This window comes from Rousettus aegyptiacus, unplaced genomic scaffold (genome assembly GCF_014176215.1).
Source record: "Rousettus aegyptiacus isolate mRouAeg1 unplaced genomic scaffold, mRouAeg1.p scaffold_m13_p_3, whole genome shotgun sequence".
In the NCBI taxonomy this organism is placed as follows: domain Eukaryota; kingdom Metazoa; phylum Chordata; class Mammalia; order Chiroptera; family Pteropodidae; genus Rousettus; species Rousettus aegyptiacus.
In genome coordinates this window covers 1807168-2077527 of record NW_023416306.1, presented here as the reverse complement: position 1 = coordinate 2077527, position 270360 = coordinate 1807168, and the positions used below count along the sequence as shown (strand labels likewise).

General features: G+C 66.0%; 6 protein-coding genes, 2 long non-coding RNA genes and 2 other non-coding genes across 22 annotated transcripts; 6 read left to right on the top strand and 4 right to left on the bottom strand.

The window, feature by feature from the left end:
- Positions 1–45: 45 nt before the first annotated feature.
- Positions 46–171, top strand: LOC118601165. Its single transcript, XR_004950249.1, has one exon. It is a non-coding gene; the product is annotated as a U6atac minor spliceosomal RNA (small nuclear RNA).
- A 2038-nt stretch (positions 172–2209) lies between these two features.
- On the bottom strand, positions 2210–19436 carry WDR5 (WD repeat domain 5). The gene is made up of 14 exons (XM_016128794.2): positions 19321–19436; positions 16496–16683; positions 15689–15797; positions 15303–15376; positions 14847–14936; positions 14540–14629; positions 14242–14325; positions 12120–12175; positions 9039–9085; positions 6871–6946; positions 6150–6183; positions 5790–5864; positions 5054–5141; positions 2210–4086 (listed from the first exon to the last, which is right to left on the bottom strand). The coding sequence occupies exons 2-14, from the start codon at positions 16574–16576 to the stop codon at positions 3986–3988; spliced, it is 1005 nt and encodes a 334-aa protein (XP_015984280.1). The 5' UTR covers positions 16577–16683; positions 19321–19436; the 3' UTR covers positions 2210–3985.
- A 13985-nt stretch (positions 19437–33421) lies between these two features.
- BRD3 (bromodomain containing 3) lies at positions 33422–63540 on the top strand. Of its 4 annotated transcripts, none has more exons than XM_016128793.2 (12): positions 33422–33568; positions 44922–45246; positions 46037–46174; positions 46933–47026; positions 47881–48095; positions 49940–50311; positions 51892–52020; positions 53889–54080; positions 54630–54865; positions 57717–58009; positions 58896–59024; positions 60708–63540. In XM_016128793.2, the coding sequence occupies exons 2-12, from the start codon at positions 45034–45036 to the stop codon at positions 60818–60820; spliced, it is 2124 nt and encodes a 707-aa protein (XP_015984279.2). In that variant the 5' UTR covers positions 33422–33568; positions 44922–45033; the 3' UTR covers positions 60821–63540. The 4 variants fall into 4 exon arrangements, with proteins under 4 accessions (XP_015984279.2, XP_015984277.2, XP_015984275.2 ...); XM_016128791.2 differs by having other exon boundaries at positions 46879–47026; positions 58899–59024; XM_016128789.2 differs by having other exon boundaries at positions 33423–33568; positions 46879–47026.
- A 1377-nt stretch (positions 63541–64917) lies between these two features.
- BRD3OS (BRD3 opposite strand) lies at positions 64918–67231 on the bottom strand. Of its 4 annotated transcripts, none has more exons than XM_036218217.1 (3): positions 67111–67214; positions 66668–66711; positions 64918–66421 (listed from the first exon to the last, which is right to left on the bottom strand). In XM_036218217.1, exon 3 carries the CDS (start codon positions 65856–65858, stop codon positions 65604–65606), a length of 255 nt encoding a protein of 84 aa, XP_036074110.1. In that variant the 5' UTR covers positions 65859–66421; positions 66668–66711; positions 67111–67214; the 3' UTR covers positions 64918–65603. The 4 variants fall into 4 exon arrangements, with proteins under 4 accessions (XP_036074110.1, XP_036074111.1, XP_036074109.1 ...); XM_036218218.1 differs by having other exon boundaries at positions 67162–67203; XM_036218216.1 differs by having other exon boundaries at positions 65854–66421; positions 67144–67231.
- Positions 67232–69214: 1983 nt separating this feature from the next.
- LOC118601178 lies at positions 69215–69318 on the top strand. Its single transcript, XR_004950259.1, has one exon. It is a non-coding gene; the product is annotated as a small nucleolar RNA U13 (small nucleolar RNA).
- A 9578-nt stretch (positions 69319–78896) lies between these two features.
- On the top strand, positions 78897–187523 carry VAV2 (vav guanine nucleotide exchange factor 2). The gene is made up of 27 exons (XM_036218204.1): positions 78897–79100; positions 108047–108163; positions 136720–136778; positions 144646–144714; positions 154560–154662; positions 157151–157249; positions 158880–158948; positions 159926–160026; positions 161060–161159; positions 161800–161895; positions 162464–162532; positions 163772–163858; positions 165766–165851; positions 166522–166654; positions 168505–168614; positions 169632–169733; positions 169994–170082; positions 172594–172610; positions 173332–173353; positions 174254–174381; positions 174958–175032; positions 176075–176127; positions 177166–177282; positions 178260–178347; positions 179443–179566; positions 181306–181460; positions 185445–187523. The coding sequence occupies exons 1-27, from the start codon at positions 78897–78899 to the stop codon at positions 185490–185492; spliced, it is 2520 nt and encodes an 839-aa protein (XP_036074097.1). The 3' UTR covers positions 185493–187523.
- Positions 107335–112085, bottom strand: LOC118600430. Its single transcript, XR_004950090.1, has 2 exons — positions 111129–112085; positions 107335–110992 (listed from the first exon to the last, which is right to left on the bottom strand). It is a non-coding gene; the product is annotated as an uncharacterized LOC118600430 (long non-coding RNA).
- Positions 146539–147542, top strand: LOC118600429. The gene is made up of 2 exons (XR_004950089.1): positions 146539–146733; positions 146768–147542. It is a non-coding gene; the product is annotated as an uncharacterized LOC118600429 (long non-coding RNA).
- A 9937-nt stretch (positions 187524–197460) lies between the features above and the next one.
- On the top strand, positions 197461–246573 carry SARDH (sarcosine dehydrogenase). 7 transcript variants are annotated; one of them, XM_036218199.1, is made up of 21 exons: positions 197461–197569; positions 200548–200908; positions 201921–202099; positions 203304–203483; positions 203972–204095; positions 204229–204329; positions 210700–210804; positions 211838–211967; positions 215578–215664; positions 215830–215920; positions 218256–218397; positions 219178–219261; positions 221432–221545; positions 226446–226584; positions 226790–226903; positions 229125–229272; positions 232713–232806; positions 242463–242625; positions 242926–243094; positions 244167–244302; positions 245556–246573. In XM_036218199.1, the coding sequence occupies exons 2-21, from the start codon at positions 200578–200580 to the stop codon at positions 245679–245681; spliced, it is 2757 nt and encodes a 918-aa protein (XP_036074092.1). In that variant the 5' UTR covers positions 197461–197569; positions 200548–200577; the 3' UTR covers positions 245682–246573. The 7 variants fall into 7 exon arrangements, with proteins under 7 accessions (XP_036074092.1, XP_036074091.1, XP_036074096.1 ...); XM_036218198.1 differs by lacking the exon at positions 197461–197569 and adding an exon at positions 198620–198740; XM_036218197.1 differs by lacking the exon at positions 197461–197569 and adding an exon at positions 199215–199399.
- Positions 246574–251987: 5414 nt separating this feature from the next.
- Positions 251988–267952, bottom strand: DBH (dopamine beta-hydroxylase). The gene is made up of 12 exons (XM_036218207.1): positions 267174–267952; positions 264846–264992; positions 263415–263672; positions 262441–262617; positions 261698–261800; positions 258379–258545; positions 255538–255681; positions 255093–255131; positions 254495–254554; positions 253972–254099; positions 253376–253535; positions 251988–252493 (listed from the first exon to the last, which is right to left on the bottom strand). The coding sequence occupies exons 1-12, from the start codon at positions 267522–267524 to the stop codon at positions 252362–252364; spliced, it is 1866 nt and encodes a 621-aa protein (XP_036074100.1). The 5' UTR covers positions 267525–267952; the 3' UTR covers positions 251988–252361.
- Positions 267953–270360: the final 2408 nt, after the last annotated feature.

The following is a 270360-nucleotide window of genomic DNA, read 5'->3' as shown; positions in this document are numbered from 1 at the left end:
AGGCGCGCACGCGCCCTTAAATGGCGGAGGCGCGCGGACGCTGCCGTGTTGTATGAAAGGAGAGAAGGTTAGCACTCCCCTTGACAAGGATGGAAGAGGCCCTCGGGCCTGACAACACGCATACGGTTAAGGCATTGCCACCTACTTCGTGGCATCTAACCATCGTTTTTTGTTGTCTTTTCCCTTTTTTTTCTTACCCTCCTGGCATCCCCAGTCCCCTGTGAGGGGCTGGGTGACATGGGTGGCGTTACGTGACCGGCTGCGACGCGTGTGCGGTGCGCACGCGTGCAGACTGTGCCGAGCGGCCTGGCACTCCTCGTGAGACCGGTACCTCCACTGTCCGGGGGTCATCAGCTCACCTGCGGCAGGTACGCCTCGCCTTGCCCCACACTCCAGTATTCCCGCCCCGAAGGCCTTATTCCGGACGCCCCCGCCCTCCCGCACGCCAGCCTCCATGTAGTCCACCGTCGGGAAAACTGTGGTTTGAAACGCGCCAGCGAACAAGACGGTGGGTGGCCTGGGGCCCTCCGTGCAGGCCCCGCCGCCTCTGGGGTCCCCGCCACCCGACAGCCCCGCAGGCTCTAGTCCACAGAAAGCGCCCGGAGGGGTGTGAGCTTCCCCGTGGGCTTTTACCATTTTTGCGTTTTGAGTCCATTTGCAAATCCGCGTCGGCATTTGAGCTCTCCTCTGAAGCGGAGGGACGGACACCGCACAGGTTTCCTCACGGAGCCCAGGCTCTCCTCCCCGACCCCGAGCCCCAGGCCCCAGCGGCCACGGAGTTGCACTGCTCTTCCGGCCACTAGCCGGGCGCCCGAGCTGGCATCATTGCCCGGCCTGCAGCGTCCACTGTCCTGCCCCCCGTGTGACCAGAGCTGCCTTTCCTCCGTGCCCAGCCCAGCAGGGAGCACTTCCCGCACCCTCAGAACCCTGCCGCCTGCCGCCCCAAAGGCCACCTGCACAGGGCAGCAAGTGCCTCCCTCCGAGGCTACCGGGCAGGGAGTGACACACTGCCACAGACGTGCACCCCCAGGAAGGCACCCCAAGGGTCGGGGAGGGCGCTTCTCCCCTCTGCGTCGAGCACAACCTGCCATAGGGCTCAAACTTCGGCACATGTAAGGACCCAGAAAGATGTTTATCAAATGAAACCTGACCAGTGACTCTGCTGTTTGAAAATGCCGTACGGCAGCGGTCCCCAACCTTTTCGGCACCAGGGGTTGGTGCTCCCATGAGAATCTAATGCCTGACGGTCCGAAGTGGAGCCAAAGCGGTGATGCGGGCGCTGGGGAGCAGCTGCAGGTACAGATGGAGCTTCCTCCTCTCACCTGCGGCTCACCTCTTGCTGTGTGGCCCGGTTCCTACCAGGCCACAGGCCAGCACTGGTCCATGGCCCAGGGGTTGGGGACCCCTGCGGTACACCACCATCCAGCAATCTTCCAGCCTCCACCTTGGGGCCAGCTTAGAGAAGCGAGCAGCGTAAATCAAGGCACAGACCGGGGCCTACACGGTCAACCGCGCCCTCCAGATGTCGGGTGAAATGGGAGGGAGCTGGGGGGCTCAGCCAGCCAAAGGCCAGTGGGGCTCGGTCAAACGGGCACACGTGGGCGTGCGTGTGCGCACGTGCATCCGCCCCCATGTGTGCGTGTGCGTATATACCCCATTTCAAAGATATTAAGACAACTGGGAAAACCTGGACATCGTATGCTTGATTAAAGAATTAATATCAGGTGTGAATAGAGGCTCGTGGTAATGTTTTTTTCAGAATTTGAGACACGATGTAGTCACCGCTTAAATAAAATATCTGGGATTTATACTAAAATAACGGAGGGGTACAATGCAAGAGGTGGTAAATTCCTGAAGTTGGATGGCTGAGACATGACACGTTTCTCCCTTTTTATTTATGTTTGAAATTTTCTGTAATCAAGTTTTGTTTTTAATGAATATGCTCGAAGGTGTTCCCCAAGATGTAACTGGTCATAGGAATCTGGGTGAGTTACCGTCTGCCTACTTGTCTTACGTTGTCGATAATTAGGACAAACACGTAACTTTCACAGTAGGAAAGGCAGGCTGTTTAGAAGACACCACGATCTTCCCTCCTGAGCATGCGGCTGGCAGGACACTGTGCAGAGCAGTGACGGTGTCCTGGCAGCTGCCCCCTCCCTGGCCCCGGATGACAGCTCGCATTAAGGTAAGAGAGCCTCACAGCAGAAAATTACAAGACAGGAAAATCTTTATTTCCAAAAAGAATGTATTTTTACATAAATCTACAACAGAGAATTCCAATGTAGAAAAAATACACTATGTTCAAGGACACAGCAGTCTGCAGACTCCTCCTCCCGGGACAGAGTGCCACGGGGACAGCGAGCTGGAGGAGGCAACGCGCAGGCCCACCGGGAGGCCCGCACACCGCCATGGTGGCGCCTTCTATCCAATGCTGCCAAGGCGGGTCCCAGCAAGAGCTGAGCCACCGCGCTGCAGCGGTGCATGCTGGGAGCAGGGAGCCCACATGCACCCCGACTGCCGGCGAGAGGACAGGAACCGCGGGGAGCTGAGTTCCAGATGCCTTAGAACAGTCAGGCTCACCCCGTGACGACGGCCACCAGAGGGTTCCCAGGAGGCCTGTCCGAGGGCAGCCCTGCCTTCCTCCACTGGCCTCCAGACGAAGGCCCCACAGGCTTCACCAATCATCGGCACCATCCGGAACGCCCCGGACCTTCGCAGAGGGGGAGCAGGCGGGAGCCAGAGCACACGTCGGCCACCTGCACACCCAGCCCAGGCGGGAGCCGCCCCACGCCTCCTCGGCCTCCTCGGTGCTGACAGAGCGGGCACGAGCCCCTGGGTGGGGTCTGCATGCAGGGGTCCCCGGGGACTGGGAGCGGCTACAAAACTCCGCCCTGCAGTCCTGGCACCGGGCAGGTGGACGACACCCAATGCCCAGCGAGGAACCAGGTCCCAGGCCTGCCCAGGGTGATGCCAGGGAGCCTGCCGGTCCTTAGGCCGCGATGGGCGCTGGACGCCAGCCTGTGCCCCTCGCACCGGAGCCTGAGCCTGGACCGGAGGCCCCGGGCTTCACATGACCCCGGCTTCCCCGCGACGGCAGCGTCCAGCAGGCCGCACAGGGCTCCTCTTCCGCTAAGAGTCCCTGAGGCCGCCCCACCCACACGTTCACCAGCTGTCACCAGCTGTCACCTGCGAGCAGTCGAGCCCTCTGCGGCTTGGGCTTTGCGAGGACAAGGGAAGCACAGGAGCGTCGCGGGGGAGCCGTCCCTGACCACGGCCCTTCCAACCTCCTGCCAACTGAGACTCTCACACACGAGCCGCGTGAGAGCCCGGCTGCCACAACCGTGCACGACATCCTGCCTTTCCCACGGCCCAGGGCGCCGCTTGTGTCAAAGTGGTGACACAGATGGACGCCCGAGGGCGCCCGCCACACCCAGCACGCGTCAGCACAGGGACCGCGAACCCCGAAACACAAAGGTTTTACACGGAAGCAACCTCGCAGTGGTCTGCTTTCCAGAAAGACTTTAAAGTACGCCGGGTGCTGCCACAGGCGGGATCGGTGACAGTGACGACCGTGGCGCCAGAGCATCCACCAGTCGAACGAGAGGGGGGCCCAGCGGAGGCCGACGGGGGGCGCAGCGGGGACGGGCCCCAGCGCTTGCACTGGGTAATGAAACATCAAAAACAGTATAGAACATTTACTGGAAAAAAACACAATGCACGTACATTGAACGCCACCCTCTTGTAATAAAAAATTAAAACTTCTGTTGACTGTTTTGACATAATACAGACTACGAACTCTTCCCCAGACGGTGTGGGAGGAATGGGCGAGAAACGTCACCTTCAGAACTCGGTGGTGGGAGCGCGCCCGCCTCGAGGCGGCTCGTCCAGGCCCCTCCCGGACCCCCACGCCAAGGGGAAGCCCCCAGACACCTCGCTGCTGGCCAGGCGGGCCACCTCCCTGGGAGCCTGCCGTGGCACCGAGGGCCTAGCAGTCACTCCTCCAGAGCTTAATCGTCTTGTCGTTTTCCAGCGCGGCCGAGGCGATGATGTTCTCCGTCGGGTGGCACGCCGTCGAGATCACAACATCTGGGAACAGACGCGGCAGCGGCGGCCTCCTTGGTACAGGGACCTCCCCCCCCAGCACCCCGCAGGCCTCACCGCCCCTCCCCGCGACGGCGACAAGCGCCGTGCTGCTGCCCGTCTGCCCGGCAGAGCCCCGTGGGCAGCAAGCAGGGCATGCCCACAGGCCGGCGAGCCCTGGCCTGGCTAGAAGCCTTCCTGACGCAGTGGCCTGGGCGTCTGTCCATCTGCGAAGGGCCAGCAGCGGCCTTCACAGCCAGGAGACCCAGGCTGCAACCGCACAGCCGTGCGCACCCGGGGCTGTCACGGGTGGTCTCGCTGCGTCACCCGGAGCCGGCACTCCCACGCCCCCCACCACAGCTGGGCCCACGACGCTCCACGGAGGCTGCTGCCACCACGAGCCAAGTCCACTCCCCCGGTGGGGACAGCACATCTCGTGAGCTGGCATCTGGGACCGGCCAACTTAACGCGTTTATCGCTTTTACATGTACTGAACCCCCAAACTTTACCTGTTCCCCAAGTGGCTTCAAACAAGCACTCAGCGTCTGCCCAGGTGGTGGGGGAATTACCAAAAGGGGACGCCAGGCGCTGAGGAACCGGCGGGGGCAGAGCAGCGGGGGGAAGGTCACCCGGGCACCGAGGACCCGGTGCGGCCAGGCCCTCGGCCGCCTGGGGGCCAGAGCCCTGACGCTTCGCAGCTGCCCCCCCTCCCTGCGCCGGTCTGCATGCGGGACCCGTGCACGGCCACTCGGACAGCGAGGCGGGGCAGCCTGCGGGTGGCCAGGAAGACTGAGGCCAGGACTGGCCTTGGCCAGCTGGGGGCCCAGACAAACCCACTCCCCAGCTGCTCCCCGCAGGCACCGGGGGGCTGAGGGACGAGAGGCGGAACCTGGCGCGAGACACCGAAGCGCCGGCCCCCCGTCTCTGCCCAGCGGCCGCCGCGACCGAGCGGCCCGCGCCCGCCGAGGCTCACCGGTGTGTCCCTGCAGCTTCTGCACCACCTCCTTCGTCTGGAGGTTCCAGATGTACACCAGGCTGTCCTCCGACCCAGACACGATCCACTGGCGACGGAAAGGGGGGACAACGCGAGAAAGCCTGGGTCAGAGCCCGCCCTTGCGGTGGCCACCGCGTCAGGCCCAGGACACCAGCCTGCGTCGCCGCCCCGAGCCACGCCGGCTCCGCCCTCTGCCGGCCTCCACTCAGAAACGCACCACGCCCCGGCTTCTGGGCCTGAAGTGTTTTCCGAAAGGACCTCCGCGTTTCTGTTCGCCTACGTTTCTGCCGAATGTCACGATCTACTTTCAAGTCACACTCTACCTGGACCAAGCATCTAAGACACTCAAGGGAAGAGCCAGGTGGGCAGGGCCTGGGACTCGAGCTCCAGGCGGAAGGCCTGTTTGGGCCAGGCACCCTGGGGACAAAGCCGCGCTGCACGTCCTGCCTTAAAGGGTGCACAGCCGCGCGGCTGCCACACGCCCCGCCACGGACTCTCGTGCCCCCGCTAGTGGAACGGGGCCGGTGCACGCGCAGGCGTGAGCGCACACCCACGCCTGCACAAGCATCGCCAACACTTTGCGTCCTGCGACTCCACGCTGGCTGCCCGAAGAGCCCGTCTCCTTGTCTCGTGGGCGCAGAAGCGGCTCTAGTTCGGGCAGAGCTGGGGTGACGCCTCAGGCGCGCGTCGGGGAGGGACGCCGGGGCCCACTCACCTTCCCGCCGGTGACGGAGAAGTTCGCGAATATGCAGTACTTCTCGTTCTTGTGGCCGGTGTACGTCTTCAGGCACTGAGGAGGCAAGGGGGGCGGCGCGCTCACAGCCCTGGCCTCCCCGCGCCCGGTGCCGACGCTCACGGCCCCGCGACCTCAGTGCTGAACAGCGCTCTGAACTCCCACCGCGCGAGAGCGGCCGCCGTGGAGCGCGCACCGTGGGACCCCATGCCCGGCCCCCACCCACCCACCCCCCCGGCGGGGTCGGCTTGGAGCCCCCGCTGCTCCGGCTCAGCTCCGCCAGCAAAGCCGCAGCCGGGGACGCCACGACCCGGACCCGCGCGGGCCGGCCCGGCCGCTCACCTTCCCCTTACTGTAGTCCCAGAGCTTCAGCGTGCTGGAAGGCAGAGAGGGGGCGTCAGCCACACGTGGCGGGGTCTCTCCAGGGGACCCGTCTCCTGTCACCGTGCACCCCACTCTGCTGCTCTCACGTCTGGAGCACCGCGGGGGCCAGGACCCCTCGCCCTGTCCGAGTGTGGGTGCCCAGCGGGTGCAGGTCCAGTGGCTGAGGACATCTCAAGGCATGGCATGAAAACCCCAAATACTTGTGGTTTGAAGACAGACTTTTCAAAGGCAGCGCTGGGACCTCCCTAACTAAGTGGCCATCTCGCTCCCGCTGGAAAGGGCTGTGGGAGGCCCGGTTCCAGAACCCTCCAGAAGGTTCCAGGACAGAGCACGGCCGCAGCACCCACTCCTCGGCAGGAACAAGGGTGGCCCAAGGGGCCCCTGCAGGGAGCGGCCAGCAGGCTGAACGTGACATCTGCTCCCACGTGGGGCGGAACCAGGGTGCTCGGAGCAGAGCCAAGAAGCACCTTGGAGGCCGGTCGCCCCCTCCAGACAGGGCCGGGGGCTTCCCTGGCCACAAGCCCCCGGAGGTTTGCCCAGAGCAGAGACGGGCCCTCGGCATGGCGTCTGCATGCCGGATGCCGGGTCCTGGCGGGAGCCCGGCTCCGCGCTGGGCTCAGGACGTGTGGCGCGGGTCAGAAGGGGCCACCTGGCAGGTCGGGGAGGCACGAGCGCTTACTTGTCCAAGGTCGCGGCCAGGATGTACTTGCCATTCGGAGAGAACTTCACAAAGGACACAGGGGGGTTGTCGTCATCTGCGTGGAAACAGGGGGGCTGACGCGCGGGCGCAGTGCCGGGGCCTCTGCCGGGGCAGGACGGAGGGCAGCCCCCCTCACGAAGGAGCGTCCCGGCGAGGCCGCCGCTGACCTGGACAGGCCCCACGGGGCCCGCTGCTCGTGCCAGTCGTGAGAGCCGGCGTCGAGGCCTCGCAGGCCCTCACGGGGGTCTGGGCACGCCTCAGCCACGAGGGCCTTCGGAGCCCGGGACCCACGGCGGCTCACACCCCGGCTGCCGGGCCTTTGGCTGGCACGGGACTGCAGGGTGACTCAGGGTTGGGCTCCCTGCGTGAAGGAGCGTGCAGACACCCGCGGGCGACGCCGGCGGCACCGAGCAAGAGACCCGGGTGAGTCCGCTCGGACGCCCTCCTGTCCTGTTAGAGCAGAGCGAGCGGCCGCTAGAAACGGCCTTCGCTGTCCCAGCACGTCCTGGCTGGACCCCGGGCAGCGTGGGAACCTGGTAAGAGCCAGCATGGGCTGCGCGGGAGCCCCTCGCCGCTGACAAGGGGTCGGCACCAATGGAAAGGCCACGTTCCCAGCCCGTGACAGCCTGTGGTCCTCACGGCGGGGCACGTGCCCCAGTGCGGAGCAGGGGCGGCTGGTGTCCGAGCACCAGGGAAAGCAGCTTTCCCAGCTCGGAGGACCCGGGCCCGGCTCTGCTCACCGGGAGCCTCCACTGCCAACTGGTCCCCGACACTGGAAGGGCACACGAGGCGCCGTGAGGCTGCTCACGACCTCGGGTCCCAGGGGCGGCACAGCACGGCCACGGATCTCGGACGGGCGGGGGGGTGGGGGGTGGACGCAGCAGCCCAACCCCGGCTGTTTGCAAAGCGTCACGGGGCTCGTCTGCTCCAGCCCAGAAAGCTCCAACTCCCTGGACGAGAAACCAGACGCAGGGGTGGGGGGCGGTCTGCTGCCCGTGCCGCACTTCCTGCTGCCCCCGGGACGTAAGCAAGCTCTATGGGGCCTGTCCCCAGCTGCGGGGTGGCTGTGAGGACTAAACGTGTTGACGTTATAGCACTTATCGGAGCGAGCACTTCGTCAGGCAGAGGTGGCTACGCCAGGCCTCTGGGGAAAGATGCCGTGACAGTGCGATGTCACTGTGGGGAGTGGGGGTGCACATCTAAAAGATGGCCATCAAGCAAGACAGCCACAAAGGCCACTGTTAGGGCCGATCTATGTCCCTCCCAAAACACCCTGAGGTCCTGACCCCAGCACCTCCGACTACGGAGACAGAGCCCCCACGAGGGTGACCGAGGTACAACGGGGCCCCGCAGGGGGCCCTGCTCCAGTGGGGCTGCCACCTGCACAAGATGAGGTGATCTGGACGGCGGGGCGCACCCAGGAGCAGCCGTGTGAGGGCCCGAGGACGCCGACCAGCAGCCCGCACCTGGGCGCAGGCGCCCAGGCTCCAGGAGCATGAGAACGAGGCCAGATGTTTGAGCTCCCAGCCTGTGGCGTTGTTAGTGGCCTCGGTGACCGACAGCCACACGTGCTCCCGCGATGGCCACGGAAGGAAGCCTGGGGCCGACACCGCCTCGGTGGGCCAGCTCCCTCCCCGCACATGGCACCGAGCCGAGCAGGAGGCTGCGGCCTGGCTCTGCTGTCACCGGGAACTGGCAGCCCCCCCGACAGCAACACCCAGGCCCTGCAGGGCCCGCCGCACCCCACTCCCGGAGGGCCGGCTCCCGGCTCCACTGCGCCCTTGCCCAGAACCGCCCTCCCCACCTTGTCCCCAAGGCGCCACCCACCCCAGTGCCGCAGGCAGACGCCGCACTGCCCGTCCTCCAGGCTCCTCCGCGCCCACTCTGTGCACCCCTGGGTGGGGGCTGCGCACCCGGCTGAAGGAGTGCACTGAGAGGAGCCCTGGGCTCTGCCGGCCATGGGCGGAGTCGGAGGGGCCCACGTCCTTCAGAGGAAGGTGGACCCGGGCACCAGGAAGGGGCTGCTGGGAGAGGCGCCCTCGCAGAGGGAGCAGAGGCGGTGGAGCGGAGCGAGGGTGGGAGGCGTGCGAGGCAGCCCCTTCGGGGACACAGCCCGGTCCCCTGGAGGGGACACCAGCAGCACTCACCGATGAGCGTCTTCAGGCACTGGCCCGAGGCCGTGTCCCAGATCCGACTGCAAAGCGACACAGAACACATACTGTCAGAACCCGTTGCTCCCAACAACACACCCCCCGCTGGCCTTCCCGCCGCCCCGTCCGCCCCCGCTGTAGGCTCCGGGGACGGAATGGGGACCGGAATGGCACGGTCCGCATGGACTTCCGCAAGGGGAGGCGCCAGGAGCCTGGCCGGTTTCCTCCAGGTCCCCAAGTCTGAAACACACCGAGCTCTAGTCACTCGGGAGTTTGTTTTTCGAAACAAGAGATGGTCACAAGCAATTTCCTGGACGTCCCTCGAATTTGGCATTGAGAGCTCAAAGGCCCACTGCCCCTGGCACGGACGGGCACCACGTCCACCCCGCTTGCTGCTTCGGGGACCTCTGTTGAGACGGCACGTTTTTGGAAGCACGCCCCAGTGTGGAGGCACGGGGTCAAAGGGCATGAAGTCAGATGCTGACAGGTGGTCTCCCATGCCCCACCCCCCAGCCCAGGACGGAGAGACCCCCGACTCCAGGCCGACGCGGCAGTCTCAACTCCCTGCCCCTCCCCCGTCAGGGCTTGTCACACCGCCGGCTGCTGGGCTCCCTGCCCCGGGGTCTGTGCCCCCGCACACCCCGCCCCGTCCGCCCAGGACGGCTCCGCACTGTGCTGCAGTGGCGTCGGCCGGGCTCTCCTGCCCAGACATGGCGACCCCGTCACTACCCCAGCCCGAGCCCCCGCACACAGCCCAAAACGCGCGTGTGAATGAGAAGTGCTCCGTCACTAGCGGCAGGATCACCCGGCCGGGCTGGGGGCAGCGCCGACGGCCCCGTGGCCGCCGGGGGGCGGGACGTGCGCCCTGCCCCGGCCCCTCGGCCCCTCGGCCCCTCGCTGTGCGTCTGTACTTCCGCCTTGGTCTTTTCTCCACACGGGCCCTGCTTCCTCGTCAGACACGTCCCTAAGAGCCCCGACGTGCCTGCCACCGTCACACACGGAACTTTCTCTCAGCCACTAGCTGGTAACCAACCCCTGAGCTTCTCACCGCATCCACCAGAGACTCCAAACCGCACCGAATGACAGCGGGGAGAGCGAGGCGGATTCGCTCCTGATTTCAGGGGAAACGAGTTTGGGTCACCGCTCAGTTAAGTTTCTGGCAAATCAACTGAAACGGCGGCCTATTCTGTGAGAGTTTTGCTAGGAAGCTGCTGCGTCTCGGCGGCCGCCCGTCTGACCTCTACTGGGAATAAAACGTGTGGGTGTCGGCCTCGGTGTGCGGGCATCAAGGTCACGGCCGCCTGATGCTGGCATTTCACAACCCTTTCCTCATCCAGCCAACGCTCCAGGTTACAGACACACTTCTGACTCAAGCACTGCTCAGCGCTTGCTGAGTCTCCTGGAGCCCGGGCACCACCATTCACGAGTGCCGTGGCCCCGTGGGGTTCGTTCTGCACAGAGTGGGGCGGGGGGCGTGCCAGACCCGTAGTGAACGCGGCGCCGCGCGCGGGCTGTGGTCAGAACGGCTTCGGCAGACACGAAGCAAATCGCGTGTGACACTGTGGGGCCTGATGTCATTTTGGCCCCTCAGTCACCTTTTCCGGCCCCTTCGCTGGTGACAGGCCCCTCGAGTCCCCTTTCAGTCGACACGGAGCAGGGTCCACCCCGAGGTCCTCGGGCAGCTCAGCGGTGGACGAAGCGCCCTCTTCGCCCCCAAACCTGCGAGTGTCCCGCCCACGCCCCAGCTTAATCGCGCTCGTCTTTGCCGTCTCCCTTACTTGGGCTTACGAAGGCCACGGTCACCGCTTACTGGCCTCACTGAGGAACACAGCTTTACATCTCCTTGTCCCCCCCGCCCCCCGCCTTCTGCCTTCTACACTCCCTCCTCCCCCCTGGGTGCGCCTTTCACTTCTGCTCCTGCACAAGAGCCAGTCCATGCGCACCCGAGGGTCCCCGGCTGAGAAGGCCCCGCCTCCTGCCGGCGGTGGCAGTTCACGCCCCACGAGCGCGCACAGCTGGGGTGCCGCTCAGACCCGTGAGTCCCAAGCCCCTCTGTCGGTCTGTGACGCGCCAGGCTTAGCCCTACCCCGCCCGGCTCACCGCCCCCGCCCGGCTCACCGCCGACGCTGCCGCCCGCGGCCACTGTCCCCAAATCCCACTCGCGGTCCCGGCGCCTGTGCCTTCCGCCTGCCCGCCCTCAGTGTCACGTCTGCGGCAGCCACGGGCCTTAGCTGAGTCTCGAGACAAAGGGCTTCTGCCCAAACCCGCAGCGGGGCCTCGGCCAACTCCGCGACTGTAATACCGCCACGCCGCGCCTCGGGCCTCGGGCCTTCCCCGGCCTTCTTACGGAAATCGCCGTGTTACTCTATTTTCTTTATTTTTACTTTTGCTAAACGTGGACAAATCTCTAGTCACAGTCTTTCTCCCTATAAACGGGAAGCTCTACCCAAGTCACCAATGAGCCAGTGGCTGCCACCGTGCCACGCGCTTCCAGTAACCGAACGTCACGGCTCTGCCGCCCCGACCCGAACACGAGGCAAGCATCGCCCCGCACTCACCCCTCCGAGGGGCTCGCTGAGTTACATTTAAAACACGTTCGTGTCCTTCCCGTCCCTTGACTCCCGAGCACTCGCATTATGAACTCTGAGCGCCACGGGCATGGCCCGCAGAGGCCGGTCTGGGCCTCTGGCCCCGAGACCCTGTTGAGGCCAACGCGGCCGCCCTGGGACGCCGGGCTGGCCACGGTGATGCCTCGGGCCTGCACCAATGCCAGGGGCATGCGACACACACACCTCGCACCCACACGGACAGAGCCAAGTCCTGCACCGACGGCCTGGCTGGGCCCCTGCGGTGGACACGGCACTGGCCCAGGAGCCCGCGCTCCAGGCTGCGCCACCCCCACCGTCTGCCTCAGCAGTGGCTTCACCACCCGAGGTGTGTGCGTCCCCCCTGCCCAGCCCGCCACAGCGGTCACAGGAGCCCTGTCCTCGCCCCCCGCCGTACACCCGCAGGCCCGGCCGGTGCGGGGGGAGGCCTGTCCCGAATACTCGCCGACCCCGTGAAGGACGCGCCACTTACCAGAGCCCGTCGTAGCTACTGGACACTATCAGGGAGCCGTCGCGATTGAAGTGGACCTGAGGGTGAGGAGTGGGAGGAAAAAGAAACTCACTTCCAAACTGGCGGCACAGCTCGCTCCCTGCCCGGACGGCTCCCCCCACCCCCACCCCCGCGACCCCGCACGACACACACATGCCCGTCTCGCTGCTCACAGCAGCTCCGCCCCAGCCGCCACGTGCGATTCCACTGGTCCCCCGAACCCTCAGACACGCACAAAACCGTCATTTCTACCTGGTGCCTCAAGCAACTGCTTGTTTTACAACCGGTGACTGAATTGTAAAAAGAAAACCCAACCTGAAACGCGTCTTGAGTAATTCATCACGTACCACAAAACGTCATTAAAAACAAACACCGCTTCTCGCTGGACGCAAGCGCCTGACTGGCGCGTGTGGCTGGCGCACGCTGGGCGGCGTGGCTCTGCGGGACCCCAGCGGACACGCCAGGTGTTCCTGGCTGTCCCCCCGTCCCCGCCCGCTGCGCTGGCTCGACGCTCTCTGCGGCGCAGGCCACTTAACTGTCGCCCTGGGCACCAGCTCCCAAAGGCGTTCTCTTTATCCCTGACGTCAGTCAACCTAACCACGTTCACCCTCTTCGATTGCACGGAGTATTTTGACCGAGGCCACTACACTAGGTGACAACGCGTCGACAGAGGTCCCCGACACCGCAACGCCAACACCGTGCTTTGCCCGGTTCCCGACCACGGCCGGGCGCCGCCGCTGGCGAGCACAGCACAGCTTTCCCCTTCAACCAACGCTCCAGCGTCCGAGGCCACTCGGCCCGTGCGCTGCGTGAGGACGGCCCAGCACTGTGAGCTGCGAGGAAGGAGGAACGGCGACGAAACGGGACTTCGTCTGCTGCTCGGCTCGGATGAAGTCACTCGGAACGCCCTCAGCGGGGACCCTGGGGACAGAGGAGCTCACGCAAAGGCACTGAGGCGGGAAAATCCGCGTGCAGGTCAGGAGAGAAAAAACACCGGCCACGAGGCTGCGAGAGGGCAGGACAAGGGACAGAAGGGGACTTCCGGTAAGCCGGCACCGCGTCCAGGCCAGCGAGGGCGGCAGCTGGCCTGCAGCGGGGGAAGGAGGGGCGGGGCGGGCAGACCGCCAGCATGCCGGGGCTGCCGGCTCCCCGCGCAGCTGCGAAGCGGGGCGCGCACTCAGCCACCGCGCCCTCCTGAGGTTCGCCCCGCAGACTGTCACCCGAGTACGCGAGGCCGTGCCCACTGCACTTTCAGTAAAAGAGACAGTTACAAACCAGAGCCCGTCAGGGTGACTGGCAGCGTCCACTGCCCCCGGGGGCGTGCACTGTACTGCTGAGGCACCTTCCAGAAGGGGAGCCTGCAGCTCGCTGCCACACGGCGACCCGCCCTCCTCTGAGCCCAGGCACCAGAGGCAACTCTGCCAGTGAGAGCCGTGTCCCAGGGCCAGGCCTCCGTGGCTGGCTTCGGCGAGCACACGCCATGTCCCCTGTAATGGGCCAGGGCCCTACTATAGTCTCCGCTGGGTAAAAAAGCCTTTCGAAGCCAAAGATGCTGACAATCACCCGGCCACACACCTTTAGACAGCGAGAAGGGCCACGCGCCCAGGAACCAGGCACCACTTACAAAGAGCCCTCTGCTTCTCGGGGCGCACGTGGCCGAGAAACCACCTTGGGCTCTTTGCTAACAGAGAAAGCCTTTGACCGCTTTTTGAAAGGAGCAATTTACGACAATGGCAATTTAACCTTTGCACACCCATCGTGGGCACTGGTGGCATCTGCAGAAGACCGCCTGTCCTGAGTGCACGGGGCCTCACCGACCGCGCAGTCTCAGCCACGACCGGTCACTCCCACCAGCCTCTACCCACCGCCCACCGAAGTAAGCGCCACTCCGAACGTACGCGTCGTCCCCGGCCACACCTACCGACGCGCAGCCCCTCGTCCTGTAAGGCTGGGCTCCGGGACGCCCCCACGCCACGCCCACCCGGCCGGCCCCGGGGCGCAGGGCTGTGAGAGCTCCCCGGAGCACCGGCGGCCCTCCCCTGACCATCGCCCACACTGCCGGGTGGACGTCGAGAGCTGGACGTTCACCGGTCACAGGACTCACGGCGGACACTGGGTCCGAATGCGCAGGCAGAGTCTTGAGGCACTTCCCCGTCTTCACGTCCCATATCCTCACGCTCTCGTCGAACTGCAGGCGGAGGAGGAGATGGAAGCGATTCCGCAGGGAGCAGAGGCGCTGACACCCTCCGGACCCCGCGATCTGCCAGCAGCGCCCCCCGCTGCCCCCCACAAGCAGCATGGAACGACTCAGCTCATCTACCGGGACCCGGCTGCTACCAAGCAAGCCGCGATGGCCACGCACGGCCCACCCGCCTCCCCCCGGGAGGGGCCGGCACACTCACAGAGCCTGAGACGATGAGGTTGGACTGCGGGTTGAAGTTACAGCAAAAGACGTAGTTACTGTGCCCCTTCAGGGTTTTTAGACACTTTCCCTAAAACGAAAAACCATCAGACAGTTAATGCCAGTGACAAATGTTGGCGTCAGGCCGACCCATCTAAACGTAACCAATGGCATTTATGAAACACACCTGTTGACGGCAAGGCCATCCAGGTACTGGCTGGTTCCCAAACTCAAGCCAGCCTCCCCCACCACATCCCTTCTCCACCTGGACGTGCGGCACTGGGAGGGGGGACAAGGGTCTGGCTTACCGAGCTCACGTCCCATATCTTTAGAGTTTTATCATCTGAGGCAGAAACAAGGAGGTTAGAATCTGACGACCAGGCCACGTCTGATATCCCCTGGGGAGGAAAAACCACAGGGTCACCATCTTGATGGGACGAAATACCACTAACCTGCAAAGGTCAAACCCCTGACACCCAGCTAAAGACGAGCAAGTGGTCACCCCCGCGGCGCCCCTCCGGCCGGTGGGAAGCGCACGAATGCCACGCGGGTCCCCAGGGACGAGCGCATTCTCCGTGCCTCTGCCAGGCCTTGGGGGGCGGTGGGCAGGGACTCGTCTCAGGAAGGCAGAAGCAGAAGCATCTGCTTAAAAAACAAGAGGCGCCGCCCACCCAAACAAGCCAGGGGGACAACATTGCAAGCCGGCTAGCCCCAGAGAAGGGTCCCACCCCGCGGCCGCTGGAGCTGCACTCCCCAGAACCTACCAGCTTGTGACCAGATATGGTTTTCTCGAACTTTCCATCATAAGCACCCCAAATTTTAATGAGCTTGTCTGCAGCTGAAAGGAAAAAGAGAAATGAGGTTGTCTCGGAGCCCTACGCCTGGAGACCGGGACTCTCCTCTGGACCCCCTGGAACAGTGGGGGCTGCTCAGGCCCCCCGAACACGGGCCGCCCACAGGGAGCAGCCAGTCCCCGCACCCTCGGAGTGGCGACGGGCACAACTTCAATGGGGAATGACCTCGCTGAAGTCGGACGCCGGCTCGCTGCACCAACCCAGCAGGGTGCAGGAAGGCGGGCCTCCCCAAGGCCTGGGTTTCTGGGCTGCAGCTCGGACAGCCTTGCCCAGCAGCCGAGGACCCCGATACGTACACGAACTCGCCAGCCACTCCCCATTCGGGCTAAACTTCACGGAGGACACGGCTTTCGTGTGGCCGGCCAGGGTAAACTTGAGAGCATAGTTCGGTTTGACCGGGGCGGGCTGTTGACGAGATGGTGCTGGTGAGCGAGGTCAGCCGGGCGACCCCTGCCACCCAACCCGAGCGCCTGCCGATCTGGCTTGCCTCCCAAAGCCTAATCCCGAGCTCAGACCTGCCGTCCGAGCGCCCATCAGTACCCCGAGCGCCCACCAGAGCTCTCTGGATGTCATCTTTCAAAGTAAGCACATCTAAATGTGAGCCCGTTATTTCCCCTCAAAATGCCTGCTTGTCCTAAAGCCCCTGCCCCAGTGGCTTGGCCCCTCCATCCTAATCCCCACCCCACTGCAACAGGCAGCGCCATGACAGCGAGGTCACACCTGTGACGGCTCTGGGCCCGCACCCCCGCCCCGCGCGAGCCTGAAGGCTTGCTCCCGTGGTGAGCGGGCTGGTTTGCTGCCCGCTGTCTAAGGAGAGTCTGCCAAGCCGCCCAGGCACCAGAACTGGGGGCCAGAGTGGGCGTGCTTCCTAACAGTGTTGTCTGCGTCCTGCAGGGGCTCTCACAATCGGGACGAAGGAGCCCCCTCCCCGGGGCACAGGTCCGAAACCCCGGCAGGCACAAAGTAAGCACTGGATTAGAATGGGGCAGTGAAAACTAGCACTGTCTGAGAAGGGGAGAGGGGCCGACGGGCTTCAGATGGCATTTCTGGGCATATCCCAGCCCACGTGCCCCTTGCGGTCCCCAGGAGCCCTCGGGACGTGCCTTGCTCTGCGTGGCCGATGACGACGGGGTGGGCTGTGCTCTGGCAGCCTCTGTCTCCGGCTTCTTCTCCTCCGTTGCCATGGCTGAGGCCCACCGGGCAGGGAGACGCAGGCAGAGCGCGTCACAGCTCCCGACAGGAGACCCACAGTGGGGAGAGCGCTCTGCTAATCGAAACCTACGGTGGGGACCTAGGCCAAAAAGCAAACCACATTTTAAAAATTAATTTCCAGGAAAAGGATAAAAAAGCTTTGACCACCTTGCTGAATCCTGGAGCAGATCCACTGTGGGAAACTGAGGAACCCAACTATCAACCTGACTCCACGCCAGGGCTTTTCAGATGCTAACACACCCCATTGGGCCTTTCATGACTCTAATCGAAGACCCCACCGTCAAGGACCCCACCTTCAAGGACCTTTCTATTCAGTTGTCTGTGTGTCTGCAGGAATGCAGCACAGCCCAAGTGAACTTCTTCAGAGCCCTTACACATTAAAACAAACAAACAAACAAACAAAGGCTTCTTGTCAGGAAACTAAGATGCCAAATTACCAGAGGCTGAGCTTCAGGCACCGGGGCGGGGCGCACAAACATGGGAACTTATCTAATCCTCAGTTGCATCCCCAAGGGATGCGGCAGTGCCCGCCCCGGGGGCTTCCAGAATGCCAGGGGCAAGTGCGAGACACTATCACCGGCAGCGTCACCAGCAGCGTCACTGGTGGGAGCCCGACCTGAGCCAGGCCCTGCGGTAGAAGCCGCAGGTGCGTGCGGATCCACTGCGGGTGGGGGGGGGGGGTGTCACCCTGCCGGCCCGAATCCACACGGGAGCAGGTCCCATCAACCTGGACACACCTCAGAGAAGCACACCGGGTGACTCTGCAACTAGGGAAAGCGTTATTCAAAAGGAGAGCCACCAAGACGCCCCTGCGAATGCCTCTGGCTATCAGACTCCTGGGAGCCGCACCATCGTTAAGAGTTTATGCACTGCAAATTCTCGCTCGGAGTTCAAAACTGAAAGCTCGCACAAGCTGCTTGTCACACCAAGACGAAACGGGAGCCGTCGGAACAGAGCAGCCTGAGGTCCTCATCGGGAGGGAGAGGTGAGCATGTGAGAGCTGCGCAGCGCTCAGTGCGGCAGGAGCCGGCTACCTGCAGCGAGGATGGATCCGCTGCACCCAAAGCCCCGGACCGCGGCGGGGGAGGGGAGGGCAGGTGGGGGCGGGGCGGTTCAGGTAAACCTGCCCGGGGACAAAGTGCTGGCTCACAGCTGAGCTCACTAAATGCTGGCCACTCGGTGATTATCTTTAGCCCAAGGCTCCTTCGCCAATGCAGTGTTTTCCCAGAACCCCACTCCGAGGGGTCAGGGCAGTGGGGCCCAGGGCTGGCCAAGTGAAGCGCCGGAAGGAAGAGGCTGGATTTTAGAGAGAATGGGCAGCTCAGGGGGCCCTGAGTAGCTCTTTTAGCATAAAAATTGAGACCCACCAGGAGGTGGGGCGTGACTCCAGCAAACTGGCTGCCCTCGGGGGAGGGTGGTGCTAAGGAAAAGGGACCCCAGCCCTTCCCAGCTCCAGCCCCATTCGCCCACCCCTTGGGCTAGAAAATCATTAACACCAAAAAATCTGCTGGACTTCTAAAAATAAGATTTCTTGACTCAATGCCCCACGTTTCTACCTAAGGTTGGAGGGAAAGCTTGGCATTTTTCTCGAACCCAGGTGGTTCGGTGGAATAATCATTTTAAGACAGGTGGGAAGCTGGTTAAGGACTAGCTCTTTCGGCAGGACCGTCTGAGGTGAACTTGAACTGGAGTCTGCCTCCAGAGCACAAGCTATCTGCCCCCTCTTAGCACCCAGAGGCTTTTAACCCAGGTGAGCCTAAGCACCTAAGGCGGATGCTCGGTAAATGCTCCCAATGCTGGGAATGCCCTCCCGACTCCCTGTGAAATGCTGATTCCCAGACTCCACCCCAGAGACGAGGCCCCCGGGGTGGTGACACAGGAGGTAACTCGGTGGCCAGCTCCACCTGGGTTCCCCGACACAGACTTCCACTCTGGCTCACCCCTCCTTCTGTGGGGCCGGGCCAAGCTGGGAGGCAGCGTCTGACACAGCACCTGCCCGACTGTTAGTAAACGGACGCGACTGGGAGGAAACTCCATGACTAGGAGGGTCTTTTCACATCACCCAAAATGGCTCTCGCAGACCACACTGGAAGTGGTCTGAGGTTCCAGGGCAAGGCCGCTGTGGCCCTTCCCTGCCTGACAGTGGACCCGCACCCTGGGGACCCCATGCCGGGACCCTGGGCTCTTAGGGGAGAGATAGGGCCTAGGCGCCGGGGCTGAGGGTGAGCAGCAGGTCGGGGTGGGGGCGCTTCTGTGAAGCGGGCAGACAGGGGTCTGCGCGCCCGACCCGGGCACTGGGTGGCTCGGTGGGCCTGGGGTCTTTCTTTGGAGCGGCTGTGGCGACAAGGGCAGACGCAGGCCGGCTGCACGAGAAAAGTCGCAGTCCCCTGGCTGAGGGCTTGTCACTGGACGGTTGGGAAGCGGCCGCACGGGTGAGCGCCCGAGGTCCCCGGGAGCCGGCGGGGGTCGGTCTGAGGAAGGGGGAGCGGACCTCCGCGGGCGGGGCTCCGGGGAGGGGAGGGGGCAAGCGGGGCGCAGGGCGGGTACCCGGAAGGCGAGGCGGTGTGGGCACGCGGGGCGTCTGCACCGAGGGGCCCCGGCGGGCCAGGGCACGGGCCGAGGCCGAGCCCGCCGAAACACGTGCGGCGGCGGCGGTTTGGGGCTGCGGCGGCGCCAGCCCCCGCGCATGGCCGAGGGCTGGGCCGCCCTCGCTTACCTGCCGGGACGCGGCGGCCGAGGGGGGCGCTCCGAGCGTCGCGTCGGCCGCCGCCTGGGCGGGAGCCGGGCAGAGCGCGACGAGGCGGCTCGGGGCCAGCAGTGCGCGTGCGCGAGGGGTCGGCGGCGTCGGGGCGGGGCGAAGGCACAAAGCCCGCCTCTCCGAGGGGCGCTACGGCGAGCGGCGAGGGGCACAATGCCTCGGGCGGGCCCAACGCCTTAAAAGGACAGTGTGCTGCGCGCGGTTCTTGCTGAAAAGCGTTAACCCCAAAAGCGAGCAATGCAGGCCGTTCTTCACTTGCACTTTCTAAAATCTGAAGTATAAATATACGCTACAGGAAAGTGCTTAGGGCACCCCTCGAATGCTCGCATCTGAGCTGCCCTGCAGCGACGCCCCCAGGGAGGAGCAGGGAGCCCATCTGGGGATCTAGGGCCGACGAGGCCCTAACGTTTCTTCTACGAACGCACCTCGCCTGTCGATGGGAGCGGCAGCAGACGCGTTCGGGGCATCCGGCCCCGCCTGGGCCGTGCTCTCCGCCAGGTGGCTGCAGTAATGCCCTGGACACCTCAGTAAACAGGGATCCTTACCTTCCCACTCTGAAGCGAGGACCCTGAGCTCCAAAAGGAGCTCCGCCCACCAGCTCTCCCGCAGGACCGGCTGCCTGGTTGGTGGTCTTCCCGCCCCTCCAGCAGAGAGCCCGCACTTGCTTCCCCTCCTGAGCCCACCCCCCCCCAACAGGGAGAGCCAATGCGAACAGTCTGTGCATGCAGGCTGCTCTGCTGTCTGCAAAGTGATGTCACAGACAGGTATCATCACCTCGTTACAAATGTGGAAGGGGAGGACCGAAGAGAAAGGCGTAAGGCGCCGCTGGAACCGCCGTCTGGCCCTACGTTCGGGTCCTGGGTAGATTAACATGCAGTCTCCTAATTCCAATTAAAAACGGGAGCTGTGACACAGGAAACAGTGCAAAGGACAGGATAGAGCCCTGGAAATGCCCGGGGAAGTAAGGTGTGTGGTCACAGACACAGGAGCCAAAGACTGGCAGCTGGTCCGAAGCCACCGTCCGGAGGAGGATGCAGGGGCAGCAAAGTCCCAGTCTGACCCCAGCATGGTGCGGTGTGGATCTCTGTGCCCCAGGAGGCCTACTCACCTTGGGCCTGGTGCTCCCTAGCCTGAAGCAGTGACTCTGAAGGTCATCGAACCCGGAGGAAAACGGGCATCTGCACTCACCTGCCACCCCAGTTCTGCCTCTCAATGGGCCTGTCAAACCTCTCTGAGGCACAGTCCGAACTTCTGAAACCCAGCCCTCGTTTAAGACTTGTTGCCCGCGGTCCAAATCCAAACTTTGCCAGCTGGGTTCATGGGACCAGCTTTCCCCTCTAGCCTAGCGCTGCCCCCAAACTGCCCCCCAGATCCCAGCTGCAAATGAAAAGTACTTCCAGCACGCCAACCCTCCAGCTGGAGCAGGAGCTTCTGACCCAGAAGTCAGAACTCGACCAGGTAAATTGGTTGACGAGGGACACAGGGGATAGAAACTTTCAGAGAAAATGAGAAAACGCTCTAACGTTGTTGATTGCCTATGCACTCCACCCCTGCAGTCATAGCTAAAACCCTGAAACCAGTCACACAGCAAGTAAAGCAATTTAACAAAAAATGTTAAAAACTTGCTTAAGTTTTAAATCCTTCTTTATCGCTCCCAAAATGTTATCAGGCTCAGAAAAATCCCAGATGGAAGAGAGAATAAAAACTACAGAGAAGAGAAAAACATGTTGGAGATTTGTTTTTTAAAATCATCCTCTGCGTTTTGGCCAATGGGAGCTCATTGGTAAACGAAACTGTTTCCATGAATGATTTTTATAAGCACATTTCCCAAGGCTGTTCCATCAACCAGACGACGTGAGCCCCCCTGGGCGCCCTCCCTGCTCTACCAGATTCCTCCTCCAGGCTCTCCTCTGGAGGGCACCCCTCCCCCAGCCCAGCCGACAGTCTTCCTTCCTCTGATCCCCAAACTCTGTCTTCCAGGCTACATTTTCCTGGCCTCCACCTTCTCCCAGCCGGGTTGGGCTCCTCATCACAGCACTCTTGGTGCCGTAGCCGCCAGCCTCCGAAAGACACACGGACCACCAGAACTCAGGGAGTTATAGGGAAACACACTCTTTATTCAGCCAGCTGGGTCTGCCGGGGGTACGCAGACCCCACATTAAGCAGCCCCGAAATGTAGAGGTACAGGGTTTTTAAGCCCCAAATCCCATTCTTCATTCTGTCTAAACACAAAGGTCTATCTTCTATTCACTACCTGTCAACTCACAGGTCAGGTGCGTAAGCGGGGGCACAGAAGCAGAAAGCTTGTTTAGAATGTTATGTTCCTATAATCAAAGGCCTACGTTCCCATAGCGATAGTCAAACAGTAATTTCCAGTAAGAGTCATTTTTTCGGCCACCACATTGGCAGGCGGCAGGGGAGGAGCGGAGGGGTCAGGAAGAGGGGCACCTATGTGTTCACTTCTCCAGTAAGTTTGTTATTCACGCCCAGCCTGCGAAGCGGCGCTTTTATTCCCTTCCGTAACGAAGAAACAGAAGCCGGGAGAGGTTGAGAAGCCACAGGCAGTAGGCACAACTGTGGAAGTCAGGACCGGCTCAAGGCAGAGGCCCGCACCCCCAACCACCAGACTATGCGATACGCACTCAGTGGCGTTTATCGCATGAATGGATGGATGGACAGATGGATGGACGGAGATGGACGGATGGGTGGATGGAGATGGACGGATGGATGGATGCATGCATGCATACATGTGTGGATGGTGGGTGGGGCATGGATGATGGGCGGATAGATGATGGAGGGATGAGTTAATAAGAGGAAATTGCTGAGGGCCGTGAAAAGTGAGGGCAGCTTGTGTCCACAGGAACAGTTCGGGTCTATGGTGGTAGCAGAGCTTAAATTAAGAACGTTACTTTCTTATAGAACTTGAAGCTTTTGGAAAGCCGCATTTACTCACCTAATGATAAGTATTTCGCCAGAGACAGTGGGCTGCCAAACTCAAGAGGGCTCGCCAGGAGGCGGCAGAAGAACGGCCCACGTGGCCGGACCGCGGCGGCGGGGCACCGTGGGCAGCAGCTGGGTGGAGAGCACTGGCCCTTTAATGGCCGAGCCCACAGCTTTGGATTCCGATGGCAGTTGATGAGGGAGGGTCTTGGAAGACGAGGGAGGGACACGGGATGCCCAGGACCCAGGGCTGCCAGGAGCTGCTCCCCAGACTGCCAGACTGGACAGCCCCCCTCTACTGGACCACCATTCCGGGGGCTGCTGACTCTGCCCGAAGACCCTGAGGCTCCCACCAGCCCAGGTCAGTGCAGTGTGTGTTAAGTTCCTTTTCTTCTGGTACCTACGCCAGGGCAGCTGATTCGGGAGACTTACGCCCCCATTTTCACTCTTCAGGCTCTGCTCCCCCTTCCCCACGCCTCCTCACACGGGCCCTCAGCTCACCCGAGTCTCACGGCCGGTGGGCCCTCAGCTCACCCGAGTCTCACAGCCGGTGGGCCCTCAGCTCACCCGAGTCTCACGGCCGGTGGGCCCTCAGCTCACCTGAGCCCGTTGGCCTCTCTCACCCCTGGTATCCAGAGAGCTATTTCTGGCCCTACCTTTGCCACCATCCCTGTCTGTCTCCCCCGGCCTCAGCTTCTCAGATGCAGAAAAGCAGGTTAGACAGGAAGAATGTGCATCAGTTCTTGACAGCGGCTGCGCTGCGGGATTCTCGGAATTTGAGTCCTCTCCTTCCATGGCCCCTGCCCAGCGTGGACCCCTCCCCCACAGACCTGACCCCGGCCCTTCGGTTCCTTCCCCCTCCCCTGCTAGTAAGCACCCCCGGCCCTGTTTCCCTCCATCACCTCCCCTCCTGGGGCCACTTTCTCTAAGGTGACCCCTCCAGGATGCCCCACCCTAGGGTGGCCAACAGTCCAGTTTACCTGGCACTGTTCCATTTTAGAACTGAAAGCCCTTGTCCCCAGCAGCCCCACAGCCCCGGGAGAGTCAGTCCCTTCCTCGAGGTCCCCAGGCTCGGCCCTAGACACATTTCTCCTGCCCCACGTGCTCCTGTCCCTTCCCTTTCCATCCCTGCCGGCACCCTGGCCCTCACCAGGGGCCGTTTGTCCACCCCCCTCACTACTGTGGGCCCACGGGAGCAAGGGACAGCCTGTCCAGGCCACAGCGCCTGCTAGAGGGGCACTCGGTGGGTGCTTAATAAAGACCCTCTCCATGAATGAATCCTGGAATGTTCACTTTCATTTCCTGTTGGATTTTAAACGATCTAACTTGCTTCTTCAGTCCCCACAACTAAATCCGCCTGCCCTCAGCCTCCACCCGACTCCAGGCCTGGGAGTCTCAGGGACGGGCCCCTCCCGGCGACAGTCAGGCCTGGGGCCGGTCGGGGCCGGTCTCCCAGCAGGAATCCCGGGAATGCAGCTCCCACCTCCCCAGCCAGGCCCCACCTGTTCCGGTCTGCAAATCCCTTCCCCGCCCTGCCTGCCAGCCTGGACTTATCCCCCTGGTTAAGGAGGATCCCAACAAGTGCGAAAGAAGCAGCTCCTGTGACTGGCAGGTGGAAATCGGAGGTTTTGTTGGGTTTTTGTCCAAAGGCTTTAGCGTTCCGAGGGACGGGAGGCGGCGGGGGCTGTGTGACAGCGGTTCGCGGGGCTTTTTGAAGGAATGTCGATCTGGCCGCGAGCTCCACCTGTGCCTCCCCGTCCGTCAAACCACTTCCATTCGCCTTTGTTATTCAGAGCCGCTGCCGCTGTTCTTCCTGAGCACCTACTGTGTGCCTTCCACCTGCTCCAGGGATTTGAATGCAGGCGCCTGAAATCCCCTGAAATCCCCAACGCGGCCATAAGCTCCCCCGAGTTCTGCAGGCGAGGCTCACACAGCCGCAGTGAGCTGCCCAAGGCCGCGCAGCAAGTGGGACAGAGCAGGGCCGGCCCCCGCCCCTTCCGCGGCCCGCGGCCCCCGGCTGTCCCCCCACATGCAGGAACCAATCGCAGCGGCTCTGCAGCCAGCCTCCCCGCTGACGGCTTCTCCAGGGGGTCCCCAGGTCCCCCCACGCGGCACACCCCATCCCCCTCCCACAGCTGTCTGTGGGCCCTCGCTGCACATTGGGGTCACTCCCAGGCTTTCGAGACCGAATCGTTTCTGTGAGATAGGATCGGAGAGCACCCCAACTGGCTCGGTGGGGGGGAACGTTGATTTTGGGGACACGAGGGAGCGCCTCGGCCTGGGGGGCATCCCTCACCTGGCACCGGAGGGGAGCCTACGGGGCTGCGGAAGGGCCCAGGGAGCCAGGCAGACCAGCCCTTCCTGTCTGAGTTCCCACGGCTCGCTGAGAACTCCCTAACTGAGGAGCAACCGGCCTGAAATAGAAAAGCTGACCCGAGGGAACCAGGGGCCAGCGGCCCCGGGCCCGGCTCGGCCAGCTGCTAGGTGCTCCCTCCATCCCCGGCTCCCTGCCTCTGCCTTGCCCCGCCCTCCATCCTCCATCTGTAAATTCTCCCCCGCACCCTCCTCAGAGCAGCTAAAGGCCAACATTTGCAGATAAGGTGGAACCGGCTTCTCCCAGGCTCTCCAGTGGCCTGATCTTGGCCAGCTGCCTTCCCGGGGGAGCCTGACCTTGGGGGCCAGAATGGGAAGCTGGAGGGCTGGCCTAGCCCCTGGGCCTGAGCCTGGAGCCCACAGGCAGAGGGCGCAGGTAGAGGGGGCCGGCCCGCCCCGCTGCGGGCCTGTTGGGGGAGGTGGAGGCAGCCTGGAAAGTGGGGCCCGTTCGGCTGTGTCTGGGGCAGAGAGGTGGGACGCAGGTGGTTCTGGGTAGTTCTCATCCCCAGACATGGATCCCCCCTCAATCTCAGTCTCATGGGAAAGCTCTCAGGAACCGAAGGGCCAGGGACTAGGAAGACAAGGAGGCCAAGTCAGAAACAGAAGCAGTGGTTCCCGAAACCGCGCGGACGACGGCTCGGGCCTCAGCGCCCGGTCGGAAGCCAGACCCCGCAGGAGTCCCGTCGACGGCTGCGGACGCTGGAGCTGCCCGGGGTCCACGGCCGCGTCACGTATACCGACGGGATCGCCAAAGACGGCCCGAACATTCGTCCTCGGGGGGAGAGGTGACTCAGCGGCGCTGGAGCTGCCCGAGGCCCACAGGGACAGCCCGCAGCCCCCACGGGAGTGAGGGAGCCGCGGACGGCGTGCTGTCCGAGCTCGTTCGCGGCCGGCGGGGGAAGAAAGAGCCGGCGATAGAAGAACGCGATGCCGTTTCTGTGAAGCCCAGCGCTGTGCGGGGAGAGACAAACGCGAGAATCGGAAGCAGCGAAGACTCCAGAGGGGACAGAGCTGTCACCGGGCACCGGGGGGCGGGAACAGGACGGAGGGGCGTCTTTCTTTGTGGCCTCTTTGTGCGCTTGGGTGCGAGGGTGGTATCGATTGCATGAGTCAGGAAGCACCCTCCGTCTGGGGCAGTGATTGGGAAGGAATGCTATTAATTCTCCTTTTTAAAGATTCGATAGAATCCACCAGCGAAGCCGTTTGGTAACTGGGCTGAACTTCGATGGGCGTGTTTGATTCCTGCTTCCACCTGCTTGCTCACCACGGGTTCGTTCAGGTTTTATGTTTCTTCCCAAGTCAAGGTAGGGCGGTCTGTGTGTTCCCGGGAGCGGGCCCGCTTCCCCCCGGGCGATCCCACTTGTGGGCCCGCATTCCCCCCCCCCCGCCCGTGTTCTCTCACGGGCCTTTCCGTAAGGTCAGTCGCCACACCCCACGTTCGTCCTGATTCTAGTAACGCGAGCCTTCTCTCTCTCTCTCTCGCTCTCTCGGTTGAAGAAAAGAACTTTCGGTGTAGTTGGGTCTATTGTTTTCGTATTTTTTTTGTTTCATTTATCGCCATCCCGATCCTTACTGTCTCCTCTCTGCTGCTTGCGTTCGGGTTAGTTCACCCCTTCCCTACTTCCTTCAGGTGGAAGTTTAGGTCGTTGACTTGAGGTCTTTCCTCTTTCTTCATAGTTGTTTGCAACTGCGACTTTCTCTCTGAGCACCGCCTCGCCGCACCCAAGTTTTAGTATGTTTGGATTTTCTTTGAATTCATCTTGTATCTTTCCCGTGTCCCTCACGATGTCGTCTTTGACCCATCGGTTGTTTAAAAGCATGTCGTCTAATTTCCACACGTCTGTGAATTTTCAAATTCTCTTTCTGTTACTGACTTCTCCCTTCATTCCATTGCGGTCAGAGGAGACACCTTGTATGATTTCAATCTCTTGACGTTATCGAGGCTTGTTTTGTGGCCTCCCATGTAGTCTGTGCACTTGAGAGGAATTCGAATCCTGCCACTGTTGGGCGATCTGCACACATCGGTTCGGCCCGGGTGCCTTAACGGGCTCCTCGGGTCCTCTCCTGCCTTGCTGACCTTCGGTCTGGTTACTGCGAGTGAGGCATAGAAGCCTCCAACTGTCGCTGCTCGAATGTTATTTCTCCCTCTGGATCTGTTAGGTGTCGCTTCATCGTTTTGGGGCTCTGTTGTTTTGTGCACACATGTTTATTATTGTTACACGTTCTCGATGTATCGAGCCTTTTATCATTATATACCGTGTTGGTCTTTTACAACAATTTTTGTCCTAAAGTCTATTTTGTCTGATATCAGTACAGACATGGTTACTGTTTAATATCTTTTTGTGTTCTTTTGTTTATTTTGTTCTGAAGCAAGTGTCTCGTAGACTGCGTGTATTTAGATCCTGATTTTTATTTGTTTGCTTATTTGTTTATACATTCTGTCGACTACTGCCTTATAATTGGATAATTTAACCCATTTTGCATGTAACGTAATTACTTATACGGAAGTGCTCGCACCGTCTCGCCATTTGTTTTCTCGGTCTTACTGTGCCTTACTTCTGCTACTGTCTTTTCGGTATTAGATAGATGTTTGTTACTGTGCCATTTCTTCTTTTACTGTAAGTATCTAATTTTCTTATCGGTGGCCCTAGAGCTTAGAATGAACACCTTAATTTATAGCAAATTACTTTAGATTTGTTTTAATAGTATACGAAAATCTTTGCTCTTACATGGGGCCATCCTTTCCTCACAGTTATTTTTGTTACAAATTAAATCTTTATGCATTTATACACCCATTGACATAGACTTATAATTATCATTTTATGCACTTTTCTTTTAAGTCATGTGTGTGGGGGGCAGCGAAGAGATGTTACCAACCAAACATATATTAATGCCGACTTTGATATTTACCTACGGAGTTCTTTTTACTGTCCTTTATTTTGCCATGTGGATTTAAGTTGCTGTCTGATGTCCACTCATTTCAGCTCTGGTTAGCATTTCTTAAAGGGCAGGCCTGCCAGCAACGCAGTGTTTCTTGATCTGGGGCTGTCCTAATTCCTCCCTCTTTACTGAGGGTAGTTTTGCTTTGTATAGAATTCTTGGTTGACAGGGCTTCTTTTGGCGTTGGGACTGTGTCGTCCTGCTGCCTTCTGGCCTCCGTGGTCTCCGAGGACGAGCCGTGAGTCGCACTGAGGAGCCCTGCACGCCATGGGTCACTTCTCCCTGCTTTCAGGATCCTCCCTGGTCTTCATCTTTCGATGTTTTGATGACGATGTGACGCTCTCTTTGAGTTTATCTGACTTTGGGTACATTTCCGGGCTTCTTGGATACGTAGATGACTGTCTTTAATTGAATTTGGGAAATGCCGGACCTTTATTTCTTAAAATGGTCTTTCTCCCCCATTCCCTCTCCTCCTCCTCCTCTTCCGTGACTCCCACCGCACACATACCGGTATGTATAATAGTGAGTGTCCTGAAGGTCTCCTGCACTGCGCTCGATTTTTTTCATTCCGTTTTCTCAGCATTCCTCCAATTGGACAATCCCAACTGACTTATTTTTAAGTTCTCTGATGGTTTCTTAGGCTTGCTCAAATGTGCTGTGGAACCCCGCTAGTGAATTTTTTATTTTAGTTATTGTTCTTTTCAACTCCATCATTTCTATTTGGTTTCTTTTCTTTCTTTCTTTTTTTTTTTTTTTTGTCATTTTTGTCTCCGTTTGGTGAGATAATCACGCTCTTGGTTCCGTTAGTGCTTTGTACATGGTTTTCTTTAGCTCTTGAGAGCATATTTTAAAAAGTTGACTTGAAGTCTTTGTTTAGTAAGTCCAAAGTTTGGGCTTCCTAAGAGAGAGAATCTACTAAGTTCTTTTTCTTTCTTTTTTTCCTGCGTATGGGCCATACTTCCTTGTTTCTTTGCATGCCTCTTTCGAATGAAAACTGGGCATTGTGAACATCATAACGCAGCACCTCCGGAAATCAGGTTACCCCCACCTCCCCAGGCGTTGTCGATGCCGCGTCTACGTGTGGTCGCTGCTGTGTGTTTGGAGGCTTTTCTGAGCTGATTTTATGAAGCCAGTATTCTCTGTCGTGTGTGGCCAGTGCAGTGTCGTTCGATTAGCTTAGCGGTCCACCAGTTTTCCTGGTCTCCGTAAACCTTTGACTAGTTTCTAGAGTTCGGATGAAATGTATTGACAGGTTTTGCCAGTCTGCTTGCTGTTTCTGTGCAGTTATGGGCCCTTGGAGTTCTTTCCTTGGCTTTTTTTTTTTTTTTTTTTTTTTTTTTGCTGACTTCACCTCAGCCAATTGCTTTGCAGATCTTTTTGTCTTTGTTTTTTTTTTTTCCTCCCATTTTTTCCTGAGACATTTAGGTTTGGATTGTCTTGTGTTTACACTGTGACTTGTGTTTCCTGGGTCCAAGGATTTGTTTCTTCCATCTACTTTGTTAAAGTTTCACCTATTATCTGTTACAACATTTCTTCTCCCCTTCTACTTAATTCTATTAGTTCCTATTAGAAGGATGGTGTAATACCTCTCTCCTGTTTCGTAACTGAATTTTCCAATTTAGATATTTTCCATCTCTTGCTCTGAGCTTCATCTGCTTGATTTTCTCGGATCTATCGTATCGGGAACTAATTCTCTCCTCGGCTTTGTCTAGGCCACTATTTATTTCTTCTTCTGAATTTTAAATGTCTGTGTAGCCTATATTTTTTATTTCTAGAAGTTCTAGGATTTTTTTTAAACCTCCAGATTTTTTGTTGGTCTTTTTTAAAATTTTTATTTTACGTCTTCAGTCATATTAAACATTTATTTCATAGTCTTAGGGTTTCATCCCAGAAGCAGAGAGCATGGGGAGGGGACGCAGACAGGGCCATGCTATCACAGGCCACCAGTGGAGAAAGCTTTCCTGGGGGTAGCAAAGCCAGGAGGGGCTGGCATCATTTTTTAAACCATCAGCATCTCAGGAGTGACAGGAGCACCTAAAATTTGAGCAGGGATCCCAGGAGATTCTTCAAACAAAACTCAAGTTTTTTATCACATAGTAATAGTAATGCCATGGGGGGGGAAGATTAACAATAAAAATAAACTAAAATCGCCCACAATCCTAGTTCTTATATCTAGCTGGCGTGACCACAAAGCCTAGCTCCTTAGCGTCTCCCCTGGCTTGATTTTCTTCCATGGCACCGAGCATCATCGGGCATGCTGCATAGTTTATTTATGACGGTCTGTGTGTCCCCAGTAGCATGGCAGCCCCATGACAGCTGGTACTTTGTCTCGCTCCCTGTTGTATCTGCGGTGCCAGGGGCTGGCGGTGCGGGCCACCGCCCCTTCCATCCGCGCCTCTGAGGTGAGCGAAGGTACGTGTGCACACACTATCTAGTGAATGAGAACCTTCGCCTCATTTATCCTCACGACGACCCGCCAAGGCAGGTGTTTGTTACCCCCATTCTACAGACGAGCAGGCTGGGGCTCTGGCAGGCCACCACCTGCCTTCTCACAACTGCGGCATGGCCCACCCTCTCTCTTCACACTTGAGCCCTGTCCACTCTGTGCATTTAAGGACTTTGCCGTTACTTTTGTGTGCGTAATCTTCTGCTCTGGGGGCAGGAAAACGAGGAAGTGAGAAGGCTCATCGCCAAGTTCCATCCCCTCTCTGGGGCTCCCCACGCACCTAAGAGAACCAGTTAATGAACTCGGATGTGGGCAGTTGCCTCTTCAAATATGCCCCTGATCTCCCCTACCAAAATGCAGGTGTACTTTGCAGGTGAAATGTCCTAACCATGGTTCGTGATAGCAATTTTACCTTACTGTGCCTCCATTTTCATCTGTAAAGAAGGTTTGATGATCCCTACCTCATAGAATTATTTGGGGATTCAGTGAAATTCTGTATGTAAAGCTCTTGACACAGTGCCCAGCACACAGTAAGTGGTCAGTAAATGATTGTCTCATTAGAAACCTCTGCTTCCTACCCTCTAGAGCGCTCTGTAGCCGGTCTGTGTGGTGGAGGCAGAAACTCTTTTTTTTTTTTCCTTTAGTTGTTCTGAGAGCTGATCAGTCTCCTGGGGAAGGATTCAGGATAAGTAAACTTTTAAGAGGCTGATATATAAACTATAATGCAATAACATCACTGCTCTGTGGCTTCAGGGGCATGGTGGATGAAGACTTTACCAAGGAGGGGGAGGCAGCTGAGGCCCCAGGCCCGTAAACCCGAGCACGGGTTTAAGGCCAAGTGCAAGCTTTAAGGCCTCCTGCAAGGAGTCTTCTGGGCACGAACGGAGCAGCTGCTTTAGCCGGCAGAGGTCTGGCTGCACAGAGGTTTGCAGCTGGAGGCTGGTACGTGGGACGGGTGCTCCACAGAGAAAACTGATGCATTCCGCAAATATTTCTTGAGCACCTACAGGGTGCCAAATCTGTTGTAGGCCCTAGAAACATAAAGCCTGGCTCCCATGGGGCTGCCGCTCCGGAAGCCAGAAGCCAGTAAACGAGCCCAGTGAGAGAGAGATCAAGGCAGAGCCATAAGCCATGGCCAAGGGGGGGGCCACGTGCCTGGCTTCTCACACATGCCCTTTGCCTCCCTCAGTCGGGGCGGCAGGTCCTATTTTTGTCCCCCTTGACAGATGAGGAGACCCTGGTTGGGGAGATTAAGTGACTGCGCTCTGGGCACTCAGCAGCTGCTGGGGGCCCACCCTCAGTGGTATTGAAACTCCAAGAGCCCAGGAAGGGAAGAAATGGTGGCCAGTGGTTCTGGGCACAGAGTCACCTGAGTCCCTTCCTAAGGCACCCCTGCTTCCCGAGAGGTCCGAGGTAGGGGGCCCTGCACTGAGCCTGAGGAGTGGTGGGCCAGAGGCCAAGATGCCCAGGTTCAAGTGGCTGTCACATTCCTCCTCAGACTTCTCCAGCTGCGGGGAGGTTTGCTCCACGGCACGAGTGGGCAAGCAGGACCTGTGGGCATGGGAAACGGAGGCGAGACCTGGGCCCTTCCTTCAGAGCCAGGTCCCCAGGTTCCGGCCATGCTGCCAGGGGGAACTCCTCTGGTCAGTAGGAGGCCCAAGGAGTGTCATCAGGGTCCTGGGCATTTGGTCCAGCAGCCTCGACAGCCTGGGTGGTCAGGGCCAGCTTCTGTAAGGTCGAGAGCAGGTGGAGAGGCTCTCGGCCTTGGGGGATGTGAGGTGGATCATCCTGATGGGCAGAGGGCTCAGGATGTCCAAGAGGGTGAGACCCAGACAGCAGGATGGGGGAGCAAACCCTTGGAGGTGAAACAGAAGCCTGAAAGTGGGGTTCCCACACGGGCTTGGGGACAGATGCAGCCAGGACGATGGCTCGAAGGGACCAGTCTGTAGGCCCTCACCTTCTCTCCCTTGTAATCTGAAGAGGCGAAGGTCTTCCCCAGCCTGAGCCCGGCTCTAGAGAGCCTCGGAAGTGGCCGTAAGACATCTTAGATGCCCAGCAGGGGACCGTGGGGAGGCTGAGGAAGGTTCTCCAGCAAAGCGTTTCCCAGGACCCCAGGCTTTGGCATCTCCTCTCCTATATATTGGTTCTGTGACTCAGAGCAAGTCACTTCACCTCCCAGAGCCTCTGTGTCATCACCTGTAAGCCTGGGGCGTGGGACCACCTGGCCCGGCCGGGCGGTCTGGCACTGGCCCTGCTCAGTGGAGCAGGCACTCCCTTTCTTAGCTCCCATTGCAAAGACGTGTGCATTTCGGAAATGGAGCTCTTGTCCAATCTCAAATAAACCCAGGGACCCAGGGGCTGGGATGGGTCCGGCCCACAGGAGGAAACTCCGCCTTGCAGTTGGCAGGTACAGCGAGGAACTTGTTTGTTTCCGACATTTTTTAGGGGTGGGGGGTCTAATGTACACAACGCGAATCCACCTTAAGTTACAGATGGACGAAACTTTACTTCTGTATACACCCAAGGAATTGCCACCCAAAGAAGAGGTTAAACGTGTCCACAAGCTGAGCCTTTCGAACTACGGAAAAAGGGCTGGAGTCCTTGTTTTTACCTTTGTGGCGTACTCCTGGGGTGTCAGGCCAGGGACCTTTGAGCTCATTCTTTCCCTATTGGGCAGATGGGGAAACTAAGGCTGGGACGAGGTCTCCGGGCGGAAACGGGGACACCCCCTGCTCCTCACCAGTTCCGAGACTCGGGCCCAGCCCGGGCTACTTGTGGTACGGAAGGCGGGCATAGTGGGGGGTAGAGGGAGGCGGGCAGATGAGGGCGCGGCCAAGCACGGCTCCTCCCTGGGCGGAGCGGCCCCTGCGCGCGCCCCGACGCCCCGCCCCCGCCCTCCCGCGCGCGCCCCCGTTAGCCTAATTAGGCGCGCGGTTTGTTTACAAACACGGGCGCCGGGCAGGTGCGCGCCGCCCTGACCGTGCGCGGCCGGGGCTCCGGGGCGGGCTCCCGCCTCCGGCTCCGGGGTCTCCCGGGGCGGGTGGCGGCGCGCGGGCGGTCGCTGGCGGCGCCCTCACCTTTTCCACGCCTCCCAGAGGCAAAAGGGGATTCGCCCGAGGCGCGCGCCCCCCGCGCGGGCGGGAGGGCCGCCCGCGGCCCCGGCCTCGTCGGCGCGTCGGGGAGGTGGGCGGGCGCCCCGCCCCCGCGCGCCCCCCGGGCTGGGCCCGCTCGCGGCCGGGTCGACGGGGCGGGAGGGCGGCGGGCGGGGGCGCGCGGGGCGGGGCGCGGCGCCGGCGGGCCGGGACATGTAGTTCGCGCGCCGCGGCCTCCCCTGGGCCGCCCCGGCGCGGTCCCGGCCGCGGACTACGACTCCCGCCAGGCGCCGCGGCGCGGCGCATGAGCCCTGCTCGGCTCCGGCGCGTCTATTATGCTGCCGGGGCCGGCGAGCCAAAGAGGAGCCGGCCGCGCGGGCCGGGAGGGGACGGCCGCCGGAGCCGCCGAGGCCAAGTACGCCTTTCTCTTGCTTCCTTGCGCGTGCGGGGCGGCGAGCTGCGCGGGCGGCGGCGGCCCGGGCGGGCCGGGAAGCGCGGCCCCCCGCGCCCCGCGCAGGCCGCCGGCGCGTCCGGGGAGCCCGGCGCCCGGGCCGCCGCCGCCGCCTTTGTGCGCGGCCACGATGCAACAAAGCGCGGCGGCCGCCCGGGCGCCCTCCCCTCCGCCCGCTCCCCCTCAGCCGCCCGCGTCCCGGGCTCGGGGGCGCCGCGGCGGCCGGGGCGCGCAGCCCGCAGTTGGCACGGCCCGCGAGCCCCGCGTCAGCCGGCCTCCCGCGCGCTCTGCCTCTCGGAAGGGATTTTTTTCCCCCCTTTCCTCTGCCCGCCATCTTTTGGAGGGGGAAATCGGGGAGGACGCGGCGGCGAAGCAGCGCGGCGCGTCCCGGGCCGCGCCGTGCGCTCCGGCGCCACTTTTCTCGCGCGCGTCCCGCCTGCCCGCGCTCCCGGCCGCCGCGGGGCTCGCGCTGGGGCTGTCGCCGCTCGCCGCGGCCGGGGCGGGGGGCGAGGCCGGGCGCGGGCCTGAGCGGCCGCCCCGAGCCCACGGCGTGACGCGGGGGCCGCTCCTTCCTGGAGTTAGGGGCCTGGCGCCGACTTTGAGCCGCTTCGCGGGGTCGTTGCAGCCAGGCCGGGAGGAGACGCGGGTCCTGTTTTGAAATCGGCCAGAAAAAAGCGCTTAATCCGGGCGAGGTCGAGTTGGAGCGGGAGGAGCACTTGGGGTGGGCACCGGCGTGACAGCATGTTACAAGCCCATCGGGGAGAGGTGCTCGCCCCGAACCTCGAGTGTCCATATGTTCCCGGTGGGCTCCCCGTGGGTAAAGCTGCGGGCTCAGGAGAGGCGGGTCGTCTCCGCCCACCGGTTGCTCTTGTGAGGACAGGGCCGGGTGGAGGTCTGTTCTCGGCCTCCTTTCCCTCGGCGCCATGGATAGTTTTGGAAAGAAGAAAGTGGGAGCATTGAACGGGGCCCGCTACGAGGCCCACCTGGGCGCATCTCGTGGTTTGTCTTGTGAGTCCCCCCCCCCCCCCCGCGTCGGGCCCCACCCCCAGTGTCCTGCAACCCTTGGTTTTCCGCAGGGGCGCGTGTAACCAGGCCTCTCCCGTGTTAACCGGGGGTTGCGTATCAGTGGGCACATTACCTGGCTGGAGGGCCCCCTCCCTTTCCGGCTCTAGCCCCACCCTTCCCCCAGGAGCAGCGGGAAACTTTACTGCCGTTTTGCAGGTCCTTTGTAATGGGGCTGCTGGACTTGGGTCCGCAGAGTGGCCCCGGGGAGCCCGAAACCTCCAAGTTGCCTGGCATGGCATTTTTCTGGGGTGATTACTTTTGGCTTTCAAGAGAGGGTGGGTCAGGAAAAGGTCCGAACCCCCTGCAAGGGTCAGCCTGGCAGGAGTCTGGACTCCTTCCCCGCCCCTCCCCCGCAGCCCCGATCCCGGGCCTCTCATTTGCAAATAAAGGTCTGTGTTTGCCTTGTTCTGTCTTGAGGCCTTGATGTGTGTTAGTGGTTACAGATCAGGAAAGATTGGGCACGCGTTGTGCCGAGTCAGGAGGCCGTGCCAGGAGGGGGTGAGGGCTTTCTGACCTTTCTGATGACCCGAGTGTCTGGAAACCCACCACTGAGCAGCTCCTCCTGGCTTAGATCCAGTCCCAGCCCCCCACCGGGCGTCCGGGGTGGGGGTGGGGGCTTTAAAACGTTTCTGGGGTGGACACTCAGTACCGTTGTGATGTTTGTTTTGTTTTATTAAAAGTAAAGTGATTGCTTTTCTTCGGCAAGAGCTCACGTGTGCTTCGGAAGTGAGCTTCGAATAAGGGAAGGGGTTTGTAAACATTCTGCTCCCGCCTTTGACTCACTGAGCCGGGACAGGAAGAAAGTGAAAGTGGGGGGGGGTGTGCCAAAGTAAACCGCCCAGCTCGCCTCCTTCCTGCGCCGCCGCCTCCAGACTGGCCAGCTGCCAGCCGCTGGAGCCCGGCGTGAGGCTGCGGGGAGGTGCGCGGCCGAGCGTGCCCCCGGGGAGCACCGGCCCGCAGCGGAGCGCTTGGCCCAAGCGTGTCTGTCTGGCTTTCTGTGCACTGCTGCGGCCTGCTCTCTCGGGAGAGCAGCGTGCTGCTGTGGGCCCGTGGGCTGGGGTCGGCGAGGAGAGGCTGTCCCCAGACCCTAGGCGCCCCTGCCCCCCAACCCCCAGCCTGACTGCAGCTGGGCACTTGCCTGAGGCCGCTCTGCAGGTGTCTGGCTGTGGGGCAGTCAAGTCCTGGGCTCAGGAGTGTGGGTCGGTTCGTGGCCCGGTCCTGTGTTGTGTGCCCGACGGGTTGTCAGGACGAGACTCTGCCGTCGCGCATCGGGAGGCGGGCGTCTGGTCGAAGCGTCTTCCTTGGAAAGGAAACTAGTGGATTGAGGCAGCCCCCTCCTTGCCTTCTAGAAACTTGGGTGTCGGGGGCCCGCCCAAGGCTCTGCCCCCTCGTTCCAGTAGAAGAGATCAACAGGTGTCTGAGTCAGGGGTGCTGGCTGCGGCCCAGGTGGGGGCTGGCGCCTCGAACCCTCTCAGCGTCCCCATGGTCACGAAGCCCTCGGGTGCCGGCAGCCCTGCTCCTGCCCGCGAGCAGCGTGGGGCTCTGAGGGCAGAGTCACGGTTCAGGATCGTTCCCGGCTGGTGGCTGGCATCCAGAGCCTGGCTGCCCCCCGCGGGTGGCGACCCAGCCGCCGGGGACCGGGGGCGGCGCGGCCAGAGGCTCTGGGCTCTGCCGCCCCAGTGCCCGGGGCCGAGTGCCGTTCTCTTGCCAGCGTCTACCCACCCTGTACTCTGGCCCCCCTCCGTGCTCGCCACGGGCCCCGAAAGTGTTGGGACGGTCCCCGGGAGTCAGGGAGGGGTTTGGGAAAGGCCTCGTCCACGCCTCGGAAGCGAAGCGCCGCTCGGGCCCTTCGACCTTTCGCACGTGGCGGGGAGCTGGGCATGGTAACTGGCCCGGCACCTTTTCCAGAAGTGACGCCGAAGAGGGGCCCGGCGGGCTGGAGGTGGCGCCCGTGGCACAGGCTCTAGCCCGGCTTGAGCCGGGGCTCTGGAGGGCCTGTTTCGGGAAGGCTGACCCTTCACCCTTGGCGCCAGCCCAGTGCCAGGAGCCGGGTGTCGAGACCTGGGTCTCTGGCCGTGGACTCGCGATGAGGCGCGCACCCCCTCTGACGTGTGAGCTACCTCCAGGGGGGCCTAGCCGGGCTGTTGGAGGGTCTGGGGTGGCAGGCGACAATGACCATGTGACTGCCATGTTGGGATGATGGGCACCCCCCGCCATGCCGGCTGACCGAGGGGCAGAAGGAGACAGAGTAAAGACCACAGAAGCCGCTTGGTTCACACAAGCACCGCGGGCCGTAGTGGACACCTGGGCGCTGGTGGGCAGTGCCCTCCGTGACGGGCAGGCGGGTGCCCAGCCCCGGGACCCCAAGACGTTGTCAGTGGTGGGTGGCAGGGCAGGGCTCCCTGGGGCTCCCCTGTGCCTGGGGCTTGTGTGTTCTCTCTTTAGGGCTGCAGGCTCCAGACAGCCTGCCTTGTCAGCAGGAGTGGATGGGCACCTGTTCTGGAAAGGTGTGGACACCCGGGGGCCTTGACTGTGGGGCGGAGGGCACGACCCTGATTTGCTGAGGCCAGGGCCGTCCTGGGTCCTGCTCTGGGCTCACCAGCTGGCCCCCCATCATGCTGTTGGTCCTGACAGGCAGCTGGAGTGAGGGGTGGGCAGGGCCACTGCCCTTGACATCAGGTGGGGGCAGTGGCCCTGGGCTCCTGGCCTCCCGCCCGCCATGCTGCGTCTCCCAGGCCCCGTCTCAGCTCGTCAGTGGGGCGCTGGGTGGGGGGGCCTCCTGAGGGCTGCTGCCCCCGGTCCGAGGGTGACGCCCGGCAGGAGGACGGAGGCTTGATGGGGACGGCCATCTCCTCAGGCAGGTCTGGAACACGGTGTTTCTGTCCTGCTTGGGGCTGCCGCCTGTGCCGGGGATGAGGGGGAACACGCCTGGAGGGCAGCGTGGGGCGAGGGCGGGGCCGGGCTGCGAGTCTGCGCCCACCCCAGCAGGCGAGAGCTGGCGGCAGGTGCTCTGGGTGCCTGGTCTCCATGATGAGGGAGCCAGAAGCTCCGGAGGTCCCAGCCCCCTAACCCTCTGCCATCCGGGGAGGGGACGGGTTTGGGGCAGAAAGGCAAGTGCTGGGGGACATCCAGGCTTGGCGCGGGTTGGTTTGGGTTCAGGGCCCAGTCGTGGGTGGCAGTGGCCTTTCTGGGCCCTTCTCTGTGCAGCGGGGTGTGTGGAGTAGCACACGGTGAAGACTTGAGTTTGCTTGTGTCAGGCCCTCCAGGGGGAGGGGCTCTGCCGCGGGCCGGCCCCCTCCTGTGATCGATTGGACCAGCCCTGTGGGCAGCTTCCGGCACCAGCCTGAGCTGCTAGAAGGTGCCCGGGCTGGGCGGGGCCTTGGTGCTCATGGGGCCGGACCCGCGTGAGTGGGACCACCTGACCCAAAGGGGGTGCCCTTTTTTCCTTCTCTAGGACAAGGTTCGGGGGCTGGTCCCACTGTCCTCACTCACCTGAGGACGCTCTCCTTCGAGCTGGGGGTCTCTGTCCCCTTCCGGCCCCGAGGAGGGGCTGTTCAGTGCAGCTGGTGGCCTGGCCGCAGGGAGGTGCCCTGTGGGGGGGGGCTGCTGGGGCTCCTCAGAGGAGTGACACCAGGTTCCAGCCTGCCAGGCGGCTGGGCCAGAGCTGTTCCCGAGAGCTGGGAGTGGGGGGTGGGTCCGGGGAGGGGAGGCTGTCCCACAGGAGGCACCTCTGGGACTGTGATTCTTTGTGTTTCTGTTGGTTTTTCTTGGGAAGGTGACAGACGGGGGGCGGGGCAGAGCCTTACAGAAATGAGAAGGTGGCTGGCCTGGCCCCCTGTGGGTGAGCAGTGAGCTCCCCTCGGCAGGGCCAGAGGTGCCCCTCTAGTGGGCGTCTTGGGTCCCGTGTGAGGTTAACGCTCTGGCAGGAAAGGGAGTCTCTTGAAGGGGGTGTGAGGCACCCAGGTCACAGAGCTACAGTGGGTGCAGCGCCGAGAGAGTCGGGGGGGGGGGTGATGGGAAGGGGACTGCAGCCACAGGCACCTTCGGGCGACGCTCCAGCCTGGACTTCTGCTTGGACCGAGCTCACTGGGCTGGCCCCTTGCTGTGTAGAGAGCGGGTTCCATCTAGACCCAGGGCTCAGGGGCCCTGGTTGGGGCCGCCTCGCTGTGGGCAGAGGCCCCTTGGGCGGCAGCTGTGGCGGCACTGGTGTGCGTGGGCGGGAAGTGGCGGCCAGCGGGGCCCAGCAGGGGGTGCCCCCCCTCCCCCACCTGCCCGCCCTGCCCTGGGGCCCCTGGCTGGCGCCCTGAGGCCCCCTCCCCAGCCCCACAGCAGGAGGCAGTTGGCTATGTCTGTCACTGAAGCCGTGGGGCCCATGTGGATCCTGTTTCCTGACGCCTGGAGGGCTGGCCGCAGGGTGGCCGCCGGTCAGCCTGCCTGTGCAGGCTGCCCTCGGCCCCCTGTCTCTGCAGGACCGTCTGGATGGTTCAGGGGTCGGGAGTCTGGTGTGGGGTGCACCTCTTGTTCGGGACCTGGGCTGTCTTCTGGCTGGGTGGCCTCGCGCCCCTTCACCTCTGACTTCCCCCTGGAAGACGGAGCTCATGTGACCCCCAGCACTGTGCCGGATGGTGCAGGGGGATTTGGGGCTGGAGTGAAACAGGGCACCCCCAGGGGCTTGGAGGCCCGGTCCTAGGGGAACAAGAAAGTGAGCCCGCCCCGCCCCCTCGGGAGGCTGATTCCAAGGCCACTTTGTTGCTGGTGGGGATGGCGCCTCCCAGCTGAGGCCAAGGCGGAAGAGGCCTCGCCCCTCCCCCTCCCCGTCTCCCTGCGGAGATTTGGGGGGCTCACCGGCTGGCCTCCTTCCTGCCTCTGCCCAGCGGCCCTCAGAAGCCCCCCCCCCATCTGCATCCCCCCCAGTGGTCCAGGCTCCGGCAGAGTTGGGGCAGCCTTGCCCCTTGTCACTCCCCCAGCCGCAGGCCCAAGTAAGGGCTCCGCGCGCAGGGCTGGGCTGGCCTGGAAGTGCCCCCTTGGCCCTGCCCTGGCCACTTTCCAGCCTCATGCTTCGCCCTGTGGCTGGCAGCACCGGCGAGTGAGCGTATCTGCTCCTCCATCCCACGCCTGAAGGACGGCGTGCCCTGGCCACCGCTCACGGTCCATCTGTCCAAGAAAACCGAGCTCTGCCTGGGGCCGTGCCCGAGGCTTCGCCTTGTGGCAGGAGGCTGTTGTGGCTGCTGCTGAATTTTCTGGGTGTTTTTATAGCAGCGAATAGCCAGAGGTCCCCACCAGCTCCCCTGTGTGTCCAGGGCCCTGGTGCACCGCTCTGAGCTGAGCGAGCCTACGGGGACTGGATTTCTGTGTCGCCAGGATTCCCGTTCCCTTGGCGCGGGGTGAGCAGGGATGTGGCCCTCGGGCCAGCCCCATCTCCAAGATGGGAGACTCCACCAGGCCACCTGCCCATTCGCGTGGGGAGGATGGGCCAGGTGTCCTGGGCACTTCCCCGCGGGCTGGGTGCCCCCGCCCTCGCAGTCCCCACAGGGCCCCTGGAGGGCGGAGTGGCCGCCCGCACGCCCCCCCCCCCACCGCCTCCCTGGCGGCTGCCCACTTCGGACATCTCCGCCTGGCGCCCTGGGCCCTTGGATGCCGCCGGATCCCTGGTCTGGGGCTCCGCCTGGCGTCCGCGGGCCCTGCGGCGCGTCTGCGTCTCCGCGTTGCACGGTTTCGGATCCTCTCGGGTCAGGGCCAGGTCGTCTTTGACTTTCACCCAGATTGGCATGGGCCACCTCCCCGTCCTTGGCGCAGCCCCGGGAAGTGCGGGGCCGTTCTCTGGCCTCGCCCTGCCCTGCGGTGCCCAGGGCAGAGTGAGTGCTCTGTCCATGGGGGAGTCCCACTTCCGAGCCGGACGGGAGTCCCGACACTGGCCGTGGCCGTGACCATGACCAGGAGGGTTGGCTGCACAAGGAGAGCGTTGTCTGTGCGATAAGTAGCTTTCCGGAGTGCGGTGGCCGCCGGGCCTGCGGTGAGCCTTGGCCGTGACTGCCGCAGGAGCTGCTCCCGCCGGGCGGCGCTTCGGCCTGACCCTTTGGGCCGCGTTCCAGAAGGCGCTACCAGCCCGCCCGCCTCTCAGTGGGCCAGAGGGGCTGGCGCTGGGGAGTGCGAGCTGCGTGTTTGCCCCAGAAGACACCCCCATTCCCCCAGCGGCAGGCTGGGGAGCAGGGCAGATGCGCAGCTGGAGAGACCTCACGTCTGCTGTCTTGTCTGAGGGTGCAGGACCCACAGTCCCCCACCACGCCTGGGGTATTCCACCTGAGCGCCACCCCACACGCCGGGGTCCTCCCGACCAGGCGAGGGCCGGGAGGGGAGTAGGGAGCAAGGTCGCTTCCCCGGGATCTCACAGTTCCTGTGTGGGTGGGGACGCAGGGCCCTGAACCCTCCTCCTTTCGGGGGGTAGCAGCTTTCAAATGCAGGTGGAGGCAGAGGGACGGTCCCCGCGGCATCAGTGAGAAGCTGACTCCAGACGCGTCCGGTTGACGTGACTTTCCGTATCCCTCTCCCACAGGTGAGGGCTTTTAAAAGTTAAAACCGCAACATGGCCATCGGCCCCAAACCATTAGCGCAGAGTCCAGCAGGTTCTTGGACGGCCGGCGTCGAGGGCGGTGCCAGCCCCCCATGGGCTTTCCACAGGCGTCTCACAGACCGGCCCAGGGCTCAGCACTGGCGTCCGGACCCTGCTGCCCGCAGTCCTGCGGGGGGGGAAGCCACGGCACCTCTGTGACCATGGGGCAGGGCGCGAGCCCTCGATGGGTGGCAGCCAGGCCGGGAGCGGGCGTGCAGACCCCAGGGCTCTCCTTGGGGTCCTTCTGTGTGGCCTCCCCGCAGGGCACTGCCTGGTGTCCTTGTCAGCACTTGGCAGCCTGGCCACGTTTTTTAGCTGCCTGTGTTCTTTTGCCCCGTGGTCACCTCCAGTGCTAGGACCAGGTCGGGGAGGCGCAGGGCCCTGGGCTTGAGTCCCTGCATGCCCACGTGGGTGGACCCGGGAAGCAGCCCCAGGACAGCGGGGCCTCAGCTTCGTCGTCTGTGCAGCGGGCACAGTCGCGCCCCTCGTGGGGTCACCCGGGTGTCTCGCCCTCCGCAGAGAGGAAGCGCCGTGGCCATGGCCGCCACCCACTCCTGCCCGGCCTCGCCCAGGAGGGCGTGGGGCTGTGTCACGCGGGGCAGGGCGTGCAGGTGGGACCTGGCTGATGGTGTTAGCACGACCCCGTCACAGGTCACCGGGAGAGGCCACTCCTGAGAGTGCGGGGGGACGGGCAGCTGCCCCACGGGACAGGCGGGAATCGGCGGGGTGATTCCATGTCCCTGTTCAGGCTTGAACTCCACGGGGAAGGTCGGCTAGTGGCCTAAATGTTAGTTTTTTACTGGAAGCAGCATTGCCTTCTTGGTGTTCCGGGGTGTCCTTCTTGGTCTCGGGGCGTGGCCACGGCCCCCCTCCCAGGCAGGGCCGGCTGAGGGCACAGCACAGCTGCTCCGCTGGCCAGCCGGGCGGTGGGGGGCCGCGGGGGGGCGCCTATGTTCACTGTCGCTCCTCTGTGCTGTGCCCTGACAGGTGGGCTCCGATGGGATTTCTCAGACAGTTGGGTGACGCGGGGGTGGCCACCTGGACCCCAGGGGCTGGCAGCTCTGCCGAGGCTGAGCCCAGACTTGGGGGTGTTGGCAGCCCTGACATTTCTTAGGCAACATGCCCTTAAATTCTCCTCTCGGGAACAGTCTGGGCCGCTTGCTGGGCCTGTCCCCAGGCCCCAGGGCAGTGTCCCCACACCTTGGAGGAGGAGGCCCTTGACCGTTGACCCAGGGCAGCTGTGGCAGCCCCTGGCTGTCTGCCCGACGGTGCTTGCTTGGCTGGTGTTTGAGCAAAACAAATTTCTTTACACTATTGCTCTTTGCAAAAGAAACATCTTCTAAAAAACAAAACAGAAGGCCAGCGCGTTCAGGACTGACGCAGCCAGGGAAGCGGACCGGGCGCCGGGCGGGGTCGCAGGCCCGCCGTGTCGCGCCCCTGGCCGCAGCGTGGCCGTCTGGTCTGGGGCAGCGTCCGGGGGCCAGGCCAGGCTTTCTCTGTGTCCGTTGCCCTGGACTTGCGCTCACCGTCACTTCGAGGACAGCCGACTGTGAGGTGGCCGGCTCTCGGGTCTGGGCCTGTCCTGCAGTGACCAGTGCAGTAAGCAGGTGCGCGGGCCGGGCGCTGCTCAGCCCCAGGGTGTGGGTTGGGAGTCGCCCTGGCACCCCCGCCTCCGCCCGGCCCAGGCGCAGGGCTCCTGCGGGGTCCTGGGCTGCAGCGCTGCCCCTGGGTGCCCACCCCAGGGCTGTGTGTGTCCCGTGAGCGTGGCTGGAGCTGCTCCCCGCTCAGCCGCAGGTGGGGAGCTGTGGCTGGAGAGGGGGGCGCAGCCGAGCGCCGGGCCGAGCCACGCCTGAGCCTGCAGTGGGCCGTGCCCGTCCGTCGTCATGCCCGGAGGCGGCCAGCCTGTCCCTGGCCAGTAGCTCTGGGCCCTCCCGTAGGCTCCATGTGCCTCCAGGTCAGTTTCAGCCCCCGGCTGTACCCTGCCCGCTTCCCGGCTCCCTGGGCCGAGCAGCAGCACTAGGTACTGGCCAGCCACCCGCTCACGGGCTGACTGCCCTGGGAGGGGGCCGCAGCTCAGCACGTCCTTCCCCGCGGTGGGCGCGGGGCCGTGCGGTGCCGAGTGCTCTCTGCGTCTGACTCCTCTAACTCAGAGAGCCCGTGGGGACGCGGGGGGCTGGATGCCATGGCTGGCACAGGGCAGAGCTGGGACTGGGAGTGGCAGGCTGGCCCCCGGGTCTGCTCTGTGGCCCTCAGGCGCCGGGGGTCCGGGGCGGGGGTGGGGGCGGTATTCCAGGAGGTTCCAGAAGGCCCTGGCAGGGGGTGGCCTTGGAGCAGAAAGGCCTGGAGGTGGCGAGGTTGGGAGCCTGTTCCTGCAGTGAGGGAGGGCGGCGGCCATTGTGGCCGCAGCAGCCTGGACAGGGAGACGAGTCACCCGTCGTGTTGGGCCCCGTCGGCCTGAGGGGGGACAGTGCTTTTATGCTGAGCAATGGAGCCACTGCAGGGTCTGGAGTGGGCGGGGGACTTGCTTTGGCCTGGGTGGGTTTGAGCAGGGCCCTGGTGCTGGGGAGGGCTCCGCCTGTGGGGAGGGCAGACCCCGGGGGCCGTCACGATGGGGGGCGGCCATGCCGGGCTGAGCTGAGTGTTGCTGACCTCCCAGTGGGCGTGGGGCTGCGAGGCGGTGAGGACGACCGGCTTCGAGCCAGGGTTTCTGTCTGGCGGTGAAGATGCCGTCCACACTGGCCTGAGGCCATAGCTACCTGCCGACCTGGTCACTGGTTACCGGCCTGGTTTGGCAAGATTGAGGAGTGAGAGACGCTGCTCACCTTGAGCGGTGGAGAGGGGCTGGGCTCCCCAGATGACAGGCGGGGCGCCTAGTGGCTGTTCCGGGGTGTCCTCGAATGAGCCGGCAGCAGGGCAGGCTTGCTCGGGCGAGGTGGCTTATTGGCGCCCCGTTCGCCCTGGGCTGCAGCGGGGAGGGGAGTGAGGGTGCTCGTCAGCGATTGCCAGCCAGCTCTCCAGGAAGGCCCCCCCCCCCCCGCCCCACGAGGCCCGTGCCGCCGGTGACCGGGGGAGGGCGGGTCGTACTGTGGCTGGTTCCAGCGGCCGACAGCAGCCCCCGGAGGCCGCCTGGCCCCTCCCGTGGTGAGCGCTGCCGCCGGCCCGGTCCCCGAGGGTCGTGACACAGTCACACAGAAGGCGCGGGGCACGGGAGGGCCGGCGTGAGGCAGGGACGCCGTCGCCACCGCCGGTCAGGGTCTGTGGGCCCAGGTCGGCCGCCGTCACGGAGCCGCTCTCGTGGCGGCAGGGGTGGGGGGTGCCTGGCTCGCGCGGGGCCGGCAGCGGGGTGCGGGGTGCAGCGCCCTGCGCGCTGCTCGTTCCCTGAAACGCCATGGCGACGCGGGGGAGTCGGGCGGCAGCCGAGCCGGGGCCTCGGCCCCTCCCGGGACATCTGGCGCTCCCCACTGCCCAGGCGGCCGAGCTCGTTGCTCCCGTCACCCCTGTCTGCCCCCCAGGTTGAGGGGGGTCCTGCGGCGGGCGAGGGCTGACTCGAGCAAGGTGAGCGGCTTCCGGCAGCCGCGGGTGTGCCGGGCGGGGCGGCAGGGCCCGGGGTGACCGGCGTCTCCACCGCCATCCTGCCCGCAGGTGCTGCCTGGCCGGGCCTGGACATGGGATGCCACGCCTCCGCGGGGAGCACAGAGGAAGCGAGGGCGCCCCCGAGCCGCTGCTGTGACGGCCAGTGAGCGCGCGCCGGAGGATGTCCACCACGGCGGCCGCCGCCCCCGCGGGCATCCCGGCGGCCCCCGGGCCCGTGAACCCACCCCCGCCGGAGGTCTCTAACCCCGCCAAGCCCGGCCGCAAGACCAACCAGCTGCAGTACATGCAGAACGTGGTGGTGAAGACGCTGTGGAAACACCAGTTCGCCTGGCCCTTCTACCAGCCCGTGGACGCCATCAAGCTGAACCTGCCCGTGAGTGCCCGCCCCGCCGCCCCGGCCCCGGACCCCGGGAGGGGCTGCCTGAGAGGTGGCCGGTGCGGGCGAGCCCCGCGCACAGCCCGTGCCTCCGGGGGCGGGGGCAGCCCAGGCCCCCAGTGACCAGGGAGCCTCAGGGGCTGCTTGCGGGTGTTGGAGAACGGGGGGCAGCTGACCCAGGGCCAGGCGCGGGAGGGACTCCTGCGTCTCCGTGGAGGCTGAGGGGAGGACGGGCTGGCGGTGGTGGCACTCAGACTCCCGTGTCTGCCTTCTGTCCCTCGCACTCTCCTTGAGGTCCAGTGCTCTGAGAGGGTTGACACCCAGTTTCCAGGGGGATCCCTCCCCACCCCCCGACACACACACTCAGGGCTGACCTGACATCCGATGGCCTTCTTTGGGCTCATATAGAGAACTCTGCATGTTGCAAGCAGACGCCTTGGCCCAGACCTGGTGGTCCGGGTTCTGGGCCCAGCTCCACGCTGGGCACCTGAGGCCCTCGAGCAAGGCTTCAGGTGTGGGTGGGGCTTGGCCCCGTCTCCAGAGTGCAGACTGGCCCCACGCAGGACCCTTGCCAGGCGGGAGGTTGGAGGGGGTTCAGAGCTGGCCGGGTGTGCGCCCCGGACCACACACCCACCTGCCCTCACTCGTGTGACCAGAAACCGCCTTCGGCTCAGCCCTGTCCCCAGGGCAGCCGGGAAGACTACTGTGTGTGTAGTCACTGCACTTGAGAACTACAAAATAATTGACATTGCATCCTTAGTAACGCCTGTGAAAACCTCTTTTCTAGGATTATCATAAGATAATAAAAAACCCAATGGACATGGGGACTATTAAGAAGAGACTAGAAAATAGTTATTATTGGAGCGCAAGTGAATGTATGCAGGACTTCAACACCATGTTTACAAACTGTTACATTTATAACAAGGTAAGAAGATGCACGTGGCTCGGGCCCAGAGCGTCCGGCGAGCCGCTCACCGGCCCTGGGGGTGGGGCGGGGCGGGGCTGACACAGGGCCCCGAGATTGCCCCGGGTGCTGTGCCGCAGGCTGGGACAGACCTCGGCTGTCACGCTGTCACACGCGGCGCCTGTCTGGCCCGAGCGCCACGTGCAGTCCCCAGGCTCTGGCTGTCTGAGAGGCCTGGCCGCGCGCGGGCCGCGTCCCCGCTGGAGGGAATTGGCACGTGCCCAGTGCTTCGTTACGGCGTCCGCACGCTCGGACCTGGACCTTCTCCCTCTAGACGTGCTGAAGGGGTCACTGTGGGCTCGCACCGTGGAGAACTAGGGCACCTGCACGCACGGCCATCGGAGAGTGGCTGGGCTCGTGGCGGCCACGCGCAGTTAGGGCCGTCCCCCGTGATCCTGGCGGTGTGGGGCTCTGCTTTAAGGGGACAGAGCCAAGACGAGCAAGTGCCGAGTTGAAGTTCTTTGTCTCCACGTGACAGAGGGTGGGTGGGTTTTAGAGTTCGTGATTTTCTGAATTTCAGCGTTTCCATGTTAAAACATACTCCTTTTGCCTTAGCAAATCTCTTAACAAATTTTTAAATATCATGTTGAACTGCGACCGGCGACGTAGCGTGCAGGAGCGTGGCCCGTTCCCCAGCATGTAATGTCGCTTTCCCGTGTCTTCAGCCCACAGATGACATAGTGCTAATGGCCCAAGCCTTAGAGAAAATTTTTCTGCAGAAAGTGGCCCAGATGCCCCAGGAGGAAGTTGAATTATTACCCCCTGCTCCGAAGGGCAAAGGCCGGAAACCGGCTGCGGGAACCCAGAGTGCAGGTAAAGGGGTGGACGGGAGCCGGGTGCACGTGGCTGTTCTGTCGTGACGCCCCGGGCGGACGTCTGTTCGCGGGGGTCCCTTGGCCCCTCCGAGCTCAGCTCAGTTCCCTGTCTGTGAAGCTGGGGCAGCGACGAGACGGACTCCCGGAGCCACGTCTCCGCTGTGTGAGCCGGGGCCGTCTGCGGCGTGGCCCTGGCCGATGTTGCGGTCGGCCTGCGCCCGGCTCCGGGGCGTGGGGCGTGCGCCGCCTCTCAGTCCTGGCTCTGAGGCCGCTTCCTCCAGAAGCCTGGACAGAAGTCGCCGCTCTCCCTTCGCCCTCTGCCAGCACGTGTTACGCTCTCTGTGATAGGAGAGAGGCCGGGTCGCCTGTCGCGGAGTGTGGCAGGGTTGGGGCCCCAGGGCCGCACCTGGTTTAGGAACCTGGAACAGAGTTGGGTCCCGATAGGCCGACCAGGTAGACTGGTCCTTGAGAGAGGCCAGGCGGGTCACCAATGCTGCTGCCGTCCCACTTTGCCGATGGGGACTGTAGTGGCTAAGTAGGGTCACTCAGCCGGTTACTGGCAGATTCTGAGGTGACGGCCAGGTTCTCGGGCACAGGCCCGGCGCTCACCTGCCAGGCTGCGTGGCTCGTCCTGGCTCCCTCGTCAGCCTCGGGTCCCGGCACGGGGGACGGGCCTTTCGTCTGCTCGGTGAGCAGGCCCTGCGGAGGCAGCCAGGATGCGGGGCCAGGGGTCGCAGGGCGAGGGGCTCCTCTGGGATCTGCACTCTGGCTGGAGGGGGGACGGTCCAGGAAGCTTCCGGAAGTGTGGCGGTTCCTGCCTGGCGTGTCCAACCTCTGTCTCGTGTTTCCAAGGAACGCAGCAGGTGGCGGCCGTGTCCTCGGTGTCGCCAGCGACCCCCTTTCAGAACGTGCCCCCCGCCGTCGCCCAGACGCCCGTCATCGCTGCCACCCCCGTGCCGACCATCACCGCGAACGTCACGTCGGTGCCCGTGCCCCCGGCGGCCGCCCCCCCGCCTCCCGCCACGCCCATCATCCCCGTGGTGCCCCCCACGCCGCCCGTCGTCAAGGTGAGCGCCCCTGGGCCCAGGCCGGCCCGGGGTCCACGCGCCGTCTGGTTCCTGGGCGCGGGCGGGGCAGGAGGCGCTGCCGCCTTCCTGGGCACCGGCTGCTTGTCGGGCGCTCGGTGCGTGTGACTTCGGAGTGGTCTGGCCCTGCCCCTGAGGTCGGGCTCCTGTTCCCAACCGATGCACACGAGCCAGGGCTCCGGAGCTGCAGGTCACACAGCTGGCAAGGGCAGGCTGCACTTGGGCCCCAGCGCCTCGGGCCCCGAAGTCCAGGCCTTCGCGGTGCATGGAGCCCCGCGGGGAAGTTGTATGCGAGGCGGGTGGGAGGGGTCCTGGCTCTCTCCCGCTCTCACTTGGACTTCTGGCGGTCAGCGCGGGGCGGGCGGTGGCCTGGCCGTGTCCTGCAGCGCCAGCCTCATCGGTCACCCCCACCGTCAGCGGGAGCACCAGCCTGTCCGTCTCCTCACCTGCCGGGGAGCGTTTGGTGGCAGGGGCTGTCCCGGCCAGTCTGGGCTCGGAGCGGGCGCTCCCTGCTGGACCCAGGGCCGGTGAGGACTGCCGAGCCCCCTGCTCCGCTCAGAGCGGGCCCGAGCGGGCACTGACATGGACCGTCTTCTCCGATTTGACCCTCACAGCGACCCTCTGGGGCAGGCAGTATTCCCCCCTTACAGATGAGGAAGCAGGCGCTCAGAGGGGTTAGCGGCTCCCGCAGGTAAAACGCCGCCTCTGTTGCTTTTCCCTCCCCTGCGGCCTCGCTGCCTGCACCTCCGGGCGGCGTCCGGCCAGGCTGCCCCACACGGCGCCCACTGCTCCTGGAGCATGTCCTGTTTGCCAGCGCCGGACAGGCACCCCCCAGCCCAGGCCTCCGCGGCACGCGCTTGGCGTCTCGTGGGTGCCCATGAAGGGTTCGCGGGGAGCCGCCAGCCTGGCGGCGGCGGCTTGGTTAGGGCGGCGGCCGCGGTGGTGTTGTAGACAGCAGACGCCGAGGAGGCCATCGGCCCCGGCGCCTGCGGCTCTGAGGGGCTCCTCGGCCTGCCTGAGCTGAGATGCGGGGGCCGGTGAGCTGGTCCTGGCTGCAGGACGCGGCCGCAGTGCCCTAGGGCCCTAGGGCCAGTCATTGTGCCTGGAGAGGCCACAGACCGGGGATGCTCGGGCATTAAACACGCTCTCACGGGACCCTGCCCCGCGAGCGTCTGACCTGGACACACCCACTAAAGGCTCTTCGGGGCCTTTTGGTGTCCGTTCCTGTGAGGAGCGCCCTGGCGAAGTGCAGACCCGCTCGCTCACTTAGCCCCCGGAGCCCGGGGTCCGAGCCCGCTGCCGCTGCCTGAGTCCCCGCCCCGCATGCTCCTCCCGCCTCGCCCCGTCCTGCTGCCCTGCGAGCGTCCCCGGGCACCGGCTCTGAGGCCTTCCTCTGGGGCTTCCTCCGTTTCCGCTGTCCCCGAGCCCGAGGCTGCTTGGTGACAGTCCTGATTGTGGTGCATCTTGGTCGTGGTTGTCTGGAGCCCCTGGTGTGCCCCGGCCGGGGGGCTGGTTCGGTGCAGCAGAACTGCACGCTGTGCCTCACCGCTCGGGTGTCACGAGCCCGCCCACCGTGACCGCGGGAGAGGGCCCGCGGGTGGCTCGGGCGTAGGTTCCCAGTCCAGCCTCGCCACCACCAGCTGTGTGACCTTGGGCCGGTGACGCGGCCGCGCCGAGCCTCCACGCCGTGGGGTGGCTGGGCCGCGTGCATGGCGTGGCTGTGCTCGGCGCCGGGCGGGGCCAGCGCTCCTGAAGCGCAGCTGTGGCTACACGCCTGCTCCCCCGGGCTCCGTCCCTGGTGCTCACTGGTGGTCTCGCTGTCACAGAAAAAGGGCGTGAAGCGGAAAGCAGACACCACCACGCCCACCACATCCGCCATCACCGCGAGCCGGAGCGAGTCGCCACCGCCGCTGTCGGACCCCAAGCAGGCCAAGGTGGTGGCACGGCGGGAGAGCGGGGGCCGCCCCATCAAGCCCCCCAAGAAGGACCTGGAGGACGGCGAGGTGCCCCAGCACGCGGGCAAGAAGGGCAAGCTGTCGGAGCACCTGCGGCACTGCGAGAGCATCCTCAAGGAGATGCTGTCCAAGAAGCACGCGGCCTACGCCTGGCCCTTCTACAAGCCGGTGGACGCCGAGGCCCTGGAGCTGCACGACTACCACGACATCATCAAGCACCCGATGGACCTCAGCACCGTCAAGGTCTGCGGCGGCGGGGCTCCGGGCGGCGGGTGGCGGGGCTCTGGGTGGCGGGGCGGCGGGGCGCAGGGCTCCAGGCGGTGGGGCTCTGGGCGCCGGGCTGGACACCGGGCCAGGCTGCTTGCTCCGCCGACATGCCGGGGGTCCGTCGTGGCGCCGGTGGCCTGGGCTGCCCGGGCCAGTGGTGCGTTCTGCTCTCTGGTGGCCGAGTCCGCAGTGTCACTGGTGTCTAGCTCTGCGAACCTGGTTGCGTTATTAGTTCCCTTCCTGCCTCCTGTCCTGGAGCGGCGGCCGGTTCTGTCCTGCTAGGCAGGGAGGCCCTCACCGGGCAGAAGTGGGTCCTGGAGCGGAAACCGAGAGCCTGGCCTCCAGCTCCCCCAGCTCCCATGCCGGGGTCTCTCTGTGTTGGGCTCCTCCTCGGGCTTGGGTGGGTTTTGCTCCAGGTCAGGCCAGTCGTAAATCTGCAGAGTAGGCAAGGCCCAGGAAGGTGGCACCCAGGACAGTGCACCTGGGCTGGGGGCACCTCCCAGGGAGGCCTCCCTGAGCGCACACAGGGCGGGGGTGGAGCTCCGAGCCAACCCGTCTTTGGTCTCTGACTTCTGAGGAGCCCCCTGGCGGCTGGCTGTGTGTCTCCCGCCTCCTCCCTGGGCTGCCCTCGTGGCCCTGGGAAGGGGCTCCTCCCCCGCAGAAAGGGTCAGTCGTGTCCCCGGCGATGGGGTCTGGGCCTTGACTGGCTGCGTCGCTCATTCTGCCTCGCGCTGGCCGCCTTCGTCGGCCGGCCTTTGCCCGCGTGGGCGGGTTCGCACAGGGTGCCGTTGCAGACGCTCCCGCGGCGCGGAGGCTGGGGGAGCGTGGGCGTGAGCCCTGCCGTCACCCCCGTCCCTGGGCGTCCCGGCGGCGGCTGGTTCCCCCGGCTCCGGCCGGCTCCGTCTCCGAGGCGCGCGCTCCCTGCTGGGCGGGTCGGGCAGTGCTGCGGCCCCCACCTCGTGGCCCCCACACAGGACCCTCCCCCTCTAAGTACCAGGCCTGGCGCTGGGGCGTGGGGGGTGCAGAGACTCGGTGTTCAGGGCAGGGCTAGTGTCCCTAGCTCAGGACTGGGGTGTTCACAGCGGTGACGCCCCCCGTGTCCGTAACCCCAGGTCGTCCTCAGCCGCCCCCTCGCAGTGCCCCTCGCTGGGCACACTTCTGTTCTCCACGCGCAGTGGGCCCTTGTCTCGCTCCCTCCGAGTTTCTTGCTGGGGTGGCCGGGACAGTCTGGTGCCCCCGTGAGGGGGCTGCTGACGCCACTCGGATGTCATGGAGAGGAAACTAAGTGTCCGGCCCCCTGAGCCGGGCAGGCCCCGGGGCTCCCGCTGTCGGGGACTGGCGAGTGCAGTGGAAGTCCTGGGAGGGGCTCCAGTGGGGGCGGGACTTCCTGTCCAGCCCCTTCCAGCCCCCGAGTCCCCCTCCTCCCTCTCCGGGCCCCCGTGCAAGGCGCCGGGCTGGCGGCGGGGGTGCGGAGGGCCCCGCGGCCGTCCGAGCCGGTCCGGCTGGGCCCGGGGTGCTGGCCGGCGTCCCTCACGCCCCGTCGCCCTGTGTTGCAGAAGAAGATGGACAGCCGCGAGTACCCAGACGCCCAGGGCTTCGCGGCCGACGTCCGGTTGATGTTCTCCAACTGTTACAAGTACAACCCGCCGGACCACGAGGTGGTGGCCATGGCCCGGAAGCTGCAGGTACCCCGAGGCGTCCCGGGGCGCGCGGCCCTTGGGGGGACAGAGGCGTCCCGGGGCGCGCGGCTCTTGGGGGGACAGAGGCGTCCCGGGGCGTCCAGCTGGGGAGGCCGCGGGAGCCTCGTCCACGCAACATGCTGCTCCCGGCGGTGGCCGGGTGCCAGCTGGGCCCCAGCCTGCTTCCCGGGGACCTGGTGACAGACGGGCCCCGCTGGCTTCCAGGAGCTGCGGGCTCGGGTGGGGCGTGGGCACAGGGAAAGGATCTCGGTCAGAGAGGACGAGAAGGCGCCGTCCGCTCTCCTGCAGCCTTATGGTGGAAGGTTCCGGCGAGTGTCTGCCGGGGGTGCGGCGGGGGCTGCAGCCCGCGGCCGAGCCCATCAGTGAGGCGTGTGCGGTTTCCCGCCCGCCCGTGCGGGGCAGGACGCGGGACCCCGCCTTCTCCTCGCGGTGGGTCCTGTGGGCTGGCGTTCTGGAGATGGCAGCTCTGCTGTTTAATGCCGTTTGGTCAGAAGACTGTTTTTGGAGGAAAGAGCGAGAGCTGTGGCTCGTGCTGCACTCCCGGAAGCTCTCCCTCTCACGGGACCCGGGGCCGTGCTCTGTCACAGTTCCGTCCCTTGCTCTCTGCGAAGGTGTCCCCCTCAGGCGCCAGGCTGCAGGCTCCAGGCGAGGGACGAGCCTGCTCCGCGCTGCGGGTCCAGCTGTCCTCCCCGCCCGTGGGGGCCCTGCCCGCACCTCTCCCCGGCTCCGGTGCCGACCGGTCCCGTGGGGATACGGCGGCGTGGCCCGGGAGGTCCCAGCACGCCCGGAGGAAGCTGCCGCGACCCGTGGTTTTCCGCGGGGACTGTGCCCGCTGTGTCTCGAAGCCAGAAGGCTTTGCAGGCTGCAGAGCGCCGGGCTGGCGCCACCGTTAGGCCGTGCTGGGCCCGGGCCAGCAGTGCTGGGTCTGTTCCTGCGAAGGTTCCGAGCCGCACGGCCTCCGAGGCTGGGTTGCGTAGCCTCTGGCAGCTGCCCGGCCACACGCCACACCCCGTTTGTGAGCCGAGCTGCGGGCTTAGAGTCCACCGTGGGGGCAGCGGGTGCAAACGCCCATGAGGCCGCTTGTCCAGGGCCAGCCTGATCCTGGCTCTGCATGTCGGCGTCCTTTGAGGAGGCCTTCACCCCCAGGGTGGGGAGTCCGGGGGCCAGAACCCAGAGTGGGCTCTTCCAGGAGCCGACGCCTCAGTAGTGGGGTCACATCGTGTGTGTGTGTGTGAACCGGGGCACACTCAGGCCTGTGAACTTGACGAAGGATGTGGCCCCCGTGGCCACTCTTCTGTCCTCCACAAACGCGGCTGCCAGGGAGAGGGGACTTCCGCCGAGGGGGTCCTGAGGGCCCAGGGCCTGCTGCGTGGGCCTGCAAGGGGCTCGCAGAGCTGGTTTTGGGAGGACGAGACTTTGGCTTTTGAGCCAACTTTGGGGGCTAACCGGGAGTGAGGTGCGACGCTGCAGTGCTAGCCCAGAGTGCAGGAACTGGGGCGAGGGCCCAGGGCCCGGGGCTGGGGGACCCGTAGGGTGAGAACTCAGAGACGGGCACTGTCTGGCCATGGGGGGGCCTCGCAGGGCCTCGGCCTACAGGTGGGAGGGGTGTGCACCCACGGGCTTGGGTTGCTCCCTAGGGACGGCCCCTCTTTCTGCCGTGGGCCCCACTCTGCCCCTGGGCCTGTGCCCTGTGCCTGGAGAGGGAGGGGTGCGGGCTGGCCCATCTCATCTCCTGGGTGGCCTGGCCCTGACCTTCCCGTTGGCCGAGGGGCGGCTCCGAGGGCATCTCGGGGACTCCGAGGGGGCCTCCCTGGCGGCGTCCAGGGCCTCAGGTGGCCCCTTCTCTCCTGCAGGACGTGTTTGAGATGCGGTTTGCTAAGATGCCGGACGAGCCAGCGGAGGTGCCCGTGCTGGCCGCCCCTGCAGCCCCGGCGTCTGGCAAGGGCACTGAGAGCAGCCGCAGCAGTGAGGAGAGCTCTTCGGAATCGGGCAGCTCGGACTCGGAGGAGGAGCGGGCCACCAGGCTGGCAGAGCTGCAGGAGCAGGTGAGCCTGCCCTGTGTGCTCCCCCTGGGGGGGCCGTTGGACCAGGAGGAGCCAGGTGCTCTCCGTGCCCTGCTGGGCGCGTGGCGGCGGCCGGCGCTGCAGCTTTCCGGCTTGTAGACCGGCCGTGTGGTGCCCCAGGCGCTGTTCAAACTCCTCCGTGCGGGCGTTCAAGCCTCTGCCTGGAGAGTCTTCCTCGCCTGAGAAACAAAACTAGGAAAACCGTCAGCTGCTGCTCATTGAGTCCTTGTTGCGTCCTCTGCCCCAGGCTGAGCCTGTCACCCACCATCTGACCTTGTTGCCCTCTGAGCTCCCTGAGAGCTGGGCAGCTTATCCGCATTCACCTGAGGAAGCCGAGGCCAGAGGGCCCAGTGACAAGCCAGCAGCCGCGGGTGGTGGAGGCGGCGTGGCTCCCCGAGGCGAGCCTGGCCCGGTGCTCCTGGCTCACCTCCCTGCACAGCCGAGGCAGCGCCGAGGGCACCCCGAGCCCCCCGCCCCTGGCCCCCGGGGCTCAGCCCTGGGGGCCCCGCTCAGCTGCCCGCTCTTTCGCAGCTGAAGGCCGTGCACGAGCAGCTGGCAGCCCTGTCCCAGGCCCCCGTGAACAAGCCAAAGAGGAAGAAGGAGAAGAAGGAGAAGGAGAAGAAGAAGAAGGACAAGGACAAGGACAAGGAGAGGCACAAGGCCAGGTCCGAGGAGGAGAAGAAGGCCAAGGCGGCGCCCCCCGCCAAGCAGGCCCCGCAGAAGAAGCCGCCCACCAAGAAGGCCAACAGCACCACCACGGCCAGCAGGCACGTCCCGGGGGGGGGGGCAGGGGGCATGCCGTGTGGGCGGGGCCTCGGCCCTGTCCTGGTGGAGGGGTGCTCTTGGGCCAGTCCTGGTGTTGGGGGGTGCCCTCGGCCCAGTCCTGGTGTTGGGGAGTGAGGGGGGCCCTCGGCCCAGTCCTGGTGTCTCCGGGATGGGGCCATTGTGTGGAGAGCAGGCTGGGGGGCAGCGGGCCTTTCTCGCCTGCCTTGTGGGGAGGCAGGGAGGTGACCGGCTCTGGAGGATGACGTCCATGGGCTGGCCTGCCTCAGCACCAGAGCGGTCACACTGCCTGGCCTGGGGACCTCAGCGCCTTGAGGCCGAGGGGATGCTGTGCTCTGGGCCCCAGGGTGTAATGTGAGGACACTGGGCTCAGTGACTTGGCCCTCGGCTCTCCGCTTCCAGCTCGCCTGGCAGGCAGAGGGTCACTGTGGCACAGGTTCAGCTCGCGGCCTGTCCGCTGTGGCCAGGCACTGCCGAGCGATGCCTGCCCCAGACCGGCCAGGCAGTGGGCGAGGACGGCAGGGAGGTGCCCGGGGCCGCGGTGCCTCCCCCGCGGGGCAGAGGGAAGGCTTCCTGGAGGAGGGGGGGCAGCTGCTCCAGGAGCAAGCCCGGCAGTGGAGGAGGGCGGCCGGTTGGGGTGGGTTGAGGTTGGCGGGCTTTCTGGGGTGTTCGCATTTTATTCAAATGCAGAGGAGTGTGAAGCATTTAGGGGCGGTCAGACCACGGCCTCTTAGTGTGGGGGCAGGAGTCGGGGGAAGGCCGCCCGGGGGGCTGCTGGGGTCCTGCAGCAGGCAGGGCGTGTGGCCGAGGCTGGGCGGACAGCAGGCTGCTTCAGGGAGCATTTGGGAGGCAGAAGGGACAGGCCTTGGTGCCCGGCCATGGGAGGCGAGGGGGTTTGGGCTGGGTGGCTGGGTGGGCAGCAGGGCCAGGGGGATGGGGGGGTTCGGGTTTTCTCCTGCCTCTTCCTTTGTGGGGGGGGGGGTGTTGCAGAAGTCAGTCTTTCCTGTGCTGCTTCTGTCTGGCTTTGGGGTTGTTATAATGCTGGTCTCAAAGGTGAGCTGGCAGCTGTCCCTCTCGCTCCGTTTGCCAGGGTGGGTCTGTAGGGTCGGTGTTAATCCTCAAAGGTTTGCTGGAATCCACCACAGAACGCCTGGCCTGGCGTTGTCGCTGTTGGAGTGTTTTTCACCGTGAAGTCAGTTCTTCCGGTAGATACAGGGCTGGTCAGGCCCTCAGTTTCTCCTCGTGAGTTTCGGGGTTCGTGCCTTTCAGGACACGGCCCCCTTTCGCCCGCCTCGCGGTGTCTGCGGGCAGAGGCGTGCCTGCCACGTCCCCGTGCCCTCGGAAGGTCTGAGGGCCTCTGGGACATGCCTTTTCTTTCGTTCCCGAAACTGATCATCTCTGCCTTGTTCTTGGCGAATCTGGAGCTCGGTCAGTTTTCCCGTCGTTCCCAGACCCCACACTTGATTTTCTTCTTTCTTTCTTTTCTTCATTTTCGCCTTTTCTCTTGCTGCCCTGTTCTTACCGTTCCCTCTTGTTTGCCGGGGGCTCACTCGAGACCCTTCCTGACACCAGCGTTCAGCGCCGCACGGACCCACGCAGACGCTGCCTTTGCCGTACCCCGCACACAGGCACGTCGTGATTTCCTTTCATTCAGAATACCTTCTGGCTTCCCTTCGGACGGCCTCGCTGACCGTGGGTTCTTTGGAAGTGTGTCGTCTGATTTTCTAGCTATTTGGGGATTTTTCCAGATGTTTTTCAGTTATTGATGTCCGGTTAAATTCCATTCGGTCAGAGGTCAACACTTGCATTCGTTCAGATGGCGTTTTCTGGCCCACAACATGCCCCCAGCAGGGGGCGGGCAGAGCCTCGCACGGGGGTCGGTCAGGAGAGAAAACCAGTGAAAATCCCCGGAGGGAAACGCGGCAGCCGGGCCGAGGTGACCGCGACGTCGGAGTCGCCTTTCTTTTTGCCGACTGGCTTTTTTATTCATCACCAAAAGAAAACACGGGTTTTTCCGGCGGTAGTTTTGGGTTTTTCTCGTCTTGCCTCTAGCGCGTGGGCGTTTGCCTCGCGTGTTCTGAAGGTGGTTTTCGGGGCTGCGGCGCCCCGGTCCGCTGACCCTCATCCTCACGCGGCGTCTCTTTCTGCTGGTAGCGTTCGTTTTTCCGAAGTCTGCTTCGTCCGAGGACGATGCAGGTTACCGCGGGTTCCTCTGGCCAGCGTTCGCATGCTGCGTCTTTCCCTCCACGTCTTCCCTTCTCATCTGACGTTCTGTCTGGATGTTTAACGCGGGCACGTGAGCTGGGTCTCGTGTCCTAGCCGGCCTGGCCGTCGCTCCGAGTTGGCGTGTTTGGCTCATTTGTCGTTAACGTGGCGGTCGCCTCGCCGGGCTCTCGGCTGGCCAGTCCGCTGTGTTCCGCCTCTCCCCTCGGCCCCCTTTGCCCCCTTCTTTCGGATCGTTCGACTGCAGAGATCAGATCAGTGTTCGACCCGTCGGCTTCGAGGTGCCCGTGGGGCGTTGAGAAAGCTGGCCGCCAGTCGTCTCTCGACTGTGGCCCGGAAACCCCCAGCTTGGGGCAGCCTCTGCTCTGACCTCTGGAGCGGGGTCGTCCACGTCCCCGGAGAGACCCAGGCCACCGGCCTGGCTTCTCTGCCAGGGGCACCACTTTGGGCCTAGGCCTGGAGAGGAAGGGGGCCAGACAGAACCGGGGGATGCAGGGGATAAGGGGACAGGGCCTCTTTGGGGGTGCGGGGACAGCGATGGGGGACAGGGGACAGGCTCCGTGGGCCGGAGGTCCGGCTCCTCACCGGGGCGCGCTCCGCCTCGTGCCTCAGGCAGCCGAAGAAGGGCGGCAGGCAGGCGTCGGCCTCCTACGACTCGGAGGACGAGGAGGAGGGCCTGCCCATGAGCTACGACGAGAAGCGCCAGCTCAGCCTGGACATCAACCGGCTGCCGGGCGAGAAGCTGGGCCGCGTGGTGCACATCATCCAGTCGCGGGAGCCCTCGCTCAGGGACTCCAACCCCGACGAGATCGAGATCGACTTTGAGACGCTGAAGCCCACCACTCTGCGGGAGCTGGAGCGCTACGTGAAGTCCTGCTTGCAGAAGAAGCAGAGGAAGCCGCTCTGTGAGTCGTCGCGGTTCGAGGCCCTCGCAGCCCTGCCCCCCGCCCTCGCTCAGCCCCAGGCCGGGGAGCTAGGCAGCCCCACTGCCGCTGGGGGGCAGGCGGGACCCCCGGTCACCCCCCATACGCAAGTGCCAGTTCAGGGCCTCCCCACGAGCTCTCCTGAGCCTGTGTTTGGAGCTGGCGGGCCCCTGCCAGGGTAGACCAGTTCCCTGTTGACAGGGATCGAGGGGCTAGTGGCCTCCCAGGACAGACGCCGGCACTGGCCCAGGCTCACCCTGGGAGTCGATGACGTCACCGAACAGGAGCCCAGGGTCCTGGGAAGTGAGAGGAAGGGCAGGCCTGAGGCAGCTCTGCGGTGGCCGAACAGGACAGTGGCCAGGGACCACATGGGGTCCCGCAGGGCTTCACGTGGTCTTCGCTTGCTCTGAGCGGGCAGCCACCGTCTCCGTGGGGTGTCTCGTGGCCCTGCAGCCCCGGTGGGTGCCAGTGGCGCAGGTGTGCCAGGCGGTGCACTGGGCCTCCTGCTGAGGCCGCGAGATCGCTGTGACCGCGGCGAGGGAGAACTTCGAGTTAGGGGGTCAGGACTTCGGGTCGCGGCTCTGCCCTCCACGGGGGTGTCCCTAGGCCACACACGTCCTGTCTGGAGCTAGAGTGGTCGGCCCCGCCTTGGCGTTTTGTGAGTTAAGGCAGAAGCTCAGGACGTGCAGGCAGGGGTTTCGTAATGTTGGTCCCTTTTTCCCTCAGGGAGCTCGGCGTCAGCCCTGGGAAACACTCGGGGGTCATGAACACCCCGGAGGCCAGGTGGCCGAGGGGCGCGCGGCACGGTGGCTGGCCCCCTGCTTTGCCCCCCGCCGCCCCGCCGTCTTAGCTCCCGGTTCTCCCACAGCAGCAAGCGGGAAGAAGCAGGCAGCCAAGTCCAAGGAGGAGTTAGCTCAGGAGAAGAAGAAGGAGCTGGAGAGGCGGCTGCAGGATGTCAGTGGGCAGCTGAGCGGCAGCAAGAAGCCCGCCAAGAAAGGTAGCCGCCGGCAGGCGCCGCCGCTCCGGGGTGCGGGGTCCCCGGCGGCCGCACTGTTGTTGGGTCGGAGGTGGGAGGGTCCAGGCGGCCGGTGGGTGGCAGACCCAGCCTTGAGCTTGTGGCTCCACTGCGTAACAAGCCATGTTTCCGTACATGAAGCTCTTGACCTCCTGGGGCCCCATTTCCTTCCCTGTACCTGGGGATAGAACCCCGGCCATGCTCGGAGGCGTGTTTGAAGGTGCCTTTTCCAGAGCCCCTGGAAAGGGCTCTTTTGGAAGGGTCCAGTTGCAGTGTTTGGGGACAGGACCGTGTGGCTTGGGGGACGCCAGGCTGACCGCCAGCCCCTGGCAGCGAGCTTTCTGGAGCCCCCAGGCACACGAGGGCCAGCACGTTAGCCGATAATCACGGGGACAGAGGCCCCGACTCCCACCCCCAGGCCCTGCAATTAGTGGACTGCAGGGTCTTAATTTAGGTGAGCGGGTGGTTTGAGTCTTCCGTCCTCCTCTGGCACCTGTAGAATGGACAGGTACAGTGAGCAGGCCCAGGCGGTCAGAGTCAGGGTCCCATCAAGATGACCACGCGGCAGCCAAGTGCTGCATCCTTGCCGGACCTTGCTTGCCCAGTGCCCAGACAGGGCTGGGAGCCTGGCCCGCTCTCACCGAGGGCCGGGAGGGTCCCCTGGGCAAGGCAGAGTCGACGGCTCGCTGCTGCCGCCTGGCACCACGTGACTGATGGGCGTTGCTGAGTGGTCAGCGCCCAGCCACTCCCCGTCAGCTGCTCTTGGCGGAGCGCATTCGCTTTCTTCCCCGTCTCGGGGACGTGTAGGGGGCCCCGCTGACCTCGGAGCGGTCACACTTCTGACACCAAACGTGTGGGTGTTTCCCCACACTAGCCCTCTGGTCCCCAGCACCCCCCGGGTGTCTGGCAGTGCAGTTCAGCGCTGACACCTCCCCAGAGTTAGTGCAGACCCCACAGTAAGGTCTCAGCCCCACAAGGCTGCCCTCACCTCAGACTCCCAAGTCCTGGGCCTCTCGCAGCTCCGGCTGAGCAGGTATAAATCGGGGGGTTCCTGCTAGAATGGCTGCGGAACTCAGGGAAGCCTGTTCCTCACCATTTTGGTTTATTTCAAAGGCGACAGCTCAGTCGCACGAGGGAAAGGAAAGAAGGGGTGCCCAGGGCCAGCTGGGGGTGGGTGCCTCTCAGGTGCGCCCCCCCCTCCCCGCCACGTGCGCCCCAGCCCCCCAGTCCAGAGGCTCCAGAACCACGAGGTCCCTAGAGCTCCATGTGCCGTGCACTCCCCATCTCCAAGATGGGTGCGGGGGTGAAAATGCCCAGCTGGGTCTCCCTGGTGACCAGCGCCACCCCCCCCCCCTCCCTGCGCCTTCGCCCTTAGAATAAACCCGGCTCCTCCTGAATAACAAGGCGTTCTCACTGCCCAGGAAACGACGAGGCTTGTGGGGTCTCTGCCCAGACTCGGGATGGAGCCCAGGTCTCAAGCTGCAGACCCCCCCCCAGTGCGTTCATGCGCTTTAGCACACACCTGATCGATCTGTTCAGTGAGCGGTCGGGAAGCGGGTGGGGCCACGGCACGTCGTGGGCGCCATGCAGCTGCAGGGGCCCCGGAGACGCGCGGATGGAGGCCTTGCCCGCCGCGCGGCCCCTCACCCGCCCTGTCTCCCACAGAGCGGGGCCCCGCGCCCTCAGGCGGGCCCTCCCGGCTCAGCAGCAGCAGCTCCTCCGAGTCCGGCAGCAGCAGCTCCAGCGGCTCCAGCTCTGACAGCAGCGACTCGGAGTAGGGACGGACCCCGCCGCGCCCCCGCCGCCAGCATCCTGCCGGTGCCCCACGGCGCGGGCGCTTCCCGCCCAGCGGCGGGGCCCGGCGCGCCTCCGCTTTCCGAGGCCGCAGGTCTGTTGCGCGCACACGAGACCGAGGAGGTGGGAGCCCGCGCAGCCTGCTCTGCGGAACCGAGGCCGGTCGCCGGGAGGCGCCGCCGCCGGGCGCTCCCCTGGGGCCGGAGGGACGCGCGGCCAGGTGGCCCGGGCTGCGGCTCCGAGGGGCCGAGGACGGACGCGGGGCCGAGGGCGGGGTCGCCCGAGCCCTTGCCGGTGGGGGGCGTGCGGGGTTTCCGCCCCCGCGACGCCAGGGGCCCCGGAGGGAGCGCCGCAGCCGCGTGCGCAGCGTGTGGGTTTCCATACACTGAAACTTTTACCTCAACTTAAAAAAAAAAAAGAAGAAAAAAAAGGAGACTTTTTTGTAAGGTTCAGCAATTTTCTACGGAAGTCCAGCCCAGCGTGTCCCCCACCCAGTAGCGCTGCCGCATCCCCGGCCCATCTCCCCGATCTCATGTATATACGAGTACTTTATTTATTAACACCATTGGTCGTTTTTTTAAAAAAAGAAAGGAAAAACAAAACTGCAGAAGAAATGCATTAAAAAAAAGCAGCAGCAGAGACGCAGGCCTTTCGGATGTTCCGGGGGCAGCCGGTCCAGGGCCCGGGGCTGCGGCCGGTGCCCGGGCTGGGCCCGCCCGGCCCGGCGCGAGCTCCGCCCCGCCAGGTGCTAGCCCCGCCCAGCGCTGGCGCCGCCCTGCTCCTGGGCGTGGGGGGCTGTGCTGTGTGCGTGTGTGTGCGTGCGCGTGTGTGTGCGTGTGTGTGTGTGTGAAGTTTGGAGACTTACAGGTATAGACAATTTCCAGCTGCAACACATTCTAATTTTTTATTTTGTTTAGTTTTTATTCTTTTTTTGTATTCTCTTCTGGTCTCTTTAGGACTGTTTTAAAAGAAATCAATTTAGGGAACCCCAGTTATATAATATAAACTTTGTAATCTGAGAGGAAAAATGTATAGTAAATCTAAGTCTTGATTTTTAACTTTCTATTGTAAAAAAATAATAATATACAGAGTTTAACAGAAAGTTATGTTTTGGTTTTGGTTTTTTCCCAGAGGCTGACGTGTGGCCTTTTGAGTCAGGGACGCTCCACGCTGCCTGCCTAGGTTCCGAGCCTCGTGGCTTTGGCCAAGAAGGGGGTTCGGCCTCCGGGCTGGCCCCCGCTGCCACACAGTCTTCCAGCCGTGGCAGTGGCCTGGCTCCTCCCGCCAGGGGTGGAAGAGCCTCTGGCCCAGGAGGTGCGCCCCCCTCCGCAAGGGCTCGCGGGGCTTCCTGCTCGGGCGGTTTCCTCCTAGCGGAGCGGACTGAAACGAGGCCTTCTCCCAGTCCCCAGAGGCGGGCGCTGGAGGCGGCGCCGTGGGCAGCCTGGCCTTTGGCGGCGAGTTCTTTCTGCCAGCACTCCTGGACAGTAGGGGGACGAGTCAGCAGTGTCCTAAGAGGTGGCGACTTCACAATCACGAAGCCGATGCAGGGTGCGCCCCCCCCCCCCCGTGGCTGCGGGGGCCTCTGACGGGAGTAGGGCGCAGGCGCGTGGGGGAGTGCTGTTTTTCTTACTGCCGGTGATTCTGACTCTTGGTGAGTTTTGAGCCAGTTTGTTAAACTTTTAATTTTCGTTTATAATAAAAACATAAATGGATTTTAAACTTGCCATTTTTTAAAGTTACCCTTGGTTTTCAAAGGCGTTTTCTAACTTGGTCTTTAATGGAATGTTTGAACTCTGACTTTAAGGAGTCAGCGCACGGCATGGTGGGCAGGGCGCCCTGGGGTGTGGGGGCTCCCATGGAGCACCCCTTCAGCTCTGCAGAGCGCTGCGAGCCCCGTGGGAGCCGATGAACGGGCAAACACCTGGCCCTGGGGTGTAGCGCAGCGCCAGCCTCTCGGCGCGAGCCTCTCGGAGCACCCCGCCGCCAGCTCCGAGCCGGTCGGCGGGTTCTCGAAGCCCCGCCCACCTTCCTCCTGGGGCCGCTGTCCCCACGGAGCCGGCGCTTCGCTGGTGCTGAGCTCCTAAGGCTTTCTGTGCAGACCTCGAAACGGACTGCTCTCCAGTTTAGGGGTGTCGAGTAGGTTGGCCACGCGCAGGAACTGGCTTTGACAGCGCTGCCGGTGGCCGTGGCCGTGCAAGCTGAGGGGGCGGATCGAGTCCAGGGCGCTGTGTTCTCGTGCTGGGCAGCGTCGTCTTGCTTACAAACTGTAAGATACGTTTTCCTTTTTTGTTTGTTTTTGTTTTTGTTGCTCTGCGACATTCACGTCTTTGACAGTCGTCCGGGGAAAGTCCACCCACGACAGAGGATTTGTCCCATCCAGTGCAGCCCTGCTCCGTCATTCTGGCGTGACGCTTCAGGACGCTTTCCTTTTTTATATTTAAAATGTTACTTTTCTGTATGACGTGCATGCAAGTTTACCGTAACTTTTCTTAAAACTTTTTAGTGCCGTTTCTAGTATATTCCTGTAAATGTCAGTTACTGAAAATGAGTCCAATGTAAGTAGTTTTAGCTTGTTTATTGCAATGCTGGCCTCAACACAACAGAATAAAATGGTAGAAAGTACTCTTTGATGTTTCTGGTAATCACGGACCCTTCTCCTGGGGCATTTGTTTTGTTTTCATAATAAAAGAAAAAAAAAGCCGCAGGTGCCCGCGTGTGCATTCTCCCGTGCTTTCCTCACCTCCGGTGGGGTGCGGAGGGGCGCGGAAGCCGTCGCCGGCCGCCCCTCGCCCTCCACAGCACACGGCGGGGCGCCCACAGCTCCAGCAGCCCGGCCCTCGGCCCGGGCCGACAGCCACCGGCACTTAGGGAGCGCCGTTTTCTGCCTGAGAGAGTGAAAACCGCTTTATTCCCAGGTGGTTGGTTCAGGAGGCGCGCGCCCTGTGCGCCTCGGTCTGCACGCGGGGTTTCCGCGACTCGGGGACCAGGCGCTGGTCCAGCGGGCCCGGCCGACCTCCCGTGACACCACGTCAGCCCGGGGCTCGTGGGCTGAGGCCCCCACCGCCCCGTGCTGGGCCCTGCGTGCGGCAGAGGCCGCCGTTTAGGAGGAGGGGGGTGGCGCCACGAGCAAGGCTTTGGCTGCCTTTTGCAAACCAGTCACGGCTGTGCAAGCCGGGCCCTCACACCCCTGGAAGAGGGTCTCGTTGGCCCGAGCCCAGGCCTGATGACAGCCCACTCCCAACTGCCAGTGCACATTCCCACTGTGCTGCACCCCTGCCACCCACGTCCAGACCGGCCTCCCTGAGGACGGGGACTGGGCCGTGTCCCAGGCATCCCTCAGGCAGCTGGGATCTTCCCACACACTAAGCAGCATAGTGCCAGCTGTCCTACAAGTGCCAGGACACGTCGCTCACCTGCACGCCCTGGCCGGTGCCATCTGTGCTTGGGGCCCTCCCAACGACACTTCGGCCAGTCTGCCCAGTGAGCGGGCAGCGCAAGTGCCCCCGGTACGTCTGAAGTGTGCTCTGTGCCCCAGCAGGAAGGTCCGCAAAGATGCTGACAAACCTACCTGCTGGGTAATTCCCAGGCCGGGGCTTCTGGGCAGGTGAGCCCTTAGCGCAGAGGTCTCCCTGTTGATGGGACAGGCTTCTGTCCTCACCTCTGGGAAGTGATCGAGGCACACTGACGTCAAGAAGGACCGTGACCTGAGGCCGCACACCGGCCGAGGACCCCTGGGCAAGGACCGGGCCTCCGGCCAGACCCTGCAGTGCCACTTAGAGAACGCTGCTCGCTGACCAAGCCACATGGCTGCCAAAGGGACCACATACAGCGAGGCAGAGGGTGTGCCGTGTGCGTGGTGGCAGCGAGGATGCATCTGGCCCCCTGGGCCCCAGGAATGCTGGCGAGAATGCAGTGCAAACCCCGGCCTGGACAGCTGAGCGAGACAAAGCCCAGCAGAGGGGCCGCTGCGGGCGTCCGCGCAAGCCTCTGGGGAGGGCGACTTCGCTTTGCCTTGTGCGTTTTTGTGTTGAGGTTTTTACCAAGCATTAGACATTACTAAATCAAAGCCAAGACACGAATGAACGGATAAAAAAGTGGGAGGAAAGAAAAATACTTATTTTTAAAAAATCAGCTTTGACAGATCCTTCCACATTTGCATAGCCACGCACACTTTAATTAGAGCAGACGGCAAATCCTTTCGCAAAATGACTCGTGAGAACTTGCCCACGCGTTGGGCCGTGGCCGCCCGTGTGCGGGAGCGGCCGACGTGCATGAGACGCCGCAGGCCGTGGGGAGCCGCGGCCTCGGAGCAGAGAGGCCGAGACACAAGAACCCACCTTCTCAGCCCAGTGGGTGAGCCCAAAGCCCCTGCAAGCGGCCGGTGCTGGGGGTGCGCTTGCCCGCGGGCGAGTACCGGGAGCGGCCGTGGGGGCGGCCACGGTGTGTGGCGCACGACGGCCGTGTCCAAAACGTCACAGCTCCCGCCTCAGTGCCGCTGATGACTGCACGTCCCGTCCATCCCGGTCGCGTGAATGGGTCCTGAGCCGCTCGGCTCTCGATGCCCGTTCCTTCGCCTGTTTCGAGATCTGACTCCTCTTCACCAGGCAGATGCCAGCGACCTACAGACCTTGAAAAGGTGGTTTGTAGCCGGGTGCTCCTCTCGCGTGACTTACGAGAAGCCGAGCAGAAAAGCAGATGTGGCAGGGGCCCGGCCTCCCAGCTGGGCCGACACTGTGCCGAAGGCGGATTCCCACTGGGCCCCGGGCTTCACATAATTGTGCAAAACTTTGACTGGCCGGTGTCCCGGGAGACCTCGAGCTTGTTTCTGTCGCGGACTAAGATGGCTTCGTTCCCGTACTGCGCGTACCACATGCTCCGGCTCCTGCTCAGGTACGTCCCGGGCGGCCCGGACTCCAGCTTCTGCTGCTGCTGCTGCCAGATGAGCAGGGAGGTGTCGCGGTACCGGAGCCGGGCGAAGCCTTCAGACAGGGCTTTCTCCGCCAGCGGGACGCGGCTGCTCATCGCGGGCCCGGCCCCGCCCGCGCCCCAGGCGCCTGCGGCCAGCTGCCAGCTGCTCTGAGGGCTCCGGGCACGCTCCTCAGCTGGTGGCGAGCCACCTTCCTTAACTTAACGGCAGAGAGGAGGAGTCGGGCCGGTCGTGGGCGGCACCCTTGGGAGGAAGGTGGTGGAGGGAGACTTGAGAGGCGGCTCTGGGCATTCTGAAGGCACCGGGGAGCCACATGGGGGACAGCGGGCAGAGGAGGTGGCCCCCTGGCCGCAGCCTCTCCTGGTGACTGCTGCACACTCTTAGGTGTGGGGTTGACAGGGACCTCAGGGGCGACTGGTCAGGTGCCTCCCGCGATTGTGACACTGTGGCTTGGACGGCTTAACTTGAGAAGTCACACCCGGCGTCCTGGCTGGACGGGTGCTGTGCGCCTGGACGGGAGCTGCTGGCGGCACCCATGCCCGCCCTCCCTGCCGGGAGCTCGGGCCAGCTCGCCGGGCGACAGCGCGGGGTGGCACTCGGGGCGTGCGGCCAGCGTGCGCTCAGCGCTCTTTGTCTGTGGCTCTTCCCCAAGGTGACGCTACAAAGAAATGAACACGCCGTCAGGTGCCGGGGAGCAAAGGGCTCACGTGGCAACGGCAGGTTTCATGGCACAGAACCTTTCCTAACTCTGGATCCCCATGTCGACCCAGCGCTCTGGTGAGCGGACCGTGAGCCTAGTCTGAGCTCTTAAACAGGGCACAGGCTACCTGGGACTGCTCCCAGACACGCCAGACTTGGAGGGGGCCCGCCCAGGCCGCCATGCTGAGGACCGCCTGGTACTCACCCAGCCACCAGCACACCCTCTCTGCTCCAGGCATCCGGAGGCCCCTGTACCAGAAAGAAAAATGATGTCAGGAGAGAACCAAACGGGAGCATCCCCGACGCCCACCCAAGTGCTTTCCCAGCAAATGCGAATTCCTTTCCTTCCTCCTGTGTGGCCGGTGGCCCCATCGCCAGTCCCACCCTCACTGCCAGATGCTGCTCGGTTCCCTCGTCGGGGGCTCGCGCCCCGGCCCGCCGCATGGTGCGTTCCCACCGCCCTCCAGCATCTGGGTCACCCCCTCGCCCAACCCGCACCCCGGACCCTCCCATGGTGCTTCCCTGTCGCCTCTCCCAACCCGCGACCCAGACAGCCCCCCCCCCCCCCCGTGGCATGTCCCAGTCGCCTCCCCAGCATCCGGGTCACCCCCTTGCCCGACTCGCGCCCCGGTTCCCCAGTGGCGCGACCTCATCGCCTCTCCAGCATCCTAGGTCGCCCACCCGATCGCCGAGCCGCACCCCTGACTCCTGCACTGTAGCGACCAGACGCGCGGGGCACCCCGGCTGCAGGCCGCGTCTCCATGGCAACGCCGCAGGCATGCCGAGCCGAGCGCGGAGCCACCGATCAGGCGCGGGGCAGGGCCTCGGGGGGCGGGGCGACAGCGTCTTCGTCCCCGGTACTGTCGCTTGGTCCCAGCGTTTTGTGCTTTTGCGTCGCCGCTTGCGTGCTTTCGCCGCTGCTGTTGCCATTGGCATTCTGGCTCCTAAGAACCGATCCAGCCGTTTTTAATAATTTAAATTAGGTCTCGAATTGCACCCCGCCTGCAGTCCTGCTCGGTAACGCCGTCGTTCGGTTCTGTCCCTTTCCTGCTGAAGTGTTATTTGTACGGTTCTCCAGTGCCGAGTGGGGGAGCGGCGTCGTGGACAGCCACAGGACGCCGAACCCGCTACTGTCGCCCGTGCTTCACGAGGACACATCTACAAAGTCGGTCATGTGCCAGGCCATGCATCGATTTCCACGCATTTCACATGTAAATCACACGTAAATAGAGTCACAGGAAAAATAGCCCGTATGGCAACAATAAAAAGAGAATTAGAAGAAAATCCATATATTTGATCATTAAGAACAAATTTCAAAATTTCTCATGGGTCATAGAGGAACTCACAATACACATTTTAAAATATTTTAAATGCATGATGATAAAAATACAACATACTAAAGTTGTGGGGTGCAGTTAAAATCAGGCCTGGGGGGCGAATTTTTAACCTTAAATGCATATACTAGAAAATTAGGAAGGTTATGAATGAAAGGGCTGAGCATCCATCTCAAGACGTCAGGGGAAAAAGCAGCAAAAATTAATGCAAATAAAGTAAATGGAATAAGAATGAAAGAAGAAATTAAGGAGAAAATATACAAAAAGATCAGCACGGCCAACAGTTGGTTCGTTGAAGAGACTCTGATGAAGAAAACATAAAATACATAAAACTAATATTAAGAATTAAAAAGGGGATTATTACAGAAGCCGTTTTAAGAGATAATACTGTGGATAAGCTGATGTCAGTAAATTTGTAAATTTCACTAAGTGGACAAAATCCCTAGAAAAATAATAGTTTATCAGTATGGACACGGGAAGAAATAGGAAGCTTGAATAGTCCCATTAAAGCGATAGAATCCTTCACTTCAAACCTCCCCTATGGCGACACCAGAGAATCCTACCAAACATTTAAGGAAGTAATAAAAATGTCCTTACACAAAGATTTCCGGAAATAGTAAATGAGGGAATAATCTCCAGCTAATTTTATGCACCAGCCTGATTTTGATACCAAAACTCCCGAAGACATTACAGGAAAAGGACATGGTTGGTTCATCTTGTTCACAAACATATATGAAAAGTCCAAGCAAAATAATGGATCTATATAGAAGATCTATAAACACACACACAACACATCATGACCAAACTGGGATTATTTCAGAAGTACAAGGTTGACCTAGTATCTTAAAAATTCAATCAATGTAATTCGCCACATTAACATATTAGGGAAGAAAAAAAGGCATATAACCATTTCAATATCTGCATTTGAGTCCATTTAACTTTTATGGTAAAAAAAAAAAAACTCTTAGCAAACTAGGAACGAGAATTAAATTTGTTTAATCAGACAGAAAGTATCTAGAAAAGGGCATACAGCAAAATTATATTAATAGTGAGACATCGAAGGAGTCTGCTTTGAGATTGGGACAATGACGGGGTTGCCCACTGCCCCCACTTCTATTCAACACTGAGCTGAAAGTCCTAACCAGTATGGTGATGCAGCAAAAAGAAATTGAAATATATATATATATATATATATATATATATATATATAGAGAGAGAGAGAGAGAGAGAGAGAGAGAGAGAGAGAGAGAGAAAGGGAGGGGAGAGAGAAATAGAGGGAGAGATTGGAAAAGAATGAACAAAGCTGGTAGATGTTAGGGCTGTATACAAACCCCGGAGAATCTCGGACAAATTATTAAAACGAATAAGAGATTCGTAAGCTCACTAGGTGGAAAACGAATACACAAAATCAACCGCGGATCCTCTGGTGGGCTACGAGCGTGCTCACTGGGCGTTGGCGCTTTCGTGTGAGGTGTGCCTCCCTCACATTTTGTTACGACATCGACACATGACCCGTCTGATGTGAAAAAAAAAAAAAGAAAGAAAGAAAATCAGTGCATATGCCAGCAAGAAATAGAACACACGAAAAAATGTAGAGGTCTCTGTTACAATAGTATCCCCTAGGAATGATCTAACGAAAGGCGTTCGGGACTGCTACACAAAAATGAAAGAAAATAAAACACAAACAACAAGAAAAGAAACTTTAAGTGAAGAAATTCCATGGACTGGAAAACAGCATTTAAAGAGGTCAGCTCTTCCCAACCCAACCGGTTTAAGGATCCAGAGCAGCCCCAGACGAAGTCACAGCAGTTTGTATGTGGCTCTAAAATCTGGGAGGAAAAGCGAAGGGTCGAAAACTGCCCAGGTCTCGAAGCAGAAAATCAGTGTGAGGTCTGCTGCTCCCAAGTTTCAAACTTATCACAAAGGTGTAGTGATTACGGCCATTATGTGGTGCCAGCACCAATACAAATAGAATAATTAAAGGGAAAGCTCACAAGGAAGTCCACACGCTTTTGCACACTCGATCGATGACAAAGTCGACATGGGAAAGTAGCGGGGGGGGGGGGGAACTTCTCACTAAATGATCCTGGGTATCCATACAGAAAACACGCAAAAACCTGAGCCCTCTCTCACGCAAAGGGAAATTCCAGCTGGCTTGCAGATATACACGTGAATAAGAAACAATAGAGGTTTTACGAGATAACATATCCTGGTGACCTTGGGATGAAAATGAGTTTTCTTAAAAGTTTTCGCAAACAGCCCGCGCCTTAAATCAAGACCGTGATCGTCAGGATACACGTTCGTTCCCGCAGGGCTTGGTGTTCGGAACTCCGAAGCTGCTGGGCATGTGCACCGTGCCTACGCGGTTAACTGACGGTGCGTGGTGGGAACCAGGTTGCTCGCGGTTGGCACGGGAGTGACAGAAAAGCAGAGGAGGCTCTAGAACGATCCACGTGCTGATGGATTGGAGCCGGAGGTATCAGGGCGAGCCCATGTTCAACTTCATGTGGATATAGATGGTTATGCGCAGAGATGTTTCTAGATACACGTGTATTCACGGGGCGGTATACGGGCTTGTATTTGCTGGCTCCGTTAACTGAGGGGACCTAGAAGCAATGACACCCCAATAGCAGTGGACACGCTTACCGCTCACATCTTGGTTTTGGTATTCTCCGAAGAAAGGAAGGAGGGCTTCCTGGAGCCGGCGCTGATGCCAGGATCTGGCAAGAAATGTGCAAGGTGAGCCTGGAGCATCGTGTAGTGTTAGGAAGTAAGGACGTGCTCCCAAAAACAGAATGAAAGGGGGGGAAAGGGTCGCAGACATGAGGGGTATTCGAAGGGGACACAGGAGCCCAAGCGGAAAGAGCCCCAGTGGCCAAAGCTGAAATGACTGAAAGAACAAAGTAAAGTATCCGCATACAGAACCCGAAGTATAAGATAAACAGCCACGATTCCATCCTGACGGAAACACATGATTTAATTAATTAACAAACGAGGGAGGAGAAGCACACCTCCCGGGCGGAAGATTACGAGTAGTTTAGGTAGAGTCTCTGCCTTTGAGGGGCGGGACATGACGCCCCATTCGTCAGGTTGGGTCCCCCCAAGCGGGTGACAGTGAAGCCATTCGATCAAGGTCGGTGTCAACGGGGATAAGTCGTGGTGACAGCATGGACCCGTGACAGGATGTGACGAGCAGGGCGCCGCCCCTCGGCGGCCTTCTTCCTGAAAGGTCATCCCCCCGCCTCACCATGAAAAACACACTGGATGCGTCCCGACGGAAGGGCACTCTACGAAACACCTGACCAGTCCCTAGAGCTGCCAAGGCCATCACCAAAAACAGGGAAAGTCAGAACCTGTCATAGACCAGAGGAGCCCGAGGAGACAGGACAACTTAACGTCGTGCGGGGTCCCGGATGAGGGCCTGGGACAGGAACGGAACATGCGATAAAACCAAGGGAAATCCGCATGAAGTGCGGACTTCGGTTCACGACCGTGCGTCACCATCGGTTTACACATTGTGACAAACGTGCCGGCCGCCGTCGGGTCGCGACAGAAGAGACCGGGTGCGGAGTACGTGGGAACTCCGCGCTGTCACCGCAATCTTTCCGTAACTCTAAAACGAATTTAAAACTTTAAATCTTATTTTAGAACTACGCGAAGAGGGACGTCGGGGGCGGGAAGAGGCGCCCGGTGCGTGCGGTTAACCCGTAAGGCCGAGTTGGAAGACGGAGCTGGAAGACGGAGCTCACCCCGGCGACTGGACCAGAGAGGAATCAGGAGAGACGAGCGGTCCGAAGCGCTGAACTGCATGGCTTTGGGCCTGGAACAGGACGCGGAGGTAACGGCGGCAGGCTGTCAGGCACTGGTCGCTGACCTCGAGGTTTCTCACCGAGGGCTCGACCGGCGGCTCGGCGGGTGGCTTCGCTGCGTTCCGCTGGCAAAACTCCCTGCACCCACACGCGTCCCGTGGGTCCCGCCTTCTCTCTCTCCCTCTCGGCGTTGAGATGGACGGGTGGTTTCGGGTCTTGGCAGCCCGATCTACCCGTGACAGAACTCCCCATCTGCCCTTCGCAGAACCACTTTAACTGCCACAAATGGTCCTAACTTCGGCCCACGTTCTCATCAACGATCGCGGTTTGGTGATTTTCTCATTCTGGTTTTACTTCTGCCTTTATTTCCCGGACTTATTCTACAGGGAAGAATGTTCTTCATCAACTCTTTGGTTACCCCGAAATACAGGAAAGGCGCAATGATGTAAATGCTTCGTCTTCTTCCCCTTACCTGTCAGATTTCACAATAACGAATTGGTCTATCGGCTTCTAAAGGGATTTTTTTTTTAAGTCAAGGTTTTTAAAGAATTATCACGATGACTTCATGAATTTTAATGTATTCGATGTTTTTTGAGCAGTGACATTTAGTGATGGATGGCCAACGGGAAATCAGGTGGCCCCCGGCAGCTCTGGGGGAGAGGCTCGGCCCGGCACCCCTCTCCTGGCTCCCGTGGCTGCCAGCAGCGCTCGGCCTTCCGCGGTCAGCGGCGCCGATGCCCAGTCTCTGTCCTCCTCCCCCACGACTCTCCTCTGCATTTCTAATGAGGACACTTGTCATTGGATTAGGGCCCAGATCATCGGGATGACCTCATCTCAAGTTCTCAGGTAAAGACATCTGCAAGGACCCTGTTCCAGTAAGGTCACATTGACAGGGGTTCAGGGCTGTGACTTGACCTTTCTTTTTTTTGGGGGGGTGTTTCTCATTCAACCCACTGTTTACATGGAAACGGATGCAGGAAAAAGGTTGGGGTGGGAGGGAGGACTCTAGAATGGGTTATCTGGCCGGGCTGTGGCTAAAAGCGATAGAGGTACCATTCGTGGTAGGAGACAGGACAAAAGGGACCATATGGCCGCGGGTCTCCTGTGATCGCGCAGTGAGGACCCCAGGGAAAGGCTCTGGAGGACTCAGGACCCGCCGGTGCCAGAAAGATCAGCGGATGGCCATGATGCAGGGTATTTCTTTAATGACTCTCCAGAAAGAGAATAAAGAGCTAAGATTTCCACATTCTAGTCCCAGAGGCAGGCGTTTGGGGAGGTGGGGCCGCTGGGAGGGGTGTGTGTGTGTGTGTGGCCGCCTGCACACGCCCAGCCCGGCGTTTCCCGAAGCAGTGTGGGTGGCGAGTTTCCAGAGGTCCACCTAGGGGTCTCCATCCCCGCGACCCACGGCCCCACTCAGTCCCAGCCTGGGCCCTGGGCCTGGCCGAGGAGGCCGCGGGCCGGCTCTCGTGGGCCCTGCCCGCCGCCCCGCGTTCCCACGCTGCCCTAAGTGGGCGGTTCTCCACGCTCGCCGTTCGCTGACTTTCCCCAGGACATTCTGAGCTGCGTGCGACAGTCGTCCACCTCCACGGTTCCCAAAACGACTCTTTCCCCGTCATTCAAACGTCGGAGGTACTGCGCGCCCAGTGTGCCCTCTGCCACTGCCGTCGCGCCCCCGTCAGCGCTGGGAGCGGGAGCGGGGGCGGGGAAGAGAGAGGCCTGACAGTCGCGGCCCGGCCGGGGACTCTCAGCCGTCCTCTTACTGTCGGCAGGGGGTTCCGTTGCCAGCTGGCGGGGGGCTGTGGCACGCTGGGGTCCGCTTCCGCGACCCTCCAGGCACGGGGTGGGGGCGGCGCACAGGAGCGCACCGGGCCTTGGGGAAGCAGAGCTCAGGGCCTGCGGGGCCTGAAAGGAAGGAAGCCGGCGGTCCCGCCTCCGCCGCAGCTGGGCTGTGCGTGGCCAGAGCTCGCCACTGTCGGCGAAGACCAGTCACCATGGCCTGGCCTCTGGAAGCCCCTCGGCTGGCCTGGACTCTCACTTTTGTCCTTTGTTGAGGTGGCTTGTTGGTGCCACAATGAGAGGACTCCTGCAGACACCCGAAATCTACCCCAAATCCCCAGTTCTCAGCCTCTTGCCTACAAATGAATCAAGTCCCAGAGGCCCTTCTCCCCTTCGTGGGAGCCTGGATTAGGTGACCCTGTACCCCCGCCTCCCAGGCGCCTAGAGGTCACCGTTTGAAGCACAAGCCAAGGATGACACTTTCGAGTTCATTTTGAAAGTCAAAGCAACATCAGCGAAAAGTCTGCATTTTGCCTTTTCAAACAAAATGTGAAGAGCCCGCACCCGCCAGTCCAGTGGGGCATCCCCGGGCCCTGCGGCAGGCCACATGGCGTCTCTCTGCACCAGTGGTTTGCTGGGACGTGGTGACAGCTGAATTTGCATGATACGACTACAGATGGGATTCGCAAAAACATGTCTGTTTACGGGGCTTGAACTTGAGAATGATCACTTTACCCAGTCATGTCGGGGAAAGTCAAAATAGTCACTTTCTCTTGCCCTGTGAACAAAGCCAGTGCTGTTGGTACTTCCTGGACGGAGGATGCTGGAGGGATGCAGGAGGGACGGTCGGACGGACCAGTGATGGGTGGAGGGGCGGCAGAGAGAGGCCTGCAGCCCACGTACCACACGCGACCCGGGAGGACGCGCGTGCTCCTGCGCAGAGCACACTCCCGAGCTCCGGGGACTGGGGCTCGCTGCCGAGGGTGACGCCCAAGGGGCGTGGCAGGCTCGGATCCCCCTGCGCTGTCAGGAGACACCCTCACATTCAGACCTGCTCGCACCCTGCTCTGCCCTGGGACAAGTCCCTCCAGCTCTGTGAACCTTCACGGGCAAAATCATGCAGGCTGGAGGGCTCAGCGCGCGCAGTGCCTGGCGGCAGACTGGGCTCCGACGCGGGGCCTCGTAGTCATTCGCCGTCCGAGTTACCCTCCAGGGAGAAGGCAGAGTAGGGAGCCTGACTCCCTCCAAAGGCCGCCCCTCTGGGACCCGCACGGACCTGACGGCCACCCGGCTTCCAAGAGCGCGAGGCTGCGCGGCTGCGCTTGCGCACCCGGCTCCCCTCCAGCTCAGATGCTGCGGTCGCCCCAGCAGCCACTTCGCGCCCCGTTTCTGCATGGGGGCGCGTGCGCGAGCGCATGCGTGCGCGCGCGCGCTTTTCAAGGCTCTGCGTTCCGCTGCTGAGTCGGCATCTCCATGTTTTAGTCACCAAAGCATTTTCCCCTCTACCTGGTCACCCACCCACGCAAATCAGCTTTGTCAAGGGATGGCAGGAAGTCCCAGGCACAGAAACCCTTGCGACGGCGACATCGGGGTGTAGGAGGTGCTGGGGAGGCCTGGCACATGGACCCGGGTCCTTCGGGGCACTGCCGAGTGACTCTGGGCAGCTCACAAGGAGCTCAGGACAGTAACAGCGATTGTACCTGTGAGGCTTAAAGGAGACCTGCGGCCAGCCCCGCGGCGCTCGAAATGCGAGAGGCTCTTGCAATCACCTCTGCTGTTGGACTGCAATGGGCTGTGAGCAATGTGCAAATCTTACGTAGTGACAGTCACATGGGATGTTAAAGCACACTGCAAACATTGTTACAACATGTTACAAACGTAGATAGACCATACAGCCTATTTTATTTTTTAAAAATCTCGGAGTCAGTTTAACACATTCCTGTGGCTTCTATGAGAGAATTTACCGACTTTAAAGATCAGAGCTGCAGTGCTTTGCCAAACTGTCGGCTTGTTCATTTGGTGTTTCATGCGACAGCTGTTTGTTGACCAGCTCCCACCGGCCGAGCCCAGTTCGCAGTGCTGGGTGCAAAATGGGGGCAGGACAGAGGGGGTCCCTGCTGCTACCGAGGTGACGAGGTGACAAGGTGACGGTCTAGAGGGATGAGGCGGAGCACAGCGCTCCACACGCGTGGTGGTGGGAAGAGCAGCGGAGGAGAGCCCGGATGGTGGGGGAGGGTCACGGAGAACGCGAGGGGGGGAGCCGGCGTCCCCTCCGCTGGGGCGGCCAGTGCAGAGGCTCTGGGGCGAGGGCATGCTGGGAGGGACCGCCGGGCTGCAGGAGGTGAGGTCACCGGGGACTGGCACGGGAAGAAGTTAGATTTCGCCTTCGGGGGCGACTCCCTGTGGGCAGGGGAGACGGGGCCTCACCAAGGCTCACCGCATCCTGGCTGGTGGCTTCGGGCAGCCTGGAGGGGCCGGGGTGGTGCAGGTGGCGGGGTGCGGTGGTGGCCTGTGACCCTCCTTCCGTACTTTGGGGTATGTGGCTGGTCCTGGCACCTCCTCCCCCCGGGTTTCATCTGCTCTCCTGGGCAGAGATCCCCCTGCCACATGCCTCTCCTGCGGACTGTCCTGTACTTAGCACGGGGCCTCCCTCGCTAAAGAAAACGGGCGTCTTAAGCTGACCCGGCTAAAAGGCGGGCTTCGGGGTTACTGCGCATGTGCAGTCTGTGGGCTCCTCTCCCGGGGGCCGTCTTCGGAGTCCATGGGAACCACCGCCCCTAGGCGTGTGTCACAGGTAGTCCTGGCAAACAGCTCCGAGTCCCAGAGTGTGTGTATGGCGGGGAGATTTTGTGGGACGCTGTCCCCTCTTCCTGAAATATACTGAGTTGATCCAGTCCGGACCCGCCCCTGACACACACAGCAAGTGTTTGGAAGAGAGTTTTCCAGCAGGTTTCCACCATTCGCTCACACCCAGCCTGCCCGCAGAGCCTCCCTAGGACCCTGGGAGGAACACAGGGTGGTGAATGTCCCCATTGTCCAGATTAGGAAACTGGGACTCGGGGCAGTGTTGTGATTGAGTCAGCACCGCACAGTGGGGGAGCCTGGGTCTGCTGACTCGGCTCTTCCCCGAACAGCTGGGCAACAGTGTGGCCCAACACGGGGCAGCCAGGCGGCGACAGTGCCCTCCACACCCACCAGGGGGCAGCAGATGACCGTCCGCGCTGTTGGCTGGCAGGGGGCCTGCGTCCCAGCTCAGGGCTCATCATCTTGGTTGGTTCTCTGCCCAGCAGGATGGCCAAGGGCAGCGAGGACAGAGGCCCCTTTCTTGCCGAGGGAGCTACCTGTGGGAGAGAGCCACAGACACAGACATTTACGGGGCACCAGGAATAGGGCGCCCCAAGCGAGGGGCTGTGGGAGCTGCGTTGGGCGCCAAGCGTGGCACAAAACCTCTGGGTAGCTAATCCCGTTCATTGCCGGGTGCGGTGGGGTGCTCTCCATTCCTCAGGGGAGGGGCGCGGCGGCGCTAGCGGGAGGTGCCTGCGCAGTCTCTCAGAGTGGAGGCCGGAGGGGCCAGGGTTTGGGCTCTGCCCCCTACTTTGCAATTTCTCGGGGCTGCGGAGTGTTTGCTTTTGTCTCAGCAAGGCAGAGACCCCCTGCCCCTCCAGCAGACAGATTCCCTCCTGAGCATGTTCTCCAAGGTGCCACACCCTGTTTCCTCAGAGGAAGGATGCTGGACAGGAACGGAGAGCCCGCTGGGCACTTGGCCTGATTTTCCTCTGGCTGCGGCCACGCCCCGCAGGCCCTGGGAGGCCAGCTCCTCCCCCACCTCTCTCCCTGGCCGGGACCCTGGCCCAAGGCCTTGCTTCCCCCTCCATTTGCGAAGAAGCCAGTCTGACTCTGCAGAGGCCAATTCTCAGAGCAGAGGGCCCACAGGACCCTCTCTGGGTTCAAAACGAACTGGGGGTGTCATCCTGCTCTGGCCTCTGCACCAAAAATGCCAAAGAACAGGGGGACTGGGCCATGTGTGCCAGTGGGTCCTCGCTCACAGGGCTGAACCGCGGGGGACCAGGGCGCTGGCCTCTCTGAGGCTGGTCGCCCCACACCCAAACCACGACGGATCAGGGTTCAGACTTGTCCAGGGCTGCTCAGTACATCAGAGGTGGGAATCAAGGGGCTCCTGACGGCTGTGCCAGGGGACGCCATTTCATTGCCAGATGGGCTCTTTTATGTCGCCGAAGCCCTCCTACTGTCACAGGAGACCAGCTGCTGAGAAAACTGCCCTCCCTCCAGGGCGTGGCCCAGGAAAGAGTTCAGGCCAAGGTCGGCGGACCCCGCAGCCAGCATGGGGGCGGGCGCCACCCGGGGCCCGGTTGGGCCTCGGCTCCTTTCCTCTCCCCCACTCACTTATCTCACAAATTCCACCTCGGATGCCAAGGTTTGCCATCTGGGTAGCTGCAAGTGGCTGGAGTGGCCTCTGGGCTTTAAGCAGGGGACTCCTGGTCTTTGTTTGGGGGTCTGGGGGTTTCTTGCCAGGCAGGCCAAGGTGGCGGATGGGAACGGAGCTGTGGGCCAGTACCCTGTCGCTGTGCCCCCAGCCTCCAGTTATGCCGTGGGAGGGCAGCTGACGGGTCAAGGGGGCGTGGGAGGCCTCTGCCCAGTAGCCCCCCCGCGCCCCTCCCCGAGTCTATTCTCCACGAGGGGCCATGCGGAGGCGCCCGTGGCGATAGAGGCCACCGCCCGATCTTCAGGAGCGGAACTCGCGGGGGACGCAGAGACGGCGACCCCGCTATCACTCCATAAGCGAGGTCGCTAGTCCGGGGCACAGACCTCGCCAAAGAACGGGCGCCCAGGGAGTCAATCCGCGGGCCGGGGACCCAGCCCCTCCGTAACTTTCGTGGGCGGCAGCAGGGCAGGAAGTGGGGGGCGGCGCCTGGGTCGCAGGGAGGTGCCAGGCAGGCGCCCCGCCCCCACTCCGCCCCGCCCGGCCCGTGGCCGCGCCCCCCGCGCCCCCGCGCCCCCAGCGCCCGCAAGCCGAGCAACTGAGTCGGAGCGCGGTAGCGAAGCGCGGAGCCCGCAGGCGGGGCGAACAAAGCGGCGGCAGCGCAGGCGGCCCCGGCCGGGGACGCGCAGAGCGAGCGACCCGCGGGCCTTTGTCTCGGGCGGGGCAGGAGCGGGGCGCCCGGAGCGCAGGATGCGGTGCCCGGCAGGGCGGATCGCGGAGCGCGGCCGCCGCGGACGGCGTGGAGCGCGGCCCGCTGCCCCGGGGGACTCGCGTGTGTGAGGGGGGCCGGCGCGCTGCCCGCCGCCCACCCCGAGGCCGCACGTGGGCGGGAGCGGCGGTCGGAGAGGAGCCGGAGGAGGGAGCGGAGCGGACGCGCGGCGGCGCAGCGGGCCCCGGGCCGCCCGCGCGAAGCCCCGCCCCGGCCCGCGAGCCCGGCGCGGCCCGGGCGGGATGCCCCGCGGCCGCCGCACTTTGGCCCGAGCCCTGCGCTGAGCGGCCGGCCAGGCGGGCGCCATGGAGCAGTGGCGGCAGTGCGGCCGCTGGCTCATCGACTGCAAGGTCCTGCCGCCCAACCACCGCGTGGTGTGGCCCTCGGCCGTGGTCTTCGACCTGGCGCAGGCGCTGCGCGACGGCGTCCTCCTGTGCCAGCTGCTGCACAACCTGTCCCCCGGCTCCATCGACCTCAAGGACATCAACTTCCGGCCGCAGATGTCCCAGGTGAGGGTCCGGGCGCGGCGGGAGGAGCCTGGTCCCGGGGCGTTCGCGCCGCCGGGCGCCAGGACGCCGACGTCGCACCCCTGGAAAGCCCCGGGACAGTGGCAGGAACGGCCGGGCTCGGGGTCGTCGGCAGGCGGCGGGACGGGGAGCAGAGAGCGAGGGGCGGCGTGCACCCCGGGCCTTTGAGCCGGGTCCTCCGAGGGGCAACCCTGGAAGGCGCAAAGTTGACCGAAGTCGCCCAAGCCGGGGACGCGCCTCTGTCGGCGGCGGCCACTACCCCGGAGCCTCTGGGGTGAGGGGCGATTCGGGCCCCGGCGGGGCGTCCCCCACTGCCGCCCCCGCTCCCCGGCTTGGGCACCGGGGCCCTGCGAGCGTCTCTGCCGGCCCCGGGGAGCCCGCTGCACTGGGAGGCCTCGATGGGCGTCGCGTGGTTGCGCCTCGCGCGTTGGGGTGCAGGACGCGGTGGAAGACCGGAGGGGCCCCGGGGAGCAGGGAGCCCCGGGCCCCGCCCCCTGCCAGCCTCCGCTTCCTCCCGGACCCCGGCTGGCTGAGCAGCATCGGGTCTCCGGGGCTGCGCAGCTTGGTGCAAAGGGGATCCCCTCACACCCCTGTCACTTCCCCGGCATCCTTAAGTGTGGCCTTTGTCGTGGCCGAGGCGTGTGTGGCCATGGGCCGTCAGGAAAATGTCCGCTCCTCCCGAAGGAGCTGCCGTTCTTGGCCCTTTAAAGGGAACTTGGCCGAGACTTAAGCGGGATCGAGGCTTTCGTTTTGCCTTTCCGGGGTCGGGGAACCCCCACACCAGCCGCCTTAGAAGGGGCCCCAGGGGACCAGGGTGTCGGCCTGGGTCTGGCCCGCACTGCCCAGGAGCTGCCCGCCTCTTAGCCCTAGCCCCGTTCTCCAGGGCCCTGGGCAGATCCTCGTGGACAAGGGGTGTTCACAAATGGAATATCGGGAAACAGGGCCGGAGTGAGTCACTGCTTTTCCAGGCTGGGCTGCATGGCCTCTGCCCTTTGGCTGTGACCGAGTTTCCAAGGAGATGGGGGTATGCCCCCCTCCAGGGTGATGGGGAGACTGCCACTGACAAAGACGAGCCTTGAGGGGGCAGGGACCTGCTCTCCCACTCAGTAGTAATAAGCCAGGCCTCGCAGGCGGACAGCCCAGGGAGGGGGCCCAGGTCTGGCCCACGGGGGACCCCTGGAGCCAGCACCATCCTCAGGCGCTCTGAGGGCGACACAGCCCAAGGTCCCTGCTGCCGGGGCCTGCCACACCACGCTGTCACAGATCCAGTCCCCTCCTCAGTCCTCACCTCCCCCCGCCCCTGGAGAGATGGGGAAGGGCTGCTGGGGGCAGGGCAGGGCCCGCCTTTGCCCGAGAACTGCGGGGGCCGCCCAGGCCTGCTGGCTGCCGGCGGGTTTGCACCCCATGGCAGGGCGGCCAGCATGGGCCTGGTGGACCACTGAGGCTTGGGGCTGTCCCTCCCTTGCTGTGGTTTTGGGGGAGCCCCGAGGGCCAGACCTCAGGATGGGGGAGGAGGGGGGTGCCGGCTTTGGCAGGTGGCTTGGGCTAGAAGTGCAGGGGCTTCCTGGGCGGGGGACGGGGGCACCTACACAGCCCCCTGTGCTCCCCGCCTCGGCCCACGCGAATGGGGCCACGGGGGCTGGGCAGGAGGAGAGCCAGGTGGGCGAGTGTCCGTGCGTCTTTGCGGCCAGATGCTCTGATTGAAGCCTGACACTGCCACCTCCCAGGTAGGTGACCACCTCTGGGGCCTCGGTTTCCCCATCCGTGTAATGGGGCAGCAACAGGAGCCCCGCCATAGCCTCGCTGTGAGGATTCGATGCGCGGGTGGGGGGCAGGGAACGCCCCGGGTGCGGTGCCGAGTACACATTTAGGGTGGTCACCTGGACGCTGGCCCTTGAGCCGACCTCGGCTCGCCCGTCATCTCGTGGAGGGTGTGGCTGGTCACACTGAGCTTTGTGCGGGCAGAGGGATGGCTGCAGGTGCGCTGGGGCCCTTTGCCACTGGGCCGGGGGTGACCTGGTGTGGCCCCACCTGTGTCTCTGCGAGACCCTGAATGGCCGTGCAGGGCTGTGAGCGGTCATCCAGGGGACACTTACTCCCTGAGGGGCGGGGCGAGGGCTGTGGCCCCTTGGTCCACGGTGGTTGGATCACAAGAAAAATCTCAGTTGCCCTGTCTCGCTGGTCCTGCCCTGGGCCGGGCACAGTCCGGGAGGAGTGTGTCACCCCTGTTTCACCAGGCAGCAAAAGCTCAGGGAGGTCAAGTGGCTTGTCCCAGGCCACACAGACAGTAAGTGGCGAAGCTAAAACACTAATTAGGTGTCCCTTCCGGGACCGTGTAAACCAATTGTGATTTCGGTCTTGCTGACTCGCCGGCGGGTGTCCCCTGCCTGCCCCTCGGGTGGTCCGTGGTGTGTGTCCGATTCCTTGGGATGGATGGGCGGGCAGTGTGGGCCTGTTTCCCGTGGGAATCTGGATACCGTGTCAGTAAGTCATTTGTGGGGCCTTTCCGTCTCCCCCGTCAGGGCGTGCCTGGGACCCATCCCACTCCAAGGCCTCCGCCATGTCGCCTTTTTCCAGAATGCCACGCCGGCTTCTCGTGGTGACATCCGGTTTTCAGGAGGGGTCTGAGTTGGTCTCGGCCGGGTTATTGGCCGTAAACGAGCTCGACAGCAACACGCACCGATTGAGCACCTGCTGTGTCCAGAGCCGGGCGCTGGGAGGTATTTGCAGAGACGTCCGAGTGGCCCCTTTGTCGTGCCCTCTTGGAGCCGGCAGGATATGCTTTTTGCTTTTTATTCAGAATGCCTGGAAGCCACCTTGGGTTTAATTAAACTAATGAGCTGTGGCCACAATCTGCTGATCCTCGTGAGCGATGGCGTGTGTCTGGAGTGGCTTCGGTTGTGTGGTCCTGGGGTTGCTGATGCCGGCGGGCGACAGCCCTCGTGTCTGGCCTGCAGCTCGAGCCTCCGGGGCACCCCCTCCCTGCCAGGCGCTGCTCGCTCCGCCCTGGCAGGTGGCGGGCCTCCTCCCCGGGGAACAGGCAGGGCTGCGGCACAGAGAGCTTGGGCGCCCGGCCGCTGGGCTTGCCCTGCCCACACCCCAGCGCCCCGCGTCTGGCCCGCCCGCCCGCCGCACGCCTTTTCCATGGGTGTCTGTCGTGTGCAGTGTCCCTGCGAGACGTCCCCTGCTCTTGGCCTGCACCCCCTGTCGGAGCCGGCCTAGAGGCCCCCTGCTCTGGGAAGGGTCCTGATTTCACTCTCTTCCACCCTCGGGCGTCCCTGAGTGGCCCTGGGCCCGCACCTGCACGTCAGTACCACCTGGGAGCCATGCTCTCGCTCGCTGTCCAACCTAGGACCTGGATAGACTTCGAGGCAGGGGTGCCAGCGTCCGTGTGAGCGCGCCTGAGCCCTCTAGCCTGGCGTTATCCCCTCTGAGTCTTCGCATCTGGCTCCCGCAGAGCTTGGTGTCCCTTAGTCCCTTTGCTTCTTCATCGCTGTGTTCTGCTCTTGAGGGGTGACTGCCGAGCCTCTGCGCTGCCAGGCTGGCTGTGCTCGGCCGGGGAGTGGGGGGCGGCACTGGCCGGTCCAGTTTCGGTTCTCTTGCCGGTTCCGGGCGAGCAGGGCCCCACAGCGGGTGTTGCTGGGATGCCTGCTGACGGAAAAAGCAGCCCTCAGGTGTCCAGAGAGTTCCCAAGTGCAAGTAGGAGGCCACTTGGTCCCAGAGGCCAAGCTGCATGATGCCAGGGTGGCGGAGAGCAGAGGGAGGAAGCCGGTGCCAGAGGAACCAGGAAGCCGGCTCTGCAGCGGGTCCCCTCTCCTCCCTCCCTCCCTCCCTTCCCTCCTTCCCTCTTTCCTTCCTTCCTTCCTTCCTTCCTTCCTTCCTTCCTTCCTTCCTTCCTTCCTTCCTTTGAAACTGTCTTAGACTTAGGGAAAAGCTGTAAGTGCAGAATCCATAACTTTTCCTCGACCCCTTTGAGAGCGAGTTGGGGACGCGATGCCCCGTGCCCCGTGGTGGCCTCCGACGAGGGCGTCCTCCTCCAGAACCACTGGCCACGGCAGCAGCAGTGCTGCGGGGTGGGGGTGGGGCACCCCCCTTCCCGCAGTGTGTGTCCTTGCAGCAGAGGGGTCAGCTTGGGGGCCCTGAGTGCTCGGCAGCCCCTTTCGCTGTGGGTGGCGCCTCAGCCTCCCCTGGGCGCTCGTTCAGGACCTCGCCGCCTTGCGTTGCCCGGGCGCGTCTCCGGCTTCATCTCCGGCGCGGCGCGTCTCCGGGCGCGTCTCCGGGTGCGTCTGCGTCGTGCCCTGTCACTAGGGCGGCCGCGATGTGGATTCTCCATGCGTCCTGTGTCGCACGTGGCGTGTGGTCCGGATTTGTCCCGTTGCTGGGGATGTGGACTTCACCCGCTTGATCAAGGACATGTTGGCTGGCGGGGGGCGGGGGGTTCTCCGCTCCGAAGTCACTCCGTCCTGCCCCGTGTGTAGATCACAACTGTTCTCCAGAAGATGCTTTGAAACAGTATGACTGTCTAATCCCGCCTCCCTCTTCCTTTCCTTCCCCTCTCTGTTGGATTACGGTTTTCCGTTTCATTCTGAGAGCTGGCATCAGCGAGTGTCACGATTTATCTCCATGCGCTTGTGGTTTGGGGAGTGACCGGTGGAGACTCATCTCCCGCGGCTCCTGTGTGCCTTCCGACCTGTCCACATCCTGTTCGGCAAGGTCTTCCCTTCTGCCGCAGCATGCGCCGGGCTCCTCTCCGCCCCTGCTCAGGACTCCGCCGTTTCTCCAGGGAGCTCTGGCTCCGCCGGGGAGAGGGGTAGTTAGAAGCCAAGATCTGGGTGCAGGTGTGCACACTGCTGCCGGGGCGGCCGTGCTCAGCCCGGGGCTTTGTGCGTGTGCGTCTGTGTGCACACGGGTACCTGTCTGTGGCCGTGGCCATGGCCAGTGCGCGCCTACACGCAGTGACGTTCGTATCTTTTCTGCCAGCGTCACCACTGCCAAGTGGAAACGTGTGAACCGCATCCGTATGTTAAGATTTCTGGTCGAGTTACAACAGTGAGAAGAAGCGTGCGACGTTAACTTTACTAATGCGTTGCATTTCATGCGTGCGCTCCCAGCAGAGGGGCAGGAATCAGATTCGGGGGTGAAGATGTTTATTCTTTTTACGTGTAAAGCACAGATGTGCACGGATGTACACAGAGTGCGAGACAGACGTGCAGTACATCTGTGCCGTTAAGGTTTCATGCGTGGAGGGTGTTTAGGAAAAACGCCTGAGAAAGCTCGTTAGGGGCGATAATGAAAAACGCCCATTCCCCACCAAAAGCGTTTCCACGGGCGTGTGCGTGTGTGTGCATACGTGTGTGTGTGTACGTGCGTGTGTATATGTGTGTGCGTGCAGCGGCGGCCTCGCCCTGCGGTGGGGGCTGGACGGGGCGGGCCGGGGCGGGGCGGGGTCAGGTCGGGGCGTGGCCAGGGCGTGGCCGGCCTGGGCCGGGCCGGGGCCGGGGCCGGGGCCGTGGCCGGGGCGGGAGAGCAAGGCCCGTGCTCAGCGGGCTCGGGCTCGGCCTTGGCGTTAGCGCCGTTAGCGTTGACCCGACAGCCCGAGGGCCGCTCGCGGGCTGCGTGCAGCAGGTCCCGAGCGAGGCTTGGGTCTGGACGCATTGCTGGGTCTCGGGGGCACAGCCCCCGGCACTGGCGTGGAGTGACGTGTGTGCGGTGTGCCTGCGCCGGTTCCAGAAATCGGGTGCCTGGCATTGCCAGCCCGGGCGAAACCCAGAAGAACGCTGTGTACTTGGTGGGGACGCCATTGTGAGGGACAACGGTTTGGGCGCTGGAAATAATAGGGCGTCTCACTGCCGGAACTGAGGCTCAGCTGTGTCTGGCCCCCGGGTGGGGGCGGAGCCTTGTCAGGGGCCTGACCAGGGCGGCGGCCACTGGCCAGCGCCCACCCCAGTGCCTCGCTGGAGCCCTTGTTTACCAGGAGGCCCAGGTGACCGAGGACGTCCCCTCCCTGGGGGAGACTCCGTCTTCCTTCCACAGAGGCACTGGGCACCCTGCTGGCCCCTCCCTCCTGTCCCCATGTCCAGGCTGTGTCTGTGGCTTCCTGAGTTCGAGGGGTGCACTTCTGGGACTGGCAGTGATGGTGGGGCGGGCGTGGGGGCCCTGGGTTAGGCAGGGGCGCAGACCGGAGCCCACGGCCCTACAGCAGCCCGCCTCCGCACCACCCCTGGAACCCAGCGCCTGCCCTGCACCCCGGCGCGCACCACCACCCCTCTCCCAGAGGAGAGCCGGCCAGTTTTCAGTGGGGACAGTAAATGCTTCAGCCCTTGTGGGCCAGAGGGTCTCGTTGCAGCCACTCGCCTCTGGCCTCTCAGGGCGAACGTGGCCGTGGCCGTGACTGGTCTGTGTAAGGGGTGGGGGCGGGGGAGCAGGGCCATGCTCGGGGCATGAGCGGGGCTGTGCACCAACAGTTTACTTATGGAGGATGACACTTGAATTGCATGTAATTTCCATGTGTCGTGAAATTCTATTCTAGTGGAATTTCTTCTCCCCATCCATTTAAAAATGCTAAAACCTTTCTTAGCCTGTAAACTGTACAAGGCCAGGTGACGGGCCTCACAACACCAGGCAGCTGCTCACCTGCTCAGAGGCCCGTGAAGGTGTCCTGGTCCTCTGGGCGCCCCTCCCAGTTCCCGTCAGAGCTCACCGTTGTCTCCGTGCGTGACCAGCGCCCTTGGCCCAGGCTCCCCAGCCAGGAAGTGCCCGGCGAGAGCAGAGCTTCCTCCCCAGGGCGCTCGGTGCCGACAGAGGCTCTGTGTCGCGGCGGTGACCTCGTCTTGTCCTCGGGCAGCGGTGGCTGGTGTTCTGCTCTTGGCCCACTTTGTAGAAGAGGGACGGAGGCCTGCAGAGGCCGAGCCCGCTCGCGCCGGCCGTGAGTCGGTCCCCAGCCGTTAAGTGGGCAAGGTGCCCTGCCCGAGATGGCAGAGGAGGGGGACATGCTTGGCCACTTGGCTGCGCTCAGACTCTTAGTGGTGATGATGTCACTGGCCTGGCCGAGCCTCGGTCTTCTCATCTGAAGAGGGATGACCGTGACCAGCCTGCAGGCTGTTGGGGGGAGTTGGGGGTAGAGCGTGGGCCTGGCTGTCCTGCCTCACACTGGCCTCGGAACTCTCAGCATTGTTCCCCATCCACACCTGGGGTGGACGCTTGCTCCTGCTGGCTGGGCACCGGTCCTTGCTCACTGCCTGCCTCCTGGGGCGGCCACCTTCCCTGTCCACCTGGCCACCCAGCCGAAGCGGAGCCACGCAGTGGTAAAGAGAGGGTGGGCTGCCGGGTCTTGGCTTTACCCTCCCTCCGTTCCTAGCCTATAAGCCCCTCTCACTCTGAATTTACCCTTCCACCCCAAAGTGGTGTGGCGGCCTCGCTGAGACAAGGATGGAGGGTCCTTGGCCACGAGCGGAAGGCGGGTAGCAGCCCTGCTCCTTCCTCTGAGGGTGACCGGGGAAGGCTGCTCGGGGGTCTCACACCCTTTCTCTGCGGGTCTCACACCCTTTCTCTGCTGCTCCCTCCCCGGGAGCTTCTGGGCCGGACGGGGCAGGAGATGGGAGCGGATGCAGGATTTGTGGTCCTGGCATTTGGGGCTGTGCTAGTCCTCAGCAGATGTGGTTGTTTGGGTCTCTGGGGGCAGGGTGACTGCAGAGGGCTTCCTGGAGGAGGTGGCATTTGAGCTGGCCTTGAAAACTGGATGCCTTTAGCTAACTAAAGGTTGTCAGTGGGTGGCTGCTGCAAGGACAGGGCCCCGTGGGGGCAGAGGGTGGGGGGGTCCCGCTGCGCCCCCCACGTAGTCTAGATCACGGCTGCCTGGCCACTCGTCCTCTTGAGCTCCACTCAGGGTCCTCGATCGGTGAGGAGTCAGAATCCAGAGACGGCCCCAAGCCGGCCGGCTCGGCCCTTCTGGCTGCATGGCTTCCAGGTCTGTCCCCTCACCTGCTCCCGGCGGCTGGGTCAGGGGCTCACTCGTCACTTGCTCATGTCACTCCTGAGCATCTGCTCATGGGCCTTGGGTGAAGAGAAAGAACCCCTGACCGTTTGGGGGGGCGATGGATTAGGGGTGCACAGAGAAACGGAGGTGGACTTTCCAGTGCAGAGAAAGGAAGCTGGGGGGGGGGGGCCGGGGTGCCGCTCAGGCCTGCTTCCGGAGGAGGGGACGGTGGCCGCCTGTTCGTCCAGTCTGTTGACCAGGCTCGCCAGTCCTGCCTCTGGGGGCTGCGCCCCCGTCTCCTTAAACGCTGCCTCACGCCGAGATGGAATGGCATTCGGCCTCTTTGTTAAAGTGAGGATCAGCGGTCGGGGTGGGGCCTGGCCAGGGTCCTCCCGGGTCGGGGTCCAGCCGCGGGGCGGGTCCGCTCCTCGCCGTCCGAGGTGTGAGTGGCGGGCTGCGCCTCACTCCTGGGCCGAGGCGGACGGCATGATGAAACCCCAGACGTCCCCCTCGCCAGGATCCTGAGGCCCGCCTGTCAGTTTTCCTGTCTCCTCTTCCCTCCAGGGAGTCGACGGAAGGTTCTGGTCCCTCGTGCTCATGACTGCCACGGCCTGTGACCCTCCTCCCTTGCCCCTAACTCTCGATGGACCCCTCCGCCCCAGAGACCAGGGCACCTGTGCTCCCCTCCCCCGCCCCAGCTCGTCTGCTCTTGGGACAGGAGAGAGAAACCGTCCGAGGTCATTTTGGTGGGGGACAAGACACCTTTCAGGTCCGGGCTGTGTTCATCCCCAAGGACCGACATTGCGCCCGCCCGCATGCCCCGTCCTCTCGCTGCCGGAAGTGTCTGTCCGTCTTGTTTGTGTTTGCCGGGTGCCCGAAGGAAGCAGCCAGAAGCAGGGGGTCGGGGCGTGACCGGGCTGGAGCTGGGGCGAGCGGATTTGCCGCATGGCTGCTCCCCGGCCTCTGATCCTGGCGGTGGGTGTGGCCAGACGCCCCCATCTCTCCCGGAGCCCGGAGCCCATGGTGGCCGTGCCCTCGTGTGGCCGGCCGCCTGGGGTTTCATCGCGACTTCCTCCTCGCCCCAGGAGTGAGGCTTGAGTGGTCAGCGCGGCTCTGCTCCGGGCCCTGCACGCAGCCTCCGGGGGTGGAGGACAGCCGCTCGGCGGGGTCGTCAGGAGAAAGGCCCCTGTCCTCCCGACTCCAGGCGGACGACGAAGGGACGCAGTGCTGTGAGCAGGCAGCTTTCAGGCTGCCGGCCTCAGGCCCGCTCTCCGCTGCCGCGCCGTGCAGTGCGGCCATCGCTCCTGCCCTCGGTGCCTCCGAGGGTGGGGGGCGGGGTCTGGATCCCCCTTGCGGGAGCGGATGACAAAGCCGCCTGCCGTCTGCCGGTCAGGAGGGGACGGGCATGAGCAGGACCTGTGTGTGTCATCGCCCTGCCGCTGCCTCTGCGAGACCCTGCGCTCCAGCTGACAGGTCCCTCTCTGCCCCTGCTGCAGGAGGGTCGTGGTCCGGGCCGCCCGCAGCTCGCGTTGACCCTGGGAGCCCGCAGGCGGAGGGCTGGAGAGGGAGCCCTGCAGATGTCCCCGCCGGAGGGCCACGCGCAGGGGCCGGGCGCCCCCGGTCCGTGGCGGGAGCCGGGGGCTGGGCAGTGGAGGACGGACGCGTCTCCTGGGAGTCGGCGGCGGGGGCCGCAGACCTCGCCTTCCGCGGCGGCCGCGTGCGCATGCGCCGTGCGGCTCTCCGGCAGGATGGTTCCTGTTTCGGGGACGTGGCGGGTGTGCGAGCGAATCCGAGTGGACCCAGGGTTCAGGGGGCGGGGCCCGGTCTGCCATCGATGCCAGAGGCTGTCCCCTCTGTGCCCGGTAGCGCTGGGTGACGCCGTCCACCTCCTCTGGGTGGTTTTGGAGCGTGTGTCCGCGCTCTGTGACGTGGCCAAAGGCTCCAGGGTTCTCCCTGCAGAGCGCTGCCTGCCCTGTCCGCGCAGGGAGCCCTGGCCGCCCCCGCTGTGCGTCAGGGAGCAGGTGCTGCAGGTGGCCGTTGAGCAGCACGCCGTCTGCTGCTGCCGGGGACCTGTGGCCGCGGCTCAGCCCCACCCCGGCCAGCTCTGCGGCCCACCCTGCCCCTCCCCCTGCCCGGGCCTCGCCGATGGTCGTCTCCTTCTCCGGGGCGGGAGGGGAGCAGAAGGCGGGAGGCCCCAGTGTCAGGGCCATGTCCCCTTGACTTGCGCAGGGGGGCGGCTCCAGCCCTCAGCATTTGGCGGCCCGGGGAGGTGCAGGCCGGCACCGGGGCTGCCTGTCCGTGGCCACAGGCGGCGATCCGTCCAGGGCAGTTTCTTGTTCGAGAGTGCCCCTCTGCCCCCGACATTCCTCGGGCACGATGGAGCCACCTGCCTCGCTGTGCCCGCTCTGGGCTGCTCCCCGCCGCCTGGCACGGCCAGGATTAGTCGCAGGACCGGAGGCACTCAGCCGTGGGGTAGGAGTTGTCCCCACCCGCTTGACAGCTTGGAGTCCGAGGCACCGAGAACATAGTGGGGAGCATAGGGGTTCGCCTGAGCCACCGGTGGAAGATGGAGGCAGGGTCTGAACTGGTGGCCGCGGCGGCCCCAGGGCCTCAGCAGCCTGTCCCGCGGGGAGCCCGCAGGCTGCCGGGTGCGGACCTTCCTCCCGGTGGGCTCTGCCGTCCGTGGCCCGTGTGCTGGCAGCCAGCCTCTTTTTCTTAAACCCCTGTAATAAAATTTTTTTTTTTTCCTCAAAAAAAGGAAGATAGCTTTTTCGCACATTACTCCCTTCTCATGCAAATAAACCTTGGGAGAAATTGGCCTGCCATCTCTCTGGGTGTATTTGTGGCAATCTAGCTGCTTAAATGAGACATCCCTTGGCCGGCCAGGCTCGGGGAGAGTGGAGCTGCGGACTGGACGAGAGCGTTTCTGGCCGGAGCAGACCCGCCAGGCAGACCTGCCTCGCATGGAGGAGGCACGAGGTTTGGGGGGCCAGAGTGTTTGTACCCGGCCCCTTTGGGGCCCTGAGGACAGCGAGGACTTTCCTAGTTGTGACTGGGCCAGAACGAGGCATGCAGGAGCCTGGCCCCTCCCTGTGGCGGACGCTGGGGCTCAGCCTCGGCCGGAGGGGAGAAGCTGCCCCGTGTCTGTTCTCTGCAGCCTGCTCGAGCCAGAGGGGCGCAGGGACCCAGACTGCCAAGTACCCCCCTCCAGGGGACGAAGGGCAGGTGCCCCGCCCTGGTCAGGAGCCAGGAGGGGCCGGGGCTCAGAGCCGCCCACCACTGACGTGGCCGTGTGTGTCCCTGGACGAGCTACTTAATCACGCCCCTGCACCCCGCCCTCCAGCCGCCCGAACCTCGGTGGGCCCCTCCGTGCAGCAGGCCGCCGTGTGGCAGGGTGCGGCCCGTGGTCCCCGGAGCCCAGCAGGCCCAGGGACGCTGCAGCTGGTTTCCCACCCCCCACTTGGAAACTTCCTCTTTGTGTGACTTGCACTTTCGGGACTCAGCCGGCACTGGTTTTTAAATGAGTCACTGCTTGGTGCGAAGGGACCGTGCCAGGGCACAGGTGGGCTCCAGGCGGAGGACACCTGGCCCCAGGGCTTCCTGTGCTCATGAAATGGATGGTGGTCTCACTTCAGTCGTCGGATTCCTGGGGGGAGCTGCCCCTTTACGTGATACCTTCCTTCCCTGCCACCTGTGTGAACCCCCTCTTCCTTTAAGGGCAGCCGGGCTTCTCACCTCCTCCGGTGTGTCTTCCTGGGTTTCACCAGCTCTTCCTGTGTCTCTCACAGGCCGTCCAGACCTCCCTGTTCTCGGGGACATTTATCGAGCACTATCAGTTACTGCCTATCAGTGATTGACCCATGGGACGAGGGAAATATTGGTGAGGCCCGGCGACTCCTTCGAGGGGTTCAGAGTCTAGGGGTAAATGAAGGGGGCCCAGGACCTGGGGGAGGCAGCTGTCACTTCGAGGGAACAAAACTCAGAACCAGAGCCTTCGAGGCTGCAGGAGGGCAGGGCGGTGGGCGGTGGTGGGCGTCTCTATCCTGGGGTGCCCAGGAGCCCGGGAACGGGACGAGGATAACACCCTGTGCCTGGACGTGGCTCAGGAAGTTCTGCTGAGGCCGCAGTGCCGGACTGGACAGGAGGGCAGGCCTGGAGTCCGGGAGGCTGGGGAGGATGTGGTCGCCAGCAGGAAAGCTGATCGGGCCTGCGCCGGGGGGAGGGGAGAGTGGGGGAAGGGAGGGGAGGGCCGGCTCTGGGGCCTGCAGGAGAGTGGGCCGTGCTGGCCCTCTGGCAGACGTGGGGTGAGGGAGGGGGTGCCCCAGGGCTGGGCCCCGGCAGCGGGGGTGGGGTGGGTGGTGGGGCCCTGCACATTCGGCCCTCGCTATGTGAGTCCGCCGTTGGCCGAGGGCCCAGGGAAGGGCCGGCTCTCCTCACCGTCCCTCCGGGATCCACCCTGACCGGGGCTGGGGGCCGGTCCGGCCCCACCCCGCTGTGTTCTCTGCCTGGCTCTGCGCTTCCTGCTTCTTTTCTGTGTGTGGGGCTGACCACGTCAGTGTCCGGGCTGGACCTGAGACCGCCTGCTGGGCCAGGTCCCCGGGGAGAAGAAACACCTTTGACGGTCACAGGATTTCATTTTAGAATCCTTCCTCGATGGCTTGGCCTTCCGAAGTGCACACTTTGTCCCAGAGGCGGCCACAGGGGCTGACGGTCATCCTTCGGAAGTCAGGACGCGGTTCTCGCGGGAGGCCGGGCCCGGTGTGTGCGATTCACCTCTTGGTGACACGATGGCCTCTGTGGTGACCCAGTGACCTGCCAAAAATCCCCAGAGTGTGTGTGTTGTTTTAAAGTGGTTCTTCTTGCCCATGGGAAGAATGGTTTTTCTTAAAAAGCGCATCATGCATGGCCTTGGTTTGATTACTTTGGATCTGCGTTATCGCTATCGATCCGGGAAGCTGGAATCGGAAACAGCCGCCTCGCGTGCCCCGTGAGGGGGGTCGCGGCGGGGGCCTCTGCTGCAGCGCGGGGTGGCCGCTCACGAGCCAGCCCTTCCCCCGCCTCGGAGGGTCACCAGACTCTGCCCCTTGTCCCACCTGTTCCGGGGTGGGGCTGGGTGCTGTGCGATCAAGGGTGTGTCAGAGTCTCTCAGTTTTCTCCTGGTGACATTTCAGATCCATCAGGCGGCCCTTACATCTGACATTTGTATACTCTTATTTTTAACAGCTGTCTGGGGTCTGGACAGTCTAGAGGTGGCATCCCCTAACCCTTGCTCCGTGATTGGACGCCCACCTTTTTATGACACCTGTCCGGCTTACCCCGCCCCAGGGAGGGCCTCTCTGCAGGCTCCCTGCGGAAGGGCCGGGCCCTGCTGGCCGACCCTGAGTGGAGGGCACCTTTCCAAGGCCAGGTCTGAGGCAGGGGCCCCTCCCCTAGCGAGTCTGGGCTCGTGAGGCCGGGGCGCCCCTCGACCCTCCATGCGCACCGGTCCTCACGCCTGCCCTCTGACCCTCCTGGGTCATCCTGGGTCATCAGGCCTGGCCGCTGAGTATTGAGGGCAGGGTCCTTGCCCACAGCTGGGTAATGAAGATGCGGTGAGGGAATGCTCTGGTCACCCAGCTTCGGGGCGCCGGGTCCCGAGGAGGCTTGTCCCCCTTCGTGTGTCCGCCTGGGGTTTGCACAGTGCGAGTCTGCTGTGGGCTCAGGGACAGGCCAGCCTTCCACGCAGCCCGCTCCTGTGCGGGTCCTGCAGCCTGTTTCTGCGCCATCTGAAGGGCTCTTGCTCTGAGAAACAGACACTCTGGCCCTAAAACAGTTCCCAGGATCCTCGTCGGTGGGAATAACCGATAGGAAAATGAAAGTGAGCAATGCTGGGCGATCGCATCCTTTCCTGACTAGAGTGGACGAAACGTCAAATCTGTGGGTGGCACCAAGCACTGCGGACCGTGCCCGGGACAAGTAAGACCCGATGGCCAGCTGCGGACCCGCCTCAGGCCGGTAGGAAGGTGGTGGGAAGTGCGGGTGAAGCCTGACCCCTGGAGTCCAGCTGCCCGTGTCACAGCTGTCGAAGCCGAGAAGAGAACGTCAGTCGAAGGAAACCGAACGTCGGAACAGGGAGTAATCGGCGTCATGCAGCGATCTCTGGAAAACCGACCGAGGCCGCCACGGACCAAGGGAGCCGTGGACTGAGGCCGCCGGGGACCGAGGCCGCCGTGGACCGAGGCCGCCGGGGACCGAGGCCGCCGGGGACCAAGGCCGCCGCGGACCGAGCAGAGCTTTCCCAGCTGCTGTGTCCAGTGTCCCGTGTTGCTGAGACCGTCCCTGGGCCGTGGGTGTTCCCAGCGCCTCGCAGGGCTGGCGTGGGCGGGGTCACTCTCCTGACTGTAGGCGGTGAGACGGGTGGGGCAGGCACCCCAGGGCACCCCGACCTGCAGTGCCAGGGGACGGTGAGCGCTGGCGATGGAGCCCACTCCCCACCCAGACCCTCTGCAGAGGAGCCACAGCCTTCGTGGCCCAGGGCGGGGTTGGTCCTTTCTCCTCGTCCCTCTCTCTGTGCCCAGCGGCGTGTTCTGGAGCCTCCGCTCCCAGCTGCCCGTGACGGCCTGTGGGACGGAGCCGGGTCGGGGGCCTCCCCGGGGCCTCCTGTCTGCTGCTCCCCCCACCTCCGGCACGGGCGCAGCCTGTTGTGCTGTGTCCTTGTCCAGCCCCGGCTTCCATGAGGCCACCCCCCAGATGGAGACAGGAGGGGGTGTCCCAGGACCGAGCCTCCAGGAGACGGGGGACGGTGCTGGGGCTCTGCTGTGGGATGAGGAGTCAGGCCGGGGGGCTCTTCGGGGGGGTACCCCGTTCCCACTCGCAGCCCGGGGGTGGTGCAGAGCGAGGGTGGCTCGGCGCCCTGCAGCCTCCGAGCGCCAGGCCGCGCCCACGTGGGCCGTGCGGAGTGTCGGTTCCTGGATGGCCTTCGGCGGCCTGTCGGGCCAGCCGCTCGGGTGCCCTTTGTCCTGTCTCTCACAGAGCGAGGTGCTGCTGGCCGCGTTCTCCAGACCTGCCGCGTGGGGGTCGGGAACAGGAAACGGAGCCCACTGCCCCTGCCCTCTGCGGGGCCAGCGGTCCGCCCAGCCAGCTGCCGGGCTCGCCGGGCCCTCGTCCTGGCCAGTTCCCTGCTAAGCGGGAGCGTTGGCTGTGCATCGGGAAGGCACGGGACAGACCCCTGAGCAGAAGTAGCCTCTTGGCCCCGCCTCAGGGTGAGTCTGGGGGAGGGGGCCAGGATACACATTCCCTTGGTGACCCTACTCCAGGTCTCCCGAGGCCCCACCAGCGTGGGCAGGGGATTCCAGACCTTCCGCTGGGTCTGCGGCCCGGACACCAGCATTCGTGGACCCCAGGGGTCATCAGAGGCGCCGGGGTCACTCCTGGGGGCAGAGCCATTTAGTGAAGCGCCACTCACTGCATTACAGCCGAGGTCCCCATCACTGCCCTGGCCTCCTCCCACCTCTCCACCTCTCCGGCGGTTCCAGGCTTGGGGGCTGGCCCAGGCCGCCTGGAAAGCCCCCTGGAGAAGGTGGGGCGGGGCGTGTGGGCGTGGCTGCGGGGGCGGCCAGCCGGATTAGAGCGGTCTGCCCCGGGGGCGGGGGCGGGGTCCTGCTCTGCTGCCTGGCTCCCCCCTCCTCCGCGGCGTCTGCCCTCAGCCTTGGAGCCCGTCCTGTTCCGGGCCTGGGGCTGCTCCCCTCCACTGAGCGCGGGCATCCCTCCCAGGGCTCCCCCAAGGCCAGCTGGAGCACCCCACTCCCGAGACGACCTCCCCTGCTCGGTGCTCCCAGCTCGCCTCCCACCCTGTCGGTGCCGGACCTGGGGGACTCCATCCCCCGGCCTGTCCCTGGGGGGCTCTGCTCAGTACTCCCGATGAGGAGCCTGTCTTCCCGGGGGGGGGGGGGGGGGAGGGCGGCGCCGCTCCATGACCTCCTGGGTTGGGACGCCTGGTCCCCGGGCTGAGACCCCTTCCTTGAACAGAGGGTGTTGTAGTGTCGCCTGGCTGGGCTGGGTCGTCAGGTCCACTGAGGGAGGGGAGCCCCGCCCCGACCTGGGCACTGCCCTTCTCCCTGCCCATTGGCACGAGCTGGCTCCTAGCGAAGGGGAAAACGAGGCGCCTGACTCCCTTCCCTCCGTCAGACCGCTGCCGACTTTCCGGCTTGGGGAAGTAACTGGCAGTGCTGAGAGGCAGAGGCAGAGGCAGGCCGTGCGGCGAAACTCCGCGGAGCCCTTCTTCAGGTCGGGGCTCCTCTGGCCAGAGCTGCGGGGGGAAGGGCTCCTGCACATCCCCACCCCCCACCACCGCCCTGGCCTCTGTCCGGTGGTGGCAGCCTCTCCAGGGACCTGGGGGAGGCAGGGAAATACTTCCGTCCCTAAATCTAAAGTGCAAGATGATGAAATTCCCCGGAGACCAGAACATTCTCGTTTCATCTCCCCACACCCCAGCGACGAGGGCTTTGAACAGGCAGGATGTATCTGGGCGGCCACGGTGGGGCAGCGCCCGCTCCCCGGCTCGTGGGCCCATCTGGGGCTCGTCCCCTGCGAGTGAGGGCCCGGGGCTGGCCCCCACCACTCTCCACTTGTGCCCTGACAAAGCCACAGCAGAAATTCATTCTCCCGCTCCTCTGGTCAGAGGTCCGAAATCCAGGTGTGGCAGGAGGCCCGGGGCGGCTCCTTCCTGCTTCTCCCAGCTCCCGGGGCCCCAGGCGGTCCTCAGCTTGTGGCTCTGCTGTCCTCGCTGGCCGCCTCCACGTGGGTCCCGGGCCGCCCTAATGCACAGCAGTTCCAACCTGACTTCTTCACCTCAGTTACATCTGCAAAGACCCTTATTCAAATAAGGTCAGATTCTGAAGTTCCAGGAGTGGTGACATGGGCATCTTTCTTAGCTGTTCGTTTGTTTGTTTGTTTGTTTTTGGGGGTGGCGGTGCACAGTTCGACCCACTGCACCTACTTCCTCTTTCTTCTTTCCAGACACTTTCTGGGTGTTTGGTGCGTACCCTGGGCCCCCAGTATGAAGGGAGAGTGGGGCTCAGGCCCTGCGGAATGGCTGAGCTAGAGGGTAGAGCGTGACGGGGGTGTGGAGACGTAGGGATTGAGGGGCGGGCGCCCCGGGAGTGGAGAGGTCTTGGGGGGCAGTAGGTGGCATTTCAGCTGGGCAGAGAAGGGTTGGACAGGAGGTGGAGAAGGTGGACCAGGGGGAAGCATGGCGGGAAGCCCGGGAGTGGGGCTGCTGGGGCCGCTGGAGGACCAGACGCCAGGTCCCAGCTGTGCCTCCGGCTGGGCTTGCAGCTGCCAGAGGGGACAGGCCCTGGGGCCTGGCCGTCACTGCGGGCGACTCTCAAGTGTCCGTCGTCCAGCCGGGTAGAGAGGGCCCTCCAGCAGCAGGGTCTCCCTGGCGCGTCTGGGTCTGCCATCTCGGCGTGAGCTGCACTGAGGAGGCCGCGCCCTCTGGGGCTCTCAGCCCCTGCCGCGCCCGCTCTGGTGGGCCCTCGGTCTGCAGCTGGCGGGCCGTCCTTGGTTCTCACCACCTCGGAGCCGCTCTGCTGCCCTCTCACTTCCTTTGGCGGCCCTGCCCCTCCTCCCCAAAATAGCATGGGGGAGGACAGGCACCTTGCAGGCCCGGCCTGTGAGCCCCGTGTAACAGCCTCTTCCGTGGGGGGAGGGTGCGGGGGGCAGGGCGCGAGCATGTGCCTTCCCGCGTGGTGCCCCCAGGCCTGGTACAAAGTAGGGCCTGACAAGCTGTTTGAGTGAGAGATGGATGAATGAATGAATGATGAATGGAGGCGGGTGACGGGTGCCCCGGGCTTTCTGAGGTCCTTGTTGGCTCAACCGTTTCCACTTGCTGGGGCCTGTCTGAAGGCTCTTGGATGATAAATGGTTGTGTACGGTGATGCACCGTCTGGCCCGGAACACAGACGTTCACTGTCATGCAGATGTCACAGAGAGGCTGTGAAACACCCAGCATGCCCGCCGGAGGGGACGGGATGAGGACCGTGTGGCCCTGGCCTCGGGGAGATCCCCGTGCACCCACAGCAGGGGGCGGGGGGAGCGGCCGCTGCAGGACTCAGAACCGTGGATGATTCCCAGAAGTCAGTTTTGTTAAAAAAAAAAAAATAAATGCAGAATCAGAAAGCTGGACAGAAGAAATACCCCAATGGTAAGTGGGAGGTCACGCAGGCTTTTATTTTATCGCACCCTCCCCCTTACTGAGAGGTTTTTCTGTATTGGGAGAAGAGGCAAGAGTTTCACCCCCTGAGGGGACGTCCCAGACATGTCTCCTGTTCACCCTGGACACCGCCCGCGGGCAGCTGGTGCAGGGGGAGGCCCTCAGCGCCTGTCTGGGCCTCGGCCTCACCACCTGGTGGAGGGGTGCTGGTTATCCCAGCCCAGAGGGCACCAGAGGGCAAGGCCTTCCAGAAAGGGCAAGGCGGGGCAGACTGCTGCAGCGAGCCCTGGCCAACCGTGGGGCCCTGGGCGCCCCCCCACCCAGGCAGGTGAGCCCCACATTCCACCTCCACCGGGAGGACTGCCCTCTGGTGCACCCTGAGCAGGCGGGCCCGGGCTGGAGCTTGGCTCCCGGCGCTGAAATACCAGCTCTGGCCCAGCTTCCCGGTGCAGAAACGGCTGGGGGTGTTTCCTGCTGCTGTCCTCCTCCTGGACGGGCTCTGTCCCCAGGCCTGGGCCCCGCCCCCGCCCCCGCCCCCTCCCCGGCTTGGCTCGCACCCACCCGGGTGGGGGCGGAGGGTGAGTCTGCAGCTGGGAACATTCCTGACCTGTAGTTCAGGGGAGAGAACCCAGCTGCTCGCTGGCAAACAATGGAGCCCAGCTCCCCACTCCCCGAGCCCCTCCACATTCTGCCCTCGGAGCTGGAATTTCCAGACGCTGCAGCCTGTCCAGCTGATCTTCACTCCCAGGCAACTTCCTCAGACACTCGCCAGACACTTGTGGTGCTGGCTGCCGTGCTGTGTTTCTCACACGTTTGTGGGACCCACTGGCCCTAAACCCAGTCCAAATCGTAGCTGCCTTTTTTAAGAAATCCCAGAAGTGATGCCTACGCCCTGGAAGAACTAAACGTGAAGCGACTCGAGGAAGGCGAAGTTCCCTGATCGCGCCCCCCGCCGACGGGTCACCCCTGTTTCAGGGGTCCCAGGCCCACTGTGTCCATCGCCGAGGCTCTAGTCGCTCCTCGTGAGAGGCCCAGAGACCCTTCCTGGAGGCTGGCGGCTGAGAGCCACCGGTGGGAAGGAGCTGGGGGCAGGGCAGGGATGGACACAGGGGCGCCCCAAGATGAATCACGTGACCTTTGGCATGGGACCCACGCCAGGGGAACGTGGGAGGCCATCTGATTTTCAAACTAGTATTTTTTTTTTATTGTGGTAAAGTACACATAAAGTTTATCTTCGTAACCATTTTTAAGTGCGCAGTTCAGTGGTTATTAAATCTAGTCTCACTGTTGGGCGGCCACCCTCACCATCTGTCTCCAGAACTTTCTCATCTTTCCAAACCGAAACTGCACCCATTAAACCCTAACTCCCACCCCCCTCCTTCAACCCGGCGCCCACCATTCACCTCCTGTCTCTACGAATCTGACCAAGCACCTCAAAGGAGTGGAATCCTCCATAATTTGTCCTTTTGTGACTGGCTCATGTCGCTTATACCGTGTCCTCACGGTTCAGCCGTGTCGTAGCAGGTGTCAGAATCTCCTTCCTTTTTAAGGCTGAATAACATTCCATTGTTCGTAGACACCGCATTTTGTTTATCCGTCATCTGTGGGTGGGTGGGTGGCTTCTACGTCTTGGCTGGTGTAAATATTGCTGCTGTGAACATGGGTGCCCAGAGATCCCTTTGAGACTGTGCTTTCAGTTTTTTGGATACATACCGTTGACCCCAAGGAGGGACGTACCTGCCAAAAAAGGGCTCCTTGGGGTTAGCGGCGCCCAAGTTCACAGTCAAAAGTCTAGCCGCCGTCGTTTTCAGAGGTTACCCTGCATTTCAGGGAAAAGCCTCCTGCACTGTGCTCCTCTGGCCAGAGCCAACCCTCATAAAGGCAGGTGGGATCAGAGCTGCACAGCTTTGTCCTCATTTGCATCTTTTCCGACCAATCAGAGCAGCTTCATGTTGACCAATCAGGATGTGTGATTCTGACCAATCAGAACAGTGCCAGTTCGACCAATCAAACCGTGTACATTTGGATCTCTCGTTTGCATTAACCACGGACCAATCGGGAACCAGGGCAGGCTCGCTCTCCGTAAGCGGGCTTCCCCTTTCGGCTCAGGAGGCTGTGGTTTCTCTGCTCTGCGAAGTGTTCGCCTGCATAAACTTTCTCCTTTTACGACGCCCCAGATGGGGACTCCTGTTGGCATTGGATTGGTGGCGCTGAATTGCTGTGGACAGTACCCGGGAGTGGAATCGACGGTTCGCGAGGGGCTGCTGTTCCCCGTTTTGTGAGGACCGCCCCATGCGGTTTCTCACAACAGCGGCCCCGTCTTCCGTTCCCGCCTTCCAGCGTCCCGGGTCCTCGCCGACACTGGCTGCCCCCTGCGTGTGCGAGTGTAGCTCTCCTAGCGGTGTGAAGTGGGCTCGCTGGACCCAGTTCTTTGATGAGAAACAGCTGTGCGGCTGCAGAACGCCCCCTCCCGTCAGGACCGGGAGGGGTCAGCCTCCTCGCAACTGCAGGGACTGTGTTCAGGTTCACTGAATCGGGGAAACCGAGGCACCGGGGCACCCAGCATGCCGTGCTCTGAGCGTAGGTGTGCACCTTCAGTGTCCTGTCCTTGGTGGCTGGCAGCGGTGACTGAGACGGCCCCGGATTCTGGAGAGTTCCCGTGGAGCGGGGGCCGCTGCCGGAGGCCACGGTGGCCTCTCTGAGCCTGTGGACAGGCCGCAGTCAGATTGGAGCGACTCGGGAGCAGCTTCCTTCCCCATGTGGGTGGGGAGAGGAGACTTCAGAAGCCAGGCCTGAGATTTAACATTTCATGGGTGGGGATGGGGTGGGGCGGGGTGGGGGTGCCTGCTCTTGGCCTCAGGAGCTGGACGTCACCTGGCTCTTCATGGAGGGTGTGGCTCCCCGTGGGGTCTTGACAACCGGAGCCGGAAGTGACGCATGAGTATTGTGGGCATGAATGAATGAGTAGTTGACTGGCCGAAGCATTGAGACGCTGCAGGGCCCGGGCTCCTGCTGGTTGGAGACCCCGAGGACAGGCGTTTGGCCTCTGCACCCCGGCCGGACAGTGTCCTGGTGGTTTCTGGCCGCGTGGGCATCGCTGGGCAGCAGCAGGAGGAAGCGCCTTCCTCTCCTCACGGAGCTGGACTTGCGTGTATGGTTCACAAACGCAGCGTAATGGACACGACGTGCAGGTGGACACAGGAAAACGTTGGCGCCTTGCCCGCCACCTGCTTGGACCTCGGAGTCCTCCTCACCGTCCCTGTCCACCTGCGCACGTGCTGGTGCTTAGCCTGTTGGCTTTATTCATCCTAACACACACACCCAGCACCCCCACCGGCACCCCCACCCCAAAACTTTCCTGGGACGCTCGCTCAGATTTCACTGAGCACCTGCTTCTGCTGCTCCTGGCCCGGGCACTTTGGGTCCTGTCTGACACCCGGAGAGATGCTTTCTGATCGCCGGTGCCGCCCGCGGAGAGCGAGGCGGCCGGAGGGGCCGCTCCGGATCTGGGCTGTGCGTGGATGCTGCTCCTCGCTGGGCCTGGCGGGCCGCCTCCTGTCCCCACACGGTGACAGCGCTGGCTCAGCAGCCTTGGCCATGTGTGTGGGGCCGACAAGATGGACTGACCGACGGACCGATGTTAGCTGTGGTGTCTCTGGTGGGGAAGCCAGCAGTCCCTGGGGCCCCCGCCTCTTCTCGGACACCACCGAGAGCCGGGGGAGAACGGAACGTGACACTTTATTTCTTCTTCTCGGGGCGCTGTGCGCCGCCCGAGGAGGGGTTCCCCGCGAGTGTCGCGTGTGCCGTGTCGAGCGGCTTTCCGCGGCATTTTTGGCACCTTGGAGGAGGACGTGTCCTGTCCCTTGGTGTTCGTGGTGGGGACACCTTAACGCCACCGCGTGCGACGTGTCGGCTTGCCACATGTGGGAGACCACGTGCACGATCGGCTGTCAGGGGCCGTGGGGGGGTCTCAGCTGCCTGCAGGTGCAGGCTCCGCTCTGTAGGTGCGTTGGGGTGGCCGTCATGGAGGAGGGACACCTGGGGCATGGAGAACAACAGGCCTGTTTTGGTCCTCTGATTTTGGGGTGCTTGAGCCAGGCTCCTCGTAGAGAGATGGAGGCCACCGTGGGACAGGCAGGTACGGGGGCCAGAGATGTGTGGTCAGCTTGGAGCCACAGGCGTGAGGGGCGCTGTTCCCAGGGGGCCTGTGGTGGGGAAAGGGCTCAGGATCCGAACCCACATGTCTCTGCCTGAAAGCTGACTGGGTCTTCCTGAGTCCCGCACCCCTGTGCAGGGGTGTCCGAAGCTGGAGGCGGGTCCGTGAGGCCCACAGGGAGGCGGGGCCGGGGTGCCGCACAGCCACGTTCCAGAGTTCCCAGCTGGGAGTCTCTGGGGTCCTGGTTCCCCAGAGAGCCCTGGGTGAAACCTAGGGGGTCAAAACCACGTTTACCGAGGGCCCGAGGGTGCCAGGCCCGGGTCTGGGGGCTCCCGGCCGGCGTGGCGAGGAGAGGAAACCAGACTCGTGCCGTGGCGACTCAGCAAAACCCGCTTGTTCAGCCATCCACTCACTCAGTCACCCATCCATCCGTTCCACAAACCCTTGCCGAGGGCCTGTGGGTGCCGGCGTCAGCCGTGGTGTTGAGGAAGGTCGCAGAGCAGGCGGTTCAGGGCGCGAGCGCTGCCCCCGACCCGCGGGCGACCTCAGCCGCCGTGACCCGGGAGGCCGGCGTGCCCTCGGCTGTGGGCGAGGCGGCGAGGCGTGTGCCCTCCCTCCGGGGTGCCGGCCGCGAGGCCGGGGTCGGCTTTGCTCTCGGCCGGCGACGGGGAGGCCCGAGCAGGCACGTGTGTTCTGCCCGCGACTCTGGAGGCGTCTCACCCACGCTGCCCCGGAGAAGGGCGTCGTGGAGGGCGGGCGGGTGCTCTGTGTGGAGCCTGAGGCCACGTCCAGGAGGAGGAGGAGCCGGGAGAGTGGAGTGGCCGAGGCAGCGGCCCGCGTGCGCGGTCTGGCTCCAGGCTGCGGACGGGAGAAACGGGGCGTCGGGTGCCGGGGAGGGGGGCTCCATGCCAGGCGGCGGCCGAGCACCTCGCCCTGAGCCACACCCGCCCGGAGGGGCCGTGTCGCCGAGGGGGGTGGGGGTCAGAGTCCTCAGAAGCAGGAACAGGAGGGGTGGCCGCGCAGAGAGCCCCTAGAAAGGCAATTTCCTGCTGGCTTTGTAGAAAACCTTTGGCTCGACCCTGACCTTGAAGTCTCAGTAATGCAAGCCACTGTTTATCCGTTCGGCTCAAACAGGCCCTCGGCCAGAGCTTCGGACCTTTTGAGGTCTGCTGGGAACAGTTTCCTCCAGGTAGGGGAGGAAGTTGCGTCTTTTCCTCGGACAGCCGTGGGTTCACGGAGGGTCCCTGCCGCACCCCGTCTGTGTTCTCTGAGCTGGGGACCCTGGGGCAGGGCCTGGCACGCACTGGGCGCCTGCTGTCTGCCAGCGGTGGGTTGCCCAGGGCCGCAGAGCTGAGAATGGAGCGCCCCAGCTGCCCCTGTCTGCCCCGGGGAGCGCCCATGCTCAGGGGTCTGTTCGTAATCGAATCCCGACGCGCCTGGGTCGGATCTTTGCCTGCAGCGCAGGGGCAGCCAGGCAGCTGCGGTGGCCCTGGCGCCGGTGTGGGTCACCGTCCAGGCTGTGCGGGTCCAGCCATGATCTGCCGCGCAGGCCCTGGTTCCTTGGCTGTGGGACGGATGACTCACGGCCGAGCTGCCGGACCTGTGGCCCCGGGGGACAGGGCTCACGCGTGCGGGCGTGGCCGCGGCCGCCCCCAGTGCCGCCTGCCTGCTCGTTGGGGGCAGCGGTGCTCCTGGGAGTGCGGAGGCCATGCGAGCAGACGCAGCTGTCTGGGGGGGCCCGGCGCCTCTCAAGCCAGCTTGGAGCAGCGGGGCGTGGGCGCAGAGGGGGGCCGGTTCCGGGGTGTCCGCTCAGGACGTTTCCTAGACGGTCATTTCTTCCTTTGTTCATTCACTCAGTCATTGCATATGGAGCCCCTACTGCGGGTTGTCGTCCAGGGCATTTGGGACCCGGGGGAGAAGATGGGCTCAGCCCCTGTCCCTGTGGAGAGTCTGGCCAGCTTGGCCCCTCAAGGCCACCTGTTTGTTTACCCCCAAGGACCTCACCTATTAAATAATTATAAGCCGCTTTAAACGATTTTCTTTTTCTTTATGGAATGAGCATGGCATAAATAAAACAAGAAACTAATTCATTTTCCCATTTTTCATTGATCGGAGGCGCGGTCAGCTGCCCGTCAGAGCCTCTGATCGGCGGGCCTCAGCAGCTTGGCCACCAGGGGTTCCCGTCACTCTGCTGGCGTGGGATTGGTCGCCGTGAAGCAGTTTCAGTGCCCCTCATGGAAATATTTCAGGAACATTCACTGTGTCTGCGGGCACTTTCTGGAGCCCCGTTGTAGGGCGGGAACTTCAGACGCGGAGACCCCGCCTCTCTCGGACAGGCGCAGAGGTCCTGACAGAGAATCCTGTCCTCTCCGCCTGTCTGCCCCTCTGCCTCCGGGGGCCGTGGGTCCAGAGCTCTGTCCTGCATCTGGGGGAGCGAGGGGAGCTCGCGACTGCCCTGTGGTCTCGCTGGCTGGGCCAGGGGCACAGAGCCTCAGACATGTCGCCTCCTGGGGCCTCTCACAGGCCTGCTGTCCGTCTCCCGGCCCCGGGGCAGCATCTCGAGGTGCTCGGCTGGTCATGAGAGTTGTGGGAGGTGTGGGCGCAGGGCAGGGGTGGGAGGGGGGATGAGTGGGTGGGGGGGCGTTGGCCTTGTGCAGATCACAGTGCCTGGCGGGGGTATGAGGGCCAGGCCCCTGGGTCCGCTCTTCCAGGGCACCGTGTCGTAGGAAGTCTCTGGGCACAGGGACTTCCGGACGTTCCGAGGGAGATGACCCGGTGTCAGCTGCTACTCCTTAAATCGGTCGCCTTCTGCACCCCAGAGGTCAGGGGGCGCACGGAGAGAGCAGGGCGGCGCCATCACCCCCAGGCGTGGCCTCCGTGGGGCCTGGGCTGGAGCTCGGAGCTGTGCCTTCCCGCCCCGCCTGGTGCGACCTCACCGGGGGCTGTCTCTCTCTGTGCTCGGTTTCCCCTTTGCACCTGTCTCTCAGGGCTGGGGTACGTGAGCGGCCCGTGAGGGAATGCGGGGACGCAGCGTGGCCCCTGGTGCCCCGTGTGTATTCTGTGCCGGAGGACGTGGGCCCCGGGAAGGGCGGCCATCCCGTTAGGGGTCCCGGCGCCTCCTGGGGCACGCACGGGCCTTGTGCGGGGAGGCGAGGGGCATGGTGGCCTGAAGCCTGCCGGCCCAGGAGGGCAGGGCCTCTGCGTCTGCACGGCGGGCGGGGTGTCCCTGGGCTGGAAAAGAGAAGAATGCCACTCGCCCAGAAGCCACAGGGACGTGGTCGGCCGTCGGGCCTTCTCTGGTCACAGAACGAGGGTGGGCAGCCTCTGGCCTCGCACTGGCCGCCCCGCAGGCCCTCCCTCGCCGGCCGCCTCTCCGCCGTGGCCGAGCCGTGGCCGAGCCGTGGCCGAGGCTGAGGCCTGGCCTGGGTGCTCACTCTCGCAGCGTCAGCAGGCCCTCCCAGAACCTAAACTCGCCCCTTCTGGCGTCAAGGGAGGGAGGGTCCGATGGGCCACGTGCCCTCCTGGGCCCAGGGGACCGCAGACAGGCGAGTGGGCACACGCGGCAGAAGCAGCAGCTGCCCGCTGTGCCCACCTAATGCCGAGAGGGGCCAGGCGTCCAGGCACGGGGCGTGGCCCTTCCTCCCTCTGCTCGCTCGCCGCCTCTGGGCCTGTTTCGCTGGCCGCACGGTGCTACAGTGCGGGAGAGAGGTCGTGACCTTGTCACTCACCGTGCGAGCCAGCCCCTTAGGGGGGCGGACGGGATGCGGCTGACAGGCAGGAGCCGGGGTCATGCACACCCCGAGGCGCCCCGTCCTCTCAGAGGGCCTCCTCCTCCCCGAAGCAGACGTGAGTTCAGCGCTGCCGCCTGCCAGTCGGGAGTCAAAGCTCTTAACATCCTGAGCCTCAGTGTCTGCACGTGTGAAATGGGCTCGGAGGGCGGGGGTAACCGCGGTGTCGGGCGGAGCGTGCAGCGCGGCGCCCAGCGCACAGGGGGCCCCGGGAACGGCCGCCGGCGTGGCTGCCGCCTCCTGCCAGCCCCGAGCCGGGCGCCGGTGCCGGGTTCCGTCCCCCAGGCCTGCTGTCCCCCTCGGCCGGGGTCCGGATCTGTCTGTGCGGCTTGGGTTTGCAGAGGCCAGTCCGGGGAGCCTGGGCTGGGCCCGGAGCTGGTGGGGTGCGGTTCTGGCAGGCTGGGGGCCGCAGCAGGGGTGGGGCCAGGCCGGGCAGACGCGCCATGCCCCATTCTGAGCCCCGAAAGCAAGCCCGGCCTTGTCGGCTGGATTGTGGTTAGGGGCTGTGTAATTAACTCTAAAAATGGGAGGCTGAGGAGGAATTAAAATAGATACTCAGTGGAAATTAGAGACGAGGACGTGCAAAAACAGTGGCTCCGGGCTGCAGGCTGCAGCGTCCGGCGGGGCGGGGCGGGGCGGGGGGAGGAGGGTCCGGGCCAGGCGGGCCTGGGGCGGAGGGGGGCGGCTGTGTCCCCTAGACCAGGGGCTCAGACAGCAGGCAGGTGCCCTCTCACCACCTGGAGGCCGCAAGGGCACGGTCAGGGTGTCAGCAGACGTGGCTTTTCCTCGGGGGCTCCGCGGGAGACCGGCCCCGTCCTGACCCAGCGTCCGGCGGTTCCCTGGGCATCTGTCTGCCGAGGCCGGCGGGGGCCGCCCTGCCCTCCGCCTCCCTCGGCATCTCTCTCTCTCTCTTTTTTTATCATGGTAAAATACACAACAGGTAACATTCGCCATTTTCACCGTTTTACGTTTACAGTTCAGGAGCACTAAGTGTGTTCGGTACGTCACGTAACAACCACAGTGTTATAATCCGCAGACCTTTTCCATCTTCCCAAACTGAAGTTCCGTCCCCGCCCCAGCCCCGGCACCTGCCCCTCTGCTTCCTGCCTCTGCGCCGTCTCCGCCCTGGGCGCCTCGTGTCCGTAGAGTCCTACAATGCCGGTCCCTTGGTGTCTGGATTCTTCCAAAATGGCAGGTCACAGAAGAGGAGGACTGGGGGGTGTTCTAGATCTGCGTGTGGGTGTTCGGTTCAAATTCATTAGGATAAAATCGCCCTTTTTCACTTGGAGTAGCTCAGGGGGCACGTGTGACCTCCCTCTTGGATGCACAGAGCATGTTGCCATCGTTCCGGAAGGTTCTGTTGCAGAATACTACCCTGGGTTCACGGAGAGAGAAGAGCTGTGACAGCTAAAGTGTGTGACCGGGATTGGACCCTGGTCCGGCACTGTCTTTTCCTGGTTGCAGGGACATTGTGAGCGTCCTTTGTGCCTTGGTGAAGCGTGTGAGCACGCGGGCGGGAGCCCATGGGACCCAGGCTGGCTTCCCGGCGTGGGCGGGGGGCGGGGGCGCGGGCCGTGGGAGGGCGTCCCCGCCCTCGGAACGTGGGCGGGGTCGGGGGGCATCATGTCTGCAGTTTGCTTTGACGTGTTCACGAAGAGTTACACAGCCAGGCGCACACAGCACGCACAGCCCCCCACGCCCCCCACGAAGAACGGCATGTGACAAGGCGGGCGAGGCGGTGCCTGCGGCGCCCCGTGACCGGCCCCGCCAGGGCGGGGGGTGCCGCGGGCGGGTGTTCGGGCTCCGATGGGAGCTGGGGGGGCGCGAGTGCCCCCAGGGACTCCTCAGTCTGTCAGGTGTCCGCTGGGCCCGCCACGGCGCTGGTTCCGGCTGGTCCTTCGCCTAGACTTGTCCCTTCGCCCACATTTCCAGCGAGCTGGGGCTCAGGCACAGGCTCTCCGCGGCGCTCTCGACATCGAGCCGTTGGGCGCTCAGCGAATGGGTGTTGGTGAGCGCGGCCGTCTGCGACCCGGGCTGGTCGTCAGTGTGTGGCTCGGTCCACGCCTCGCGGACGCCCACGCCCGGCCGGACTGAGCGGGATCATCATGGCTCCCGTGTTCTGGATGCCCGCCCCTGCCCTCGGCGCGAAATTAGCCCAGCAAGGTGCTGCGCACCGGGAGCCCAGTCCTCAGCAGCCAGGCCACGCCCCGGGCCCTGCGTACCGTCAGGCGGGTGGGCGGGCGGACCCCAGGGCCAAGTGAGTCTCACCTGCTGCCCCTGGAAGGCCGTCACCGGCTTTTCTGCAGGGGCTGCAAGCCAGGGACCCTGTGCCCGCCCCACAGCGCCCACCCCATTGCACTGCCAAGCCCAGCGCGGGCTGGGCGCCCAGAGGTTGGGGAACCAGGCAGAGGAGAAGCCTGGGGTGTTGTCTGGGATTCCTGGCTTTTGTGGTGAGCGTGCGGCCTCCGCGGCTTCCGTGGGGCAGCCCCCCACGGTCGGCTTCGTCGCGTGGGCCGCAGTCGGGGTCAGTCTGGGGGGAGGGGCCGTGTGGGCGGACGTGTGTGTGCGCGCTCCGTCCTCGCTCACTCGAGGCTGGCACATTTCGTTCCAGGCAAGATCGTGAGTGTCGAGTGTGCTCAGGCGTGAGCAGGGGCTGGGGGCGCGCGGCCACGGACGGCCCGGGTGAGCGGGGGCCGTCCGTGGCGTCCGGGCCCGCGCGTCCTGTCCCGGGGCCCGTGCGGGCGCAGGATGCCGCGTGGCCGGCGCCGCCGCGGCTCCTGTCGGGCCCCTGTAACGGCTTTTCCTTCTCGTCCCCAGTTTCTCTGTCTGAAGAACATACGCACCTTCCTCAAGGTCTGCCACGATAAGTTCGGGTTCAGGAGCAGCGAGCTGTTCGACCCCTTCGACCTCTTCGATGTCCGAGACTTCGGGAAGGTGAGTGGCCTCCTTCTCCAGCTCAGTCCCCCGGGCGCGGTGGCCGAGCGCTCGCTTGGCGGCCGGTGGGCCGAATGCACAGAGCAGGCCCGGCCGCCGGCGCCAAGTGGAGGGGGCTTCTGCAGCCTGGCGCCCGGCAGGTGCAGGCTGGGTGGGGCTGCAGACGGAGGGCGGGGCGGCCCCTCCCGTCACACCCCGGTGTCCTGAACCCAGGAGGGCGGAGGGCAAGCAGGGCGTGGTCGGCGACAGCACGGGCCCCGGCTCCCTAGCTGTGGGATCCTGAGTGTCTACTTCCTGCCCAGAATCTCCAGTTCTTCGTGGGATCCCGGGCCTGTGTTCAGACCAGCTGCAGGGGCGCTGAGGTGGTGCGGGTCCGTGGTGGCACCCTGTGCGAGGGCCATCGCGCCGACACCTCAGACGAGCAGAGCTGGCCAGCTCTGACAGGCGTGGGGCGAGGAGGGGGTGGTTACCTGAACCCCCGAAGCCCCCTGAGGGCACCTCCTAGGTCGTTGGCGAACCAGTCTGTGTCCTCGGCCTGTCCCCTGGCAGCTCCCCTGCAGAAGCTCTGCTGGCATGGGGAGGGGACCCTGGGGCCGAGGGGGTACAAAGGCCAGGGGCGTGGCCAGGGCCGTGGCTCATTCCCAGCTTCCCGCGGGGCCTGGCTCGGGGCGTCCCCCCAGGCCGCTTCTCAGAAATCACCGGGATCAGGACCGTGAGGACCTCTCGGTGTCTCGGGCCGTGGGGCTGGGCGCAGACCTGGCCGAGTGCTGCCTGCGGCCCAGGTGTCCCCGGCCCCTCCGACCACGTCCGGCCAGCCCACTTCCCACAGCCCTCAGCAGGGGGCTGCTGCCTTGTTTACCACAAGGGCCTTCGGAGTGCCGGGGGAGCCTCGGATCTGCCGATGCAGACGTTGGCGGATCGGTTCTGCGAGGCGCCTGTCGAAGGGCCCACGGTGTCCAGCTAGCGCAGTGGCGAGGCCACCGGGAGCCGCCTGGCTTGGTGGCGCTTGGCCTTCGCCTAGAAATTCCCCAGAGACGAGCCTGGGGACCTGCGCGGGAGCCTCTGCTTTGTGTTGGCATCGGCTCCGAGGTGTCCGTTCCCCTCACGTGACTCGGCCACGTCCTGCGGGGTGTGCCCATCTGGACCGGGCACTACTCTGCCCGCCGCCCGGTCCCTGCTGCCCGCCGGCTGCCGCGGGTGCCGGGCGGAGCTGCCGAGGCTCGGGCGCTTCCCCGGAAGGCGTCGGACCCTCTTCCTGTTCTCCGCAGCAGCGCCCCGGGCCGGGGAGAAGCCGATGGCGGCCGGAGTTGGCCGGGGGGCCTTTAGAACACACGTGTGTACACACACACACACACACACACACACATTCAGGCTGCGTTTACGTCCCAGCTCTGCCGTCACAGGGGGCGGCCGTGCCTAAGTGACTTGTTTTCCCCAAGTCGTTTTCGTAGGGTGGTCCTGAGAGCATCACGCCCCCAAGTGTGTCGAGCGGAGAGTGAGACGGGGCTTGTGGGGCTCGCGGCTCCTGGCCAGCGTCCCGGGAGGTGCGCCCTCGTTCTTAGCTGCCTTGGCCTTGGTCCTTCGGCCTCCTCTCAGCCACCTGGGGGTGCCCGTGTGTGTGCAGGACGCCTGGCTGGGGACTGGGCCGCCTGCGACTGTGGACTGGGCGCCGGTGCCCATGGAGGCGGCGGACGCGCCGTGGCCCCGGCCAGAGACCGGCCTGCCCCTCTGGCCTGTCCTCCGTGCCCCTGGCTGCGCGTCCGTGTTACTGGCCCCTGGCCCCCGGCCCCGCACGCTTTCCTTCCCACGGTTACCTGTGCTTACCTGGGGCCGTCACATGGACGTGCTCTCTCCACAGGGAGCCACTGTCCTGCCTCCCTCCTGCAGTCCAGGGATGGGTATGGGATTCCCTGGAAAGACAGAGCACAGGCGGAGCCCTGGCCCTGTCCGGTGCTGTGGCCGGCTCTGCTCGGGAGGCCGAGGCGTGGGGCCTGCCCGCCCCGGAGTGGGGCGCGGGGCGGGGCGCGGGGCAGGACGCTGCAGCGGGCAGGCGGGGGCGGTGTGCTGGCTGCTGTCAGGGCTGGGCTCCGGCCCCCTGGTCCTCGCAGCGGTCCGGCCCAGGTGCGGAGGCCGGTCACGGTCACTGTCACCCTGGGCAGAGGTGGAGCCGAGGCCCCATCCACCTCCTTGGGGGCCATTACCAAGGCGTCTCCCAGGCCCAGATCCGTTCTTTGCCCACCAGGAGCCCGGCCCTGGACACCATGCCCCTGACGATGGGACCACTTGCCCTCCCCCCTTGGTCCCCCTGCCGGCCCTGGGGACTGAGTGACGGGAGTCCCAGCGGGTGGGAGGTGGCATCGGTCCCTCTCTCGTACCCGGAGCTCTGCGGGGTCAGGACTGACGGTTTGTCTCCTGGGTGGCCGAGGACGGAGGGAGTGGAATGACCGGTCCCCGGCGTCGGTTCCAGCCGAGCCCGGCCGGGCCCGCGTTGGGAGCGCGCTGCAGCTGGTTCCAGGCGGAGCAGGGGTACGTTTGGGGTGGACGAGCGGTGTCTGCCGAGCACGGGGTCGGGGGGCCGGGGCTTCCCTTTCGCTCCTTGTCTGCTTGTCTTTCGCTTACATTCACAGGGTTCAGGAGCAGGAAGGATCCCGTGGAATAGCTGGTTAGTTCATCTCAGGCTGGTGTAGAAGTTTCCAGACTTTTTTTTTTTTTGGCTATCACTTAAGAAGGTTGCGGTGTTCAGGTCTGGTCTAGGTTCTGGGTTTCGTTGTTCTTTCTCTAAACTGCTGCCTTTCAGCCTCCCAAGGGTTTCCTGCTGTCGGAGTCATTCTTTGGGAAGAGAAGAGGCATTCATTCATTCATTCATCCATCCATCCGTGCATCCATCCATCCATCCATCCGTCCATCCATCCATCCGTCCGTCCATCCATTCCCACGCTCTTCCATCATTAAGCATTTCATTTACCAAGTGTGTTTGTTCAGCATTTGCTGCGCTAGAGACAAAATGGAGAGAAGTAGTTGCATGGCCTTTGCCCTCGGAGGGGACCCCCAGATTTGCTGTTGGCAGTTGGTGGTAGCGCCTCCTCCGTGGACGGGACCCTGGGTGATGCTGCCTCTGCCACAAAAGCTCCTGTTGTTAGGGGGACGCTCCGCTGCCTCGGGACAGCCGGGCGCTTCCTGTTTACGGGACGTACGGGGCCTCCCCGGACAGCCCCTGTCTCGGCCCTCGGGCTTCTCCTTCCGGCCTTTCCGGCCTTTCTTCCGTTGGGGCAGAGTGGACTTTGCACTGCACTTGGCAGGTGCAGTGGGGAGCTGATGTTTTGGGGCGCACAAAGCTCCAGAAAGGGTTTCCTTAACCCAGGCGTGCGCTGGGAGGGGCAGCCCCACATCGGCTGGGCTCTCTCTGCCCCCTGGCCCAGGGTACCTGGGGGAGACTCTTGGCAGAGGCCTCAGAGGCAGCAGTCAGGTGGACCCCCGGGACCGTTGCAGGCTGTGGGACCCCTGGGTGCGGCCAGCCGCGGGAGCAGGCGCGCTCCGCAGGGGGCCGCGGGGCTGGTCGGGTGCGTCTCCCCGTGGCGCCTCCTGTCCCCCAGATCCAGACGCAGGGAGGCGGCGGGGGGTGGGGCTGGAGGGGGTGTCCTGGCACTTAGGCCTGGGTGTGAACCTAGACCTCAGATGTGGGCCTGAGCTGCCGTTTCTGCCGGGTAAAATGAAGACTGTTACGGGGTCTCCGTGGAGGCGACCGTGCAGGTCCTGTCGTCCTGATTAGTGTTTTATTTCTCCTCTCGCCAGCCGAGGGTTCAGAAAGTTGCTTCTGGAAGCGTCTCCTTTTGTGGCCGCCTCCCCTGTTGTTTTCCATAAGGTCGCCTTGAAGGCTAGGTCTCTGCTCATGCCCAGTCCAGTCTGAGGAGCGGCCTGCGGGCCCCGGGTGTGGGGCGGGGCCGCAGCCGGGGGGGGGGGGCGGGGGGGTCCGGGGCCGGGCCTGGGGCGGGGCCGGGAGCCGGGCCGGGGCCGCGGCCGGGGGCGGGGCTGGGGGCGGGACCGCGGGCGCGGCCGGAGGCGGGGCCGGGGCGGGGCGACGGGGCCGGGGCTTGCTGGCGAGGCCGTCCTTGCTGGCGCGCTCACCTTCTCTCTGTCCGTGGACAGGAGTGTGCAGGGGCGTGGGGAGGCCGAAGGGGTGGCCAGCACCCGCTGGGCCTTCAGGGGACACCACTGCCCCCGCCTGGCGTCGGTCGGAAGTGCGGAGGGAGGATCCTGGGCGCGGCAGGGGTCCGGGGTGGCTTTCTTCCGGCGTTCCCATTCCTGGAGGTTGCAGGCGACATCCTTACCAAGTGACAGCCCCAGCTCCTCGCTGTAGCTGGGCCGCTAGGTCAGCTCACGTGGACTTCCCAGTGTGCCCCAATGTTGGCTCTCATCGCCCCATTTTTCAGAGCGGCGGCGGAGGCTCGGGGGCCAGCGACGTGCTCAGGGTCCCCCTGCCGCTGGTTTCGTGCGTCTGGGAGTCTGCTGCACCCCCGGGCGCGGGGCTCCGCCTCCCCGCCGGCCTCAGCGCCTCCTGCCACCCCCGCGGTGGCCGCTCACGTACGTGGACACCGTGCGCTGCGTCCACGAGCTCCCGCCGGCCGCAGGGACGTCAGGACGTAAGGAGGGGAACCGAGGCGCAGAGAGACGCGGCTCGCTCGTGCCCCACGTGACGGCCGGACCCTTGTTCTGCTCCGCCCCGCTGACGGCAGGCGCTGGGTCCTCGAGTTCCGCTGGGACCTGCCCTCTGCCCCGTGGGGCCGGGCCAGCTGCAGGCCGTGGGCAGCTGGGCTAGTGGGCAGTGTGGGGCCGCAGGGCTGTGAGAGGCCTTGGCATGCAGGGGTGGGTGACCGTCAGCTCTTTAGAGGACATGGGTGGTGAATGGGGGCTGTCCTGACAAAGGTTGGGACCGGAGCAGGTGCACCACCAGGTCCTGAGGAGGTCGGAGGAAGATGAGTTTGACCCTTGTGGGGCCGGGGCCCTGCCTGTCTCAGGTATGCACCCGAGGAGCTTTGGGAGGGGAGCTGTCCGGAAGAAGGCTTCTCCAGCCCTGAGGCAGGTGGAGGGCTTACCTCAAAGCGGCAGCAGTTAGAGGCCGGGAAAATACAGAGATGGCCTTAGACATCACGCAGAGGTTCAAGACCTCTGTCCAGCAGCGGCACCCTGGGCCCTCCCCCACCCCCACTGCAGGGGCCTCTGCCCCCACCTGGGCCCTCTCCTGGAAGCTTCTGGGGTTGAGTATAGACTGGTGGCCCCCTCAGCCCTCTTAACGTGCGTGGACCCTCCAGACCTTTATAGTCGTACATTTAGTCCACACATTGAATGGCTGACCGTTTTTGCCAGAGGCAGTTTTACTTTTTGGGGAAAGAGAGAGACTCAGAGAGACATCCTCGTCCCCAGAAGCCTGTATTTTGATGGGGAGACGTATAGTAAAGAGACAAGGGGGTCGGCCTGCGCACAGAGTGAGGCGAGGCTGAGTGGGGGGGCGTTCTGCAGACTGGGGTCGGGCAGGGCTCCCTGAGTGGGGCCCGGCCATTGGCATGGTGGGCATGGGGCCGTGCGGTGAGGTCACGCCTGCCGTTCTCGCGTGGCTGCGGGTCGGGGGCGGTGTGGGCAACGCCGGCTCCTGCGAGCCTCTGCCGACCACAGGCGCTGTGGGGACACGGTGGCCTGAGAGCAGGGGCGTGTGGTCTGGCGTGTGTGACGTAGGAGGACTCGGCTGGCGGAGGCCGGGGAAGCCAGGCCGCCCGGTCACGGGCAGAGCGCTGGGACCTGCCTTGGGTGCGGCGGGAGCAGACAGGTCCCGCTGGTGGGCTGATGAGGGGAGACAGGCTGAGGGCACTGAGGGGACCGGCTCACCATGTCACCCGCCTGACGTGGGCACGCTGGAGCCCCCGGGCGGCGTCGCAAGGCAGGGCCCCGCCCGCCTCCCAGGTGTCGGACAAGTTTGCCTTCGGCCTCTTCGACCTGGACTGGGAGGTGTTCGCCCAGCACATCGAAGGCGCCGTCACTCCAGGACGGTACGCGCCTCTCTGCTTTCAGAAGGGCCTCTCGAGCAGGCACGTGCATGCACACACACACACTCACACACACGTGTCCATGCACACCTGTATGCGTGTGCACACACACAGAGAGGCAGGTGAGCCCACTGAGCACTGACCCTCCGGTTTGCAAGTGGTGTTCTCTGTGTTTTCCAGATGGGAGCCACGGCCGCCATCGCCCTCACGGAGGACGGGGCAGGGCCTCCGGGTTTGCTGTGGCCGGCGCGCGCTCCGGCCCTCCCGCCAGCGCGAGATGGTCACATCTTGTGTGCGAGGCTGGGGAGGCTTCGGGTCTCTGTTCTGGTGGTTCAGTCCCCTGGTCAGGTCTCTGAGGCGGGCCACTGGCCGAGGAGGTCAGTCCTTGATGAGCGGTCCGGACCATTCCTGTTACGTTTCTTCCTGCTCACGATTCATTTCTGAGGTGAAGGGATGCTGGGTGCCTGTGATGGCGGCGGTCACAGCTGGTGAAGCCCGGGATGCAGGCGATGAGGGCGAGAGCAGTGTGTCCAGGCCTGGCCTCGGCCACCGAGCCTCGCCGCTCAGGGCCTCAGTTTCCCCACCCGTAAACGTAAGGTCGGACAGGCTGGGTGGCCTCTTGCTGCTGGCCTTTGGGGGCCTCTGTTGTCCCCACTGGCACACATCTTGTCATCGCTCTTTTCCGTGTCCTGAGAGCTTGAATTTTCCCAGCTCGTCCTGGAGCAAATTGCGCATGCGTGGTTTCCCTTGTTTTGCTTTTTGCCTAAATCCACAGTTAATTAAATCTTAATTGGCTAATTGTTTCTCTCTAGCCCCCCAAGACATTGTTTCTATTGAAGCCTGACAATCTGACCGTTGCAACAAAAAATGCTGAAGGAGACTAAGGAGGTGAAAAGAAAAAAAGTCAAAATGTAAATAATTAATTGTAACAAAGTATCCTTTCTTGGCAGCCTGCCTGTTTTTTTCCCAAGGACTCCTGGTGCTCCTAGAGGCATCCAGGGGTGGTGGCCAGCCGCTTGGGGGGTCGCCCTCTGAGTCACCAGGCGCCTGGCTGGGAGCTGTCCCCGGGCCGCAGGTGCACGGATTCCCCTCCCCCTCTGCCTGCAGCTCCACTTGGGGAGCTCGGGCTGCAGCTTCGGACGCTCATCCTGGGGGAGTCTTTCCAGCTTTTATCCTCCACAGACTTCGTTGTGATAACACGGGCATGACGTCGAATCCACCTTTCGAACCATGTTGAAGTGTACGTTCCGGTGGCGTTCAGTTGTGCGGCCGTCACCAGCACCTTGCTCCAGAACTCGTTCGTTACCCCAAGGAAATCCCAACCTCCCGTCCCATCTCCCGGCCCTGGGCAGCCATTCGTGTTTCCTGTGTGTGCATTAGCTCAATCGGGACATCTCCTAGCAACAGTCCCACGATGTCTGTCCTCTTGTGCTTGGCTTCCTTCACTTGGCGTGATGTGTTCCAGGTTCGTCCACGTCGCGACAGGTGTCAGAGCTGCACCCCTCTTTAGGGCTGAGTGATATTCCGTTGTGTGGATGGATCTCGTTCTGTTCATCCGTCACCCGTTGGTGGACACCTGGGCAGCTTCTTCTGCCTTGGGCTGCCGTGAACGTGCGTGCGGTAGGCTTTGTTTGTTGACTTTTACTCCTGAACCCCTGAGCCCACGGTCCTCTCAGGCAAGGCTTGGGGGGGGGGTGGTGCAGGAGGCTGAGGAGTGTCACTCTGGAGGGCAGCTGACGGTCTGTGCAAGCAGGACCCGCCCCAGCCGAGGGCTGTCTTGTGCTGGACCGAGGAGCGGACGGGCGCCAGCCCGCAGTGTTGCGGTCCAGGCTCACGGGCAGCCTGCCGGAGTGTGGGCCGGTGTCTGAATTGCATCCATGGGTGAGCGGGGGGGCCGTCGTGAGCAACGCCGCTGTGAACGCGGGCGTGCGAGGACCCGTCCGCGCTCCCGCTTTCCCCTCCTCCGGGTCTGTACCGGGGGCTGGAACTGCCGGATCGCGGCGATGCCCCGCGCGAGTTTTCCACAGCGGCCGCGCCCTTTTACACGCCCACCGTGCACGAGGCCCCAGCGTCTCCTGCCCTCACCAGCACGTGCTCCTCTGTGCACATGTGTTTGATCACAGCCGCCCGATTGGGGGCGAAACGGCATCAGATTCTAACACGTGTCTCCCTGATGGCCCGTGAAAGCCAGCATTTCTCACTGCTCAAGGTGTTTGAGTTCTTTGCCCGTCTTTTAATGTTTGCTGTTGTTTTTTTCCTGTTTTCATTCCACCGCATGTGTGAGGTAGGGCGGCTGTAGCTTTTAAAACAGGCCTTGGGCGGCGGGGCAGCCAGAAGCCACCTGTGGAATGACCAGACCCACTGGTTTGTCCCCGAAGGGTGCTCGGTCAAGCCCAGCCCTCACCTGCCCCCCGCCCCTGTCCCCACCTCAGCGCTGGCCTGGCAGGCCCCCCGGCCGAGTAGGCAGCTCCGCGTCCTGGCGGGCATGGCGGGCCCTGCACGAGCTGCGTGAGGCCCAGGCAGGTGGCCGCTTCCGGGGAAAGAGGCCGGGAAAGAGGGCTGCAGGGTGGCCGTTCCTGCCCCGCAGCTCAGCCAGGTGCCGCCGGTCAGTCTGTGCAGTCACTTCCCTGGCACCGGGCGAAGCTTCTGGGGGCGGGACGGCAAACTGGAAGCAGCCGTGGGGCGGGCTGGGCGCACTGGGGCCACGGGCGCGTGGCTGGCGGAGCTCATTCTGCCGGGCGCGCCGGCTCGCCGCCGTGGGGGAGGCACCACCCCTGCACGCCCTTGCCTGCCCGCCGAGCCTGCCGGCGCTGGGGCGCACTCAGGTGAGCAGCTACCTGCAGACCCTGCGGAACCCTCGTGTCCCCAGCTGACAGCTGCACCCCTGTGAGGAGCGCGTGTCTCAGCCGACGGGCTCAGGGTTGGCGCTCGTCCTGGCCCGGGGCCCGGGGCTGCCTGGTGGCCTCGCCACGGAGCGGGGGGCGGGATGAGCTCTCGGGAACATGCTGGGCAGCTCGAAGCCAGAGCCCTTCCCCGGGGTGGTCGCTGGGGCGGGTGTCACAGGTGAGAAGACGGTGGGGGGCAGGTCCAGGCCATTCCTGGCCGTCCTAGGCCGTCCGGGCCCTTGGCCCGGGCTGCAGCCGTACTGCGCTCTGCGCAGCCTTGGCGCCACGGCGGCCGTGAGGGGCCTCCCTGGGGATGAATGGCTGTGACCGGGGGCCGGGCGGCCCCAGCGCTGCGGGCCCTTGCCGCGTGGGGTGCTGACCTCGTTCCCTGAGCCGGGCGGCCCCAGCGCTGCGGGCCCTTGCCGCGTGGGGTGCTGACCTCGTTCCCTGAGCCGGGCGGCCCCAGCGCTGTGGGCCCTTGCTGCGTGGGGTGCTGACCTCGTTCCCTGAGCCGGGCTCGATCCGCTCGGGTCTGTGCAGGGAGGGGGTGCGGGGCCGGAGAGCGCCCTTGGGTCCCTCATGATCTGGAGGAAGTGGCTCAGGGGACTTCCGTGCTGGCCGTGTCCCGTGGAGGACGGGAGGAGCTCGCAGTGGCAGCCCTGCTGTGGCCGGTGGCCAGCGAGGCCATGGGCAGCAGAGGTCAGGGGTGTGGGTGCGGGCGTGTCTGGGCTGGGGGCCTGGAGGCCGGGTTCCTCGGAGCGAGGCGCGGCTCTCCTTCTGGACGGGCAGTGGTCTGAGGAAGCCATTCATTCATTCATTCACTCAGCAAACACGATGGATTGCCTGCTGTGGCCTGAGTGCCAGCGATGTAGTGACAGACCCCGGAGGCCCCGCTCTCGAGTGGGTGAGGGGGGGCGGTCTCTCCCACGTGCCTGAGCCTGAGGGCTGAGGCCTTCGGGGAGCCCGCCGAGTCTGCACCCCCGGCCTTGGCCCCCCACGGACCTTCTCGAATACCTTCTCCTGCCCTCCCAGGGCTGTGTGCTTTTAAAGATTATGCATATGAAGCCGACGACACCTACTGAGTAATTAATTTCCCACTTTTAATTAATCAAAGACTAATTACGAGTTACCTTTCCAGTCAGAGTTTCTCATGCACAGCTGCTGCCTGTGTGCCCACACCGGGGGGGGGGGGGGTGGGCGGGGGGGAAGTTGTGAGTTGGGGTGTTTGGTTGGGGATGTTCGGGGTAGTTGGAGCCTCTGGGTTGGCGACCTTTTAGCATCCTATTTTGGGAGCCTTTCATTACAGGGGGTGCAGCTCGTCGTCAGCAGGAGGTGCGGCGGGGTGACGGCATCTTCCTGTGGTGGGAGGCCGCAGAGGTAGCTCGGAGGGTGACAGGTGGCACCCCAATTCGGAGCCAAGCCAAGGCTCGTCTGTGCTCGGAGGCCCTGAGAGGGCTGGCTGTCAGCCGAGGTGTCCAGGGGGTGAGCACCAGGGAGGCGTGACCTCTGCCCGCGACCCCTGCCCACGGGCCCTCGCGTACTCTCCGTGAAGCTGTGGGGCTCGGCGGGCAGGCCGAGGGGCCGCTGGCGTCTCTGCCTAGCTATCCAGGCCATCCTCTCGCTGACTCGGTGGCATGGTTCGGAGCAGCCCAGTGCCACCTCCTCCGTGAAGCCGCTCCGGGTTGCTCCGGCCTGTGGCAGGGGGCACAGGCTCTGGAGCGGCTGGCCTTAGCGCTCTTCCAGGCTCCGCCCTGGTGCTGGGGGTCACCGGGGCCTGGCGAGGACCGGGCCTGCTCTGTGGCGTCTCTCCTGGCCCCTTGAGTCCAGGCCCTGGGTGAGGGGAGGCCCGAGCACGGCCTTCGGGGGGTGGCCAGGACGAGGCTTTCGGCTCAGCCCCTGCCCGCAGACCCCTTTACCTGTCTGAGCCGCTGCCTGCACACCTGGGAGGCCACGCGTGCGGCGTCAGCGCGGCCCGGCTCCGGGCAGGTGGCGAGGCCCATCGAGGTCAGCACCTTTACCTGGCGGTTCCCTCGGCACCTGGCACCGCGTCCGGCAAGCCGAGCAGGGTCAGGCACGGCCGAAGACCAGCCCGGGCGTGGTGCCAGCGGCAGGCGTTGAAGGGCGGAGGGCGGGCAGGCCCGTCTCCGCTCGGCCCAGGGGCGCCAGGAGAGGCGGTTTTGCTTCTCAGGGACAAGCCGCACCACCTGGCTCCGCCTCCGTGCTGTTTCTGGCCTGAAGTCCTTTTCGATCTGAGACTGGCGTGTTTTAGCTGGTGGCAAAAATGGCTACGTGCCCTTTCTGCCTCCCAAGACGGGAGGGGTGTTCAGGGAAAAACCCGCCGTCCTGCCGCCCTCCTTGGCTGGTCGGGCACCTCCAACCTGGGAGGCCAGCCGGCTGCACCGGCCACAGGACAGCGGGGCCCCAGGTCGGCAGGCTGGGCGCCCGGGTCCCAGGAGTCCCTCACGGGGCTGCGTGGCTTCAGGGCGGGTCCCGGGAGGCGGCCCTGCAGGCAGGCGCACGGTGGCAAGGCCCAGGGGGTGGTCGGCTGCCAGGAGCCCCACTTCCCGTTAGTCCCGGCCTCGCCGGTCGGCCGCGAGGACCCTGGGGAAGGACGGCTGTGTGCGCAGTGGTGGCTTCGGCCTTCAGTGGGCAGCGGGGCCTCGTCGGCCACGCAGGGAGGGACGCAGTGTCACGGGAGGCCTGGGGGGTGAGGCAGGACCGTGGACGTAGCCTGCCCGTCCCGCCCGAGATGCGTCTTCTCTTGGCCAGAGCACCTTCCGCTCTCCCTGACTCCCCATGACAGTCTCCGGGTCCCCACGTCGGTCGCTTGCCTGTGCCCTGTGCAGCGAGTGTCCTGGGTTGCTAGGCCCGCCCCCTGCACGGTGGCTTCTGCTTGTCCAAGCTTGCTAATGGGCCGGTGGGTGTCCTGAGCTTGGCTCACAGCCCTCTTTTGAAACTCAGACATCGTCCCTCTGCCCGGGCAGCCCTGACTAGCTGGGGTCTCGGGCGGGGGATGGGTAGGGGAGAAAGCAGCGTGGTCGGCCACGGGGGCCCTGGTGCTGAAGGCCCGCCCCACGAGCGGCTGTCCCCACGCGGGCGGGAGTCCCTCTCGTGCACCTGCTTTCCTACGTGGCTTCTGTGGTGGGCGAGTGACAGAGGGGCCGGGCGGTGAAGAGTCACCTGCAGCCCCTGCGGGCCCCGGCTGGGCCTCGGGAGCCCTGGGAGGGTCACTGTCGGTAGCTGAGAGGGTCGGGAGGAAGCGGAGGCGCTGGGGCCTGCTCAGCCGCGGCTGCGTCGATGGCTTCCTGGATGCGTAACGGTGTCAGAACTGACGGAGAGACGCTTCGAACGTGGGCGGTTTGCTGTGTCCGTCGGCTCCGGAGCCGTTAAACATTACCGGCCGCGAACACTCGGCTGCACCAGCCACGGCGCAGGCGGCGGCTGCAGGTCGGAGGCTCCCGGAGCAGACGGGGCCTCTCCATGGGGAGGGGCCGCGCTGCCGCGAGCCAGGCTGGAGGCGGGTCCCCACACGCACCTGCTCCGGAGCGAGGCGCGCTCTCTGTGTTTGCTTTTCTTTATGAAAACGTGAACTTCCAGTCGCACGGCGAAGGCGCGAGCGTATTCCTTTCATTAAACGTCAGAACGGTGGAGAGCGGACCTGTGCCCCGGAGTCGCGACCCGGCCGGCCAACTCCCGCGGCCTGTGTTGTTTGCCAGGGATGTCGACAGTTGGGAGACCAAGACCCTCCCAGCCGAGTCTCGTTTCTGGCGCTGTCCCATGCGAAAAGGACTGTAAATACACACGCACACACTCACACACACACATGCACACACACACGCACACGCACGCACGCACACACACACATGCACTCACACACGCACTCGTGCGTGCACGCCTCAGGGCGGCCTTGGCCCCTCCAGGAGCCCCCCGACTTCCCCAAGTCCTCATTGGTGCTCGTGGATGTGCTCGTTGGGACCTCTGGGTGCCACTTCCTTCCTCCACGTTCTCGTGACCCTGGGCAAGTGGCTCACGGGACCTCAGTTCCGCATCTGTAAAGCGGGGTCATTTTGGGTCGACTCGGGGAGCCGACGGCGCGGTGCCCCCTTAGTCCTGTGCCTTGGCGTGGAGGCCTGTCCGTGTGGCCGGCGTCGGTTAGAGCGCACCTGGCTGCTTACACCCAGAGAACCCAACGGCGCGGCAGCCGAAGCGTACAAGGGGCGGCCGTGCGGGCCGGGGGTTCTGGCCTCGCGGAACCGCCGGGGACCCATGTGCCGGCCTCTGTCCGTTCTGCCTCCTTAGCATTGGCCTTCAGTGCCAAGGCCACGGTCCAGCGTGGCTGCAGGAGCGCTGGCCATCATGTCTCTGTTCCAGGCAGTGGGCAGGGTGGCGGGGGAGGGGGGAGAATAGACTCACTTCAGCACGCTTTGCAAAAGCTCCGCTTCCCGCTCCTTGTTGGCCAGAGGGGAGCCGCACAGCCGGCCGCACATAGTGACGGGGGCCCTGGCTGGCGGGGCGGGAGGCGGGGCGGGAGGGTGGGAGGCTGTCCCCGGCCCGCGTGCAGCGGGTTCAGGGCGGAGCGCGTTTGTTAGCTTGTCCCTGTTGGCGCGCACAGAGTTTGGAGCCGACGCCTGCTTTGGGGTTCAGGAGGGCACTGACTGACAGGAACACCCTTCAGGCGCAGCTCCGGTGCCCCTTCCCCCCTCCTAGGCTGGCGCGTCCGCCCCGCACAGCTCCGGCCCGTGTTGCGGCCGATGCGGGAGACGGCCCGCCGCCGGCCGGGCGTGGGGGTCTGCGTCCACCTCACTAGCACGCGGCGAGGACCGGCCTGAGCCAGGCAGACGTTCAGCCCTTTCTGCGTGTAGCTCGTCGAGGTGGGCCCCGGGGAGGCAATGTTTCCGGACTTTTCACAGACACACGTGGCCGTGGACTGGCCAGCAGGATGGTCAGGCGAGGTCGCACCACTTCCTGGCGCCGCCCGCCCGCCCCCCAGCTCACCGCACGGTCGGCTGGCTGTGTCCTCTGCCCTTGACTGTGTCAAGGATGAGAAATGAACTGGACTGTGACCGTGGCGGTCGGTCTGCCCGGACCCGTTTTGTAGGCGAGCAGACTGAGGCTCTGAGAGGCCTCAGCGGTGGAGGGCTGGGTGTCGGACCTGCCGGTGGGCTGCAGAGGCGGCTACCCCGGGGAGGGCAGACGGGAGAGGACGCCGAGCCCTGCCTCTTGTTTCTAGCCGGGGTGACTCCCCAACCACCTTCGTGAAGCGTGTGCTCTGCCCGGACGAGGTGGGCAGGTGTGCCGTCGGGCACGGGTGGCCGCGGGTGCCGGGCCGGGGGACGGACTGCAGCGCGCGGCTCCTTTCTGTGAGCCCGACGTTGGTGCCGGGTCCCGCCCTTCACCCTGAGCCCCCACCCCCGGTGGAAGCTGTGAGCCCCGGGCTGGGGTTCTCGAAGTGGGGTTCCTGGCTGCTGGGCTACGGTGTCTTCGCCTCTGCCCCCTTCTTGGTGGCTGAGCCCCTCGGAGCTGCAGGGCGCCACGACCAACGCAGGCGGGCAGCGGGGTGGCTCCTGCCGCGTGGTTTCTGGACGATTCTGCCTCAGAGGGACCCAGGACAGGCCGGGGGGGTCCGTGTGGCCGTCGCCTGTCCCCTTCGGGGCTTCAGAAGCGACTTGAAGCTGCCGCCCATCCCTGAGCCTCCCTGGGTTATGAGGGTCAAAGCTTCCAGACTTTCCCGCAGAGGCGTTGGTTTTGGCGCACGGTGCTGGCGGCTCCGGGGGTCCTGTTTGGGGGGGCGGAATCGGGAGCCCGCGTCCCCGCTGGGGGAGGTGGTGGCTTCCGAGGTTCCCCGTCGTCTCGGGCACCATGGCGTTTGTCTTTGGTGACGTGCTAGCAAACGCCTCTTTGTGATACCAGGTGAGCGGCGCCCACGCAGATCCGCTGTGGCTTCCGGAGCAAGGTGGGCTCCGTAATCCACTGGTCAGCCCCCCCCCCCCCCCCCCACTGCACCAAGGACCCGAGGTGGTTGTCGAGGAACGTGCATTACAAAACTAAGCTCTGAGCAGGACAGAGATGAGTCGGGGGGGACGGTGGCAGCCACACGGGACCGTGCCGGGGCACCCCGGGTTCTGCGCTCCCAGGCGGCCAGTGCGAGGCGGGAGACCACGTGACCGCCCCGCCCCGGGGCCCTGCGGGGCCTGCGTAGCCCAGGGTGCTGGTGCCTCCGTGGCCCCCCAGGTCCTGGAGCAGCTTGCTCAGCGCGACCCTCACCACCTCCGAGGCGGGGCCTGTGCCGTGGAAACCGTGTCTGAACCTCTGCCCTCCCGTGACAGCGGTTTCAGGGGTGGCCGCGGGGCACCGAGGGGCGGGGAAGGCCTGGCCCTTCCCCGTGTGTCTGCTCGGCCTCGGCTTGGTTCGCGGAGCGTGGCTGGTCCCACGTGTCGCGTGAGTCCTGGCCTCTGCCCTCAGCTCAGCGGGGAGGAGGAGCCCACAGAGCCGCGAGGTGCCCTGGGGGACGGGCTGGTCTCGGGGTGCCAGGGAGGGGGACCCGAGAGGTGAGGGGGCCGTGAGGGTCAGCGCACGCTGGCGGGGCTCCTCGGGGGTGGACGCGGGGCCCCCTAGTCTTGCCCGGGAGCTGAGGGGGGACGACGCCCCAGGCCTGTGCCCCCTCGTTTTCCTGGCTTTTTGCTCTGCGGGGACTGGGCTCCCCCTTCTCCCGCCCACCTCCGGGGCCCCTGGGGCTCTTGACTGAGTGACTGGCAGGGCCAGCGCGTAGCGGCCAGCGGGCCGTGGGCCCTCTCTTTGGCCTCTGCCCTCTCTGCCCTCCAGGAGGGCAGTGAAGGGGGGGTGGCGGGGGGGCCGGCAGGGGGCGTGGACCCCCACCCCCAGGTCAGGCGGGCCTCTGTGCCCGAGACGGCCCAGGGACTGTCATTCTCTGCCACTTTCAGCCTGGCTCTCTCCAGACTCGGCGGGCTCGGCGTTGACCCCCGAGGCTGGCCAGCCGTCCCCAGTGGAGGACGGAGCGAGCCGCGCGGATGGCCGAGTCCGCGTCGCCTCCAGAGGCCGTAAATCGGCGCCGGTTTCTCCCGCCCGGTGACTGCGCTCCGGGGGCCGCCGCGCCCGTGGCGAGCTCGCACTCGGCCGCCCGGTCCTCCGGTCGGTCTCCCGGCTCCCGGTCACCAAGGCCAGCCAGGCGGGGCCGGGGGCACCTTCAGTCCTTTGTGTGGGAGACAGGTGCATGGCCAAAATCAGCCCCACTTTGGAGAAGTGACCGGGACTGGTGCACCAGCCCCCAGGATGGCACACAGTGGGTCTTCAGTTGCCCTGGGGGTGGATGTGGCAGCGCGGACTAGGAAGTCGGTTTGGGGGCTTCCTTGTCCCTGGTGAAGGGTTAGATTTTCTGTAACTGCACGAGGCTCCAGATGGGGCTTGCAGCTGGCGCCCTGCTGGGCGCGGGTGCCGGGCAGGTGGCGTCCGTCACCTGCTCTTGGAGTTGCATTTTGTGTCTGGGTGGGAGGAGGTGTAGGTGATAGGGAAGGGTGCCCCAGAGCCCCAGCCAGCCCCTCCCCCAGACCTCGCCGACCAGCCACCCTGGAGAAGGTCCCAGGAGTAGGAGCAGAGACTGTTTACCCCGGGGGTGGGGGTAGCACCTGTTCTCAGTGAGGAAGTGTTTTGGGTCCCTCAGTGTGTAGAGTGTTAAAATCCCGAGGCCCAGGGGGGGCCTTCCCACTCCCCAGTGCTTGGGGAGGTGAGCGTCCTGGGGAGGTGGGTGTCCTGGGTCCTTCCAAACGCCTACTCAGCAGCTTGGACAAACCTGTGGCCCCGAGACACAGGGACAGTAAGGGACACCGAGGGGTTGTTCGGGGGGAGGACCGAGGGTCCTGGCTGCAGGCTGACCACCCGAGAGCCCTGTGCAGGAGATAAGGCCTCGAGGGGCAGGACCCTGGCCCACCTGGCTTTGCACTGTAGCGGTGTGACCAGAGGCAGGTAAGGGGACACCTGTGGCCTCCTCCCCGTGCTCCGTGAGAGGTCGGTGAGGGAGGCTCGGATGGCACTTACCTGACCTGACGCCTGGCACAGTCTGTGCCCGTGAACGCCGCAGCCCCTGCCTGGACTCGGGGGTGTACAGCCGCGGGCAGCCGAGGCGGGGGGGCTCTCCAAGGCGTTAGGCCCGCCGCGGGCAGGCGGTCCACGAGGCGCACACGTACGGCGCCCGCACAAGGCTGGGATGGACCGACCGGCTCTGTGCTCCGCCCGTCTCGGGGTCTGGCTTCCTGGCGCTTGGCCGTTGGAAATAAAATGCTTGCAAGGACTTGGCGACTCGAGAACCCTGGCAAGGACTTGTATGTGAGGCCCCCTGTCTTTTCTGGGGGGCGTTTTGGTGGGGCGGCCCCCCCGATGTGCAGGTGTGCGGGGCGGCTATACGAGATCGTCCACTTGGCACCCATTTCCTGAGCATCTGCTGGGGGCCTGGGCCTGGGCGCGGCTCGGGGTTCCAGGGAACGAGCAGACCTGGCTGTGTTCACGAGTCCGGAGTGGAGTGAGTCCCGGCGTGGGGTAGGCACAGCGCCCCAAGCGGGGAGCACCGCCAGTGCTGGGGGAGGGGGTTCGGGGATCCCGGGGCCCGGTGCTCCAGGTGGCGCTCTGCATGGTGTCCGTGGGGGTCACCGCCCTCCACGGAGGCGTTACGTGATGGCGAGTTGCTTTTCTCGAAGCAGAGACCCTGGCCGCCATTCCTGAGGCCGTCCGCACAGACACGGGGCCGCCCTGTGAATGTTCCCGGGGCGGCTGTGACAGCACCCCAGACAGGGGCCCGGACGACGTCCTGGGGCCGGTCCAGGGTCAGGTGTCTGCAGGCGGCTCCTCCCTGGGGTTACCTCGCAGTCTCTGTCCAACACCACACCAGCCGAGGCCATTAAGCAGCCGGGCACACCCGTGCGGAGCCAGCGGCTGCCTGCCTTCCTCCTGGAGGGAGCTGAGCATTCTCGGTGGCCGAGCTGAGCCGGGCCCTGGGTTTCGCATCCAGGCGGCCTTGAGCCCCAGCCCATCCCCGTGTGTGGCCGCAGCCCCTGTGTCCTCCCCTCGGCCGGCCTCCGCCACGTGCTGGACACCCATCTTCCTCCATCTCCCCGGCCACCTCCACATGTCTTCGTCCTGTTCCGATGTCTGATTCAGGCGCGGAGACTTGGGACAGCGTCCACGCGGGACCCCGCTGAGCCGCGCTTTGGCCAGGCCCAGCGTCAGGCCGTGGGGGGCCTCGCAGGCCGGCTTCCGTGACCCCGGGGCCCGCTCGCTGAGTGACCTTGGGCAGTGACTCCATTCTGTCCCTGCCCGAGCGTGTGTTTATGGCCTGCGGCGTGAGTCTCCTCAGGAAAGTGTCTGCTTCCCCTGCCCGCCTCAGCCTCCTGCCCACGTTTCCAAAACAAACAGAGCCCTGTTTGTGTTCAGAGGACACTGTGCAGCCCGCCGACCGTGCACCGCCGCTCTGAGCCCCGACGGCCGTGACGGTGGACCGCGCGGCCCCGTGGACTCCGCCCACGGCCACCAGCAGACCCCCAGCCGGGCCCTCCCGGGGTCTCGGGATCTCCATCCCCCCCCCCGCCCGTCACATCCTCAGACCCAGCTCCCCTCTGTCACCCCGTCGCTGTCCCCATCGTGGGCGACGCTGAGGGCGGGGTAGGGTCCTCACCCACCTCAGGGCCACCGGCCTCCTCCCGGCCCTTTCTGCGCTGCGGCTCCTGGCCTGAGAGGTGAGGTCCCGGCGAGAGGCGCCCGCGCTGTGTCCGGAACGACCTCCATGGACAGCAGCACAGAAGCCTTGGTCCGGCCTCTGGGCCACCTCGAGCAAGCCCGCGGGCGCGCTGACCGCTGGGGGAGCCTGGGCGAGCAGGTCGGGTGCGGCTCGGCTCCAGACCCCAGGAGGGTGGTGGTGGGCAGGCTTGGGGTGCCCCCTTGGAAAAACCGGCTCCGGTGCTGCCCGGGCCCCTTCGTTCCTCCGTTGACCGCCCTCTTCAGACCAGAAACTGCCCCAGTGGATGTCAGGAGAGCCGACGGCTTTTGCACGGTGGTCGTGAAGAGGTCGGTCCCAGCCGGCCGGGGAAGGCGCGTGGCTGGCAGTGAGCGTGGCCGCCGAGCACGCTCTGGTCAGAGGGCCAGGCAGCGCCACGCTCCCGAGACCCAGGCTCCACGCGCCCCCTGCTCCGCCGTCCCGTGAGCGGCCTCCCCGGGGGCAGGTCGCTGCTCGGTTTCTGCCGCTGCACCCAGGACGAGGATGGGGCCGGGGCCTCCGCACAGCCGTGTGTGCTGCTCGGCCCCCGGAACGCCGTTACGGGGCCACGTTTTGCTGCAAACGAGCGTGGGAAGTGGGGTCCTCAGCCGGGCAGCTCTGAGCCCATATGCCAGTCGTCCTCCATGGGGCCCAGGGGCGGGGCTGGCCAGTCGTCCCCCATGGGGCCCGGGGGCGGGGCGGCCAGAGGGCCAGTGTCCGCCCCAGGTGGGGGCAGCTGCCTTCTTGCTCTTCTCCTTTGTCGGGTTTTTCCTCTGCTTTTCTCGAAGGGAAGGGACCTGGTGAGGAGCTGGGCAAACGTGGTGTGTCCGCACAAATGTCACTCATTCCTGAGCCCCAACAGCCAGCGAGCCGTGGGCGCCAGCCTCGTTACAGGTGGGGAGCGAGGCGGGGACCGCTCGTTGGTTTCGAGGGGCTGGGTTCCTGGCCAGGTCCTCCCAACGCCACGGCAGGAACCGTTGCCCAGGCTCCTGGCTTTGGCTCGCACCCCGGAGTCACCCCTGCAGCCTGAGCCCGAAGCAGGGCCCTGAGTGCCTGGGACGCCCCAGGGTGACCTCGGGCAGCTGCCTGCCCTCCAGCCTCTGTTCACTCACCTCGCGGCCGGGGCTCACCCCGCTTCCAGCTCACGGGCACGTTGGGGAGGGTGAGAATGAGCCGCTGGCTGTGAGGACTTGGCGCGGGGCTCCATCACGGTGGCCCAGCTGCCCGGCCCAGAGCCACACACCTGCCGTCCGCGGGGGCTGGGTTCCCGGACGGTTCGTCGCTGGTCTCCCGAAGGGGGAGTGGACGCCGGTGGCCCCGGCCTGTGTGGGGGACGTGGGTGTGTGTGAGGGGGCAGGGGCTGCTGGCCGGCAGTGGCTGTTTATCAGGCGGCGGGTCCACAGGACCCGGAGGGTCCCAGCCCCAGCTGTCCCCGTCCCTGAAGCCTGGCTTCGTCCCGGCCCTGCTGCCTGGGAACGGTGGGGGCTGGGCTCTGAGCAGCTGAGGCCCACTTTGTTCCCCACTCGGGGGCTGGTGGGGACCTCGCCGTCCCCGCCCGACACCGTCCCTGGGGTGTGGGATTTATGCTTCCAGACACTTAGTTTCCGCGGGGCGTCCTGGAGGTCTCCGTGGGGGTGACAGGTCACTGCCCACAGAACGGCCGGCAGATGGCCCCGCCCTGCCCCCGCCCCAGAGGAGGGCTGTCAGGCACGGGGCCTTGCTGTCCTGGGGCCATGCCGGGCCCCTGCCCCCAGGGGGGCCCCTCTGTGGTTGGCTCCCCCAGTCCCCCAGGAAGAACCCGTACCACTGCAGAGACAAAGGCTGGGGCCTGGGGTCCTCCGCGCCTGCCTTGGGCCCCCCAGACCCACCCCCCCTCCCCAACCTGCATTTGGAAAATGACCACCGCCCTGCCCCAGCCAGGTTGCTCAGTGGTTCCAGAACATTCCCGGGGAACGGGCTTTCGTGCTGGCTGACGCCGCTGCCCTCTGAAACCAGACGCCTGAGCCTCGCGGTGCAGCCACCAGGGAGCTCGCGATGCGTGTCCCGGGGCGCGTGGTCCTAGGGTGCATGTTCTGGGGCGTGTGGTCCCGGGTCGTGTTCTAGCGGAAAGCTAACCTCGGCGGGGCTGCTGAGCGCCCCGAGCGGAGCAGGCTCCCCCTCGCTTTGCTGGGGTCTATCTGATGTCCCCATGTGCAGCAGGAAAAGGGATTTGCGCCCCCCACATCTGAGCTCAGGCCTGGCCGGGGTGAGGAGCTGTGCGGTGCCGTCTGCCTGTCAGGCGGGTGCCCCGGTTGCCCAGGAGGGGGTCGGGGGACGGGGTGCCCTTCCCCTTGGGCCGCTTCACCTGGGCCAGGGCCGGGCCCTCAGGCCGGCCAGGAGAGATGTTGGCGGTCAGCAGTGGCGTTTCTGAAGAACTGGTAATTACATGGGACGTGTGTGGTGGGGCCCGGAGTGGAGACCCCCTGTGTCCGGCAGGAGTGACCCTCATCGTGACGGAAGCTTTGCTGTGGTCTCCTCTGCTGCCCGCCCTGAGTGGCGAAGGCCCGTGTCCCCAGGCAGAGCAGGCGCCGGCTCCCGCTCGCGCCTCGGGCCCACCTGGGGCTGGCCTTGCACCCGTGGGAGCCTGCGTGCAGCGCCCGGGGCCGCCCCCCTCCCCCCACGCTGGGAGGAGCGGTTACGGGTCAAGTGGACGTCCGCCTGCCTGGTTCCCGCCGCACGCGCCTGGGGCCTGCGTCGTGGGCCTTCTTTGCCGCGTTGCCGGGCTGTGGAGCGAGGTGCGTGTCGGCAGCTCAGCGTGGCCCACGGCGGGGGGGCAAGGGCGTGCTGGGGGGCGGCGAGCAGACGGCGCCACGTAACCGGTGACCGGGCGGGGGCGGGGCCAGTCGAGCCGCCCGTCCTGTCACGGTCGCGGCGGCTGCAGGCTGCCCTCACTCAGGTCAGCGCCTGCTGCCGGCCGTGCCTGGTCCGGCCTGAGCCCCGCCCACCCGCGGGGCGGCAGCCGGGGCGCCCCCGGGCGCGGCCGGGGCATGCCGACCAGGAATGCACGTGCCGCCGAGCTCAGCGCTGAGCCGAGAGCCCGCTGACGCAGCGGGCAGAGAGCGCGTCCCCGGGGCGCCTGCACTTGGCGACCAGGTCCCTGCGTCCTCGCTTCAGAGATAAGGAGCGTGTTGGAAAATTATCGCCGTGTGAGATACAATTTCGTTCCCCTTCCCATTAACATGGCCGCTGATCCGGGAAGGCGGTGAAGCGGGTTCGGCACCCCCCCCCCCCGGTGGGGCTGCTGTCACCCCCCCTCACCCTCGTAGCAGGCCAGGGCTCTGAGGGGCCGGAGGGCCTGGGGCCTGGAGCCCACGAGCCCGGACCGCTGCGGGAGGGACCGTCGGGGAGGCTCAGACCGGAGGCGGGGCTGCTGTTCTAGAGACTTCCTCTTGAAGAGCACTTGGCACTGATCAGACCGTCCAGGTCCTCAGCCTTCTGTGCTGCTGAGTGCAGGTGACCCCTCCGACCCTCCGTTTCCCTGTCTGACGGGGGGGAACAGTGACACGATCTTGGGGGGGTGAGGGGTTCAGCGAGGCAGCGATCTAGCTCCCGAGCCCAGAGCCAGGCTCGCCGAGGTCAGGGTCCAGGCTCGCCGAGGTCAGGGTCCAGGATCGCCGAGCCCAGAGCCAGGCTCTCCGAGGTCAGGGTCCAGGCTCGCCGAGGTCCGTGTCCAAGCTCGCCGAGGTCGGGGTCCCGGCTCGCCGAGGTCGGGGTCCAGGCTCGCCGAGGTCGGGGTCCCGGCTCGCCGAGGTCCGCGTCCAGGCTCGCCGAGGTCAGGGTCCAGGCTCGCCTGAGCTTTGGCTCATTCGAGGCGGTTCCGGGGGGTCTGGTGCCCTGGGCGCTCCTCAGGGCCCGACCCAGAGGGACGGCCAGTCCGTGGGAGACGGTCGTGCACACCCGGGGCTGTGGGTCCCTGCCCTCGGGCTGTGGCTCGCTGTTCTCCGGAGGACTGTCACCACGTCGGCACTGATTCCAGGGACCCCGCGGACAGGCAAGGGCAGGATTCAGTCCTCGTTTCCGGCAGCCTTTCAGGTTGAAGGTGGAGACTTCTTGCTCCTCAGCCAGGGCTGGGGTCAGGCAGACCATGTCCAGCCCTGGAGCTGCCTCTTCTAGCTGTGTCCCTGGCAAGCGAGGTCACCAGCGGGGCCTTCGTTTCTTCACCTGGGAAGTGGGGACAATGGTCCTGACCCCGCAGGTTTGTGGCGGGGACAAACCGTCCATCTGAGGCAGGAGTCCGCGTGCCAGGCAGAGGCAGGTGTGGGCCGGGGGCGGGGGGCCTGTACACACCTGGTTCAGATCCCCGCTACAAGGAAGAGGGAGGGGAAAAGTGTGGTCAGGGCCTTTCGGAGAGGCGAGGTTCCCAGGTGCCCGGGCTCGGCCCAGGCCCGCCCTGTGCCGGCTGTAATGCTGAGCTGGCCTGCGAGGCCGGGGCTGCTTTTGCGATTCGAGATTTGCGTACCTCCGGGCTGTGACTCACACTGCAGCCGGACTGCGTCTGGTTAGTGGCTGGTCTCAGGGCTGCTTTTGCGATTCGAGATTTGCGTACCTCCGGGCTGTGACTCACACCGCAGCCGGCTGCGTCTGGTTAGTGGCTGGTCTCAGACGGAAGGGAAGGCGTGTGGCAGCTCGTCGGCAGCTGGGGGCCGAGCGCCTCCTGCAGTTTGCCATACCTCGGTCCCACCTTTCACCTTCGTGGGGGACTCTCCCCTCCTGCAGCCTCAGCAGGCAGCGGGGACTCGTGGCAGCTGCGTGTGACACCGGGAGTGTGGGGAGGAGTGGGCGGGCGTCCGCAGCCGGTGAGTGGCCCCGGGCCAGCCCACCTGGCCAGCTCCGCAGCGCCACCGTGGGGGTCACATGGCCTCTGTGTAGAGCCGCGGTGAGCAGCCCTGTTCTTCATGCCTGGAGGGCGAGGTTTGTGGGCCAGCCTGTGAGCATCAGCCTTGGGTCAGGGTCAGGGTCAGGGTCAGGGGTTAGGGACAGGGTCAGCATCAGCCTCGGGTCAGGGTCAGGGGTTAGAATCATGGTCAGGGTTAGGGGTTAAGGGTTAGGGGTTGGGGGTTAAGGTCAGGGTCGGGGTCAGCATCAGGGTCAGGGGTTAGGGTCGGGGTCAGGGGTAAGGGTCAGGGTCAGGGTCGGGCGCCCTCCAGGGCGGGGTCAGGCTTCTTGTTGTGTGCCGGCTCTGCTGGTAGGAGAGGCTGCTCAGAGCGCTGGGAGGAGAGGCTTCGGCCGCGGCCCCTGGCTTCAGCAGGAACGAGCAGTTTGTGGTGCCCCGGCAGGGGGGCACGGGGCGTCAGGGGTTAGGGTCAGGGTCAGGGGTTAGAGTCATGGTCAGCCTCACGGTTAGGGGTTAAGGTCAGGGTCATGGGTTAGGGTCATGGTCAGCCTCAGGATCAGGGGTCAGGGTCAGGGTTTAGGGTCTGGGTCGTGGTTAGGGTCAGGGGTTAGCTTCAGGGTCAGGGCCAGGGTTAGGGTCAGGGTCAGGGGTCAGGGTCAGGGTCAGCATCGGCCTCAGGGTTAGGGTTTAGGGTCAGGGTCAGGAGTTAGGGGTGGCTGGGGCGGACGCTCAGGGCCCTTGCTTCTGTGTGGCCTCCTGCGTGGTTAGGAGCCGGGCTCAAGGTGGTCCCCTCCGCTTGCTGCGAGACCTCCATCGTGTCGGTTACGTCTCTGAGCTTCGGTTTTCTCAGTTGCAAAAACACTTCTCGCGAGGTGGACAGACCTGCAGACGGGCAGAGCTGTTCGCACAGGGAGTCAGGCGTGTTAGGTGCTCAGACTCCGCTCCGGGAGGTGCACCGTGGGCAGAGGCTGTAGCCCCCAGTGTCTCCCTCCTTTGTCAGGCGGGACTGGGACACAGAGACCCTTCCGTGTAGGTATCACCCACCCACCCACTCTCCACCCGTCACCCACATAACAGGCACCAGCACTGACGGAGGGCCGGGCGTGACGTTTCGGGCTGCCGGTCCCACGGCTCGGGGCGGTGGTCTCTGCCCCTTGTGTCTGAGGGTCTTTGCTCAGACCCGCTGAGACCGCGGCTGCGCAGCTGGGTTTGGGGGTTCGGTTCGGGTCGCATGGAAAGCTCAGTGCGGGCGCAGGAAGGGGGCGCGGGCCGGGCCCGAGACAGCCACGGCCTCTCTTCTCATCCTGCATTTTTCTTTTCTCCTAAATGGCTTTCGAGCGCGACGCTCTTCCTGAGGATGGCCAGATCCTCCTCCCACGCACTTCCCTCCCAGTCGCTGCCTGTCCTGTCCCCTGGCCCCAGTGAGTGGCCTTTGTCATGGATCCGCTCGGCTTGCTGTCCTGGGGCCCGGGGCCCGGCTCGCGCCACCTCCTTACACCCAGCCTGACGAGACACAGCGGCCGGGATGAGGCCGTGGTTTCCACTTGCTTCTGTCTGTCCGCCTCCCCGCGGCGGCGTGGCCAAGCTCGCGCACGGAGCCGTGGCCGCACGTGTCTGGTCATCAGCCAGTCCTCGCCGGCCGCGCGTTGTCCTGGAGGCAGCGGCATCAAGTGTTTCCTGACCTCGCTCTCGATGTGAAAACAGGAAACACAGAAAGGCAGAGCCGGCCGAGCGGAGAGGACGGTCCGCAGTGATCTGCTCGCGAACCACGGCGGAGCGGCTGCCGGCCCCCGGCAGAGAGGCGGGGTTCCGGGCCACGTGTTTCAACGCGGTCGATGACCTCGCCGTTTGGCCCCGCCGGGCTGTGAGCATCTCCGTTGCTTGGTGACGGCCGACGGGGTGGTCTGCGGGCCTGGGCCCGGCCCGCGGGGTTCCCGCCCGTTGGTTCCTGCCCACGCGGGAGCGTCGGGCCAGGACGCCGAGCGGGGCTGGCCGGGCCGGCGCGTTGCCTGCGCTGCTCACCTCGTGGCCCCCGTCCAGCTGAGTTGTTCTGCGTCATTTCCACCCGGGCTTAGGTCCGCGTTCCTTCCGGGTCCAGTGGGGGAACCGGGAGCCGAGCGGCCGTGTCGCTGTGGCGGTAGGTCCGAGCTGTGGCGGCTTACACAGGGCCCAGTGGAACCTTCTGGGAGGTTCCAGGTGGGCAGAGCGTGTGCGCGTGCATACGTGTGTGCGTGAATGTATGTGTGTGCATGCATGCGTGAATGTGTGTGCGTGTGTGCGCATGCATGTGGGTTTTGCGTGAATGTGTACATGCATGCATGCATGTGCACGTGTGTGCGAATGCGTGTATGTGTGTGCGTGAATGTGTGTGCATGCATGTGCGTGCATGTGTGTGTGTGAAAGTGTGTGTGCACGTGTGCATGTGGCCTCTGCTCAGCCTTTCAGAGACTGCTGATGACTGCTTGGCCACCTTGAACACGAGGCTTTTGAGGGCACCCCGGGGCGGGGAGGGCTCATGAGCCAGGCCTGTGAGTGGACCCCCTGATTTTGCCCCCGGCCATCGCGTGGATGTCAGTAGCTGCGGGAGAGGTGGAAAGTACGGTCTCGCGGGGCTTGGGAGGAGGGTGCGGGTTCCGTGCCCGCCGCAGGCCCCTGTGCGGGGTGCGGGGCAGCAGACAGGCCTGGGTCACACACACCTGGGCTCAATCCCTGGGCTGTTCATTGACAGGAGACCTGGGGCAAGGTCCTTTTTCTCTCTAGTCCTCAGCGTCAAACGGAGAGTTGGGGGCGGGACCAGCACATATGGGAGTGACGATCTCGTCGTGCTAATCCTGGGGTGTGGCACATAGCGGGTGCTCAGCAAGCGGTCGCTCACCCTCTGGTAATGGAGAAGTGGGGATTGGGAGGCAGGTTCTCACGGGAACCTTTGCTGCTGGTCCTGTTCGTATACCTACCTGTCTACTCATCTGTCCAGCCATCCTTCCATCCACCCACCCATCCACCACCCACCACCCACCACCCACCACCCACCCGTCCGCCCACCCGCCGGGCGGGGGCTGGACGGGCAGCAGCGTGGACGGCGTGGCCGTGGGGAGCGGCCGTGCGTGCCGTGCTCCCAGTGGGCCGGGTCTTGGGCGCCCGCCTTTCTCCTCGGGTGTGTCCGCCCTGCTCGCCCCTGCGCTCGGGCGCCTCTGCTGGCCGGGGCTGGGCTGCGAGGGCCCGGGCGGGAGCGGCAGGCGCGTCGCTGAGCCCAGAGGCCCGAGCCGGGGGGACGTGGGGGTGGGGGCAGGGCCGGGAAGGGAGCAGCTGTGCGCATCTTATTTCCTTCGTTAACGGGGACGCAGATGAGACGTAGAGATAAAAGTTGAGAAAATGTCATCCTTTGACATTTGCGTTTTCGGCGGGGTTGGCAGGGCTGGGGGAGGGTTTGATCGGCTCGGAGCGAGGCCTCTGGGGACGCGTGCCCCCCCGTGGGGCGCGGGGCCTGGCCCGGGGGCTTGGCCTGCTGCAGGGAGGTGCGCTCGGCTGCTGGTCCTTTCCTAAGGGACCACTGCGGCCCCGCAGCTCGCCCCAGAGCTGCCTCGGGGCTTCCGTGTCTGCCCCGGGGGTCTCTGCTCTGTCCCCGGGAACCTGGAGTGGGGTTCCCCGTGGCTCCCGCAGCTGCCGGCCAAGACACACGCAGCCTCGGTGGAGTGAGGCGGATTCCGACGGAAGGTTCGCAGCCGGCGTCTGGCCGGTCGGGGACGAGAGCGCCTGCCACGGGGCAGCGTAGAGGGGTGGCTCGCGGGCCCTGCCGTTGCCAGACCCTCCCCAGCACTCACGTTCCCAGCTTCCGTCAAACAGCTAGGAGGACACACAGCCGTTTTGCTTTTACTTGTGTTTTCTGTAAATACGTAGAACTCTTGAAAGCCAAGAATGATGGCCGAGGCCCCTAATAGCCCACAAGCCGGGGAGCCCGGCTGGAGCCGAGTCCGGTCCGAGGAGTCACAAGGGGGCCCCGTCATCCTCGGGCTCGCGGCGTCCATGGGTCCCAGCCCCTGAAGCCTGAGCACCCGCTGGACGGCAGCACGTAGCGCGTGACTCGTTGGCCGAACGTGCCATCGTGCCAAGTCGAGAAAGGGCCCCTCTGCTGGAAGGAGAATGTCCTCGGAGGGGTGTGAGGGTGCCCCAGGACGAGGCGTGGGGAAGGCCATCCGGCCGACTTCCTGGGGCAGCCAGCACCCAGCAAGGGGCGTCTGGGACTTTAGCAAGCGGCCATCAGAGACCTTTCCTCAGACGCACACGCACACACACGCACACACGCACACTTGCAGGCACGCAAGCTCGTGCGCTCACAGAAGCACGCAGTAGTGCACGCTTGCTCACACACACGCACAGATGAGTGCGTGCGTGCTCGCACAAGTCCCAAGTCGAGGCCTGTATCGGCTTCCTCGGCGTGTGGCGTCCGGCGCGCCCGGCGCCCCGTGAATCCCGTGACGCGTCGCGAGCCGTCCCGTTCTGTTCGCGAGTGTCACACGCTCTGCTCGGGGGCAGCCACTCCCCGCACCCGCTCGGCGTCCCTGTTATCGTCCGCAAAGCCCCTGCCCGCTGGCTGCCCGTAGGTGGGCGGGCCCGCGGATCACCGTGCTGGGGCGCAGAGGCTGGGACGCGGGCGGGTCCAGTGTCCGGAGGAGGCCGGACGGGACGGAGGGCTGGGGCGGCCGGGCGGCAGAGGACGGAGCTGCTCGCCGCTCAGCGATTCAGGACCTTCCTTTTGACACGCGTCGGTGGGGGGGGGGGCTGCCGCTGGGGCCCCTCGTGGCCTCCGACCCGGCACTGCCCAGCGGCGTCCGCCAGTGTCCGAGCACCGAAGCGACACTTCGCGCAGCGCGCGGGTCACGGAGCAGGGGCCGGGCCAGAAGTGCTCGGCCGCGGGGCCCGGCGCCCCGGGAGCCGGTCTCGGGGTCCGCGAGGCGCCGCCGTCCCCCGGAATCACAGAGCGCCTCTGTTGTCTCCCGCAGGTCATCTCCGCGGTGTCCAGGCTGTCCCTGCACAACGTGGCCCAGAACAAAGGCATCAGGTAAGCGGCCCCCGCGCCCGGCGCGGCCGGCGGCTCCCAGCGGAGGCCTCCCCCGGCGCCTTCGTCGGGGCGTTCAGCGTGTGGCCGAGGCGCCTGGTGGTGGCGTGGGGGGCGGGGAGGGGGCGGCGGGCGGCCGGGAGAGCCGGGCGGTCTGCAGCGGGGAAATCGCGCGGGTCTGTGACCGGTGGCTGCGAAGTCCCTTTCGGGTCAGGCGACTAGGTCAGCAGGCCAGCCCGGGCTGTTGTCCACGTAACTGTTGTGGGGTCTGTAATGCGGACAGTTTAAAACCACCCGATTCAAAAAAGGTCCCGTTTCCGGATGCGAAGACAACACGTGGTTTCGGTTTCGTTTTTCCCAGAAACGCTCGTCTGTGCGCTGCCCCGCGGGCCCGGGGCCACGTGTCGGGGTTTCCTTGCCCTCGCGCGTCCAGCAGATTCTGCGTCCACGTGCGAGTGCGCGCGCACACACACACAAACACGCACATACGTGCACACACACTCATATACACGGACACGCACACACGCACGTATGCGCACATACTCGCACACACGCTCGCACGCACACACACTCAAGCACACATGCACACGCACACACATGCACACCTGCGCGCGCACGCTCGCACGCACACGTGCACACTCATGAGTACACACTCGCGCACACGCACACATGCACGTGCGTGCACACACACATCCACACAAGCGCACACATATGCACGTGCACGCACGCACACACGCGCACTCACACATGTACACACACATGCACACACATGTACACACACATGCACACATGCACACACTCATGTGCACACACGCAAACGTGCACACACGTGCACACACACATGCACACATGCACGCGCACACGTTGCCGGAAGACCGTCTCATCTGCCGCCCCTCCTGGCCCTTGCCGCGGGTTCCCCTCCTGTGCCGTCTCCTGCACCCCGCGCTCTCTCCCTCCTTGTCCGGCCCCAGTCCAGAGCTCTTCCGAGGTCCTTTCTGTCGGGAGCCCCTGGGAACAGCCTCCGTCCGGCACCTCACGCAGTTCACCCCGCGAGCCCCGCGACGGGGAGCCGTGTCCTCTCGCTGCCCCGTGCGGCACGAGCACTTGGGGTGACCTGTCACCCGCCGTGTGGCTGCGGGAGGGCCTCAGGTAGCTGGCCGTTCGGGGGGGTCACTGCACTTCCGCTGAGCGGGCTCCTCGCTGGAGCGTTTGTGGTCACGGGGATTAGCGAGAGCTTTCGTTTGGCCAAACCCCTTCCTTTTCCAAAAACCCGCAAACCGAGCCTGCAGCCCCGAAGACTCTCTTCCTCGCTTCTTTCAGGGCTGGATGGGAGCCCAAAGTGCTCCTTTAAAAAGACTATCATGCTCACAGCACTCGTACTTTGCATAACGAGCTGATTTTCCATAAAAGCCCAATTACACTTCTCAGAGGCTGATGAATACGAGACTTAATCTAAGAGTCCCGCCCCGGTGCCAGCTGGAGGCTCAGAATCGGGGTGGGGGGGGCGGCCCCCGTCAAGTCACGCAGCTCAGCATGTGTGGACGCAGGACCTCACCATGGCCAGAGCCGGCCCTGCACACGGGGAGGTCCCGGTGGGGGTCATCACGGCTTGTGTGGCCGGAGGGAGGAGACGGCCAGGGCTGGGGCCGGCGGAGAGGAGCGGTGAGGCCCGGGAGCCCTCGGCCCGCGGCCTCCTCTGTCCACCTCCTGCCGGCCGGGCGACCTGAGGCCGGCTGCCCTCGGGCCTCTGGCTCCTCTCTGCAGGCTGGGAACACAGCCCTGCCATGCAAGGTCGCCGCGAGCCTCCGCGCTGTGTGGCACCCGGCACTCCGTGAACGCCCACGGGCGGCCGGCCCTGGGAGCGGGGTGACAGGTGGCCCCCAAAGATACATCCAGCTCCGAACGGCTGGCGCCCGGGGGGCGGGGACAGCGTCCTCCGCAGACGTCGTTCTGTGTGTGCGGATGGGGTTAGTGTTGGGGTGAGAGGGAGGCCGGAGGAAGTGGCCGTGATGGCCGAGCAGAGGCTGGAGTGACGTGGCCGAGAGCCCAGGGCCGCGGGAGCCCTGGACGCTGGGAAGGCGCGGGCGGGGCGGGCTCTGCCCCGGAGCCCGCGGAAGGGAGCCAGCCCCGCCCACGCCGGGTTCAAGTCCCCTCGGACCGCTGACCTCTAGAGCTGCAAGCCGAGGAGTCCGTGCTGTTGGGGGCGCGTGGTGACGGCGGCGGCCGGAGGCGAGGCCGTCGCGGGCAGGTGTGGCACGTCCCCGCGCACCCACACTGGCCCGGCGGGACTTCCTCTCTCAGTTCGAAGAACCGAAAATCTAATCTAAGTACGACAGAACTTTCCAGAGCTGAAAGTGAGCATCCCCGTCTCACGCTGGACGTGGAGAACCGTCCCCTGGTCTCCCCGCTGCGGGGATGGCCCGTAGCGAGCCTCGCCCTGGTGCTCCCGGTGGGCGACGGACCCAAAGGCGAAGCAGCCTCCGCAGCCAGTCAGCCTGTCGCCCGATGGGGTCTCCCATTGCAGCCCCGACTAGGGTCCCCCTCTCCCCACCAGTGGCAGGAACGCACGGGAGCCCAGTTCAGAGAGCAAGAAAGCTTGTTCGCCTGACTGGAGGGAGCGCCTTTGACCTCCGCCCCAGACCTCGACCTCCGCCCCTGACCTTGCCTTCTTCCTGAATCACCTGCAGGTGTCAGAGACCTCTGAGGCAAATACGTCTCAACTGGCCGTCTCAGTCGGAGGGTTCGTGGGTGGCCCTGGGGGTCCAGGCCTCCACGTTTGTCAAAGGGGCCCTCACCGAGGCGTGGTCGCGTCTGGCCCTGCGTCTGCGGACAGGGGCCGTGGCTCCCGGAGGCGTCTCTCTCGGGCACGAGTCCCGGCTCTCGCCATCGCACCCCACTCAGGCTGACGCTGCCCCTTTTCCGCCGGGAGCCACCTGGGCGATTCCCTGTAATTGGGCCGCACGAGAAAGATTTGGACGGGAGGCGGCGATTTTCACGTGCTTATTCGCAGCTCGTCCTGCCAGCGTGAGGGTTTTAATTGTCCCGCTTGGTGACATTAGGTGTCCCGGCCACCTGTCCTCGGTGGGTTTGCCACGGGGCGGGGCACAAGCTGGGCCGTGCGGATGCCCAGGCCAGTCGGATCGAAGAGTGCGTGCCCTGCATTACGGCGATGGCCACAGCGTCATCTGCGTTGGCCTTGGGAGGACATAGTTGAAGATTGCTTCGCTTCCCGGGACGGCGGCCGGATGAGGCCACCCCCGCATTGCTGGGGGTCACGGCCACCCACGCCGGGCTCCCGCTCCAGCCGCTCCCGGCCCCGGGCCCCCGTCACACCCGGAGAGACGCAGCTGAGCCCGACGGCGTCCTGGTGTCGGGGCCTCCCACAGCCCCCTACACCGCTTTCGGAGCAGGAAACCGAGGCCCGGCCAGGGGAGCTGACCTGCCGAGGGCCCCTCGGGGTGTCACTGTCACAGGTCGAAGCGCTGTTCTCTGCCGCGTGCAGGGCTAGGATGGCCGGCTCGTCCGGTTTGGGCGTTGGAAGTCCCGTGTCCCAGGACACTCGCCAGCCCCTGGCGAACTGGACGGGTGGTCACCGCCTGCAGGACCGGTGCCCGGTGGCCTCCGAGGCCGCGTCGAAGGGGACCAAGCTGTCCCCGATGCTTCCCGTAATCGCGACCACGGAGGTCACTTTGCTGGGCTGCTGCTCTGTGAGCTGAGCCCCCCCTGCCCCCCGCCCACGCCAGGCTGTCAGGAGGTGTCCCACCTGGCTCCCACCGGAGACGCCAACAGGACGTGGAGGACGAACCCGTGTGCCGGGTGCTCTGAGTAGCGCGTCGGAGCCAGGGCGGGAGGCCCCGTCCCCTCCCACCTGCACCGCCTGGCACCGACCCCTCCCGCTCCGCCCCGCCCCGGCTGCCCCATCTTTGTTTGGCTGTGGCAGGAATTAATTGGATTTGCAGCTCTGTTCTCAAGGGAATTTGCGGGCCCGGAAAAGGGCTGTTGGAACAAAGGTGGAGATTTCGCGGGCGGCTGGGCCGTTCTGACTGGAACGGGCCGTTTTCTCCCCGTGGGACGGGGCGTGTGAGAAGCAGAGCGGCCCGCCAGACACCGGAGAGGGAGACGGAGGACAGGCCGCGGCACCGATGGTGTTTTCCCGAGAGGGACACAGAGACTTGAGACGGCCCCTGTGTCCGAGTTTAGTGAGCACCTACTTTCCGTCCATCTGGACAGGAACGAGGTGCCGGGATGTTCTGGACGAGGAGGCTCTCGGGCCCTCGGGAGGCAGCAGAAATCAGCTTCGTGGGCTGGTAGACAGTAGTCCGGGTGAGGATGAGGGTGACCACGGAGATTGCAGGTAGCGGCCCTCGCGTGGGGTCCTGCCAAGGGTCCAGTGGTCGGCCGCCTCACACCTGCTCTCCGCGGCGGCCTGGCGAGGGGCTCCTGAGGCCCAGGGAGGCCGAGGCCGAGCGGCTGGCGCGGGCCACGCCGGCGGGCGGGGGTGGGGCGGGACGCGGACCTGGCCCGCCTCACCCGAGCCTCTTCGCTCTGCCGCTGGGCTCTGCCTGCCCTCGCTGGCGCGGGGCACGGGGGCGGGGTTCCATCCGAAAGCCTGGGCCGCTGCGGGGACGGCCGGCCGTGTGGAGACGGCCGGCCGTGTGGAGAGAGACCGCCCTGGGCTCCAGGGGCAGGAGCCGCTGTCACTCGGCGGTGCCCGCCGGGCGCGGGAGGGGTGAGAGGTGGCTCGCCTGCCGCGGGCGCGCTGACCCTGAGCTGGGGAACCGAGGGCTCCAGCTCGCGGAGCCGGACACAGCTGCCCCCTCGTCGTCGGAAAGCCTTTAGCGGAGCCCGTGAAAGGAATGAAGTGACCTCGGCCTTGACCGTGGTTCCAGCGCGGGGACCTGTTTTCAACACACCGGTTGTGTTTTTTCCCGATTATGGCGATGCGTCGTTGACGATCTGGGGAAAGCAGAAATGGCCCACGAGGTTGGAGAGGGGATGGCCAGAGCTGAGCACGGGTGCGCGGCGTGGGGTGCAGGGCCAAAGGGGAGGGGGCGCTCCGCCTCCGGGGACCCGCGGCCTCGTCCCGGCCGGGGCTTCCGCACGTTCCGTGGTCGCTCGTGTGTGGGCCGGGGCCGCTGGCGCTTGGGGTCGGTTAGGGAAGCAGCGCTGGGACCCAGCCGTGCGGGGTCCGGGCCGGTTTCCGGCCCTGCTGCGTCACGGGCGTGACGTCCTGGCCATCTGTGCCGCCGCGGCAGCGAGGGGCCCGCCCCTGCTGACCCCCTGCTGATCGCGAGGCTGTCATGGCGGCCTGCAGTTCTCCCTGGGGCGCGGAGTCCCACAGCTGTGCGCCTCCAGCGCGGATGCTGTTGCCATGGTGATGGGAGGCAGGAGGAGAGGGCTGTAGGGGGAGAGCCCCTCCCAGACAGGTTCATCCCGGCCAAGCCCGCCCTGCCCCATCGGACTCGAGCCACTGCCCCCAAGCCACTAGGGGGCGGGGAGCACCGGTCGGGGGGTCTGCCTGGGGACCTCGGGCCCAGGCCCACGGCAGGTGTTCGACCGCTGGGCAGGACCTGGCCTCCAGCTCCCAGCTCAGTCCACGGAGCGCAGGCCTCCGCTTCGGTGCTGGGAGCAGGGGTCCCCCATCCCCGCAATCGCCCCCTGCGCAAATGTCAGCCTGACCCTGAGCGGGGAGCCCCAGCTGGGGGTCCCCCGTGAGATCCTCCGTAGCAGGCTTCCCACCAGAACACGCAGCCCTGGGCCGCAGGGAGGCGCCGGTTTAATCACAGGGCAGTTCCGTCTCCTGGAGGTGGGGCAGGTGGGGGAGCCGGGCGCGTGGCCCACGGCGAGCCCCCCTCCACCGCGAGGCGCCTCTGCTCTCCCGCCTGAGGCCGCCGTGGTGCCCGCATGGCCCGGCCAGCCTGACCGGGGCGGTGCCGGTCCTCGAGGGAGAAGGGGAGAGGTGGCTGGGCCCCGGCGCCCTGGAGGGGGCCTCGGGGGCCAGGTTCGCTGCGGGGTCGCCGTGTGGGCTTCCTGTGCTGGTGGTGGGCGTGGAGATCCGGACGTGTGTGGTGCCCCCACCAGGCCCCGCGCCCCCCACCACCTGACAGGGGCGTGCTGTCTCTGGTCTGTGAACGGGGCTCCCCACATGGCACGGAGGGGTGACACTCCCCGGTTCCTTCTCCTTTGACCCTGGCGCTGCCCGGGCCTTGTACGCCCTCCGGACGCAGGCTCAGGGGAAGGGCGAGGCCGGGACCTGAATCTGGCCCGTGCACCCAGCGACCCCGCGCTTCCCGCCTGCGCCCCCAGCCCCTGGTCCGGAGCCAGGCCCGCCCACGTTCAGTCATGGTGGACTGGGGGGCCCCAGCGTTCTGAGCCCCTTCGCTCCTGTCTTCCCTGTGAGTGAGTTCTCATCCCGCCAGGCTCCGAGCTGCCCGGGCGGACGCCTGTCTCCCGAGGACCGCGCCTCTGCCCCGCCCCCGCCCCGACCAGGGGAGGTTTCTGATGCTCCTTCTCTCACTCCTCCCTGATGCGTCTTGGAGCGACAGTCGGCAGGGGCACGGGGCACCCCCAAAATACGGAACTGTGAGATTTTCATGGAAAAAATAGTAGAGGGTCTCAAGTCCAGACGCAGGGCCCGCTCTCCGCGTCCCAGAGTCTCGTGCAGACGTGACGGGCTCTGACGAGGCCGCTGCAGAGGACGCTTTCACCCGCCCCAAGGGCCCACGCCCCGCCCGGTTCCCCGGGACAGCGTTCGCGCTGGCAGAGCTGCACCCTGTCCCTCACCCGCTGCAGAGGGCTCGTCCCCAGCCCTTGGGTTCACCAGTGCGAAGGTCACTGTCACCCTTGATAAGGATGTTTCGTTGGGGGGTGGGGACAGGGTCAAGGGCCAGCGAGGGGGAGTCGAGTAGCCGGCTCCTGAGGCTCGGGGCTGAGGGCGCGGAATCCGGCGGGGGCTGGGGGCCGGGGGTGGCGTAGGGGACAGCGTGCGGTCAAGCGGGGGTGACCTACAGGGACAGGAAGTGGGGGCTGGGAGAGGGCAGCTCCTCAAGGCTGCAGACTGCCTCCCTTGTGGCGCTGACTGGTGGCCCCGGCCACCCGGTCGTCCACCCTCGGAGGGTGGACGTCCCAGGAGACCCGCCGGGCCCCCTGGGGCTCGCCCTCACGTGGCTCCTGCTCCTGGGGGGAGGCCGGTCCGTGTAGGGAGGTGGCCTGGCCAGGTCAGAAAGCTTTTGGGGGGGTGCTGACCCCCGGCCAGGCCCCGGTGGGCGAGCGCCGTCTTCCTCACAGGCACTGGCCAGTGCAGGTGGTGGGCAGCACCCCCAGCAGGTGCTGCCGTTGTCCCCTGTCCCCGAGGGGCCCTCTCCTTGGGGGTGGAGGCCGGTGCCCCAAGGCTCCACCCTTCGCAGCCTGATTCCCTCCTGGGTCCTCCGGCTGCGTGAGCGGGCAGCCTCTCTGCGGTGGCCACACCCCGAGGGTGCCTGGGGGAGCCCCACGCCCACACCCCTGCTTCTGGAATTCCCCTGGCGCGTGGGGGCAGGAGCGCCACACGGGACGCAGGCTTCCTGCCGTCCCTGACTCAGTCTCCTCGCTGGGGCCAGAGACGGGGTGACTGGCGAGTGTCCCCGGGCTGAGCTGGGCGTGGGTCTCCCCACTGCTGGCACCTCCGCCTGGCTGGTTCGGTGACACGTGTCAGGGTCACGCGGACCCCGTGTCCTGGTGACCCCGCGTCCCGTCACGGGGTTGCAGGCAAAGCCCCTTGGCCCCCGGCAGAGCCAGGCAGGGCCCGAGTAGGCGGGCGGGCGGGGGGCCCGGCCGGGGCCGGCAGTGCCCCTGACCCCTGCCCACCTCACTCCTCTCTCCTGTCCCGCAGGCCTTTCCCCTCCGAGGAGACCGCAGAAAATGACGACGACGTCTACCGCAGCCTGGAGGAGCTGGCCGAGTAAGGGGTGGGCGGGCGGAGGGCGCGGGGCGGCCCCCCCGGAGGGCGCCGCACCCCAGAGCCGGGCGTGCGCTCGCAAGCCTGTGAGCAGTGTGATGTCACACCTCCCGCCGCCTCTGGAAGCCTCCCCAGCATGCCCCGCAGTGACCTGGGAGTGGCCTTCCCAGGGTCAGAGGTCAAGGGCAGCCGGGCTGGGAGGCTTCTCGGGGGGGCTTGGGAGCTGTGTTGCGGGGGGAGCGGGTGCTTCCAGAGCAGGGGCCCCCACTGCAGAGGCGGGGTGTGGGCTCGGGCTGTCTAGGGCCTGATGCCAGGGGCGGGGCTGGGGGGGCTGGGGTGAGACCCGCCGCCTGAAGCCGCGGGGTGTCCCCCGTCTCCGGGTGGCCCCATCTTCGTGCAGCTTTGTGCCTGTTTCGTTCCTCCCTCTGAGGAACCCACGTGAAGCCCGGGCCTGGCTCTCCCTCCTGGCTAGCTCTCTTCGAAGTCCCGGAGCTCCCCAGGGACCCCCGAAAACCCAGGACAGGGGCTATTCCTGAGGAGATTCTCTGGCTCTGTGGGGTCCCGTGGGCAGGGGCGTGAGGTCCTTGAGGGGGTGGAGTTGTGTGGCCAGGAGCCTGCTGCTCAGGGGAGGGGCTGGGTGCCCCATCCTGCAGGAGGGGGGACTGAGGCCCCGGCAGTGATGGCTCGCCCAGGCCCCGGGGTGGCCCCCGGGGCCCCTGACCTGACTGGCCACCGCCCGCGGGCCCCGCAGAGAGCCCTGTCCCGGCGTCCTGGCCGGGAGGCCCGCTCCCCTCTGGCGATGGGCTTCTCTTCGGCCTGGGCGAAGGGCCGCCCCTCCTGGGAGGACTCGCGGCGTCTCTGCTTCTCGACACCGGGTAGCTCAGACGGGGGCCGGGAACCGGAGCCGGCGTGGCCCGTGCGCCGGTGGACCCCGCACGCCGCGCTGCCTCTGGGGGGGGTGAGGGGGGCAAACGCTTGCCGCGGGCGCTCGTCGGTGTAAACGGTCTGAGCCGCTCACAGACGCGCGTCCGCACCGGGGCGGCAGCTGGCAGCGCGTTGTCACGTGACCGTGACCGGCTTGCCGGTGGGCGCGGCTGCCACCACCCGTCCTCCTGAGGCTGGGCGCCCCGACCCCGTGTGACCCCACTGGGAGCGCTGGAACTCCTTGGGACGTCTGATCGACCTCATGTAGGATAGAGGGTTGGAGAGCGCCCCGAAGGGGAGGGATGGGGCCTGGGGTCCCCACGAGTCACGGCTCGGGCCTGGACCGGCCCACCTGGATGCCACTGCCCGCCCTGGCCAGTCCCGGGAGTCAGGCACAGCGCGGCACACTCACCACGCGGGACCTCTTGGGGTCGGGGCAGGACGAGGGGCTGCTCGCCCCACTGCAGCGGTGAGGAAACCGAGGCCCACAGCCTGGGGGGACGTCCGCTGGGGCTCACCCCGCCCGCCCGTCCGCAGCCCCTTGCTCAGGGCTCAGGGCGGAGCTGCCTCCCGCGCCACGTCCTGGCGGTTTTCTGTCTTGGGGACCCTTCTCGTCTGCCACGTCCAGGCCCGAGTGTCTCCCACTCTGGGAAACCCTCACACTCACCCGCCTGGCCAGTGTCAGCCCCCCCGTCCCCTGAGCCCCGCGCCCCGTTCAGCCCCGCGCCCCGTTCGGCCCCGCGCCCCGTTCGGCCTTCGCAGCCTGCAGGGTCCCCGCGCCCCGTTCGGCCCCGCGCCCCGTTCGGCCTTCGCAGCCTGCAGGGTCCCCGCGCCCCGTTCGGCCCCGCGCCCCGTTCGGCCTTCGCAGCCTGCAGGGTCCCCGCGCCCCGTTCGGCCCCGCACCCCGTTCGGCCTTCGCAGCCTGCAGGGTCCCCGCGCCCCGTTCGGCCCCGCGCCCCGTTCGGCCTTCGCAGCCTGCAGGGTCCCCGCGCCCCGTTCGGCCCCGCGCCCCGGCCCCGCGCGTCTCCCTCTGCCACAGCGTTGCAGGCCTCGTGCCCCCGGCGACAGCAAGTCCCGCGGCAGTGACGGTGGGGGCAGGTGGTGCTCGCGGGGCCAGTGACGGTGGGGGCAGGTGGTGCTCGCGGGGCCTTTGGGGGGCCGGGTACCGCCGGGACGTCATCGCCTCACGTCCCCTAAGGCTCCTTAGCCCCCTGCCCTGCCCCGCAGTCGATTGGTGTGTCTATTCTGCAGGTGCCCGTGTTACAGGTAAGGAAACTGAGGCCTGAAGACGGGAGCCACTGGCCCACGTCACTCAGCTAGTTAGTGCTGGAGCCGAAAGTTGACCCTCGTCTGTCCCCTAACCTTCCCGCCATGCAAAGTTCGCCCCTCCCCCCCCCCACAGAGCCTGGGAGCCCCCCGTCAGCGCTGAGGGCGACAGCCACCACGATCTACCATTTCCCCGAGTCTTCAAGCCGGGGTTGGGGGTCCGTGCTTTCCAGAACCTTCCTCAGTGGTCGGCAGACTGAGGGCGCCTCGTGCAGCCAGGACCTGGCATGACATAGCTCCTCAGTGCCAGCAGAGACCCTCCCCTCAGCCGCCAGCCCCGGGACCCCTGCCTGCCCCCCACGGCTCGTGCACGGCCAGTTCCCAGGGTTCCCGCGGGGGCGAGTCGGGCCGCAGCGCCGCGGGGTGCCCAGCCCCCCTTTCTCAGCTCCTCTGGTGTGACTGCGCTCTCAACCCAAAACGTGGGGTGTCGGGGGGACACGTGGCTTCACCCCGATGTGTAGGGGGAGGGCCTCTGGTCCCCATACCGCGGACGTAGGTCTCAGATCCTGGGGGGCAGATGGAGGTGAGTCTTTAACGCACGTCAGTCCCAGAGGCTCCTGTTTAATAAATTTTTCATAGTTTTTTTTTCTCTTTTCCTTTCACTGAAAGCAAGATTTCCTAGCATCCCGTCCCCGTGGACCTGGGGTTGATGCTATCTGTTACGGCAGTTTACAAGACAAACAGAAATGCCATTTTTCACCCGGCTGCAGCAGGGGATGGGGGAGAGGGGGGAGGGGAGGGTGGAGATCGTGGCCGCGTGTGGTCGTGTGGTCGGGGCTGGAGCCCGGCAGGGGCCGGGCAGGGCCCGCTCTGACCCAGGCGGCAGGGGTCCGGGAGTGGCGTTTTCAGCAAACCCGGCTAACTCCTTCCTTTGGGCTCCTGACCAGGTGTCGGCAGTGACGGTCACCTTGTGATTTGCAAGAGCCTCGCCCTGTGGCTCAGACCTCAGCGCCGCTGAGGGAGGGTCAGGCACGGCTCCATGTGCAGCCGCCTCTCAGCCGGGACCTGCCGGGGCTCCCGGGGAACCCGTGAGGCTCCGCTGTGTGACGGTGGCCTTGTCTGCTCCCAATCGCGCGTTCGGTCAGTCGTCATGCCGTCTGCTTGCTGAGCACGTTCTGCGTGTTTGTAGGAGCCGGAGGCGTGAGGAGGCGTGAGACGCCTCCGGCCTGAACCGTGTCGCGGTAGCGTCCCTGGTACGGTACGGTTTTTTAAGAGGCGCGAGGCGGATGCAGTAACCGTTCATTTCGGTTATGGTCCTGCTCAGCTTTAGAATTTCCCGGACCGGTCTGGAAGGCGGTGGGGACCCACCGGCTCTGCGGCCCAGCGCTGACCGAGGGCGGTCGTGTGCCCAGCGCCGGTGTGGCGGGGGCGTCGAGTCCGTCCGTGACTTGCGTGAGATGACTCACGCCGTAGCGGCAGAGGAGGGGTCGGAGCCCTGAGCCCTCGGCCACCGTGGCCCTGGACAGCCCTCCGCGCCCCAGCCCGGGTGCTGGGGAGGGTCTTCGTGCCTCTGGCACCTGGGGACGTTGCCCAGGTGTGCAGCCTCGGGAGACCACCCCGTTCTCCCACCTGAAGGACGAGCGGCCTCGGGGGACCACCCCGTTCTCCCACCTGAAGGACGAGCGGCCTCGCCCCCGCAGGTCGGGGCGAGGGTCTCCCGAGGGCGTGTGGCAGCTCCTCGTGTGTCTGTCCCCACGCGCGGGCCCGTGCGGCCCGCAGCCCGCTCGTCTTGGCCCTCGGCAGTCCCTGCTCTGCCGTCCCCACTGAGGTCGGGGAATGTCCGAAGGGTTCCCCGGGATCGAGCGAGTGGCGGTTCGGTGTCCTGCTCCCCAGGGTCCGACAGCCCGGAGCCGGAGCGCACGCCCACGTCCGTCGGTGGCAATGTTCTACGTCCGCCGTGAACACGCCGGCGGGCCAGAGGCGGGGAGCCCGAGCGTGGCCGCTGCGCCTTGGCTCTCCGAGGCGGGCTTCGTGGAGCAGGATCGGGGCGGGCGAGGCTGCTGGGGCCGGGGGCCTCGGGGTCCCCGCCCCTCTGGAGGGCAGCGGGCCGTGCGGGCCGCCGGGGGACCGAAGCGATTGCCAGGATTTAGCACCGGTCAGCACAGCTGCCCCCGCGGAGACGGCAGGATGCAGGGCTGAGACAGGGGCACAGCAGGCAGGGCCGGGCCCGGGCCGTCGGGCGGGGCCGGGGGCCGAGGCGCCCACCCCTCTGTTGTCCAGCGAGGGGAGCTGGGCTGGTGTCTGGCGTTGGCCCTGGAGGCTCATCTGTGTCTGGACGTCCACGCCCTTGACTTGGTCCAGGGCTCCTCCGTGGACTGGGCAGAGAAGGGCAGAAGGTGTTTGAAGCCTGTGACCCCCCCCCCGCCTCCTGCCCCCGGGCGGCCGGCACGGTCACCACTAACCGAGCACCTGCTGTGTGCTGGGCTGTGCTGGTCACTTACGCTGGGGCCGATCCTGCCAGTGGCCTTCCAGGGACCTCGGTGTCAGCCCCACGGGCTCGGGCCACCCTGCCGATTCGCAGGGCCAGAAGCCAGCCTCACACTCACCTGGCCGCTTCCCCCCCAGGGTCACTAGCGCGAGACCCTTCCTTCCAGGGGACCCGGTGCCCGGCCTGGTCTGGAAGGCGGTGGGGACCCACCGGCTCTGTGGCCCAGCGCTGACCGAGGGCGGTCATGTGCCCAGCGCCGGTGTGGCAGGGGCGTTGAGTTTGTCCGTGAAATGTGGAACCTCCACAGGACAGGTCCCTGCTGGCCCATGAGGCCGATCGGGAGGTGAGGCCGCACGCGGGCAGCCTGTGGTGACTCCCGAGGCACTTCCGGGTCTTGCGGGGCCTCGGGGTCCTTTGCCAGGACTCTGGGGGGCTGGGGGCCGAGTCGAGTGCACAGGGACCAGCTGGGTGGCACGGCAGCCTCGCCTCTCCCCTGTAAGACCCGCGGCGGGCACTGTGTGGGACACAGCCGGACACTCGGCAAGCTCATGCTGCAGAAGGCAGGCCAGGAGCCACGCACGGTCACGTCCTGGTCCCTGCACTGCGCTCCGGGACACTTCAGACACCCAGGGGACCTCGTTAGGCACCCCGCCCCAATGCACACCTGTCGTTTCCTCTGCCTGCCGCCCAGCAGCCACTGCCGTCAGATGCCCTGGGCCCAGCTGGTCGCGACATGCACTAATCTGCTCTGACAGATGCCTGACCCTGGCCGTCTGCCCCCCACCCTGCTCGGGACTGTCGCTTTTGGAGATGACGGCTTTGCGGGAAAGCACGGCGGCAGTCGGACGTCCACGCCGCGTCGGCCAAGGAGCAGAACTGCTGGGACCAGAGCTCGTTGCCCGCGCAAACGACGCCACTACGTTCTAGAAGCATCTGCGAGTCTCCCCGCCGGGACTGTGAGGCCCGTGGCAGCGCGTCGGCACCTTCGTCGTCTGCCTGTCCCCGGACCAGTCCCCAGCACAGGAATGGTCTTAGGATGAGTCCTGACTTAACCGATCTCATCCGGTCATTTTCCCAAAACCGCAGTTGCCGGTGGCTGCCCTCTCGCCGGTTGACGAGTTGGGGGAAGGAGCTCGAGGCTGGCGGGACAGAGGGACAGTGAGGGGGGAAATGCCGGAAGGGAGGGGCCCACAGAGAGCAGGAGTCCCAAACTCTAGCACCGCCCGCCCCCCGAGGCCTCGGCTGACCATTAAACCTCATGCGCACAGGAAGCCTCCCAAGGTCTCCAGCAAAAACTTCAGCCGGAAACCGAGCTCGGCGGCTGCGTCAGCTGCTGCCCAGTGTTTGAGTTTAAGTTGGCTGTTAGGACACACGTCACTCCGCAGAGGAAAGAGGAGGATCCAGTCTCTGTAATATATCATTCACGATGGTCAGTGTTCAGTAGAAAGTTATCAGACTTGCAGAGAAACAGGAAGGAGTGAGTCATATGCGGAGTCAAACGGAGTCAATGGGACCCAGTCCTGAGATGACTCAGATGTTACGATTAGCTTTCCTGAGCATGGTCAGGGACTTACAGGAAAGTATGTGCCAAATGAATGAACAGATGGGGAGCCTCGGCAGAGAACTAGAAACCAAAGAAAAGGGCCAAGTGGAAATTCGAAAACCGAGCAGGACGGTAGCCGACAGGAGCGGTCGCCGGGTCCGCCGCACAGGAGAACGCGGGCGGCAGACCGGAGCGTCGCCGGCCGTGGGGGCAGTTCGGTGGGAGTTACCGCTCTAGGTGCGCCGGGGGAGCAGGTCGGAAAGTGGGAATGGAGCCTCAGACGTGGGACAGTCGCGAGCGGCCCAACGCAGCTGTAATCGGAATCCCGGAATGAGGAGAGACGTCGAGGCAGGAAAAAACGGTGCGAACAGTGGCCCCGAGCCTCCTAAACGCCAGGACCTCTGTGAAGAAACGGCGGAACGTCGCCGAGGGGCGTGAGCGGAGACCTGAGTTCCTGACGGTGCGTGCGTACCACATCCGTGGACCGGAAGACGCCGTTGCCGAGATGGCCATTCTCTCCAGAGTCGACGGTCGCTGTAACACGGTTCCCGCAGCGATCTCAGCAGGCTTCTTTTTAATTGACGAGATGACCGCGACGTTTATACGGGAACACAGGGGACCTTAGAATAGCCTAAACACCCTTACGAAAGAAGAAAGCTACCTGATCCGATTTAAACGACCCCATTTTAAGGCTTTCTATAGACCTGATCAAGACGGAGTGGTATCGGCCTAAGTGCAGATGAACAGGTCAATGGGACAGGCGCAGGCTTCCGCAGTGGACCGCCACTGCTGCGGCCATCGGGTTTTCGTCAAAGGGACCTGAGCTGTCCAATGGGAAAAAGAAAGTTTTCAGCAACTTGTTCTGAAACACCCGAACATCTCCATGGGGGGAAAAATGAACCTCAGGGTCGTCCTCACGCCATGCATAAAAATTAGCGAGATGGACTGGAGGCACCGAAACTAAACTCTTTGTAGAAGAAAATATAGGGACGTTTTTTCTGCAACCTGGAAACAAGCAAAGATTTCTTACATAAAACACAAGCATTTCTTAGGATACAGGGCGGAGACAGGACACCGTACAAGAAACGTTTGATACGTAAAGCTTCGTCAAAATTAAAGAAGAATTCTTACCAAAAGAGGTCATCAAAAAAATAAGTCGCCGAACGCAGAGCCTGGGAAACAGTGAACAAAACCTACCTGACGAAAGACTTTCATCCAGAATATATAAACAGCTCATAGAATTCAGTAAGGAAAAGGCAGGCAGTGAATTTCTACAGATGGACAAAAAGCCCCGAGCAGGACTTTCACAAAGCAAGATACACAAATGTCCGTAGTACACGGAAAAGTCCTCAGCGTCATTAGTCGTCAGGGAAACGCAAAATGGAACTGTGGCGAGGCCTCGCTAGGCACCCCGTCCGGCGGCTGAAATCGCAAACAGCGGCCCCAGCAGAGCGAGGATGCCGCGGTCGAGGTTAGCGCCGGCCACGCCGCGTGCCGCGCCTCGCAGCAGCTCGTTTCCAGAGGGGATGAGCACGTTCGTCTACACGTGTGCACACGCGGATACACATGCAGATGCACACGTGAACATGCAGACACACGCAGGCGCACACGCGAACACACGCGGGTGCATACACGGACGCACACATGGATGCACACGCGGAAACACACGCGGATGCACACACATACACACGCGGGTACATACACGCGCGCACACGCAGGCACACGCAGACGCACACATGGATCCACACGCGGACACACACGCAGGTGCATATGCGAACACACGCAGGCACACGCGGGCGCACACACAGACACACGCGGGTGCATACACGGATGCACATGCGGGCACACATGCAGATGCACACGTGAACACACGCAGGCACACGCAGGTGCACACACAGACACACGCAGGCACATGCAGATGCACACAGAGACACACGCAGGCGCACATGCAGGCGCACGCACGAACACACGTGGGTGCATACACGGACGCACACGCAGGCACACACGCGAATACACGCAGGCACACACGGGTGCACACGGGCACACACATGGACACACACGGGTGCACACATGGATGCACACACATGCATACGCGGGTGCATACACGGATGCACACGTGGGCACACACGCAGACGCCACACGCACACACACGCAGACGCGCGTAGCAGCCCTTGTTAACAAGAACCCGGGCCAACCTGGAAGCAGCCCGAACGCTCATCAGGAGCAGACGGGAGGCAGATCGTGGCCCGTTCACACAGTGGGTCGGCGCTCGGCGGGAGGGGGCCGGACGCCGAGTGGCCTCACGCGCGGTGCCGTCGACGGCCTTCTGGGCCATGCGCAGCGAGGCGTGCCGAGGAGCCATCGAGGGCCGGATACCGGGACGCGGGAAGGCGAGGGGCGCTTGGTGACGGGGGACGGTTCCGGGGCACCGTGGGTGCGGGTCACACCTGGGGATCCATTTCCCCAAACAGTGTGACAGCTGAGGCTGCACCTGGACCTCTGTACACCTTAGCGGAGCCGCGGCGAGAGGTCTGCCGGGCATGCTGCCCGGGCCGGAGACGCAGTGGGGGGCGTCCTGTTGCTGTGGGCGTCGGCCGGGTCGGGCCGAGCTGGTCCTGCTTACAGGTGGCGCCCGGAAGAGGCAGGTGGGGGAGGCACTCGACGCCTCCTGCCTTCCCTGTCCGCTCGCCCTTAAAATGCCGCGGCTTCTCTTCGGGGTCCTAGTGGGGCCTGTGCCCACATCACCCCGTGGTCCGCGGACGGCCCAAGTTTCTCCGAACCCCGCAGTGCCGACTCAGAGCTCGGCCCATCGTCAGGTACCGAGCGAGTGAAATCCTGGTGGCCAGCAGCCCGGAGTGGGAGGCAGGGGACGGGGAAGCGTGCCCCAGGAGACCCCGAGGCCCCGGCGGGTCCCTGGCTGGCCCTGGGCCTGGGCCGGCTCCTGCCCTGGAACCCTAGGCCAGAGCGACACCCACCCAGGGGCTTGTCCTGGCCTGCGGGACCTGGTGGTGGCTGAGCCCTGCTGTGCGTCAGGCTGGTGATCAGAGGGATCAAGCACCCGGGTCCCGTCCGGGGAAGGGACAGACGCATCTCGGGCCCCTTTAATAAAGCAGTTGGGGGTGCAGCGAGCGGGGTGCACCTCGTACGAGGCCACCCGGGAGAGGGCCGGGTTGCAGACTGGGCCGGGTCCCGAAGGCCCCCTGGAGGAGGTGTCCCGCAGTGTCCGCTGTGCGGGGCAGCGGCAATGACCTGGAGTCCCGGCGTGGCCACCCGGGGATCAGAGGCTCATCGACAGCGGTCACTTCCTCGGGGCGCGTTCGCGAAGGCGCGGCTCCACGGTGTCCCTGTCTGCTCCCCGAGGGCCTGGTCGGGTAGATGTCCCTGGGCGAGCGCTGCACCCCGACCTGCATGCTGGGGGGACCCGGGCCGGGGTTCGTGTGGGGCGGTCTCACCCCGGGGCCTCCAGGTATGTCTGTTGAAGTTGGGGCCTTATCGTGGTAGATGCTTCTAGCAGGCCTGCGGGCTGCGCGCTGCCCGGAAGGCAGGCGGGGAGCCGCCGGCCGTGGCGCTGACCGCCTGCCCCCCGCGCGAGGCCCCTGCCGCCCTGACCGCTTCCCTCCCGCGCAGCGAGCATGACCTGGGTGAGGACATCTACGACTGCGTCCCGTGCGAGGACGAGGGTGACGACATCTACGAGGACATCATCAAGGTGGAGGTGCAGCAGCCCATGGTGAGCCGCCCGCCCCGCCCCGCGCCGAGCCCCCGAGGCCGCGCCCCGTCCGGCCGGCCCTGGGCCCCGTCTGCCGCGGGCCCCCCTTCCCCGCGAAACGTCCCGAGGGGACCGGGCTGGGCGGCCGCCGACATCATCCTTCGGGACGCGTTGCCGTGGGGGGGCCGTGTGGGGCTCCGGCCCCTGCTGCCCGGGGAGCCTCACGCAGTGGCTCGTGCTCAGCCTCGCTCGGCGTGCCCCCTCCTCCCCCCCCGGCGAGCGTGGGGGGCGCCACGGCCCCCTTAGCCAGCTGCACGTCTTTTGTGTGGCGAGGATGTTTATTTCCGATCAGGCCTTGGCGAATTGTCTCTGATGCCGCTTGGCCGCGGGGCACATCTGCCGTGTGGAAGGCGGGGGTCCCTGCCAGGCTGGGGGATGGGGACCCGGTGGGACAGGCCACAGCCCCCTTGGGCTCCAAACTCTGCAGGGTGGCCAAGGTGCCGCTGGCCAGCTGTGGAGGCTTTCGACACCATTCGCTTTCCCCGCAGAAATGGGGGAGTTTCCCAGAAAACAGATTTCGGCGTCGTCTTTCCCTGCGGGAGGGACCCCCTGGCCAGCGAGGCCTCTCCCAGCGGCTGCCCCGCCCCCGCCCCCCCCCGTGGCGCCTGCCCCCGGCATCACGCGGGAGGCACAGAAGGGCCGGGTGGTGGCGCGCACGGCCCCCCAACTCCACTCCTGAGAACAGGCTCCTCGTTTTGCCCCGAAGGGTCCGAAGGCGGGTGTTCTCACCCACAGTTCCCGGGGCTCTCGCTCCGCAGAGTCGGCCGCGGGCCTGTGGCTGCGGTCTGCCCGGGGCGGTTCTGCCCAGCCCGGCAGTGGGGGGCTCTGCTCCCGAGCCTTCCTGGGACGTGTGCTGGGGGCGGGACCCCAGGCCGGGGTCCTGCTGCCCCTAGACCACGGCCACCTCAGTCCCCAAGCCCGCTGGGAGCTGGGTGTCCTCTGGGCAAAGCGAGAGCGTGTACACGTGGTGGCCCGTGGTCACCCGGAGGCGCCCTGGCCCCCGGGCCATTCGAGCTCCCCAGGGCCCCGCCGTTTGCGCCCGGCTCTCGCGGGACATCACTGCTGTCCGTGGTCCTGGAGCACGTGCGGCAGGGGCTGGGACGGGGGGGCGGGCCTGGCAGGCTGGGGGGCAGGGGCGGATGCCCGCCTGTGCCCTGGGGGCGAGTCGGCGCCCCTGTGCTCGGCGCGCTGCCATGGCGCGCAGTCCGGCCTCCTGCCGCGTCCTCTGGGACGGAGCAGCCGGCTTTGTGCCGTCCTGCGCCAGGTCCAGAGCCGTGTGGGCCGCTTACGTGCAAGGTGATGGGGAGGGCGGCCTTTCAAAGGAAGAGAAAGCCCGGGGGTGGCAGGGCTCGCTCGGAGCCCAGGCGTGGGGCAGGCCGGCGAGGCGCTTGGCCCCAGCACTGCCGGGCCGCACCCAGCCAGGCCGGCACGGGCGGGGGCGGGGGGCGGGGGGCTGCGGGGCAGGCCCTGCGGCGGTCACGTGAGTGCGCGCGAGGCCCCCGGCTGCCCGCGCACGGCTCGCTCAGCGAGCCGCCGCTGCTCATTGGTTCTTTCTGCCATTTATCCCCCACGCTCGCAGATTAGATACGTGCAGGTAAGTGGCGGGCAGGGGGCCGGGGTGCGGGCCGCCAGCCCCGTCCCCCTCCTCCTCCCCGGGAGGCCTCGGGCCTCCGGACACACTCGGGCCCCCGGCCCCAGGGAGACACCGTCGGATGCCATTTTGGCACGCCGTTTTAAGGGGACCCCAGCCCCCCAGCGTCCCCGCCCAGCCCCTGGGCATTTCCTAGAGGAGGAGGAGGAGGGTGGCCTTGGCGCAGATGAGTCCAAATGCCAGGTCGCATGTCCCAGCCCCATTTCCCCAGAGCCTGACTCACGGGCAGATGAGGCTCAGCCCGAAAGGCCCTGAGGCCCGTGACTGCCCTTAGACGGTCACCCCCGCGGCCCCTCCCTGCACGGACTCTTGGTCAGCCCCAGCCCTGGCCACGTTCCTCCCAGAGGTAGGGGACAGGCCCTGGCACGGAGGCGTGTCCCCCAGTGACCCCTGCCAGGGGCTGTTATCCCAGGTCCCTGCTTGGAGGTCAGCGAACACCTGGGGTCCAGCCCTACCAAGAACGGGTGTCTCCCTGAGGCACCGCCTGGCCAATGCTGAGACACACACCCCGCGGCAGGTGTGGGGCGCCAGGCAGCTGGTCACGGCCCATCCCTGTGCGCGTAGTGGGTGTTTCAGGCATGCTGCACCTGCTGTATGTGCTGGGGGGTGGCTTCAGAGGGCGTCCCCATTGTCACTGGTCCCCAGGTTCATGCCACGTCCCCTCCCCGTGGCTCAGTGTCCTCCTCTGCTAAAGGCAGGGGACGGGCTTGGGTGCCTCTGTCTCCCACCTGGCCCCACGCTGGATGGCCCCGTGGCCGAGCCCCGGGGGTCAGCAGGCATCGTGCGTCCGTCCCCTAGAAAATGGGCATGACCGAGGACGACAAGAGGAACTGCTGCTTGCTGGAGATTCAGGAGACGGAGGCCAAGTACTACCGGACCCTGGAGGACATCGAGAAGGTGGGCGGGGCTCGCGCCTCTTCCTGGTGGCCACGCGGTCCCCTGGGGCGTGCCGTCGCCGGGAGGGGGCCGTCGCAAGTGCTCGGCGGCCCTCTCGGCCTTGCCGTCAGGCCCCCCGCCAGCAACGGAGGCTCCCCTCACTTCCCGTGTGCCCGCTCACCCCCTGTCCCCGACCGGAACCGTGGGCCCCGGCCAGGCCGGTGTCCTCGTCGACCTCCGCATTGTCCCTGCTCCCGCCTCCTGCGCCTCGGCCCTCAGCTTGGGCCCTGGTCCATCCCCCTGAGCTGCTCTCTGGCTCCTTCCAGCCTCAACTGGGCCATAATGGCTTCTGCTCTGAGTCCCCTGAGCTGAACTCTATGTATGCTCTCCCAGCGAGCCGAGCTCCTTACGTATACCCGCCAGGCCAGGCTCTGAGCTGAGCTCCTTATGTATACCCGCCAGGCCGGGCACCGGCCGAGCTCCTTATGTATACTTCTTCGCTTAGGGCACCATCTGCGCTCAGCCTCTCTCTATAAGTTGGGGTGACGGCATCATCACCCCACAGGTGGCTGTGAGTGTCCTGAATTCAAGACAGTCAGGCCCGAGGCAGTGAGCCCATGTGGCAGACCACACGCTCCCCCAAGTGCTGGTCAGCCCTCGGCCCCTGGCAGCGTCCCGAGCTCCTGGAGAGCTCGGTGCAGCCTCCCGCCCGCAGCCTGCTCTGGCCCCCCCTGTGCACTGGCTGGTGGCATTTCCCTGTCCCTTGAGCAGCCACATTGCCAACTGCCCATGCTTACTGGGACAAAAAAAATGAACCTTTCTAAGAAAAACCTTTCTGGCTATTCTCTGATTATGGTGTAGGGCCCAGTGATGGGGACGTCTAAGTCCCTCACCGTTTAGGGTGCTACTCGGCCAGGGAGAGGAGAGGGTGGCAGGTCCTTCTCCGAAGGGGCCCTGGGCAGTGTGTCCATCGTGTCTCGGGCGGGCCGAGGGGTCTCGGGCAGAACTGCTCCCTGCCACTGCGGTGTTTCTGGGTTGGAGGGCGTCTCTTTTTTTAAATGCCTTCAGCACCTGGTTTTTCTGGGTGGACTCCTATCCAAGTACTAACCGGGCCCGACCCTGCTCAGCTTCCACGGTCTGACAGGGTCGGGCACGTTCGGGCAGCATGGCCGTAGGTGAGAGCGTCTCTTCTGAGGGCGGGTTTCGGGGCGAAGCCAGGAGTGCAGGCTCAGGGATCTGAGTGCTGGGTGGGAATGGCGGCCCTGTCCCCGTCCAAACGTGTGCGCCGGGGCGACGCCCCTACCTCCTGGGCCTCGGTTTCCTCAAATGTCTCAGATAACAATAGCAACACCCGCCCTGCTGGCTGTGGGTTCAAGTCCAGTGCCAAGCAGAGTGTCCCCTTGGGGCACTGAGCATGAGGCGAGTGTGGGTGCCTGATTGACGCTCAGGACCGGCCCCGCCCATTCCACAGTGGGCGAGGCCAGGTCTCCCCAGGATGCTCTCCACCCAGCGCTGAGCATGGTGGGTGCCGGGCCTGGGTAGCGGGCCCGCAGGGAGCCCCCCGCCTTGGTGAGGCTGTCAGAGCCCCTCTGGCCTGGAAGGTGGCCAGCCCCTCAAGGCTAAGACGGCAGTGTCGGGCTCTCTCTTCCAGAACTACATGGTCCCCCTGAGGCTGGTGCTGAGCCCCGCGGACATGGTAGCCATCTTCATCAACCTGGAGGTAAGGGCGCCAGCCCCGGCCACCGCGTGCAGGCTCCGGCTCCCGGCCCCTCTGCTCGCCTGTCCCCAGCGCCCCAGAGAGCTGTGTCCGGGCCAGGGGCTCGGCCGGCCCGGCTGGAGGGCGTCTTCCTGCCCGCCAGGCGGGCGGAGGGCAGCCCGCTCCTCCCTCGGGGGCCTTTGGATTGAGGGGACAGAGGGCGCGGTGTCTGTGCCGGTGGGTGTGGCTGAGGCGCACACACCCGGGAAGAGGTGCGGGGTTCGTCCCTGGAGGGAAACGTGTCCCCTGCCCCTCAGAGCAGAGCCCGTCGCCCGCTCTGCAGACGCCTGGCCGTGGACACAGGAAGGCCGTCCCTGTGGGAAGCCACCTCTACGTGGCCAGCAGAGCAGGCTGCAGAAGTGACCCGTGGCAGCCTCCGCCCCTCGGCCTGTGGCCGCGGACGCTCCTGCCCGTCCCCTCAGCCGTCCCCTCGGGGCTGGGCGCAGGCCGCCTCCGGGTCCCGGCTGTGCCCCTGACCCAGAGTCATCCTGCCGGGAGCGGTGGCCAGCACGAATGGCCGGGGACAGACCGGGAGCCCGGATGGGGCACGTGGGGAGCCCGGCATGCTGCCCGCCAGCCACCCGTCCGCTCTGCGCTGTGGGAGCCGCCCTCGCCAGCCCGAGGCCCCAAGTCCGCAGCAGAGAGACGTCGTTCCCTCACGGCCCAGGACCCCAGGCCGCCGCCGTCCCCTTCGGGCGCCAGGCCTGCCCCGGGCAGGCCACACGTGTCGGGGCGGGCGGGCGGGCGCGGGCTGCGGACCACAGGCCGCAGTGGCTCCGAGCGGACGACACCCCGGCCTTTATGTGGGAGCATGCGGCCGGCGCCCGGGCCCCCCGCGGAGGGCCTTGACGGAAGGGGGCGGGGGGCCCGGCGTGGGAGCGGGGGCTCCACGCCCTCCCGGCCCCGCGTGCCCGCCCACGCGCACGGCTCTGTCCCCCCAGGACCTGATCAAGGTGCACCACAGCTTCCTGAGGGCCGTGGACGTGGCCATGATGGCGGGGGGCAGTGCCCTGGCCAAGGTCTTCCTGGACTTCAAGGAGAGGTGAGAGGGGGCCCTGCCGTGTGCAGGGTGTCTCCGGGGCGGGGCGGAGCAGCGAGCGACTTCGCCTGGGGCGGGCGGGCCGAGGATCTTGCTGTGCGGAGCCCGAGGCAGGTGGCCGCGGCCCCCCCCACCCCCCTTGCAGCAAGCCAAGGCAGATGCCCCCCCTCCTCCTTCACGGCCAGGAGGGGCGCCCCCAAGCAGGGCCCGGGTGGGAGGAGGCCTCGGGGGCCCCCTGCAGCTCCCGCCGCCCCTGTTCCCGGGGGTCCGGGTGGCCGTAGGACGTGCGCGCCCTCACGACGCGCCCGCTGTCCCCCGCCCCGGGGGGTCAGGCACCTGGGAGGTGCCTCCCGCTCTGGGCCTGGCGTGGGGGTGGCACGTAGGAGCCGCTGCTGCTGAGACAGCCCACGCCGTGCCGGTCTGAGCGAGGGGCTCGGGCTCGTGGGAGGAGGATGTGGCTGTGGCCAGGCTCTGGTGTCCCCAGAGCTGAGACCATTTCTCCTCTGTGAGGACAGACAGGCCGGGCCTGTGCCACCAGCATGGCCGGTCCATGCCCAACGACGGGCACTGTGGCCATGCGGGGGGCGGGGCCCGGACCTCGGGGTGCACAGGGGCCCGGTGCCCAGCTGTCCTGGGGTCCCCGGCCCTGGAGGGCCACGGGGCTCTGTCCTCTCTGGCTTTTGCCCTTGGGGGCTGGGTGGGGTGAGAACTGCCTCCCCAACCTGACCCCGACCTGGGATAGAGCTACGGAAGGGGGACCTTCTCGGGTCTGGGAGAGCGGAGCGCGCCCCGTTCCCACGGCTTCCGCAGCCCTTCTAGCTGGCGGCCTTTCGGGGGGTGTGGGGGGAGCCACACGGAACGTGCCGGCCCGTGCGAGGCTGTCACGGCCGTGAGCTTACGGCGCCGTGAAGCCCTGCAGGCCGTCAGCCACAGCACTCCCTAAGTCTGCGCGTGTGCGTGCATTGTGTGTGCATGCGTGTGCGCGTGTGTGCGTGTGTGCATGCGTGCGCACGCGCGTGTCTCTGTTTCCCCACAGGCTCCTGATCTACGGCGAGTACTGCAGCCACATGGAGCACGCCCAGAACACGCTGAACCAGCTGCTCGCCAGCCGGGAGGACTTCAGACTGAAAGTCGAGGTAAAGGGGCTTCTCGGCCCGTCCCCGGCCCGTCCCCAGCCTGTCCCCCAGCTTGTCCCTGGCCCGTCCCCCGGCCCGGCCCCCGGCCAGTCCCCCGGCCCGTCCCCCAGTCTGTCCCCGGCCCGTCCCCAGCCCGTCCCCTCTGAGGTTGCACCTCACTGGCCCCTCGCTTGACCGTTTTGTGGGAACATGGGCACAGCGGTTGTGACGCGCCTTTTTTGTGGATGATTTTAGCAGGCGGGGTTCTTCTCCAGTGCATTCCGTTGGGGTGGGGAGTGGGCGGGTGGAGGCTGGTGCCCCAGGTCAGAACACGGCTTGAGTCCCCTGGGTGTGGCTGAGGCAGACCCGGAGGACCGGACCTCGCTCTGCGGAGTGCTTTGACCCCTGGTGCGGGCCCGTGCGGACCCCAAGGGGCCCTGGGTGATGGATATTTGCTGGGAGCCGCAGAGCCTCCCCCGGCTCGCCCGTCCTCAGCCCGGGCTCTGGGTCACTCTGACAGTTGTCCCCGCCCTGGCCAGAGGCAGACCAGACTCTGGGCCCCCCGCCCTGGGTCCGTCCCCCGCCGGGGCGTGGGGGTGTTGGGGCCCGGCGTCCCCGGGCGCGGACGCTGTCCACCGACTTGTCGCCCCTTGATACCCAGGAATGCACGCTGAAGGTCCAGGAGGGAAAGTTCAAGCTGCAGGACCTGCTGGTCGTGCCCATGCAGAGGGTGCTCAAGTACCACCTGCTCCTGAAGGTGGGGCTCCCGCTCCCAGTCGCCGGGGCCGCGTCAGGCCCGCCCGGCAGCCTCCCGGGGTGCGGGCGGCATGCGCGGACGGGCGGGGGGTGTGTACGCGGGCCGGCGGCTGAGCCCGTCTGCGCTCAGCGAGCGAAAGTCGTGCGGTCCGTCGGGGACTGCTCAGGGCGCCTGCGGGGCGTGTGGCACGGAGACTCGTCGTGAGAAGCGGTGAGAGCAGAGAACGTGGGACCCGCAGACCAGGAATGGTGGACGCCCGGGGTCGACGTTTGAGCTCTGCCGCCGAGCTTCCTGGGAGCCGTGGGAGCAGGACGAGGCCCTTCTCGTCGGCAGACAGGCGGGGGGCGGGGGGCGGTGTCTGTGAGGCACCGACTTAGGCTCCTCGGTGAATCCGCCCGTCACCTGTCAGCTCGGCCCGTGCCGCTGTCTGTGCCGCCACCCACGAGGTTCGGGGCCACCCCTCCTCGAAGGGGGCCCACTGTCCGTCTGTGGGGCAGCTGTACCCGGCCTGTGCCGGATGGGGGCGGGGGCCCCCCGGTGGTGACCCACAACCCCCTCGCACCCCCAGGAGCTGCTGAGCCATTCCACCGACCGGCCGGAGAGGCAGCAGCTGAAAGAAGCCCTGGAAGCCATGCAGGTGGGTGGGTAAACTGAGTCAGGGCAGAGCGCTCTTAGACTGGGGTCGGGCTCGCGAACAAGCCTTGCTCTGTGACCACAGACGTAGATTTTCCTGGGACAGCAAGAGACAGAACGGGGGCAGGGCGCTGGGTGCAACCCACCCAAGGGTAGAGGGGGCCGCAGGCCGGGCACCCACCCCGGGCCCCATCGCTGCCTTGCCTGGCCCCCAGTGACCCCTGGGCCTCCTTCCTCCTGCCTGCCCGGCTGTCCTCGGGGCCGTCAGCAGGTCCCAGGCACTGGACGCAGTTCTGGCCATCGGGTCCCGTGTGCGCGGCACACGGCCCTCCGGAGCTGGCCGCGCGGCCCTGCGGTGGTGTGCGCCACGTGCCCCAGACCCGGGCCCCCAAGGGCAGCCCCTGCCGTCCCCCCGCTGGGCGACCGTCCGCTCACACCAGGCCCCGTGGCTGCATGCTGCGCTTTCTCAGTCTCCGCGAGTGACAGTCGCGAGGATTGCCGCCCGCCTGGGTCCCGTTCCCCGGGGGCACCGTGCCCCGTGCCGTGAGAGCTTTACCTCGAGCCGGGGTGAGCCCGCGGCCCGTGCTGCCGAGGCCGGAATGGCTGGACAGCTTGTCAGGCCAGCCTCGGTCCCAGACCCTGCCCTGCCCGTGGGCGCCTCGTGGGAACGGGTGGGAGCGGCCGGAGCCCAGGCAGGCGGGGTCAGCGCTGCCTGCGTGGGTCCTTCAGAGGACGCTGGGTCTGCTGCTCCCCCCGGGCGCTGGGTGCCGGCCCCAGCCGCTCTGCCCTCTGGAGAGCGGCGGGCACTGCCCCCTGGTGGCCGGCAGGAGGCTGCAGCACGAGCTCACCCTGCGAGGCGGCGGGGCCCTGGGGGTGGGGGCACCGCCTGCCCGTGTCCACGTCCCAGAGCGGAGCAGCGGGCCGGGCGGGTCTAGTCGGCTGTTTTTCCTCTGCTTTAATGCAGAAGGGGATCAGGAGGCAGGAGTTTGGGCGTCCTGGCCCACCGATTGGGGTACAGTTTGGGGCCGGTTTTGCCTTTTCTGCCTTAGTTTCTTCACTTGTCAAATGGAGTTGACACCTCTCGCCCTCCCGTCATCGGGAGGGTCAGCCGCCTCTGGAGGGCGGTCGAGGGTGCTCTGCAAATGCTCATCCCCGGGCGGACGGCTGGCGGGGTGGGGACTGGGCCCCCCGCCCCTCCCAGCATGCACTGCTAACTCCCGCCCCCTGCCCCCTTATTTCCAAGGACTTGGCAATGTACATAAATGAGGTCAAACGGGACAAGGAGACCCTGAAGAAAATCAGCGAGTTTCAGAGCTCCATAGAGAACTTGGTAAGTGAACAGAGCCCGGGAGGAGCTGTGGCCGCGGCGCCTCGTTTCAGAGGTTACTCTCGCGACCTCGGCGTTGGTGAGCAGGAGTGTGGACGCCGCTGTGTCCGGCCAGGCGGTGGGAGCCAGGCCGCTCCGCACGCTTCGGCCACCCCGAGCGCTCTGCGCCCGGGCCGCCTGCCTGCTGAGGCGCAGGGCCTGGGGGAGCGGCGGTCCCCACCGCCCGCCTCCTTCCCCGCTGGACGCGGGACTCCTGGGTCCAAGGGGAGGCCATGGCTCCCAGGGGGCACGAGGCTCCTTCTGCTCCGGGGACCCCCAGCGCCCCCTCATCTCCACTGTCCCCAGGAGGCACGGGGGAGCTGCCCTCAGGTTCGCCCCTCCTCTTAGCCTCCATCAGGCTGGCCCGGCACCTCAGGGGCCCTCTCCCCACCTGGTCCGTCGGAGGCTCATCCTTGGGGCGCTGGCCGGAGCACCACGTCCGGCCGGGAGGAGGCGCTGGCATTCCAGCAAGCAGGTGTGGCCCCACCTGGGCCACCAGCGGCAGCGCCCTGCAGCCGCGTCCGCGACCAGACCAGGCTTTCTGCTCCTCGGCGCTGCGGACGCTGCGGACGTGTGGGCCTGATCGATCTCGGTCGTGGGCTCTGCCCTGTGTGCAGCAGGAGGCCGAGCAGCACCCCGGTCTCTGTCCACTGGATGCCTGTGCCGCCCCCTCTCGTGGGGGCCCAAGCGGCCACCAGGCACATCTGCAGATGCCGCCGGGTGTCCCGCGAGCACGGGCTGGACCCGGCTGAGAGCCGCCGCCTTTTCCCCAGACGTTTTCACTCTCTGGCCCCCAAAGTTGGTGAGGTCCTGGCGAGTTTCTGTCAAGGTCAGAGCGGCACAGAAGCTTTTGCAAAGGAAGCTCCCGGGCGCGCGGGCGGCTCCTGGTGCCTTTGGCCCAGTCCTCACCCCCCGTGGCGACCGTGCCGGCGGGGCCGGGCCGCCGGGTCCCCCCGTTCATCGTCGAGGGTTTTTAGATGCTGTCCCATGGATGGACGTCGCTTTTGTAACACGAAGACACTTTGGGGACATTTTAAAAAAGTATTTTCGGATGAGCAATACTCGTTCCTTAAGTGACTAAAGTGCGCCGGCAGTGGTCAGCGGGCCGGGCCGTGCTCGGCTCCGCGCCCCCTCCCGAGTCCCGTCCGCCGGGTGGGGTGGCGCTCCGGTGTCCCCCGCTTCGGAGGTGAGACGTGGGGGCCCAGAGGACGTTGCTATGCAGGGTGCTCATCCGCACCGCGTGGCCACAAGGCTGCCGGGCTCTGAGACTTGCTCCGGCAGCTTCTGGAAAACTCTGAGAGCACAGAAGGCGCGGCTGGGCCCCGCCCGGGCGCGGCACCCCGGAGTCTCCGGCTGCGTGGAGCACACGTCAAGAGACTGACTCCCCGAATCCAAGTGGAGAAGCCAAGACCCAAACCAGACAGGAATCGAAAACGAGTCTCCACGAACCACAGGGCCTGAGGGCCGTCCTCGTGGGCAGACGAGCCCCCGAGCCCCGGGCCGGACCCCGCGCCCCACCCGCTGCCGGACACGGGCGTCTGTCCCTCTAATCTGGTTTCCCGGGGTGGGGCACCTGCCTTTGCTGCCAGGTCCCTGCTCTGGGCGGCACCCCGTGGCCTCTCTGCTGCCAAGACCCCACCGCGAGGCTCTCTGTGTTCCCACAGAGCTGCGGGGAGCCTGGGGGGCCGGGGGCGGGGGACCAGGAGCCGCCGGGCCAGTTCCTCGTTCTAAGCACCACCAGGACCCTCTGGGGTCATGGTGCTGGGCTTCGGTGGGACTTGTCCCCCGGGTGCGTGCCGCCTCCCCATCTCCCGACGTGACGATGGGTGCTGCTCTGCCCTGGGGCTAACAGCCACCCCCGTCTCTCCCAGCAAGTGAGACTGGAGGAGTTTGGGAGGCCAAAGATCGACGGGGAGCTGAAGGTCCGGTCCATAGTCAACCACACCAAGCAGGACAGGTGGGCGGAGCGGCGGCCTCGGGCGGGGGGCGGCCCGCGTGGCCGGGCACCCCGCTCCCTGCAGGTCTGGGAACAGCTTTTCCTGAGGAAAGAGCTGCCCGCCCGCCAGGCTTTGTGTGGCTCTGTTTTAATTGCTTCCTTCCTTCTCGGCGAGCCACACCAGCCAGCGGCGGCCACAGCCGTGGGGCGGCCCTGCCCGCGGCCGGCATTGGGTTGGGCTGGGGGGCAGCCAGAGGCCTCGGCTGGCGAGCCCGTAGGCTCCCCAGAGCTGGACAGGCAGAGTGGCTGCGTGAGCTCTTTGCCAAATGGCCAGGGCAGTGCCCAGGCCAGTGACGGGGGTGCCTGCGGCCGACACAGCTCGGCCACTGTTGTTCAGTTCTGTATCCGCACCTACTGTGCGCGAGGCCTGGGGCCGTGCTGAGGTCACAGCAGATGCGGGCCTGGCCCCCATGGGGCTCACAGTCCAGTGGGGGATGGAGCTTGGGGTCGGAGGAGCCCGGATGCACCTCAGGCCACGGGGGCAGGAGGGCAAGGAGGGCTTCCTGGAGGAGTCGTGCTGAGGGGCCGCGTCGGCAGTGGGGCCGGCAGGGAGCCCGGCTCGCCGCGGCCCGCGTTGGGAGCGCAGCGTGCTGGCCGAGCTGACGGGCCCCTGGCCACGCTGTCGGGCCAGGTACTTGTTCCTGTTTGACAAGGTGGTCATCGTCTGCAAGAGGAGGGGTTACAGCTACGAGCTGAAGGAGGTCATAGAGCTGCTGTGCCACAAGATGACCGACGACCCCATGAACAACAAGGACATCAAGAAGGTGGGCCCGGCTTCCCGCGGTGAGGGCGGGGCCGCGGCGGGTGGGGCGGGCCGCGGATCCCGCGGAGGGGGCGCGGGGGCGGGGGGGGGGGTGTGACAGCGTCCCGGTCCTCCTCCTCTCGCTGTGACGCCGGCTGCACAAGGCGAGCCTGCTCTGCGCTCGCCGGTACTTCCCCGGCCTTTCACCTTTGACTCTTTGCCGCGACTGGGCACGATAGGGTCACGGCGCCCCAGTGAGGACCCTGAGCAGAGGGGCCCGGCCCCGGGCCTCGTGCGGCAGCCAGGCCCCAGACCTGACTCCGGCCCCCATCGTCCCCCGCAGCAAGCGGGCCTTGCTGTACCTCCCCAGCCTGCTGCCTTGAAGGAGGGCTGGGGGGGCCTCGCTGTGGCCGGACAGACTCAGCTGTCCAGCCAGTGTGCTATGGCCGCCAGGAGTCTGGCCGTGGCTGGGGTGATGGGGGCGGGGCCGCGGGTGGGGCGGGGCCGCGGCTGGGGCGGGGCCGTGGCTGGGGTGATGGGGGCGGGGCTTGGGGTGGGCCCGTGGCTGGGGGCGGGGCCGCGGCTGGGGGCGGGGCTACGGGGTGAGACTGCCACTAGGTCCCATTTAGTCCTGCTTCCGCAAAGCTTCTGCATCCAGAGCTTGAGCACCTCCTGTGTGCAGCCTGGGCTAGATGTGGGGGCCACGAGCCAATGTGCTAATAGTCTCAGCCCCAGACTCTGGAGCTTACGGTGTAGAATGCAGGTTCCACCTGGAGGAGCTATGGGGGTGACCCCCCTAACCCTGAGGTCCTAAACCAGGTACCAGGGACCCTGAGGTGCTGACCTGAGGCCGCTCCTCAGGCTCTGGGCTAAAGACGCACCCCCCTGAGTCCCAGCCCCCGGCACCTTTCCCTTGGGAGGAAGGCCCCCTGGGTGCCCTATCCTGGGCACCTGGGGTGCGGTCAGCGTCCTGGGCTGCAGGGCCCACCGCAGGGCTGGGCCGAGCCTCATAGTGACCTCATCTCCCCTTTTCCTTCCCTCTCCTCATGCTTCCTAGTCTCATGGGAAAATGGTAAGCTCCTGGAGCCCGCTTCCCGCCCCTTCCCCATCTCAGGGCCCCGAAGCCAGCACTGCCTTCCGGAGCTGGGGGCCTGGCCCCGGGTCCTGTGGGCTCGAGCACGGCCAGCCCCTCGGCCTGCTGCTGCTTCCTTCCTCCCCCAGTTTCTTAGTTATGACGATGGCTTCAGTGCATGATGAAGGCTTTGCCTGTTTGCCAGGTCCCCTCCGCCCCGCCCGGCCCCCGTCCGCTCCCCCGCCTGGAGGGCAAGGGCCACACGCTGGGTCGAAACACCGGGCGGTCAGGGCGTTCGGAGCCCCCGTCTCGCTCTTCCTCCTTCCTCCTCTCTGGGCCTCTCCCTCCCTTCCTTTTCCCCTCCATCTTTTCGAATAAATGGGCCCAGACTTACCAAACTCTTCTCCTTGGGTCCCTTTAAATCTCCGGAGATGGCGAGGCCTGGGGGGTGGCCAGGGGCTCGGGGCGGCTGTGGCCGGCTTCGCCCTGGGCTTCTCAGGCTCCCGGCCTCTGTTGCTTTACTTCAGATAAGCGAGTCTCTTTGGCATCACATTTAGGGCGCAGAAGTGGGCGGGCCGGCCTCGTGGAAGGGCCCTGGGCGAGCTCCCTGGGGACCGGCTCAGTCATTCGTGGGGTTCAGCCGAGGGCACGCCTCGGGCAGGGCGGGCAGGAGAGGGGTCGCAGCGCATCTTCTTCGAGATTCGCACATGCACACGCACACGTGCACACGCAGGCGCCAGGGCCCGCGTCGGGGCGCCCGGGGCCCTGCCGCGTCACGTGCACCCCCGTTCCCCCCACAGTGGTCCTATGGCTTCTATCTCATCCACCTGCAAGGGAAGCAGGGCTTCCAGTTTTTCTGCAAGACGGAAGACATGAAGAGGAAGTGGATGGAGCAGTTCGAGATGGCCATGTGAGTCCCCGGGTGCAGGGGGCGGGGGCGGGAGCCCCCGGCTGGGTTTCGTTTGGGGGCGAGGACCGGCTCACATGCCCGGAGACGGAGACGGGCTCCATCACCCCAGCCCCACCTGGGCGACGTCCTGGCTGGTTTACAACCTCCCCGGGCACGAGGGCGGTCCCTCTGTCACAGCCTGCCCCCAGGCTCGGTCTCGAGCCCCTGTCCGGCAGAGCAGTGAGTGGCCGGGATGGTCAGGTGCCTGATGGACTCGTGGTGACCCCGATCCTCCGGGCCTCACAGGCTGCTGGATCGTCACCTGTTCAAAGCCACAGGGCTGTTTTCCCATGAAATCTAGGAGGAGCCCCGCTGTGTCCACTCCGTGCCGGGGACCCCAGACACCGCAGGCCGGAGCAGGGGGGTTCGTGCCCTCGCGGTCTGCAGTCGGGGGGGGGGCCAGGGGCTTTGTGCAGGCGTGCCCCCCTCCCGGGCCTTTACGTCCTGTGAAACAGACACGAACGGAAGGCCGAGGTCGGGGGTTTGCCGGGGATCGAAGGGGCTCGCGCCCGGCACACGTCCGTGTATCTGGCCAGGCTGTGGGCCGCCTCCCTGTCTGCCCTCGGCTCCCAGGGGCTGGAATTTTCTCCCCAACCTTCTGTGACGAAAACTAGATTGTTCCTCAGAGTTGAGAGGGGGCACGGGAGCCTCCCACGGCCCCGCCGCCCGCGTCTGGCCCTGCGTACCGTCGCATGCCCCTCCCCCGCTCCTGGCCTTCGCGCCGTCGATGGGGCACGTGTTTCTGAGTGGGTGGCAGGCGTCAGCTCACGCCCCCCCCCCCCGAGCACTTCGGGGTGCCTCTCCCGCTGCGCCTGCCCGCGCCAGGCGCTCGTCAGGGCCCGGCTGTCGCCGTCGCCGAGGGGGGCTGTCGTCAGCACCGCAGCCCCTGATGCCCCCACTCGCCCTCGCCCTGGCCGGGCGTCAGGCAGATCCAGGCTCGGGGCTCAGGGAGTCTGGGGCCCCCTTTCCCGCCGTCAGGTCAAACATCAAGCCGGATAAAGCCACCGCCAACCACCACAGCTTCCAGATGTACACGTTCGACAGGGCCACCAACTGCAAAGCCTGCAGGATGTTCCTCAGGTGAGGCCCCCGCCCCGCCGGCCCGAGGGCGCTGCGTGCGCCCTGCAGCCCAGCCCCGCCGAGCACCCGCCTCCCCGGCCCGGGCTGGCCCCGTCCCCGGCTGGCCCCGTCCCCGTCCCCGTCAGACCCAGCTGGGAGGGGCGGTGCCGCGTGGGACAGACAGACGGCGAGGCGGCCCCGGCGGTCCTGGGCCCTGCGCACGGCTTCGGGCGTGCGGGGCCAGGGGAGTGTCCTCCTCACCTCCGCCGCCCCCATGGCAGGGGCACCTTCTACCAGGGCTACCTGTGCACCAAGTGTGGCGTCGGGGCACACAAGGAGTGTCTGGAGGTGACGCCGCCCTGCAAGACGGGTGAGTGCCGCCTGCGGGCCCCGTCCCTCACGGCCACCCTCCGCCACCCTGCTGGCCCTGGCGGGGGGCGCATTCTCCCTTCCTGCCGTGCGACCCACGGCACAGGGCCCAGATGAGGAAACCGAGGCTGAGGGAGGGGAGGACACCTGCCCCGGGTCACACGGGGTCAAGGGCCCGGGGGGGCCCGGATTCTGAGCCAAAGCCCCTCCTAACTGGTGTCTGGGGCTTCCTCCGCCTGGTCTTTGCCCCTTTTCAGCTGTAAACTTCTAGAATCCACCCCCAGAATGGGCAGACTAGCCTTGTCGGTCACGTGGCAGTTTCTGATTACAGAGAAACCCCTCACCCCTGTTCTCCCACAGCCAGGGGGGCCTGGCCCCCCTCAGCCACACCGTGCTCGTAGCTGGCTCGCATGCACACACGCACGCACACACAGCACCCCCTGTGCCCCCCGCCTGTGCCTGTTTGTCAGATGGGGAGGCGTGACGCCTTGGGGTGGGGCGGGGCCTGAGCCTGCCTGACCGGCACCGGGCCGCCGGGCCTGCTCGAGACGCCTTGGTCTGGGAGGTGTCTTCAGGGCCGTGTGCCCAGCCTGCAGCGCCCGGCCAGGCTGCCAAAAACATGCCCGAGGGCTCCGGAAGGCGTTGGAGCCACCGCCTTGGGCAGGGCTGGCCCAGCCCTGAGGGGGGGCCTCGTTCCCGCGTCCCCTGACGCCCCCGTGAGACGGAGCTGTTGAACCGCGGCCCACACTCAGGGAAGCCATGCTGAGGGGGGCTCAGCTCGCTCCAGGGAGACAGGAAAACATGCCGGGCCTCGTCGCCCCGAGCAGACGATCGTGTCAGGGCCCCCGCTGGCTGGAGCGCTGGCCCAGCACCGTGGGCGGGAGGCGGCTCCGGCCGCCGGCCCCGTGCAGCCGGCCCGGCGGGGATGAGCCAGCGGCCCGGCGGCCTCCTCGGGGTGCAGGGCGCAGGCAGGGCCGGGTGGCCGCTCAGCTGCGCCCGCCGGCACTGCCCCCTGTGGCCGCAGGTGCCTCCGGCGGGCGGCTGGGCACCTCTTCTCCTTTGCCGTTGTTTGTTCTGCTTTTAAAAGTGACATACTCATCAAAACTGAAGGAAAAAGAGAAAGAAAAAGAAATAACATAGAAGAGAAAACATAGCCCATGAGCTTATCAAGAAATAACCAAAGGCAGGGTTTCGATATATTTTAAGTTTCCTTTTTTTTTTTTACAATGATGTTTCGGGGTGCCCCCACCCCCGATCATCGCCCACCGTTTCCCACAGAAAACTTAGAAAACGCAGAGACGAGCGAAGGAGACCGCGGCACCGCGGCCGGCCAGCGGGCGCCCGCCTCGTCTCTGACTCCCCCCGCCGCCCACCCCTCTGTGGTTCTGTGACCTGTGCGGCTGGGGTCTCGTCCGAGGGGCGGTTCTGAGCCACAGAGGTCGCAAGCGCCCCCCGCCCCGTCCCGAGGGCCCACGCGGGCGCCCGCTTCTGTTGTAAGGAGCCCGTGTTTCCCCCAAGGGCCTGTGCGTGCGTCCCCTGTCCCTCTGCTGGGGACGTTGTCCTGCCCCGGCCGCTTCCGGCCGTTTTGCTCTGGAGGGTTCCTCGCTGCTGTCCCAGGCTCTCCTCTCTCGTTCCGGGCCTTGGGTCCTGGGCAGCTCCGCCTCCGGGCTCTGCCGGTGACCCAGGCCACGGCGGGCTTGACCGTGGGCCGCCCCGGGGCCGCCTCAGGGAGCCCGTCGGGGCGGAGCCTTCCGCGTGGGCCCTGGCTGCGCTGCCCGCCCGGCGCCCGCCCGGCCCGTGGCCTCTGCAGGCCTGTCGGCCTCTCGCGTCTGCCCGGAGCGGTCTGCAGCCGCGAGTGTCAGGCAGTGTCGAGGTCGCTTCAGACACACACGTTCGCCGTCGTGGTCCCGGCCTTGTCCGGGGGCGAGGGGGCAGCCCAGCCTCGCAGGCGGCGGGGGCCCAGCCTAGGCCTGCGTCCCGCACTCAGGGTGTCCCAGGCAGGCGGACAGGATCCTCGAAACGTTTGCCTTCCGTCCGCTGCGCCGAGCTCGCGTCCTCGGGCACCCCGGCCCCTGGCGGCCGCGCGTCCAAGGCAACGGGGCTGAGCAGGCTGCATGGGCACCGGCACCTCCCGGGGCCCTCGGCGGGCGTCGCTGGCCGCCGCTCACGGAGCCTTCGCCCTGAGCCCGGGCTCTGCCCAGTGGCCAGGCGGCCGCTGCCGCGCGGCACAACCTGCATGTGTGTCGTGGGGCCTGGCGCCCCGTCCTTGTCCCCCCGTTTGGTTCTGGCCCCCAAACCAGAGCTCAGCTTCGCCGGCAGAAGCAACCAAGAGACCGTCAGGCACAGTGCCAGCTGCGCGTCTGTCACCTGCGGCCGACGCGCCGGCCGGGGAGTGGCCCTCACGGGCGCGCGCTCCTCGGCGTGCCCGGCGGCGCCTGTCCATGCGGGCGAGAGCCGCCCGGGCCTTGCCGCTGGCCCCTGGTCCTCTAAGGCCTCTGTCCTTCCTTTGCAGGTTCATCTGCAGACCTGGTGAGTCACCCAGCCATTCTCTCCCTGCCGCCCACAAACCCTGTGCACTGGGAGCAAACGACCCCGTCGCCCTGGCTCCCAGCACGGCCTCTGCGGTCGTGGGGGCCCCGGGGGCTGCCGCCCGCCCTCCCGTTCCGCTCCCGGCGGCTTGCTCACGCAGCGATGCCCCCCGCCCCCACCCCCGCCCCCGTCCTGATTTGCCTGAGAGCTCTCTATGCAGCTGACTCGGGGCGAAGTCCCTGACGCCGCCGATGGGGCGTAGACATCGGGTCACAACCCCAGCTGTGGGCTCCAGTGGAATTGAGCAGTCAGAGGCCCTGCTTGGGGCGCAGAGATGCTCTCGTGGGGGAGGGGAGATGCCAGCGTTTAGTCGTGTGCAGCAGGACACGTCCCCGGTAGAGGGGGCCACAGCTCAGAGCAGGGAGGCCCCAGGCCTGGGCTGGTCAGGGCGGGCTTCCTGGAGGAGGTGGGAGTTAATGGTAAGGAAGGGGCAGAGGGAGGAAGCGGATGCCCCAGGGCCGTGGAGGGCGCGGAGGTGGAAGGCGCGGTGAGAACGGCGGGGTCGTCGCCCAGGGAGACGGCGTCACCAGTGCCCTGGGAGTCCTGGCCGTGCCCGCCCTCTGCCTGCTTCCTGCCCGACCCCCCTGTCCGGGGCGTGTGGGGGGCGTCCGGGGCTTGGGCCGCTTTTGCTCATCACCGTTGTCTGTCCTTGCCCTCACAGGAAGCCTCCGGAGCGGGACCGGGTGAGTGTGGGACTTGGGCCCTTCTCAGCCATGGTCCGTGCGATCGGTCAGCCTGGGAGCCGAGCCTGGGCCTGGCCGCGGGGACCCCCCGGCCTCTCGCCGCCAGCCTCCCGCTGTGCACGCTGCCCCCTGGCCCCGCCCGCCTCCCGCCTGCGGCCGCCTTTCCCGGGGGTCTGACAGTGCAGCACCGGGCATGGGGACGGGGCCCGGCCTGCGAGGGGCAGCGTCCTTGCCGCCCAGGAGAGGCCCCGAGCGGCAGCGCAGAGGCCGGGCAGAGTGGCCATCCAAACGCTGCTGCCGCTGCCGCCCCCTGCGCCTCCACGGGCCGCCCGCTCTGTGCCGTGTCACGGGAACGTGGCTTCAAACGTGGAGAGTCGAGAGCGTCGTGTTCTGTGACATTTCCGTGCAGTCCAGGCAGTAACAGCGGCCTGGACCTGGTCACGAGGGAGCGAAACCCAGACCCGCCGCGGCCGCCGCCGGGCCCACGTGGGGCGGCCGGGCCCAAGCGGGGCGCCGCCCGCGAGGCCTGCGTGATCCCGGGGCTCAGCCGGGGCTGCGGTTGCTGCCCTCGAGCTGCCCGGGGCCAGCCGTGTGGCCTTGGCCAGTCCCTGGTCCTGCCGGCCCCGTGTCCTGCCGCACGTGGGGACACTCACGCCTTCGAAGGGCGTTGGGAAGAGATCGCGCGAAGCGCCGGTCAGTAGGCGGCCGTCCCCGCCGCGACCCCGCGCCGTTACCCTGCCGCCCACACGCACGCGCACACCACGCGGAGTCTCGCGAAGGGTCTGGGGGCGGCACGCCAGCACCTGCCCCCTCTCCGGGAGGGAGACCGAGGCCGGCAGTGGGGCGGGCTGCCGCTGGGCGGGGCCGCCGAGCCACCCCCTCCCGCCCTGTCCTCCGCAGGTCCCAAGATGGTGGCTGTGCAGAATTACCACGGCAACCCCGCTCCCCCCGGGAAGCCGGTGCTGACCTTCCAGACGGGCGACGTGATCGAGCTGCTGAGGGGGGACCCCGAGTCCCAGTGGTGGGAGGTGGGTCCTGGGGGCTTGGAGGGGCGAGGCCCTGGCTTCTCCCAGCCCCGACCCCTGGTTCAGAAGCGCAGGGCCCCCCAGCGTAGCGGGGGCTGGAGAGCGCTGGGCTGTTAGCAGGGCGTGGGCTCCGTCTTCCCGGGGTGTGAGCCTTTACCTGGGGGGCCTGCGGTGTCCCTGACAGTGGAAGCCCCCATCCTGGTCCTCCTCCTGCCCCCGCCGCGTCCTGCACACCCTCCCCCGGCGCCCCCGCCCCCCGCCATGCCCACCCCGCCCCGGTTCTGTCCAGCACCATCGCCAGGCAGCCGGGCCAGGCCCCGCCGCAGACCGTCCGACCGGGTCCGCTGCCCTCTGGCGGGGGAAGGGCCAGTCGCTTCGCTTCTGGGGGCCTCAGTGTTCACATCCGTGAAGTGGGGACGCCCCTCACCCTCCCGCCCCACCTGGTTCTGAGGTCACCTGAGGCCACGGCAGGGAGGTGACGCCGTCACCCGCTCCCCAGGAACTGCCCTCATCCTGTCCTGAGGAGCCTGAGCCTGCGATGACGCCACCCCCACTGCCCTGACCGTCTGTCCCTTCCAGGGTCGGCTGCTGCAAACCCGGAAGTCGGGCTACTTCCCCAGCGCGTCTGTGAAGCCGTGCCCCGTGGACGGCAGGGTGAGTGTTCGCGCAGACGCTTCTGGAGCCTGGCGGCCGAGGCGCGGGGTGCGAGGCTGTCTGCCCGCTCGGGAGGCCCTCGTTAACGCCGTCCTGAGCTGGCCCGGGCTCAGGGGCGCAGCCGCAGAGAAGGGGGGCCGTTGAGGAGCGGGGCGCACTCCTGCTCCACACCGGTGGGTGTCACCGAGGCACCGGCCGCCCCTGTGGCCCTGGCGGTGGACTGACGACCGGCCGCCCTCCTCCGGCCGTGGGGACTCTGTGTGTCCTCTCAGGCTGCTGCACGGCCCTGGGGGGCCACGGGGAGCAACGGCTCAGACGCGGGGTTCAAGGCCAGGTCGTGAGGGTGGAGAAAGGCGACATGGCTTTGCTCGTCCACGTGGCCTGGAGCAAATGCTCGGCCCTGACGAAAGCCTCCAGCAGCCGGCCTTGAATAGATGGAATTGCCCCTCCCCCGCCAAAAAAGCGGCTGGGGGGGAAGTTCTGGGCCATCTCGGACGGTCCCTGCAGGCGGCAGAGGAGGACAAGCGCCCCTCACTCACGAGTGTCTCCCCGCCTCCGGCCTCAGTTTCCCCGTCTGCGTGGTGAGTGGGCGGAGAGGGCCCGGTGGTCCGGGAGGCTCCGCCTCCCTTCGGCCGCAGCGAGGGGCCTCGTCCCCAGACCGGCCGTCTTGCGTGCGGCTGCCGCCTGGGCCCCGCCGCTGCCGGCCAGACGCCTGCCCAGGGCCGGGGCCTGCATGCCCCAGGGAGCCGTGGGCAGGGCCCCGTCCCCGGCCGAGGGCTTGCTGCCGCCTTTGGTCACTCTGCTCCTGGGAGCTAGGCGTTAGCTGGTGGCTCCCCATTCACTCACTCACTCATTCAGTCAGTCAGTCAGTCGTTCACCCTGCCAAACCCTCCCAGAGGTGGCGAGTGCGGGCCGCTGCCCTCTGGGACCGTGCCGTCCAGTGGCCCTGGGGCTGGAGGAGCAGCCGTTGCTGGCAGCCCCCTCCGGCCCCCACTGCGGGCGGCCCCTGGGGGGCTTTAACTGGAATGTGTTCCTTTGCCAGCCACCTGTCGGCCGGCCACCGTCCCGGGAGATGGACTACTCGGCCTACCCCTGGTGAGTGCACCGTCTGGCCCCTGGCTGTGGGGTGCAGCCCACACCCCCACGAGTGGGCTGGGTCTCGGGTCTCGGCGCTCCCCAGGCCGGCGGAGCCTGGGGGCTCCTCTCTGCCCTTGGCACTGTCTCCCCCTCGCCAGACAGGAAGCCCTTTGCGTGCTCTGGAGATTTATTGTTTAAAATACACGAAAGTGGTCCGTTTAAGGCGAAACCGATGATGGTGTGTTTCCTCGTGCTGTTGCTTGACGAGAACATGAGGCTCTTTCGATGAGCGAAGGTGGACGTGCTGGCGATGAGGCACCGGTCGGCCTGGGGTCCAGCTTTAATGGCGGCACCCGCCGGGCCTCCGGGCCGCCTCGGGGAGTGGCGCCCTGTAGTGGCCGCTGTAACGGGCAGCTTCGGCGTGGTAACCCGCTACCCCGAGCACCTCGCCTCCTGGGTCTCGGTTCGGGGCTCGTCCCGGAAGCCACCCGTGCCCAGCGGCCGTCCCCGGCGCCTCGCCTGAGCCGCTCTGTCGTGGCCCTGAGAGTCGGGCTGACCACGCGGGCGCTCCGCCCGCACCAGGTCTCCCGTGGGCGGGACCGAGCTGGGACTCGCGCTTGACAGGCTGTTAGCGTGGAGTCGCCCTCGGTTGCTCCGTGTTCACACAAGGTCCGATTCGGCCTGACGGGGAGGCAGGGCACGGGGTCGGTGTCGGGGCGGCGGCTCCCCTCCAGCGGGGGTGGCGGAGACCCGTCAGCAAGGGGTCGGGGGTCTTCAGTGGGTGCCCCTGAAGTAGCGACATGCCTCGCGGGCCCCGCGGTCTGTGGAGCGGGGCCCCCAGGGGCCTGGCCGAGGTCGGGGGTCCTCATGCCCCCGTGACCTTCCCTGTGGCCCATGTGCTCACGGGCAGACGTGACGCCCCCCCCCTCCGGCCCCCAGCCTCCTCTGGACGGCACCCGTGGGCGCTCTGCAGACCGCAGCCGTTGGCTCAGGGCGGAGGCCGCCGTCGGCCGTGTGGCGGGCGGGTGCAGCCTCGTCTCCCCTCGGCCCCTCTAGGTTCGCAGGCAGCATGGAGCGGCAGCAGACGGACAACCTGCTCAAGTCCCACGCCAGCGGCACCTACCTGATCAGGGAGAGGCCGGCGGAGGCCGAGCGCTTCGCCATCAGCATCAAGTACGGGCGGCCGGCGGGCCGGGCGACCCGACCCCTGTGCCCTTCCGACCCCTGGGGCCACGTCCCCTCCGGCTCCTGGGGGTGTTGGGTTGGGGGCGGCTGTGGAGCAGTTGCTCAGACCAAGACCCTTTTGAGATGGGTCTGTGCAGCGTGGCTGGCCCGGGCCCCGCGCGACGACCCAGCGGCCGGCAGCCCACAGCTGCCCGGTGGGCGCGCTTGGTCATTTTCAGGTCATGGGGACCAGAGACGCTCGTGAGGGCTCAGGGACCTCCCCCCAGTCCCAAGGGGGGCCTTCGAGAGCTCAGAAAGGCCACAATGCTGCCAGTGGCCTTCAACTCAGGTGCCCTTCCCGGGAGCCGCCCCTCATGGGTCTGCCACCCCCTCTTCAAGAGACAGAATCTGACTGGGGGTTGGTCACCACTGGCTTAGGACGCCCACGAGATGGGGTCTCGGGCCCAGCCCAGAGTGCCTGGCGGGCTGGTGCTCGGTGGGTCTGGGGAGGAAGGTGCAGAGTTGGAGAAAACTGGGAGATGCTGTCAGAGCTGGGGTCGGGGCTGCTCCCTCGGCCTCCGGGGCCCAGGTCAGACCTTTAACGTGTAAACCACGCTGCGAAGGCTTCACCAGGCGGTGGGGGGACCGGAGGAGGGGGACAGTCCCAGTGCAGAGGAGAAAGCGAGCAGAGCCCTGAGTTGGGATGTGTCTGGATGGACGAGAGGCATGGGGCTTCGGGGCCTGAGCCCTTAGAGGCTGACCGGGAGTTTGGGCTCCAAACCAGCAAGGGGGACCCACAGATGGATAGGCAAGCAGTGGGGGTCGGCTCGGCTGGGGTGGGGTGAAGGGCCTGTGGGGCGAAGGTTGAAAGGGCGTGCCCGCAGGAGCCGGGGCCGGGAGCTGGGGCCAGGCCCGTGCTCCCACATAGCCGTGACGAGCCCGGACCGAGGGCTGGGCGGCTGCTGAGGCCCGTGCCTTTCCCCCAGGTTCAATGACGAGGTGAAGCACATCAAGGTGGTGGAGAAGGACAGCTGGATCCACATCACGGAGGCGAAGAAATTCGAAAGCCTCTTGGTACGTGGCTCCGTGGCTCCCGCCGCCTGGCCCCAGGGGAGGGAAGAGGGCTCGGGCTGCCCGCCGCAGCCACACCAAGGGGAAGCCGGGCTTGCAGAGTGGGGGGGGGGGGTGAGAGCCCAGCAGGGGTCCCCCACCGCTGGGCTGGGGGCCACTTCCTGGGGGGGTGAGCGAGTCTTCCCAGAGTGAGAAGGAGCCAAGGAAATGCATTCGTACGGCTCCTTGGGACAGTTAGGGCCTCGTCACAGCCCCAAGTCAAGACTGTCGCCCCAACCCCCGCAAAGGGCCAGGTGGTTGGCCATGCTGGACGATGAGTGGGGAGGGCCTGACCACTCTGGCCACCGGCATCACAGCCACCATTCCTGCCAACTGTCCTCCCAGAGCCCAGGGCCTGGCACATGGCCGGCCTCATGTGGAGGGTGGGGTTCCAATAGACCTCGCCCCCCACCTGCCCCCCCATCTGCCTCCGTAGCGCACACCTTCCCAGCCCGGCCAGAACGCAGGTGAAAGCACAGCCCTCCTCCAGATGGTTTTAAAATTGGACCCATGATTTCTTTCGTACAAGCGGTCCATGCACTGAGAACATGTAACCACAGTACCTCGCCTCTGAGACCCCTCCCCCCGCCACGGCCACAGAAAACCACCAAGCAGGATAGAAAGTGTCCACGATCCCTGCACCCCCCAAAACCCAACGTCCATGTTCCCGGGCGCGTCCTCGCCGCCTGCGAGTCCGCTCGGGTGTGGTTTGCACGGGCACCGTCCCAAACGCAGCCCCCGGCCGGCCCCGCCTCCCCGACTTCTGGCCAGCCCTTCAGCGTGTGGGCGCTGGCCGCCGGGGTCACCCTCCTCTCTCCCCGGCTGGTGCCCGCGTGGCACGCGCTTCCTGGCCTTGGGCTCAGGGACCCTCTCTCTTCCTTGGGTCAAAAGTCTTAGTGATGCTGACCACCCATCCTGGGGCGGGAGCGGAAGGGGACTCCTCAGGGGTCAGGGAGAGGAGTCCCCCACGCGACCCCGTGGAGGTGGGCGAGGGAGGCGGGGGCACCCGGGAGGGCTTCCTGGAGGCGGCGGCCGTCAGTGGGCACGTGCGTCCTGCAGGAGTTGGTGGAGTACTACCAGTGCCACTCGCTCAAGGAGAGCTTCAAGCAGCTGGACACCACGCTCAAGTACCCCTACAAGTCTCGGGAACGCACGGCCTCCAAGGCCTCCAGCCGGTCCCCAGGTAATGCCCACGCCCACCTGGCCCACCGTGCTCAGCTGGAGGTGTGCGCCCCTCCCTGCTTCCCACCCCCAGGCTCTCACTGCCCACCCGCCCCTGAGGAAGGCTTTCCGTGGGGCACTCTGACCTGGGCCGGGAGCCTGTCCTCGATTCCCGCCCCCGGGAGCAGTGGCCCAGACCCCCCTGAGCCAGGGCACCCTGGTGGCCCCAGGTGACAGGTGGGGGGTGCCAGCTCTGAATTCCTGCTCCGAGTCTCGGTGCCTTTGCCCGGAGGTCAGCATGGGGAGAGGACAGGGCAGGTCCCACCTGTCCTCAGACCCCTCCCTGTGCCCCAGCCTCCCAGGGGTCCCCACGGGGAGAGCCAGCCCAGCCCCGCCCTGGGCCACGTGGAGTCGGGGGCAGGGTGGGCCCACAGGCTTGGCATCCAGCCCAGTACCCTGTCCCCTGAGGTACCCTGCATCCTCTAGCCTAGAGGGGCCTGCAGGACGGTGGGCCCCACTGGGCGAGCAGGCCAGCAGACAGGTGAGGGCCTTCAGTGAGCCCCTGCCACGTGCTGGGCAGGGGGCCGGGCGAGCAGCGCCTGTGGGTCCCCATGCACCCCGCCCTGGGCCCAGGGGCCTCGGTCGTGCTGCCCCTGGCCCCTCGCGGCTGCGCCCCTGCGGCCTTCGACCTCGAGCCTGAGAGTCTGAGAGTCCGGAGCCCGCTCGCCCTTCGCCATGCCCTTCACGCTCTCTCTCGCCTCTTTGCAGCTTCCTGCGCTTCCTACAGCTTTTCTTTCCTCAGTCCTCAGGGCCTCAGCTTGGCTCCCCAGGGCTCCTCCTCGCCCTTCTGGCCAGGTACCGCTGCCCTCGGCGCGTGGGGGGCGGCCTGCCTCGGGGCCGCCCACTGGCCCACGGCCCCTGCCTGACGGTGTGCGCAGCTGCCCTCAGCGGGTGTGGCCCCGACAGAGGGGCCAGAGGGGCGTGGGACGGGGACGCAGGTGGCTTGGCAGGTGGGCGGGGCTGCTGCTGGCACCTGAGGTCCCAGTCGGGCTTGGCTTGGCGCTGTTCTCACTGCTGTCACCTGGCGCGCTCTCCCCGATGGCCACGCCCTCCCCGGTGGCCACGCCCTCCCCGGTGGCCACGCCCTCCCCGGTGGCCACGCCCCTGCTTGTCAGCCATTGTCCTTTGCTGCTCCCTGAGAGCTTTGCCTCTGGTCGCGGTGACAGCCAGGCGGCCACCCGCAGGGGCAGCTGGGAGTGGAGCCCGCAGGCCCCGCTCTGGTCGTGGGACCTGGCTGCAGGGCGACAGGGTCTTGGTGGCCCCGACCGCATGGCCCTGCGCTGCCTCTGCCAGGGCCAGAGCCCTTCCCAGTCGCTGTATGTGTCCCCATTCACCATGGTCATTGTCACCTGTCTATTGACTCCTGGGTCCCAGCCTGAGCCTGTCCAGCCGGATTTCCAGTTGGTTTGGAACTGGGGACACAGGGAAGGAGGCCGTGCTCTGCAGCCCCAGCCCAGGCACTGTGTCAGAGTGAGGGTGGCTGAGCCGCCCACTGGCCACGTGACACCTGTGCACCGGGCACGCGGCCAGGAGTTGTGCCCGCCTGAGCGCTGGCATCTGCTCTTGTCCCCGTGAGCACGCCCGCTCCTGCGGTGGCCCCCAGCGCAGGCGGTGACCGCTCTGACCGCCTGCACGGGGAGCTCGGCCGGACCGCGCCACACTGGGCTGGCGGCCGTGTGACGCCGCTGTCTGTCCCCACAGTGCTCGCGCCCCGCGTCATCGGCACGGCGGTGGCCAGGTACAACTTTGCGGCCCGGGACATGCGGGAGCTCTCGCTGCGGGAAGGCGACGTGGTGAAGATCTACAGCCGCATGGGCGGCGACCAGGGCTGGTGGAGGGGCGAGACCAACGGGAAGGTGAGTGGCCGCGCCCTGCCGCCCTGCTCCCGGGGCGGGCCCGGCCGGGCTGCGCGCGCTGGCACCGCGTGAGGGCCCGCGCCCCCGCCAGCACTGAGGCTCGCGCCCGCCCCCGCTTCGGCCCCGCAGCGCGGCCCCGTCCCGCGCCAGCGCCGTGGTGCAGCCCCGCCCCCCGCCGGCGGGCACCACAGCCCCGCCCCTGCCCCCCCACGGCGCGGCCCCGCCCCGCGCCGGCCCCCCTGCCTCTGGCACCGTGGCGCGGCCCCGCCCCCCGCCGGCTGGCACCGTGACCCCGCGCCCCACCGCGCCCCGTGCCCCTGGCCGCAGACCTGGGCTTCCCGGGTCGGGTCTGATCCGGGCCTGGGCGTCCTTGCTGGGCCCCACTGACGCCCTGGGGACGTGGGGGGCACACGCCCGATGGGTCCCTGCCCACCCTGCACTGCTGCGCCTCTCCACGACCCCGGGGCCAGCGCCCGGCCTGGCCCTGTTCTGTCCGGGCCGCCCAGCAGGGTGCCACAGCGTCACCGCTTGGAAAATGCCTCTCTGTCCCTAGGGCTGCAGTGCCCCCTGCAGCACGGCAGGCTGCGGAGGGCCGGCCTGCGCTGGCTCCCATCACTCACCGTTCCGTCCAGGTGACGGGAACCCACCTCCCTCTGCCCAGTGTTGTCTGCCCCGGGAGACCCTCGGGCCTCAGCGGTTTCACACCCACCAGGCCTTCAGAAGCATGAGGCTGGAGTCCCGGGTGACTGGCCTCAACGTGGCCCCTGGGAACCTGCAGTGGAGCACCTGGGGCTGCTCACACCTGAGCCCGCTCACACCTGGGCCCGCTCACACCTGGACCCACTCACACCTGGGCCCTGGCCTCGGGTGCAGAGCCACCCAGTTTCCCGGGAGAGTTCAGAGCAGAGCTAAGCTTTAGAGCCTTCCAGATCCAGTTACTTTGCCCGTCCCGTTGTCGTGAAATGTCTTTTCATCTCTGGCCGTTTTTTCTTGCTGTAAAGTCTACAGCATCTGTAGATGATGATTAGCGGTGGATGGTTAGTGTTTTGTGTGGCACTTTTTTCCTTTCGTGTTATTTCCAACTTTTCCGTGTTCTTATATTTAAGATAGAAGATGAAAGGTTATAAACAGGTTTTCTGAAGCCTGTCTGATCTTAGAGTCTTTGCCCTTTAATAGGTGTACGTAGCTCATTTACATGTAATGTAACGCCTGAGGTATTTGTTTAAAACCCTCATCTTTCCGTTTATTTTCGTCGCATTTTTTCCTCCTCGTTTCTTCTCGCCTGCCTCCTTTGGGATTAGGCAGTATTTCCCCCTATTCCGCTTCCTGCCGCTTTGACGGGTTCGTTAGTGATGCGTTCTTCGTCCGTTACCGGGGTCGCCTTAGGGGTACCCGCACGCACTCGGGTCCTCGGAGAGCGCCTCGAATCAGCCCTCCTGCTCCCCGGACGATGCGGGGACCTCACCACTTCGGCTCCGTTCATTTTCCTCTCGACTTTGGGGAAGCGTTGTCACGTTTTAACCCCATGAGACATGGTCGTTGGTTCAAGCGGTCAGCGGCCATTTAGATGTACGTCCGTTGGCCTCCCCGGGCTCCCCGTTCCTCCCTGCGTCGCCCCGTTTCCCCCCACGCCACGCGCCTGCCGCCCGAAGTCCCTCCCTCTTCACTGCGTTTTTACCGCGAGTCTGCTGCGGTTGGGTTGAACGCTTCCTATTTCTCTTTCTTTTTCTAACGGTCTCATTGTAGGAGGTCTGTGACTTATTGTACTACACTTTCAGACGTCAGGAAAAGTCGCTCTAGTACGGAGAACTCCCACGTGCCCAGATTTACCAGTTGAGGGTGATCCGATCATTCGCTTCGCCGTTTGCATCCCCTCTGTGCGTGTGTGTGTGTGCGCGTGTGTGTGCGTGTGTGCGTGTGTGTGTGCGCACGCGTGTGCATGCGTGCGCGCGCGTGTGTGCGTGTGTGTGTGTGCGCGCGTGCGCACACACCCTTGTTTTTCTCTCAGCCATTGGAGAGTCAGTTGCAGACATTCCCCTACACAGCTCAGTGTGTGTTTCGGGGACACGCCCCTTCGGTCTAGCCCGCGGCCCGCGCTCAGGCCTCCCAGCTGTCCGCAGTGTCTCCTCTGGCTAGAGCTCCCTGGCCCTGGGGCCAGTCCGGGTCCGTGAATTGCATCCCCCCGCCACGACGCTCAGCTCACTTTCGTCTGGGACGGTTCCTCGGCCCTCGTCCGCCTTACCTGACTGACGTTTTTGAAGAGCGTGGGCCAGTTACTTTGTAGACGGTCCCTCAGCAAGGTTCGTTTGACATTTCCTCGTGGTCCGGTTGAGGCTGTCCGTTTCAGGGGGGAGCGTCGCAGTGGGAGGCCACGGATTTTCCTGTGCCATCGCGTCCTCGCCGAAGGCACGGAATGTCAGTTTGTCCTATAACCGTGACACTAACTTAGATCACTTCAGTGACAGTGGTACCTGCCGGGTTTCTCCACGGTGCAGTTGCTGCAGTTAATAAATAATTTTCAGGGTAATAGTTTGAAATGAGATAAATATCTCGTTTCACATCAAACTTTCACCTAATTAGTCTTATCATTAACTGGTGAATTTTGCCTAGTTAACTATGTCTACCGTGGTTGAAAAATGGTGGTTTTCTCACTTGCTTCTCCTCCAGTTCCTAGGAGACACTCTGCTGCAGGGAAGGGCCCGCCCTTCGCCCCTTACTCGGTCTCCCCCGGGAGTCGGTCGTCTCTGGTGAGACCGGTTTCCTTTTTGGGAGCGGATATGCCGAGCTCATGTTCGAAGGGCACTGTCACGGGGGATCGAATTCTAGGCCATGGGATGCTCCTCTCGGCACTTCGATGGCGTCCTTCCACTGTGCACGGCTCCCGACGCCTCTGTAGAAACGTTCGTTGACGTTCTTAATGTCGCTTCTTTACAGGAAATGGCTTTAGAAACTCACCGCCGGACTCCATGTAAAGCAAAAAATAAGCCTTTATTTTTGATTAGTTTTGCTACAGTGCAGGAGTCCCCAACCCCCGAGCCGCGGACCAGTACCGGTCCGTGGCCCGTTAGGAACCGGGCCGCACAGCAGGAGGTGAGCGGCGGGGGAGCAGGCGAAGCTTCCAGCGCCGCCTGAGCCCCAGCTCCACCTCAGATGCTCAGGCGTTAGATTCTCACAGGAGCACCGGTCCCTGGTGCCACCACACAGGTTGGGGGCCGCTGCTCCAGTATGCCCACGCTGGGTTTTCTCCGTGTTCATTCTGCTTGAGATACGTAGAGATTGTTTAACCTGTGGCTGGTGCCCTTTGGTTGGGGAAGTCTCTTCGGATGGGGTGCCTGTGCCATCCTCTCGGGTTCCACTCGCATGGCTGTTAGGTCTTTTCACCGTGCCCCGTTTTATGGGTCCTTCATCCACGAACTCTGGCTTTCATCCAGGTACTTTCCACAGGTCCGTCTTCCAGGTCACTCGTCTTCTCATTTGTTTTGTCTAATCTGATGGTAACTCCTTCTACAGGGTTCTTAATTTCAGTCACTGTATTTTTCAGTCTTAGGATTTCTGCTTGATTTCTGAGTTCAGCGCTCTGCTAAACTTTCTGCCTTTTCATCAGTTTTCTGAAACATACACGTTAGAGTTATTTAGGTTTCTGTCGTCTGTGTTTTCTTAGTTTCTGTCACGTGGTCCTGACTAAATGCTGAGCTTGCATGTAAAACAGAGACAGTTCCCTGGATGATGTTATTTTTCTCCAGATGGGTCCCCCCCACCCCCCCACACCCCTGGCCGTCAGCTAGAGAGGATGCAGATCATCTTCTGGCTGAGGGCTGGTGCATTTTGGGGTCACCACTGCTCCCGGGCCACCGTCCTCTCTCGGGGCAGGACTGGCTCAGAATTCCAGCCTTTCGAAGGATGGCCCCATCTCCACGAGCCTCTACTCGCCTGCAGCCCCGACACACACACACCGTTACGTGAGCCTGCTGGTTTTTTTTTCAGACTGGCTGGTTTCCTTCAACATACGTAGAAGAGGAGGGCGTCCAGTGACGGTGACGGCCAGGGTGCAGACGGGCCTAGCGGATCCGTGGAAGGGCTGCTCCCGCTCACGTCCGTCCAGCTCCGTGGCTCGCAGGGGGCGATGCCCGCTGGCCTTCCGGTCTTCACGAGCTCCAGCGACGGGGAAGGCGTGCAGAGTCCCGAATGCGCACCGGTCTGCCCTCGGTGGCCTGTCCCGGGCTCACTGCTTGTACATAGAGGAAGTCTGGGCCGGCCCTGCTGTGGCCGTCGCCGGCGGCGTTGCGAGCCAGGTGCCGGGTGCCAGGCGAGGCCTTCAGGAGCCTCGGTTTGAACAGCAGATGCGTCCCAGAGATGGCTGGGGACAGCGGAGGGGACCTGCCCCTCACCCTTTCCGCTCAGCCCCTAGACTTTCAGCCCTCTTGCTTCCTGCTGCTCCCTGGGGTGGCTTCCAGCCGTGAGAGGCAGCCGGGCGCCTGTGCGGCCCCGGCTGCGCTCCGGTGTAGGTGAGAGCGTCCCAATGGGCCTGTGCACTGCCCCTCAGCCGCCTCGTGTCCCTCTGCTCAGGGCCTGCGGAGACCCCTGGGGCTGGCCCCTCTCCCAGGAGGAGCCTTGGGGGCGGGGAGGTTGCTGGCCCCGCCCCGGTCACCGGTACTGTCTTTGCCCTGCTCCGCCCGAGGCACGTCTGTCCGGTCCTGCTGCCAGTGGAGAATCTTCTGTAAACCCTGATACGGATGGGAAGAAACCCGGCTTGTCCCCTCGCTCGTCCCTGCTGCTCACAGTCCCTTCCAGGGAGGAGCCCCGCACCGCCCCCCTGCAGCCGGGCCCTCTGGGTCTCCCGTGTCCTCCAAGGCCATCCCCGAGGGTCCCCCAGCCTTTGCATGGGATGTCGGTTCTTGCCCTTGGCAGCGGTTCCTGCCCAGGGTTCCTACAGCTCATGGCCTGGGCCTGTGGCCAGCCCAAAATAAGTGCCCTTGGGGGTGGCTCTTCACCTGAAATCCCCCCTCATGACCTCCTGGCCTTTGACCTCCAGCCGGGTCGGCTAGACCCCGTTTTCTCTGCCTGGATGTCGCGGAACTAGCGACACCCTCCCTCTGAGCTCTGTGCCAAAGCTGCTGGTGAAGCCCGGGCTTCGCAGGTCCCCTCCTGCCTTCAGGCACCTGCACGGCCCTGTGCGGGGAGCGGGGACCCGGCTGCGGGGCGCTGGCACGGCCGGCCCCTGCCGGCTCGGGTGCTGCTTGCCACGCTGCACCCTGGGGCTCCTCTGAGGTCAGCCTCGTCGCCTCCAGGCTTGGCTCCTACACTCAGCACCCTGCCATGGGGAGCGGTGGGGAGGGGTCACATGGGGGACAGCGGGGTCGAGCGAGAGGGCGTTCCGCAGGGCTGGGGAAGTGAGGTGGACAGGATCGCGTGGGGGGCGTGGAGTAGGGGGGAGAGTCGCCCCGGTGGGGGCGAGCCGCGCCCCCCGGCTCTGCCGCCCCGCGTGAGCCCGGGGGGCGGGGAGGGGACCAGCCAGCCTCCTTCATTTTTTACTGTTGTCGGCAAAGCTTTGTTGTTTTGTTTTCGATTTGACTTGTTCGCTTTTTAAGGGAAAAAGAAGTGTGTAATTATTTCCTCCAAGGCTTCCATTATGTATCTGTGAATAATAAGGAAGAGATTATATAACAGCAAGAAAACGATGTGTGTTTGAGGTCATCTCGAAACCAGTCGTACTGATAGCGGGGTCACTGGGAGAACGGTGCGGAGCCCCGGTTTTTGTGAATGTTTGGTTTTTTTTTTTTTTGAACATGGATTCGGTTCGGTTTGTTTTTGCACTGCACGAGGCAGGAGAGGAGGCGGCCGAGCCAGCGGGGGTGCTGGTGGTTTTGGCTGGAAACGGGGCTCCCTCCGGACGGGGCTTCGGACCTGGGGCCTGAGATGAGCTGTGAACACGCATGCGGGCCGCGGATCTGGGGTCCCGCGGCTGGAGGCCACCCCGCGTGGAACGCAAACTGTACATTTGCCAACAGGTTTTTTCAGACCATGGTTTTTACTGCAAATAAACCTGAGTTCTTTTCTGCAGGAGGGGCTGGTTTCCTGTCTGTGTCCAGCAGGGTCTGCCCCACCCCGGGGGTGAGGGGAGGCCCAGGGGGCGTGGCCCACGTCAGACACAGGCCCTGGGCAGCCCAGCCTTGGGCAGAGGCCGTGGGTCTGGAGGGGGTGGGGGTGCCAGGGCCTGGGCTGCGGCTCCTCCCGCCGGCCCAGCACCGCAGGGTCCCGCCGGCTGCCGCAGAGGGGCGGGCGCTGCTGTCCCCCGCGTGGATGGATTTCGAACCCCAGCCCTGGCACCGGCACATTTCCGCGCCTCCCACATTGGACGCAAAAATGGCACTGTCCCCGGAGGTGGGTCTGTGGCCTGAGAGAGACAGTGGTGATGGAGAGAGGGCTCTGTCCCTCGCGGAGAGCCGTCGGGGGCAGTGGGCCAGCCTGGCACTGTGCCCCCAGCCGCCCTGTCCCCGGCGTGCGCTGCCCTCCTCACGGCCGTGGTCCAGGGCGGCTCCCGGAGCTGCCGGGCTCGCGGCCGCGGCCAGGAGGAAAGGCCGGCGCTGCTCTCCGGCTCCCCGCCCTGCCGGGGTCCCGGCTGCAGTGGAGGCCGGAAACGCAGGCCTGAGCCGGGCTCACGGCCACCCTGGACAACGCCGGGCCCCGTTGCTGAGGGCACGGGAGCGTGGCCGTTGGGGTGGGTGACCAGCCACTCCCGGGACCCACCCCGAGGGCGGCAAGTTCAGACGTCCGGGGTGGCACAGATGAGTGTCCGAGCCTCCCCATCCGGCTCTCAGGGCCCAGAGCCCCAGAGCTGGCCGAGGCAGACGCCCCGAGAACCAGAGGGGGCGGGGCAGCACCCTCTCCGAGAGAACATGGGCCGAGTCCCCAAGATTTCCAATACCGCCTCCCCCTAGAGCCAGCCTCTAGCCTGAGTTCCCACATCCACACGTGGGGGACGGAAGGGCCTGGCACTCGCCGACTGGCCCCCGGGCCAGCACCCCTCGGCCGCCCTGAGCAGGGCTGAGTGAGCACAGACAGCCCTGGAGAAGGTCCCGGCCGAGAAGCGGGGGGCATGGTGGCCTGAGGGGGGGCTGCTGCGGCCGCAGTTAACTGAGGGGTGCTGGGGGCTCTTTGGGGAGGGCATCACAGATGCACAAAAGGGGTGCTTATGCTCATTCGGGGGCCCCCGTGTGGACGGGGTGGAGGCCCAGCAGGGAGGAGGGTCCTGCCCACCTGGGGTTTCCTGGGACACTGGCAGGCAGATCTGAGAGGCGCTGCTTCCCAAGGGGCACCCCGGCATCGTGGCCCCCAAACCCTAACAGCCGCAGACTCCCCTGGGGCAGGGCCACGGGGGCCCTCACGTCCAGGGATTTAGCAGTGCCTTCCGGAGGAAGGACGGGAATGGTCAGGACTGGTCAGCCTGTCCATCCCCACGAACGAGACGCCACAGTGGACGTGCAGGATCCACGCCAAGCTCGGAAGGAGGGGCCCGCCCCAGCGGGAGGGGCACGAGGCAGGCGGCCCCTGGGGCCCGGCCCCCTCCCCCGCCCCCGGGCATGAGGCCTGGGTCCCGACACCTGCGGCATCGACCACAGGTCCTCGGAGGCCAGGAGCCGGCGCTGGGTCCCTGCGTGATGCCCAGGTGTCCGAGAGCCCCCGTCACGAAAAGGAAATTCTAACACGTAGTTAAAACCAAAATCACGGCACACGGTAGCATTTTAATGTGTTTTCTAAAACTTCCCAGAAATAAGAGAATGAAAGGCGCCCCACATCCCAGGATGGAGTCGCGCAGGACGGCTAACCCCGGACCTCAAAGACGAGACGACTCACCCAGTGGGCGTCGGGCAGGGCGCCACGGGCCTCGGGAGAGGACGGCTCGGTGTGCCGTAGACGTCGCCCGGCTCGGTCGATGCTGGGGATGTGGGGCAGTGCCCGCAAAGTTCTCATGAGAAAGAGGGACCCAGGGACTAGGCTCCCCTAGTCGCCGGGCGTAAGGCAGCAGGCAGGCAGTTTTCGGCCTGCGCAAGGTCAGGGTCCGTCGCGTCTCAGCGTCTCAGAAACGCGGGGCGGGGCGGGGGGGGCGACCTTCAGCCACAGGGACGCGGGAGCCACGCCCAGGCTGGGCCTGAACGCGGAACCCGTAACCGGGGACGGGCCGTAAACAAGGTGCAGATTTGGTGACGGTCCCTAATACAACCATCGCAAACCCCGGGACAGGGAGCCGCAAATGCAACCGTGGTTCCGGAACGGCAAAGGCGTCTTGGCTTTCTCATCTTTTCTAGGTAAAAGTCGAGCGACGTCACTTACACCGGGTAAGTAACCGACGACACGAAGGTGCAGGCCGGGCAAGGTCACACGCCGAGCGGACGCCCGAGGGCGACGGGAAGGGGGGGAGCAGCGGCCCGGGAGGGGCGACGGCCGAGTCCGGGAGGCCGGCTCCCGCGTCCGGCCGCGTGCGCGTGGCCTGGATTTCCACAGCTGCCACGACGAGTTGCCACGAAAGCGGCGGCTTGGAATGGCAGGCGTCCGCGGCCTCGCAGCCCCGGGGGCCGTGGGCCGCGCAGGTCCCGCGGGCCGGCATCGGGGTGGCGGCACAGCCACCTCGTGTGTTCCCGTCCGGGGGCCCAAGGGAGACCCCATGTCCTCGCCTTTTCCCGCTTCCGGAAGCTTCCTGGGTCCTCGATCACGGCCCCTTCGTCCGTCGTCACAGCCAGCAGGGTGCGTCTCTGACCGCAGCCGGGGAGGGCTCTCTGCTTTCGAGGACGCCATGTGACAAGGTTGGTCCCACCCAGATAATGGGGGAACCTCCCGTCTCAAGGCCCTTGACCTTCCTCCCGTCTGCAGAGCCTTCTGCACCGAGGTCACATTTCCAGGTCCTGGAGATGGGGGTGTGGACGCCCTCGGGCCGCTCTGCCTGCGACAGAGGCGATAAAACCCACAAAAACGGGGCGAAGTATTTCTAAGCGCGGCAGGGAGCCGGCCACGGAGGAGAAGCCGGTGCCGAAGCTCGCGGAGGCGGGAGTCGGGGGTGGGGGCCGGGCGAGCTGCGCGCCCCATCGCCTGGCCGAGCAGGGGCGAGGGGACACAGCGCGGGGCCCCCGAGTGCCCAGTCTAATAGGCGAGCCCCTCCTAAAGGCTGGGGTTCCGGCAGCTGTCACTGCAAAGGTCGGGGTGACCAGAAACAGCTTCCTCCCTCTGCCCGGCCACCACGGCCACCACGGGAAAGCGCGGAGCCTTCTCCTTTCTGTACCTTAACAGTGGGTGGAAAGGAACAACGAAAACTTCCCGGAGAGTGTGTGTCACGGATCGATTTGTGCCCCTCCCCAAGAGACAGGATGGCGTCCCAGCCCCCGGCGCCTGCGAACGGGACCTGACGTGGGCATCGGGTCCCTGCAGCTGGGGTCAGGTTACGCCGAGCGAGGTCGTCGGGTGGCCCTGACCTGATCTAACTGGTCTCATGGAAAGCGGACGTTGGAAGCCAGACGTGCGCGCAGGGAGAAGGCCATGCGGAGACGGAGGTGGAGAGGGGGAGCTACGTCTACGAGCCGAGGAACCCCAGAGACGGTCAGCAGACTGTCAGACGCTCGGGAGGCCTGGGGCAGCTTCTCACCTGGAGCCCTCGGAAGGAACCAGCCCAGCCGACGCCTGCCCTCGGGCTTCCGGCCCCCGGAACTGAGACGGCACCTCTGTCTGTTCCGGCCCCTCGGTCTGGGCCGCGTCGGTACGTCACCCCTGGGAAACAGATGCCGTGCGTGACTCTAACGTGGCCTCGAGAAGGGTGCAGCCTGCGTTTACTTCCCGCGGGTGTGAAAACCCAGAGCTGCGAGTGTAAGGTGGGGTCTGGTCGTCGACACCCCTGGACGCCCAGGAGGAGGAAATGCAAATCACCCTGGGAAGAATCCGCTTTCAATTTCTGCCCCCAAAAGTCCCCCGAGGGAAAGTTCCAAGAAACACGTGCTCACTGGCCCCAAAGCGCAGATCCCACGAGGAAACGAGACGCCTCCCAGGGGCGGCGAGACCCTCGGGCTGCGGAGTCGGGTCCGCGAAAAGGGCCTGTGAAATAACTTCGCTTCTCGGTAGGCGGACGGCGACTGGACTCAGGTGCGGAGCGCGAGAAGTTGGAAAATCAGACCCAACCAGCCAGACAAAGACCAGCAGAACTTCCGCGCCCGCGAGGCAGGAGCCGGCACCGCCGAGCGGCCGGGCCCCGGGGGGCCCTCAGCGCCCCGCGGTGCGGGTCGAGGGAGGAGCACTGTCGAGGGGCATTCGTGAGGCCAGCGCGGGGGCCGCTGCGGCCGGGGGGGTGCACGGCGCGTTTGCACGCGGGAGGGGGACCAAGTCGGCCCCGCCCCGTGACCACCGCGTGGTGCGAGCGCGAAATGGCCTCGTCGGACGGAGGACGGCAAGAAACCTACTCGGGTTCCCGTTGCGTGTGGCAGCTGTCTGGGAATGCCTGCCGCCCTGCCCCGGGGAGGTCTCGGGGTGCCGAGAATTGTAGCCCCTTCTTGCCAACAGAAGGGAATGATCGACCCCAGGGAAGTCTGCGTCTCCTTCTGAGACTAGGGAGAAGCTCCCGGGGGTTCGCGGTCGCGCCGACCCACAGTGGACTTGCAGGGCCATTTTCAAATAGTCCTCTGTACCAAAGTGTTTTAAATCGCGATGGGTCACATCAGACACAGTCAGAGAAATAATTAGTGAACTGGAAATCGTTCCGATGACGTCGCCGACTGTGCAGAGATTAAACGAGTGGAGACGGACGTGGCATGGGAAGGACCAGTGTGCATCTAATCCAGATGGAGGCCAGAGGGGGGCATAGAGGACGGAGGGGAGGCGGGATCTGGGGCACTGCCGGCCGGCCCTCGGAACGGCCAGAGCTGATCAAAGTCATCAGTCTAGAGAATGGAGAACCAACGAATCCCAAGAAGCGTTCAAAACAAGGAAGAACGCAAGTCCAGGACTGACCATCACGCTGACACAGACGGATGCTGGACACGAGCCCTCTTACAAACAGCTGGACCCAGCAGAGAAGCCACTTCTCACGAAACAACTATGGAGCAGAAATAATGGGATAACGTCTTCTAAGCCGCCGCCCCCCAAAAGCATATTTCAAAAACCAGGACAATGCGCAGGCATTTTTAGACGAAAACGTTTAACACCCCCGCACTGGCAGATTCGCTCTAGAAGGTTCTATAGGTAAGCTCATGGATATGTCAGAACACACACCAACAGTCAGAAATGGCAGCAGGATGGCATCTGACCCGAACGAGATGGGACCCCCGAGGTGACGGCCACAGCCCGACGCTCGGGAGAGGGCGATGCACACGGCTGCCCCCGGAGGCCCACGGACGCGTCCCTGCTCGGACGGAGGGCCAGCTGTCCCGTGGCCAACCACCTGCCCCGTGACCAAACGGCCACGCTCGCTGCCCCAGCCCTGTCGGGGGAAGCCTGAGCACGGCACCTCCGGCTCTGCTCGGGGTCTCCCGGGGCCGCGGGCCGGGCGTCGGCAGGCTGTGTTCACTCGGAGGCCTGACTGGGGCGGGGTCCGTTCGCGCTCGTCCAGGCCGTCGGCCGATTCGTTTCCTCGCTGGGCTGTGACCGAGGCCCCACTTTTCCGCGGCCAGCGGGAGGGCCTCGCCTCGGTCTCCCAAGATGACGTCTTACGTAACAGAACGCGATCACCTCGGTCATAGCTCCCGCCTGCACTCGCGAGGTGGGTGTCTCGCCACAGTGAGTCGAATTAGAAATTAATAATAAAAAAATATGCAAGAGACTTCGGGATGCTTGCCAATTAAGAAATAAACTCATCAGTAAATCGTAATGGAATTGTAAGTTATTTGGAATTTATTTTAAAGGATATGAATGCTTCATAGCAAGCTCGTCGCGTATGGCCGAGACTGTTCATGTCACACACGGACGCCAAGGACGGGGCCATACTTGCCTTTCAGACAGGGATTCTTCAGGCCGAGACCCAGCACTGATCCTTGAGCAAAGTCTTACACCTCCATGAACCATTTCCAAGTCATCAATTTAAAACGTCATTTTTCCAAGGGGAGCATTACAAACGGATTAAATGGGCACAAATTACAGGGTTTTGAAATTACCGCCCTCGGCAGGCGGGGGCGGCGGTGGAGCCGAGCGAGCCCCTGTCCCACTCGGGGCTGGACTCCGGTGTTTGTGGGTTAAACTCAGTCTCCCGTCCTTTGCTCACAGCCTGACGTATTTGGTTCGGACCTTTCACTCTCCCTAGAAGAAGACACATGTGTGCACATCCACGTGCGCGCCTCGTCCCCCTGGCTCCCCTCTGGACGATGGGCCCACACGGGGACACTTCCGTGCCGTCGGGGCCATGAGGCCGACCGGTGGGACGAGATCCAGCCTCGGTTCTCCGCGGTCGCATGAGCGGGAGCCTGAGCCGGATGCTACCCAGTCTGACCCGTGAGACGAGGGAGGGTTAGTTCTCGCTCGCCTAGCCGTCTGGGGGGTGACCCAGGCCAGGACTGGGCTCATGGTGTCAGGACTGAGGTATTTCTGTTTTTTGGGTCCCCTGTGTGGCCTCATGGTCCATCCAACAGGAAGGAGAAGGGGCAGGGGAGGGCATGACGCCTTGCTTTAGGGACACCTAGAAGTTTCTCTCCCCATCTCCCACAGAAGGAAGAGAAGGGTGCAGAACTGGATAACAGCCTCGGCCCGCCACGGGGACCAGATGGCCCCGAGGGGTCAGCCTAGCAAGGAGGCGGCCAGCCCCCCGCCAGGTTTGCCATGGGGATGGGTAACCTTGACTCGCATGAAGAATGTCCGGGACACTGAGCTTTCTCGGGCCTCCCGGTCCAGGCCCACCCCGGTCTGAGAGTCACTGTGTGCGGCTGACCTCAGTTCATTCACACGACGGTTCCTGCGGGTCCCTGTGGGCTTGGAGCCACACGCGCTGGGGGAGGGGCGGGTTTCCACACTCACTGCCGCCGTGACGTGGCCCGACACGGACTCCGACACGTCCGCAGTGTGGACCCCGCCGCGTGCCGTGTGCACGTGGTCAGTGAGGGAGCGCGTTCGGCAGAGAAGGCACGGCGTCCGGTGCCCCCCGCGTGGGGACGGCCCCGTCCTGCTCGGCCAGCTCCCCGAGCCGCTGCTGCCCTCGCCCCTCGTGGATGAGGACGGCTCCGTCGATTCCTATTTTTTTAATTTAATTAAATTAATTTATTTTTGGGGCGAGGGGACCCTTGGTTGACCTCACAGATGGCAAGGACCTGGTCAGTTTATAAACCCTTATTTTTTGCGCCCGCAGCACCTGGGCTTCCTGGGTGGTCTCCCATCCGAACACGAACCAGGCCCGACGCCGCTCGGCCTCCGCGATCAGACGGGACCCGGGCGTGTTCAGGGCGGCGCGGCCGGAGACGCGCGCAGCTGGGGGCACACGTACACGGGGCCGTGCTGGGCGCGGCCGGGACGGCAGGTCCCGGGAACGTTGGACGTGGAGCCAAGGAGGAGGACGCGCCAGGGGGCGCCAGGGGCCGGACGTCCCACGCGCCGCGTCCGGCACGGCCCTCCTGGCGCGTGGGCCAGGCGCTGGCGGGAGCGTCCGCAGGTCGGAGGTCGGCACAGTGCCCGCCCCGGGAGCCGGACTTGACGCGGAGCTGCGCCCTGTCGGAAAGAGGTTCGTCACTTCAGGATGAGAAGGGACGCTCGGACGGCGAGCCAGAGTCCCGGGGCGCGCTGCCCTCTGCACGGCACCTCAAAACGCGCGAGATGAGAGCGGACAGAGTCGAGGGGAGAAACGCCGCCCGGCAGCCAGGGGCGCCGCCCCTCTCAGGACCCGGGGCGGAGCCCGTGGCGTTGGCCAGGAAGCTCTGCCAGGGCGAGTTTCCGGCGGCCGGCGGCGGGTCGGCCAGGCGAGCCCGGGCTGCCAGCCCCGTGCGGGTCCGCCTGCCTGCCCACGGCCTCCTCCTGGGGACCGTCCCTGTCCCGGGCCTGTGTCCCTGGTCTGTGTCCCGCTCTCCCAGGGCGTCGTACTCACACGCGGCCACCAGGGGGAGGTGTCCCCTCCACGGGCGGCCTCCGGGGGGCCAGGCCGGCTGCCTGGTGGGGTCCAGGCCCCCCTCAGTGGGCTGCTGTCCTCCCGTCAGCACCGGAGGGCTCCAGACCCCCGGGCCCTGCTCTCTGTTCCCAGCAAGGCCGGCGGTCCCTGGCGCCCGGCCGCCACTGGAGTGGGGTGCTCCTGCCCCCAGAGCAAGGGAGCAAGCCGCCTCCCTACCCGCCCCCCGTGGTGCCTGGGGCCCGGGTCAGTGGTCAGAAACCCCCCAGAGGCCAGCAGGGGACATGAAAGGTGCAAGTGGCAGAGCGGGGACTGGACAAAACGGGCCCCATCTAAGGGTGTGGGGCAGGGTGTGGGTCCAGGGGCCCGTGGGTCCCAGGCCAGGAGGGGGCCCTCGCGTCCCAGCCCAGGGGGCCCTCGCGTCCCAGTGTGTCGAGAGAAGCGGGGAAATCTGGGTTTTCATAGATCCTGTCATTCCTGTGAACATGCAAACAGCCTGCCGGCCGAGCGGGGGCCTAGAAGGCTTGGCTTTCCGGGTGGGGAGGGCAGTGGGGGGGGGTGTGGGTCTCGCGCCCTTGGCCCCTGCTTCCCCACCCCTCCCTCCCAGTGCCCCGAGCCCCAGGCCGTCCTCGAAGCAGGAAGCTCCCCTGCAGCCCCGTCTGTCTCCCCGCTGGGCGGCGGTGGTGCCGGGGGCCCAGCCAGGAGTGGCCCGTCCACCTTCACCTTTATTTCCCTCAAAAGTCACAGAGTGACAGGGGAGCCTGGGGGTCCCGGCACGAAGCCAGCTACCCCTGCTGTGCGTGTGGGGGCGGGGCACTCGGCCTCGTTCCGGGACACACCTGTGCGCAGGTGGCTGTGCCCGAGCGTTTCTGCCCGGCCTCGGCGTGCAGCAGCAGGGGGTCGGGGTGCCCACCTGCCTCTCGCACCCCAGGTGGTGAACATCTGTCTTCATGACGTCGTGTGGTCGATGCACTTATCTTTCATGTTGGAGAAGTGACGTTTTCGCAGTATAAATCCAGCCCTCAAAAGCCGTTCCGGAAGCTTCCCTGGTCGGCAGACCGCCCGGGGCCGGCGCCCTTGGCTGTGTCCCAGCCGGTTTCCTCCCCTCCCCAATGGGCAGCAGCCGTTTCTCATGCAAGGTGCCCGGCCGCCTGTCCCCCGAGGGGCTGGGGCCGCCCTGCGCAGAGCCCCCGGGGCGGGGCGCCACCTCCCTCCATCAGGTGGTCCGGTGTTGTGTTGATTGATACTCAGCGTCCTTCTGCAGGGCCTCGCGGAGAGGTTTCCTCCCCGGCCCCTCCGCCTGCTCCGCCTGGACTTCTGTGCGGGCAGGGGGCGACCTGCAGGTGCCTCCCTGTGCCCCGGACGAGGGCTGGCCCTGCAGGCAGGCATGGGCCACCTGCCTCTGCGGCCCGTGCGGTTGGAGGCCTGGAATCCTGGGACGTCAGTTTGCACGTGGTTTTCTTCCAAACGCACTGAAGGTGGAAGGTAACACGGTGCAGGTGAACTCAGAAAACTTCCCCGAAGTGTGCGCTGCAGGGGTTACGGTTCCTACTTCCCAGAGGGGGACACCGAGGCTCGGCGCGCGGGGGCCGGCCCAGCGCGGTCCAGCAGGTTGGCAGCAGGACCCTCTCCTCAGCACGAGGTGTGCCCTCTGGCACCCAGGGGAGACGGGGCGGCCCACCCCCCTCTCCCAGACGCAGGCCGCACCCGATCGATCACCTGGCTGACCCATGGCCAGGCCCGGCCCTGCGGCCACCACCCCCCGTCCACAGTCCAAGGAGGCAGCTGCCCACTTGGAGTGTGACGATTTTGCAACGGCGGCCCGTCTTTGAGTGCAGGGCCCGGAGCGGTCTCGGCTGCGTGGCCGGTGGGTCACTCACGCGTGCGCCCCACGTCCCAGGCCCAGACGGGGAGGCGGCCGTGCCCCTTCCTCGCCCTCGCTGGCCCAGCCTTCCCCGGTTCAGCAAGTGCAGCCCCGGGGCGACCACAGCAGCGTGACCGGGCTGCGGACCCGCACGCCACCCCAAGGAAGCCTCGTGCTGCTGCAGCCAGCGGAGTGAGTGACGGTGCCCGTCCCCATGGTGGGGGCCGAGCACAAGGTCAGGCCAGAGCCCAGGCCACCTCCACCGTCCCGGCTCCTGCTGGGCGGAGGGCCCGCCCCAGCCGCCGCCTCTTCTCCCTGTACCCCGGGGCCCACAGGGCAGGGGCTGGGTCTCAGTCTGCTCTGGACTAAGTGCGTTGTATGCAGTGGGTGCTCAGTAAGTGCTGGGGACGAGCTGGCGGCAGCCGGACGGCCTGGACAGTCACGAGTCATTCGGTGCCGCGGCCGGTGGGGCCGCCCTCGAGGCCACGTCTCAGCAGCCACCTGCTCCTGGCCACCAACTGTAGTGTGAACGCTGCTCGCTCGGCCGCAGGGGGGGAGGTCCTGTTCCACGTCGCATTTGTCCCGAGTCTTGGCACGTCCGGAGGCCCACGTGCCCTTCCGCCCCGACTCCGAGCGGCCCCTCCAGGCGCGGGCACAGGCTGCATGCCGGCTTCCGGTCTGGCTGCCCCTCCCGCTGGCTGTGTGGCCTGAGGCAAGCTGGCCGCCCTCTCTGGGTCCCGGTGCCCCCAGCGTCACGTGGAGGCAGCCACCCCTACCCTGGGGAAGCTGGACCCAGACTCCCGGCCCCGCCCCTGCCCCTGAAGGCCGCGGACGCCCCTCCCCGGGGTGAGCGAGCTGGCTGGACAGAGACTCTGTGCTGAGGCCCCGCGTCACCTGGTGCAGAGGCCGCAGGGGGCCCCGGGCGCTGGCACGAGGCTGCTGCTCACCGGGGCTCTCTGCCCACCTGGCCTGGGGGCACGGGGGGGGCGGCGGGCACAAGCAGGTATGGGCAGGCGGGGTCGCAGGTTCACCCGTAGGCAGCCATCTGTGACCCTTGTTTTAGGGGTGAGGAAGTGAGGCCAACTGCCAGGCCACCCAGGGTTAACGGGGGTGCAGGGTCCACCGCCCACCCTGCCACCTGCAGAGCTGCCCACTTGACCGCCCCTGGCTGGCCTGAGCCGCTGGGCGGTGCCTCCCGCCCTGTGGTGGGCGGTGACCGGGGCTGGCCAAGCGGCTGGGGGCGGGGCAGGGGCGGCCTGTTCCGGTTGGGACCTCCTCAAGAAGGAAGCCGGCAGCAGCGACTAGGCCAGGCATTGGCAGGCCTCTTGGGGCTACGGGGTACTGCGGCTGGCTGGCCGATGAGGTACACCCCTCGGGAGGGACAAGGCCCGGGCCCTCCCCGGGGTGGGCGGGGCTGGGACGGGCTCAGAGTGGGCTGAGATCTCTCTGCTTCTGGCTGCTGTGACCATCGGCCATCGGACTGGGTGGGCAGGACCATGGGTCACTGTGTGGGTGGGGGGCCTGGGCACCTCCCCTCTTTACTAGGTGGAGGCCATCAACCCCCTTCTCCTCCCTCCAAGAGGGCGCCTCTGGCCCCTGCCAGCCGGCGCAGCTCAAGTGTTTGCTCAAGCCCGTCTGTCTGACCCCAGGCCCGGGCCGTCCTGTGCCCTCGCCCCTGGCAGTGAACGGCCACTGGGCCGACTCCGGGCGGGGGGAGAGGGGGCGGGGGCGGGGAGCAGGTTAATCACGAAGCAGCAGCTTCCGCTGGGGCCCTGTCAGCCCCGCCCCAGTCCAGGTGGGCTGGCCGGGGGCACGTGGCGGCTTCCCGGGCTGGCAGCTGGCGCCGGCCTGGCCGGGGGCAGGGAGGGGGCCGGGCCAGAGGCCGAGCAAGTGCCCTGGGCAGCGCTGCGGGTGGGGGCAGGTGCCCAGCCGGCCCGGGAGGGTCTTGCTGGCACCCAGCCGAGGCGGACTTCCCGCCGCTTCGGCACCTCCTGGGAAGGCTGAGGACTTCGAGGGTGGAAGGTTAGTTCAGACACCAGCAGGGGGCGGCGGGCCTCTCCGTGCCCGGGGCTGTCGGACTGCGGTGGCCAAGGGGACGGGGCTCCCTGCCCCACTTCCCACCCCCCATTCCCACAGCCCCAGAATCACAGCTCCCCGCTGCCCCCCACACCCCCACGCCTCTAGGAGGGGTCACCGAGGGGGAGGCGGGTCCCCTACGTGGAGGGGGTTAGAGTGTGTGGTGGTGGGCCGGGCACCTCCCCGGCCTCCCCTCCCCCAAGCTGGGCCCGGTGCCGTCTGCGGGCCAGAGGGCAGGAGGGGCCGGGAGAGCCGCAGGCCGGGCCGCGCATGGGCCTGGCCCTGTGACCCTGGCGCGGAGGCTCTGTGCGCCTCAGTGTCCCCCCTGTGAGCTGGGGGCAACGTCTGCAGTGATTCGGGGCGCTTCGCAGTCGCATGCCGGGAGCCCGGCCCGCGGGTCACGCCGGGAAGCGGAGTTGCTTTTCTCGATTAATCAGTTCGTCAGCGTCCACCGCGACGACTCGCTCGGGTGGCCCGCCCACCCCCACTTCGTCCCTCTCCTGGGGATCCCATGCGGGCCCAGGGGGACCCCCAGGCGCCCCTTCCTCCCCACGTTGGGCGGGCCCCACACCTGGTTCGCTCTGCCGCACCCCCTGTCCTTGGAAGTGGGCTCCCGCTCACATTCTGCCCTCTGGCTGACCCCGCTGACCCCGGGCCTGACTCTAGCCCCTCCTCTCTGCCTCCTCCTGCAGCCCCGCCACCCCCCACACCCCCCAGGCTGTCAACTCCCCCGGCCGGCTGGGGCCGTCCATCCTCCACCATGAGCACTGAAGGCCGTGGGGTGCTGGCAGGAGGAGGGCCTGAGGGTGCAGCCTGGGGGCAGGGTCCTCTGGGGTCTCGCCTGGCACTCCGTGTCCGGCCCACACCCCAGCCGGCCCCGACTCTCCCCGGGTCCTCTGGGGTCTCGCCTGGCACGCCGTGTCCGGCCCACACCCCAGCCGGCCCCGACTCTCCCCGGGTCCTCTGGGGTCTCGCCTGGCACGCCGTGTCCGGCCCACACCCCAGCCGGCCCCGACTCTCCCCGGGTCCTCTGGGGTCTCGCCTGGCACGCCGTGTCCGGCCCACACCCCAGCCGGCCCCGACTCTCCCCACAGCCCTCCGCAGCGCTGACACCTGGAGACCCCATGGCCTCGCTGAGCCGAGCCCTCCGTGTGGCCGCCACCCGCCCTCCCCTGAGCCCTGCCCGGCGCCCGGGGCTGTGCCCCCTGAGCAGCGGGGCCCACCCCACCGCCGAGAAGAATGTGCCGTACCAGCGGACCCTGAAGGAGGAAGCCGGCCCCTCGGCGGCGGCCCGAGGCCCAAGCCGGCCCCTGCCCAGCACAGCCGACGTGGTGGTCATCGGCGGGGGCAGCTTGGGCTGCCAGACCCTGTACCACCTGGCCAAGCTGGGCGTGCGGGGCGCGCTGCTGCTGGAGCGGGAGCGGCTGACGTCGGGGACCACCTGGCACACGGCAGGTACGGCGAGGCGCGCGCGGGCTCGGCCTGGGCCGGGTCCGGGCCGACCGCCACGGGCCTCTCAGAGGAGGCCGAGCAGGGGGCGACGGGCCCAGGAGAGATCCAGGGTCAGTCCGCAGGTGGCAGGTGGCGGGCCCTGCGTGTCCCCGAGCCTCCGAAGGGCTGTGGTGGGACCTGCGGGACCCCGGAGGCCGAAGCTAGGACCCGAGCTGGGGCCCAGGCAGCTGTCTGTCCGCAGAGCGGAACCCCTTTCCCCGGACAGAGCCAGCTGGGGTGAGGGGCGTCCACAGGGCGTGGAGGGTGGACGGGGTGGGGTCCTCCAGCGTCCCCTCCCCCAAGCTGGGGCCTGTGCCGTTGTCTGCTGTCCTCCTACCTAACCAGCAAGCATGTATTAAGCACCTACTACGCGCACGTGCCCCAGGGCAGCCGAACTTGTGCCTCGACCCTGGGTTGGTGAGGCCAACGCTCTCATTTGGGCAGTATCAGTATCACTCGGCCAGCGTGATCACGTGACCAGCGCGAGGTCACGGAACCTGGTGTTGGCAGGAGCTGAGGCGTCACAGGTCTCGGCCACTGACACAGTGGGGCCGCGCACACTGCCGTCCCTCTGCCCGCGTCGCTAGGCACGCGGCCTGCGCCCGCGGTCACGCGGCCTGCCTCCCGGCCTCCTGCCCCCAGACTCTGCTCGGAAGGGGGCAGCTTGCCGCAGAAGAGCCCGCATTGGGAAGACTAATCCTTCTGCCTCACGGGGCTGCCCCGGCACCCTGTGACAGCTTAGCCCAGGGCTCGGCACACAGTAGGTGCGCGATGAATGCAGACTTCGATGTTGTCGCTCTCTGAGCCGCCCAAGGGCGGGGAGGCCCGTCCTAGAGCCCAGCCTCGACCCCGCTGTTCCCTGCTCCTCGACCTCGCGGGGTGCCCACGGCCCGCGGAGAGGGGCCGGCCCCGCCGACCACGGTGGGAGGGGTGCGGTGCCACCGTGGGGGGCTGACGGGCCTGCGCTCCCCGCCAGGCCTGCTGTGGCAGCTGCGGCCCAGCGACGTGGAGGTCGAGCTGCTGGCCCACACGAGGCGCGTGGTGAGCCGCGACCTGCCGGAGGAGACGGGGCTGCACGCGGGCTGGGTGCAGAACGGCGGCCTGTTCATCGCGTCCAGCCAGCAGCGTCTGCTCGAGTACCAGCGCCTCATGTCGGTGGGTGCGCCCGGCCGGGGCGGGGGTGCGGGCCTGCCGGCAGGCGCCAGGCACACGGCGCAGGGGAGGAGCCCCCCTGCTGGCCGTGCCACCCGGGACAGGCCGCTCTGCCTCTCTGAGGCGGCATTTGCACCTTTGAAATGGGGCCGCGTTGCCCAGTGTGTGGGCGTCGCTACCGACATGCACGGGGCCGCGGAGACAGGAGGCAGCGACCGCCCTTCCCGGGCACCGGGGACAGGGCCGTTGTCGGGGGGAAGGTGGGGGCACGGGGGAGGAAGCCTTGCCTCGCGGAAGCCTTCGCTTTGGGGTGGGCGTTGATTCCACCAGAGCGGCCAGCCTGGACCCCGAATTTCAGGGCACGGGTGAGACGGGCTACTCCAGCAAGTCGTCCCTTATCGAGCACCGACTGAATCCCGGCTCAGGGCCCAGCGAGCGGCCGGCCGTGTGGCTAGCAGAGGGTCGTTGGCACAGGGCCGCTGAGTTCCCCAGGGTGCCCGGGCCGGGAGCGGCAGGGGCGGCTGGCTTCATTGGAATGAGCCTGGCCTCGGGTCAGGTCGGGAGGTGACCCTCTCGCCTCCTCCTCCCCTTAGCTCCTCACGGCTGGCTTGGGGGCTGCAGAAGGAAGCCCCCAGCCCCCACCTCTCAGCACGTCAGGGGTGGGGGGCTGCCGAGCTAAGTCTGCCTTTCCCTTCACAATGCTCAGGGAACCTGATTGGCTTGCTGGTCTCCAGGGGGGTGGAGCCTGTCCTGATAGGCAGCGCCTGGGGACACTTGATTGGCTGCCCTGGGGCCAATCACATCTGACGAGTCTGGGGCCTGGGGCAGAGGACCAAGTCTGTGGGGGGAGCTGGTCTCACAGGGGAACCTGATCCTCAAACCCCAAACAGAAGGCCTGTGGGGGTTATTTTCATTTATTTTGCACAATAAGCCCTGTGTGCCAGGCACCGATCCAAGCTCTGTAGAGGCATCAAGAAGCGTTATCACTCGCGTCCACCCAGGGGAGGTGAAGCGACCTGCCTCAGATCTCGGGCCGTGTTGGAGCTGGATGGGGAAGGCGGGTGGCCCGAGCCCTCTGAGCACGGGGCCACCGGGCATGGTGACCAGCCAGGGCTTCCTGGAGGAGGCAGGCTCAGAGACGGGGAGGCGCGTGGCCACGGGGGGTCGGACCCCCGGGGGCTCAGCTCTTTGCCTCTGGGCCCACCAGCTGGGCAAGGCCTACGGCGTGGAGTCCCACGTGCTGAGCCCAGCAGAGACCAAGGCGCTGTACCCGCTGATGAACGTGGACGACCTCTACGGGACGCTGTACGTGCCACACGACGGCACCATGGACCCGGCCGGCACCTGCTCCGCGCTGGCCAGGGCTGCCGCCACCCGCGGAGCACAGGTATGGACGGCGCCGTCCTGTCCGCACACGGAAGCCGTCTGTTCGCAGAACCCCTCCTCGCGGTTTTTATCTTCCTCTGTCTTAAATACGCACATAATTGTAGAAAAAATTTAGGAAAGAGGCATAAGACAAAGGGACGAGATGAGCCCCCCGCCCCGAGGTGGCCAGCGCTGGCGTTTTAGCCTCGCTCCAGGCCTCTGAGCACAATCAGAACCACAAACATCTTTTAGTCGAATGAGCCTTGATTATTTTTTAAGTCACTTTATGAAAAAGAGCCACTGTGTGTGGGGACAAGTTCTCCAAATCAAGGACCGTGTGGCTGTGGCTCCCGGCTCCTCGGTCACCCCCTTCCCTTGTAGTCACGTGGAGCCCGCCCGCCCTGGGAGAGGCAGGGGTCCCAGGCCCACCAGGATGGGGCGGTGGCAGGGTGGGGGGCCCCGGCCAGGGGTGCCGGTGGCTGTGGGAGCAGCTTCTCCTCTCGCTCCGAGATCATTGAGAACTGCCCGGTGACGGGCATCCGGGTGCGGACAGACGACTTCGGGGTGCGGCGGGTCGCGGCTGTCGAGACCGAACACGGCTCCATCCAGACGCCCCGCGTGGTCAACTGCGCAGGTGAGACTGGCCCTCGCTGGCCGCCCCCCAGCCCTGCCGAGCTCCGGAGGCGGGGCCCAGGAGTGACCGGCCTGGGGGTGTCACGGCCAGGGCAGGCAGCTGCCGGCAGAGCTGACCCGTCCTCCGCCTGCAGGCGTGTGGGCGGGAGCCGTGGGCCGCATGGCCGGAGTCAAGGTCCCGCTGGTGGCCATGCATCACGCCTACGTCGTCACCGAGCGCATAGAGGGCATCCAGGTACGCGGAAGCCCCGGGCATCGCGTCGACTGCGGGTGGCTGGCTTGTGGGGGGCGGGGGGCAGGGACCTGGCTCTGGACCCCAGCTCTGACAGGTGCTGCGACTCCCGTGGGTCCCCCGGCGTGCTGGGCCCCAGCCACCCACACATGCAGTGGGCATCACGGCGCCCCGTGTTCGGTGGTGCGAGAGGCCGAGCAGTGTCCGGCGTGGCGGCCCCCCCTGCCCCCCGCCCCCCCTGCGGCCCGCCCGGCTTCTCCCCACGTTCTGTGCCGCAGGCATTTCTGGGAACCCCCAGGTTTGTGTGCTCCCAGGAGCACGGACTCCCGGCCCCAGAGCTTCCGTGGGAGCCCGGATGCGCCTCTGCCCAAGGAGCGGGGCCCTGTGCGCCCCCGCCTCGCCCCCCCCCCCTGGCCTTCCCGCTCCCGTGGTGGTGGCCGGCGGCTTCCTGTCCCCTGTCGGTGCCCGCTCCTCCCTCCCTCCGTCCATCGCCCGCCCATCCCTTCCTCGTCCCTCTGTCCGTCCATTCCCCATCCGCCGGCTCTTTTCCTCGCGTGCCCCCACACCCGCCCCTCCTCCCTCCCTCCGTCCCCCCGTCCCTCATCCCTGCGTTAATGTCCCTCCCTCTATCCATCTTGCCGTCCTCCCCTTCATCCACCCTTCTTCGATCCCTCTCTCCATCCAGCTCTCTCTATCCGTCTAATCCTTTATTCATCCGCCCACCTGTCCGACCCCCTGCCCATCCGCCCCTCCCTCCCTTACCCCGCCCCTCCCCACCCATCTCTCCCTGTGCCCAGCCTCCGCCACCCGTCCATTTATGAATCCACCTGTCCACCATCCCACCTGACCCTCGCCGCCCCGCCCCCCCCTCCACCGGACGCTGACCGGGCGAGCTCTGCGTTCCAGGCTCTAGACTGGGATCTGGGGCTGTAATGCGGGAAGGACCAAGTTCTTGTCAGGCGGAGCCGGGGGCACAGACAGGTGAACGCGGGCTCCCCGTCTGCGGACCGCGGGGCGTTCCCGCGTCCCATGGGTCTTCCGAAGGGTCTGGGGGGTGGCAGAGGAGGGACGCGGTGGAGGAGGGGCGGACACGGAGCACGGCACCTGCAGGCAGTTCGGGGGTGGGCAGGCAGGTGGGGAGTGAGCCCACGGTCCCCTGTTTCGGGTCAGGCCTCAGCAGGGAGGGTCCCGGGGGCCTTGGCCTGGCCCCGCATGAGCCTGGCTTCCCCGGTCACTGGGGACAGGTCATGCTGGCTGCTAGTGGACCGCAGTGGTGGAGGGAGTGGGGTGCTGTGGGGGGCCGGGTCCCCACCCCTCTGCCCCTCCCTTTATGTGGCTCGACGTGACCCAGCACAGACCTCCTAAGGGCTGCTGTGTGTGGCGCGGGGGCTGGGTTTGGGGATCGGAGAGAATCGGCATGGCCGCTGTGGCGGGCCGGGTCTGAGGGCCCGTTCCGTGGGCAGAGCTCCGGGGTGGCCACCAGGGGTCGCCCTCAGGCTGCTGTGGGCTCCAAGGGCTGAGCTAAAGCGGGGGACAGGCGGAGGGGCAGGGCCCTGCGGCGGGGCCTGCGGTGGGGTCGCCCGGTGTGCACAGAGCCCACGTGGCACCCCGGCCTCTCCAGCCTGGCTCGAGGCCCCTTTCAGGCAGAGCCGGCCAGGACCACCTTGCGGAGTTCAAGGTCAGAGCCGAGCTGGGGTCAGTGGCGTTTTTCACAAACGCTGCCCCGCAGGGACCCCGTGTGCTGTGGGAGCTCCAGGGTGTCCTGGTGCCCCCGCCACGGAGGCTCCGGGACGCTCTGTGGGAGAGAAAAGGAGATTTGGGGCCGGGGGCGAAGTTACCCGCGCTCCCCTCCACCCCGCCGGCCACGTCACGGGGTCTGGAGGGCCGGCGCCTCCCGAGACCACACCGGGGCGGTCTGGATCTGGGCGGGGAGAGGACCTGGGGCCCTAACATCCCCCGGCATGGTCTCCCCAGTCGGCAGGAAGAACCTCGCCCGCCAAGGCAGACCCCGTCGTCAGGGGCTCTGGGGCGCGTGCCGGACGCCCCCCGAGGCCGGGCCTGTCCCGGGGTGCATGCCGCCTGCCTACCCATCCGCTTCCGGTCAGGAAGTTCCCCGGGCTTGGCAGTCCTGTGCCTCAGGACACCACCTGCTCGGGTCTGGGCCTCGGCAAGGGCTCGGGCCTGAAGCACATGCTCTTCATCGTTCTTCTTGGGTGGCCGGGGGACCCAGTTCTGCGGAGCCGTCTCATCCTGGGTTCTAGCGGCTGAGCCGGGGCGCAGAGCAGCAGGCCAGGCCTAGGCTTGGGGTCCGCGTCCTGGCTCGGGGTCTGCGTCCCAGCTCGGTGTCTGCGCCCCGGCTCGGGGTCCGCATCCGGCTCCCCCGTTACCCGGCCCGGGCGAGTCACTACGCCACCTGAGCCTCGATTTTCTTTTCTGCAAAATGGGTAAAAACTGTACCTACCGCACAGGGCTTTGCTGAGGGCTGAGCCTGGTGCCTGCCACGTGAGCACGTAGCAGGTGCTTGTTACGCGGCAGCTGTGATGAGGAGGATGATGGACGTGGCCGAGGGGCGCAGGGCAGTCCAGCCACCGGGCGCTTCAGGGAGAGAGACCAGGAAAGGCTGGAGCTATCAGGTGGGCTTCCTGGAGGAAGCAGCTGTCAGGATTTGGAAGGAAGTGGGGACCAGAAGCAGATGGAAGGGAATGGCTGAGGGTGGGAGGCAGGGATGTCAGCGGGGCCAGGGTCACACCTGTAGGGTGGGCCCCGCTGTGGAGAGGACGGCGAGGGTACCCCGTGGTCGCCTTGGGGCTGAGCTGAGCACGTGCTGAGGCGGCCTGGGCCTTGCCAGGCCCGGGAGATGGGGAAACTGATCCTGCTGGAAGGAGAGTCGGGCTCGCGTGGCCACCAGGGGTCCCCACTGCCCTGCTCTGTGCAGCTGCCGCAGCCCGTCCCGTGGTCACAGCCGTGGTGGCGACGGAGAGTGCCGTGATATCACTGCGTTTCATTTCCGAGGCGCTCAGGTCCTGAGGCCGTCCTGTGCGCCCCGACACGAGCCCTCAGGGCAGATGCTCGCGCTAGTTCTGCGGAGGAGCAGAGCGCTCTGAGACGCGGTGGCGGGGGACACAGCAGCCCGGTCTCCCCGGCCGGTCCCTGCTCGCTGGTCCTCACAGACGGGACAGAGGCCTCGGGCCCACGCGTCCGTCCGCGCCCCGTGTGTCCGTCCGCGCCCCGTGCTTCCGTCCGCGCCCCGTGTGTCCGTCTGCGCCCCACATCTGTCTGTGTCCACATGTCCGTCTGCGCCCTACGTCCATCTGTGCCCCGCGCGTCCGTCCGCGCCCCGTGTGTCCGTCTGTGCCCCGCGCGTCTGTCCGCGCCCCGTGTGTCCCTCTCCAGGGCAGGGTGCCCACGGGGGGTCGAGAGGAGGCGGCTCCTCCCTGCCCAGCGGCCGCGGCGGGGCCGGGCCTCCCCCACGCCTGCTCGCTTTCTAAGAAGGCCTTGTTTCTCGTTTGTTTGTCGGGTGGATGGGCAGTCAGCGTGCGTAAGGAGGCGTCAGTGTAACTGTCCTTACCTGCCGAGCGAAGCGTGTCCAGCGTTTGTGTTTCCTGCAGCTGCGGCTCGTTCCCCTCGTTGCTCGGTTCTCTGGGTACCCGGCCCTGAGTCTACCCCCCGCCCCTCTCCCAACATCCTCTTCATCCCTTACACCCCGTGCCCAGCATCGGTCGCTCCCCGTTTGTACCCCCTCCCCTCAGCCTTAGGTAATCGCGAATCTGACGTCTGTCTTTACGGACTTCGCGTTTGGGGACATTTAGTAAAACGGAGTCGCACAACGCGGCACCTCTTGTGTCCGGCTACTGCGCTCCGCGTTTTCAAAGCTTCGTGCAGCCGGGACGTGGACTTCATTCCACCTTAGGTCCAAACGACGTTCTTCTGTGTGCCCCACACTTACTCAGCCGCCCGTGGGTGGTCGTCGGAGCCGTTTCCACCTTTTGGCGGCTGTAAATAACGCCGTCGTGGACGCACACGACCAGGGTTCACGTGGACGCGCGTGCTCACGTCTCGTGGGCGGACGCCCGGCGGCGGACTCGCCGGGTCGTGTGGTGACTTCGGCGTTTTGAGGACCTGCCGGCCGTTCTCCCGAGCGGCCGCGCGCTGGGCGCCGACGGCCCCACGTCCTCCCCGACGCCCGCCGTCGTCCGGTTCCAGCCGTCCCGGTCGGGGCGACGTGGTGCCCGTCGTGGTTTGGGGGTGCATTTCCCTCATGACTAGTGGCTCTGCGCATCTCTCTGTATTTGTCTTTCTGTTGGGTCGCGAGAGTTCTCGGTGTATTCTGGGTACAAGTCTCTCATCGGCTTTGAGGTTGGAAGGTATTTCCTCCCGTTCCGTGGCCGTCCCTCACTTCCTCGGTGGCGGCGGCACCGAAGCTCTTGTTTCGAGGGCGTAGACCGATGTCCTTTCCTTCGGTCCCGGCTCTCTCGGTGTCGTGTTTCGAGGGTGTTCCCTGGCCCAAGGCCTCGGAGAGTGTCTCCTCGATTTTCCTCCAAGAGCTTTGCAGTTTCAGCTCTGGTGCTTTGGCGCACAGTGCGTTTTGAGTACGTTTCGTGTGTGGCGTGAGGAAGGACTCTGACCTGCATTTCCATGTGAATTTTCGGATCATCTTGTCAATTTCTGCCAAGAACCCGGCTGGGATTTTGACAGAGATTGTGTTGAACCTGTCGGTCAGTCTGGGGAGTGAGTGCCGTCACCCTAATCGTACGTCTGCGTTTCGTAAACGCGGGGTGTCTTTTCCTTTATTTAGGTCTTCCGTAATTTCTTTCGAAAATATTTTCTCGCTTCTAGAGTACAAGTTTTGCATTTCTTTCGTTAAATTTACCCATAAGCATTTAAAAATTCTTTTTGGTGTGTAAATGGAATATTTTCTCAATTTCGTTTTTGAGTGCTCATTCCTAGCGTATGGAAGTACAGTAGTTCTTTGTTTGCTGGTATATTGACCTTGTATCCTGTGACCTTTGAACTATTTTTTTAGTTCTAATAGTTTTTTAGTGTTTGTTGGTTTGCTCGCTTTTTAGCATTTCCTGTATACAAGGTTACGTCATCTGCAGATGGAGGTAGTTTCACGCCTTCGCCCACCTGGATGACGTTCGTTTCTTCCTCTCACCTTGTGTCCCTGGCTAGGACTGTCGACTGGAAGTGGGGAGGGCGGGCGGCCCTCTCGTGGCTGCCCTTAGAGGAAGAGTCGCGAGTCTGTGTCCGTTGTGGGTGTTTCGTTCGTACCTTTACCAGGAAGTTTTCTTCCAGGCTTAGATCGTCGAGTGTCTTTATCATGAAGGGTATTGGATTCAGTCAAGTTTTTTATGCCTCTGTTGAGATGAGGAGTGGTTTCGTCCTTTGTCAACATAGATCAATTTTCGGGTGTTAAACCAACCTTGCATTCCAGGGAAAGATCCCATTCGGTCCTGGTGTATAATCCTTTTCATGTGTTGCTGGATTCGGTTGGCCAGGATTTTGCTGAGGATATTTGCACTGATATTCATGACAGTCAAAGTTTTCTCCCAAACATTTCGACAGATCTGTCAAACACTGTCCGTAACATTCTCTGCATTCTCGTACACTCAAAAGAAATCACACAACATCAACGAGTCCCGTTCCCCTTTCTGGAGGATTCCACCTGCTGCCTTTCGATCCTCTCCATTTTGGACTGGCTGCCTCTGGGCCCCTGCTGAGATGTTACCCTGCGCCCTTCCTCACCCCGGTTCTGTCGACCTGCTTCTCTCTGGGCTGTGTGGGGGAGGGGGTTGGCACCAGTGGAAGCTGATCTGGGTCCGGCTGTTGTGCAGAGACCCCCACCCGTCTTCCCATGCACATACATGCACGTGCACACATATCCTCTCACACTTGCACACACCCACGCACACGCACACTCTGCGTACCACCAACCCCACCATGCAGAGAGACCTGGGATTGCCACAGGCTTGACCTCTCTGCAGATCAGAGGGACAGAGGGGGGACCCCGGCCCGACTCGTTCGGTCTCCCCTCCCCAAACCCGACCTGTGGCAACGGCCTCTTCCCTCCACACTGCACACGCCGGCGTGGGTTGGGATCTGCCTGTCTGCGGTCGTCCTTCTCGCCCACTTGTCTTTGTGGGTTACACCCCCCCCTTTCCATTCCTCTGTCTTTTTACATCTTTGCTGCTATTTTATGGGCGCCGGGTTGGTTTGTCCACTGTGGAACCGAGGTCCCGGGTCCACTCTGTCCTCAGGGTCCTACAACAGGAAGGAGGTGCTGGGCCCACTGCAGGCCTGGGACCCCTGGAGGAGGTGCTGGGCCCACCTCACGGGCCTGGCTGACCGCCGTTCTCTCTGCCTCGCCTTCCAGAACATGCCCAATGTCCGTGACCATGACGCCTCAATCTACCTCCGCCTCCAAGGGGACGCCTTGTCGGTGGGGGGCTATGAGGCCAACCCCATCTTCTGGGAGGAGGTGAGACATGGAGGGAACGAGGGAGGGTTTTGGGGCTACGTCTCAGCATGGAGAAGCCTTCTTCCGGACAGGCCCCCTCCCGAAGCCCCTCGGGTGCATACCTGAGATGTGGCAGGGCCCCGGCCCCGCAAGGGTCAAACTCATTTTCCTCTGACCTCCACAGGGCCTGGTGGTGCACAGGTAGGTCCCAGCCCCGAGGCAGGTGGAGGGCTTGCCTCAAAGCGGCAGCAGTTAGAGGCTGGGAAAATACAGAGACGGCCTTAGACATCATGCAGAGGTTCCAGACCTCTGTCCAGCAGCGGCACCCTGGGCCCTCCCCCACCCCACTGGAGGGGCGTCTGCCCCCGCCTGGGCCCTCTCCTGGAAGCTTCTGGGGTTGAGTATAGACCCGTGGCCCCCTCGGCCCTCTTAACATGCGTGGACCGTCCGCACCCTATAGTCGCGCATTTAGTCCACACATTGAATGGCTGACCGCCTTTGCCAGAGACAGTTTTACTTTTGGGGGAAAGAGAGAGACTCAGAAAGACGTCCCCGTCCCCAGAGGCCTGTATTTTGATGGGGAGACGTATAGTAAAGAGACAAGGGGGTCGGCCTGCGCACTGAGCGAGGCGAGGCTGGGGGGGGGGCGTTCTGCAGGCGGGGGTAGGGCAGGGCTCCCTGAGTGAGGCCCGGTGGTTGGCATGGTGGGCAAGGGTCCGCGTGGCTGCGGGTCGGGGGCGGTGTGGGCAGCGCCGGCTCCCGCGGGGCTCTGCCGGCTGCAGGCGCTGTGGGGACATGGTGGCCTGAGAGCGGGGCATGTGGTCTGTCGCGTGTGACTTAGGAGGACTCGGCTGGCGGAGGCCGGGGAAGCCGGGCCGCCCGGTCACGGGCAGAGCGCTGGGTGCAGCGGGAGCAGACAGGCCCCGCTGGTGGGCTGATGAGGGGAGACGGGCTGAGGGCGCTGTGGGGACCAGCTCACCCCGTCACCCGCCTGACGTGGGCACGCTGGAGCCCCCGGGCGGCGTCACAGGGCAGGGCCCCGCCCACCTCCCAGGTGTCGGACAAGTTTGCCTTCGGCCTCTTCGACCTGGACTGGGAGGTGTTCGCCCAGCACATCGAAGGCGCCGTCAACCGGGTCCCTGTGCTGGAGAAGACAGGGGTCAAGTCCACGGTCTGTGGCCCAGGTGAGTGGGGAGCCCAGGAGCTGGGGCTGGACATCAGGGGTCCTTCGGGCCGACCCCGGGGCTGGCCTGTGCCAGGCCCGAGCCCGGGCTCCCCTCCACCCCCTGCCCCCCGTCACCTCCTGGGCAGTGGGCATAGCTCTATGCCTCCCCGTGAGCCAGAGACCTGACTCGTCAGGGCGGGAACTTGCCCCGCTGGGCGCACCCTCTGCCTTCCCGCCCCAGAGTGAGGTCCCCCCGACGCCCCACTCGGCTGGTCCCTGGAACTCAGTGTTTTCATCTGTGCAATGGGCGTCGGCCCCTTCCCAGCACCTCTGTGGGAGGCTGTAGACCCCCAGTCCCGTTCAGCCTCAGACCCTGCGCTCGCTCCTTCCCGAATGTCCCGCCGGGCCAGGGCCCTGGGCCGTCAGCCTCACCTGCGCCCTGCGCCCTCCGCTGCTCCACGGGGCCGCTCGCCCGCCCAGCCTGGAAACACCCCGCCCCGCTCTGGCCTCTGAGAGCCGAGCTGGGGGAGGCTGGGGCAGGAGGGGGCCCCTGAACGAAGGGGCTCAGCTCCCAGAACACCCCTCGAGGCACGCAGAGCCAGCCCTGCCCCCGCCCTGCTGGCCAGTGCCCCAGGTAGGGGGAAACTCAGCGGAAGCGTCTGGCCAGGGCCAGCAGCTCATTCCTGCAGGGTCCGCCGGCGGCTGGCCAGGCTTCGGGAGGTGAAAGATGACCTGACAGATCCCTGCACATGCGACTCACAGCCCAGCAGGGAGAAGTGACCGCTTGGTGGCCTGGGCAGTGCCCTAAGGCACCCTGGGGCGGGAGAGGCTGATGCAGACGGGGCGGGTTGTCTGAGCTGGGTCTCGGGCTGTGTGCAGGTGGAGAAGCTTCCAGAATAAGATTCTAGGCCGAGGGGCAGGACGAGCAGGGCTGTGGTGTGGGGGGGCATGCACGGCGTTGGCTCGGCCCCTCAGCCTGTCCCCGCCTGCCCCGAGCCAGGTGCCTGTCGCAGACCGGGCAGAGCGCCCACGGCGGCAGCCGCAGGAGCCGGCCCCCGGCAGGGCGGCCACCTGAGCCAGGGCGAGGGCGCAGGGCACTGGGCTGCTGGTCTGGGCTCCCTGCACAGGGCACCTCGGGGGCCTGGGTGGGCTCCAGCTGGCCTTGGAGCCCGATGCTGCCACTGCAGGACTCTGAGCGTGGTCCGCCCGGAAGCCCCCGCCACCAGCACCCGCAGCGTTACTCGCTGGCCTTTCGTCCTGCACTAGCTGTCACCTCGTCGGTGGCAGAGATGCCGCGCCGGCCGGCGGGGGGCCCAGAGCAGTCGGGTGACTCGGACGGGAGCACAGGGCTGGCGGGGGCAGGGCGGGCCGCCCGGAGCAGGGCAGCCACGCCGGCCGGCCTGGAGGGCGAGCGTTCCAGGTGGGGCACAGGCCGTGTGTGCCGGACGCCCCCCGCCCCCCGCCGCGGTTCCAGCAGGGTCTGTGCCCCTCGTCCCTGGCACACGCGACTCCTCTTCCATCCTCGCCCCAGGCGAGCAGGGCGAGGCCGGCCGTGGACAGAGCTTCCAGTACCGCGTTGTCCGAACAGCAACGTCGGAGGCTCTGAGGCCCTTGTGGCTCAGTGGCCTTGTCTCCGAAGGGGGTGACGGGCCCCTCTCAGCCGGGGGGGGGGCCACATATCCACAGGCTGCGCAGGGAGTGCGGAGCGGGCCAGGGCAGCTGGGGGTGGGGGGATCCCCGGGGTGGGGGCCCTGATGCCCAGCCCGCTCCGTCATGGCACGCCGGGTGTCAACGCGGCCGCCTGCCCAGGCTCGTGAGGAAGCCGACGTCCTCGGGAGAGGCGCGTGGGGTGCGCGGCAGCCGCAGGGGGCAGGACGGCAGCCCCCCGGAGCGCTGGGCTCGGGAGCAGGGCGTGGGAGTGGGCCGATGACCCGGCCACAGGCAGCCCCGGCAGCCGTCTCACCGTCACGAGGCTGGGGCGCCCTCGCCCCACAGAGCCCCGCTGCCATGAGCACATCTTGCGTCTGACCCCCCAGCCGTGGGCGAGGCGTCTGGGGAGATCGGCGCGTCTCCTGGCCAGCAGGACAAGCACGGTCAAGGGCCGTTGGCCTCCGGACCGGACAGGGAAGTCCCAGGCCCCTGACTTCGGGGAAGCGGGCCGGGGGAGGAGGGCCAGCGGTCTGGGGTCGGGAGGTCGGAGTCTGTCTACCCGGCCTGGAGGTCCCCAGCGGCCTGCGTCCTCATGTTGCTCTGTCTTGAGTCATTTGTTAAGCAGTCGAGAGACCCTTGTCCCCTGAAACGCTGCCCTGGCTCTCCCCTCAGATGCCCTCTGAGGCTGTGCAGAGCTTCCGGCCTCCCTGGAAACGGCCCCAGCTCTCCCGAAATGCTCTCCGGGTCATCCCCGAACAGGGCCGCGGCCTGGCCTCCCCTTCCCGTCCCGCCATCTCCCTGAGGCGCCCTGGCCTCCCCCCAGGAACCCGGGGACTGCCACAGCTTCTGCCCTCCAGGGGCCCCCCTTTCCTGCTGCTCAGAAGCCTCCCTGGGTTCCCCAGGCCTGGGGCCTCCTTCGGCTCGGACGCTGCCCCCCCAATCACCCCAGGCAACAGGACCGAGCTCGGTCCCAGAGGAGAAGGACTCGGGCTGGGAGGCTGGCAGCCCTGACCAGCGGTCCCGGGTCCACGGCTCGCTTACAGGGTGACCTGGGGTCAGTCAGACTGAAAGCCACACAATTTCCTCATCGGAAGCCTGGGGGCAGCACCGTGCCGGAAAGGCCCGTGAGGGCCCGCCAGCCCTGCGGCCCCTGGGGACCCCTGTCCCCCCTCCTCTGCATGTTCACGCTCTGCCGCACTCGGTTCGTGCCGGCTCCGCCGGCCGGGTGGGACTCGTCCCACACTGACGCCCGGGGCCGAGCCCCGGCCACGCACGGGCGGGCTCCAGATATCTGCAGTGAGAATAAGTCACGGTCCTGTGAGCTGATCGCAGTTTTACATATGAGGGAGCTAAGGCTCGGAGAGGTGAAGCCACTTGTCCGAGGTCACACGGCCAGGGTGGGGCAAAGTGGGGTCGGATCCCAGGACTGTGGCTGCCAAGTCCGGCCGTGGATAGCGATGCCTGAGGGTCCCTCTCCCCCCACGTCCTGGCCCCTGCCTGAGGCACGCCGGCCACAGAGGCGGGGGGCCTGTCCCCCTTTCCCGAAGGACTTAGGATCGTTCGTTCGTTCATCGAGCACCTACCTTCGCTGGGCCCTGTGCTGGGCCGTGGACAGGGCAGCGAGCAAAGCCCCGTCCGTGCCCGCCTGGTGCTCACGGTCCAGTGGGCGAGAGTGGTTGGTGCTGTGGGCGGGGGGCACACGCCGCGATGGGGACTTGGGGATGGCCGTGGCCGCGAGGCACCCCTGGACCCCGCAAGGCGGACCCTGAAATGCCAAGGAGCTCGGGGGCATGTGGCAGAAGCGACCAGGGAGGCTCCCTGGAGGAAGCAGCCCTGCGCTGGGTCTCGAGAGCGGGGGAGGTCTGGACGGAGGAGGCGCGTGCGGACCCCCCCCCCCGCCTCGGAGACCGCCCTCTGGGGAGAGGCCGCCCCAGGCGTGCGCGCCTGGAGGGAGCCCCGGCCTTCACTCTTCCCTTCAGAGTCCTTCACGCCCGACCACAAGCCCCTGATGGGGGAGGCGCCCGAGCTCCGCGGATTCTTCCTGGGCTGTGGCTTCAACAGTGCAGGTGGGTGAGGAGGCAGGAGAGGCCACGGGAGGGGGGAGGGCCCCTCAGAAGGCACGCCGCACCCCAGGCGCGGGGTTCCGGGCTGGGGGGGATGCTGCCCATAGGGATGGGAGGGGCGCTGAGCCGGGGCGAGGGGCTTACAGACCGATGGCCGCACCCCTGCAGGGATGATGTTGGGCGGTGGCTGTGGCCAGGAGCTGGCCCACTGGGTCGTCCACGGGCGGCCGGAGAAGGACATGTACAGCTACGACATCAGGTGAGCAGGCGGGTCAGGTGAGCGGGCGCCGGAGCCCGCAGGCAGGGGCGTCCCCGGCATCGGGCGGGTGGGGTGGATAGCGAGGGCTGTTTAACAAGGGGCCTCCCCTGAAATTCAGAGGGCTTCTTGGAAGAGGCGGCAGCGAGGAGCGGGGAGGGAGGCTGCCGGCAGGGGGCAGTGCCGTGCCGTCTCCGGGACCGCTGGCCCTCACGTCCCGCCTGACTGACCGACAGCGCCGGTCGGCGGTGGGACCGGGTCCTCCCGCCCGGCAGACGGGGCGGCCGAGGCCTGGGCGGCGGGGCCGAGCTGCGAGGATGGACCTGTGATTAGCGTGTGTGCGGCGGCTGCGGCCGGGCGGGCGTGATGCGGCCGCACCGCTCAGGGCCAGGGTGACCGGAATGTGCCACACCAGTGTCGGGCAGCGTCCCCCAGGGGCGCGCGTGCTGGGGGGGGGGCGAGGGGGCCCGTGCAGGTGGCGCCCTGGGCAGCAGGTCTGCACACAGACGGCGAGTCAGCCGAGCCCAGGCGGGGGGTGCTGGTGTTGGGGCCGCGAGGCGTCCTCCGGCCCCGCTGTTCTCTGCCGGTCAGGCCGGGGCCGGCGGTGCAGCCCAGGCAGGTCCGGAGGGCGGGGGGCAGGGGGCCGGGGGCGCGTCCCCAGGTGGCACTTCTGAGGCAATGGCTTGGCGGGGCCCCCGTGGGTGTCCGACCCTCTCTGCTGGGAGACCCCAGCTGCGGCTGGAGGTTTGGGGGGGGCGAGTCCAGCTCAGGGTGCCCCGATCCCCTGCTAAGCTCACCCCTTCCTGGCCTGAAGAGGACATCACGCCCCCCGAGGGGGATGTCTGGCCCCCACAGGGGCAGACGGACGGGCACAGAGATGCCCCTGTGGCCACCCCCTCTGCGGAGCCTGGCACAGTGAGGTCTGCTGTGCGGCTGCCTGGGAGTCTGCCTGGGGCTGCACCCGCATGTTCTCCCAAGAGAGGAATGTTCCAGAATGATAAAGCTGCAAGGGGCCTTGAGGGCCGGCCAGCCCCAGCTGCTCCTGCTGCACAGAGCAGACGGGAGGTGCCAATGGGCGGCGACTCGCCTGGAGTCGCCGTGGCCAGCGGAGTGGGGAGGGGCCCGGCTCTCGGCTGCGCCCCCTGGGGGCGAGGCTTGGGTGCCAGTCGGACAGACTGGGGGTCACGCCCGTCCTCCCCTCTGGGTCTGTGAAATGGGCAGAGTGCGCGTGAGGCTCCCGTGTGTGGACGCGTCACCTGGCGCCTGGCGTGGGCAGGGCCCCGAGCGCGGGCTGCTGCTTGCAGGTCTTCGTGGGGGACTCAGCCCTCATTTAGGTGAGGAGGGCGGCTCGGCCCCGGCCCCGGCTGCCGGCCCCGCTGCCCCTCTGCCGGCCGCCAGGTCCGTCCCCCTGCGGAGCCCTGGCCGTGCTCCCGCGGGGCTGGGCCACGCCCCTGACACCCACAGACGTTCGTAGGGCAGCGGGGTGTCTGGCGGTGGAGGGCCCCCCGGCCCAGCTCCCTCGTCTGTATCCCTCCTCAGTCCCCACCACCCACGGGGCCTGAGGAAGTGAAAGAGCCCCCCGAACCCCCTCCCCCGGGATGCGAACTCTCCAAGCGGCTGAGGCCACCTCATGCCATTCCCGGAGAGCCACTGGGGCTCCTGGGGCCCAGGGCTGAGTCTGACCATGGCGTGGACTCCACTCCTGCAGTCCGCCCTGTACCCCGCTGCTGCCCGGGCCCCCCTGAGATCCCCGGCCTGGCTCCCTCGCTGCTGCTCCTACAGCCGCTGGCTCGGGGTAGCCCAGCACCCACCTGTCGGGGTCCCTGTGCTGTGACGGCCAGATGTGGGCCTCACACACGAGCAGCAGGGAGGTTCCCGCGGGCCGTGCTCGGCCGGCACTGCGCAGCCGCGGTTCTGGTGACAGTGTCGGTTACGCGGCCTTGAGGCTGTTCCGCTCCCTGGACCGATGGAGAATCGCGCTCGCTAGAACTGTGTGCAAACTCAGGACAGGAGCCAGTGAGGACAGAGCTGGGGAGGAGGTGGCCTTTGGGGTGGAGAGGGAAGGAAGGGATGAGCTGGGGTCTGCAGGGCCCCCGGCACAGGGGGGCCAGGCGTGTGACCCCAGCCCTGCAGCTGGAGGGGGCGCCGTGCATGTGGGGGGCTTGCAGGCCCGGAGGCTGAGCTCGCCAGGGCCGGGGGCTGCCGCGGCCCCCAGGGGAGGCGGAGAGCCCCGGGGAGGAGCGGGGTGGAGGGGCGAGCGTCCACCGTGCGCAGGGGCCGCGGCCGGTCCTCGCCCCGCAGGCCCGTGGGACGGTGACCGGCCCCCCGTCTGTGCCAGGCGCTTCCACTGCTCGCTCACGGGCCACCAGCGCTGGGTGCGCGAGCGCAGCCACGAGTCCTACGCCAGGAACTACGCCGTGGTCTTCCCGCACGACGAGCCCCTGGCCGGCCGCAGCATGAGGACGGGCCCCCTGCACCAGGTGCCGCTCCCGGCGGGCGCCGCCGACTCCAGCCGCCCTGGCACGACGGGGGGCGGCTGAGGCGCTGAGGCGGCCCGTTCGCCCCCGGGCGCCCGCTGGCAGGGTGCTCCGAGCGCACCCCTGGGCCTCCCCCGATGCCGGCAGCGGGGCTTCTGAGCGGCAGGCGCCGGGGCGGCTGTGCGGCACCCGCCCCTCGCCTGCCCGGCCCGGCCCGGCCCGGCCCGCTCTCCGGTGCTGCCTGCACGTCCCCGGGCGGACGGCGCGCCTACCGTCGGGCCTGCCGGGTCCCCCAGCGCACGGGTCGGCTCTGCCGCCGTCACCAAACGCCAGACGGGGGCTTGGGCCGCATTGCTCCCCACGGTTCTGGAGGCGGGGGGTCCAGGCCGGTGCTGGCTCCTCGCGAGGGCCTGTCAGGGCTCTGAGACGCCCCTCGCTCTGTGCACGTGGTGGCAGAGAGCCCTGTGGGCTCCGCCTCTCCCTGAGGGATCAGGACCCCGCCCTTGGGACACCGTTCTTCCCTGTTCGCTCCTCACGGGCCGCACTGGGGTTCGGGCTCCCACGTGAACGACCGGGTCCCTGCCAGGAGGTAGTTCTAGAGACGGCGTTCCTGGGCGGGGTGGGGGGCTCTGGGGTGGGGGCCTGGCCTCGGGCCCCGGTTCGGAGCTCCAGGGCCCCTTTGCCCTCTGCTCCCTCGGGTGTAAGTGGCGGGCTCAGCCGCTCTCGGCCCTGCACGGGGCTGTCCGGCCCGGCATGCAGGGTGCCCGTCCTCCCCACACCCAGGAGCTCCTCGCACAAGGCTGCATGTTCCAGGAGCGGCACGGCTGGGAGCGACCGGGGTGGTTCACCCCCGAAGGCACCGCTCCGGTGAGTAGCCCCCCGCGCCCCCCACCCGCCTCCGGGTCCCTCCTCAGCCCATCGCCACCCGCCCCAGGCGCTGCGCCTCCTGCTGGCGTCAGCGAATGTTGAACGTCGGCCGACCGGCCCTGCAGCGGGGCAGGCGGCGGGGCGGGCGGCGGGGCGGGTGGCGGGGCCGGTGAGTCATCCTGCACGCGGGAAGCCAGGCCCGCCGACCTGCCCGTGAGCGCACGGCGCCCCCTCTGCAGAGTCCACACGGGTGTTGCTCACCGCCCACAGGGTGGCCAGGCTTCCATCGTCCGAATGGGCCCCCGGGGAAGCTGGAGTTCCACGGGGAGCAGGCGGCACACTGCGCCCCCCCTGTTTGCAGGAGACATTAGAGCGTCTTCTCATAGTTTCGTTCATGTATTTTGGGCAACTGCAACTGTTGGTTTACGTGAGTGGGAGGATTTAGCACAAAATTATACATTCTGTGTGTTCGTTTGTAAGTTAGGATTTCACAGTAGCATCCTGGTCGCCGGGTGTCCTCCTGGGGGGTCCCCAGCACCCCCAGTGCCTCCCAGGGGCCCAGGCCTTCTTCAGAGAGGAGAATCAGAGCCACCCTCCTGCGAGCCCCTCGGGCTGGGTCCTCGGGAGCAGGCAACGTGATGCTTTAAGCCCGAGCACGGGGTAGTGTTTTGATCCTCATTTGTACAAATTAAAATCTCTTTCCTGTTGCTATATTTGCCAGTCCCCTTCCAGCCAGCCCATCCTCCATCTCCATAGCAACCCACATCCCAAGGAGCGTGCCAGGCCGTTGTCAGGGGAGATGGGAGCCAGGGCTCCCGAGCGGCCTCTGCTCCCGGGCCATCGTCACCTCTCCTGCTGGTCTGCAGGGACCCACGCCCCCAGCGCAGGAGCCCAGAGCCTCCCTGGGGTGCAACCCGCTGGACGAGGGTCCCCCGGGAGAATGGAGGAGGCGGGGCTCCCCAAGACCATCAGGTGGAGCAGCCGTCCCCTCGAGGCTGAGGGGCTGGGGGGCCCTGGGACAGGACTGGCAGGCAGGGAGGACACAGAGCCCACTGTATCCCGGCTGGCTCTGTTTCTGGAAGTCTCTTTTCCCAGAAACCCAGGCAAGAGGAGACGGGAGGGGCCCTGGGGACACACCAGGACCCAAAGTGGTCAGGCCTGGCACCGCTGCCCGGGAGCCACCTTGGGAGCCCAGGGCGCTGGGTGGCTAGGTGGCTCCGAGTCCCTGACACCCAGCGGGATGGCCGTCCGGGGCCGCAGGGGCCCACGGGAGCTGCACCCTGTCGGGCCAGGGAGACAAGCCCCTTCAGAGCCTCCAGTGAAGAGGCCCCCGGGGGCCGGGGCTTGAGTGGGCACTGGGGAGCGGAGTGGCCCGGCCCAGCCCGAACCCCTGTCTGCTCTTCTCCGGGAAAAGCAGGAGACTGGGCGGGACATGAGCAGGCGGAGGGGAGGCATGAACAGCCGGGCCGGCCCAGTTGGGAGCGGGGTGCCACGCCGCCGGGGGGCTGTGGGCGTCTCTGAGCGCGGCTGGACGGGCCAGGAGAGGCCAAGGCGAGGGGCGGCCGAGGAACCAGCCCCTGGGGCCCGCCTGCCCCCCGGGGTCATGCTGGGCTACGTCAGGCCCTCGTGCGACCCGGGGCACGTTCTTCATCTCTGTGCCTCGGTTTCCTCGTCCGTGGGCAGGACCCCTCCGTGGGAGAGAGGGCGCTTGGAGCAGGGCCTGGCCCCGGGTCACCACGGCGGCAGCACCTGCGGCCCCCCCTGCTCCGTCGCCCCCTTCCGGCCAGCCCGGCCCGGGCCTTGTCCCGCTTGGCTCCGAGGTCCCTGTCAGCCCACCCCGGCCCCCCGTCTCCCCACACGTCAAGGGCACCCAGTTCCTTCCCAATCCTCCCGGGCCCCCAACCGGCTCAGCGCATCGGCTCTCAGACCCCCCGCCGCCACGGTGACCGAGGTGTCATTTGTGTGGCTGTTTATGGAGTGCCTGGACCCCCCAACCCCGCCAGCGTCCACGGCCCGCTCGGGCTGCGGGGAGCTTGGGGCGGGCAGGCCAGGCCTGCCTTGCTGTCTCGGTCTCTGCCCGGACCAGCTCAGGGCCCAGGGAGCCATGTCCGCGGGGGGCGGGGGGCGCGGGGGTGCCTGGTGACGGTGACGCTGGCGCCCCCTCTCCCAGGTTCTCCCTTACGACTACTACGGGGCTTACGGGAACCAGGCGCACCAGGACCACGCCTACGGCAAGCTGCTGGCCGACGAGCACACCTTCGACTTCCCGCCCCACCACAACGTGGTCAGTGGCCGCGTCCGCCCCCTCCCCCGGCCCAGCGCGGCGCCCGCTCTGCAGCCCTCCAGAGCCCGGGGACCAGCAGAGAGACCGGGCCGGGGCAGGGTCCGTGGCCCGGGGCCTCCTCGCCGTCCCTCTCGCTCCGGAAGTGGCCGGCGGAGCTGGAGGGGCGGGGCGGCTCGCTGCCCCTCGCCCGAGCGCCTGGCTCCGCACTCCCGCCGGGGGTGGAGGCGGCGAGGTCTTGGGGGCCGGGCCTGCCCCCCACGTTGGCGCCACCCGGGGATGTTCTCACAGGCAGCAGTGTGGAGAGCTCAGAGCCGGCTTCTTTGCCCTCGGTCAAGGGTCGTCGGGCGGAACGCCGCTGTGTCCGCACACGGGGCCGAGCGGCGAGGCTTCCGGAGAGACGTCCCACCCCCGTGTCTGCGCGGCAGCCGAGCCGGGGCTGGAGCCCGGGGGTCCCCGGAGCCCAGGCGGCCTGGGAAGCATCCTCGAAGGGGGTCTCTCGCGGGGACAGCCTGCTTCCTGGGCCTGCTGCCCCCCAGGCACGCGGGGCCTCGCTCAGAAGCGCCCTGCGCTGGGTTCAACACACCCCTGTCGCACCTCGAAGCACTAATGCTTTTGAGAAGGCGCTCAGTCTCGTTTGGCACCGGGACTCACGGATTCCGCGTCCCCAAGGGCAGGACCTGTCGCTGACTCGCTTCTCCCGAAGCCGGCTCTGGTGGTGAAGCCCTGTTAAAGGCCTTGGGGTGGGGGGTTCTCAGCGCGGCGGGAGGAGCGTGCGCCTGGAGCTTGGGGGGCCCGGGCTGCCTGTCGGGGGAGTGACAGGGCTCTGTCTGGCACCCCCGCACCTGCCGCTTCGGGGGCGTTCTGGCCCGCGAGGACGTGGGAGCTCGGAGCAGACGCCAACTTGGCTTCGCGGCCGCGTTGGGCCCCGTGAACATGCGCACGTCCGCCGAGTGCGAAACTCACACTTGTTCTCCGCGTTGGCAGCTTCCTGGGCCCGGGCAGACGAGCGTCCGCTCGGGCGCTGGTGCGGGGCCTCGGTCCACACCCAGCCGCGTGCGCAGGGGAGCCGCCGTCCCCCGCCGATGGAGGGCGCCCCCAAGGGTGCTGCGTGTGGGGGCGCCGGCCTGAGCCGGCGCAGGGGGGCTGTTCAATGACACCCCCAGCCCCCCACTGCCCAGGGGGAGCCCGATCTGTGGTGCTGGTCCCTGTCCCCGGTATAAACCCCCTGGCCGCCACACCCGCGGGGCACCCACACACCGCCTCCGCCTCCGAGTGCAGAGCCGGGAGCAGACGCGCACGGTCCCTGCTGCGGGTGGCTCGCGGCCAGACAGGCGTGGCTGAGCGGCTCTGCCTTCCCCTGTGTCCACCCGCCCCGGGCCCCCGGGCGCCAGGCTGCCGAGAGCCACCGCGCCACGGGCGGGAGGGGAGGCCGAGGCCCAGGCCCCAACGCGCGTGCTCAGTGCTGTGCTCTCCCGAGGCCGCGTGTCTGTGCCGCGGGTGGGAGAAGCCTTCAGAGCGCAGGCGGAGCGCGCCTGAGAGGAGGAACGAGCAGACGAGAAGGGCAGGCGCCGGGCGGCCTCGAAGCCGCGGCCGGGCGTTCGCGTGCGCTGAGTGGGGAGGAGGCTTCTGCTCTTTTCCTAAAAAAAAAAAAAAAAAAAAAAAAATCAGCTTTTCGAGATAGAATTCTCATGCAGCCCGTCCGTTCCGGGCGTGCGATTCGCACCCACAGAGCTGGGCCAGCACCTCCGCGCGTAAAATACCTTCATCCCCCGGGAAGGAGCCCCGTGCCCGAGCAGCCGGGCCTCACCCGCCCCGCCCCGGGCCACGCCCGGTCCACGCCCGCCTCGCTGAGCTGCTGTCCGAGCACTCACGGCAGAGGCAGAGGCGTCGGTGCCGCGGGCTCCGAGGCTGGTTCCTTTCCGGACGCGATAACGTCCGTCCCCGGGCTTCGCTCTCGTGCCGAGCAGCTCCCTTCCCGCGGCCGCACGGCTTCCGGATCCACTCGCCTGCGGGTGGTTGTCGGGGCCGTTTCCACCTTTTGGCGGCTGTAAATAACGCCGTCGTGGACGCGCACGTCCAGGGTTCGCGTGGACGCGCGTGCTCACGTCTCGTGGGCGGACGCCTGGCGGTGGACTCGCCGGGTCGCGTGGTGACTTCGGCGTTTTGAGGACCTGCCGGCCGTTCTCCCGAGCGGCCGCGCGCTGGGCGCCGACGGCCCCACGTCCTCCCCGACGCCCGCCGTCGTCCGGTTCCAGCCGTCCCGGTCGGGGCGACGTGGTGCCCGCGTGGTTTGGGGGTGCATTTCCCTCATGACTAGTGGCTCTGCGCATCTCTCTGTGGGGCTCAGGGGCCATTTGTGTGTCTTCTTTGGAGACACGTCTCCGCGCATACTTTGCTCGTTTTTAAACGGGGTTGTTTGTCTTTCTGTTGGGTCGCGAGAGTTCTCGGTGTATTCCGGGTACAAGTCCCTCATCGGCTTTGAGGTTGGAAGGTATTTCCTCCCGTTCCGTGGCCGTCCCTCACTTCCTCGGTGGCGGCGGCACCGAAGCTCTTGTTTCGAGGGCGTAGACCGATGTCCTTTCCTTCGGTCCCGGCTCTCTCGGTGTCGTGTTTCGAGGGTGTTCCCTGGCCCAAGGCCTCAGAGAGTGTCTCCTCGATTTTCCTCCAAGAGCTTTGCAGTTTCAGCTCTGGTGCTTTGGCGCACGGTGCGTTTTGAGTACGTTTCGTGTGCGGTGCGAGGAAGGGCTCCGGCTCATTCTTCAGCAGGTGGGTCCCCAAGGGCCCCAGCACCATTTGTGGACGGCCGTCCCGTCCCCCATGGGTTCGCCTTGGTACTCTCGTGGAAAGTCGTAAATGCGCAGGCCGACTTCTGGACCCCGAGTTCTGTTCTGCTGCTCGTGCGTCTGCCCGGAGGTTACACCACGCAGGCTGGATCGCTGCGGTTCTAGAGTAAGTTTGAGATCAGGAAACGTGGGTCCTCCATGTTCATTCTTCATTCGAATGATTGATTTGAGTTTTCTGGGCCCCTTGCGTCTCCATATGAATTTTCGGATCATCTTGTCAATTTCTGCCAAGAACCCGGCTGGGATTTTGACAGAGATTGTGTTGAACCTGTCGGTCAGTCTGGGGAGTGAGTGCCGTCACCCTAATCGTAAGTCTGCGTTTCGTAAATGCGGGGTGTCTTTTTCCTTTATTTAGGTCTTCTGTAATTTCTTTCAAAAACATTTCCTCGCTTCTAGAGTGTGAGTTTTGCACTTCTGTTGTTAAATTTATCCATAGGCATTTAAAAACTCTTCTCGGTGTGTAACGGAATTATTTTCTTAATCTTATTCGTTTCGTTCATTGCCAGTACGTAGAATTACGACAGTGTGTATTTGTCTGTCGTGTATTGACCCCGTATCCTGTCACTTTGGTGAACAATTTTCTTTAGTCGCAATAGGTTTTTCAGTGGTTTTTTAGGGTTTTCTCTATGCAGGGCCACACCGTCTGCAAACAGAGGTGGTTTTATTTCTCCCTCTCCCAGCGGGATGCCGTTCACGCCTCCTCCTTGCCGAGCGACCCCGGCTGGGGCTCCAGGAGAAGCCGAGCGGAAGGTACCGGAGCGGACGGCACCGTCTTGCTCTGGGGCTCGGAGTGGGGCGTTCAGTCTCCCCCGGTGAGGACGGTGCCAGCTCTCCGTCAGGCTGAGGGAGTTCCCTTTCGTCCCTCGCCGACTTGGCGTTTTTGTCGCGACAGGTGTTGGATTTTTTTTCCCCCTCAAACACGCCTCCTGCATCTCTCGCGGTGACTGTATGGCTTCCTCCTTTGTTCCAGTGACATGGCGCGTTACGGCAACGGACTTTGGGATGTTGCCCAAGCCGCCTCTCATTCCGGGGCGGATCCCACCTGAGGGTGGCGTGTGACCCTCGTACCACGTCGCCGGATTTGGTTTTCGTTGAGGCTGTGCGTCCTCGCACTCCGGTACGGACACCAGGCGTGACGCTGGCCTCGCGGGATGAGCGGGGAGGCATTTTTTTTTTTTACGCTTCCTTTTCTTGAAAGAGGCGTGAGGAAGTGGGATGAATTCTCTGAATGTTTTGTGAAAATCGCCAGTGAAGCCGTCTGCGCCCGGGCTTTTCTCTGCCCGGAATTTCGAAGGGCCGATTCGATCTTGTCGTTTGTCTGTTTGTTTGTTATAAATCTATTCAGATTTTCTGTTTCTTCATCGGTCAGTTTCAGCAATTGGTCTTTCTAGGCATTTGTCCATTTTGCGTCTGATTCGTTGGCAGACAGCTGCCCACAGTGTTCCCTGTCGCCTGGTTTGTTTATGGGGGTGAATGGAGGCGCCCCCTCTTTTTCTCAGCCTTCTCTCCTTTTCCTTTCTCGGTCTAGCTGACGGTTCACCAACTTTGCTGTTGCTGATCTTCTCTCTTCTTTTTCTCTTCTCCGTTTTATTTATCTCCTTTCTCACGTTTAGCATTGCTTTCCTCTGCTCGCGTCGGGTTTCGTTCTGTCTTCCAGCTCCTCAGAGTGGAAGGTCAGGTCGCCGCTTCGAGAGCATCTTCTCCGATATCCACGTTTCCCGATTCCCCTCGTGATTTTGCTGATCCGTTAGGCACGTGTTGTTCAATCTCATTTACCTGGGAATTCTCCAATTTCGCTCGCTTTCTAATTTAATTGCGTCGTGGTCACATAACACAACCTGTGTGACTTGAATCGTTCCGAATGTGTCGCGTTTTGTTTTATGACTTACGACCCACCTTGGGGACGTCCCCCGTGCTTGAGAAGGATGGCATGGCACTCCCGAGCTGGAGGGGCGGGGGGGAGGCTCAGCGCCAGGGGGCTGGGAGCCCCGGTGCCTGGCGGCGGCGGGGAGGCCCGCCTCAGAGCCGCCGTGGCACCCGCCCCCGGAACCTTCCAGATCAAGCAGGAGTGCCTGGCCTGCAGAGGTGCCGCCGCCGTGTTCGACATGTCCTACTTCGGCAAGTTCTACCTGGTGGGCGAGGACGCGAGCAAGGCCGCCGACTGGCTGTTCTCCGCCGACGTCAGCCGCCCCCCAGGTACGAGGCCTGGGCCGGGGGGAGCCCCGGGCGGAACGGGGTGTGGATGCTGCCCCTGAACGCTCCTCCGCGTGGTGGGGGCGGGCGGGCGGGGTGGCCGTGCGGGGCCGCCGGCCCACGCCCCGCCGCGTCGCTCGGTCGCGGGGGCCTCGCTGGGACGGGGGGCTCTCCGGGCGGCTCACACGCCCCCGTCCCTCCGCCCCAGGGTCGACCGTGTACACCTGCATGCTGAACCACCGGGGAGGCACGGAAAGCGACCTGACCGTCAGCCGCCTGGCCCCCGGCCCCCGCGGCTCCCCGCTGGCCCCCGCCTTTGAAGGTGAGCAGGGCCCCTGGACGGGGTGGGGGGGCGCAGGCCGCTCTGCGGCCACCTGGCGCCCGCCGCGGCCGGGCCCGGGGACCAGGGGGCTCGCTGCAGCCTGAACCCGGGCTCCGTTCGGGCGGCGAGGCTGGGGCCGGGAGCCCCCGGCGGCTCTGTCTTTACACCTGCCCGCGCCGCGGCGTTTTGGAGCGGCCACCGTGTGGGTATGATCCGCTCCCCCGCCCAGAACAGAGAGGGCCAAGGACGAGGTCGCGCTTGCCACCAGCAGCAGGAGGAGGCCGCCCCCTCCTGCCCGAGCTCCCACGTACGCCCAGCCGCAGCCGGCACGTGCCGAGAGGGTACCCGGCCTGGTGCCCAAGCCGATCCCTGGCTGGCCCCCTGGCTCCCGCCTGCATGCCCCTGGCGCCCGGCCGCTCGGCGCCCACTCCTCACCGCGCTGACTGCTGTCCTGAGCCAGACTTGTCTCCTGTCACCCCCAGCCCCGGTCCTACCCGTGGTTCGTACTGGGGCAGTCCGATCTCAGCCCCGGGACCCCGTGCTGGGGAAGGAGGCTGGCTGAGGTCCACAGGGTGAGGAGCGTTCTCTTTCTCCAGGAAGGGACCCATCGTCGGCCCCGAGAGGCTGCTTCAGCAGAGGGAAGAGGCGTTGCCTGTAGCTCCCTGCACTGCTGAGCGGTGCCGTCCAGGGCGCGGGTCACCGGCAGCCTATTCGGAAAGCATGGCGGCCCCCGCTCTGGGCCTGGCTCCGTGCTGCTGGGAACTTAGCTGCGTCCTCCATGGGGCTCAGTCAGGGCCCCCGGGGACAAGGAGGTGGCCTGGGCACTGGACGGGGGGCGGAGCCAGAAAGAGGGGCTCACTCGTTAATCAGGCCACAATCCCAACATGCCCCTGTGTGCCAGGCCAATGTCGGGCACTGAGACATGCCTCAGACAGCGAGTCTAGCTGTTTGAGGGGCCTCGGCCTGGCCCGGGCGGGGTGGGGCTGAGCGTGAGCAGAAGGTGCTAATTGATTCGAGAGGCGTTTTTCCTGGACGCCGAGGCCTCTGAATCAAACCGAAACGCTGCCCGGCGGGGAGGCGTGTGCGCAGCGGGCGCCTGACCCGCCCGGCTGGGCCGGAGCCCTGACGAGGAAGGCTCCGTGGCCTGAGTCGCGTCCCCGGGGGCGCTGCCGAGTGCGCCGAAGGTCCCAGGGCGCCCCCTACCCTCGGAGAACGGGGCGCAGACGCGGCCCCGGCGTCAGCCTCGAAAGCCGTGCGGTTCCCGCTCCCGAGTCGCGTGTCGTCCGCGTTGACTGCGCCCGTCACGTCTGGTCGCCGCCAAGTCACGCGGATGCGCGTACGGTCCAGGCGGCGTGCACGGCGGCTGTCTAGCTGAAACGAGACTCTCGCCGCCTTCCGTGTCACGGAAGACGTGGCCACGTGCCCGCGGCGAGCATCCCGTGACCCCGGGAGGCACGGAATGAAGTCCACGTCGCGCGGCGCCCAGCGGCGCCCGCGGGCCCTGGGGCTCCGCCCCCCGAAGCTCTCTTTGGGTTTTCTGGTGAGGGGCAGCCGCCCAGCATGGGCCGGCTCCCCTGGCGCCCACCCCAGCCGGCCCCGACATGGGCGAGGCGGGGAGCCCGGAGGCTGGGGGACGCGGGACTGCGGCCTGAGTCGGGAGCAGGCGGGGCCTGAGGCCGGGAGGGGACAGAGGCCTGTCTGGGGCCTCCCGGTGCCGGCCCAGGTGGCCCCCAGAACCTCTGGTGGCCAGACGGGGGCGCAGCTCCTGCCCATTCCTGGGTCGGGAGCCTTTGGAAAAACGGCGAAAGCCTCAGACTCTCCCGTGAAATGCTGCCTTGGCACGTGCGGGCCTCAGGGGGTCCCGCAGCCCGGTCGCCTGCCCCGGGGAAGGTCCGAGTTTGGCCCTGTGTGCCTGAGAACCCAGGGCCCCCGGGGAGGGTCTCACTGTGCTCTGCTTCTCACCCTCAACGAGGGGCATCTGTGCTCTCAGCCCCGGGGCCGCAGGCCGCCCTCGCTGCCCCCGCCTCGTCCCTCGCTGCCCCCGCCCCGTCCAGCCCCGGGGCCGCAGGCCGCCCTCGCTGCCCCCCCCCCCGCCCCGTCCAGCCCCGGGGCCGCAGGCCGCCCTCGCTGCCCCCGCCCCGTCCAGCCCCGGGGCCGCAGGCCGCCCTCGCTGCCCCCACCCCTCCCGGCCACCGGCTCCAGTCCGGCCCTTCTCTTCCAGGGGACGGCTACTACCTGGCCGTGGGCGGCGCTGCGGTCCAGCACAACTGGTCCTACATCCTCAGCGTGCTACAGGACCGGCGGTTCCGGTGCCAGCTCATCGACAGCTCAGAGGACCTGGGCTTGATCAGCATCCAGGGCCCAGCCAGGTGAGGGGACGGCGGGAAGCCAAGCACCTGGGCACACGCGGGCGCACCTGGAACCTGGTCCCTGGTCCCTCCACCTGGGACCTGTGGGCAGAACTATTTGCTGGCCCACAACGGGACGTTTGGGTTAGCTAAACGAGCTGGTGAACCCAGAGACGCCGTGCCGGGTCAATCATTTTCAAAGCACTAAAAACACGCAGAGAAACCCTTACCATGAGAATCAGACCAAGCCGTGCAGTGAACCTGAGGAGTCAGGGCCCGGGACCGTCTCCGGGTCGCTGAGAGTCTGGGAATTTCGTGTGCCATCTCTAAGTGGGCAGAGCCAGGTGGGGGTTCCGCCTGCTCCCGGGGCTGAGGATGGCCTCCCGCCCCTTCCCGAACACCTCCCTAGACACCTCCCTGAATGTCTGCGATGACGAGGTCTGTGGGGGGCTCATTCACTCATTCGTTCATTCCGTAAGTTTCTACGGAGCCACGTTCCCCTCCACGAGCAACCACAGCCCGGAAGGCCCTCGGGTGCTGGTTTGCAGAGGAGCCACAGGAGGGTCTTGGCTAAGGGGCATCTGGGCAGGTGAGCACTTTGGGAAGGTCCGGCTGGAGAAGGGATCGGGGGCTCGGGGACCGAGAGGGGAAGCACATCATGGCGACGGCCACCAACCGCGTGCCACGTCCTGGGCCAGCATCTCCAGTCCTGATGGCAAGCCTCTGAGGTTCTTATCAGCGAAGAAACAGAGGCACGGGAGGTGGAGGCCTTGGCCCGGGGCCACGCGGCCAGTAAGCGCCCCGGCTGGCGCGGATACGGCCCCTTGAGCCCTCCCAAGGCCACACGCCCTGAGTCAGCAGCTTTCCCGAGGAGCTGCCGGCCCTGTGCGAGACGAGGTGCCGCGTGTGGACGCTTCCTCCCTGGCCGCAGAGCCCAGGCGCGGCAGGCGGCGGGAGGCTCCCTCGGGTGCCGGGTCCGTGAGGCCGAGGCTGGGGGCGGAAGAGGCAGGAGGAGACACACTCGGGGAGACGGCGCGGAGGCCGCCCGGCGGCGGCGGGCGGAAGAGGAGGAGCAGGCAGGCGCGTCTCCGGCCATGTCGTCCCCATGCTGGATGCTCTGCTTTGACAAACACGCTGTGCCCAGGGGACGTCGCAGTCCCCGGGTCCTGCTGGGACCCCAGTCCGTGTGCGCAGACTCGGCCACAGGGCGCAGGTCCCCGGGAGCCTCGGAGCTGGCCACCCCTCCGGCCCCACAGCTGTGGCGGACGGCCGACCTCCCCTCCCGGGCCGAGCCGTGGCTGTGTGTGCGCCCGCTCAGGGCACAGGACGGACGCACGGCCGTGTTTGCGGAACAAACGAGTAGAACCGAGTGTTGGACTTCAGGCTGCCGTGGAGAGCCACGTCTAAAGGGGACATTCACGCAAAGCCCTGGAGGAGATGGGGGGCCTCGCCTTGGAGCTCTCCGGGGGGGACAGTGCTCCAGGCAGTGGGGACAGCAGCTGGGAAGTCCCGTCAGAGGACCCTGGTGAGGCCTGCAGATCCGAGGCTGCTCTTCTGGTCGAAGGCCCTGAGCAGGGGAGGGACACGGTGGGCTTGGGCCTGAACGGCGGCCCCGACACCGGGCCGTAGGCGGCCTCAGGGGCGGGTGAAGCAGGGCTTTTAAGGAGGGAGTGACAAGCCGGGTCCCCGTGGTCGCTCGGGGCCTCGCTGGCCCAGCGTCCGTTCAGGAGGCCCCGGCGCCGAGGGGCGGGTCCCACTCCCACCTGGGCGAGCCCGCGCTGCGCACCTCGGGGGCGAATGGGGGTGAGTGGGCTCGGGGTCCGGGCCCCTGAGCTGCAGGCCTGGCCCTCGGAAGCCCGGGGCTTCCTTGCCACAGCAGCCGTGGCCGGGAATGACTATTTTTAGTGTGGGGGAGGCAGGGGGTGGCGGAGGGAAGGGTGCCAGGCAGACAGATCCAGGGGCGCCCCGGGGGACAGGCCGGCCTCAGCCTGCCTCATTAGAAGCTGCCCTCCTCCCCCTGGCGATGTCTTGCTTTTCTCCTCCAGAGCGTCGTCTCTCTCAGAAATAACCCAAAGTTTCCTGTATGAATAATAATGTTCCCACCAGCACCGATCGGGGCTAAACTTCCTGAGTTATGTGGGAAGCATCTCGCTAGGACGTTCTGGAAACATTCCATGATTGGGCGGGCCAGCGCGTGGCCACCGAGCCCTTGAAGCGTGGCTGGCGTGCCTGAATTCTCAATTTTCATCAAATTCGACCCCCGCGGCCCCGCGTGGCTGGGGGACGTGGCGGAGAAGTGGGTGTCGCTGGCGTGACCCTCAGCCCCGGGCTGCGCGGCACGTGGTCACCGGCTCGTGCCCCACAGGGCCCTGGGAGGCGGCCCTGCCGGCCCCGTGCAGCAGGCGGGGTTACTGAGGCTGGGGGCGGGGGTGGTGGAGGAGCCGGGACTGGAGCCTGGGCCTCTGGCCCGGAGCCCTGGCCGCCCGCCCACAGGCTGGCACCTCAGGGTGGGGCGGCCTCCGGGTCCCCAGACCGGGCTCAGCAGACCCGAGTGCGCCTTTCCGTCCTGGCCCACTCGATGGGGTGCCTGGAGCTGGGGGACCCCCGGCTCTGTCGAGCCCTTCAGACCCTGGGCCCTGCGGGGAGGACCCTGGGAGGCCCGTGTCCGGCTGTCCTTGTGGCTGCAGAGAGGACGTGCCCTGTGGGGACACGGTCCGGGTTCTCGGGGGCTGGCACCACGTGGGTCCCGGGGAGAAAGGGGGTCACGTAAGGATCTCAGGGGACGGCAGCATGCTAGGCACCTCTAGCTGGGTGGCCGCCCTGCAGCTCCTGGCACCGTGGGGGACCCCTGTGGGACAGAAGTGGGGGCCGTCTCCTGCCGATGGGGTGCTCGCCCTGCAGTGCGGTCAGGCTGTTCTCAGTTTACCGAGTACCCTCTCTGGGGGCAGGCACAGCAGGATGGTGGCCCTGCTGGCTCAGAGCTCCAGGTCACTGCGGCTACGACCCGGTGGGGGCACCTTGGCGGGGGGCGCCTGGCCCAGACTCAGGGAGTCAGGGAGGGCTTCCTGGAGGAGGTGACAGGGGAGCCAAGCCCTGAAGGACAGCTAAGGATTAACAGGGCCGGGGAGGTGGGTGGGGATGCAGAGGGAGGCGAGGGGTCAAGACGCCCCGGAAGTGCAGGGCGTGCGCTGGGCCCCCGTGGAGCGGGCCTGAGCCGGGCAGGCAGCAGCCGGGCCGTCTGCGGATGGCGCGTGTCTGCCGCGTCTGCCCCGCGGCTTCTCCGGCCGTGCGTCTGGCTGGCGCGTGTTCCTCGTGGGGTGTGCTTGCCTTGGCACCGTGTCTGCCCCACGGGGACGGGAGCCTGTCCCGCTCTCTGCCGCGTCCCCAGTGCCCTTCCGGGGCACACAGTGCTCGGCGAGCGTCTGTCGACTGACTGTCCGATTGACTCCTTTCGCTCCCAGCCGAGCCATTCTCCGGGAGGTGCTCGACGCGGACCTGAGCAATGAGGCCTTCCCTTTCTCCACCCACAAGCTGGTGACAGCCGCCGGCCACCTGGTGAGTGCCAGCCGTCCCTGAGTTGTGGGTGGCAGCCCTGCGCGGCAAGGGTACGAGCCTGGGGCTGTGACTTGGGAGCCCGCGTGCCCTCGGGCAAGTCCGTTTACCTCCCTGGGCCGCTGGGCCCACTGAGGGTGGGGACCAGGTGGGCCTGCCCACAGCCGTCAGGGCCGACGACCTAAGCCGGGCCTCCCCGGGCTCCACTCGCTGCCTGGCACGCTGTGGGCTCGGGCCAAGCTTCTGCCAGGAACGCAGCCTCGGCCTTGTCACCAGCATGGCCACCCGCGGTGCCCCCCACCCCCGCCCCAGGGCACGCCCTCCCCCCATCTCAATGACATGTTATTTCCTCCGCCCCCTTGAAGGCGACAGGGCCGGGGACAGCTGAGCAGCTCTGCTGCTCCAGCCGGTCTCTGAGTCCCGCCGGGCGACACTTGGCCTCTGGCTCTGTGCTCCCGCCCCCGCCCGCCTGGCGTTTGGGGTGTGGGAGGAGGAGGGGCCGGGGTCCTCAGAGACCCTGGGGCTGGGATCCGGGTCCAGCTCTGGGTCAGCACGTCCCTGTCCTGGGCCTCAGGGTCCTCGTAGGACATTAAACATTGTGATCTCACTCTGACCCCCGAGGCCGAGGGGAGGAGCAGGCGGTAAAAGTAGCCTCAGCCCCCATGGCCACGGGCTCTCTGGGTGCCGGGCACCCCTAACGGTGCACCCGTGGGCCGTCCCGCCAGCCCTCACAGTGGGTGGGAGGGCCCCTCACGGGGCTGCTCAGCCGTGGCACTCTGACGCTCAGGAACAGACACTCCGCGTTCGGGGGCCTCCCTGGGCATTGTGGGCTGTTGAGCAGCATCCTTGGCCACCCCCTGACGCCAGGAGCACCCCCAGTTGGGACAACCAAAAACAAGTCCACAGGGGACAGACAGAGCCGCCCGGGAGAGCCCCTGCTGTGTGGTCAGGGGGGCGGCAGCTCTGCCGGCAGCGGTCACGGCCAGGTCTGCGCGACCCCGGGGCACGGGTGCTCCCCCAGACGGAGCGCAGGGAGGTCGGGCGGGCCGCCCGGGGCCCCGCAGCCGTGAAACGCGAAGGCACACGGACAGGCCGGCAGAGCAGAGGCGGCTGCGGCCGTGCGGCTGGGGCGGCGGGCGGCCTGTCTGCTCCCGTGTGAGCTCCCGGGCAGGGCGAGGCTGTGGGAGCGCCGGGGGAGCCATCCTGGCCCGCGGAGGGTCTGGAGGCCCGAGGAGTCTGGGCCCTGTTAGCAAACAAACAGCGTCGCGATGACATGGCGAGGAGGCTGCCAGGGAGGCGGCTCCCGCCCCGGCCTCCGGAGGCCGTGCTGGGGGGGCAGGAAGCTGGGGGGGTCTCCGTCTCGCTTGCTTCCTGCCTCCTTGGTGCAGAGCTGCCTGCCGGGACCAGAGAGGGTGGGCGCTTTGCGTGAGCGAGCAGCACAGCCCGGCCCCAGGTCGCGGGGGCGTCCAGCCGGCCCCCACTGCAGCGTGGGCCCCTTTGCTCCCCTGGGTCCGTGCAGTGTCCGGCCCTGTCTGGGGCGGGGCTCTGGCTCGTGGAGGGGGAGGGGGAGGTGCGAGGCTGGGCGTCTGCTCAGCCTGTGTGTCACTGGGGCCTCGTGGGGAGGGGACCAGGTGGGGACACTTCCCCTCTCAGCCGGGCCGCTCCAGTGAGGCACCTGGAACGTGTTCTCGGACAGCGGGCCCGGCCGCCTCCTGCCCGCCCCTGCCCGGCCCAGCTCAGCCCAGCCCAGCCCGGCCCGGCCCTGGCCACCTCCGCAGGCCTAGCCCGTGGCTGGCTGGCTGCACTGTGGGCCAAGAGCCGGGCTGGAGGTGCAGAGGCCAGACGTCAGGGCGCATCCCTCCTCGGGGTGACAGGCGGCAGATCCGGGGGGCCCGGCCTGGGGGAGTGGGGCTGGACCGGGGGGCTCTCTCCCGCCGCCTCCTCCAGCGCCGTTCACCGGTTCACTGCCGTGGGGCATGCGTTACAATTTTTGCCTGAAACCGCTCGGCCCGGCACGACCTCGACCCCACTCCGGTACGACCCCTTCGGTGCGACCCTTGACCTCTCCGAGCCGTCCCTCTCTCCGCCTGGCACGGGGCGGTGGTGGCTTGGCAGACTCCAGGAGATGCTGGCACCGAGCGCGCTCGCCAGGCTGGCCCAAGGGGCGATGGCGTCTCTCCGTGCCTCTGTCATGTGAGGACAAGTGAACCAGCCCCTAACTCTGCCCGGAGGGAAAGGCGGGCCCCTCCCCTAGTCCTCACAGCTGCTGCAAGACGGAGCCGGGCCCTTGTCCTTTGAGATGTTCGAGTTGTTCTCTGAGGGCCCTCGAGTGGCACGTCACCCGCCCTCAGCCCCGTAAGCAGCACCCGGCTCGGATGTGGGCGGGGGGACGGGGCCGCCTCTCGTCCTCGGAGGGGCTGCGTCCCAGGAGTCTGCTTAGTGACCTAAGGCCGACACCGCGGAACCAGGGCCCAGAGACGGAGGGGTCCCGGGGCACGGGCTGGCCTTCCGGGTCCTCGTCAGGCCCGGGGCTGTCCCCGGCCTTTGAAGGTGGGAGGGGCACAAGGAGCCAGCTTTGCCGCGTCGGGGCCTGAGGCGCGTCTCTCGCCCTTGGCCGGTGGGGTTCCCAGTTCCAGCCTTTTATGCTAAACCGAAGGATCGCTCCCCGACGCCCCACTCCTGCCTGCCCTCCCCACAGCCTGGCTCCAGCATTAATGCCGCCGCGCTGGCAGGGAGCCGCTGGCCCGGGCACCACGAGGAGGGCCCCAGGACGGAAGGCGCGGCCCCGCCCCCCACCAGCTGCTAGCTGAGGCCGGGGGTCAGGAAGGAGCCTGAGGTCACAGCCCAGCTGGCTGGAGAGAGGCCTGGGCCCCGCCCCGGCCGCGCCCCGTGGAGCCGACCTGCAGAGGAGGACGGTCCCAGGTCCCAGGGACGTGTGTGCGGGAGAGACGGTCGCAGATGTGAGAGGCAGACGGGGAGGCGGGGTGGCACCGGCTGGTGAGCTGAGCAGGCCACGAGGGTCCCTCCCGCGATCGGCGCTCCGGCCCTCCCACGGGCCCTGCTCCTGGCCCCGTGGCCAGACCAGAGGGGCCGGTGCCTGGGGCTGGCCGAGACCTCACCTCCCCGCCTCCACCCTGCTCGACCGGAAGCTCATTCCAGGGTTCCCCGAAGGGGACAGGGATGGCCAGCGCCGAGGGCCCGGTGGATGCCGCCTCGCTCCTTAGCGGGACCAGCTGGTCTCAGAACGCAGGTTTAACGTCAGCAGGGCTGAGCGGCCGGTCCTGCGGGGCCACTGGGGTGTCGCGGTGGGAATGGGGTCAGCACAGACCCGAGGGCAGAGTCACAGAGCTGGGGCCCGGCAGGCCTGGCGTCGGGTCCTGCCCCGGCCTCCTGCGGAGCTGCCTCCCGGGCCTCAGCTTCCCGTCTGTGGCACCAGGGCAGGCCAGCGGCTCACGTCCTCTCCGGCCCCCCCACACGTCTGTGCTGACCCCCCGCATCCTCCCAGGTCCAGGGGGACCCCACCTTCCCCTGAGCAGGATCTCGTCTCGGCCACAGCACGTGTTGACGCTACAGCCCTCAGCGTGAGCAGACGCCAGGGGGCGGGGAGTGGGGCCGGGCCAAGCGTTTATGGGACATCGCTGGGCTCCGGCCAACCAGATGTGCGTCCCAGTGCACGGCACGGTGAGGGCCCGCGCCCAGAGCCGCAGCCCGGGCCCAGCGGCGGGTCCCTGGCGCTGCCCTCCGGGACCCACACTCACAGCACACGGACAGGCGCCGACCCCAGCCGGGCGCCGACCCCAGCCGAGCGCCGACCCCAGCCGAGCAGCGTCGATGTTTTGCAATGATTCTCTGAGGTGCTTGGCTCAGCCCCAGGCTTCCATGACCCTCGCATTCCCGGAGGAAGGGGGCGGGCGGGGGGAAGCTGTCCCCTCTGCAGCCAACTGACCAGATGTCCTTGCCTCCCACGTGTTGGCCTCAAGGCCAGCGAGGTTCCCGGTGGGAAGCACTGTGCTGGTGTGGTCGCCGGGGCGGACACGGTGTCCCCAGCGCCTCGGCGAGGACGGGGGGTGAGGTGGGGTCCCCTCTGGAGAGCTGCAGGCCCTCGGCTGGAAGCTCAGCGTGAGACATGGCGATGAAGCGAATTTCTTCTGAAAATTAATTTCGGGTCAAAAGGAAATTGAAATTCTTTTCCTGACGGTGTGAAGTTCCCACTGTGGGCTTGACCGGCTCGGGGTGGTGTGATCTCCGCCTCACACAGGTCCTACAGCCGGAGGCCCCGGGGCCAGAGGTCCCACCCTGGAGACCGCGTTTGCCCGTCGGCATTCGGCCGTGGCCTGAAACGCGGCTTTGCACCTCGAGGGCAGACCCGTCGTGGTCCTGAGGAGCCCGGGCGGGGGCTCGGGCAGGGCCCGTGGCTCGCGGAGGAACCTGTGGCCACTCTTCGCGGTGTCCGGGGTGGGCAGCGACGTCGTCTTGCTGTGCGTGCAGGGACAGGGCGTGGCCGGGGCAAGGTTGGTGGCACTGAGGGACACGTGGGCGTGGGCCCGGACTCCGGAATTTCCTCTGGGGCAGGACTGGGGCTTTCTCTGCAGCCCCCGCCCTGTCTCCTGAAGGGGGGGTGTCTGTACCTTTCACAGGCAGCTGGAAACCTTCAGCCAGGGGAGTGCGAGGTCCTCTGAGGGGCGCAGGGGACGGTCAGTGGCCGACCTCGCATTGCCCAGGGCCGGGAGAGGGTTTTAAAGTTTCCGCCGGGCTTTTTAGGGCCTTGGAGACGGTCGGGTTTGCGAAGTGTCCTCTGGGCATCTTTATTCTCGGAAAACTGATTTTCACTCACCAACCTGTCCATCGCCACCACCACCACCGCCGCCAGCAACACACATTACCCTTTGGGACCAATCCCTGGGAGAGATGACCCCCCCCCCCCCCCAGAGCAGAGCATTCTTAGAACCGAGAACGTTCTCAGACTTCAGAGGGTTTAACAAAATGAAGATCCCGTGAACTGACCACCCACTCCTGCCACTCCCCTCTCGCCTGGCCCCGGGGCCCAGGGTGCGCGTGCTCCGGTTGCCGCCCACCGCCGGCCTCGGGGCCCCTGAGATCCTCACTGATTTAAGGGTCACTGAGTTTTGAGGACGTGCCTGGTGTGCCGGGGAGGCTGTTACACAACCAAGCGCCTCGGAAACTTGTAAAACCACCAAGAGCTAATGCGATCTGAAAAGGCCGGACGAGCTGGCCTGTGTCCGTGGGCACGTCTGCTGTGGCCCCCTGCGGCGCCCACCCAGAAAGGCACACCTCAGGCGAGTGCCCATGACGCACGTGTCCGGAGCTCCCACTGGAGTAATGTGGCCTCCGATCGAGCCGAGGTGGGGACCCAGCGCCTCCTCGGACCCGGTCGTCTCCAGGGACAGCCGGTGGGAAGCTCAGTGATGCGCCAGGCATGGGCTCAAGCCCCCCGAACCCACGTTTCACTGAAACCTGAGCATATGCCCCCCCCCACCCAAAAAACATCCGTGCGGGTGAGCGGAGGGCCCTGTGCGTGGGCCCGCACCTGGGCCTCCGCCGCCCTCGCTCCGGGCCCAGGAAAGTCCAGCGAGCAGTGAATCGCTAGTCCCCCAGGGCCGTAGGCGCCCCTCCCGCTGGGGCCCTAGCCGCCCCTCCGTGGAGAAGAGGGCGTTTCGCTTTGTTTTTATTATCCTAACCGTTTTAAGCGTTTTAAGCGTATGGCTCGGGCATGTTCAGCACATTCGTCTCCCTGAGCCACGAATCTCCACACATTTTTCATCCTGCAAAACAAAAACCCCATATTCATTAAACGACTCTGCCCCCTCCTCCCCTCAGCTCCCGGTCACCACCGTTCCGCTTTCCATTTTCACGAATGTGCCCGCTCTGGGTACCTCGGGTCAGCGGAAGCATCCAGAGTCCATCTTTTCGGGACTGGCGTATTTCACTTGGCATAAGGTCCCCGAGGTTCATCCCTGAGGTGGCGAGGGTCAGGATTCCCTTCCTTTTACTGGCTGAATAACATTCTGCTGCGTGTTTATGTGACACTTTGCCCGTCGTCTAGCGATGGACCCTCGAGTGGCTTCCGCCTCCCGGCCGTTGCGGATAATGCTGTCATGAACACGGGCGTGCAAGTGCCGGCCCGCGATCTTTCTTCGGTTCTCGTGGACACGGTTCCAGAAGTAGAACGCCGCACACGCGGGAGTCGTATTTTCAGCGCCGCAGAGAACCGCCGTTCTGGCACGCCGTTTCGCGGTACCCCCAGCTGCGCCCGAGGGCTCCCCATCCTTGCCGACGCTGATTGGTTTCCGTCGTCGTTGTTTCTAGCCGTCTTAATTGGGATGCGCTCACATCTCACTGAGGGGTTCATTTGCGTTCCTCTAACGGTTAGTGGCCTTGACCATCCTTCCCCATGCTTGCGGGCCATGCGTACGCTGTCTTCGAGGAAGTGTCTCTTCAAGGTGTGCGCTCATTTCTTCGCCCGGGTGTTTGCTTTGCCGTTGCCGTTGAGCGGCAGAAGCCCTTTCCGCACCCTGCGTATCGAGCCCGTGTTGGAAACACGGTTCATGAACGTGTTCTCCCCTTCTGCGGGGCGCTCTCCACCGTCTGCCGTATCCTGCGGCACGCGGTGTTCACGTGTGCCGTAGCCCCGTTCAAATAGTTTCGCTTTGGTCGTCTCTGTCTTTGGTGCCGAATGGCAGGACTCGCTGCCAAGTCCGATGTCATAAAGCTTTTCTCCTCTGTTTTCTTCTAGGAGTTTTGTCCATTTCGGTCTCAAATCCCTTTTGAGTTACTGTTTGTGAGATAAGGGTCCAACTCCATTTTTGTGTACATGGCTATTCGGTTTCCCGACAGGGCTCGTCGAAGGGCCCATCCTTGCTCTGTGTGTGGTCTTGGCACCCTTGTCGAAGGTCACTTGGTCGTAGACACGAGAGTTTATTTCTGGACTCTTTTCTATTCCATTGATTTTATATCCTGCAACCTCGTGGGACTTGGTTATTAGTTCCAACAGTAGTTGGGGGGGTCCGTATAGTGAGAAAAGGGTCCTCCCTGTGGACCTGCCGTGATTCTGTGGCTCCGCCCACTTCTGGTGCCTTCTGTAAGCACGCGGGGCTCTGTTTTGCAAGGGGATTTGCTTGGGGCTCACTTTTAAAGTCCACTCAAGCCGACACTTGCTGGCAGATGGATGTGTACCAAGCCTTGTGCTTCCCGTGAAGCTGGTGCTCACAGGACTGGCCTCGCCCCGCTTACTAGACGGGGCGCTGAGGTGGGGGAGGCCGGCCGTGTGGGGGGCTGGGAGCTTCCGGTGCCGCTGCCTCCAGCCAGGTCTGGCCCACCCAGAGCCCGCGTTCCAAACCTCACAGTCGGCCTTTGCCCTTATTCGGGGAGGACGTCCCCATCTCCAGTGCAAGGTGGCTCAAGACCCGGTGGTTCTGCGAATTGAGAACGGCCCCCGGAATTCCCCGAACGCACCCCCTCGCTGTGCCGGGACGCAGAGGTCTGCCTGCTCCCGGGTCCCCCCTCCGCCCAGGAGGCCTTGCTTCAGCCCAAGTGCCCGGCCCGGTCCCTTAACTGGGGCCATAAGCGTCTGACCTGAAGCCTCAGTCTGGGGCCAGTAACTGTGAGCTTTAAAAAGGATTTTTTCTGTTGTAAAATGAGATTGGCTTTGAGCCCCAAGCTCCTTGGCAGGCTGTCTAAAATTAGAGGCCCGTTGACAAGGCGATCTTTGTCAGGGCCTACGGCTGGCACCGGGCAAGCAGGAGGACGTCAACAGTACATTTTCTGTGTCAGTTTTGAGTTTTCGAGAGGCCCGGGCACATGGCAGCTCGGGGCACATGGCAGCTCGGGGCAAATGTGCGCCGTTTCAGAGACTTTCGGAATCCAGCCGTGGGCAGTGGGGTGACTGAAGCATCAGGTTTATGAGGAGCGGGGTCCGTGGTCAGGGGGCGGCCTCGCGCCCTCTCTGGGCAGACGTCGTCCGTGGCAGCCGCGCCTGGCGGGCCTCTCCGCTCAGAGCGGCGACGGGCCCGGCCCCCCTGTGAGCTCCGCGCCTGGCTGTGCTCACGACGTCCCTTTCGTGGGCAGCCCCAGGACCGAGCGCCCAGGCCTGACCCACGAGCACATTGCGCATTCAAGCGTTGGCCTGAGGCCTGTGCAAATGTCATGCAACCAAACCAGCTGCGCCGGGAAGGTGCCGTGGCGCCAGGTGGGGAGTCACCCCACGCCGACTCCACGCGGCTGCCCGCCCGGCACACGGGTGCATGGACCAGCTGTCCCCACGGGGCTGGGTGTGCTCGGGCTGGCCCCGTTTCTGCGTCATCCTGGGACACCGATTACGGTGGCCGTCGTCACGCAGAGCCGAGAAGGGGCTCGATGACGTGCTGTGTGTGAGGGGCTCCGCGGATGGCCCTGCCATTTCCGTGGGGCTTGGGGGCCCGCAGTCGCGCGCCTGGCCCCCAGGACCCAGCTGGCGCGCTAGGCCTGCCAGGTCAAATGTCCGAAGCCGGAGGGCGCGGCCCTGCTGCCCTACCCGATGGTCTTTCTCTCCTGTCCCCACCGCGTGCCCGTCCAGCTCCAAGCCTTGGCGCCTGCTCTTCCTGGAAGGCCCGTCGGCAACGACAGCCTCTCCCCGCCCTTCCAGCTACGTCCGACGCTCCGGGCAGGCCCGTCCCTCCCGGCACCATGCCCACTCTGAGCATGGCGGCCACCGAGCCGGCCTGTGCTGCTGGCCGAGTCCTTCTAAGACTCGAGTCCTGAGGACACAGAGGCCATGTGTCCCTTCAGGCCCCAGCACCTGGCCGAGGCTGACCAGGCCGGGGGCGGGGAGAGTGGCGCTCAGCTGTGTCCCCTCTCGGTGCCCCCGAACCCCCTGAGCGCGGCCCTGGGGGCACTCGTGCTGTGGCTGCCGCCGCGTCAGCTCCTTCACGGACGGACCTCGGAGCGGATGCAGCCAGGGCTCCTGCCGCACCACGGACAAGGAACGGGGGTGCCGGGGCCGAGCGGCCCGCGCTCAGTGATCGAACGGCGGCCCCCCAGAGAGACGTCTGGAACCTGCGACTTCGATGTGATTTGGAAATAGGGTCTTTGCAGGTGCAAGGTCGAGGTCTTGGGATCGGGGCATCCAGGATTACAGTGGGTCCGAAATCCAGGGACAGGTGTCTTGATAAGGGACAACAGGGGAGACAGACTTGGGGTAGGGGGCGTGTGACATTGGAGGCAGAGACAGGGGTGACGTGGCCGCCAGCGAAGGCGTGCTCCGGCCCCCAGAAGCTGGGGCGCAGGGAGGATGTTCCCCGGAGCCTCGGGAGGGAGCGCGCCTGGCCGAGACCTCGATTTTGGACTCGAGCCCGTATCTGCCACGCCGTTTGCGGCCACCGGTTATGGCGGCCCCAGGACAGTCGCCCCGTCGCTCGGAGGAGCTGAGGCCTGGGAACCGTGTGCCCACTTTCTCCTGCCTGCAACGTCGTCACCCCTAAGCCCCTTAGAGATTTCCAGAGCGCCCCTGGGAACTCTCCTCGGGAGACCCCACTTTGGGGGCCCAGGACTGGCTAATCATAGCGGTAACGATGGTGACTGGTGATGGCAGGAGCGGTCCCCCGGTGAGTGGCAGCTGGCCCTCGACCTCGGCCGTCTGGCCCCAGCCCGTGTGTCCCCCGCAGGTCCGGGCCATGAGGCTGTCCTTCGTGGGGGAGCTGGGCTGGGAGCTGCACATTCCGAGGCCGTCCTGTGTGCCCGTGTACCGGGCCGTGATGGCAGCCGGGGCCAAGCACGGCCTGGTCCCCGCGGGGTACCGGGCCATCGACAACCTGAGCATCGAGAAAGGTGGGCACGGGGTCCAGGCGGCACTGGTGGGGCTTCCTGTCCCCCCACCCTCCCCTCCCCCGACACTGTCCATTTCCTGGAACCCCTCGCTGCCTGCGAGCCAGGCCTAGCCCGGTGCTGGGACCTCCACCCCCTGCACTCCAGGGGGGGCCTAGCCCGGCACTGGGGGGCAGGGGCCGGGGCTGGGGTTGCCTTCAGCCCTCGCCCAGCACCCCAGCCCGCGGTCGGGAGGCGGGGATGCAGCTGGGCTGGGGCGTCCGGCCCAGGGGGCGCTGAGCCCACGGCGCGCCCTCCACACAGGCTACCGGCACTGGCATGCAGACCTGCGGCCGGACGACAGCCCCCTGGAGGCAGGCCTGGCCTTCGCCTGCAAGCTCAAGGCCGCCACGCCCTTCCTGGGGCGCGAGGCCCTGGAGGAGCAGCGGGCCCAGGGCCTCCGCCGGCGCCTGGTGTGCTTCACCGTGGACGAGTGAGTGTCCCGGGGTCCGCAGCCCCCCGGAAGGGCGGGGGCGGCAGGGCCACGGGCGTGGCGAGGGCATGCCCGCCCCCAGGGCAGGTTTGGAGAGAGAAGGACCCTGCCGAGCCGCTGCTCTGCTCCGCGCACCGGTACAGGCGGAGTGTGAGGGGAGGGCGAGTGGAGGGGGGCCCTGCCCAAGCCAGCCCCCCCATTCCTACGCTGCCGCCCGTGTGTTCCAGTCACGCCCCTCCCACGACAGGGAGCTGGGGGGCGGGTCCGGGCGGAGGTCAGCGTCCCCACCTACAGACAGAGAGAGATGTGACCGCAGGTACCAAGGGGCAGGGAGACCCACGGCAGCCACACGCTGGGTAGGGGGCCCCCCTTGCGCTGCCCCTGGTCTGGGTGCCCGACCCAGCGGGCCAAGTGGCCCTGAAGCAGCAGTGCCACTGCTGGACGGGACTCAGCCGCCATCGGCAGGACGGCGGCGGCTCCGGCTTCGTGGCTTTGCCGCCGACAGCCAGGCCGCTTCTCCCAGATTTCTGGAGCTTCCAGAGGAAGCGTCAGGCGTGACAGGGCCTCAAGGAGAGGTGGAGAGTGAGCCGAGCTGCGCCGTGTCTCCGGCCTGTGGCTTCTCCGTGCTCCCGTCAGGCCGATGCTGCGTGACGGCTTGTCCCCACCCGGGGCAGCTGGGCCGCGGCCGGGGAGACAGACAGAGCGGGGTCTGCAGCCTGCGGTTCCCACGTTGGGATGCGGGCGGCGGGGTCGCGGGGAGCTCCTGCCGCTGTGCTCCGGGCCCTGGGCCAGGCGGTGGCCTCCTGAGCCTGTTCCCTCACGAGAGGACAGCACTGACTGTAGCCACTATCCATGGGACACGTGGGGCCCAGGCCGTCACCCCGGGCCATGCACCGGGGGCCCCCAGACCCGTCCTGGCCTCTTCCGCCCGGAGCAGGACTCAGGCACGGGAGCCACCATCACCAGCAGGCGTGGGCTGCCGCCCTCTCTCCCTGGCCGGCCACGGCGCAGGTGTTTCCTCGGGGAGGGCGGGGGGCTCTGGGGCCCCAGCCCCCTCTGTCTCTTCTTCCAGGAGAGTGCCCATCTTCGGCCTGGAGGCCATCTGGAGGGACGGCCACGTGGTGGGCCACACCCGCAGGGCCGGCTTCGGGTTCGCCATCGACAAGTCCATCGCCTACGGCTACGTCCGGGACCCCAGTGGCGGGCTGGTGAGTCCCGTGCCCAGCCCTGCCAAGGGGGGCCGCGCCCCTCAGCCTCCGAGCGTGCAGGGCCGGGGGCCGTGTCTCCGGGTGCAGTCGGCGTCTGCTCCTGTATTTTCCTCCTGAAATAGCCTGACTCTGCGAGCTGCAGGCTTCTCCTGGTCAGGAAGAGGCTCTGGGCCGGGCGGGCACCCTCTGCTCCCTGGGCCAGGGACCCCGGAGTCTCCAGGGTGCTCCGGGCAGACTCCGGGGTGGGTGGGGGCCTGGACTTGGGTGCTCCCGAGGCCCACGTTCCTCCCTCGCCCAGACACACCCCAGGCAGGGGGCCCTGAGCGGGCGGAGCTGGCGGGACCCAGACGCCCCCTCGTCCCCCTCCCCCGCCAAGAGCTCACGCCGGGGAGGGAGAGAGGCGACGGGCGGAGGGTCTGCGCGGCCCTGGCCCCTGCCCCGGCCCCCAGCTCTGGGCTTGGAGAGGTCGCCGCGGCCTCGGGCTGGCCTCCTCGGCATGGGTCCCCGCTCCCTGCCTGGCACCCTGACCGAGCCCGTGGGCACACGGCGTCGGCGCCGAGTAGAGGCTGAGGGAACGGAGACCTGGAGAAGTTCGGGGGCCACAGTTTTCCGTGGTCGCTTTTCATCACCCGCCCCGCCCCCCACCACCACAGGTGGGCCTGGTGCGGTGGTTGCCTCTGGGAGCAGGGCTTGGGTCATGGCCGGAGCTCCCCAGCGGGAGCTGGCCTGCCCCGGGGGGCGGGCTCGGAGCCAGGGGCGACCAGTGGAGGCCCGGTGGGCCCTGGGCCACCCTCTGCTTGAGGCGGCGGTGTCCCATGCCACCGGGGGGGCGTGTGGAGCTCGGAGCCGCGTGCGCGCACCTCGCGGCTCGGGAAGTCGGGTCCAGACGCCGCCTTGCTCCGGACGCCGCGGTTGCGCCAAACGCCTCATCTTCTCTTCATGTTTTCGCTCGGTCCTGAGTGAAAGGGGAAGGGGGGCTCCTCTGCCCCTCAGAGAAGAGCCCTCGACCGCCTCCCCCACCCCAGGGGCCCCGCCCTGGCACCACCATAGCCAGACCTTGGCCCTGCTGGGCCCAGGCGCGTGAGTCCAGCTCCAGGGCATGGGGACCCGGGACCTACCTGTTCAGGTAGCTCCTAGGCTCAGAGCAGGGCCTTCGGCACAGTGATGGGCTTACCCACAGGGGAGTTAGTGAGGCCGAGACCCCCTCCTGAGAAGCAGGCGGGTGACCGCGTCCCCCTCTCCCCTGCCCCCAGGTCTCACCAGACTTCGTGAAGAGTGGGGACTACGCCCTGGAGAGGATGGGGGTGACCTACCCTGCCCAGGCTCATCTGAAGTCTCCCTTCGACCCTGACAACAAGCGGGTGAAAGGAATCTATTGATGGGGTGCCTGGGGCAGGCCCTCAGCTGCCGAGGGGAGGAGACACCTGCCCGCCCCACCACAGGTCCCACAGGGCCCGTGCTGCCCTGGGACCTGGGACCCGGACCCCACCCGACCTCGGATCATCCCTGCCCTCGGGCCAGGCCTGCTGACCCCCAAACGGATATGGACAGAGCGCGTGGACCGGGGGCCCAGGGGGCCCATCCTGTGCTCACCCCTTAAAATACAGACCTGTAACTTTTTGGGCTCAGGGACCACAACAGGCCTTGTACACATTAGTGAGCCCAGCACAAAAGCAGGGGGGCAGAGCAGCTCCCCCAGCTGTCCGGGGCTTGGGGAGTCGGAGGAGCCTCTGGAATCGGGACACAGTGCGGTCGATGAGTGGTGTGTGCCTTGGGCGCAGTGTGGGGGGCACGGGGCGCACGTGCCAGACGGGCCCGGCCCCATCGGGCTGATGGGCAGGGTGGTCCGTTTCCCAGATGGGGGAGGGGAGGGGCAGCCTCGACCTCTGAGCCTCACACGGGGGCTGAGCCTGAGGGTTCCCAGCCTGTGAACCTGCGAGCCACGCAGGGGAACGGGCCCCGATCACCCCGCAGAAATGCCACCTCCTGCCTCAGTTTCCCTGACTGGGTCTGGGTGGCCTTCGTCCTTGCCGTGTGATCAGGACACAGCTCCTGTCCTTGTCACCTTCCTCATCCAGCCTCTACGGGGGGACCTTGCACAAGGCCTTGGAGGGGGTGAAGCCCCTGCTCCCCTTTGCTGGGCCTTCAGAATGCTCGTCTGCCCTGTGCCCTGCCCCCCAGCCCAGGTCCCTCCCCCTTCACCTCAGCCCCTCCCCCCAGCAGGGTTTCATTGCCCACTGTGCAGCCCCAATAAAGCTTCTCCCCGTTCCCCGTGCCCGGTGTGCTTGGCTTCTGGAGAGCAGAAGGTGGCAGGTGCTCGGGACAGAGGACGAGGCCCCCACAACGAAGGCGGGGGGCAGCATGGCGGCTGGGGCGCAGGCCCTGGCTGCTCTCGGAGGCTCACGCACCCCGCGGCCCGCTCTGGGCTGGGCTGGAATGGGCGGACCAGCAAAGCCGAGGCCATGGAAGATGTTTGGGTTTCAGACGGCCCTCGGCCCCTCGCCAGGCCACAGGCTGGGCCGCTGGTGGCGAGCTGGGGGCTCTCCCTTTCCCAGGCCTCAGGCAAAGAGACACCTGTTCCAGCACCGAGGCCCCGGGGAGGCCGAGGGGACCCCAGGGGGCGGGAGGAGGAGACGGGCAGCCAGCTCCCCCGGTGGCCTCGCCTGCTCCTCCGAGCTCCTTGGGTGGCCGCAGACCCCTGGGCCGGCCTGTCCACAGCCTGTCCGGGGACGGGGTCCGAGGGCGAGGAGGTCGACCCGGGTTCCAACCGACTCCGTCCTCAGAAACAGGATCTTTCACACGCTTTGCTCCTGTGACTGTGTGTTTGCTGCTCCCCGAGGCGTGGGGTCACGAGAGGCGCCGTGAGCCGCCTCGCACGCTCGCCCGCCTCGCCCCGCAGGGAGGTCCGGGCTGTGCCGTGCCCCGCGCCTCCCCCTGCCCCGGCCTGCCCAGCATCCCCCTCCCCCTAAGCGACCCTGCCAGCGACCTCGGCCCCGCCCTTCCTGGCTCCTGACCTAGAGACACTGGTCCCCGTATCTGGTTTTGGATTTTTTCTGGACAAAATGAGCACAGTGCCAGGAACTCCGGGCACACTGGGCTGAGCTTGGCTGGGAATTGTGGGAGGAGCAAGGGGTCCCCCGTGCCCTCGGCAGAGCCTGGAGCTCGGAGGCTCGGGGCAGGGAGCTCCGGGCAGGGTGGTGCCCCGCGGGGGGCAGGCGGACAGGCCCCCCGTTACCCAGCTCTCCCACGAGCTCCTGTCCGTCAGCCCCGGCAGGCAGCCTGGGCGAGCACCCCGGGCGTCAGGGACCACAGGGGTCGTCGGTGATGCTGAGCAGGGCACCTGGCGGGTGCGAGGTCCTGGGCCGGGCTGGACCTGCCGCGCCCCCGGGCAGCGCCTCCTGGGCTTCGGTCACTTTCTCTGCCAGCGGGGCGCGGGGGGCAGGCGCTCGCCCTCTGCCTCATCTTGGGGGCGCCCTCGAGGGGCTTCTGCCGGCTGGGGCCCTCCCTGCCCCCTCCAGCCTGGGTGGGGCCTCAGGGCTCATCCTCGCCTGTGGGACCTGCACAGACTGGCCATAGGGCTCGCCCGAGGACAGCCAGTGACGTCCTAGCACACACCCCTGGGGATGTGGGTGGCCGAGCCATCTGGCTCTGGGTCCCCCAGAGTGCGCTTCAAGAGGGCCCACCAGGTGGGGGCCCGGGGACCCTGGCAGGGCCCTCACTCCTGCAAGCAGGGGTCACCCCCCCCCAGGTGTGGGATGGAGAGAGAACGGGGCCTCCTGGGGCCGTGGGGGGGGGCCGCACGTGGCACGTGCCCCAGCCAGCACTCTGCCTGCCCCTCCGGGGCGAAGGGCTGCGGGGGGCCTGCCTGGTGTCCTGCCCGCTCCCGATGCCCGGCTCCCGATGCCCGGCTCCCAGGGCCTCGCGCCGCTACAGGAAAGCCCGGATGCTCCCAGCCCGAGGCTTCCTGGCTCTGCTTTGTTGCCCTTCAATCTCCCCCAAATTAAAGGCTTGGAGCCCAGGGTTCCCCCCGTGAGCTAACAAGCTACCCTCTAAATGCCAGCTGACTCACAGGGCCCTTCTTGCCCTTGGGCCAGGAGACAGGGCGTGGTGGCCTGGGGGTCACTGTCCCAGCCAGCACCTGCCACGGTAGGCCCTACGTACCCCCCCCCCCACCCAGAAGAGCAGGCAGTAGCCTCAGGTGGGGCAGGGACGGCGTCCAAGCCCGAGGCAGAGCTCTGATTTCCGGCTGGGGGCGGAGCGCAGGGCCACCGTCCGCAGGCAGAAGCAAACGTCTCCCGGTGCAGGACAAGGGGTGCGCCTCGGCGAGGTGGCAAGGGGTGCCTCTGGCCGCTGGCCGAGTGGCGGGGAGTCCAGGCGTGGGGGGCAGTGTGACGATGCCCCTCCCCCGCTCTCATGTTCTAGAATTTGCCAGCGGACCCCACTGGCTCGCCCTCCCGACTGCCTGGAGCCTGAGCCTCTGCACCCACGGCCCCCCCCCCGCTCGCCCCCACCTGGGGCTTCTGCGCGGCCGGCCCCTTCGGCCAGAGGGCTCGCCCCTCGCATCGGGGTTTTATCTCAGGTTGCGTCCTCAGCGCCCCTCGCACCCCGTCTACCTCTCCTGGTCCGCTCGGCCCTCGCGGCATCCGTAGGCGTTAAGCTTTCCTGTCGCTGAGTCTGCGTTCCCCTGTGCTGGAGTGGAAGCCCCCGAGGGCATCTTGCTTTGGTCACAGTTGCCTCCCCAGTGCCGGACGAAGGAGCGAGACCCAGGCCTGGTGGGTACGGGGCGGGGGTGAGCGGTGGGGGGGCCGGCGGGGCCGGCTGGGGGCGGCCGTCACGGCCGTGTGTCCGTCCTGGGCTCAGACTCTGTCGACGAGCGAGTGCGCTCTGGGACCGCTTCTAGACCCTGCCGAAATCGAGTTCCCGCCCGACCCAGCCCCTCCGAAGCTCAAGCATGGAGCGAGGCCTCCTGGGTTCTAGTCTAGAATCTTCCACGGAAGGCTCCCCAGGCCCCTCTCAGGACGTTGCCGCAAAGCCGGACGCCTCCGGCCTGGGGAGACGCGTCGCGTGCGGGCGGGGCGCAGGTGGAACCTGGGGCGGGCGGTGCGTCCCGTGGCCGCCGGTCACGTTCCGGTGTCGCCACAGGCGCGTGTGCATGGGACCGAGTGTGGCCCTGGCTCAGGCTGCAGACAAGCGGGGGAAGGGCGGGAGCACCAGGAAACCCGGGCTCAGCTGCTCCACCCGCTCGACGGGACCGGCAGGTGGGGGCCGAGATTGAGCTGGCCTTGGACACCCAGGGGAGCCCAAGGGTGTCTGTCCCCACCGGGGCACCTGGAGACTGGCAGAGGGTTTCTGATGGTTACAGTGGGGTGCTGCTGAAGCCGTGTGGGGGACAGGGTAAGGGAGCCAGGAGCCAGAACCTTCTACAGAAGGAGGGGTGATCCTCAGCTACGTGACCTGCTCACAATGGCCCGTGGGAAGCTGCGGCCCCGGGTGGTGGTCCAGCTGCTCTGCCCAGAGCCGGCGGGGGTGGAGCCACCGCAGCCTGTGAGGGCGAGGCCCAGCCCTGAGGGTAAAGGTGCCCCCAGCTCCTGCACACCGAGCTCTGTGCAGCTGGCGCCGCCCGGAGCCACGGCCTTGGCCGGCACTGCCCAGTAGAACTTCCTGCAGTGAGGGGAATGCGTCTGTCTGCTCTGTCCAGTTCAGCGGCCACAGGCCACACGCGGCCACCGAGAGCTTGAAATGTGGCCGGTGTGGCTGAGGACCCAAATGTTGCCTCGTATGCCATGTAATTCGTTTAAAACTGAGCTTCCACGGCCACACGAGGCTCCTGGCCACCGGCGAGCACAGCCCGGAGCATGCTGGCCCCAGCGTAGGCACCCTGCTCTGGCTGGCACCCGAGGCCGGGGCCCCTGCACCCTGGACGACGGAGGAGCAGGGACCCAGACCCTCAGGAGCCCAGACCCTCCCCTGGTTCTTTCTCCTGCCCTGTTGGTCAGAAGGGCAAGCCCGAAGAGTCGTGGGAGGGGCCTGGCCAAGGTATCACCTGTGTTCAGGCAAGGAAGCCTTCCCCTAGGTGTCCTTGCTTAGTCTTCACAAGGGCCAGGGCCAGTGCTTGCTTCCTCGGTCAGGGAGTGGAAGCTGGCGGCCCAGACCCTGTAGTCAGAGCCCAGGTCCCTCTGGGGACCCCGGCACCTAACTGGCGAGATATAAGCCTGTTTCCCGCCCGGCAGTGGGAGCAGAAACGGCTCGCACGTGGGGGGGTTGTGAGGCGTGTTTGTACAGAAGCGGCGTGCACGGTGGCAGCGCGGTCACAGCGCGGTCACGGCACTGGGCTGGATGACCCGGGGCGGGTGCCGGCAGCAGCCGCCCACAGGAGGAAGAGAATGACCGGCCGGAGAGCGAGAAAGCGAGCGAGGCGTGTGTGTGCGTGTGCGTGTGCGTGTGCGTGCGCATGTGCACTGCGGGGGGAGTCACCATGGGTGGCAGAAGGTTCCGGAGCGGGGTGTGATTTCTCATCACCACTCAGCCTCCAGGGGACCCCGGGTGAGCCATCTCACCTCTGTGAACCTCGACCCCCTCGTTGGTGAGACTGGAATGCCACAAGTAAGTGCCTCTCAGGTGTTTGGGGACAAAACGATGCCGGCCAGCAAAGGCTCGGGGGTGCGCAGAGCCCCGGACCGACCAGGACCCTTGTCCGAGCTGGCAGACGGCCGTGACCAGAGGAAACTGTCTTCCTGGGCCCGGAGACCAAGGCCAGAGGCTGCGCGGGCTCCAGGCCGCCGCCTCAGCCTTCCCCGGCAGGGAGGGGCCGTCCCTCCACCTGTCATCTGAGGCCGTAAAGGTGATGGACGGCGGCCGGCTCTGCGGCCTGTCGGGACCTGGCATTTCACGGCAGACGCGCCCCGTGGCTCCCGGTGTGGGGAAGCCGTGATTTATGCGACACAGTGCGGGGTGTGCGGCCCGTTGGTTCCGTCCGTAATGCAGTGGTTCTCAGGAGAGGCGGCCACTTAGCTGACGTCCGGAGGGGTGTGTGTGGGGGGGGGCGGACTCGAAGGCCCATCGATCACCCTCTCGCTCCCCCGGAGGCTGGGCGGCGTTTTGCTGAAGTGGCTAAACACAGCCTAATCTGTTACTCCCCATGGAAACCAGCAAAGAGCTGAACTTGGCCTTCAGCGGGAGGCAGCGCGGAGGGGAAGGTGAAGCCCGACGGCCAAGCGTGAGGCGTGTTCCCCGTCCAGCCCTGGGAGGACACTCAGGCAGGGCTCGCGCCCGTGGGGCAAGGCCGCCCTGGGCTAACCGCCCCTGCGAGCCGTAACCGGCACGGCACGGGCCCCACTTGACCGCTGAGTGGCAGGCCGGTCACGGGGCTGGCCCGGGCTCTGGACACCGGCCTGGTTCCGGAGCCCAGCTAGGACCTGCTCGCCACACCGAGGGCAGCGCGCGCCGCCCAGGGCCACCGGCTGTCTCCCCAAGGAGCGGGCGCCCGGCTCCCCGCCTGGGCCTTCACCGCCCCGCCTTCGGCGGTGGTGAGAACTGTCGTGAGCGCTTCCGTTTAGGTGGGCGAAAATATCTATTTACCCTGCATCGAGCGATTCCCCAGGCACGGCTCTAACTAGCTAAATGGCGTGTCCTGCCTCTGTGGGCAGGGAAGCCGCCCACGCTGACAAACGAGCCGCTCTGCAGAGAAACGTTTAAGTAGCGCCCACACCCGTCGCCCTCAGCACAAATCGCCACGGACAGGGGCCGGAGACGCGGGCCGAGTCTGCCGCACGGCCGGGCGTGGCTCGTGTCCCAGACAGGTCCCTCGGAGCGAGATGGGCCCGGACGCAGGGGTCTGGGCTCGCCAGGCCTGCTGGGCCGGCAGGGAGGTCTCACGGGACCCTCGGCCATGCAGGGGGAGGTGCTGGACTGGACCGCGGGCTCAGGCAGGGGCATGGTCCAGCCCTTCGTCCTGGGCACACAGAGCTGTTTCATGGGGGTCTGCAGGGTTGGGGTGCGCAGAGCTGGCATGAGTCCACGGGGACGGCATGAAGCGGGGAGCGAGGAGATGGCGCCCCACTCAACCTTTGCCCCCGCCGATGCTGACCACGGTGGGCCCGGCGGGACTCTGACCCCGGCCGGCCGGACACCGAGGGGCAGGCTCTTCCAGCTTGGAGAAGATCTCCGGCAGGGGCTGCAGGTCCCATTCGCCCTGCAAGGGCAGAACCAGGAGGTAAACTGAGGCTAGAGCGGCCGAAATGAGGTGCCACCTCCCCGGCCACTTTCCCCAACAACGTTTCCTGCCCTGAAACTCCCCCCGCCTGGCCCCCGCGGCTGCTGGGGTGATCCCGTCCTCTCCACCTCCCCACCCACCCTCACTTCAACCTTCACCCAAAGCAAGCAGCCAGAGCCCCTGGGTGCAGGCTGAAGTCCTAGCCATCTACCCCCAGCAAAGCTCCATCAAACGCCCCGTTCGCAACCACACCGGACGCCCACCTGACGCCTCTCAGCCCAGCCAGCATCTACCTTTCCCTTGGGGCCAGGAACGTTTGAGCTAGCAATGAATCCCGCTCCCAGATGCTCCCAGGAGATCAGCCTCCCCATCCTCAGAGCCTTCCTGGCACCGGGCCGGCCCCGCCCCCACAGGCAGCTCAGGAGCCGCTTGAATCTCTGTGTCTCAGATAAGGAGGTGAAGCCTCTCCAGACTGTTTGGTTGCTCACCCGTCCCTCCCCCCACCCCGGTTTATTTTTAGGCTCCGGGGGCGCTGCTGGCGCCCAGCGCACAGCTCACACCACTTGGGGGATGTGTTGTCCCCCGAGAGAGGGCAGCCGCCTGCCCACGTGGGCTGCTCCCTCCGCGTGCCTCTGTCTGCGTGTCTGGGCCTCTCTGCTGCCAGCTGGCTTCTGTTTTGTGCCAGCTCCCCGGAGGGGGGGGGGGCCTGTCGCTACGCGCTGGGGGCCCCGTGGGGCCGAGGCTGCCCCGGACGCAGAGGGGCCGGCACTCAACCACGGCACCCGGCGGCGGGCGGCGGGCTCCCGTGCTGCGCGCGCCCCGCGCACCCTGCGCGCCCCGCGCCCCCGCCAGGTGGCACACCTGGAAGCGGACGGCGGAGGACTTGTTGCAGTGCACGGACACGGGGGCGAAGCCGTACAGCGCCGCGAGCACGTGGCGGCTGAAGGAGTTCCAGGGCACGGAGGCGAACTGCTCGGGCACGGAGGCCTGAGGGCAGGTGCAGACTTCCTCGCTGTTGAACCTGGCGGTGGGGAAGGCGCAGTCCAGGCTGGGGTGTGCAGACGGGACGGGAGCCCTGCAGGGCACCGGCGACACCTCCCAGGAGACGACACGGGGTCCCCAGAGTGAGCCCCAGGCCGCCTCCATCTCAGCCTCCACCGGGCCTCCTCGCAGGCTGTCCTGGCCCTGCCTCCACGCCAGAGGTGGCCGAGTGGCTTCCTCTCTCATGTCACCTTGAATGGGCTGGGAGGATCTGAGAAGCCGAGTCTAGACTTGGCGGGAAATGAGTGTGGGATGGATTAGCGATGCCTGTCGCAGGCTCCCCAGGGGGCGGTGTCGGTATGGCCCCCTGTGCTTTCCTGGATTCCTCCTACTGCCCAGATGCCTCACAGGGCCTGGGAGTCTCTGCGCTGGGGACCGGGACGGAGAGCGCAGCAGCCCCAACCCTGAGCCGTCACCTGTTCACGAGGTGGAAATATTTCTGCAGGAAGCCGGGGTCCACGGAGCTCTTGCAGAGCTCCAGCTGCGTCTGGGGGTAGTAGTGCACATAGTTGACGCACATCTCCTCCAGGATGCCGAAGCCCCCCTGCCAGGCGGAAGACGCCGTCAGCTCCGCCCCTTTCCTCCCGGCCCCACCCCCCACCAGGTGAGAAAATGCCCGCCAGCTCCGCCCCTTTCCTCCTGGCCCCACCCCCTGCCAGGCGGGAAGACGCCCGCCAGCTCCGCCCCTTTCCTCCCGGCCCCACCCCCAGCTTCCGGCGTTTTCATTTGTTCATGCGTTCATTCATTCACGGATAGGGCGGTGCTAAGCGGAGCTCCGTGTTCTGTAGCCACACCGACAACTGGTTTACTGAATGGATGCGGGGGGCGGGGCACCCCTGCCCTCCCGCTCCTACACTCCAGGTGAGGCATGAGGCTCATGAAAGTGCAGAGGGTCCAAGGCGGAAGCCCCCGGCCCCACGGAGAGGTCGAGCGACTCACCACGGTGGCCAGCTTCCTGTCTTCCGTGTTGTATGTACAGGAAGTGATGAGCACATCCCCCTGCCGAGCCAAGTCGACATACACCGGTCAGCACCTGCCCACCTGGGGTAACAGCTGTGCAGCATCTGTCCCCACGTGGGACAGAGCCCCTGCACACGCAGTCATCATCCATTACTGAGAAGTCCACCAGAGGCCCTCCGGCCCCCACATGTGAGGGTCACAATCCGAGTGTCCCCAGGGAGTGGCTACTCATCAGCTTCTGTGACCTTAGTGCACAGGATATGAACATGAGCAGACCCCAGCTGGCCCGAGGTCCCCCTTCTGCATGTTCGGGGACCCTACCTGTGACTCCCACACCATCATCTCTCCCTAAGCTCCTGGGATTTGTTGGCTGGTTAGGTGGGCGGACCCACCTGAGCACCATCTGGTCCCGACCTCCTGTGGCCTCTCAGTGGGTCTCACTGTGGGACAGCCCAGCCTCTGATGAAGTTCTGGAAGAACCTCCCCACGGCCTCTGCCCGCTTTCCGCCTCACCCCTCTGGGGACTCTGCCCCCTCAGCCTCCAGAGGGTCCCTCACAGTCACTCACGGTCACTCACCTGGTGGACAGACACGGCCTTCTTTAACATGCGAATCTCCTGTGCGGGTGGAGGGAAGGCGGGACCTCAGGGTGCTGAAGCCCAACTCTAGCCACCTCCCCTGCCCTCTGGGGGGCATGTTTGTCCCAGCTCCTGGGGCGGGGCAGGGGGGCTGGGACTGGCTAAGCTCGGCCTTTGACAGGAAGGGATTAGAACAAGATGGTGGTTGCCAAGGCAGAGGCCACCGCTGGCTGCCTGGGTCCCCCAAACCCTGCAATCAGCCGCACGCCAGAATCCACAACCAGAGCCCCTCCCTTGGAGGAGCCCCCCCGGGGAACGGGCTGGCCGCTGTGTGCCCCTCGGGTGTCGGCGCCAGTGCGGGAGAAGGGACCCTCCCCCCCACCGCATGTCTCTGCGCCTGTCGCAGAGAGGTCAAAGGGCCGGGCGGGGAGCGGCGGGCCCCCACCTGGAAGTGAGGGCTGTAGTGGTCGTCCTTGTTCACGATCTCCCTCTCTCGGCCGCCCCTGGCCAGCACGGTGACCACCTTCCTCCCCGTCAGGTGCGTGTGGAGCTGTGAGGCGAAGATGCGGATCCCTGAAGGGGGCAGGGCCTGCGGGGTCAGAGGGCAGCGGGGTCAGAGGGCAGCGGGGTCAGGGTCTGACTACGTGGGGGACCCCAGTGACCGCCGGCCATGGGCCATGGGGTGGTGCGGCCAGGCTTGCTTCCTAGGACGTTTGCACCTGGGCCTGGTCTTTCTCCCCATCGGTTAAATCCCCATCGGAAAACGGAGGAGGAAATGAGCCGGCTCTTCCCAAGCCCGGCCTGGAGCCCCCAGAGGCCCACTGGGGCGCGGGCGGCTCCCTCTCAGCCCCCTCTTGAGGCCCAGGAGGCCGATCGTTTGTTCCGTGTTCATTCGACAGACTTCAGGCGGGCAGCCGTGGGCAGGGGCTGCGGAGGGCGCGGCCGGGGACTCGCCTGCCACACCGGACACCTCTGTCATGACCACGCTCCACCTGTGCAATCCCCAGGGGGCGCCCCCTGCTGTCGGCCACCGGGTGTTGCTACAGCCCTGACGCTGGCCACTGGGGCCGGCCGCTGGCTGCTGGCCGCAGGGCAGAGGCAGCCTCGCCCCCAGCCCGGCGCCTCGCTTCGCGGTGAGAGCAGCAGGGACTCTGCAGACAGCGGGTGGGGGTTTCCCGGACCGAGCGGTAGCTTGGTGCAGACAGAGCGTCCTGAGATGGACCGCACGCTGCACACGCTTCCTCCCGCTCCTCGCCCGGCGGACGGCACCGGCGCATCCCGCGGTTCTGTCTACACTGCGGACCGGCACTGACGCATCCCGCGGTTCTGTCTACACGGCCGGCGGCTCGCGGAGTAGCTGGTGCGGTCGTCCCGTCGCCGAGCGCCTGCTGCGCGTCCGCGGGGTCTGCGGGTCGTCCCATGCCAGCTCCGTGCCTCCCGTCCCCCCCGCTCCGCCAGCTGCCGTCCCTGCCCTTGTCCCTGTCGGTAGCTTTTCGCCCCCTTGCGAGGATTCGAGGGCTGGGAAACTTATGTCCACATTTGTGACCACTGGGCCCAGGCCTGGGAGCCCCGGCTAACGCACTGGGCCCTGGGTTTCCCCTCTGACCCCCCCCCCAGGGGCCGACCGCTGGCCGAGACTCGGGGGTCTGAGGGGTGGGGGGCCATGGTCTAAAACATTATCCCGTCCTTGGCTTGTCCTTGAGCACGCGGACCCCTGGCTGCAGAATTTGGGCCCCTCGGCGATCTGCTAATGGAGGGAAAAGTCCCTTTGATGAGCAGTCCACGTGAGCGCGATTTCTAAAAAGAAAGTACCGCTGAAGTACTTGGAGACCTTGAGGTCTGCGTTCTCAGGCCAGCAAGAGGCATGCTGAGGTCGGCGGCTCATGGTGGCCTGGGTCCCGGCAATGGGTGGCAACTCGACCTGGCACCACGCCCTCCCAGTGGACCCCGAGGAGGTCACTCCCCAGCCCCAGACCCAAGCCAGGGAGCTTGTCGCACAGCAAATGATGTCACTGACGGGGGAGCTGTGGACCCGGCGAGAGAGTCAGATCCTAGGCGTGGTGACCACGTCTCATGCCTGGTCCCCGACAAAAGGAGCAAACGTGTCCCGCACAGGCTGACGGCGGTCACGCTTCCGCTGGAGGACACTCTGGGTGCCTGAGGGTCAGAGGGCTTGGAAGCTCGTGGAGCCCACAAGAAGGATGGACCCCAGCGAATCGGCTCACTGGGAGGGCCGAGCCCCTGGGAACAGACCCGCCCCGACCCTGGCGAGCCCCGGCCTCCTCGTCGGGGAAGTGGGGTGCGACACTCGCCTTGCGGGCCGTTCCGAGGGGCAAAGGTTCAGTGTGAGAGTTTGTGACACTCACAACGGACCCTGAAGTGCCACCCACACAACACGGGAAGAACCGGAACCAGGAATAAGACCGACAAACGACCCATCGGAAAATGGGAGAAAGGTTACGAACAGGTAGTCACGGAGCACGGACGGCCGAGGGGCGGGTGAGAAGGTCCTCGACCCCGCTAACGGTCGGGGAACCCACCCCGAAGGGAGGGCGGGGTTCTCACAGGTGAGAGGAGTCTGTTTGAAACGCTGCCAGCGTGGCGGGCGGCTCAGTCTGGAGCTGGGCACCGATGGCTAGGGGACCGTTCGGCCCAGGCGGGGCCGGGTGAGGCGAGTGCGCACGGAGGGCCTTGGGGGGTCCTTTCTGCTCCTCTGGGAGCTGAGTCCCCCCACTGCTTGCTCTGGGTCCAAGCGCTGCTGGCCTCATTGTGCCCTGGGCACCCCGCTGGCCTCATTGTGCCCCCCGACCCCTGCAGTGAGTCCGCAGCGACGGCCAGGCTGCACGGTGCTCGGCAGCCCGGGACACACACTCGCTATGCGGTTTGCTGTCTGTCAGTCACCCTGCCCGAGAGGTCGCGCAGGAGTGCGTAGGGCAGAAGTCTGGGACGCCAGAGAGCCATGGAGCGGCTCTCCCGGGGAGGCTGCCGGGGCCGGGCGCCTCATCCAGAGGGGCACGCGCCGAGTATCTGGTGGTGGACGCACGTCTGCTCCACTCATGGAAGGAGCACGTGTTTTAAAACGTGGTGCCCGGAGGCGCCGGCGTGCGGCGTGGGCTACGTGGGCGCCTGGCTCCTGCTCCGGAGGGAGGCGCAGGGCACACGGGCCGCAGGAAGGCCGTGGTGACGCCGCGGGGGGCTCGGGGGGTGGGAATCACAGCCGCCCAGCGTCCTCCCCCGGCCCCCACCGGAGGGGCCTCGGCACAGCCCCAGGCCCAGCCCCACTCACCAGCTGGGTGCACTTGTCCGTGCAGTAGCCCGTGAGGACGAAGGCCTCCTCCTGCGGGGGGATGGCCATCACGGGCGTGTACACCAGGCCCAGCTCCATGATGCCCGCGTCGAAGCGTCGCAGGCTGGCCGTGTAGTAGAGGCGGATGCCCGAGGAGTCGCGCCGGCCTGGGAGGCGGGGGCGGGGGTCAGCAGAGGCCTGCCCCCTCCCCCGGGGCAGCGCCCGTCACCTCGGCCCTGCTCCCGCCTGCAGCGTGTGCCAGGAGCTCCCCGGTTCCGTCCCCACGCCCACGCCCACTGCCACCAGGCAGACACGCGCCATCGCGGTCACCAGACTCAACGAACGTGCACTGTGCGATGACCACACAGCAAGAAGGAGCCGTCGCTTCGTGAGGACCAAGGCGAAGGCTTCGGGAAACTTGATCAAGGCAGGGAACTAAGAACTAAGTGACCAACACCGATGCCCGCAGTAGGTCTGGGAAGCTCGCAACACCTGGGCGGCTTTGCAAGGGCTTTGGTCTTCCTCCTCTACGTTCAAAGGCATCTAAGCTGGAATCGGCCGCAGGGTGACCTCTCGGGGTGATTTGGCAAAGAGGAGGCCAAGGAACTCCCCCCCGGGCCATCTCAGAGGAGCCTCGGGCCCTCGGGAGGATGGGCAAGGGGACCGCGCGCCTATCTGCTGAAGCTGGCAAGTGATGTGAAGGCCCCCCCTTTCTGTGGCTCCCCACTTCACCCCTCTGCTCAGGGTCCTGCAGGATCGAGGCAGACCCTGCATGTGCTCAGGAAAAAGCTGCCCCCTGGAGAAAGGCAGCGTGAACGGCGCAGCCCCCGCTCGCCCACAGCCCCCGGGCTCCACCTGGTCGGCAGCGTGCTGCGAGCTCTCGGCCAAGCTGCTGCCCCTCTCTGGGCCCCGGCTGGAAGCCAGGGTCGCTTCCTAAGGAGAAGCCGGTGCTTCTGCCCATCAGTCTGGCCACACCTGTCTGCTCTTCTTGCAGCTGCTCATCGGAGAGTCCATGAGCCCCCCGCACCGCCTCCCAGCGGTCCCACAAAGCAGAGGGTCGGAGGCCCAGGGATGCTGGCACCCATAGGCCCAGCCACACAGCCAGGTGGCCCCCAGGAGCCTCGCGCCCGCCCTACACCAGCCTGGGGGGGGGTCAGTGATGAGGCCCCGAGCGCTTCAGGGCAGACACCGGGCTGACCCCATGGGGAAGACAAAGGCTGGACGTGGCCCCCCTTGCCTCCGGCTCCCCACTTTCCTGCTCCACGTTCCCCTGCTACGTCTGAGCTCACAGCCTCTGTGTCTCTGGGCCGTTTGCATCAGAGGATAATAATAAAAAGGGAGATGCAATTGGCTCACATTCCGAGGGGGATTAAATAATGAAATAACCGTGGAATTTTGATATTTATAGAAAAGCAGCCCATCTCCAGATCCGTGACGCGACAGAGGCGTCCTTGCATTTGGCAAAGGATCCATAAATACAGCCAGATAATCAGGCAGAGACAGACTTCTCTGAAGCTGAGGGAGTTCTCAAAAACCCATTTGCTTTCAGGTTTCAAATGAGCAATAAATCCCGTATCATGCCGAAGCCCGAGCTGACCGAGGCCGTTCTCTGTGCATGCTGCAGATAATTCTGGAGGCATCGGTCATGCCTCAGGGAAGACGGTCACGGGCAGCCATTGGCAGCCCGCAGCCTGACGCCCACATCCAGCCTCAGGAGAGCCGTGGGAGGTGAGCGAACGCGCCAGGGGCATAGTCACCCACCCAGGGTCACCCAGCTAGGAAGGGACAGGCGGGGACTCAGCCCGGAGCCGATCATCATACCTCTCAGACTATGCCTGCCCCTCGCAAGGGGAAATCATAAATGTCTTCTTAAAAGAGAGCGAGAGGAAGAAGCCTACGTGGCTAAAGATGGCGGAGGATGCTGGCGAAACAGAGGGAAACCGCTTCGGTTTCTGACACGGAACCAGCCGGCGTCTCTGTCTTGCAGACCGACTCGGACTGTTGCACCTCCGGGTGCGGCGTGACCCAGCCGGGCCTCCAGCCCGGCCCCGCTCGCTTGCCCTCCCCCACGCCGTAGCCAGGACGCATGCCCCAGAACCAACACCTGACAGCGCTCTCGGCTCCGGCCCGGTGACCGCGGCAGGCCGGGCCATCCGGCTGGACCTAAGGCCTGGCCCGCTAAACCGGGGAACAAGATCGCCACCCGGCACTGCGCCGAGGCCGAAAGAGGGGTGTGTGTCGAGGGCGAAGTTCGGTACAAACTCAAGAGCAGGAAACACGAGAGCCGGCCCACCAGTGCCGGGGCAGACAGCGCCAGTCAGACCCGGGGCAGACACCGCCGCTCAGACCGCCGGTCAAGCGGGCACCGCCCTGCCGGCTCCCAGACGCCCCGGTGCCGTTCCCACGCGCACGCGCACGCGCTCATGCACACTCGAGGCGGGGAGGGAGTTCGTAGCCAGCACGCAGCCCCGAGGACGGTCCTGGACACCGTGCCTCCATCGGGCAGGCCATCGGAGAGTGGGCGCGGGGCAGGGACCACGCTGGCCCTGGAATGGCCTGCACCCTGCCAGCCTGCCAGGGGCCCTGTCCTGGCCCAGCCTGTTCTGGGAGGGCAGAGGCAGCATGCACGGGTGCTGAGGGTCACCCGGTCTGGGATGAGGGGCAGCGCCGGGTCCGAGCAGCCTCGCAGAAGGCAGACTTCCGGGGGAAGGGGCGCCCGAGGCCTCCGTCCGCCATCCCTGAGCCGTGGGTTAGCACACGCTAACACTAGCCCCTGCTCTGGCTGGTGCCGCCAAATGAGGAAGGGGCGCGAGGGTGGGGGTGGGGGTGGGGGGCTGCGTTCGCTCAGGCCCAGCCAACAACTAAGCGATTCCTTAAGTTGGACGGCCTTGCCCGGGCCACCTCAGGGCTGCGTGACGGAGGACGAGGTGACGGCCTGGCCTAGACCGCCTGGCTCCCACACCCCCTGCTCGCTTCGCGGCCCAGGTGGGGCTCCTTCACTCTGGCCTCACTCGGACCCGCGGAGACCAGGACCCGCCTTCCCGGGGGCTGGCGCGTCCGCGGCGGGCGGCCGGGTGTGGGGCGCTGAGCCAGCCTGACAAGGCCCTGGCCGGGGACCCCGCTGCCGTCCTGGGAGATGGGTGGCGAGCGAGAGGCATGAGGGGGCGCGTGCCGCAGGGTCCCGCGACGAGGGGCTGGACTCGGGGCCGCGGAGCAGGGCAGAGTAGACGCCCGGGATCTTCCTGACACGGCCCGGCGGGGAGGCGGTGCCCGAGGGGAGGACGGCGCAGGGCCTGGACACAGCCCGCGGGGCGCCTACCGTGTATCCTCAGCGGGTTGTGGTAGTGAACCTCCAGGCGGAGGAACCGGGACGACCCCGGGCCCCCGAACGCCAGGCCGGCTTCCTCGGGGTAGTAGAAGGCCTGCAGGGAGCGGGAGTCGGGGGCGTCAGGCGCGGGGGCACCCCGGGCGAGGTCCCGGCCGGGCGCTGGGGCCTGAGCCGCCTGGGCAGTGGTGGCAGGCAGCTGGCTTACACGCCGCGCCCCTTCTGACAGGCGAGTGTCTTTAGTAGAGTCGGGGTCGGGCAGCGAGGTGGCGGGTGCCCGCGTGTGGCCCCACCCGGCCTTCTCTGGGTGTGGAGGGAGCCGGGGAGAGCCCCACGGATGAGCCCAGGGGTGCTGCACCCTGGCGCTGCCACCAGACTGCCCGGGGCCACCCTGTGCGAACCCCTCCATGTCCAGCGGGGACTCGAGGCCGGCGCCGTGGTGAACACAGAGCTCGGGGCCTTCCACGCTTCTATAGAAAAGTAACGGAGGCTGGAAAAAGCCGCAGGGGCCCCCAAGGCCGCTGGGACGCAGGCAGAGCCGGGAACGGGGGCGTCCACGCACGGGCCCTCTGCGGGGACCCCGTGCACACCCAGGCAGGGCCGGGAACGGGGGCGTCTGCGCACGGGGGAGAGGGCCCCGTGCACACCCTCCGGAGCCTTCTCGGGTGGGGCCTCTCCGGCAGAGGAGCGGAGGGCGCGGAGGTGGGGCGCGGGGCCGCGGTGGCTCGGGCACGCACCTTGGCGCCCAGGGCCCAGGCGGCCAGCACGTGGCGGCAGTGGCTGAGGCGGGCGGGCTTCATCTTCGAGTCGCAGGGCCCGCTGAACGGGGGGACGCTCTCGAGCTCGGCGGCGCACTGGAACACCTCCATGTGGTGCACCAGCGCCTCGTTGCCCTCGGTGACGATGGGCTCGTACTGCGGGGCGGAGGGCCGCTGAGCTCGGGGCGCGGGCGCCCGCCTGCCCGCCTGCCCCCTCGGGGAGCCCCTGGCCCAGCGGCTCCCCTCCACGGGCCTCTGCTTGCCCGTCTGCAAAACGGGGTGCTTCTGGGGCTCAGGGGTTCGAGGGTAGAACCGCCAGGCCGGAAGCAGGCAGGGTCTGCAGAAGCCCGCGGGGAGCTCTGGCGTGAAGGAGATGACCCCCGGGCAAGTCATTTCCTGGCGAGGTGGGGACAGGAAGGGAGCCGTCCTGCCACGAACGTGAGGGTGACTAGACAGGGACACAGCGGCTGCCTGAGGCCGGGCCGAGCCCGAGCCCGGGGCCAGGCCGGCCCCTTCCTGCTGCGTGGCGCCGGGCACTCACGCAGCCTCTCTGGGCTCCCCGCCCTCCCCGCCCCCCCCCTCCCGGCAGGAAGTGGGCGTCAGCAGCTGTTGTCACTAGGGTTCTTCCTCCTGTGGGGGTTGCCAGCAACGGGGCTCTGAGTTGAGCCACCTGTCAATGAAGTGGGAGGTGGCCTGACGGACGGATGGACGGACGGACAGCTGTCCCAGTCCCAGGACAGACGCAGGAACCAAGACAGCAGTCACCCTGGTGCAGGCTGGGAAGCCGGGGCGCACAGGCCCTGGGAGGGGGGGAGTGGGCCGGGCGACAGGGGCGCCTTGGGTTCGGGTCGCCCGGCGTGACCAGGGCCACGGGCGGCGCTCCAGGACCGAGAGGTCTCGCCGAGGCCCCGGGTGGCAGGCGGAGCTGGGACGGGCCCCGGGCCCCTGCGTACCATGACGATGTGGTGCCGGGAGAAGCCGCCCGGAAGCTCGGTGACGTAGCACCAGTAGGTGGTCTCCTGGCTGGGGACGAGGACGTCGGGGGCGCGCACCTCCATGGTGCGCGTGTCCGGGGGCAGGGGGGGCACCGCGATGTCCGGCTTCAGCAGCTGCACCCTCTGCAGCCCCGTCTGCAGGGCCGAGGTGTTGATGGCCTCCAGTGACGGGAAGGGCTGCTCCAGGATGCCGTACACCAGGTGGACAGTGCCGTCCTGCGGCCGAGACGGGGCCGGCGCCGGGCCACTCAGACCCCCGGAGCTGGGCTCCCGGGGAACCCAGGGCACGCCGGGCCCCCGCCGCCCCCGCCTGCCCGGTGACCCGTGCCCGGCGCAGAGCTGCCCCGGCCAGTACGACCGCCGCCGGCCCCACGGGAGTTAGTCAGTGCTGAGCTGGGGGCCACGGGCAGACTCGGGGGGCAGGGGGCTGGGGTCGGCTCTCCTGTGCCGCCAGGGATGCGAACCCATGTCCACGTGTGGGGCGCGGCCCGGACAATGCCTGCCGTGGACTTCTGGGCGCCAGCAGGCGTGTGTGCGTGAGACTGTGTGTGTGGTGGCTAATGGCCCGCGTGGCCGCATAAACCCGGGTGCCCCGTGGGCTGCTCTCTGCAGGGCGTCTCAGCTCCGGGCAGGCGGCTCCCCCACGCCCCGCCTGCAGGCTCCGAGCTGCGTGCACGCGGGCACTGGGTGGACCCCTGCAAAGTCCTCCGAGAGGGTGGTCGGGGCAGGTGGGCCCTGAGGGCGAGGACCCGGACAACCTGCTGTAGGGACCCTTCTCCAGACACCCGCTCACCCCGCACTGTGCCGTGAGCCCCTGGGCACGCCGCCAACCATAAAGATTACACACGACGACAAATGTCAAGGTGCCCTCAAAGGTCAAAAGGGTTTTGTCTCAAGGGCAAGGTGGGTCATTGCTCCCTAACTGGGGGTCCTGGGGCAGCGTGAGAAGCCTACGGTTTCCCGGCTCCACAGTGGCCGTGAACTCCTACACTGAGCTGGCCGGGCCCTACAATCATCTAGTTCCTTCACGCTTTACAGACAGGGAAACCGAGGCCCAGAGGAGGGAGCGACCTGCCCTGAGCCTCACAGCAAGTCGGCGAGGGCCGGGGTGGGAAACCAGGTCCCCCGGGAGGACACGGGAGCGAGCTCACTCGGGTCCCCGTTAGAGAGGTCGGGGGCACGACTGTCACCTGGAAACATGCCGGCCGTGTGTCCACCAAGGGATGCCCTGGGGTGTCAGAGGCCGAGAGCTGAGCCGGGCTCCCAAACTGCCTTGTGCCCCTCCCCCAGCTGCCCCTGGTGCCCTTTCTCTGCTTCCTCTCTGCACCGGCTGGCCCTGGACGCTGTCCCCCAGCCCCGTGTCCGGCCCCGCGGCCGGCCGCCACCCACCTCGATGAGGTAATCCCGGGGGTCGCAGGTGCTGAAGGGCCTCCTGAAGAGCAGCGTCAGGCCTGCCGGGGTCCTCTGCGCCCGCAGCAGCTGGTAATCCTGCTGGGGGTCCAGGTGGAGCTGCCCCTTCTGGTCACTCCAGGCGTCCTGCAGAGACAGGTGTGGGCTCGGGGCGCCGGGAGCCCAGATGGAGGCCGGGGTGCAGGCTCGGCCCCCAGCATGGCCCCAGCGCGGCTGCACAGGACAACCCCGGCCCTGCCTCTGGGGGTTTCGGGGCAGGTGGGGGCTCATCCCCGCTCCCTGCATCTGCCTGGAGACAGCTCTGACCCCTCCCTGTCACTCCCTCCGTGACCGTGACCATGAGCAGGGCTCCCAGGGGCTGGTTAGCCTCGGACCAGAGACCTCTGCGGGGACGTGGGGGTCCGTCTTGCTAAGCAGGTGCCGTGATCGGGAACTGGGACCTTGGACAAATACTGTTCCCGTTTGTCTGTGGAGGGAGAGGTGTGGGGGAGCATGGAGCCTTGGAGAAGGGGGCCTGGGAGACAGGGCCGGACTGGGGGGGCTGGACGGGGGAGGGGAAGGAGAAGCCTGCCACAGTGTTTGAGGCGCCTGAATTTGCATGGCCCTTGTCCTAGCCTTGCTTGGAGAGGGTAAACTGAGGCCCAGGGAGGAAACAGACCCGCTGCATGTCCCAGGATGTCAGTGGGCGGCAGATCTGGCTGACCTCTGCCCTCCCCCAGCTTCTAGGCCTTGGGGGGGGGATTCGAGTGGGGAGGGGTAAAGGTCAGCCTGGGGGGCAGCAACTGGGAGGGAGGAGCCGCCCCCATCAGCTGCTCTGTTCCCACACGGGGACCCCACGGGTCCTCGGCCTGAGGACTTTTTTTTTTTAACCCTTTTCTAGGGCTAAGATATGTTTTCTTCATTTCCTTGCAAAGTCTTCCCTAGAGCAGAGCAGCACGGCGGGCGCCCCCAGGCCGCTGGTTTGCAGGACGCATTGTAAGGGAGGCAGAAAGTTCGCTGGTGGCACCTGAGCTGGAAACCGAGAACGAGGTTGTCGAGCATGTTGCCGAAAGAGGAAAAACGAGCCTGATGTCTGTTTGCATAGAAATTTGTTGTGCAAATTCGTTGTGCAGCGTGGGGGGTGGTGTGTGTGCGTTTCTGGGCAGCCAGGAGAAGCTGCCCCAGAAGGCCCTGGAATTCCTGGCTTAGGGACCCCGCCCATCCTCCTAGGACTCCGGCTGGGGGCTGCTCCAGGTCACGACCCCCTCAGCCACTGTGTGTCCTGTGTGTGGGAGGCAAGGCAGCCCAGGGGTCCGATCGGGGCTGCAACCAAGCAGTTGGGCCCTGTCTTCCTGGGTGGCCGCACGCACATGGCTGCAGCTCGTCCGGCCTCCGGCCTCACCTGTGAGATGGGCAGAGCACCCACCTGCAGAGCTGTCACGGGGGTCGGATGGAATACGGTCGGGTTCCAGAAACACGAGCCGCCGTCAGCTCACATCAACTCAGAAAACCCGAAGACGGGGAGACGGCATTCTCCCCCTCTTCCGGAAAAGACGCCGGGGCCGCGAGTCAGGCCGGCTGCCCGGGTCAGCCTCGCCTCTCCTGACTGCACCCCCGTGGGTCCCCCACTTAAGGCAGTAAAAGCCCCTCTGCTCACAAAGAAAGTGCCTCCTATCGTTAAAAAAAGGCAATCCTCCTATGCCTGGTTTGTGGGGAGAGCTGCAGCTGGTGCCCAGAGAGACCCTAGTGGGCAGGCCCATCTGGGGGGAAGGCGGGGAGGGGTGGTGGCTCAGCAGGTGCTGGCGCTCCGTGCCCCAGGACCCCCCTCAGCTTGTCAGGGGCACTAAAGCCTCTCTAGTTTGAAAGAAGAGGGAGTCGAGAGCTCAACTGTGTGGGTTTGTCCCCCACCTGGGGGAGGGGGGGCGTCTTCACCCGCTCCTTTACCTGCGTGTGCCGGCCAGTGCTGCGCCCCCGAGGCCCGGGGTGCACGCTGGGCGCCGTGCGGGTCATGTGACCGCCAGCCCTCAGCGGAGGGCGCGGGCGCACCGGGCGCTGTTTGTGCGAGAGGAGAAGGCGGGGCCCGCGTCCCGGGGCTGGGGGCACACACGGCGCCGCCCGCTGCCATGCGCTGTCGAGGGCCCCAGAGGCAGCTCCTTCCCTCTTTGTCCTCACCTGGGTGTTGCCGAGACACCCAAACATGGGCCGCAGACCTGGCTAAGGTCCGCGCAAACTCGAACAGGGCGGAGGGAGAGAAGCCCCCTTCGCTGGGGTAAGAAACCCGGCCGCGGGGCCGGGAAGGGGCGCGCTCAGAGTGCGGGAGAGACGTACCCCGAAGTAGGCCTTGTCCCCGTCGGTCCAGAGCACGGCCAGGTCGGCGTCCTCCAGCTGCCCGCGGTCCGACATGCCGAACAGGACGCCGGCCTTGAGCCCGCGCACGAGCAGCTGGAAGTGGACCAGCTCCTGTGCGTAGCTCACGTTCCAGGCCAGCTCCAGGGCCCCCTCGGGGTCCAGGGGGATGCGGTAGGGGAAGGGGCTCTCGGGGGGCGCCGAGCCCTGCAGGGCGGCCACCAGGATGACCAGGAAGACGGCCACCGCGGTGCCGTACATGGAGGCGGCCTCGCGGGCGCTGGGACTGGGGACTTGCATGGCTGGGCGGGCTCGGCCGCCGCACCTGGCCATTTATGTCCTGCGCCCCGGGGCGGTGGGTGCAGGCGGCACCGGTAATCACATTTGTCTGGCGGGAATTGAATTGTCCTGGTGACCCTCCCGCCAGCCCGCGCCCCGGGCCAAACGCTTTGCCTCCCCGGCTCTCCTAATTGGCACTAATGACACATGGACATCGTCAGTGGGAATTGGAGCAGACTGGCTGAGTTTGGCCCCTTGAGTGGTCCGGGACAGCAGTCTGGGAAACTGCCCCCCTCTGCAGCCAGAGGGCCTCTCGGACGCCCTCCGGCCGGGCACGCGGCTGACCGCCAGCAAGGCTGTCCAGTCCTGTCCCCTGGCAGCGGATGGGATGGGGGACAGGATGATGGCCTGTCTGGGGGATGGAATGCTGGCCTGTCTGTGGATGGGCAGACTGAGACCTCAAGGTCATCGCCAAGGTGATAAGTGAGTCGTGAAACCGTGCTGCTGGGGGCCTGGCCAGGCAGGCCGTTCCCACAATGCTGAAGGGTGGACCGATTTCAAACTAAAAATAAAAGACGATCCCCAAATAGTCCCCGTGTTTAGACACTCTCTCCACGGCCTGCTGTTCCCGCTTCGTCTCCTCTCTGTTTCCCCACGGGCTCCAGCTGGCGCCACGGCTGCTCCGGAGTGTGAGGACGCGGCCGGGGGGGGGGGGGGGCGGGGAGGGATGGCGCGGGGCGCAGGCCGGGGCGCAGGGGCAGATGGCGCAGGACGCAGGACGCAGGACGCAGGCGGTGGGGGCCGGACGGGGGCGGATGGCGCAGGGCGCAGGAATGGGGGCGGATGGCGCAGGGCGCAGGAATGGGGGCGGGGTCAAAGGGCGCAAGGGCACAGGCGGGGGGGCGGGGGCAGTTTGCGCAGGGCGCAGGCCGGGGGCGGATAGCGCAGGGCGCAAGCGCAGGGCGCAGGGCGCAGGCCAGGGGGCGGGGGCAGTTGGCGCAGGGCGCGGGCCGGGGGGCGGGGGCAGTTGGCGCAGGGCGCAGGCCGGGGGCGGATGGTGCAGGACGCAGGGCGGGGGACGCACTGCAGACCAGGCAGTGCCTCGCTCAGGGCCAAAGGGCAGGGCACCGTACTGGTGGGGGGCAGACTTGCAGAGAGGGGTACGAGTGACGGGCCTGCTTCCCGTCCCTGAAGCTCCCGAAGCCCCGGCATCCGCTAGCCGAGAGCGGACCCGGCCTGTGTTTGAACCCTCCCAGGCCCACTAGCCTGCGCGGCGTTTCTCCACACGCCACGGGGCCTTCCGGGGTCTCACAGCCCCGAGAGCCTCAGGTGCCCGTCTCACGCACCCCGGCTCACTCCCGTCCTTCTCCGCACAGAGCTGACGGATGCAACATGTGCCGCTGCTTCCAGGACGTTCTCTGTCATTGCCCCCTGCTCGGAACTCAGCCCCTCCCCTCAGGCACCTGACTCCCTCCCTCCCTCCTTTCCTTCCTTCTTCCTCCTCCTCTTCCTTCTTTCCCTGGAGAAACCAGAACTCAACCTTAGGAACACCTTGGGGCCTATGTCCCTGGCTGGCGTCCAGCTTCCAGTCCTCAGATATTAGCAAGGACGGGCCTTGGGCAGGCTGCCCTGGGCTCTGGTTTTGCTCTGAACTCTGTTCCCGTGTCTTTGCATGAAGATGAAATCTGGAGAAAGCTCCAGCCCTCCCCGGGCCGTGGCGGGTGGCGCTGTCTGCCTCCCAGAGGCTGGGGGGTTCTGCAAAGCCAAACAGGCAGAGGAAAGAGAAGCTCCACAAAAGGCCACGGGGACCCCCATTCTCGGCAGCCCACAGGCCAGGCAGGTGAGAGCTCCGCGCAGGAGCCGCGGGGTTGCAGGGCACGGCGCAGGTGTGGAACCGACCGACAGACACCAGAGCAGCCGTGGTCACGGGCGGGGGCCGTGCGCCCCGTGCATCGCTGGGGCCCCGTTCCCCGCACCGTGACACAGAGCTGGCGGGAGACAGCGAGGGACCAGACGGACCAGACCAGAGGACGGAGGGACGAGGGAGGGAGGGAGCGGCCCCACGGGGCACCCACCCGGGCCTGGGGAGACCTGTGGAGAGGCCGCGGGCCACAGAAGCAGGCAGGCCCTGGGGGCCGCAGAGGTCACAGGCCCTGGGGGCCGCGGAGGTCGCGGGCCCCGAGCACTGGTGAGAACCCGCAGAGCGGCTCAGGAGGACGGGAGGGGCTCGGGCAGGGCCCGAATGGAAGGCCCTGATGGCTGGGGGCACCACGGGGGTCCCAAAGGCCTTTAGGCAAAGCTGCCCCAGTGGGCCAGCCCAGGCCAGGGGACACCCGAGACCAGGCTCCGAGGGCCTCCCCTGGGGCAGGCCGCCCTCATGCCCCAAGCTCTTTCCAGAGCCGCCGCCTCTTGCGCCATAGTGGGCCTCTGGCGGTCGAGATTGGGGTGCACCTGAGCACTCGCCCTGCGGGGTCAGGGAGCCGCTGTGAGCCGGGGGGAGGCCAAGGCTCCCCTTGGGCGGGTGCCTGTGCTCCTGGCGCACACGGTGACGAAAGCCGGCGGATGCGAAGTGGGGTGGCGGCTCCGGGAGAGCCGTCCCATGGAGAAGCTTCCCCGGAGACGTGCAGAGTGAGCATCAGCTGCCCCTCGCGCCCCCTGAGACCCCACGGCCCCTGTCGCACGCCTTCCGGGGCGTCAACGCTCTGGGTTCAAATCCTACTCATCACATCCGGGGGCCTCGGGGAAGCACCCGCTCCCGGTCCCTCCGGAACCGCCGCGGCTGGGCCACAAAACCGTGTGGCCCTCTGCAAGGCCGGGAGCACGGGCGGGCCCGGGGTTCAGGGGCCTGGGCGTGGTGTCCCCCTGACCTCTGGCCTCGGGCACGGGGCAT

Excerpts from the sequence above, each read along its gene's own strand:
- DBH (XM_036218207.1), bottom strand. The coding sequence starts at position 267,524 with ATGGCCAGGTGCGGCGGCCGAGCCCGCCCAGCCATGCAAGTCCCCAGT. Across the intron at positions 255,682-258,378 it reads CGGACAAGTGCACCCAGCTG|GCCCTGCCCCCTTCAGGGAT; the intron begins GTGAGTGGGGCT and ends CTGACCCCGCAG. Across the intron at positions 255,132-255,537 it reads ACTACAGCCCTCACTTCCAG|GAGATTCGCATGTTAAAGAA; the intron begins GTGGGGGCCCGC and ends CCACCCGCACAG.
- BRD3OS (XM_036218215.1), bottom strand. The coding sequence starts at position 66,906 with ATGCGGCGGGCCGGGGCGCGAGCCCCCGACGAGGGAACCGAGCAGCAT. Across the intron at positions 66,712-66,806 it reads ACCGGCCACACAGGAGGAAG|GGGCCTCCGGATGCCTGGAG; the intron begins GAAAGGAATTCG and ends TTTCTGGTACAG. Across the intron at positions 66,422-66,667 it reads GAGGGTGTGCTGGTGGCTGG|CGTCACCTTGGGGAAGAGCC; the intron begins GTGAGTACCAGG and ends ATTTCTTTGTAG.
- WDR5 (XM_016128794.2), bottom strand. The coding sequence starts at position 16,576 with ATGGCAACGGAGGAGAAGAAGCCGGAGACAGAGGCTGCCAGAGCACAG. Across the intron at positions 15,798-16,495 it reads CATCGGCCACGCAGAGCAAG|CCCGCCCCGGTCAAACCGAA; the intron begins GCACGTCCCGAG and ends TCTCGTCAACAG. Across the intron at positions 5,142-5,789 it reads TCTCCGTCACCGGCGGGAAG|TGGATCGTGTCTGGGTCGGA; the intron begins GTGAGTGGGCCC and ends TTCCGTCGCCAG.
- SARDH (XM_036218199.1), top strand. The coding sequence starts at position 200,578 with ATGGCCTCGCTGAGCCGAGCCCTCCGTGTGGCCGCCACCCGCCCTCCC. Across the intron at positions 204,330-210,699 it reads AGCGCATAGAGGGCATCCAG|AACATGCCCAATGTCCGTGA; the intron begins GTACGCGGAAGC and ends CTCGCCTTCCAG. Across the intron at positions 215,665-215,829 it reads CTGTGGCTTCAACAGTGCAG|GGATGATGTTGGGCGGTGGC; the intron begins GTGGGTGAGGAG and ends GCACCCCTGCAG.
- VAV2 (XM_036218204.1), top strand. The coding sequence starts at position 78,897 with ATGGAGCAGTGGCGGCAGTGCGGCCGCTGGCTCATCGACTGCAAGGTC. Across the intron at positions 162,533-163,771 it reads AAGCCCTGGAAGCCATGCAG|GACTTGGCAATGTACATAAA; the intron begins GTGGGTGGGTAA and ends CTTATTTCCAAG. Across the intron at positions 178,348-179,442 it reads AGAAATTCGAAAGCCTCTTG|GAGTTGGTGGAGTACTACCA; the intron begins GTACGTGGCTCC and ends TGCGTCCTGCAG.
- BRD3 (XM_016128789.2), top strand. The coding sequence starts at position 45,034 with ATGTCCACCACGGCGGCCGCCGCCCCCGCGGGCATCCCGGCGGCCCCC. Across the intron at positions 47,027-47,880 it reads TGCGGGAACCCAGAGTGCAG|GAACGCAGCAGGTGGCGGCC; the intron begins GTAAAGGGGTGG and ends CGTGTTTCCAAG. Across the intron at positions 59,025-60,707 it reads CAAGAAGCCCGCCAAGAAAG|AGCGGGGCCCCGCGCCCTCA; the intron begins GTAGCCGCCGGC and ends TGTCTCCCACAG.